The sequence below is a fragment of the Ornithorhynchus anatinus genome, chromosome 1, assembly GCF_004115215.2.
Source record: "Ornithorhynchus anatinus isolate Pmale09 chromosome 1, mOrnAna1.pri.v4, whole genome shotgun sequence".
Taxonomy (NCBI): Eukaryota; Metazoa; Chordata; class Mammalia; order Monotremata; family Ornithorhynchidae; genus Ornithorhynchus; species Ornithorhynchus anatinus.
In genome coordinates, this window is record NC_041728.1 from 144,628,385 (window position 1) to 144,872,177 (window position 243,793).

The 243,793-nt window shown below is 44.4% G+C and overlaps 4 protein-coding genes across 6 annotated transcripts; 3 read left to right on the plus strand and 1 right to left on the minus strand.

Moving 5' to 3' along the window:
• Nucleotides 1-42,791: 42,791 nt before the first annotated feature.
• On the plus strand, nt 42,792-79,035 carry ACTL6A (actin like 6A). Its single transcript, XM_029059750.1, has 14 exons — nt 42,792-42,896; nt 50,607-50,683; nt 50,838-51,012; nt 51,695-51,795; nt 58,705-58,802; nt 60,649-60,743; nt 61,867-61,973; nt 62,057-62,146; nt 66,057-66,118; nt 66,507-66,621; nt 67,208-67,288; nt 67,982-68,077; nt 72,320-72,406; nt 78,600-79,035. The coding sequence occupies exons 1-14, from the start codon at nt 42,872-42,874 to the stop codon at nt 78,678-78,680; spliced, it is 1,290 nt and encodes a 429-aa protein (XP_028915583.1). The 5' UTR covers nt 42,792-42,871; the 3' UTR covers nt 78,681-79,035.
• Nucleotides 79,036-79,323: 288 nt separating this feature from the next.
• MRPL47 (mitochondrial ribosomal protein L47) lies at nt 79,324-89,878 on the minus strand. The gene is made up of 7 exons (XM_029059764.1): nt 89,776-89,878; nt 87,003-87,148; nt 86,500-86,560; nt 85,648-85,744; nt 84,227-84,357; nt 82,266-82,361; nt 79,324-79,551 (listed from the first exon to the last, which is right to left on the minus strand). The coding sequence occupies exons 1-7, from the start codon at nt 89,838-89,840 to the stop codon at nt 79,389-79,391; spliced, it is 759 nt and encodes a 252-aa protein (XP_028915597.1). The 5' UTR covers nt 89,841-89,878; the 3' UTR covers nt 79,324-79,388.
• Nucleotides 89,879-89,975: 97 nt separating this feature from the next.
• Nucleotides 89,976-103,836, plus strand: NDUFB5 (NADH:ubiquinone oxidoreductase subunit B5). 3 transcript variants are annotated; one of them, XR_003757823.2, is made up of 6 exons: nt 89,976-90,117; nt 93,390-93,478; nt 97,694-97,760; nt 99,667-99,727; nt 101,925-102,031; nt 103,644-103,836. XR_003757823.2 is itself a non-coding variant. In XM_029059783.2 (6 exons), exons 1-6 carry the CDS (start codon nt 90,006-90,008, stop codon nt 103,762-103,764), a joined length of 561 nt encoding a protein of 186 aa, XP_028915616.1. In that variant the 5' UTR covers nt 89,982-90,005; the 3' UTR covers nt 103,765-103,836. The 3 variants fall into 3 exon arrangements, 1 of the variants encoding a protein (XP_028915616.1); XM_029059783.2 differs by having other exon boundaries at nt 89,982-90,117; nt 99,667-99,731; XR_003757824.2 differs by having other exon boundaries at nt 89,983-90,117; nt 93,358-93,478.
• A 6,856-nt stretch (nt 103,837-110,692) lies between these two features.
• On the plus strand, nt 110,693-241,309 carry USP13 (ubiquitin specific peptidase 13). Its single transcript, XM_029075988.1, has 21 exons — nt 110,693-110,836; nt 137,311-137,436; nt 144,561-144,621; nt 166,724-166,845; nt 174,986-175,128; nt 179,620-179,804; nt 189,255-189,349; nt 189,452-189,639; nt 196,484-196,555; nt 197,041-197,134; nt 212,091-212,216; nt 212,481-212,634; nt 214,614-214,788; nt 220,707-220,795; nt 222,689-222,811; nt 223,744-223,770; nt 226,175-226,318; nt 230,890-231,056; nt 233,165-233,327; nt 238,203-238,287; nt 240,223-241,309. The coding sequence occupies exons 1-21, from the start codon at nt 110,723-110,725 to the stop codon at nt 240,314-240,316; spliced, it is 2,547 nt and encodes an 848-aa protein (XP_028931821.1). The 5' UTR covers nt 110,693-110,722; the 3' UTR covers nt 240,317-241,309.
• The last annotated feature ends 2,484 nt before the right edge of the window (nt 241,310-243,793 follow it).

The following is a 243,793-nucleotide window of genomic DNA, read 5'->3' on the forward strand; positions in this document are numbered from 1 at the left end:
TATAGTTGAGGAAACTGAGGTACAGAGAAGTTAGGCATCGGCTGTTTCCCTTAGGGGAGTGTTTAGGATGCTGATTGGTCAGAAGTTCCTGAATGTGCACAGGATTCTCTGCTAACTGATCAATATCCTTGCTGCTACAAAATACACAAAGAGGAGTATGGAGAGGAACCTGGTGCCTATTAAATGGGAGTCAGTCTAGTGTCATGTTTGCTTGGCTCAAAGAAGAAAACCTCTTGCAGAAAGCGAGCATTGAACTGATGCCTAATGAAACATCAAGATGTAAAGAAACATTTTCAGAAAGGAAATGCAGCTTCTAATTGCTATCTGGGACTTCTCACTAGATCAGATACACTAATGATCTTATCTTGAATAGTGAAAAGAAAGCATGTGAAACACAAACTGAATTATTCATTGGAATGGATAGAGCTCATATTGCTTCAATTACAGACTCCAGGATCCCTCCCTTCACGTTCGTTTTCTAATCATTATGAAAGTTTCTCTTCCCCTCTCAAAATATCTTTGTGAACTAGAATGTCCTCTGTCCTCGTTTTTAAGTCTTCCAGTGCATACACGAGCCTAACTTCTCAGATTAATCTATAATATATGGCAGTTTCTGCTCTCAGTGGTGGTTTTTTCTTTCCATTTTCTCGACGTCATTTGCCATCTGCAAGCGTTGCCGAGGAAATGGCCACTCACTCCTGGAGCTATGCCTGCAAGAAAAAGAAACATAACCTTTTTCATTTTTTTTTCTTTTGCTTCTTTTAGGAGAGCCTACCCATAAACTTCAATATATCTTCAGATTTACATTTACAGAGACCGTAACTCCTAGAATGGAAAATAATGACTTCTCTCCCTTGCTCTCTCCATGCTTCTCCCTTCCACGAGAGTCTGTTGTCGCCACAGGCTTGTCAGCAGATAAGTGAAGAGGAAGATACCATTAGCAGGAATAGAGAGGGAAAGAGAGTGAGGGTGAAAGTGTAAGTCACAAAATGTAAGACATCTAGGCAGCAGCTTGATCTGAGCTAGAGCAAGAGAGGAGCTGAAAGAGCTGAAAGGACAGAAAGAAAGAGTGGGACAGAGTCCCCCCCAAACCCTGTCCTCTCCCTGGCTTTCCCGTCACTGTGGATGGCGCGACCATCCTTCCCGTCTCACATACCAGCAAACTCGGTGTCATCCTTGACTCTGCTCTCTCATTCACCCCACACATCCAATCTGTCACCAAAACCTGCTGGTCTCACCTTCACTACATCACCAAGATCTGTCCTTTCCTCTCCATCCAAATTGCTATCTTGCTGGTACAATCTCTCATAATATCCCTACTGGATTATTGCATCAGCCTCCTCTCTGATCTCCCATCCTCCTGTTTCTCTCCGCTTCAGTCTATACTTCACTCTGCTGCTCGGATTATCTTTCTACAGAGCTCAGTTTTGGACATGTTGAGTTTTAGGTAGTGGGCAGACGTCCAGGTGGAGATGTCCTGGAGGCAGGAGGAGATACAAGTCTGAAGGGAGGGGGAGAGAACTGGGGAGGAGATGTAGACTTGGCTGTCATCTGCGTAGAGAATGAGTTCACCAAGGGAGTAAGTATAGATGGAGAACAGAAGAGGGCCAAGAACTGACCTTGAGGAACCCCAGCAGTTAGAGGATGGGAGGGGGAGGAAAAGCCCACGAAGGAGACCGAGAATGAAAGGCCAGAAAGACAAGAGGAGAACCAGGAGAGGACAGAGTCCGTGAAGCTGAGGTGAGATAAGATATGGAGGAGAAGAGGATGGTCGACAGTGTCAAAGGCAGCTGAGAGGTCGAGGAGGATTAGGATAGAGTAGGAGCCATTGGATTTGGCAAGAAGGAGGTCATGGGTGACCTTTGAGAGAACAATCTTGGTAGAGTGGAGGGGATGGAAGGCAGATTGGAGGGGGTCCAGGAGAGAGTTGGAGTTGAGGAATTCTAGGCAGCGAGTGTAGATGACTCATTCTAGGAGTTTAGAAAGGAAAGGTAGGAGGGAGACAGAAGGATAACTGGAAGGGGAAGTGGGTCGAGAGAGGGTTTTTTTAGGATGGGGGAGACATGGGCATATAACTATTATCATCATTATTATTTTAAATGATGATAGGAATAAAATTAATATTATTAATAAAACTTTGGAAGGCCAAATAAGTGTATTATGACTTTTTTCAGCTCCACCCTAATAATAATACTTGTGATATTTGTTAAGAAAGCACTTACTACCAAGCACTATACTAAGCTCTGGGACCAATACAAGATAATCACTATGCTAAGCAGTGGGGCAGATACAGGATAAACAGCTTCAGATGTTATTCCTGTCCCACACAGGACCATCCTGTCCCACAGACTATGAAGGAGTAAAAACAGGCCTTGAATCTCCATTTTACAAATGAGGAAACATTCACAGCAAAGTCAAGTGACTTGTCCAAGGTCACACAGCGTGCAAGTGATGGAGCAGGGATTAGCATCAAACAGTCATATTTATTGAGTGCTTACTGTGTGCAGTTCACTGTACTAAGCTCTTGTGAGAGTACAATAGAACAATATAACAGACACATTCCCTGTTCACAGTGAGCTTACAGTCTAGAGGGACTTCCAGGCCTGTGCTCTTTCCACAAGATCTCATTGGCTGTTCCTCGGAAGCCCAGGATCCATTTGTCCCTGGGAAGAATATGAAATGTTGACACCTACCATTACAATATAATAATAATAATGGCATTTGTTAAGCACTTACTATGTGCAAAGCACTGTTCTAAGTGCTGGGGTAGATACAAGGTAATCAGAGTGTCCTACGTAGGGCTCGCAGGCTTCATCCCCATTATACAGATGAGGAAATGAGGCCCAGAGAAGTTGTGACTATTGTCCAAAGTCACATAGCTGACAAGTGGCAGAAGCAGGATTAGAACCCATGACCTCTGACTCCCAAGCCCGGACTCTTTCTACTAAGCCACATATCTAACAAAGCTGTAATGTGTCCATTTACTTTTCATGTGCGGAGACAGAGATGTTGAGAGAACAATATAATCACATTTTAAGAAGACTTTTACAAAAGGCAGATATGTTTCCCTCTACTTTTAACATGTGGAAATTATTTTCATTCTGTTTCTCTATAACGGACAACTGAGTTTGTTTTTATTAAATGGATGGTAACCGCTGAAGGAAAAAGAGTAGCAATTTCCAACATCAAGTGGATTGAACTCAATTTTTCCAGTTTCAGGGTTCCCTATTTGGTCTGAACTGCAAGAATAAAAGTGACTTTGGTAGTTTACTCATTCATCTGCAGGTAACAGGTGGTCCCTCCAAGCTCTTATGATTCTGTGAAAAATAGATTAATTCATATTCTTATTGATGAAGCTGAGCCTTTCCTTTGCATATAGGAGGGAATGGACAATTTGATCTCTCAGATTTGGACAGCAGAAAACTGATTTCCAGTTATTTGCACAGGTTATCTCTTACAACTATATTTTCATCAGCAGGGAAAGAATCATTCTCTGACCCGATCAGCCTCCACACTACAAGCAAAGGAGCACCGGGAGAATGCTCTTTTAGGGAGCACAGTGAAAGCCACAATGAGAACAACCATGAGAACAACAAAGTCCAGGCCTGGGAGTCAGAAGGACTTAGGTTCTAAACCCAGCTCTGGCAATTGCCTGCTGTTTGAACTTGGGCAATCAATTTACTTCTCTGTGCCCCAGTTACTTCATCTGTAAAATGGGGATTAAGACTGTGAGCCCCATCACTAAAATCCACCCTTTCTCTCCAGCCAAATTGGTACCACGCTAATCCAAGCGTTTATCCTTTCCTTCCTTGATTACTATATCAACCTCCTTGCTGACCTCCCTGCCTCCTGTCTCTCCCCACTCCTGCCCATACTTCACTCTGCTGCCTGGATCATTTTTCTACAGAAATGATTTGCGTCCTTTATTCATTCCCTCCCCAGCCCCACGGTATTTATGTACATATCTGTAATTTATTTTATTTTATATTAATGCCTGCCTCTCCCTCTAGACTGAAAGCTTCTTGTGGGAAAGGATGTGTCTGTTATATTGTCGTGTTGTATTTATTTATTCATCCAATCATATTTATTGAGTGCTTACTGTGTGCAGAACATTCTACTAAGCGCTTGGGAGAGTACAATACAACAATAAACACACACATTCCCTGCCCACAGTGAGTTTACAGTGTAGACGTGGAGAGACAGACATCGATATAGATAAATAAATTGCAGATATGTACATAAGTGCTGGCAGGCTGGGTTGGGGGAAGAACCAAGGGAGCAAGTCAGAGTGACACAGAAGGGAGTGGGAGAAGAGGAAAGGAGGGGCTTAATCTGGGAAGGCTTCTTGGAGGAGGTGCACCCTTAATAAATCTTTGAATGGGAGGAGAGTAATTGTCTGTCAGATTTGAGGAGGGAGGGCGTTCCAGGCCAGAGGCAGGATGTGGGCGAGAGGTCGCCAGCGAGATAGGCGAGATTGAGGCCCAGTGAGAAGGTTTGCGGTCATCCTTACTATTCTCATTTCGGTTGGTATTAAAATCAGTGGCTAGCATAAGTAGGATCAGAATCGTTTCTGGTGATTCAACTCAAAATTGTTCTTTCTTCATCTGACGACCTGATGTGCCTCACTGACTCTTGAGCTCTGTGTGAAAGTCAGCCTGAAGACAAAGATCAAGATCTATCATGCTTCACAGCCAGCGAGTGCTTGATAAATACCATTGATTGCTAGATTGATTGCTGTGGTAATCGTAACTTGGCCTCATGGCTGTGGCTGGAATGTGTCTGTTTATTGTTAAACTGTCCTCTCCCAAGTGCTTGGTACAGTGCTCTTCACACAGTAAGTGCTCAGTAAATATGATTGACTGACTAAGGTCTTTATGGGCAGGGAACATGTCTGCTAATTTTGCTGAATTGTACTCGCCCAAGTGCTTAGGATGGTTTTTTGCACATAATAAGCACTCAATAAATACGATTGACTGATTGACGGATGCGGTAATAGACAAGGAAAGAGAAAATTGAAATACAGAGGCCAGCCAATCCTATGGAGTCAGTCAAAAAGACCGTGGTGACAGCAGCATAGCTTATTGGATAGAGGACGGGCCTGGGAGTCAGAGGGTCATGAGTTCTAATCCTGGCTCCACCCCATGTCTTCTGCATGACTTTGGGCAACTCACTTCACTTCTCTGGCCTCCAGTTACCTCATCTGTGAAATAGGGATTGAGTGTGAGCTCTTAGTGGGGTAGTGGCTGCATCCAACCTGACTAACTTGTATCTACCCCAGCACTTAGAACAGTGCTTGGCACATTCATTCATTTGATTGTATTTACTGAGCACTTACTGTGTGCAGAGCACTGCACTAAGTGGTTGGAAAGTACAATTCAGCAACAGAGCGAATCCCTGCCCAACAATGGGCTCACGGTATAGAAGGGGGAGACAGACAACAAAACAAGTAAACAGGCTTCAAGAGCATCAATATAAATAAATAGAATTATAGATATATACACATCTTTAATAAAATGAATAGAATAATAAATATGTGCATATATACACAAGTGTTGTGGGGAGGGGGGAAAGAGCAGAGGGAGGGAGTTGGGGTTATGAGGAGGGAAGGAGGAGCAGAGGAAAAGGGGGCCTCTGTCTGGTAAGGCCTCATGGAGGAGGTGAGCTCTCAGTAGGGCTTTGAAGCAGGGAAGTGTGCTAGTTTGGCAGATTTGAGGAGGGAGGGCAGTCCAGGCCAGAACGGTAAGCGCTAAATATGTACCATAATAATAATAACAATTATTAGACCAGATGAAGAAGCAGCATGGCTTAGTGGAAAGAGCACGAGCTTGGGAGCCAGAGGTCGTGGGTTCTAAACCTGGCTCTGCCACTGGTCAGCTGTGTGACTTTGGACAAGTCACTTAACTTCACTTATTATTATTGTTATTATTATTATTATGAACGGTACACAGAGCCTGAGCTGGAGTGTTGTCTAACATTCTCTACTGCTGTGAGACCAGGAACACCTGTAGGTTTCATATCCGGCTCCTTATGCTGTTCACTCTTGGGACAGACTCGCTATTAAATGGCATGATAATAATAATAACAATAATGTTGGTATTTGTTAAGCACTTACTACATGCCCGGCACTGTTCTAAGCTCTGGGGTAGATACAGGGTAATCGGGTTGTCCCACGTGAGGCTCACAGTCTTAATCCCCATTTTACAGATGAGGTAGCTGAGGTTCCGAGAAGTTAAGTGATTTGCCCAATGTCACACAGCTGAAAGGTGGCAGAGCCGGAATTAGAACCCAAGACCTCTGATTCCTAAGCCCATGCTCTTTCCACTGAGCCACCTTGCTTCTCATAAAATGAGGTCACTGTCAATGAAGTCCTGGAACATAATCAGTTTCCTGGGATCAAAGTTAAAATCAATCAATCAATAGGTGGTATTTATTGAGTGAAGAGCACTGTACTAAGAGAAGCAACGTGGTCTAATGGATAGAGCACAGGCCTGGGAGTCAGAAGGACCTGGGTTCTATTTCCGTTTCTGCCACTTGTCTGCTGTGTGACCTTGGGCAGGTCACTTCACTTCTCTGTGCCTCATTTACAGCATCTGTAAAGTGGAGATTAAGACTGTGAGCCTCGTGAGGGACATGGACTCTTTCCAACCTTGTACCTATGGCCAGTGCTTAGAATAGTGCCTGGCATATAGTAAATGCTTAATAAATACCATTTTTAAAAAAGCGATTGGGAGAGTACAGTACAACTGAGTCAGTCGACACATTCTCTGCCCATAATGAGCTTACAGTCTACAGGGGAATATACTCACCTGCTACTCACCTTAACAGGGCTATACTAGGTAGATCATGTGAGGGGAATGAGAGACAGCCACTGTAAGGAAAGCTGAAAATGGGAAACTGAAAGCACAGAGGAAGCATTTTAAGGGCACAGTAATAATAAAAATAGTAATGATGGCATTTGTTAAGCACTTATTATGTGCCAAACACTGTTCTAAGTGCTGGGGTAGATACAAGGTTATCAGGTTGTCCCACGTGGGGCTCACAGTCTTGGGGCTCACAGTCTTCATCCCCATTTTACAGATGAGGGAACTGAGGCCCAGAGAAGTGAAGTGACTTGCCCAAAGTCACACAGCTGACAAGTGGCGGAGCCGGGATTAGAACCCACGACCTCTGACTCCCAAACCCGTAGGCCTCAGACAATGCGGCATCCCTGCTGAAAATGGGGAATTCCCTGCTGAAAATTAGGAGTCAACTACTGAGGACTGACCAGTATGGTACACTGCCATCAAGAAGGGAGTGGCTTTTGAGCAAAGTCTTTGTAAGGAAAGAGAGGCAAGGAGGCAAAAGAGAAGACCAGAATCTAAGAACATTCAGTCCAACAACATAACAAAAGACAACTTTTTCATGTGTTCAGTACACCCGGGACTGTGGATGTCACCCTGGCTTTTTCAACTGCACAGACAGTCAAAGGTGAACTTCATCATCAGTGATGCCTTTTTTTAAGTGATAGTGATTCAGTGCTTACCTTATGCCAGTCGGTCAGTTAGTCAATCATATTCTCTCAGGTGCGAACCTGAGAGAGGGACAGACATTAATATCAATAAATGAAAGATAGATATGTACATAAGTGCTGGGGGGCTGGGAGCGGGGATGAATAAAGGGAGCAAGTCAGGGTGACGCAGAAGGGAATGGGAGAAGAGGAAAGAAGGGTTTAGTCAGGGAAGGCCTCTCAGAGGAGGTGTGCCTTCAATAAGGTTTTGAAGTTGGGAGAATAATTGTTTGTTGGATATGAAGAGGGAGGGCATTCCAGGCAAGAGGCAGGACCTCGGCCGGAGGTTGGAGGTGAGATGGACAAGACAGAGATAATAGTAATAATGATGATGGTATTTGTTAAGTGCTTACTATGTACTGAACACTGTTTTAAGCACTGGGGTGGATACAGGGTAATCAGGTTGTCCCGCGTGGGGCTCGCACGTGGTACATTAGAGGTACATTAGAGGTTAGCATTAGGATTAGAGGAGCAAAGGGTGTGGGCTGGGTTGTAGTAGGAGAGTAGAGAGGTGAGGTAGGAGGAACAAGGGGCACTAAGCACTGAGGTAAATACAAGTCCATATCCCAGAGAGAGCTCAAGTTTTACAGCTGAGGTGAGAGAGGAACAGAGAAGTTAACTAATTGGCTAAGGTCACACAGCAGGCAAGTGGCAGAGCCGGGATAAGAACCCAGGTTCTTTGATTCCCAGGCCTATGCTCTTTCCATTGAGCCACGTTGCTCTGAGTGTGAAAGACAGCTCTATGTGCTTACATTGTAAATATAGCATTTTGCTATAGTAACTTTTGGCAATTGATTGATTAGATAAATCTGAGTAATTCTGATAAAATCAAGGGATCAGAGCTTGAATCAATCAATCATTCATATTTATGGAACACGTACTGTATGTAGAACACTGTAATTAGTACTGTAATAAGAGTACAATTAAAACAGAGTGGGTAGACACATTCCCTGCCTACAAGGAACTAGAAAGGGAGACAGACATTACAGTAAATTATGGATATGTACTTATTAATAATAATAATGTTGGCATTTGTTAAGCACTTACTGTGTGCAGAGCACTGTTCTAAGTGCTGGGGTAGATACAGGGTAATCAAGTTGTCCCACATGAGGCTCACAGTCTTCATCCCCATTTTACAGATGAGGAACTGAGGCACAGAGAAGTTAAGTGACTTGCCCACAGTCACACAGCTGACAAGTGGCAGAGCAGGGATTTGAACCCTTGACCTCTGACTCCCCAGCCTGTACTCTTTCCACTGGGCCACACTACTTCTCTTAAGTGTTGTGGGGATGAAAGTGGGGTGAATAAAAGGTACAAATCCAACTAAAAGAGTTTGGATTTGTAGGGAAAGGGAGTAGGAGAAATGAGGGCTTAGTTGGGAAGGCCTCTGGGAGGAGATATGATTTTGTAAGGTTTTGAAGGTGGGGAGAGTGATGGTCTGTCAGATATTAAGGGAGAAGGAGTTCCAGGTCAGAGGTGGGCCGGGGGCAAGAGGTTGGTGGAGAGATAGATGAGATTGAGGTACAGTAAGTAGGTTGGTATTGGAGATGGTGCAAAGTAAATGTGCTGGGTTGCATTAGGGAAATCAAGGAGATAAGTTAGGAGCGGGAAAGGTGATTGAGTGCTTTAAAGCCAATCTTCAGGACTTTCTGCTTGATATGGCAATCCCCTTGTTATAACAACATTCTTGGGAAAAATATGAAAATGGTTTACCTTTACCTCCTTTGGCGCAGTGAACTCGGATCTCCGCCCTTGACTCTCTCCCATACCACTGCTGTTCAACATTCTTAGGAGAAAACTGCTTCAACCATACTGCATCCCTTCTTAAGGAAGGATTCTCAGGAATAATAATTATGGTATTTATTAGGTGCTTACTCTGTCCCAAGACTGTACTTAGAACTGGGGTAGGTACAAGATATTCAGGTTGGTCACAGTCCCCGTCCCACAAGGGGCTCAGAGTTTAAGCAGTAGAGGGTAGGATTTTTTCCCCATTTTATAGATGAGGAAACTGAGGCACAGAGAAGATGTTAGTCAGTCAATTGCATTTACTGAGTGCTTACTGTGTGAAGAGCACTCTACTAAGCACTTGGGACAGTGACTTGTCCAAGGTCACGCAACAGACAAGTGGTAGAGCTGGAATTAGAAACCAGGTCACCTGATTCCCAGAAGGTCACCTGATTCCCAGAACTGAGCTCTTTCCACTGGACCATGTGGCTTCCCACTGTAGTTGTAAGTCTGACTTGCTGTAGATATGTAATTCTCATAAATGCTGTATTGCACTCAGGGGCTTTCTAGTTCTGGTTAGCCTTGTCTTTTTTTTTAAACTTTTTTTTCTGGATTTTTTTTTTCTGTAAATATGCTTTATAGATATTCTTCTTTCTCTGAATTATTTGTCCCTATACTCTCAGCATTGCTTCTCAAAAGGGCATTAATTAATGTTGGTATTTGTTAAGCACTTACTGGCTGGACACAGTCCTTGTCCTACGTGGGGCTCACAGTCTCAAGCCCCATTTTACGGATGAGGTCACTGAGGCCTAGAGAAGTGAAGTGATTTGCCCAAGGTCACATAGCAGGCAAGTGGCAGAGTTTGGATTAGAACCCATGATCCTGTGACTCCCAGGCCCGTGCTCTATCCATTACGCCATGAGGTGATTGAGGCACAGAGAAGTGAAGAGACTAGCCCGAGGTCACACAGCAATGTAAGCCCATTGTTGGGCAGGGATTGTCTCTATCTGTTGCTGAATTGTACATTCCAAGCGCTTAGTACAGTGTTCTGCACATAACTATAATAATAATAATAATAACAATGTTGGTATTTGTTAACTGCTATGTGCAGAGCACTGTTCTAAGCACTGGGGGAGATACAGGGTAATCAGATTGCCCCTGTGAGGCTCACAGTTAATTCCCATTTTACAGCTGAGGGAACTGAGGCCCAGAGAAGTTAAGTGACTTGCCCACAGTCCCACAGCTGACAAGTGGAAAATCTGGGATAGTAAGCGCTCAATAAATACGATTGAATGAATGAATGAACCATGTGACAGAGCAGGATTTTCAGAAAGTATTTTTTCCACCAGCTGGTTGGCTAGACAATTTATCATCCCTCTGCTGGAATCTTCCCAGCGGTGGCCGGGTGTGAGACCCAGCAACGATTACTGCACTGGGCATGATTGCTCTTCCTCTTATACAGACAGACAACATAAACATACTTGAACTTCATCAACATCATCATCATCACTAATGTTTACTGAGCGCTTACTCTGTGCACAGCACTGTACTAAATGCTCGGGAAAGTACAATACAACAGAGGTGGTAGACTGCAGGGACACCTTTCCCATTTCCAGATTGTGTGCAGCAATTAGGTAAAGTTTCTGCTGAGCTTATAATGCAAAAAATGCCACCTAGGCTAGCAGATTTTCCTTCTGAATTCAGCTGCAAAATCTGCAGGAATGTATAAACTTCCCCTAGTGCCAATTGTTGGCAAATACAAATAATTAAAGTGTACTATTCAGATGACTTGAATTTGGAGAAAATTCAGATGACTCGAGTTTTGCTTCCGTGGTGCTTTTTTAGCAAGCACAGAGAAATCACTGTTGGCCAGAATCCCCAGCAGCTCCTCCCCCCGTTCAATCAATCAGTGATATTTATTGAGTGCCTAGCACTGTACTAATAATAATAATGTTGGTATTTGTTAAGCGCTTACTATGTGCAGAGCACTGTTCTAAGCGCTGGGGTAAACACAGGGGAATCAGGTTGTCCCACGTGGGGCTCACAGTCTTAATCCCCATTTTACAGATGAGGTAACTGAGGCCCAGAGAAGTTAAGTGACTTGCCCACAGTCACACAGCTGACAAGTGGCAGAGCTGGGATTCGAACTCATGAGTCCTGACTCCAAAGCCCGTGCTCTTTCCACTGCGCCATGCTGCTTCTCAATAATAATGTTGGTATTTGTTGAGCGCTTACTATGTGCAGAGCACTGTTCTAAGCGCTGGGGGAGATACAGGGTAATCACGTTGTCCCACGTGAGGCTCACACAATCCCCATTTTACAGATGAGGTAACTGAGGCCCAGAGAAGTTAAGTGACTTGCCCACAGTCACACAGCTGACAAGTGGCAGAGCCGGGAGTCGAACTCATGACCTCTGACTCCGAAGCCCAGGCTCTTTCCACTGAGCCACGCCGCTAAGCACTTAGGAGAGTACAATAAAACAGAGCTGGTAGATATGATCCTGCCCACAACAAGTTTACAGTCTAGAGAGTTCCCCATCCACAAGTGAAGCCTGTGATTTTGGTCTGGATGTGGACAAGCTCAAGTTAGTTCACCACTCCAAGAAACCTGCTCTAATTTCTATGACAACAAGAGAGATCACTTGAGTGAACAAAGCTGAGTTTATTGCCTAACCTCACTGCACACCACTGACCGGCAAAACCTGGGCTCACACACTGGCTTATTGTCTCATGGGTTCTAATCCTGGCTCTGCCACTTGTCTGCTACATGACCATGGGCAAGTTGCTTCGCTTCTCTGAGCCTCAGTTACCTCATCAGTAAAATGGGGATCGTGGGACAGGGACTATATCCAACTCGATTTGCTTCTATCCACTCCAGCACCTAGTATACAGCCTGGCACAAAATAAGCGCTTAACCAAAACCATCATTATTACTACGGTCCTTGTGAGAACCACCTAGAGGCAGGAGCAATATTAGTCACTTCCCTTCCTTTCCCAACCACAAAGTCTGTTGTTCAGACACACTGTGCCTTTCTATGTTACATAAGCTTGGCATGACTATGCAAATATTTCTCTTGTGATGTAAAAGTCATCATTTTTGTTTCTGCGTATGTTGGGTCGCCATGGTGAGGCTACTGGTCAGCATTTAGGTAGTCAGCATGGCCTCGTGGAAAGAGCACGGGACTAGGAATCAGAAGATCTGATTTATAAATCCCCGCTCTGGCACTTGCCTCCTGTATGACCTCGAGCAAGAGACTTAACTTCTCTGTGCCTCAGTTGCCTTCTCTAAAATGGACATTCAATATCTGTTCTCCCTCCTACTCAGACTAGAAGCCCAACGAGGGGCAGAGACTGCCACTGACATGACAGTTTTGTATCTACCCCAGGCCTTGGGAAAGTGTTTGGCCCTGAGTAAACCTCAACATTTATTATTATTAGCTGCTACTCAGAAGGGCTCCTTGTCAATTTCCACCTGCCTTCTGAGGGTCACTCCCTGCACTGTCTCACAGCATCCTTAGCTTTGTCCACAATAGCTTTCCTGGGGAGTTATTTTGGGGAGTTGGTAACCTTAGCTTCCTCACCAGGGGCTCCTCAGTATTAATGCTTTCATTCCTCAACAGTCACCGCTACTGGAGATGAAGGCCTTAAACTTGTATAACACCTTGGTGTTTCCAAAGTGCTCTCACATTATTTATTTTTGTTCTCATAAAATCCCAGTGAGATAGGACATTCTGTAAGATATGGAGACACAGATGTTATTATCCCCATTTTGCAGATAAGGAAACTGAGGTCCTGAAGGGTGATAATAATAATAATGTTGGCATTTGTTAAGCGCTTACTATGTGCCGAGCACTGTTCTAAGTGCTCAGGTAGACACAGGGGAATCAGGTTGTCCCACGTGGGGCTCACAGTCTTCATCCCCATTTTACAGATGAGGGAACTGAGGCACCGAGAAGTGAAGTGACTTGCCCACAGTCACACAGCTGACAAGTGGCAGACTGGGATTCGAACCCATGACCTCTGACTCCAAAGCCCATGCTCTTTCCACTGAGCCACTCTGCTTCTCTATGTGAAGAGTGATGTGACTCTGATGCCCAGATACATAACCTACTCACTGGGCCATGTTCCCTCCCTGAAAGAAGGTAAGGCAAAACACACTGAGCCAATGATCCTATGGCATTTGCATTGATTTGGAATTTCCCTTTTCCTCTCAGGAATAATTACCTTCTGTTCCAATTTTGCATTAGACATTCATTCACTCATTGTTGTATTTATTGAGCATTTATTGTGTGCAGAGCACTATACTAAACGCTTGGGAGAGTACAATACAACAATAAACAGACACATTCACACATTTCCTGTCCACAATGAGTTTCCAGTCTGACAGTGCTAGAAAGCAGTAATTTGGAAGCAACATGGCCTAGTAGAAAGAGCCTGGGATTCAGAGGACCTGGGTTCTAATCCTGGCTCTGCCAACTGTCTGCCTTCACTTCCCCGTGCCTCGGTTTCCTCCTCTGTAAAATGGGGATTAAAAACCTGTTCACCCTCCTATTTAGACTGCGAGCCCCATGTAGGACAGGGATTGTGTACAACCTGATTAACTTGTCTCTACCCTATGGCTTAGAATAGTGCTTGACACATAGTAACAGCTTAACAAATACCATAATAATCATAATAATAAAGTTCCTTTAAGAGGAACAGAAAGTCACATTCAGAACCTATCAGAATGAAGCAGTGAAGTTGCCATTGTACTGTCAGTTTGCTTCCCCATCAAACGGAGATGAGGGCCAACATTCCATTTGTTAAACTAAAACATGGTCTTTGAGGATAACATTTTCTTTGATTAAGCAAATCAAATCTGCCTCCTTCCCGTCTCTTCATAGCTCCTCATCTGGGAGCATGCAGTGTATCTGAATGCACTGTCATTCTCCATCGAAGGAAGTTATCACAGATATCCCTGAGGTCTTTTCCATCCTAAGCTTGAATGATTCTGTGATTACCGACCTTGTTTCCTCCATCAAATATATTGCTGCTGATAAAGTACGGCGAGGTCAGAACAGGTTTGAAATTGAACTGAATACCATCTCTCCCCCTCTCTGTGTCCGATCTGATTTACCTGCCCTAGTGCTTAGCACTGTTCTTGGATGCAGAGGAAGCTCTTGATAAGTACCACACTTAATATTAATTATCTGTGAATCTTCATCGTCTTTAAACCTTCACATTCAGTCTGTAGCTAAATCTTGCTTGATATTCCTCCACGATATTTCCAGGTTCTGTTCCTTCATTCTCTGTTCAAAAGACCATCGCCTTGGTCCAGATACCTGTCATATTCCAGGTAGACTATTTTTAATTATCTCCTTTCCTATCTCCCTCTCTCCAGCCTCTCCCCTTCCAGTTCATACTTTATTGTCTGCTCATTTCTCTAGAAAGTCTTTCTACCCCTAGCTCCCCAATCCTCAGTCAGGGATTTTCCATTCCTTTCATTCATTCATTTATTCATTCAATCACTAATTGAGCACTTTCTGTGTGCAAAGCACAGTAATAATGTTGGTATTTGTTAAGTGCTTACAATGTGCAGAGCACTGTTCTAAGCGCTGGGGTAGATACAGGATAATCAGGTTGTCCCATGTGAGGCTCACAGTTAATCCCCATTTTACAGATGAGGTAACTGAGGCACAGAGAAGTTAAGTGACTTGCCCACAGTCACACAGCTGCCAAGTGGCTGAGCCGGAATTTGAACCCATGACCTCTGACTCCCAAGCCCAGGCTCTTTCCACTGAGCCACGCTACTTAAGCATGTTGGAAAGTACAATATAACGATAAGCAGACACATTCCCTGCCCACAACAAGCTTCCTCTCCACATTCAGCGGAAACCTCTGACAACTGGCTTTAAGACACTCCCCTGGCTCTTTATCTCGGTTTTTCACTTTCTTCTCCCATATACTTCAGTTACCATTTTTGACTTCTCTCAAAGCCAGCCTTCTAATTATGCCTCTTTCTCAATTCCCCTGTCTCCAACCCCTGGCTCATGCACGTCCTCCTGCTTTCCCCTTTAATAGTAATTACCATAAGGATAATGGTATTTTGTAAAGCGCTAGTATGCGCCAAGCACTGTTCTAAGCACTGGAGAGGATACAAGGTAATCAAGTTGTCCCACTTAGAGCTCACAGTCTTAATCCCCATTTTACAGAGGAGGCAACTGAGGCACTGAGAAGTTGTGACTTGCCCAAAGTCATAAAGCTGATAAATGGTAGAGCCACTTGAAATCAACTCTTCCTATCTCAAAGACTTCCTGAAAACCCTTCCTCCAGAAACTTTGGTAACCACAGCCTGAGATAGGAAGGGTGGGAGGGAAAGGCAGCTGCTGACCAGCCAGTGGACGGCTTTGTCCTCTTTGTTTGTTATGTACCAGCCCCCGTACTAAGTGCTGGGGTAGACAAGCTCATCAGGTTGGACAAAGTCCCTGTCCCATGTAATAATGTTGGTATTTGTTAAGCGCTTACTATGTGCCAAGCACTGTTCTAAGCGCTGGGGGAAACGAGGTGATCAGATTGTCCCACGTGGGGCTCACAGTCTTCGTCCCCATTTTACAGAGGAGGTAACTGAGGCCCAGAGAAGTTAAGTGACTTGTCCAAAGTCACACAGCTGACCAGTGGCGGAGCCGGAATTAGAACCCATGACCTCTGACTCCCAAGCCCCTGCTCTTTCCACTGAGCCATGCTGTTTCTCTATATAATAATGTTGGTATTTGTTAAGTGCTTACTATGTGCAGAGCACTGTTCTAAGCGCTGGGGTTGTTACAGGGTCATCAGGTTGTCCTTCGTAGGGCTCGCAGTCTTAATCTCCATTTTACAGATGAGGTAACTGAGGCACAGAGAAGTTAAGCGACTTGCCCACAGTTACCCAGCTGATAAGTGTCAGAGTCGGGATGTAGAGCTCAGAGTCTTCAGCCCCATTTACAGATGAGGTAACTGAGGCTCAGAGAAATGAAGTGACTTGCCCAAGGTCACAGAGAGACTAGAAGACCAGGCTCTATCCACCAGGACATGCTGCTTCTCTAAACTGTTGGCAGTATCCTTCTGCACCAGAGGCAGGGAGAACCAAAACCACCTGAGCTGCAGGGTCGGGGACAGGGGACGCTTCCTCAGAGAAGGACTGGAGTCGTCAGGGCCACATTTTGGTTCCAAACAGAGCCAGATATGGCTCGAGACTCCCCTCCCTCAAGTGACGATTACTCTCCCTCCTTCCTCCTTCAAAGCCATACTGAAGGCACATCTCATTCATTCATTCAATTGTTCATTAGTTTCATCATATTTATTGAGTGCTTACTGTGTGCAAAGCACTGTACTAAGCTCCTGGGAGAGTACAATAAAACAGCAAATGATGCATTCCTGTTCTCAATGAACTCATAGTCTAGAGGGGGAGACAGACATTAATATCAATCAATAAATAGATAAATTACAGATATTCAATAGTATTTATTGAGAGGTTACTATATGCAGAGCACTATACTAAGTGCTTGGAATGTACAATTCGGCAACAGATAGAGATAATCCCTGCCCATTGACAGGCTTACAGTCTAATCGGGGGAGACAGACAGACAAAAACGATAGCAATAAAAAGAATCAAGGGGATGAACATCTCATTAAAACAATAGCAATAAATAGAATAGCAATAATACATATGTGCTGTGGGGATGGGAGGGAGGATGAATGAAGGAGCAAGTAAGAGTGGCCCAGAAGGGAGTAGGAGAAGAGGAGAAGAGGGCTTAGTCAGGGAAGGCTTCTCCTTCAAGATACCTTCCCTAATCTCCAAGTTCCTCTTTCCCCATTCCCTGACTCGCTCCATTTATTCGTCCCCCTTCTCAGCCCCACAGCACTTCTGTCCTTATCCACAGTTTATTTATTTATAATAATGTCGGTCTCCCCCTGAAGACTGTAAGCTCTCTGTGGCCAGGAAATGTGTCCGTTGAATTGTTTTGTCGTACTCTCCCAAGCTCTTAATACAGTGCCCTGCACATAGTAAGGACACAATAAATACTAGAGATTGATTGACTGAGCTCACCAATCTCTAGTATGTGAGTTTGTATAGCTTTCCGTGATTATATTTCAATATGTGGGGGCCTTCTGAGTTTATTGTAAGCTCCTCCTGCTAGACTATAAGCTCCTTGAGGGCAGGGATGATGTCTGCCTAGTCTACTGTACTCTCCCAAGTGCTCAGTACAGTGCTCTGCACATGGTAAACGCTCAATAAATACCACTGATTGATCCACTGGATTGAATGCTTATCTAGCTGTGTATGTTTCCCTGGGAGTCCTTCTTCTGTAGATTTCGTTTCTCCTTGATTCTGCTTTTTGGGTCTGGCCTATCCTTGGGTCTTCTTAAAAATGTGTGTCTGTGTCGGGGTCCACATATACCTTTGTGTCAAAGAGGATCTAGGCAGGGTAGTCAATATATGTGTCTGTGATAGCAAATATGCCTCGGTGTCATCGGGCATGTTTGGATCAATATCTATGCCTGGGTCAGTCGAGGGGTATGTCTGCATTGCTAGGGAGATGGTCTACGCGTGTGCATGTGTCTGTGTGTGTGTGTTTTTTAATGGTATTAGCACTTACAATAACATGTTATTGTTATTGTAGAGACAGAGAAGCAGCGTGGCTCAGTGGAAAGAGCATGGGCTTGGGAGTCAGAGGTCATGAATTCGAATCCCGACTCTGCCACTTGTCAGCTGTGCGACTGTGGGCAAGTCACTTAACTTCTCTGTGCCTCAGTTACCTCATCTGTAAAATGGGGATTAACTGTGAGCCTCACGTAGGACAACCTGATTACCCTGTATCTACCCCAGTGCTTAGAACAGTGCTCGGCAAATAGTAAGCACTTAACAAATACCAACATTTATTTATGTTATGTGTCAAGCACTGTACTAAGCACCGGGCTAGATGCAAGCTAATCAGGTTGGACACGTAGGAGCTCACATTCTTTATTTCCATTTACAGATGAAGTAACTGAAGCACAGAGAAGTGACGTGACTTGCCCAAGGTCACGCAGCAGAAGCAGCATGGCCCCTCCTCAGATCCACCAGACAATTCTACCCGACTTCAAAGCCTTACTGAAGATGCATCTCCTCCGAGAGGCCTTCCCAGACTAAGCCCTAATTTTCCTCATCTCCCACCCCCTTCCACATCACCCTGACTCGCTCTCTTTGTTCTTCCCCCCTCCCCATCCAACAGCCCTTATGTATATTTATTTATATTGATGTTTGTTTACTAGTATAGATATCTGTCTCCCTCCTGCCCTCCTCCCCCCCAGACTGTGAGCTCGTTGTGGGCAGGGATTGTATCTCTTTATCACTGAATGCCAATAATAATGTTGGTATTTGTTAAGCGCTTACTATGTGCAGAGCACTGTTATAAATGCCAAGCGATTAGTACAGTGCTCTGCACACAGTAGGTGCTCAATAAATGCGATTGAATGAATGAATGAACAGTGGATAGAGTGCAGTCCTGGAAGTCAGAATGAGCTGGGTTCTATTCCCAGCTCCACCACGTGTTTGCTGTGTGACCTTGGGCAAGTCATTTAGCTTCTCTGGGTCCCAGTAACCTCATCTGTAAAATAATGACAATTATGCTATTTGTTAGGCGCTTACTATGTGCCAGGCACTGAACTAAGCTCTGGGGCACTGTACTGAGCACTGTAAAATGGGGACAAAAACTATGAGCCCCATGTGGGATGTGGACTGCGTCCAAACTGGTGAACTTGAATCTACCCCGGTGCTTAGTAGCGTGCCTGGCACATAGTAAGCATTTAACAACTACCATTAAATAAAAGGGCAGAGAAAGGATTAGAACCCAAGTCCTCTAATTCCCAGGCCGGTGTTCTTTCCACTAGTCACTCGGCTTCTACTAGGCCACTTATTTGTGTAAGCACATGTGTAAGTGGATTTCTGTGTCTGCACTGATCTAAAGAAATGCTTCAGTGTCACTCTTTGTGCATGAGTGTTTATGGCTGCATATTAATGTCAGCTTGTGTGGTTTTATGTCAGTGTAGATCTGTTTTGTTTTTCATTTTTCTTTTATCATTATTTTTATTATTAATAATAATAATTGTGGTATTTGTTAAGTGCTTACTATGTGTCAGGCACCGTACTAAGCGCTGGGGTAGATGCAAGTTAATTGGGTTAGTTGCAGTCCCTGGCTCACAGTCTTAATCCCCATTTTCCAGATGAGGGAACTGAGGCCCAGAGAAATAAAGTGACTTGCCCAAGGTCACACAGCAGACAAGCGGAGGAGCCGGGATTAGAACGCAGGTCCTTCTGACTTCCAGGCCCGTGCTCTAGCTGCTATGCCACATTGGAGCTGGGGTCGTTCAGTGTGGCTGGAGGAGCTTTCCCGTGCTCTTCCCAGTGAGATCCATCACCTTAAAGATCCATGGGTTCACAGAGCGCTTGTTTGACTCCCCCTAACTGGCACCTGGTCCTCCTCAGCCCTCCCCCGCACAACCCCTTCTGAGGTCCAGTGCTCACTCCATCCTGCCTCACTCTCCTGCCTCCATCCATCATGTGCCATCCCATTCTTTCCCACCTCTCCATCCACACATCTCACATTCAGCCCTATCTTGCCTCACCTCCATTTTCTACTTGACCCTGTTGGGAAGGATCTTTAGCTGACTTTCCAGCAGAGATAACTGACAGAGACTAGAGTGGTAGTAATGGCTTTTATTAAATTCGCATTAGGGAGAATCTATCTCAAGGACCTTGACTCAGCCTTGATTCACAGGGGGATGCCGATCTAGAAGGTAGAGGACAGATTCACAGAATAATCAGCTCTCCCGTCTGCCCTGTACCCCCAGACTCAGCAATGGCGATTGCCGTCTGTGTCTAGAGTCAAAGGGAGCCTTTGAGTAATTCCTTTCAGATTTAGCAGCCTTTCCCAGAACAGTCTTGTAGAGTAAATCACTGTCATTTTTCTCCTTTTACACTGAGGAAAAAAGACCTGTAGCCATTTCCCAATTAAACTATTTAAGCAGCACTCTCTCTGATCATTTCTTTATCATATCCATTCAACTTCAGAAGAATTTGTATTCATTTAGTTGGCTTTTTAATTTAGAGAGCATTTTCCTCGGAAACAAAAGATATTCACACCATTTCTTTTCCTTCCTTTTGCCTCTCCTTTCTGTGGGTGAGTCTGAGATGGATAGGCTTTGAAGATCTCCCAAGAGTCATAATAATAATAATGTTGGTATTTGTTAAGCGCTTACTAGGTGCAGAGCACTGTTTGAAGCCCTGGGGTAGGTACAGGGTAATCAGGTTGTGAGGCTCATAGTTAATCCCCTTTTTACAGATGAGGTAACTGCAGCAAACTGAAGCCAGCACCATGTCAGTAACGATCCTCTAAAACCGGGCTCAAAAAGGGATGGGTATCCTGATGGGACCACATATTTTTAGGGATAATAAATACCTTTTCCTGTCCTTTACTTGGATTCATAATTTCTGGCTCCTTCAGATTGTCTTTTTGTTTGAATCCACACAAATAGTTCAAGTTCCCCAATAACCACCTGAGGTAGAAACCCCTGCGGTTCAAGGATTTCTTCCGATCATTAGAGAAGCAGCGTGGCTCAGTGGAAAGAGCACGGGCTTTGGAGTCAGAGGTCACGGGTTCAAATCCCAGCTCGGCCATTTGTCAGCTGTGTGACTATGGGCAAGTCACTTAACTTCTCGGTGCCTCAGTTACCTCATCTGTAAAATGGGGATTAAGACTGTGAGCCCCACGTGGGACAACCTGATTCCCCTGTGTCTACCCCAGCGCTTAGAACAGTGCTCGGCACATAGTAAGCGCTTAACAAATACAAATACCAAATACCAACTTTGTCTAGGTATTGTTGAAACAAAGAAGAGATGTATATAGGCCAAGTATTTTATTCACATTTGGGGTCTTTAACACCCCTTTCTGCATCACCAACTGTGGTATTTGTTAAGTGCTTACTCTGTGCCAGGCACTGCACTAAGCGCTGGGGTGGATACAAGCAAATAAGGTTGAACACAGTCCGTGTCTCACATTGGATCACAGTCTCAATTCCCACTTTACAGATGAGGTAACTGAGACAGAGAGAAGTGAAGTTACTTGACCAAGGTCACACAGCAGACAAGTGGGAGAGCTGGGATTGGAACCCATGACCTTCTGACTCCCAGGCCTGAGCTTGGATCTGTTCCCCTTACCACTTTGATATTAACCCCTCCTCCACCCCCACAGCACTTACGTATTTAACTATCTATAATTTATTTTAATGACTATCTCCCCCTCTAGTCTGCTCCGTGTGGACAGGGAAGACCTACACCTACTCTTTTGTATTGCGCTCTCCCAAGTACTCTGCACATGGTATGTGCTCAATAAATTCTAATTTTGATGGATTTCTCTTCCACGTGTTTAGCATAGTGCTTTGCACACAATAAGCCCTTAATTTTTTAATGGTATTTTTAAAGTTTACCAAGTGTCAAGCACTATCCTAAGCACTGGAGTAGATACAAGGTAATCAGTTTGGACACATTCCTTGTCCCACATGGGGCTTACAGTCTAAATAAGATGGAGAACAGGTAATGAATCCCATTTTAATTGAGGAAATTGAGCCACAGAGAAGTCAAGTGACTTTCCCAAGGCCCCACAACAGTGGGGCAATTGAGGAGCAGAGATTAGAACTCAGGTCCTGTGACTCCCGAGTCTTTGCTCTTTCCACTAGTTTCAATTAATAAATACCATTGATTGACTGATTCCCTCCCAAGCACTTAATTCAGGGCTTCACACTCAGCATAAATTCCTTCGGTGATGCTGATTATAATAATTGTGGTACTTGTTAAGCACTTACTATGTGCAAAGCACTGAAAGTGATAAATATTATCAGATTGGACACAGTCCCGGTCCCACAAGGACTTCACAATCTAAGAGGAGAACTGATATTTTACTCCCATTTTACGAATGAAGTAACTGAGGCCCAGAGAAGTGAAATGACTTGTCCAGATCACACAGCAGACAAGTGACAGAGCCAGAATTAGAACCAGATCCTCTGAGTCCCGGACCCATGATCAATGGAGAAGGAGGAGGAGGAGGAATCAATCATCAAATCATATTTATTGAGCATTTATGTAGTAAGTGCTTGGGAGAGTACAGTATAACAATATAACAGACAATTTCCCTGCCCACAGTGAGCTTATAGTCTGGGGGGGGTCTTGTCTTGTCTAATGCCATCGAGTCATCTCCGACCCATATTGACACCATGGACACATCTCTCCCAGAACGCCCCACCTCCATCTGCAACTGTTCTGGGAGTGTATCCAGAGAGTTTTCTTGGTAAAAATATGGAAGTGGTTTACCATTGCCTCCTTCCGTGCAGTAAACTTTAGTTTCTGCCCTCGACTCTCTGCCGTGCCGCTGCTGCCCAGCACAGGGGAGTTTTGACTTGTATCAGTTTGCCTTCCATTGGCTAGCCACTGCCCAAGTTAGGAATGAAATGGCTATGCCTCTGCTTGACTCTTCCTCCCATAGTCGAGACTGGTAGGGTACTGGAAACTCTCCGGGTGCAACCTTGAGAGAGGACTAGAGGTGGAGATAGCCATTAATATCAATAAATAATGTATATGTACATACATGCTGTGGGGCTGAGGGAGGGGTGAATAAAGGGATAAAATCTAAGTGTAAGGGTGATGCAGAAGGGAATGGGAGAAGAGGAAATGAGGGCTTAGTCAGGGTAGGCCTCTTGGAGGAGGTTGGGAGACTGCCTGTTTGATATGAAGAGGGAGGAGGAAGAGAAGAAGGAGAAGGGGTAGGAGGAGGGGAGGAAGAAGAGGGGGAAAATGAGGAGCAAGAGGAGGAGGAGGAGGAAGAGGAGGACCAGGAAGGAGAGTAGAGGAGGAGGAGGAAGAAGAAGAGGACGGGGAGAATCCTGCTCTCATGTACTGAATTCCAGCAACTCCTGTTGTTCGATTTTTGTTGGGAGCAGGAACCTAAGAATAATGATATGAGACCCCTAACTCTGGCCAGAACCACACAGAGCAGTATATGACTTGCACTTCCATCTGCAACTTTTGGGCATTTGCTATTCATTCCACCTTCAGCTTCACAGCACTTTATATCTATCTATCTATCTATCTATCTATCTATCTATCTATCTATCTATAAAAAAAGTTATACATTATGTATTTATATTAATGTTTGCCTCCCCACCTAGAATGTAAGTTCACTGTGGCAGGGAATGTGTCCGCCAACTCCGTTACATCGTACTCTCCCAAGCACTTAGTAAAATGGTCTATACACAGTAAGCACTCAATAAATATCACTGATTGATGAGTTGGAAGATATTTTGAAATTCAAAGGTTTTCTCAGTTCCAGACACCCAGTGTAACATCTGCAAAATATCTTTAGAAAGTATCTTTGTTAAAAGATATAATGACCATCTGTTCACCCCACCAAAGACATAATATAAGCTCCTTGTGGGCAGGAATTTTGTCTACCAACTCTGTTGTATTGTACTTAAACACTTTGTACAGTGCTCTACACGTAGTAAGAACTCAACAAATACCATTCATTGATACTGAAAACAATCACGGAATCTGGGTGTGTTGACTAAAAATATCTGATCATCTAAATCTAGGAAGATTTGATACTAATACTTTAGTCCCCCCACAATCCAACATGATTCGATTCGAATGCACTAGTTATGCAGGCAAAGTATTGTTTCTAAGACATCACATTCTTATGTTTACTTCCAGATTTATCTCCAGTGCCTGTCTGCTTGTTTGGTTTTGTTGTCCATTTCCCCCCTTCTAGACTGTGAGCCCATTGTTGGGTAGGGATTGTCTCTATCTGTTGCCGAATTGTACTTTCCAAGCACTTAGTACAGTGCTCTGCACATGGTAAGCGTTCAGTAAATATGACTGACTGACTGAATGAATGAATATTTGAGTTAACTGAGAGACTCCCGAGTCTTTGCTTTTTCCACTATGGCTGGTGCTTATGGTCTTTTCACTATGCTAACAATCTACTTGATTTTGGGGGCTATTCTGAGACCCTCCAGTGGATGATCCTCTATCAGCTCTTGTAATGTGATCGCAGCAAACAGATTTGTAGAAAATAAAAAACATGTAGAGACTTAGCCCTCAACAGAGTCAGGTTTCGTTCTTCTGAAGGGGGTCTGCATAGTGAACGATTGTATCGTCATGTTCGTTTTCCCACAGACTTATGTGCAATTCCTTAGGTTTCATTCCAGAACCAAACCGGACCTAAGTCGAGATAAAAGGGTAAGTGAAAATGGCACAGTAAATCCATCCCCGCCTCAGTTTAGAGAAGCAGCATGGTGTAGTGGATAAGGCCCGGGAGTCAGAAGGTCGTGGGTTCTAATCCCGGCTCTGTCACTTGTCTGCTGTGTGACGTGGGGCTAGTCACTTCACTTCTTTGAGCCTCAGTTACCTCATCTGTAAAACGGAGATTGATTCTGTGAGCCCCATGTGGGACAGGGACTGTGTCCAACCCAATTTGCTTGTACCCACCCCAGAGCTTAGTAAGGTTCCTGGCACATACTAAGCACTGAACAAATATCATAATTATTATTATTATCCCATCCCTTGCCCTGTTCCAAGTGACTTTCCTATCCCCTTGCACTGGATGCTCGCTGTGAGCAGGAAAAGTGTCTACCAACTCTGTTGCATTGTACTCTCCCAAGTGCTTAGCGTAGTGCTGCGGAGAAGCAGCTTAGCCTAGTGGAAAGTACGCGGGATTGGGAGTCAAAGGACTTGAGTTCTAATCCCGGTTCTGCCACTTGTCTGCTGTGTGTGACTTTAACTTCTCTGTGCCTCAGTTACTTCATCTACAAAATGGGGATTAAAACTATGAGCCCCATGTGGGACAGGGACTGCATCCAAACTGATCAGCTTGTATCTACCCCAGCGGTTAGAACAGCGCTTGACACATAGTAAGTGTTTAACAAATACCATTAAAAAAAAAAGAAAAATCATTCTCTGCACATAGTGAATGCTTGATAAATATGATTGATTGATTAACTTGTCCCGTTGTCCCCCTTCTTCCCCAGCTCCTTCTGTCCTGCATTCTTTTCCTTGTTTGAATTTCAATCATAGAAGTTCTAGACTGTAAGCCTGTTTGGGAATGCTGTTATATTCTACTCTCCTAAGTGATTAAATAAATAAGATTAAATAAAATAAATAATAATGCATTTTAATAAATCTATCAATAAATAAAATAAATAAATGAATTTATCATTTAATACATAATAAATAACTATTTTAATAATAATTAAAATAAATTAGATTAAATCAGTACACACAGTAAGTGCTCAATGAATACGATTGACTGACAATCATAGCAAAGATTTCTGTGGACTTAGTTGGCTCCCCTAAGGCCTTCACTCTGTCTTCCCTTTCAAGAATGGCAGCTCCACCTCCCCTAACACAGACATGAGAGCAGGGCAAAAACAGATTAGAATAGGATGGGGATGAGACGGGAGAAAGGGGTGATGCAGTCCTTCCATTCTCATTCCCAGGACTGCAGCCAGGGCAGGGAGGTAAGGATAAAAGCCGGAAAGGAGAAGGGAAGGGGGAAGACCACTTAATGACAGTTGTAGCTGCAGACGTGACCACAGCAGCAGCTGTTGCCATCTTTAAATAATTCCCACAAAGAAAAAAAGTCCCGAAGTCAGGGGGCAGACCAGAGAGGGATAGGCTCAGGTTGGTGTGTAGGAGGAGGGCAGGACATCTGCAGACAACAGTGGAGACTGGGGAGAAACTGGGACAAGGGGGAGAGGGCCAATGGAGGGGATCTGATCTTGTCTATCTCACCGCCAACCGCTCACCCTCGTCCTGCCTCTGGACTGGAATGCCCTCCCTCCCCATATCTGACAGTTACTCTCTCCACCTTCAAAGCCTAACTGAAGGCACATCTCCTCCCTTCTCTGACTAAGCCCTCTTTTCCTCTTCTCCTACTGCCTTCTGTGTCACCCTGACTTGCTCCCCTTATTCATTCCCCACTCCCAGCCCCACAGCACCTATGTCCATATCTGTAACTTATTCATGTCTGTCTCCCCCTCTAGACTGTAAGCTCACTGGGGGCAGGGAATGCATCGGTTATATTGTTATATCGGACTCTCTCAAGGGCTTACTCTGCACAGAGTAAGCGCTCGATCAACATGATTGTCCAACTGATTGACATCCCTGGAGTGATCGGGTGAAACACCGAGGGCGGGGATTAATAAATGAGTACTAATCGGCATGGAGTGAAAGACGGATCTCCTGGAAGCGGGGTACGGGGGGGGTAGCTGAAACCCGGGGTGCACCAGCAGAGCTCACATAGGCGGTTCAATCACTGGCTGACCTTCCTGCTGGTGTTTTCATTTCTGGAATCGGAGTATTAGCGAGGCCCCAAAAGGTCACTGCTGGTTTTGTATTGCTTTTGCTACCGACAGTAAGGAGAGAATGAGTCTCATTGTCTCCTTTAATGTCTGGTGGATCGCTTTCCCCACTTAGCCCTAAATACTGAAAGCACGAACAAGGGTGGTTTATCTTTGAATGGCATAATACGATTCCAGATGTAAAATCTGACACTGGAGATCTGTAACCGAGCAAAATAGGAGGGTGACTATCAAGAATAGCTATACGCATTGTTCTGCTTAGAATAGAAAAATGATTACGACCCAGATTTCTCAGATGTTAAAATACTTGCCATGTCTGCTGGTATATTCCACCTGGGGCTCGTGGCACAATGAACATTATTAAGCATTTTAGTGAGAATTGACTTGATGTAATTGCAGCTATAAACAGAGGCTTTTTTGTAGCCTGTTTGGTTGGAAGTCACTATTTAAACCATCGATAGATGCTGGATGAGTAAATATACCAGCAATTAACACATCCTCTCAATGGATCTTCTGTATGCTCTTCACCCCTCTCTTCATTCACTTTAGAACTGTCATTTTACAACAGCTTCTGTAACTCTTTGTGTTCCAGCATTAAAAATGTTCTCTGAACAGCAACTTAAATGTGATAGACCTGTGCTCGGCTGACTCTATCTCTAAAGTTAGAACTGGCATAAACCAGTGTGATAAAGAAAGTGGGCTGCTATTGGATTTATGATTATGATAATGGTAATAATAATTTTATGGTATTTGTTAACCGCTTACTGTGTGTTTCAGTGCCAAACACTGAATTAAGAGGTAAGGTAGATGCAAGCTAAAGGGGCTGGACACAGTCCCTGTCATATGCGGGGCTCGCCGTCTCAATCTCCATTTTACGGATGAGCTAACTGGGGCACAGGCAAGTGGAGAGACTTGCCCAAGGTGACACAGCAGACAAGTGGCAGAGCTGGGATTAGAAGCCAGGCCCGTGCTCAAGCCGCTACACCTTGCTGCTTCTAATAGTATTTGTTAAATGATTACAATATACCACTTATACAGTGAGCAATGTATTGGGGTAAATACAAGATAATCAGATTGGACCTTCCCTGTCCCACATTTGACTCACGGTCCTAGAGGGAGCGAGAACAGATATTTTATTCTCCTTTTCCATATGAGGAAAGGGAGGCCTGGAGAAGTCCTGTGACTTGCCTAAGGTCACACATACAGCAAAAGGTGGAACTGGAACTAGGACCTGGGTCTTCTGACACCCAGTCTTAGGCTCCATCCATTAGGCAATGCTATCTCCCGATAATCAGTATCCAAAATAATGTAAGTAAAAGAGATCTTGAGCACGATCTAGAGAAGCAGCATGGCTCAGTGGAAAGAGCCCGGGCTTGGGAGTCAGAGGTCATGGGTTCGAATCCCTGCTCTGCCACATGTCAGCTGTGTGACTGTGGGCAAGTCACTTAACTTCTCTGTGCCTCAGTTCCCTCATCTGTAAAATGGAGATTAAGACTGTGAGCCCCACGTGGGACAACCTGATTCCCCTGTGTCTACCCCAGCGCTTAGAACAGTGCTCTGCACATAGTAAGCGCTTAACAAATACCAACATTATTATTATTATTAACTTCTCTGTGCCTCAGTTACCTCATCTGTAAAATGAGGATTAACTGTGAGCCTCACATGGGACAACCTGATGAACCTGTATCTACCCCAGCGCCTAGAATAGTGTTCTGCACATAGTAAGCACTTAACAAATACCAACATTATTATTATTATGTACTCAGCACTTAGTACAGTGTTTGACACATGGCAGGTAAGAACTGGCTTCAGGCAGTAAGTGAGGTTAGCTATCACCTCAGGGCACTGTGTACTCGGTCTCCCCACATGGTCCCTCCCAAATATGGTGGCACGGCTGCGCTTCTTGAAGATGATCCACAGCTTCACTTAAATGTGACTGGACTATCGAAGGACCCCCCACAAGATGGCCACCACTTCTGGACCATCTAAAATGGCCACCATTTCTGTACCTTTCAACTACGGCCACCACTTCTGAATCAACGTGATAGTGGGCCAATAATTGGGGTCTCAGAAATGATAGCCAGTCACCTGATTTTGTACTAAGCAGTTCTGTCTACAGCTGGTCTGTCCCCTTTTCGTGCATTGATAAAGAACCAAATGCTTCTAGGTCTGCTTTGTTTTGTTTTTTTTCAGCATTGAGTTTTCTCCTGCTGAAGGTCCTGCCTCCAACTTTGCTTGGAAGGCTAGGAAGGGGAACGCAAAGCCTCTGGAATAAGTGGGGTGTTCTCAGGTTCTCCCAGAGAAATGTCCTAGGGTTGGGCACGGTCCACACACCCTTCGGCAAGATGCTACCCATGACATGATCACGTTATGCTACATGCCCGGCATGAGGTATATGATGTCAAGGGCATCGCCTTGCCCGGAATTCAGGGGTGCTGCCTATGGCCACCATGATCTCAGAGCCAAGCTGCCCAGAGTTCTTGATGTAGGGGCCTTGGGCATGGGGCAAAGGCGACACAGTCGGGGAGAAATGCTCTTCTGCAAAATGTTCCATATGATGATGATGGTGGTATTTGTTAAGTGCTTGCTATGTGCCAAGCACAGTTGACTTTATCACACTGAAATAATAATAATGATGGTATTTTTTAAGCGTCTATGTGCTAGACACTGAATAGCACTGATTGATTGTACACAAGGATAATGAAATGATGAAATATGGTACAGGGAGCAAAACAGCCAATATCCACTCCCCCCCCCCACCCCCCCATGGCAGCCAAAGGGTCTGAAGTCCGCTCTGCAGTAAAAATAATGATGATGGTATTTATTGTTTAGTTCTGGCTCCATTTTCTTTCACTTCTGTTGATTTTGATATCTTGGATCTGTGACCTTTGGACACTTGATATTCACCCCTCCCCCAACTCCACAACACATGTATATAAATCTAAATTGTATATTATAAACTTTTCATTCATATTAATGTCTGTTTCTCCCTCTAGACTGTAAGCTTGTTATAGGCAGGGAATGTGCCTGCTAATTCCATTGTACTGTACTCTCCCAAGCACTTAGTACAGTGCTCTGCACATAGTAAACACTCAATAAATAATAATGATAATGATGATGTTTGTTATTCATTTACTATGTGTCAAGCACTGTTCTAAATGCTGTGATATATACAAGCTAATCAGCTTGGACACAGTCCCTGTCCCAATTGGGGCTCATAGTCTTAATCCTCATTTTTCAGATGCGGTAAATGAGACCCAGGAAAAATGGGTGACTTGCCCAAGGTCACACAGAAGACAAGCGGTGAAGGTGGGATTAGAACCCAGGTCCTCTGACTGCAAAGGTCTGTGCTAGTTCTACTAGGTAGGCAACGCTGCTTCGCTAAGGTTTTCAAATAGATATTCAAATTCCAAACCAGACCCCCAGATTTTCTTGGCTATACATCTGTGAAATTGATTTAAAATTGTTAAAATATAAGAAAACACTACTTAAGTGCAAAGAAAAAATTAGCCACTAAATAACAGTGCCTTCTTGATATGAAACAGAAGTTGCCTGTGATTCTAGGGTACAATATTTCTTGTTAGATATCTCATTTTAAATGTCTCCCAAGTTACTATGAGGAAAGAAAATCAGCCACATAGCATGAAGAAAATGAGCAAAATTTTCATCATATTCCTAGACCTCATGAACAGTTATAGAAAAAATGGACAGCTCTTCAAAATAAGAGTGATCAGAATGAATCATCCCATGTATATTCAAATCAACATATAAACTAAAGTGCTATGTAGCTAACAGATATTATTTTGTTCTTCAAAACATCCTCAGCATTTCTACCCCTCCCCAATAACCTTAATGCAGTAAAATATATTATAATTGCGAGAGATGGAAATGAAAACATTACTAATTGTAGTATTTTGTTTAAACTGTATACTGACATATAGAAGCATTTGACTTAAAAATATGTCACGGAAAGACACGTTTGAACTAAAATTACAAATGCACTCTCAATACAGGGAAAAATATAGTCATTCTTCCTTAACTGCCAGTGCATCCAAACGTGCTAATTCCTGAGCTCTCTTTTCTCCTGTTGGGTTTGATTTTTTTTTTTCCTTCCACTGAAGTGCCTTTTCACTGAGAGGAGATTTAAGTGAAGGCCCTCAGATACTAGCTTGCCTGTAGTATCATCTTAACACCCTCCTCTAAGCTAATTATTTTTTTTCAGCTGAGGAACAATCAGTTACCCCATGAATTATTTGTATAGTAAGCTCATTACAGGCAGGGAATGTACCTGCTATATTATTACATTGCACTCTCCCAAACACAGTACAGTGGTCTGCAGATAGTAAGCACTCAATAAATACTATTGAATGATTGATATAGTAAATGATAAGCTAACTTTTAAAACTCTTTTTTAAAGTACCACTTCCAAAATGTTTCTCATCCTTTATAATAATATAATAATAATGGTATTTATTAAGAGCTTACTATGTGCAGATCATTGTTCTAAGCACTGGGGTAGATACAGGGTAATCAGGTTGGCCCATGTGAGGCTCACAGTTAATCCCCATTTTAGAGATGAGGTAACTGAGGCACAGAGAAGTTAAGTGGTCATGGGTTTGAACCCCAGCTCTGCCACTTGCCAGCTGTGTGACTTTGGGCAAGTCACTTAACTTCTTGGTGCCTCAGTTCCCTCATCTGTAAAATGGGGATTAAGATTGTGAGCCCCACGTGGGACAACCTGATTCCCCTGTGTCTACCCCAGCGCTTAGAACAGTGCTCGGCACATAGTAAGCGCTTAACAAATACCAACATTATTATTATTATTATTAAGTGACTTGCCCACAGTCACACAGCTGACAAGTGGCAGAGCTGGGAGTCGAACCCATGACCTCTGACTCCGAAGCCCAGGCTCTTTCCACAGAGCCATGCTGCTTCCACTTTATACATGCCTTAGGTCCTGCATGACGTCTTTCACTTCCTTGCTACATGGCTTTTGCAATAATATATGTTAGACCAAATTATCTAGTAGAAAAGCAGCGTGGCTCCGTGGAAAGGGCCCGGGCTTGGGAGTCAGAAGACATGAGTTCGAATCCTGGCTCTGCCACTTGTCAGCTGTGTGACTCTGGGCAAAGCACTTAACTTCTCTGTGCCTCAGCTACCTCATCTGCAAAATGGGGATTAAGACTGTGAGCCTCATGTGGGACAACCTGATTACCCTGTATCTACCCCAGCACTTAGAACAGTGTTCTGCACTTAGTAAGCGCTTAACAAATTATTATTATTAATTACCCTGGAGCTCAGTACAATGCTTGGCTCATAGTAAGTCCTTAACAAGTACCAGAATTATAAAAAAAAGCAGAGAAAGGACAATTCAGGAACCAATGGGAATGCGTCCCTTGTATAAAGTTACCTATTTAAATAAGGCTCTATTATAGTAGTTGGGTGTAGCACTGGGTATTTTGGGAACCTCTCTTTTATTTTCATTATCATTAGCATCAGTAGGATAATATTATTTCTGTCATATTATTATTATTCATTCATTCAGTAGTATTTATTGAGTGCTTACTACGTGCAGACCACTGTACTAAGCGCTTGGAATGTACAATTCAGCAATAGATAGAGACAATCCCTGCCCATTGACAGGCTTACAGTCTAATAGGGGGAGACAGACAAAAACAATAGCAATAAATAGAAACAAGGGGACGTACATCTCAATAATAAAATAGATAGGGTAATAAAAATATATACAAATGAGTGGACGAGCACAGTGCTGAGGGGAGGGGACAGGTGCTTTGTATTTCCAACAGCTCTACAAACATTAATTAACTAGAATATTGAATGGTGAATAAGAGAGTGTAAATATAAAAACGATGATAGTGATGATGATGCAGTCTGCTATCATAAATGTCCGATGAGTCTTGGTCAAGATCGCCAGCCATCAGTAAATTCAAAGACCTGTGAAAACAAGCCACCGTTATAGCCTTTTGGGCTTCACCACCATATCTTCATTTGGCAGGGATTGTGTCTATCAGCTATATTGTATTCTCCCAAGTGCTTAGTACAGTATTCCACATGCAGTAACCACTCAATAAATGCTGTTCATTGATTGATTAGAGCAGTTGATGCCTGGATGTCAGGGTTGCCAATTATTAAGGAGGATTATTACATATAATATGAAAAAAATCACCAAGCCTCCAGTTCTTTACCTGGCAAATCAAAAGCAGGCCATCTGGTGTGTAGGGGGTGGGGTGTGTGTGCTGAAGGGGAGGTTGCTGGAGGAGCAGTTAGATGGAAACACCTCAAACTCTACACAAATCATCTTCAGCAGTTGGGAGCCCTGGTTTTGGCCTTGGGACTTCAGGACTGAGATCGGTGTGAAGGATTTGATTCTGGAGCTTTCCGCTCCATCCAAACTGCTACCACATTAACCCAAGCACTTATCCTATCCTGCCTTGATTACTGTATCAGCCTCCTCCTGACCTCCCTGCCTCCTGTTCTCCCTACTCCAGTCCATATTTCACTCTGCTGCCCCGATCAGTTTCCTATGAAAAAGTTCACGCCATGTTTCCCCACTCCTCAAGAACCTCCATTGGTTGTCCATCCATCAAACAGAAACTCTACATCAAACAGAAACTCCTTAACGTTGGCTTTAAAGCACTCGAGCTCTTTGCCTCCCGCCCCCTGACCTCACTGCCCTCTTACTACAACCTAGCCTGTGTACTCTTTTCCTCTAATGCCAACCTACTCGCTGTACTTCAATCTAGTCTATCTCACTACCAACCTCTTGCCCACACCCTGCCTCTGGTCTGGAATACCCTCCCTCTTCAAATTTGACAGAAAATTCCTCTTCCCACCTTCAATGCCTATTGAAGGCACATCTCCTCCAAGAAGTCTTCCCTAAGCCGCTCTTTTTCTCTTCTCATTCATTCAATAATATTTCATTCAATAGTATTTACTGAGCGCTTACTATGTGCAGAGCACTGTACTAAGTGTTTGGAATGTACAATTCTCCCACTCCCTTCTGTGTCTCCCTGACTCGCTTCCTTTATTCATCTCCTCTCCAAGCCCCGTAGCACTTGAATGCATATCTGTAATTTTATTTCTTTATATTAATGTCTGACGCCTCCTCTGGACTGCAAGCTCACTGAGGGCAGGGAATGCATCTGTTATATTGTATTCTCCCAATCACTTCATACAGTGCTCTACACACAGTCAGTGCTCAATAAATACGCTCAATAAATAAATAAATGACTGACTAGAGCTAAGGGCTTGCGTGGAGATAAACAGATAGACAGACCCACCCCTCCACCCCCATCCCCACATGCATAAACACACTCATTTTTGTTAGTGGGGCTCACCCCAGGGCACAAGTGTCAAGGAAGGCTGAGGGGTTGAGGCAGCTTAGAATGAAGCAGAGGCCTTTGGATCTGGCAAGAAGGAGATCTTTGGTGACCTTTGAGAGGGCGGTCACAGTGGAGCGAAGGGGATGGAAGCCAGTTTGAAGGGGGTCAGGGAGAGGAACTTGAGACAGCAGGTGTGGACAACTAGATCAAGGAGTTTGGAGAGAAATGTTAGAAGGGAGATAAGGCAATAACTGAAGGGAACCGTGGAGTCGAGGGAGAGTAGCGAGCAAGTAAGGGAGCAGGGAAGCAGCACCTTGTGAAGTATACACTGAGGTTTTTATAGCCAGGACCAATTGACAGTCAAAACGACTGTACACAACTCTACCTTTGATTGAATGATTGATACTCTCTCATAGCATAGCATAGTGCCGACACTACTCCACGTGCCATGACATTAAAGGCAGTTGCCATGGTAGCCGCTGGGCCAGTCCACCGGGGAGAACACTCGAGGTTGTTCTTCATTCAGAAAACTGCATCACCAGTGGCACAAACCCAAGCAAGCTGAACCGGGAGTAGAACCCAGCTCTTTGTCTTCCCTGAGAAGAGCCCTTTCCACTGGACCGACAGCTGAAAACAACGTAATGATGGTGGTCATCTGAATGTGTGGATCGATCAATCTGTCCGTGTTATTTACTGAGTGCTTAATGCGTGCAGAGCACTCTAATAATAATGATGGTCTTTGTTAAGCACTTCCTATGTGCCAAGCACTGGTCTGAGCGCTGGGGTAGATACAAGGTAATTGGGTTGTCCTACGTGGAGCTCACAGGCTTCATTCCCATTTAACAGAGGAGCTAACTGAGGCCCAGGGAAGTTAAGTGACTTGCCCAAAGTCACGCAGCTGACAAGTGGCAGAGGTGGAATTAATAATAATGTTGGTATTTGTTAAGCGCTTACTATGTGCAGAGCACTGTTCTAAGCGCTGGGGTAGACACAGGGGAATCAGGTTGTCCCACGTAGGGCTCACAGTCTTAATCCCCATTTTACAGATGAGGGAACTGAGGCACAGAGAAGTTAAGTGACTTGCCCACAGTCACACAGCTGACAAGTGGCAGAGCTGGGATTCGAACTCATGAGCCCTGACTCCACTGATTCCCAAGCCTGGGCTTTTTCCACGAAGCCACGCTGCTTCTTCTCTATCAAGTGCTTGGGAGAGTGCAATATAACAGAGTTGGTAGATATGTTGCCCGATTTAACAGTTGGTAGGCTTGTTCCTTGCCCATAAATCTTGAAGAACTGTGTTTCAGGTACCAGACTATCTTCGAAATTTCTTCACCTTTTTAACTGCAGTGGTTCTGTACCACTTTCTTTATCTCCCATCATGGAAGGAGCTTCGGGGAGATTAGAGGTAAACCAACATGATCCTGTGAATGTTTGCGCTCTGCCTTTACCTGTTATAACAAAGAGCTCTAACTTGGGAAGATTTTGCTGCCACTCAGTGGCTGAAGCTAGCTAAAATCGGGCAGCTGCCTGAAAACCCAGATTTGCTTCTCATTCATTCATTCAATTGTATTTACTGAGCACTTACTGTGTGCAAAGCACTATACTAAACAACTTCCCAGGCTTCTGGATCTCTGGGTCTTTAGAATTTCATGGACCCGTCCCTCCTTCCCCACACTATTTTTTTAAAAAACGGTATTTGCTAACCACTTACTATGTGCCCGGCACTGTACTGAGCAATGGGGTAAATTCACATTAATCAAGTTGGACAGACAGTCCCTGCCCCGCTTAGGATTCCCAGGCTTATTGCCCATTTTACAGATGAGATAACGGAGAGACAGGGAAGTGAAGTGACGCCCAAGGTCACACAGCAGACAAGTGACAGAACCGGGATTAGCACCCAGGTGCCTGTGACTCCCAGAACCAACCTATGCCCACTGGCCATGCCGCTTCTCCCACTGATTAAAATTGTTGTCATTTCCAGGCTGGGCCACTGCCTCAGTCCTCTCACTCATTTTCTCTGCTCCAAATCTCTCCCCTCTCTAATCTCTTTTATCCCTTGCTGCCCGGATCATCATCTCTACCCCACCTCACACACTACCAACTTGGGCATTTGACTTTATAATCTCCAGTAACTGTACAATCTCTACCCTCACTAGTTCTTAATTTCCTCTCTCTGACCACAACCTCCTCATCTGCTCTCTTTCCCATATACCCAACTCCTGCAAATCTGTCCTTTTTCCCCCACAGAGACCTCTCTTCTTTTGACCCCCTCCAGTATTCTACAACCATCCTATCCCATTTGGTCTCCATACCAAACTACCTTCTCCTGATGCACAAACTGCCATGCTCAACACCACCCTCTCCAATGAACTAAACTCCCTTGCTCCCCGGTCCCTCTGAAAGTCTCCTGCCACTAACACGCAACGCTGGATCACCTCCACAGTCCAATTCCTCTGCTCCTGTGGCCAAGCTGCGGAGTGCTGTTGGAGGAAATCCAGGCCTCTCTCTCGACCTTATCCACCTTAAATTCATTCTTATCTGTTTCAGTTCGGCCCTCTCCACTGCTTGACAAAAATACTTTTCCGACCTAATTCACTTCCATACCCACTGACCCTGCCAGCTGTTGCAGACATTTAACATGAGTTTGAATCCCAGCTCTGCCACTTGTCAGCTGTGTGACTGTGGGCAAGTCACTTAACTTCTCTGTGCCTCAGTTACCTCATCTGTAAAATGGGGATGAAGACTGTGAGCCCCACGTGGGACATCCTGATTCCCCTGTGTCTACCCCAGAGCTTAGAACAGTGCTCGGCACATAGTAAGCGCTTAACAAATACCAACATTATTATTATTATTAACTCCATTCTTAAACGTCCTATCCCTCTGCCCCACCATCTCTTTCCCCTAATGACCTGGCCACATACCTCATCAGCAAAATTTAAATCCCCAAATTTCCCCTGTTCCTCTCCAATCCCAATCCCCTACATTAACTCACGATGAAATCTCTCTGTTCCTCTCCAAATCTACCCACTCCGCCCAGGCTTCTCAAATCCATCCCTTCATACCTTTGTAAAACATTCGGCCTCTCCCTTCTTCCTTCCTTGACTGCCATCTTCAACTAATCACTTTCCAACTACTTCTTCCCCGCTACTAGACTGTGAGCTCATTATGAGCAGGGAATGCGTTTGCTAATTTCTCTTGCATTGTACTCTCCCAAGTGATCAGAATAGTGTTCAACTGTCCTCCTCCAATGACTTCTTCCCCACTACTTTCAAACATGCTCATCCTTCTCCTATGCTAAAAAAACCCTCCCTTGACCCCACGGTTCCCTTCAGTAATCGCCCCATCCCACTCCTACCATTTCTCTCCAAACTCCTTGATCGAGTTGTCTACACCCACAGTCTCAAGTTCCTCTCCCTGACCCCCCTCAAACTGGCTTCCATCCCCTTCGCTCCACAGTAACCGCCCTCTCAAAGGTCACCAAAGATCTCCTTCTTGCCAAATCCAATGGCCTCTACTCCATTCTAATCTGCCTCGACCGCTCCGCCTTTGACACTGTCAACCACCTCTTCCTCCTGGAAACATTATTCAACCTCGGCGTCACTGACGCTGTCCTCTCCTGGTTCTCTTCCTATCTCTCTGGCCGCTCATTCTCCTTCTCCTCTGCCTCCCCCGCAACTGTGGGTGTCCCTCAAAATTCACTCTGGGTCCCCTTCTACTCTCCAACTACAACCACTCCCTTGGAGAACTCATTCGCTCACATGGTTTCAGCTACTACTTCTATTTGGATAACTCCCAAATCTACATCTCCAGCCCTTATCTCTCTCCCTCGCTGCAGTCTCTCATTTCCTCCTGCCTTCAAGACATCGCTACTTGGATGTCGCCGTCACCTCAAACTTAACCTGTTTAAAACAGAACTCCTTATCTTCCCTCCCAAATCTTGTCCTTCCCCTGACTTTCACATCACTGTAGATGGCATCACATCCCTTCTGTCTCACAAGCCTGTAACCCTGGCATCACCCTTGACTCTTCTCTCTCATGCAACCCACATATTCAATCCATCATTAAATCCCGCAAGTCGACTCTCACAACATCGCTAAAGTCCACCCTTTCCTCTCCATCCAAACTGCTATCATGTTAATCTAAGCATTTGTCTTAATCTTCCTTGTTCGTTGTATCAGCCTCCTTACTGACCTCCCAGCCTCCTGTCTCTGCCCACTCCAGTCCATCCTTTGCTCTGCTGCCCGAATCATTTTTCCACAAAAACATTATGGCCATGTTTCCCCATTCATCGAGAACCTCCAGTCGTTGCTCGTCCACCACCACATCAAACAGAAACAATCGGCTTTAAAGCACTCAACCACTTTGCCCCCTCCTACCACACCTCCTTACTCTCCAACTACAAACCAGCCCAAAGCCGTCGCTCTTCTAATGCTAACCTTCTCACTCTAATAATAATAATAATGTTGGTATGTGTTAAGCGCTTACTATGTGCAGAGCACTGTTCTAAGCACCGGGGTAGATACAGGGTATTCAGGTTGTCCCCCGTGAGGCTCACAGTTTTCATCCCCGTTTTACAGATGAGGTAACTGAGGCACAGAGAAGTTAAGTGACTTGCCCACAGTCACACAGCTGACAAATGGCAAATGCGGGATTCGAACCTGTGATGTCTGACTCCCAAGCCCAGGGTCTTTCCACTGAGCCACACTGCTTCTCATAAGCAGCGTACCTGCTTATGAGTGCTTATGAGTGCTTCTCATAAGCAGCACTGTACCACCATCTTGTCTATCTCACCACCGACCTCTTGCCCATGTCCTGCCTCTGGTCTGGAATGCCCTCCCTCCTCAAATCTCTTCCCCTCTTCAAAGCTCTACTGAAAGCTCACCTCCTCCAAGAGGCCTTCCCAGACTGAGCTACCCCCTTTTCCCTCTGCTCCCTCTGCTTCCCCTCTGCCCTCTGCTCCTCCCCTAACTCCTTCACCTCCACTCAACTAAGCCCCCTTTCCCTCTGCTCCTCCCCCTCCCAGTTCCCTCAGCACTGTGCTCATTTATATATATTTATTTTATTACCCTATTTATTTTGTTAATGAGGTGCACATCCCCTTGATTGTATTTATCGTGATAATGTTGTCTTGTTTTTGTTTCGTTCTGTTTAGCTCTGCCATCTGTCTCCCCCGATTAGACTGTGAGCCCGTCCTTGGACAGGGATTGTCTCTATCTGATGCCAGATTGTACATTCCCATCGCTTAGTACAGTGCTCTGCACATAGTAAGCGCTCAATAAATACTATTGAATGAATGAATGAATGAAATCTGACAGACGATTACTCTCCCCCCTTTCAAAAACTTAATGAAGGCTCATCTCCTCCAAGCGGCCTTCCCTGCCTAAGCCTTCTTCTCCTCTTCCGCTCCCTTCTGCCTCACTTGACTTGCTCCCCATAATAATTATAATGAGGATAATAATAACTGTGGCATTTGTTAAGAGCTTACTATGTGTCAGGCAGTGTAATAAGCGCTGGGGTAGATACAAGGCAATTAGATTGGACACAGTCCCTATCCCACACGGGGCTTATAGTTTTAATCTTCATTTACAAACGAGGTAACCGAAGCACAGAGAACTCAAGTGATTTGCCCAAGGCCACACAGACGACAGGTGGCGGAGCTGAGATTAGAACCCAGGTCCTTCTGACTCCCAGGCCTGTGATTTATCCACCGGGCCACACTGCTTCACTCACTTGATTCATCCCCTCGCGCCCCCCAGCCCCAGAGCCCTTATGTACATTTCTGCAATTGTATTTATTTAACGTCTTTCTCCCCGCCCCAGACTGTAAACTCATTTTGTACTATGGGCAGAGCACCATGCTAAGCACTGAGGAGGAGTACAAGAATGGCTCAGTGGAAAGAGCCCGGGCTTGGGAGTCAGAGGTCATGGGTTCGAATCCTGGCTCTGCCTTTGTCAGCTGTGTGACTGTGGGCAAGTCACTTAACTTCTCTGTGCCTCAGTGACCTCATCCGTAAAATGGGGATGAACACTGTGAGCCTCGTGTGGGGCAACCTGATGACCCCACATCTCCCCCAGCTCTTAGAACAGTGCTCTGCACATAGTAAGTGCTTAACAAATACCAACATTATTATTATTTATGATATAACAGAGTTGGTAGACATGTTTCCTGCCCACAGAAGTTTACATTCTAGAGGAGTAGTCGGACGTTAAAATAAGGTACGGGCATGAGTGTAAGTGCTGTGATGAGGCCGGGAAGGGATCCAGAGGCTGAGCCTTGAGGGATTCCCTCAGTTTAGGAAGTGGGAAGTAGAGGAAGGGACCATAAAAGAGACTGAGAATGAGCGGCCAGAGGGATTATAGCAGAACCATCATGGCTTAATGGATAGAACACAGGCCTGGGAATCAGAAAGTCCTGGGTTCATTCATTCATTCTTTCAATAGTATTTATTGAGCGCTTACTATGTGCAGAGCACTGTACTAAGCGCTTGGGATGAACAAGTCGGCAACAGATAGAGACAGTCCCTGCCGTTTGACGGGCTTACAGTCTAATCGGGGGAGACGGACAGACAAGAACAATGGCACTAAACAGCGTCAAGGGGAAGAACATCTCGTAAAAACAATGGCAACTAAATAGAATCAAGGCGATGTACAATTCATTAACAAAATAAATAGGGTAACGAAAATATATACAGTTGAGTGGACGAGTACAGTGCTGTGGGGATGGGAAGGGAGAGGTGGAGGAGCAGAGGGAAAAGGGGAAAATGAGGCTTTAGCTGCGGAGAGGTAAAGGGGGGATGGCAGAGGGAGTAGAGGGGGAAGAGGAGCTCAGTCTGGGAACGCCTCTAGGAGGAGGTGATTTTTAAGTAAGGTTTTGAAGAGGGAAAGAGAATCAGTTTGGCGGAGGTGAGGAGGGAGGGTGTTCCGGGACCGCGGGAGGACGTGACCCAGGGGTCGACGGCGGGATAGGCGAGACCGAGGGACGGTGAGGAGGTGGGCGGCGGAGGAGCAGAGCGTGCGGGGTGGGCGGTAGAAAGAGAGAAGGGAGGAGAGGTAGGAAGGGGCAAGGTGATGGAGAGCCTCGAAGCCTAGAGTGAGGAGTTTTTGTTTGGAGCGGAGGTTGATAGGCAACCACTGGAGTTGTTTAAGAAGGGGAGTGACATGCCCAGATCGTTTCTGCAGGAAGATGAGACGGGCAGCGGAGTGAAGAATAGACCGGAGCGGGGCGAGAGAGGAGGAAGGGAGGTCAGAGAGAAGGCTGACACGGTAGTCTAGCCGGGATATAACGAGAGCCCGTAATAGTAAGGTAGCCGTTTGGGTGGAGAGGAAAGGGCGGATCTTGGCGATATTGTAGAGGTGAAACCGGCAGGTCTTGGTAACGGATAGGATGTGTGGGGTGAACGAGAGGGACGAGTCAAGGATGACACCGAGATTGCGGGCCTGCGGGACGGGAAGGATGGTCGTGCCATCCACGGTGATGAAGAAGTCTGGGAGCGGACCGGGCTTGGGAGGGAAGATGAGGAGCTCAGTCTTGCTCATGTTGAGTTTTAGGTGGCGGGCCGACATCCAGGTGGAGACGTCCCGGAGGCAGGAGGAGATGCGAGCCTCTCGCATTAAACCATTAAAATAGGTTTTAATCCTATTTCCACCACTTGTCCACCGTGTGACTTTGGGCAAGTCACTTAACTTCTCTGTGCCTCACTTTTCTCATCTGCAAAGAGGGATTAAGATCGTGAGCCCCATGTGGGACACGGACTGTGGCCGACCTGATCGGCTTGCATTTACCGTAGCGCTTAGTCTAGTGCCTGGCACATAGTAAGCGCTTAATAAATACCATTAATAAAATGGGAGAGGAGAGTCTTAGAGAAGCCAGGAGGTCCTCTAATAATAATGATGGTATTTGTTAAGTGCTGGACTGGATAAAAGCAAATCGAGCTGGACACAGTCCCTGTCCCACGTGAGGCTCACAGTCTCAACCCCCATTTTACAGATGAGGTCACTGAGGCACAGAGGAGTTAAGCAGCTTACCCAAGGTCACACAGCAGACAAGGGGCGGAGCTGGAATTAGAACCCATGACCTTCTGACTCCCAGGCCCAAGCTCTAGACTGCATGCTCACTGTGGGCAGGGAATGTGTCTTTTTATTGTTACAGTGTACTCTTCCAAGCGCTTAGTACAGTGCTCTGCACACAATAAGCACTCTGCCACTTGTCTGCTGCGTGACCTTGGGCAAGTCACTTCACTTCTCTGCGCCTCAGTTCCCTCCTCTGTAAAATGGGGATGAAGACTGGGAGCCTCACGTGGGACCACCTGATGACCCTGTATGACGCTCTGCACAGAGTAAGCGCTTAACGAACACCAACATTATTATTAGTAAGAATTTGATAAACACGATCGATGGAAAGAATATTATTTATGAGGCCGCCGCTGCTGCTTGTGGATTGAGACCGCCCCTCCCCCCCCCCCCCCCCCCCCCAGGCCCAGCCCGCCTGGCGCCTCTTTCCAACCGCCCCCCCCCACTTCCGGTTGGAGGCCCCGCCCCCTCCCCGCGCGCGCTGCAACCAAACCCGGCCCTCCCCTAGCCCCGCCCCCCTCCCCGTCTCCGATTGGCCGCGAGGGCCGGGCCCCGCCCCCGAGCCCGGCGGGCCGCGTCGCCATTGGTCGGTCCCGGGGCGGGGCCCGGCCGTCATTGGCGGGCTGGCGTGCGGCGGGGAGGCAGCGGGGGCGGTGGCGCGGCGGTGTGCGTCGGCCCGCTTTGTGGGCGCCGGAGGAGTCGCCGCCGCCGCCGCCGCCGCCCGAGGTCGGAGGAGCCGCCGCCGCCCGAGGTCGCGCGTTCCCGGGCGCGGGAGCCGCAGCCATGAGCGGCGGCGTCTACGGCGGAGGTCAGTGAGCGCCCTCCCTCCTCCTCCTCTTCCTCCTCCTCCTCCTCCTCCTCCTCCTTCTTCTCCTTCTTCTCCTCTCTGCCCCGCGGCCCTAACGCTGTGCGCAACCCTGCGCGCAACGCTGCGCTGCGCGCCCGGGGACCAAGCGGCCTCGCTTATTATGCGCGGAGCGCTGTGCTGAGCGCTGGGGAGACGGCCGGCGGCGCCCCTTGCCTCCCTCCCCGCTCCCTTCGGGCTCCTTCCTAATCCCGGCCCTTTTTCAGCGCTTACACTGTGCTGAGCGCTGTGCTGAGCGCCAGGGTGCTTACAATGAGGTCCGTCCCTGCCCCTCCCCCCCCCCCCGGCTCCCTCCCGCCTTCCCACCCGCGATTCACTTTTTGCTGGCAACAGTTAGTGGTATTTACTGAGCGCCTATTCATTCATTCATTCGTATTTATTGAGCATTCATTCATTCAATAGTATTTATTGAGCGCTTACTATGTGCAGAGCACTGGACTAAGCGCTTGGAATCTACAAATCGGTAACAGATGGAGACAGTCCCTGCCCTTTGACGGGCTTACAGTCTAATCGGGGAGACGGACAGGCGAGAAAAATGGCAGTAAGTAGAATCAAAGGGAAGAACATCTCCTTAAAACAATAGCAAATAAATAGAATCAAGGTGATGTACATCTCATTAACAATATTGATGCGGGACAACCTGATGACCCTGTATCTACCCCAGCGCTTAGAACAGTGCTTGGCACATGGTAAGCGCTTAACAAAGAGCATCATTATTATTATTACTAAAATATATTAGTATATTATACTAACAACAATTAGTAATAATAATAATTATTACTAACAATACATTAGTATATTATACTACTAATAGTAGTGATGGCACCGACTTTGTGCAGAGCACTGGACTAAGCGCTTGGGCCAGCGGCGCCCCTTGCCTCCCTCCCCGCTCCCTTCGGGCTCCTTCCTAATCCCGGCCCTTTTTCAGCGCTTACACTGTGCTAAGCGCTGTGCTGAGCGCCCGGGTGCCTACAATGAGGTCCATCCCGGCGCCCCCCCGCCCCCTCCCGGGGCCCACGCTCGCCTTCCCACCCGTAGTTCACGTTTCTTGGCAACAGTTGATCAGTGGTATGTATTGAGCGCCTATTCATTCATTCGTATTTACTGAGCACCGACCGCGTGCAGAGCACTGGACTAAGCGCTTGGGAGTGGGCCGACGGCGCCCCTTAATTCCCTCCCGCCCCTGCCTTGCTGCTTTCCGCTCCTTCCTAATGATGGACCTTTTTCAGTATTCCCTCTGTGCTAAGCGCTGTTCTAAGCGCTGGGGGGGGGGGGTGGATCCAAGATCGCCAGGTGGCAATCATCAGGTGGCACACAGTCCCTCTCTCCCCCCCGGGGCCCAGGCTTGCCTTCCCACTCATCGCTCAGCTTTCTTGGCATCAGTTAATTAGTGGTATTTATTGAGCGCCCATTCATTCATTCAATCGTATTTATTGAGCACCTACTGTGTGCAGAGCACTGGAGTAAGCGCTTGGGAGAGTGTCAGCAGCGCCCCTTAAATCCCTCCCGCCCCAGCCTTGCTGCTTTCCGCTCCTTCCTGGTGATGGGCCTCCTTCAGTGTTTACTCTGAGCTAAGCGCTGTTCTAAGCGCCGGGGAGGGGATCCAAGATGATCAGGTCGCACACATTCCCTGTCCCCCCTGGGGCCCACGCTCGCCTTCCCACTCGTAGTTCACCTTTTTTGGCATCAGTTAATCAGTGGTATTTATTGAGCGCCTACTCATTCATTCAGTCGTATTTCTTGAGTGCCAACTGTGTGCAGAGCAGTGAACTAAGCGCTTGGGAGAATGCCAGCAACGCCCCTTAACTCCCTCCCGCCCCCCCGTCCCTGCCTTGCTTCTTTCGGCTCCTTAATGATGGGCCTTCTTGAGTGCTTACTCTGTGCTAAGCGCTGTTCTGAGCACCGGGGTGCTTAGAGGAGAATGAGGTCGGTCCCTGTCCCCCGTCCCCCCCGGGGCCCACGCTCTCCTTCCCACCCGTAGTTCAATTCCTTGGCAACAGTTGATCAGTGGTATGTATTGAGCGCTAATTGTGTGCGGAACCCTGTACTGAGCACTTGGGAGAGTGCGAGCAGCGCCCCTTTCCCGCCTCCAGCCCCGCTTCGTTCGGCTTGGTCCTGGTTAAGCGCTTATTACGTGCCAAGCACTGTTTTAAGCACCAGGATGGATACAAGATAATCAGGTCTCCCACCCTTAGTTCACTTTTCTTGGCATCGGCCAATCAGTGCTATTTATTGAGCGCTTACTGTATGTGGAACACTGTACTGAGCGCACTACAGCAGAACTAGCCCATCCCGAGCTTACAGTCCGGAGGGGGCTTTGAGGCTGTTGTAGCTGCACTTGTAGATCTAGGTTTGATCATTACGTGGGTGCCTGGGAAAGGTAGTTTCCCACCCCCACCCCATGTCCCCTAAAATGCACATGTTAAATGTAACGTATAACGTGTCAGATGGCAAGTTTTAGGGATGGTTGGGCCGGGGCATCAAATGAGGGCGGATTCGGACTGGGTCGCCCCCGGCTACTGGCAGGAGTGAGGGTCCCCCCCCCCCCCCCCCAGCGTATCATCAGGTGGCTTTTTGTCATTTTTCCAAAACCAGGCCGCTGGTGGGATTTCAGTCCTTCACACGGATGAGAGGTGCCGAAGGGCAAGATCTGCTCCTCAAAAAATAAATTGTGCTCTGGGACACATTTCTGGCCCCTTAAAACTTGCCAGGGCTCAAGGATTCATTCATTCATTCAGTAGTATTGAGCGCCTGCACTGTACTAAGCGCTTGGAAGGTACAATTCGGCAACAGATGGAGACAGTCCCTGCCCAACGACGACAGGCTCACAGTCTAAACGGGGGAGACGGACCACAAAACAAAACAAGTAGTCTTACGACAGTATCATCAAGATAAATAGAATCCTAGACGTATACACATCATTAACAAAATAGTCAAATAATATATATAAATATGTACAAGTGCTGTGGGGAGGGGAAGGGGGAAGAGCAGAGAGGAGGAGAAGGGGGAATGGGGAGGGATGATTTAGAAGTGCCCTCTGTGGTTGAAAATCATCAGTAGTACATGGTGAGCAGATGATTAATAATAATAATGTTGGTATTTGTTAAGCGCTTACTATGTGCAGAGCACTTTTCTAAGCGCCAGGGTAGATACAGGGTCATCAGGTTATCCCACGTGAGGCTCACAGTTAATCCCCATTTTACAGATGAGGGAAACTGAGGCACAGAGAAGTGAAGTGACTTGCCCACAGTCGCGCAGCTGACAAGTGGCAGAGCTGGGATTCGCACCCATGACCTCTGACTCCCAAGCCCACGCTCTTTCCGTTGAGCCACGCCGCTTCTCTACTATAGATTACTATACTAAGCGCCTTGGGAGTGTACAGTATAACAGAGTCGGTAGACGCGTTCCCTTAGAGAAGCAGCGTGGCTCAGTGGAAAGAGGCTGGGCTTGGAAGTCAGAGGTTATGGGTTCTAATCCCGCCTCCGCCACTGGCCAGCTGTGTGACTTTGGGCAAGTCACTTCACTTCTCTGTGCCTCAGTTACCTCATCTGTAAAATGGGGATGAAGCCTGTGAGCCCCATGAGGGACAACCCGATCACCTTGTATATCCCCCCCAGCGCTTAGAACAGTGCTTTGCACATAGTAAGGGCTTAACAAATACCAACATTTAAAGTCCAGAGGGGGAGACGGACGTTAATTTAAATAGATGATAGATATGTACCTAAGTGCTGTGGGGCCGAAGGAAGGCCGAATAAAGGGTGCAGCGGAGATGCAGAAGAGTGTGGGAGAAGAGGAAAATTAGTCGGGGAAGACGTCTTGGGGGTGATGTGTTTTTTAATAAGGTTCTGAAGATGAGGAGAATAATTGATGGATATGAGGAGGGAGGGCGTTCCAGGCCAGAGGCAAGGACGTGGGTGAGGGGTTGGCAGCGAGATAGACTAGATTCAGGTACAACGAGTAGGTTGAGGAGCGGAGTGTGCGGGCTTCGTCGTAATGGGTTATAGTCTCTCCCTCTAGACTGTAAGCTCAGGGTGGGCAGGGAAAATACCTACCAGCTCTGTTATATTGTACTCTCCCAAGTGCTTAGTACAGTGCTCTGCACCCAGTAGGTGCTCAATAAATACGATTGACTGGAAGGCGGTCGGGATTCCAGTAGGAGGTTGGGTGAGAGGAGGCAAGGCGACCGAGGACTCCAAAGCCGACGGCGAGGAGCCCCTGCTGGGTGCGGAGGGGGCTGGGCAACCACTGGAGGCTTCTGAGGAGCGGGGAAACCTGGACTGAACTCTTTTCTAGAAAAATAATCCTGGAAGCAGAGCGAAGCACGGACCCGAGTGGGGAGAGACGGGAAGCTGCGTGGCCAAGCCAGGAGGCCGATGCAGTAATCAAGGCCTTGTCTTCCACCTAAGGCCAAAAGGGGCTACTCGAGTTTCACAGGACTTCGGGTTGATGGAAGAGGAAAAACATTCTCGCACTAGTAGGGCAGCGCTTAGGACAGTGCTTGGCGCATAGTAAGCGCTTAACAAATGCCATTATTATGATTATTACGTGCTTGATTGATCTTTTCAGTAATGAGACTGTAAACTCAGTGAGAGCAGGGAAAGTTTCTGTTATATTGTACTCTCCCAGGTGCTTAATACGTGCTCTGCACACAGTAAGTGCTCAATAAGTATAAATGACTGAGTGACTGATGATTTGCTCTGAACCATATACACACTCATCCGATCCCCCTCTACCCAGCAGCTTGTCTGGCCGGATGGCCGACAGAGAAAGGGTGCAATCTGTGGACGTGGAACACAATATCTCCGCTAATCCCATCCGCAGCAAACACTCCCGAACCCTCACCTTATTTGTACTGCTCGCTTTAACAAAGGCCCTTTCCCTTTGTACAAAAAACAGCGGAAAAGCAAAATACAGGATCAAAAAAGGTAACAGAGGAATCAGTTATTCATACTTATTGAGCGCATACTACGTGCAGAGCACGGTACTAAGTGCTTGGGACAATACAATACAACAGTGTTAGAAGACAAGTTCCCTGCCCGTAATGAGTTTACAGGCTAGAGGAAGACCTCACCCCGCCAAATACTAAGAGAAGAAGGAACCAAAAAAAGTATTCATTGCCCTATCTTTGAAAAAGTATCACTCTTCTGTTGCTGTCCTGTTCTCTCAAAAATGCGTGTCTGTGCATATGGATTAGAGATAGCCATTCAGTTCTGCCGTAGTATGTTTTCACCCCACGTTTTGACTACGACATGATGGCAGAATTAGGGAACACGCGTGTGACACGTTTGGAAAAAATGGGCATCCATGTGATTTGGGCACGATGGGTACAAGAATGCCATCTTCATGTTAAGCCATCCTCTGTGTTTGCAGGTAATGCCTCCTGGTGACGTTCCCTCATGCGGCATGTGTGGCTGAGGAGGTCACTGTGGACCTGACGGTCTCAGCCACCTGTTCACAAAGATTGTTTCTTCCACTCTTGCAAAATAATAGAGTACTTGATTAACGCCTACTGTGTGCCAAGCACTGTTCTAAGCACTGGGGTAGATACAGGTTAATCAGGTTGGACACAGTCCCTGTCCCACATGGGGCTCATAGTCTACATCCCCATTTTACAGTTGAGATAACTGAGGCACAGAGAAGTTAAGTCACTTGCCCAAGGTCACACAGCAGACAAGAGGTGGAGCTGGGATCAGAACCCAGGTCCTTCTGACTCCCAGGCCCGGGCTCTTATCCAATAAGCCACGCTGTTGCATCTCTTAAAGCATTGACTGGGGCTCCCTCCTGTCTGGAACTCACTTTCCTTTCCCATCCGACAAACCAACACTCCGCATTTTCAAAACCCTACTAAAATCACATCTCCTCCAGGAAGCCTGCCCTGATGAATCTGTTGTATTTTCCCAAGCTCTTAGAACAGTGCTCTGTACATAGTACTCTAAAGAGTAAGCGCTTTAACGGAGAGTATACGAAAAAATTAAAAAAAACCTCACAGTGCATCGGGAAACATTGGAAACGGGCTTACAAACCCACAGCCGTCTCCAGCACCTACAGATTTCTTTATATTCATCCTGTCGGTGAGCCTGTTTGCTTATGGGACTAAACGTTCAATTATTTACTCTGATTTCTCTAAGTTTTTTTATGTTGCCTCCCCCATAAGCTGGTAGGCCTCTGTGGTTAAGGAACATGTCACCACTCTGTTCTTCCCAAGCGCTTAGCACAGGACACTGTGCCCCAGTGGGCACTCAATAAATGGTATTGCTACTGTTTATATTTGTTCTCCACCCGCTGCACGGCTAGTATCGTGTCTTGGGCACTCCCCAAGACCCGTGGCAGGGAAAAGCTTTCAACTGTTGCCCGTGGACCATGGGACCCTGGATTGGAGAATTAGATTGGAGCCTGCTGCGTCCCCAAGGTGATCAGAGAGCCCTCAGTTCATCCTGGAAATCCAGCTGTTGTAAAGCATTTATTGACTGCTTATGGTGTGCAGACCACCGTACGAAGGGCTTCGGAAAGTAATAATAATTATGGCACTTACTATGTGCCGAGCACTGTTCTAGCACTGGAGAAGATAGGTTAATCAGGTTGGACACAAGGGGTTCAAACTCTTAATCCCCGTTTTACAGACGAGGTAACTGAGGCACAGAGAGGTTAAGTGATTTGTCCAAGGTCACGCAGCAGACAGGTGGCGGAGTCTGGATTAGAACCCAGGTCCTGATTCCAAGGCCTGTTCTCTATCCACTAAGCCACGTTTTTTATATGTGTGTGTGTATACATATATATACACACACAAAGGGTTGATAAATGTAATCCCTGCCCACAGGGAGCTTACAGTCTAAAGGAAAACCAGGTAAATACTGATTTTTTTCACCAAATATCAGTAGGAAGAGAAATAAGGAACCTGAAAGACCAAACACCAACCTCAGCTCAACAAACCTAGTTCCCCTTAGACTTTTCCTCTTCCAGCACTTAGTACAGTGCTCTACACAGTGAGTGCTGAGTAAATAGCTATTACTTCCAAGTTATCTTGTGCCTGAGCGTGCGTGCTCGTGAAGAATGAGAGGTGCTCTTCAGAACAGCTGGGCAAGTGAAAGCGGTGAGCTCCGGGGACGAGAGAGAGTGGAAGCTTCTTTAAAACCCTTCGCTTTATGAATTAAAAATTCCAGCGGTTTTTGTTTCATCCTCCTCCCAGAAAGTTCCAGTCTCCAAAAGAAATGTAGACTCCAGGAAATACTGTCCTCCTGGACCCCGAGAAAAGTTTAAAGGAGGAACGAGCCGTCTGAATGTTTTCCTTGGTGATGATGGTGATGGTATTTGTTCAAGAGCTTACTGTGTGTCCAGCACTGTTTTAAGCTCTGGGGAAGAGACAGGCTAATCAGGTTGGACACAGTCCCTGTCCCGTGTGACAGACGAAGTAACCGAGGCACAGAGAAATGAAATGAGTTGCCCAAGGTCACACAGCAGATGAGTGGCACAGTCGGGATGAGAAACCAGGTCCTTCTGACTCCTAGACCCGCGCTCTATCCATTAGGCCACGCTGCTTCCTTATCTTCCTTTAGGCGCCCCCGCTCCCCTCCGTTGACCTCAGTCCACCTCCAGTGGGACCAAGGATTGTTCACAAGCAGCTCCCTCTCAGTTACTCTCCATTTATCCTTTCAGATGAAGTCGGGGCCCTCGTGTTTGACATCGGATCCTACACCGTGAGAGCAGGCTACGCTGGTGAGGACTGCCCAAAAGTAAGTGCGATTGAAGTGATTAAACCACACGGTAGAAGGGAGCAACTCTATCCCACGAAACTGAGGCCTGGGATTTCGTTTCAAGAAAATAGCACGAGGGGTGTTGGTTGATAAAATCCAGTATGCCTTTCCCTTCTTTCTGCCTGGATTGCAGGTGGATTTTCCAACGGCCATCGGAGTGGTGCTGGAAAGGGACGATGGGAGCACGCTGATGGAAATAGATGGCGATAAAGGGAAACAGGGCGGCCCGACGTACTACATAGACACCAACGCGCTGCGGGTTCCAAGAGAGAACATGGAGGCCATTTCACCTTTAAAGAATGGAATGAGTATGGTGCTTAAGAATGACCGCTTTGCATTTGCTCGACCACTTGCCCCTTTTGCTTGTAACGGGGTTGCCTTTCGTTTCTAAGACGCAACTTGGTTTCAGAGTGAGACGTGCACGTCTGAATCATATATATGTAATTCTAAACAGTCGTATTGGTTGCCGCACAATCGTGCTGCAATGTACCAGATTTTAGCCAGTAAAGTCAGGGCTTGTATTTGTGATCTCTGTCTACTGAATTTTTTTTTTCAGGCCTTAGACTACATGTGTGCCCACGTGTATGAAATTCCATATATTGGTATTTTGTGTATCAAGAAAAGCTTACCTCAAAATGTGTAATGTCGATGCCTCTGTATTCTGGTCTGTTGGAAGAAGTGGAAACCGTAATCACTGTGGGTCAGTGTTGGCTTCGTCTGAAGCTGGGGACTTGTTACAGTTAAGGCAGGAGATCCCGAAATGGGCCTTGTCCAGGACAAAGGGGGACATCTAGTAAGTAGCCTTAGTCAGAAGCCCTTGGAAGTATGAAGTGAGTTGGATATGTAAAATACTGTTCAGAAGGATGGTACTTTGGTGGTAATGTGTTTAGAAAATTAAAAGAAGGTGACATTTTTGACGGGTGTTGTCCGTTTTAGGATTATCAGCTCAGTGGAAATGCGTAATATTAAAAATAATACTCTTGATTACAGTTGAAGACTGGGACAGTTTCCAGGCGATTTTGGATCATACCTACAAAATGCATGTCAAATCAGAAGCCAGCTTACACCCTGTTCTGATGTCGGAAGCACCGGTGAGCCAGAATTTTCCCAGTTTCTCCAAATAGAATTTCATTAGTGTCACAGACTATGAAGAAATGATATAATGCTTTAGATTTTATTACATTGTACTGAAGTTGGAAGTTATTTAGTAAATTTTCCATTGCCGAAACTTAAAATCACGTTCTTTGTTTTCTTAAAGGTAGCTAAAATTTCACTTTTAAAAATCATATTGCTCTAATTAGATTTTTGTGTAGGATCTTCCATTACTTCTTAGATGGTGTGTCCCCCTCCGCCCCCAGGTATGGGAACCATGTCTAATTACCACCCTATATTCCCTCCCAGCACTTAGAACAGTCCTCTGCACAAAGTAAGCACATAATATAATCACTATTACTTTGAGAGTAAAAATGTTTCTAGAAATTTTAGACAGTCTTTTATAGAAAGAAGTGAAAAATGTGCGACAGTGTCAGGCCTTCATAAAAAGAATGATAAAAATTAAGCTGACTGTTTGCACCCTAGCTTTAAATTAGTAGACATACCCTTCTCTTAGCGGAAGGGAAAAAAGAAAAACTAAAGTAGTGAGTGCATGCTAACATCATTAAAATGTAGCTTCATAGTTTTAATGAGCTGCAATATGAAATGGAAAGCATAAATGCAGCTTAGTGAAATCTGAACTGTTTTAAGCAGACTCTTAAAGCATTCTCAAAATTGTCCATGTAATTTTATCTTGCCTGATTGTAGTTGATTTCTTCCAGTTCTTGTAATTTAGAAGTCATTTGGACTTTTAGTCAATCAGTGGTATTTATTGAGTACCTACTTTGTGCAGAATATACTAAGCGCTTGGGAAAGTACAGTGCACCAGTTAGGAACAATCCCGTCTTGGAAAGGTTACAGTATTTTAATTGTAAAATACTGTAAGCTTCAAGATACTTAAGATGGAGAAACAGCATGACCAGGTGAAAAGAGCACAGGCCTGAGAGTTCCTGGTTTAATTCCTGGCTCCCCATTTGCCTACTGTGTGTCCCAGGGCAAATCATTTAACTTCCCAGTGCCTCAGGTTCCTCATCTGTAAAATGGAAATTAAATGCCTGTTCTCTTTCCCTCTTTCAGTTGGGGGTTTCATGTGAGGCAGGAACTGTGTCCGACTTTATTTTCTTGTAGCTACCCCAAAGCATAGTACGGTTCTTGACACATAATCAGCGCTTGACCCAGCTCTTGGAGTAAAGAGCGGCAATCTTTTGTCTCAGTTGTGACCCCAGACAGTTGTCGAGGTAGTACGCCAGAGCTGATAAACCGCCCCACCTCTGCTACAAAGAGCTATATGGGAGAGGTTGTTCAACCTCTTGTCCACCTAAACAGCAGAAGCGGTGCCGGGCCAGAGCCAAAGAAATCCCCCCTAAAAAAAACCTTCCAGCATTTGCCGTGAGGGCTTGGGACATTTCTGAGGGTTTTCAGCCCTATATCCTGGCTGAAATCAAGCCTCAGATGACTCTGGAAGCCCCCAGGCCTACGCTAACATCTGCTGGCTCCAGAAGCCCTCCCGTGCTTCCTTTCCTGAGACAGGCAAGGTTTTGGGACCCCTGCCTAAAGAACCCAAATCCTTGCGCTGCTTATCGCCGCCATCACCTCTCCTCTCAAACCCAGGCATCGCTCTGAAGGCAAAGGGATCACTCGAGGAGTAGCTCACTATTTCCTGCTGGGATTGGCTTTGGGAAGCCCTCCGAGAAAAGGACTGCTTCCCCCTCCCTTGGCTTCCCAGGTCCACGTTTCTCCCTGGCTTCTGAAGATTTTCCTCCGCTCGTACCGCAGACAGGCAGCAGAACGGAGCTCTCAGAAACCCTTGATAGAGCTCCCATAATAATAATAATAATAATGTTGGTATTTGTTAAGCGCTTACTATGTGCCGAGCACTGTTCCAAGCGCTGGGGTAGACACAGGGGAATCAGGTTGTCCCATAAGGGGCTCACAGTCTTAATCCCCATTTTACAGATGAGGTAACTGAGGCACTGAGTAGTTAAGTGGCTTGCCCAAAGTCACACAGCTGACAAGTGGCCGAGCCGGGATTCGAACCCATGACCTCTGACTCCAAAGCCCATGCTCTTTCCACTGAGCCACGCTCCTTCCCCATAATATCCCATAATAGCGCATTCATCGGGTAACAAACAGAATTCTGATCCAAGCCTCCTTTCCCTAGATCGAATATTCCCCGCCCCACCCCCTCGGCCACCCAAGGACTGCCTCTGTCTACTTTTCTGTGGGCCTGTCCCCATGCTGGTGGGCCACTGGTTCTTTCCCCTCTTCTCTGAGGGCATCACAGGTTCCAGTCTGGCCTTCTTGGAGTCAATCCTTCAGGGGCTAGGACAGCTCTGTGCCATTCCTCCCTCGGAGGAGCAGAAACCTCACTCTTGCGGAGCCGAAAATCTCTCGGGATATTTTCACCCTCTTGGCTCGGGTGAATATCTCACACCTTTACCTTGGGCTTGCCCTCCCAGAATCGTGGCTCAAATAGCCCTTCTCCAAACACGGCTGTGGGTCTCTCCTGCAGCTAGGTAGGCCCAGTACATCCTCCCCCTGATTGGCTCGGTTCTAAGTTAATACCATATGAGGCATTAGTAGCTCCTTAATCAATCAGGGGTATTTGTGGAGTGCTTTTCATTCATTCATTCATTCAGTTGTATTTATTAAGTACCATGTGCAGAACACTGTACTAAGCACTTGGGAGAGTACAATATAACAATAAACAGACAAATTCCCTGCCCACAATGAACTCACAGTCTAGAGGGGGAGACAGACATTAATATACATAAACAAACAACTTATTTACTTTGTGCAGAGGACTTTACTTAGCTAAACTCAAGAAAATGCAGTACAATAGAGTTGGTAGACGTGATCCCTCCCACCAAGGAGGCACAGTGGTACGGGGGAGACAGACATTAAATAACTGATAGGTTACTCCAAGTGCCTAGGCGATGCAGGAGGGAGTAGGAAAAATGAGGCCTTAGGAAAGGCCTCTTGGAGGAGTTGTGATTTTTAATAAGCCTTCGAAGGTGGAGAGTGGCGGTCTGTCCCAAATGAACGGGGAGGGAGTTCCAGGCCAGAGGAAGAATTTGGGCAAGAAGGCAGTGGCAAGATAGATGAGACTGAGGTAGAGTGAATAGGTTGGCATCTAGCCGGTGAGCCCGTTGTTGGGTAGGGATTGTCTTTATCCGTTGCGCAATTGTACATTCCCAGCGCTTAGTACAGTGCTCTGCACACAGTAAGCGCTCAAGAAATACGATTGAATGAATGAATTGGAGGAGCCAAGGTTGTGGGCTGGGTTCTAGTAGGAAATCAGTGAGGGTAAGATAGAAGGGGGCAATACTCAACCACCTTGCCACTAAAGGGACATTAAAGCGTTTTAGTGTTTTCAAGTCAATGGTAGGCAGTTTCCGTTGGATGTGGAGGTGGATGGGCAACCACTGGAGGTTCTTGAGAAGTGGGGCAACATGGACTGAACTTTTTGTAGAAAAATGATATGGGCGGCAGAGTGAAGGAAGGATTGGGGTAGGGAGAGACGAGAGGTTGGGGGATCAGCCGAGTTCACGATTCACACATTTCCTTCAACTGCCTTTTTTTTTCCAGTACAAAATGAGGGGTGTTATCAGTGGCCATTAATGTTGATGATTAGCTTTAAAATTTTTTTAGGTGCAGGTTAACTAAACTTTCATGTTAGGGCAGGGAGAATTGGGTGTCCCTCGATAAATGAATCTGAAGTTTGTTTGCCTGTTCTGTGGTTTTTTGTTATTTTTTTTTTCCATGGCTTTCAAACACTTTGGAACATGTTAAGATTTTGCGTTTGAGTGGTCTGAATGATCACCTTCCTTCTCTCCTTCTCTCTGCCCACTCTGATCCTCGGAGACTTCAACATCCATACGGATGTACCCGACGACTCCTCTGCCGCCCGCCTGCTATCCCTCCTCGACTCTGCCGACCTCCTCCTCCACCATACCGCGCCCACTCACCGACTCGGTCACACCCTCGATCTCGTCATCTCCTACCGCTGCACTATCTCCTCACTCACCAACTCTGAAATCCCTCTCTCGGACCATAACCTTCTCACCTGCCTCATCTCTCACACTCCCTCCCCCTGCAAATCTTCGCTACTGCCCCACAGAGACCTCCGCTCTCTCGATCCCATCCGTCTTTCCAATAGCATCTCGCCTCACCTTGTCGCCCTGTCCTCTCTTCCCACTCTCGACGATCGGGTCTCCGCTCTCAACTCCACCCTCTCTACTCATCTCGACTCTCTCGCCCCCCTTTCCCTCCGCCGCTCTCGCTCCACTAACCCACAGCCCTGGATCACCTCCTCCGTCCGCCTCCTACGCTCCTATGCTCGAGCTGCTGAGCGCTGCTGGCGAAAGTCCAAGCACCAAGCCGACCTCACACACTTCAAATTTATCCTTTCCTGCCTTAACTCTGCCCTCTCCTCCGCCAGACAAAGCTTCTTCTCCTCCCTCATCGACACCCATGCCCGTCACCCCCGCCGATTGTTCCGGACCTTTAACTCTCTCCTTAGGCCCCCTGTTCCTCCCCCTCCCCCATCTCTCACCCCTAATGATCTGGCCACCTATTTCCTCACGAAAATCAACACGATCAGGTCTGAGCTCCCCAAAGTCACCCCTCCGCCTCTCCCCTCCCCCCCACCAACCCCCTCCCCTACTTTCCCATCCTTCCCTGCAGTATCCTCAGAGGAGATCTCCTCCCTCCTCGCAAGTGCCACCCCCTCCACCTGCGCCTCGGACCCCATTCCCTCTCACCTTCTTAAAACCATCGCCCCTGCCCTCCTCCCTTCCTTAACTTCTATTTTTAACCACTCAATCTCCAAGGGCTCCTTCCCCTCTGCCTTCAAACACGCCCACGTCTCCCCCATCCTAAAAAAACCCGCTCTTGACCCCACTTCCCCCTCCAGTTATCGTCCTATCTCCCTACTACCCTTCCTTTCCAAAATCTTAGAACGAGTCGTCTACAATCGATGCCTAGAATTCCTTAACTCCCATTCTCTCCTAGACCCCCTCCAATCTGGCTTCCGTCCCCTCCGCTCTACCGAGACTGCTCTCTCTAAGGTAACCCATGACCTCCTTCTTGCCAAATCCAATGGCTCCTACTCCATTCTGATCCTCCTTGACCTCTCTGCTGCCTTTGACACTGTCGACCATCCCCTCCTCCTCCATACCTTATCTCACCTTGGCTTCACGGACTCTGTCCTCTCCTGGTTCTCCTCTTACCTCTCTGGCCGATCATTCTCGGTCTCCTACGCCGGAGCCTCCTCCCCCTCCCATCCTTTAACTGTTGGAGTTCCTCAAGGGTCAGTTCTTGGCCCTCTTCTGTTCTCCATTTACACTCACTCCCTCGGTGAACTAATCCGCTCTCACGGCTTTGACTACCATCTCTACGCAGATGACACGCAGATCTACATCTCCGCCCCTGTCCTCTCCCCCTCCCTTCAGGCTCGCATCTCCTCCTGCCTCCGGGACGTCTCCACCTGGATGTCGGCCCGCCACCTAAAACTCAACATGAGCAAGACTGAGCTCCTCATCTTCCCTCCCAAGCCCGGTCCTCTCCCAGACTTCTCCATCACCGTGGATGGCACGACCATCCTTCCCGTCCCGCAGGCCCGCAATCTCGGTGTCATCCTTGACTCGTCCCTCTCGTTCACCCCACACATCCTATCCGTTACCAAGACCTGCCGGTTTCACCTCTACAATGTCGCCAAGATCCGCCCTTTCCTCTCCACCCAAACGGCTACCTTACTATTACGGGCTCTCGTTATATCCCGGCTAGACTACTGTGTCAGCCTTCTCTCTGACCTCCCTTCCTCCTCTCTCGCCCCGCTCCGGTCTATTCTTCACTCCGCTGCCCGGCTCATCTTCCTGCAGAAACGATCTGGGCATGTCACTCCCCTTCTTAAACAACTCCAGTGGTTGCCTATCGACCTCCGCTCCAAACAAAAACTCCTCACTCTAGGCTTCAAGGCTCTCCATCACCTTGCCCCTTCCTACCTCTCCTCCCTTCTCTCTTTCTACCGCCCACCCCGCACGCTCCGCTCCTCTGCCGCCCACCTCCTCGCCGTCCCTCGGTCTCGCCTATCCCGCCGTCGACCCCTGGGTCACGTCCTCCCGCGGTCCTGGAACGCCCTCCCTCCTCACCTCCGCCAAACTGATTCTCTTTCCCTCTTCAAAACCTTACTTAAAAATCACCTCCTCCAAGAGGCCTTCCCAGACTGAGCTCCTCTTCCCCCTCTACTCCCTCTGCCATCCCCCCTTTACCTCTCCGCAGCTAAAGCCTCATTTTCCCCTTTTCCCTCTGCTCCTCCCCCTCTCCCTTCCCATCCCCACAGCACTGTACCCGTCCGCTCAACTGTATATATTTTCATTACCCTATTTATTTTGTTAATGAATTGTACATCGCCTTGATTCTATTTAGTTGCCATTGTTTTTACGAGATGTTCTTCCCCTTGATGCTGTTTAGTGCCATTGTTCTTGTCTGTCCGTCTCCCCCGATTAGACTGTAAGCCCGTCAAACGGCAGGGACTGTCTCTATCTGTTGCCGACTTGTTCATCCCAAGCGCTTAGTACAGTGCTCTGCACATAGTAAGCGCTCAATAAATACTATTGAATGAATGAATGAATGAATGATCTTACAGTGCAAAAATTTACAGCAGCCAGCAAGCAACTTGCATCTGGCATTGGAAGCAAATTTTGTCATGAAAAAGTACTGTTCATAGGCCAGAATGTTTACAGGAAGATTATTCTGTTTGTTTCCCTTTGCCTGTTTCTTTCTCTCTCTCTCCACATATATATGTGTATATACATATATATATACACAATACACACACACACACACACACACACACACATATTAAACTTGAGATAAATTAACTATTATAATTTTTCCCCTTCTAGTGGAATACAAGAGCCAAGAGGGAGAAATTGACAGAGTTGATGTTTGAACACTACAACATCCCTGCATTCTTCCTTTGCAAAACTGCAGTCCTTACAGCGTATCCTTCTACTGCATATGGGTTTCAAAAATAATGGTTTTAAAATAATTATTGAAAAAAGGCACAGGATTAGGAGTCAGGAGACCTAGCTTCCAATCCCAGCTCGCCAACCTGCCTGCTCTGTGACTTTGTGCAAGTCGCTTCACTTCTCTGTGCCTCCGTTACCTCATCTGTAAAACTGGGATTAACTATCTGTTTTCCCTCCTTTTTTTAGACTGTGGGTCAGGGACTGTGGCAGAACTGTTTATCTTCTATTTACTCCACTACTTTACAATGTAGTAAGTCCTCAACAAATATTATTATTAGACTTTACTGTTTTATAGTTTTATTAAAATCTTGCTTAAGGAATTAAATATCGTCTTGGATTTTCATGGAGTTTTTCCTCTCTTTCCTCCCTTTGGTTCCCCAAGCTTTAATGATTTTCTCATCAACATCTACCACAGAGGTAGTAAAAACAATGAACCTAAAATCAGTTACTTTTCCTGTTAGGTTTGGAATAGATTTGGTTGGAGTAAGATTGACAGTCTAAGGATTATTTTCAGTGGACTTTCATAACCCTTAATGTATGCTGAACTTTTGGAATGGTAGAAAAATGGTCTTTTCCAAATAGAAAATTTTGTAGCTGGCAAGATTATCAATTAGCATTTTTAAAAGGATCCCCCCCCCACCCTCATCCCCACCCCAGCACTTATGTACATATATTTAAATTATATACTTCAAATTATTTATGGTAATATCTGTGTCTCTCCTCTAGAATATAAGTTCTTTGGGGGCAGGGAATGTGTGTCTGTTGTATTATACTCTCCCAAGCGCTTAGTACGCTGGTCTGCACATAGTAAGCGCTTAATAAATACCATTGATGATGATGACTCAAATATTACCATTATATGGCCCTATCACTGGCCTTATTTTAAGGGGTTCTTTTTTTTTTGCTGCCTTGTATTAATAGTAATAATACTAATGACTATGGTTTTTAAGTGCTTACTATATTCTAAATATGGGGGGTAATTGCAAAATAATCAGATGTTGGTATAGTTAGAAAGTTAATCTATAATGGTTTGTGGGTTTTTTGTTTTTGCCTTGGGAATAGAAATTGATAATTGTGCAACTACCAAAGAAGAAGGGTAACAAATATAACTCTTTTTTAAACCAGTATTGCAGGGAGTGGAGAACAGGAACCCTAAAATCACGAAGAGATTCTTAATGTTAAATCTAGTTAGGGTTTTATACTTTTTGTCTTCCCCCTTCCCCTGGGTTTTTAGACAGGAGGCCTTTCTGGGAACTCATCAGGCACTTGAAATTAGTATATTGTGTGGTATTAAAAGTTTATAAAGTAATATTTAATGTCTGCTGCCAAAGGCCTAGAATTTCAATGGTACTATGATGATAACGTGAATTTATAAAATACCTTTCTCTCAAAAAGCACAGATTTATTAGTAATGAAATTCGTCAGCAGATCCTCACTTAAGGTATTCTTTTAAAGGACTGTTTGTCCTTCTGCAAATGCCCAAGTCATGTGGAGAGCAAAGAGAACCTATATCGGAAATTCACTTTGTCCCCAGGAGTCAGGTGAATGAGATGTTAACTTTTTTTGCAGTGTTTACTACGATTCAATTCTTCCCCATAACGGTGAGTTGAAAATCCTACGACCTTCTTCACGTTGAGTGATTTGCAGTTTCATATTGCCGGTTTACTCTGCTATTATTTCTACGGCGTGTCTTAAACCGGAGCTACATGTGGGAATTGTGTGTTTAAATTTGAATTAAATGCTACAGACGATGATCTAAAGCCAATCCTCGCTCAAAAGGGGATTTCCGGTCCTTTCATCTCCTTGACTGTGAACTAGATTTGCGAATGGTCGCTCCACCGGCCTGATTTTAGATAGTGGAGCCACTCATACCACTGCCATTCCAGTGCATGATGGATATGTCCTACAACAAGGTAAGTATTTTTGACAGTTGGGGTCCTAGGGGTCCTGCTTTTCATATCCTGAGAAAGCGGGGGAAAATTCTTTTAAAATCAACAATTAAATGATAGCGACAAAGGGCTAGGCGTTATTTGGGTGGTTGGGCTGTTAGCATAGTTTCCCAAATTCTGGGCAGTCAGCGAGGATAGCGACGGCTTCTCTGACTGACCTGGAGAAAAAAGGGAGCTGGAGGGAGGTGTTTCCCCCTCTAGACTGCTAACTCACTGTGGGCAGGGAATGTGTCTATCAGTTGTATTGAGCGCTTAATCGTGTGCAGAGCTCCGTACTGTTTTGGGGGAGAACAATGTAACAGAATTGGTAAGCTCGTGGGAAGAGAATGTGCCTGTTTATTGTTGTACTTTCCCAAGTTTGGACACATCATCAGGAGGACTAATTCTCTGGAGAAGGCACTAATGCTAGGAAAAGTCCAGGAAAAACGTGGAAGAGGCAACTAGGGATAGAGAACAATAACGATAACGGAAGAACCGTTAGAAAGGTTGTGGATTATAGCAGAGGACAGGACATTCTGGAGAAAGTATATCATGGAGTCGCTATGAATCAGAAACGACTCGACGGCACTTAATAATAACTTTCCCATGCGCTTAGTATGGTGCTTTGGACACAGTAAGCGCTCAGTAAATACAATTGAATGAATGTATTGCATTTTCACTGCCAATGTCTAGTATCAAAGAAACTTTTTTTTTTTTTTGGAAAACAGACTCTGAAATAATTATGATATTTGTTCAGCGCTTATTATGTACCAAGCACTGTACTAAACGCTAGGGTAGATATGAGATAGGTTAGGCACAGTCCCTGTTCCACATGGGGCTCACAGCCTAATCTCCCCACCTAGACTGTAAACTATTCGTGGGCAGGGAACCTGTCTACTAACTCTGCTATATTGTACTCTCCCAAGCACTTAGTACGGTGCTGTGCACACAGTAAGTGTCCAGTAAATACTACTGACTGAATAATCTTTGGAAATTACATGTCTGTGGGTTTCTTTTTTTCTTTTTTTTGGGGGCCAAGTGGGAATTTTGTCAAGGGGATTTAATTTATGTGGATTTGTCATATTAACATTGTTAACCTATTTCTTAGGAATTGTGAAATCGCCTTTAGCCGGGGACTTTATTACTATGCAGTGCAGAGAACTGTTCCAAGAAATGAATGTAGAATTAATCCCTCCGTATATGATTGCTTCAAAGGTAGGTAACATTTGGATTTAATGGGCTTTTCTTTTCAGGCTATGAAAAATGTTCATTTGACTTTATATTATTTGAAATTTCAGGAAGCAGTTCGTGAGGGATCTCCAGCAAACTGGAAGAGAAAAGAAAAGTTACCACAGGTTACGAGGTCTTGGCATAATTATATGTGCAATGTAAGTAACTCCTTTCTCTCCTACTTATAAGCAAGGGCTGTGGTCCCTTTAGACAAATCGTGCATATCGTATCTAGGATAATATGAAATAATGGAAAAATGTCTTCAGAACAAAATGACATCACAGATAACTGCCTCCACAAAGTAAGTTTCCTTTGGTCCTGGCAACACACCATGTAAGGAATTTTGTCCAGAACTCACAGATAGTAAAATCTCCCCCCAGTTGGTTCCTTTAGTTTACTGTGAAAATATTTTGTAGAGAGTCTGGGCAAAAAAATCAGTTTATGTGCAAAACATATTTCAGTAGAAGAAATTGATCTAAAATCCATTATTTTAGAGCACATCTTAGGAGTAGCAGAGGACGGGCCCGGGAGTCAGAGGAGCCGCCTCTGCCACTCATCTGCTGTGTGACCTTAGTTCCCTCCCTTAGCTTCTTGGTGCCTCAGTTTCCTCATCTGTAAAATGGGGACTCAGTACCTGTTCTCCCTCCCCCTTAGACTGTGAGCCCCACGTTGGACAGAGATTGTGTCTGACCTGATTATCTTGACTCTGTCCCAGCATTTAGTACAACGGTTGGTTCTAAGTAAGCACTTATCAAACACCACCACCATTTTTTATCATCATCATTGTCATCATTATTAAGGTGCCGGCTAAATCACTCTGCTTTTTACGCTCAGAGCTGAATTAACCCTGTAGTAATGCAGGAGCAGTTGCTCTGGGATTGCCGATTGGGTGGGTTGCGTTAGCCACGTCAGGGAGAGCTGCTCACCAAAACTGCTTTTCTTCCACATTCCCACTCTAAGGCAAGTTGCCTCTCAGAGCTTGGTGGAAGACGAGTGTGCCGGCACTGATATATATTTGTACATATTATTCTATTTATTTTATTAATGACATGTATATATCTGTAATTCTCTTTATTTTGCTGCTGTTGATGCCTGTCTACTTGTTTTGTTTTGTTGTCTACCTCCCCCTTCTAGACTGTGAGCCCGTTGTTAGGTAGAGATTGTCTCTATGTGTTGCCGAATTGTACTTTCCAAGTGCTTAGTTCAGTGCTCTGCACACAGTAAGCGCTCAACAAATAGGATTGAATGAACGAATGGAGTCAAGCAAGCAACACTTCTCCTACGTATCTTCCCACGGCTGTTCTCCATGCCTGGAATGGCTCCCCTTCCAGCTCTGTTTCACCTTATTTACCCCTACAGTGCAAGCTTGTTTATCCTACCCCTCAAAATTCCATATTGATGTCCCGAGTATGTGGGTAGGAGGATCCAGTGGAAAGAACACGGGCTTTGTCATCAGAAGGCCTGGTTCCCATCCTGGCTCTGCCACTTGGCTGCTGTGTGACTTGGGCAAGTCAGTTAACTTCTCTGTGCCTCAGTTTCCTCATGTGTAAAATGAGGATTCAATCGCAGTTCTCTCTTCTACTCAGACTGTGAATCTTTGCGTGGGGCAGGGACTGTGTCCGAAATGATTAATTTGTATCTACCCCAGCGCTTAGTACGGTGATTGACACATGGTAAATGCTTTAGAAATACTTATAATTATGCGTGGCTCAGTGGAAAGAGCCCGGGCTTGGGAGTCAGAGATCAGTGGGTTCAAATTCCGGCTCCGCCACTTGTCAGCTGTGTGACTTTGGGCAAGTCGCTTCACTTCTGTGTGCCTCAGTTACCTCATCTGTAAAATGGGGATTGACTATAGCCCCACGTGGGACAACCTGATCACCTTCTATCCTTCCCAGTGCTCAGAACAGTGCTTTGCACATAGTAAGCGCTTAATAAATGTCATCATTATTATTATAATTATTATTATTACTACTAATTCTTCTACTACAAAAAGTCCCCAAATTGTAGCTGACTTTGGAATAAAGCCTAATGTGGAGTTTTTCCTCAATGTTGATCTCGTTAAGTCACTGTATTAAGCATTTAAGTAGATGCAGATTAATCATTTTGGACAGTCCTTGCCCCACACAGGGTTCACAGTCTAAGTAGGAAAGAGAACAGGGATTGGATCACCATTTTACACATGAGGAAACTGAGGCTCAGATAAATTATTCATCCCCCACACCCCAGCCCCACAGCACTTACGTACAAAGCCGTAATTTATTTATAGTAGTGTCTGTCTCTCCCTCTAGACTAAGCTCATTGTGGGTAGATAATTTGTCCATTTATTGTTATATGTACTCTTCCAAGCACTTAGTAGAGTTTCTGACTCATAGTAAACATTTAACAAATACACCCCGCACCAAAAAAAAAAAGTAATGAAAACTCAGTTTTGCAGCCTAGCTTTTGCCATGCAAAATGTTTGTTACGCTTAGGGGAAAAGAATCATGTAATTACACTAATGTGATTGTTACATAATAGTAATAATGATGGGATTTGTTAAGCACTTACTATGTGCAAAGCACTGTTCTGAGTGCTGGGGAGGATACAAGGTGATCAGGTTGTCCCACGTGGGGCTCACAGTCTTAATCCCCATTTTACAAATGAGGTAACTGAGGCACAGAGAAGTGAAGTGACTTGCCCAAAGTCACACAGCTGGGATTAGAACCCATGACCCCTGACTCCCACTCCCTTGCTCTTTCCACTGAGCCACGCTGCTTCCCCAGTAGTGAGTTTGTCACCTTCGTTCAATCAGTCGTATTTATGAGCACGTACTGCGTGCAAAGCACTGTGCTAAGTACAATACAACCATAAACAGACACATTCCCTGTCCATAACGAGCTCTCCGTCTAGAGGGGAGACAGACATTAATATAAATAAATTACAGGTACTACATAACTGTTGTGGGGCCGGGAAGGGGGTGAATAAAGGGAGCAAGTCAGGGTGATGCAGAAGGGAGTGGGAGAAGAGGAAAGGAGGGCTTAGTCAGAAGGCTTCTTGGAAGAGATGGGCCTTCAACAAGGCTTTGAAGTGGGGTAGAATAATCTTAGGCCTTGCCTTTTCGTGGGTGACGGTAGTTTAGTCGGGGAGAAAAGGCTCCTGCCGTGACAACTTGTAGCAGGTTGAAGATGAGGTTGAAGAGCACTGAAACAGCGTGGCCTAGTAGAGAGAGCCCAGCCCTGGGAGTCAGAAGGACCTTGCTCCTCATCCCAGCTCTGCCACTTGTCTGCTGTGTGACCTTGGGCAAGTCGCTTTACTTCTCAGTGCCTCGGGTACCTCATCTGTAAAATGGGGATTAAGATTGTGAGCCCCACGTGGGACAGGGATTGTGTCGAACCCGATCTACCCCAGGGCTTTAATACAGTGTAGGGCACATAACAAATACCACAATTATCATTATTATTATATAGTAAACCAGGCCAACCCCTAACACTGGCTGCCCCACGTCTGCATCTAGTCCACCTGTATGTAGATGTGTGCCGCCTTTACCTCCCTCATAAGTATTCTGTTACAAACTGGCTCCCCTATCCCTTCTCTGATCACGAGCCACCAATGCCAACACTGGATCACTTCCACTGCCCGCTTCTTTCTCTCCTGTGCATGAGCTGCAGAGCGCCGCTGGCAGAAATTCACATGTCAGGTTGACCTTGTCCGTCTCAAATTCAGCCTTATAACTCGGCGCTCTCCTCCTCCCGGCAATATTATTTCTCTGGCCCATTCTAGTTTCATATGCTCATTAATAATAATAATAATAGTAATAATAATTTGTTATGGGCTATGGGCTAAGCACTGGGGTAGATACAAGGTAGCCAGGTCGTCCCACGTGGGGTTCACAGTCTTAATCCCCATTTTACAGATGAGGTAATTAAGGCACAGAGAAGTTACTCTGTGTGCTTACTCTGTGCAGAGCACTGTACTTAGTGCTTGGAGAGTACGATACAGTAGAGTTTGTAGTCAGGTCTGTAATGAAATCAAAGTATATTGGGAAACGCAAATCTGAATAACTGGCTGCGTCTCTGCTTTTCTCCATAGTGTGTTATTCAAGATTTTCAAGCCTCTGTGCTCCAGGTTTCAGATTCAACTTACGACGAACAGTATGCTCTCTTCTTTTTTTGTCCGTAACTAACGATTTTAATGACACGTTTAGTCTTTCCCATTAATCATTACAATGTATTTTTCTGCGGTGATTATCTGTTCAGAAGACACCTGACTTTGGTATATGTAGCTTAAAGAGTTGACATGATTCTAGAGGGAAAGAAATGAACAAGCATAGGTTTTTCTCTCATACAAAACGAAAGTGCAAATACTTCTTACATACTGGCCAGTAGATGTTTAGCCAAGACATACGGTGTCACACGTTAAAGTCCCCAAATGATTCCAACCCTGAATTGTAAAGGAAATTATGCAGCCATTTGTCATAGCATTTTACTGCTTCTCTCCATTCTGGCTTTTCTTTCCATAACATTGTTCGTTAACTTTTAGGGTAGCTGCACAGATGCCGACGGTACATTATGAATTCCCCAATGGCTACAACTGTGACTTCGGTGCAGAACGGCTAAAAATACCTGAAGGATTATTTGATCCTTCTAATGTGAAGGTCAGTCGGCTCGAGGTTTTTGTAACGTTTTGTTGAAACAAAGTTTTTGCCCCTCTGGAAGGCAAGGCGGCACGGTGTAGTCGAAAGAGCACGGGACTGGGAGACAGGAAACCCGATTTCTAGTACCGGTTCCACCAGGCGCCTACTTATGGGACATTCCTCTGCCTCAATTTTTTCATGGGATGAAATATTCCTGCTTCCTCTTAAGACTGCGAGCCCCAGGTGGGACAGGGACTGTGTCCAGTCTGATTATTTCGATCCCTCTAGACCGAAAGGTCGGTATGGGTAGGTAACATGTCTGGTAACTCTCTTGGATTGTACTCTCCCAAGCGCTTAGTACAGTACTCTGCACATAGTGAGCGCTCAACAAATACCAGCGATTGATTTCTATCTACCCCAGTGCCTAGCATGATACTTTTGTATATAGGAAGCTTTTAAAGAGTGCTTGGTGCATAGTAAGCACTTAACAAATACCTTTAATTAATTCATGCCACAATTAATGAAATGGAGATCCTAAGTCTGAGATAGATCATATTTTCAGTACAGTCTACTCTGTGAAGTGCTAATTTGGGAATACCGATTGCAGGGCTTATCAGGGAACACAATGCTGGGAGTCAGTCACGTTGTCACCACCAGCGTTGGAATGTGTGACATTGACATCAGACCGGTAAGTGCCAATGTATTTTTCATCGTATAAAAGTATTTTAACGGAAATGATCTTGAAGTTACCGAACAAGGAAGACGCTGAACCTGTTTTTCGGACAGAAAATTCCCATGTCTGTGAGGCACTCTAATGGTTAAAGAAATGGGTTCCTCAGAAATGTGTGTGTCTGCCCTTTTTTTTCCCTCCTTCCTTGTCTCCTTTTAGGCTTCATCACTTCAAAGGATAGGCAAATGTCGTGAATATAACACTGCATTTTAAAAAATCTCTTTTAGTGAAGTGTTTTTATAGGTCTCTGAACCGTATAGTTCAGAAAAAGTACATTCTCCGATGCCTTTTATTTCTTCCCGATACACAGTGCCACTCCTGTTTAAAACGTTGCTTTTGGGGTTCATTTTAGAGCTGCCTCTTTGCTTCCTAGTTTTCTGGGTTACATGAATCTCCATTAAGTGGAGTAATACCTGTATCTAAAAGCAACTAAGTTCCTGGACTGTTTGGTCCAGGAAGTGCATCTAGCCAAAATGAAGTTTTGCTGCATATGTTAAAATGGGCAATTTTCACTTTTGCCACAAAGTCTTAAAAATTGAGAGGAAATGCAGAACGTAGAGGCATAAGGCATTTTAACTTCATGTAGCATTGGAGCTAACACTTTCACACTGACATTTTGATCTAACTTTTGAATTCTTGCTTTTTTTTAAGGGACTGTATGGCAGTGTGATCGTGGCAGGAGGAAACACTCTAATACAGAGCTTTACTGATAGGCTGAACAGAGAGCTTTCTCAGAAAACTCCTCCGGTAACAATTTTATTCGGGATTCCGTCTCAGTTTTTCTAAGGAATAAGCATTCAGAAATGTGTCTTTGTGACTGGTAGAATCTTACAATTAGAGGCTTTTATCATGTGAGCTGATCTGTTAGAGAAGAAGCGTGGCCTAGTGGATAGAGCACGGACCTGCCTTGGAGTCAGAAGGACCTGGGTTCTAATCCTGGCTGTGCCACTTGTCTGCTGTGTGGCTTCGGGCAAGTTATTTGACTTCTCTGGGCCTCAGTTAACTCATCTGGAAAATGAGAATTGAGACTGAGAACCTCACGAGGGATAAGGGTCTGTGTTCAGCCCGATTTGCCTTATATCCACCCCAGCGCTTAGTACAGTTCCTGGCACATAGTAAGCACTTAACAAATAACACAATGATTCTTCTTCTTCTTCTTACTATTAATGTTAATAATAATAATAAGAAGAATTCCTAGGGTTACTTGAAAAGTCTCATATATTTTGTAAAAGTCTTGTCCTCCATCAATGGCTAGTTAATCCATTTCCCATTGCCGGTAGTGCATAGCAAGGATGGATGGGAAGTGGGCCGGGTTCTGTGCGATTTATTTCAGGTAGCTGTGTTGGATGGTGTAACAGGGAACCTAAATACAGGTGTTAGAATATGCTTCTGCCCGTCGTGGGGATTGCAAGGCTCTTTGAGTCAGTAGATTTTGAGCATTAGCCAAAGTCTGAAAGAGTTAATTGAAGAATCGCTGAACTGAGATGACCGTGCCCTTCAGGTATACACAGCCAAGAAAGCAAGCAGATGGTTGTAAATAATAATAATAATAAATGTTGGTAGTTGTTAAGCACTTACTATGTGCCAAGCACTGTTCTAAGCACTGGGGTAGATACAAGTTAATCATGTTGTCCCACGTAGGACTCACAGTCTTCATCCCCATTTTACAGATGAGGCACAGAGAAGTGACTTGCCCAAGGTCACACAGCTGACTAGTGGCGGAGCAGGGATTAGAACCCGTCACCTCTTGACTCCCAAGCCCGGGCTCTTTCCACTGAGCCACACCGCTTCTCTGGCTGGTCAGCTAGGTGTTCTAGACTGGCGGCGGTACAGTGACGGATCAGCTTACGTCAGGGATGTCTGTATCGGCAAAATGGATCTAAAAGTGTCATGGAATTCTGTTATCTCGGGAGTGCGCTGACTAATGATTGAGTGTTATACCAGGAAGTAGGACATTGAAACAAAAATAGCAGTGTGCATGGCATAGTGGATAGAGCATGGGCCTGGGAGTCAGGAGGGCATGGGTTCTAATCCTGCTCTGTCACTTGTCTGCTGGGTGACCTCGGGCAAGCCACTTCACTTCTCTGGGCCTCAGTTTCCTCATCTGTAAAATGAGGACGGAGACTGTGAGCCCCACTTGGGACGGAGACTGTGTCCAACCTGATTTGCTTGTATCCACCCCAGCCTTAGTACAGTGCCCGGCACATAGTAACTACTTAACACATACCAGTATTAATATCAATAATAAGAATATCAATGTGTTCTTTGGGAGACTGGCAGATAGTGAATGGCGGGAATTAGGTGTTAGGATCCAGACCAAACTTGAGCTCTACGAAGCTGTAAGCCTGTTTTCGGCCTCGTCTGTGACTGTGAGACCTGAATTCTCCACATACGTCTCCTTCCTGATTCTCCGAGCAGTTCCATCAGTGCTACTTAGGGGCCGTACTGAGCGTCACATGAGAAGCAAGGTCCCAAACAGTGACGTCCTTGGACAAAATCAGCAGCGTGGCTCAGTAGAGAGAGCCCGGGCCTGCAGTCAAAGGATCTGGGTGCTAATTCTGGCTCAGTCACTTGTCTGCTCTGTGACCTTGGGCAAGTCTCTCACCTTCTCTGGACCTCAGTGACCTCTGTAAAATGGGGGTCAAGCACACATATAGACTGTGTCCAATCTGATTAGCTTGTATCTACTTCAGCCCTTAGAACAGTGCTAGAGAGAGAGAAAGGGAGAGAGAGTGTGTTGGGTGGGGCAGGGGTAGAAGAAATGGAGGTAGGAAGTGTAGACAACTCATTTGTGGAGTTTGGAGAGGGAGATGGGGCGATAAATGGGTGCTGTTGGGTTAAGGGAGGGTTTTTTAGGATGGGGATACGTGGGCGTATTTGAAAGCAGTGGGGAAGGAAGCACTGGGAAGTGAGCAGTTGAAGATGGTGGTCAGGGAGAGAAAAAAGGAGGGGCCAGTCGCTTTGAGGTGAGAAGGGATGGAGTCGGAAACATAGGCCGCGGAAGTAGAATCTGAAAGAAGGCAGGAGAGGTCCTCTCGAGTTACTGCGGGGAAGGATGGAACTGTTGAAGATGGGTTTGGAGAAAGAAGGGACTGTAGGGAGTGGGAAGATTGTAGGGAGGTCATGCCTGATGGCTTTTCATTTGATGGATGAAGACTGGGGTAAGAGGTGGGGGAGGAATGGCATTGGAGGTGGGAGTTGTTTATCTGAACCAGCTGTTACAGAGAGTGACCATGGGAGTCCGAGTGGAGAAATATTGTTTCCGGGTGGATGAGAGGGCAGAATAAAACAGTCGAGGATGAGGTTTAGACGGATGTGGTCGGTCCGGTGCCCTTTGCAGATGAGGGAACTGAGGCACAGAGAATTGAAGGGACTTGTCCAAGGAGGACCTGGCTTCTAATTCTGCCTCTTCCACTTGTCCACTCGATGACCTTGGACAAGTCACTTACCGTCTCTGGGCGTCAGTTAGCCCTTCTCTAAAATGGGGATTTAAACTGTGACTCCTATGTGGGACAGGGACTGGGTGCAACTTGATATTTCTCGTGTCTACCCCAGAGCGTAGTACAGTGCCTGACCCGCATAGTAAGCGCTTAACAAACACCATTAAAAGTGTCGGGATTGAGGCGTGCCCATCGTTCTCGATGGGAGACTCCATCGATCTGTTGTCGTATTGTAGCTCTCCCAAGCGCTTAGTACACAGTAAGTGCTCAATAAATACGATCGAATGAATGAATCAACATCACCATCGTCATGATTTGATAGATGACTTTTTAATGTATCAGATGCTGCAAATTATTTTCCTTTTGTTATTTAGATTTTTATGTATATGAGTCACCTAGTTTCCTTAGGTTTCATTGACTTGTCCCAAATCTCTGCAAATGCTGCAGATATTTTTGTTTGTCTCCCCTGTAAACTCTAAGCTCTCTTTGGGTAGGAATGGCACCTCCCACAGCTGTTATATTGTATTCATTCATTCATTCAATCGTATTTATTGAGCGCTTACTGTGTGCAGAGCACTCTACTAAGAGCTTGGAAAGTACAATTCGGCAACAGATAGAGACAGTCGCTACCCAGCAATGGGCTCACAGTCTAGAAGGGGGGAGACAGACAACAAAACAAAGCAAAGCAAACAGACAGGCATCAATATAAATGGAATTATACACACATTAATAAAATAAATAGAATAATATGTACATATATATACCAGTGCTGTGGGGCAGGGAGGGGCGGTAGAGCAGAGGGAGGGAGTCGGGGCGATGGGGAGGGGAGGAGGAGCAGAGAGAAACACAATGTGAGAACAGTGCTCTGCACATAGTAAGCGCTTAACAAATACCAACATTATTATTACAGTGCCTGGCACGTAGTAAGTGCTTAACTAATGCCATAATTATTACTATTATTATTATCATTCTCATAAATACTACAACACATGTCTTAATGTTGCAGAATGCTGGCCTACAAGCAGTTTAGCTGTTGTACAAAGACTGCAGTTGTAGGCAGTGACACGGGTTTACAAATTGTTGTTGAGGCCTTCCCAGCCGAAGTCCCCCTATTCCTCTGCTCCCTCTCCCCATCGCCCCTCCCTCTGCTTTACCCCCCTCCCCGCCCCACAGCACTTGTGTGTTTCTATATATACATATCTATAATTCTACTTATTTAATGATATGCATATATCAATAATTCTATTTATATTGATGCTATTGTTGCTTGTTTACTTGTTTTGATGTCTGTCTCCCCCCTTCTAGACTGTGAGCCTGTTGTGGGCAGGGAGTGTCTGTGTCTGTTGCTGAATTGTTCTTCCCAAGCGCTTAGTATAGTGTTGTCCACACAGTAAGCACTCAATAAATATGATTGAATGAATGAATGAATGATCATCTGCCTGGCTTGGGCCGGGTGGAGATCTTTACTTCCCAGGGCTTTGAACTCACTGATACGAGCTGTCTGTTTTAGCCGGATCTCATCGGTGCCTATTTTCTTGTCTCATTTCAGAGTATGCGTTTGAAATTGATTGCAAATAACACGACGGTGGAACGGAGGTTTAGTTCGTGGATCGGCGGTTCCATCCTGGCTTCTCTGGTTAGTACTGGCATATCGGAGGGAGGGGAAAGTAATAGAAGTGGGCTAATCTGGCCGAAACGACCTCCGTACGCCTTCTGATTTCGCGGGCAGAGGATGTGTCTGTTGTATTGTACTCTCCCAAATGCTTAGTACAGTTATGGTATTTCTCAAGAATCAGTCTAGGATTACATTGGGTAGCGTTCCAAATAGGGTAATCTTGGGACCGGTTATGGAAGAGGATACTCGACAGGACTGAAGAATACACCAAATACCAATGTCACAATTGTTTAGAACTTCACTGGGCTTATTCCAGTGATTTTACACGGAACTGGGGTGGCCCAGTGGAAACAGCACAGGCCTGGGAGTCAGAGGACCTGGGTTCTAATCCCAGCTCCCTAATTATTACTATTGTTATTATCATTCTCATAAATACTACAACACACCTCTTAATGTTGCAGAATGCTGGCCTACAAGCAGTTTAGCTGTTGTACAAGGACTGCAGTTGTAGGCAGTGTCACGGGTATACATGTTGTTGTTGAGGCCTTCCCAGACTAAGCCCCCGTTTTCCTCTGCTCCCCCAATAAATAAATACAAGGGAATGAATGAGAATCACAGTAGATAGACTAATTGAGATTGAGACTTGTTCAGAAATGTCAATTTTCTGTGAAACCTTTTTGAGTGTTTTAGTTCACATGTATATTTTGGGTCAGGAATCTAACCCAGTTTATGTATTGAAAGGGCACGGGCTTGGGAGTCAGAGGTCACGGGTTCGAATGCCCACTCTGCCACTTGTCAGCTGTGTGACTGTGATTCTTGATTCTATTTATTGCTGCTGTTCTTGTCTGTCCGTCTCCCCCGATTAGACTGTAAGCCCGTCAAAGGGCAGGGACCGTCTCTACCTGTTACTGATTTGTACATTCCAAGCGCTTAGAAAGTGCTCTGCACATAGTAAGCGCTCAATAAATACTATTGAATGAAATACTATTGAATGAAAGTCAATTCACTTCTCTGTCCCTCAGTTCCCTCAACTGTAAAATGGGGATGAAGACTGTGAGCCCCGCATGGGACAACCTGATGACCCTGTATCTACCCCGGCGCTTAGAACAGTGCTCTGCACATAGTAAGCGCTTAACAAATACCAACATTATTATTGTACTCTCTCATGTGCTAGTACAGTGCTCACTAGACTGTAACTCACCTCTAGGCTGTAAGCTCAATTTGGGTAGGGAACGTTCTGCTAATTCTGTTGTACTCTCCCAGGTGCTTAGGACAGTGCTTTGCACATAGTAAGCACTCAATAAATACCACTGATTGGTTGATCCGTTCTGCACCTATTAAGCGCTCAATAAGTACCATTACTGATGATGATGTTGAATATCAGTGGAAACTGGGTGGGGCATAGATTTCTTATCTCAGAAAATAAATTCTTACAAGGGACTTGTGTAATTGTAAATATAATTTTAGAATGGATGGATTATCGTGTGTTCACCTTATCAAGTGCACAGATTTAAATTGGTATTCTATTTATTTCTTGTCTCCAGTTGCCATATTGTAAGCCTGACCCTCCACAGGGCTTGGTGTGGTGAATCCCAACTCGAATGACCTCTGGGCATGAATATTCCAAATCTTTTTGGTAATAATAATAATTGTGGCATTTCATTCATTCAATCATATTTATTGAGCGCTTACTGAGTGCTGGACCCTGTCCCGCGTGCTTGGAAAGTACAGTTCGGCAACAGATACTCAAGTGTGTACTGTGTGCCAGGCACTACTAAGTGCAGGGTTAGATACGTGATAGGTCAGTACGGTCCGTGTCTCATACAGAACTCACAGTAAGTGGGAAGGAGAGTGGGTATTAATCTTTATTTTACAGGTGATGAAACTGAAGCACAGAGACGTTGATCAACGTGCCTAAGGTCACAGAGCATCAAAGAGAAACTCCTCACTATTGGCTTTAAAGCAGTCAATAGACCTTGCCCCCTCCCACATCACCTTGGCACTTTCGTATCACACACACGCTTCTCTAATGCTAACCTCACCGTACCTCGATCTCGTCACCGACCTCTCCCCCTTATGTCCTGCCTCTGGCATGGAACACCCTCCCTCCTCTAATCTGACAATGACTCTCCCCCGTCTTCAAAGTCTTATCGAAGGCCCATCTCCTCCAGGAGGCCTTCTCTGACTAAGCCCTCCTTTCCTCTTCTCCCTTCTGCGCCGCTCTGACCTGCTTCCTCTCTTCATCTCCCCTCCCAGACCCACAGCACTTATGTGTGTGTCTGTGATTCATTTATTAATGTCTGTGTCCCCCCTCTAATAATAATAATGATGTTGGCATTTGTTAAGCACTTACTATGTGCAGAGAACTATTCTAAGCGCTGGGGTAGGTACAGGGGAATCAGGTTGTCCCACGTGGGGCTCACAGTTAATCCCCATTTTACAGATGACGTAACTGAGGCACAGAGAAGTTAAGTGACTTGCTCACAGCAGAGCTGGGATATAATAATGATGGCATTTGTTAAGCGCTTACTATATGCAAAGCACTTTTTTAAGCACTGGGGAGATGATCAGGTGATCAGGTTGTCCCATTAGGGCTCACAGCCTTAATCACCATTTTAAAGATGGGGTAACTGAGGCACAGAGAAGTGAAGTGACTTGCCCACGGTCACACAGCTGACAAGCAGCAGAGCTCTGACTCCCAAGCCCATGCTCTTTCCACTGAGCTATGCTGCTTCTCTAATAATAATAATGTTGGTATTTGTTAAGCGCTTACTATGTGCAGAGCACTGTTCTAAGCGCTGGGGTAAACACAGGGGAATCAGGTTGTCCCACGTGGGCCTCACAGTCTTAATCCCCATTTTACAGATGAGGGAACTGAGGCACAGAGAAGTGAAGTGACTTGCCCACAGTCACACAGCTGACAAGTGGCAGAGCTGGGATTTGAACTCATGAGCCCTGACTCCAAAGCCCGTGCTCTTTCTTCTAGGCAGTAAGCTTGTTGTGGGCAGATAATGTATCAGTTTATCGTTATATCGTACGCTCCCAAGGGCTTAGTACAGTGCTCTGCACACGGTAAGCGCTCAATAACTACAACTGACCGACTGACACGGCAGACAAGTGGCAGAGCTGGAATTGGAACCCAGGCCTGTGCTGTTTCCACTGGGCCACCCCAGTTCAGTGTAAAAATCACTGGAATCAGCCCAGTGAAGGGTCTAAACAAATGTGACTTTGGAATTTGGTTTGTTCTTCAGTCCTGTCGCGTATCCTCCTCCATAGCCGGTCCCCAAGATTACCCTCTTTGGAACGCTACCCAGTGTAATCCTAGACTGATTCTTGAGAAATACCATAACCGGATCTCAGCGAATATTCTGACCTTAGTGGTCAAAGTGTCTTCAAGAAGTGTTGGCTTTCTTCCTCAATTGCAGTTGTAAGCGGTTACGAATGTAAGCGTTTAAATGGCTCTACTGACTCATGTTCAGCCATGAATTTATGCCAATATCTTAAATCGATAATAATAATGTTGGTATTTGTTAAGTGCTTACTATGTGCAGAGCACTGTTCTAAGCGCTGGGGTAGATACAGGGTAATCAGGTTGTCCCACGAGGCTCACAGTTAATCCCCGTTTTACAGATGAGGTAACTGAGGCACAGAGAAGCTAAGTGACTTGCCCACAGTCCCACAGCTGACAGGTGGCAGAGCCAGGAGTCGAACCCACGACCTCTGACTCCGAAGCCCAGGCTCTTTCCACTGAGCCACGCTGCTTCCCGATTGATCTTACTGTAAGCCTCACACAACTTCCTCTAGTGAATTAAGCCCTCTATCTGTTGCCGATTTGTACATTCCAAGCGCTGAGTATAGTGCTCTGCACGTAGTAAGCGCTCAGTAAATACTATTGAATGAATTACAGGTTGCTGACGCTTTGCTGTGAGAAGCGTTGCCTTTTGTTGGTTTTGAATCTCAAACGGTCAAGCTTCACCCACTAAACTGTAAGCTCCTTGTGGACAGGGAACACGTCCAATCCTCTACGGTACTCTCCCAAGTGCTTAGCACAGCACGTTAAATACTCAAATACAGTTGATTCAACTCCCTCAATTCTGCCATTGTGGGATTCGGTGGGTAACAGACTGAGTTCACTTTATTCACCCCCCGCCATGATTTTATAGATTTCGCTTTTGTCCCCTTTGAGTCTTTGTCTTTCCAGTACTGGTACACAACAGTACTGAGCTGAGATCACTCTGTCCACATAGAGAAGCTTCTCCGTAAGGATTTTCATAAGATTCAGCGTTCCGTGCTTTTAAATAGATGCGAAAACTATGCTTGTATTGGAGTCTCTGGATTTGAAATATTGGACCGTGACTTCAAGAGCTTTCACGACTTGACGGCCAGTGAAGGGGCCATAATTATTTGAATTTTTCCCTGAGCAAACTTTCCCTCATACATATTCATTCATTCACTCAGTTGTACTTATTGAGCACTTACTGTGTGCAGAAGCAGCGTGGCTCAGTGGAAAGAGCACGGGCTTGGGAGTCAGAGGTCATGGGTTCGAATGCCGGCTCCACCACTTGTCAGCTGTGTGACTCTGGGCAAGTCACAACTTCTCTGTGCCTCAGTTACCTCATCTGTAAAATGGGGATTAAAACTGTGATTCCCACGTGGGACAACCTTATCACCCTGTATCTACCCCAGCACTTAGAACAGTGCTCTGCACAGAGTAAGCGCTTAACGAATACCAGCATTATTATTATAGTTCATTCATTCACTCAGTCGAATTTATTGAGCACTTACTGTGTGCAGAGCACTGTACTGAGTGATTGGGGGAGGATAACAACAAAAACCAGACACATTCGCAGCCCACAATGAGCTTACAGTCTAGAGGAGTGAAGCTCAACTCTCGTTCTGAGTTGTGGCCTTCTTCCAAGCGGAAGGGAGGGCGTGAGCAAGGGATCAGATTAGTTTAAGGGCTAAGTGTGCGTGATGGTGGTGGGGCAGTGGAGAGCCCTTTGTGAGCAAGGATGTACCCTCCCAACTGCTTAGTTCAGTGCTTTACACACAATAAGCGCTCAGACCGTTATTTTTAACTTTTTGCTTGAGGAGGAGTGGAACGGGCAACCAGTGTAGATTTTAGAGGCGGATGATGTCTAGCGAGGGTATTTTGAGTCCCGTGTGCGTTGAGTACTTTACTAAGCGTTTGGGAACTTGTCTGCCTCTCTGGACTGTCAGCTCCTGGTGGGCAGAGAACATTTCTACCCATTCTTCTGTATTGTGCTCCCCCAAGCACTTAGTACTCATTTGCTCATTTGTATATATTTTCATTACCCTATTTATTCTGTTAATGAGGTGTACAGCCCCTTGATTCTATTTATTGCTATTATTTTTTGTCTGTCTCCCCCGGTTCGACTGTAAGCCCGTCAGTGGGCAGGGATTACCTGTTGCCGAATTGTACATTCCAAACTTAGTACAGTGCTCTGCACATAGTAAGCGCTCAGTAAATACTATTGAATGAATGAATGCAGTGCTCTGTAAACTGGATGTTGTTTTTTTCAAAGTCGTTAACCAGGCATACACCAGGCATTGAATTAAGTGGTGGGGTAGATACAAGATAATCAGGTTGGACACGGTCCGTGCCCAACACGGGACTCCCGGTCTTAACCCCCATTATACAGGTGAGATCACTGAGGCCCAGAGAAATTTGGTATCTTGCCCAAGGTCACACAGCAGGCAAGTGGCAGAGCCAGAATTAGAACCCATGCCCTCTACCAAGCAGAGAAGCAGCCTGGCTTAGTGGAAGGAGCACAGGCTTGAGAGTCAGAGGTCCTGAGTTACAATCCCTGCTTTACTACTTGACTGTGTGACCATGGGCAAGTCACTTCACTTCTCTGTGCCTCAGTTACCTCATCTGTAAAAGGGGGATTAAGACTGTGAGCCCCCTTGTGGGACACCTGATAACTTTGTATCTATTCCAGTGCTCAGAACAGTGCTTAGCACGTAGTAAGCGCTTAACAAATACCATCATCATTATTATTACTACCAGGCCTGTGCTCTTTTCATTCCACTGCTTCTCGTGCCCCACGAACACAGTTGAGGTGCAGTGACCATTTTGATTTCTCCTGTACTTCCCCAAGTGCTTAATACAGGTACATTCAAATACCTCGTAAGTAACCTGTGAAGAGTGACCGATGGTTTCGTCGGTAAAACCGTCTTTTCTGTTCCACAGGGTACCTTCCAACAGATGTGGATTTCCAAACAAGAATATGAAGAAGGTGGGAAGCAGTGCGTTGAGAGGAAATGCCCTTGAACTTCCTGAAAAATTGTGGCCTTTCCCCCCGAGCCCTTGTTTCATAGCTTTAGCATACTCAGGAACCAAATGAACTTCTTTTGTAGAATGTTTATACTCTTTTGCATACTTCAATTTCCACTTTTAACACATTTTAAAGGCTTTAAATTGGCCCTGTAACTTAACGAGTTTTTGCCTCCCTTGAAAAGCAACGACTCTTATTACAAACTTTTTATAATTTTGTATAAATATCTATTTTCTCTAAATGCTTTCCAGACTTCCGAGTGGTAGAATTGGTTCTATGAATAGAATTTACCGCCTAATCTTTCCTCAGACTGGCAATGAAAATCATTAAAGATTTCTACCCCCTTGTAAATGTCCTGTGCTGTGTTGATTTTGTTGCTTATTCCTTCTAGGGGGCAAAGAAACCATATCCATCTGTGTGTCTGCCTGAAATCCCATGCAAAAAACAAGTATAAATCAAATAACCTTGTCTTTCTGGGTAGGTAGGGAAGATTTTAAAGTCAGGGTGCAATTAAAATGTACATACAGGCAGATCTAGCTCCGATTCAGATTTTTTTGACCCTGAAATGTGAACATCGATCAAATTTGAATGCTAGTGTTAGGCGTACTCCTTGGATTCCTAGAATGAATGCAAAATGGATTATACTTTTATCCTTTAATATCAAAAAAGCATTTTAGCCACACCAAAGAAGTAGGGCAGGGGTATTAACTCTTGCTGCGTTGTAACTCGGGTGCGTTTTCCAGCTCGGCCTTCAACTTGGCTTTTTTTGCTGCATAAGATGGAAATTTTCTTTCCAGGAGCTTTTCTCTCTTTTCTTCTCTGTTTTTCTTCCGAGCTGCTGCAGCCAGGTGTTTTTCAAGTATTAGTCTAGAATAAAAGAAAAGTCAGCTAGGTTCTGATCACCCATTATCCCTCATTCCTGAATCATTTTTCTAAAGCATGTTCCTAAAATAATTTACAATGAGTCTATGAAGTCACTTTTTTTCAATGAAATGTAATGACTGGCAGTAGGTTTTAAATGAAAATAATCTCCTTTCTCCTGATGGAGATAATGCACAGAAGAGAAGCCATAAAAATCAATAGAGTTTTAAAGTAATAGGAGGGAGGATGGACTCCAGAGTAGGGAGATGGAAGAAGTATGATATTTTGGGGCCTTATAAGACCTAAATTTTTTTTCCACCCAAAAAGAAGTATAGTGAGGTCTCTCCACTGAGGGGCACAAGCAAAACGGAGGCCAAGATTGGAATCAAATCAGTTGATGAGGTAAATGTTTTCTAGGGTACACCTTCCCAGCCAGAGGGAATGTGTCTGTTATGTTGAACTCTTTCAAACACTTAGTACAGTGTTTTGCACCCGGTAAGCACAGAAGCAGCATGGCCTAGTGGCAAGAGCCACAGGCTTGGGAGTCAAAGGTTGTGGGTTCTAATCCCAGTTCCGCCACTCGTCTGCTGTGTGATGCTGGGCAAGTCACATCACTGGGTCTCAGTTACCTCATCTGTAAAATGGAGCTTGAGACGGGGAGCCTCATGTGGACCAACCTGATCACCTTGTACCTACCTCAGCACTTAGAACAGAGCTTGGCACATAGTAAGCGCTTAACAAATACCATCATCATATGACTGAATAAATGAAAGTAAAAGTAGAGCTCTGGTCTGTGTAACTGAATAGCCTCAAAGTGATAACAAGGAAGGATATCAAGTAAGGAAGCATATCAAGTTACGCATTTAGGGCTCCCTGTCCCCACCACCCAAAAAAATCCTACTTTCTTCCTTCAAGTGTAAACTGGATTTCTATTGAAAGGGCCATGCTGGAGTTTCAGGGAAAGAGGCAAATAATAAGAGTTGGATGTGGAGTCATTTTATGGGAACAGGTCTAGAAGAGACAGAAGGAAGGCTGGCTGGGTAAAAAACGAGGAAAGAGGGAAGTTTCCAAAAGTTGTTGGACTCCATGAGACTTTCCAGAGGTGGCCCTCTGGCCAGAGTGTGCAGGTGCCCATCCATTCATTCATTCAATAGTATTTATTGAGCGCTTACTATGTGCAGAGCACTGTACTAAGCGCTTGGGATGAACAAGTCGGCAACAGATAGAGACAGTCCCTGCCATTTGACGGGCTTACAGTCTATTCAGGGGAGACGGACAGACGAGAACAATGGCAATAAATAGAGTCGAGGGGAAGAACATCTCGTAAAAACAATGGCAACTAAATAGAATCGAGGCGATGTACAATTCATTAACAAAATAAATAGGGTAATGGAAATATATACAGTTGAGCGGACGAATACAGTGCCGAGGGGATGGGAAGGGAGAGGGGGAGGAGCAGAGGGAAAAGGGGAAAAAGAGGGTTTAGCTGCGGAGAGGTAAAGGGGGATGGCAGAGGGAGTAGAGGGGGAAGAGGAGCTCAGTCTGGGAACGCCTCTTGGAGGAGGTGAGTTTTAAGTAGGGTTTTGAAGAGGGAAAGAGAATCAGTTTGGCGGAGGTGAGGAGGGAGGGCGTTCCAGGACCGCGGGAGGACGTGACCCAGGGGTCGACGGCGGGATAGGCGAGACCGAGGGACGGTGAGGAGGTGGGCGGCAGAGGAGCGGAGCGTGCGGGGTGGGTGCTAGAAAGAGAGAAGGGAGGAGAGGTAAGAAGGGGCAAGGTGATGGAGAGCCTTGAAGCCTAGAGTGAGGAGTTTTTGTTTGGAGCGGAGGTTGATAGGCAACCACTGGAGGTGTTTAAGAAGGGGAGTGACATGCCCAGATCGTTTCTGCAGGAAGATGAGCCGGGCAGCGGAGTGAAGAATAGACCGGAGCGGGGCGAGAGAGGAGGAAGGGAGGTCAGAGAGAAGGCCGACACAGTAGTCTAGCCGGGATATAACGAGAGGCCGTAACAGCAAGGTAGCCGTCTGGGTGGAGAGGAAAGGGCGGATCTTGGCGATATTGTAGAGGTGAAACCGGCAGGTCTCGGTAACGGATAGGATGTGTGGGGTGAACGAGAGAGACGAGTCAAGGATGACACCGAGATTGCGGGCCTGAGAGACGGGAAGGATGGTCGTGCCATCCACGGTGATAGAGAAGTCTGGGAGAGGACCGGGTTTGGGAGGGAAGATGAGGAGCTCAGTCTTGCTCATGTTGAGTTTTAGGTGGCGGGCCGACATCCAGGTGGAGACGTCCTGGAGGCAGGAGGAGATGCGAGCCAGCAAGCCACTGCTTCTGGCTTCAGGTGACTACCTGAGCGAGCCTCACACCCTGGCCCTGAACCCTCCTCTCCTCCCATGCTCCATCTGCTCTGTGGCAGTGAGTGGCTAAATCCAGAAATACGCCATGGCCAAGCTGCACTCGCAGCCCCTTCTGGCATCCCACACTGAACTTCCCGAGGAGGACGGCTCCACCAGTACATCTTTTAGCATCAAGGATGGCCGCAGAGGATGCCTATTTAGTCGGGCAATCACTGGACTTCACTGTCTCCTATCTTTCAGGTCCCAACATCACATAAAATGGCAGGTTATTCCTAAAAATGTTACTAACGGGGAGGGAATCAGAAGCTGAGTGTTGCTAATCATTTTCACATTTATGAGGACTAGCCAATTTCGAATTACTTACCTTTGAAGGGGCTCTGTGTACGGCATCGCATAAAACCGTTTTCGCTTGTATCTTCTATTCACGTACCAAGGTATTGCCCACTGCTTGAATTTATGCCTGTCAATAAAGCGAATAGGCATCAACCCCAAACGAAACATTTATTTTTATACAAGTGATTCATAGTTGATTAGACTGTAAGCCCGTCAAACGGCAGGGACTGTCTCTATCTGTTGCCGACTTGTTCATTCCAAGCGCTTAGTACAGTGCTGTGCATATAGTAAGCGCTCAATAAATATTATTGAATGAATGAATGGTTTCCTCAGGTCTCAAGGTTCTGCTTAAATGAAATACCTCAGTTGTGTCGCAAACGTTCGGTACAATGGTTAGCTTACATACATTCAAAAAAAAAAATACAAGCATCAATATGTATTCTTGGCCTTTATCAGGTCCAAATATCTGAAAAGCAAATTTGTAGATGCGCAGAAAATAAATAGTTCTGTATTATATGCTTTCACTATGTCTTTGGTAAAATGCTGTTGGGGAATTAGGAGACCCTGTTCTAACTGTATGCCTCTCTGGACAGAAAATGATGTGGTTTTAGTAGGAACAGTCGCATGCATGTTTGCCATATTGGTTAAGGTGCATATCACTGCACCAACCACTGTGAGCAAAATAGGCGTATAAACTTTATCTCTCTCCGCTTTCCCTCTAAACTCCAAGTTTGTCTAATAATAATAATAACAATAATTGTGGCATCTGTTGAGCACAGAGTGTGCCAAGCACCGCCGAGAAGCAGCGTGGCTCAGTGGAAAGAGCCCGGGCTTGGGAGTCAGAGGTCATGAGTTTGAATCCCAGCTCTGCCACTTGTCAGCTGTATGACTGTGGGCAAGGCACTTAACTTCTCTGTGCCTCAGTTCCCTCATCTGTAAAATTGGGATTAACTGTGAGCCTCACGTGGGACAACCTGATTACCCTGTATCTACCCCAGCACTTAGAACAGTCCTCGGCACATAGTAAGCGCTTAACAAATACCAACATTTATTCCGGCTCTGCTGCTTGCCAGCTATGTGGCAAGTCATTTTAACTTCTCTGCCTCAGTTACCTCATCTGTAAAACGGGGATTAAAACTGTGAGCCCCACGTGGGACAACCTGATCACCTTGTTTCTCCCCTCCAGTGCTTAGAACAGTCCTTTGCACACAGTAAGCGCTTAGCAGACACTACCATTATTTATTACTAAGTGCAAGGGTAGCTACGAGATCATCAGGTCCCACGTGGGGCTCACGCTAAGTAGAAGGGAGAACAGATACCAAATCCCCCTTTTAAAGATGAGACAACTGAGGCCAAGAGTTGGTAGGTGACTCGCTTAAGGTCACCCAGCAGGCAAGTGGCAGAGGCAGAATTAGAAGCCAGGTCCTCTGACTCCCAGGCCTGAGCTCTTTCCACTTGGCCATCCTTCCTGTAGACAAGGAACTTGCCTACCAACTTGGCTGTATTGTTTCCGTTCAGCCTTTGTCTTTCCATCCTTGAAGCCTAACCTTTTCAGTCTCTCCTCACAGGGAGGCTTCTCCATCTCCCTGGCCATCCTGGTTGCCTTCTTTGATCTTCCTCTAGCTTAAGTCCTTTCTAAGATGTGGCCAGAACCGCACCCAATATTACCAGTGTGAGTGGAGTGCGCTGTGGCTTTATGTTGCGGTAAAATCATCCGTTGAGCAAACCTAACTATATTAGCAACGTTTTAGATACGTACCAGGCAAAGTGGCACTGTCCAATAGCATTTTTGAAATATTCATTCTATCTGCTACGGAGACAAAATGCATTCTTTCAATACCACTGATCCTTAAATGATCCTACGTACGAGTCTGAAGCTATAGTCCCCCAGCCTCCAGATTGGCCACTGTTAATCCAAATGGGTTCATCCGCAAAACAGGAGCTTTATTTTGTGAAGTGGGCCTGCGGTCCACTGAAATATGGCCTGCATACCAAATAACCTGTCCAAGTATATTTCTCCTCCAGGCACCCGGTCGTGGATATTCTTGTCCAGTTTGCAAAAGTCTCAGAGCACGGTCTCTTTCTTGAACAACTGTATCTATTGCATCCATAGACTCTATCACCTGAGGAGAGAAATGGGGCAGCCATTTTAGAAGTCTTCCAGGGGAAATTTTAAAATAATAATAATAATATTGGTATTTGTTAAGCGCTTATTATGTGCAGAGCACTGTTCTAAGCACTGGGGTAGATACAGGGTAATCGGGTTGTCCCACGTGAGGTTCACAGTCTGAATCCCTGTTTTACAGATGAGGTAACTGAGGTACAGAAAAGTGAAGTGACTTGCCCATAGTCACACAGCTGCCAAGTGGCAGAGCTGGGATTCTAACCCATGATCCCTGACTCCCAAGCCCGGGCTCTTTCCACAAAAGAGACTTGATTGAATAGGTTTTTTTAAAAATGGTATTTGTTAAGTGGATACTATGTTTCCAATGCTGTTCTAAGCACTGGGGTACAGACAAAACAGTAGATCGAACACAGTCCCCATCCCACGAGGGGCTTGCGTTCTTAAATAGAAGGAAGGAGAGGTATTTAAGGTTTCTAAGGCATTGTCGTCAGATACCCGTAACCTAAGCAAGGTGATTTACCCGGGATTTATCTGACTGTTGTACAGGTCTACTTTCAGATTCACTTTTGTGTTTCAGATAGGTACCTGGCAAGGCAGCATGTCCGTGAACATTTCTGAAATATTCACTCTATCTACTACATATAGACGAAATGCATTCCTCCAATACCACTGACCCTTAAATGATCCTCCATACAGAAAAAAGCAACTGCAATTAGCCCGAAATTACAGAGCTTGCTTGGGGCAGGATCATCATTAAAATTCAAGATTTCTGACTCAAATCTCTGCTTAGTCTACTGAGCCATAAAATACATCCCAGCAGCGCCAACGGAGGTGAGCACTGAATTATCAAAAGCGGAGGCAAAAAGGGAGATGAAAGGGGCATATTCAAATAGCCTTTTGGGGGAGAGAGCCATACTTAAAAGGCCTGCCAAAGAAATAAAAAATCTCAGTGAAGCAGGCTGGAGGAGCAACTGTCAATCAATCCTATCTATTGAGCGCTTACTGTTTGCAAAGCACTGTATTAAGCGCTTGGGAGAGCACCATCTAGCAGAGTTGGTAGACACTTTCCCTGCCCACAATGAGCTTACAGTCTAGAGGGAGGAAACAGAAATTAGCACACATAAGTAAATGACAGATATGTACATCAGCGCTGGGGGGCTGAGGGAGGGGTGATTAAAGGGAACAAATTCTAGTGCAAAGTTGATGCAGAAGGGAGTGGGAGAAGAGGCTAACCGATAATCTGCTTTTTTAAATTCTAAATTCAATACTCATTTCACAAACGTTTTACCTTTTCCAATCTTTCCGGGCTTGGCATTGGTAATACCTGCCGTTTGGCCTCCTGCTCTAAAGTCAGAAGCATATTTCTTTCTTTCAAAAGAACGTACCTGCAGGAAGAAAAAGAAATATGCAACTCCGTAAGAACGCTGTAGTGTGACCCCTGAAATACTGACCCAGCATTTTCAACCAGCGTGTAACCACTTGGCAATTTTTCTTTTCTTGCAAATAACTGGTGAACTGTGAAAACTGCAGTCATCCACTCCCTGGCACTAATGAAAATGCCAAAATAATCTGACATTTACTGCAGGCGTGCACAAGTGATTATGGAGGAGTAAAGAAAAGAAAGTGATTTTTACTACTAATGCCTGAGGGGGAGGGGAATTTCTGAACCAATTTACATGGGGCTGCACAGTGGAAAAAGCTGAAAAATACCACCTTAAATCCTAAAATACAATCCAAAGGTTAGTCTGGTTGATGGTATTTACTGAGCACTTACTATGCGCAGAGCACTGTACTAAACACTTGGGAGAGTCTAATACAACAGAATTAACCCATAATGAGCTTAGAGTCTAGACATTAGTCTTTCATTCATCCACTGCCCCCCTTCTAACATTCAAATATATTCACAGGGTTCCAAGGCTCGGGGCTGCAGATGCATCTTTCATCAATGACAGTTTTGAAGTCACCTTACTCATATTATATATTTGTATTCAACAACATAATTGGATGACACACTTGGGATATTACAGCTCTCACCCCCATCTTTAAGAGCTAGGCCCAAGGTTTCGACCTAGACAATTAAGTTGTAAAGTGAAATAGTTGGGATCTATTACATTATGTATCTGAGGTATGAAATACTTACCAAAGTTTATGTAAGTCTTCATTACTCTTTGTTCTTATTTGTTCACAGGTCCATGCAGCCCCTAGTGAAAGTTATAAATTTATAATAAGCATACACTTTCCCTTGATAATATTTTTAAACGCTGTCTCCCATTTACAGAAAACTTACTCTGTGAGAGTAGGGACAGGGTAAGCATAAATAAAAGAAATCCACAAATACTCATTAAGCCTCATTCCAGTCCAGAGTTCCAAACTTCTCTGCCGTGCTCAATAAACACCGATTGATTTCTTCTATAGTTGCTTGGTAGCAAAACTGATCACTTTACATTTCACTTTTTGTACAACCACCCCTGTTCACCTAATGGTACAGGCCTGAAAGGCAGTTACGCCCAGGGCTATCGAGATGCCAAAGTCAGGATCCTGGAAATCTAACCCTAAAAATATAATCAAGAATTGGTAATTTTTGACTAGATCTATACAAAAGCCTCAAAAATAATCAATCAAATTAAAACAAAAACACCTCACCCGATTTGACTGTTTCTGCTCCCCAGTTCTTTGGGTCATCAAAAAATTCCTCAAGACCTTTCATTGATGAAGAAACATGAAGAAATCTACAATGGTGAACTGGTGCGACTTGTGATGTACTCTTGTAAAACTGACCGAGGGCAAACCTACAGGTGCAAATAATAAATGCAAAGTCACGGTATGCAACATTAAAAACAAATGATGGTAATCATTTCCTTATTTCTGGGATGAAAAACATAGTATTTTGAGTTTCCCCATTTAAAGTTGGTTCTTAAAACAATATAGTATTTGTTTTAAAGGACAGTGAACCTGGTTGCTAAATGGGAAAGGCATAAGTACTGCATATTAAAGCAATGGAAAATGAACTCCTTGTCTAAGTAAAATATTCATCTTAAAACTGCCAACTCTTTGCGAGCAGAGCAGTGTGGCCTAATAGGAAGAGCATGGCCACTTGTCAGAGGACCTGGGTTCTAATCTTTCACCTGTCTGTGTGACCTTGGGCAAATCACAACTTCTCTGTGCCTCAGTTACCTCATATGTAAAATGGGGATTCAATACCTGTTTCCTCTCCCACTTAGATTGTGAGTGCTGTGCGACCTGATTATTGCTGTGCGACCTGTCTTTTATCTTCCCCAGCACCTAAAAGAGTGCTTGACACATTGTAAGTGCTTAATAATAATAATGTTGGCATTTGTTAAGCACTTACTATGTGCCGAGCACTGTTCTAAGACAGGGTCATCAGGTTGTCCCACGTGAGGCTCACAGTCTCCATCCCCATTTTACAGATGAGGTCACTGAGGCACCGAGAAGCGAAGTGACTTACCCAAAGTCACACAGCTGACAGGTGGCGGAGCCGGGATTAGAACCCATGACCTTGACTCCTAAACCCGTGCTCTTTCCACTGAGCCTCGCTGCTCTCTAAAATACAAACACCACAATTACTGTTATTATTTGCACTCCCAAGATGCCAGCTGCAGTACGCTGGCCCCATTAATAATAATGCTGGTATTTGTTAAGCGCTTACTATGTGCCGAGCACTGTTCTAAGCGCTGGGGTAGACACAGGGGGATCAGGTTGTCCCACGTGGGGCTCACAGTCTTAATCCCCATTTTACAGAAGAGGTAACTGAGGCACCGAGAAGTGAAGTGACCTACCAAAGTCACACAGCTGACAAGTGGCCGAGCCGGGATTTGAACCCATGATCTCTGACTCCAAAGCCCGGGCTCTTACCACTGAGCCACGCTGCTTCTCCATCAATACACTAACACAAACACACAGGTCGATTCAAATGCAAACTACTTTAAACTAAACCGAGACTACAAAGAATATCTGAATAAGTGACAGCAGGTTCACTGCCAAGGTTGACATAAAAATAATAACAACAGACTATGAGCCCCACTTACGATGAGGACCAAGTCTAATTCCCACCTGTGTTTTCTCGGTGCTTATTACAGTGCTCTGCACAGAGTTAGCACATATTACTGTTATTTATTGCTATTGTTCTTGTCTATCTCCCCCGATTAGACTGTAAGCCCGTCGTTGGGCAGGGACTATCTCTATCTGTTACCGATTTGTCCATTCCAAGCGCTTAGTACAGTGCTCTGCACATAGTAAGCGCTCAATAAATACTACTGAACGAAGAGCTGGGGCTTGGGAGTCAGAGGTCATGGGTTCTAATCCCGGCTCCGCCACTTCTCAGCTGTGTGACTTTGGGCAAGTCACTTCACTTCTCTGTGCCTCAGTTCCCTCATCTGTAAAATGGGGATTAACTGTGAGCCCCACGTGGGACAAGCTGATGACCCTGGATCTACCCCAGTGCTTCGAACAGTGCTTGGCACATAGTAAGCGCTTAACAAATGCCATCCTTATGATTATTATTGTCAGCTGTGTGACCTTGGGCAGGCCACTTTGCTTCTCTTGGCCTCAGTTCCCTCCTCTGTAAAATGGGGATGAAGCCTAGGAGCCCCACGGGGGGCAATGTGATCACCTGTATCTCCCCCAGCTGCTTAGAACAGTGCTTGGCACATGGTAATAAATGCCACCATTATTATTATTGAGAAGCAGCGTGGCTCAGTGGCACGAGCCCGGGTCTGGGAGTCAGAGGTCATGGGTGCGAATCCCACTCTGCCCCTTGTCAGCTGTGTGACTGTGGGCAAGTCACTTCACTTCTCGGTGCCTCAGTTCCCTCCTCTGTTAAATGGGGATGAAGACTGTGAGCCCCCGTGGGACAATTTGATGCCCCTGTGTCTCCCCCAGCGCTGAGCACAGTGCTCTGCACATAGTAAGAGCTTAACAAACACCAACATTATTATTATTACTTCACTTGTCGGTGCCTCAGTTCCCTCCTCCTGTAAAATGGGGATGAAGACTGTGAGCCCCACGAGGGACCACCTGATGCCCCTGTGTTTACCCCAGCGCTTAGCACAGTGCTCTGCACACAGTAAGCGCTTAACAAATACCAACATTATTCTTCTTCTCTGGGCCTCAGTTCCCTCATCTGTAAAATGGGGATGAAGACAGGGAGCCCCCGGGGGACAATTTGATGCCCCTGTGTCTCCCCCAGCGCTGAGCACAGTGCTCTGCACATAGTAAGCGCTTAACAAACACCAACATCATTATTATTATCATCCCTGCCCAGTGTCGACGGGCTCAGAGGCGAATGACCCCCCTCCGCCAGGCTTCTCCTCCCCCACCCTCCTCAGAGGGGGCATCTCCCGCCCCATGAGAACGTTCAGCGGACGAAAGGAAAGGCAAGGACCGGCCCCCGACGTACCCGAGGCTGCGGGGTTCGACGGGCGGACGACAGAGCGCCAGGCGGCGGCAGAGCCAGGCCGCCATCTTGGCGGTTCTTCCCCGAGGCCGCGCTTCCGGTCTGGGTGGCGACGTCACTTCCGGGCCGGCCTGGGGGGCGGCCGGGCCCAAGATGGCGGCGGCGGGGGGTGTGCGCAGGCGCAGTGGCGCCCGTCGTTGCGCCCGCCTCCCCGGGCGGCGGTGGCGGCGGCCATGGCGGCCATGAGCCTCCTGCTGCGTGGCTCGGCCGCCCTGTGGGGCCCCCGGCTGCTCCCCCGGCCCCGGTTCCACGCCTTCCTCGTCGGCCGCTCCCCCGGGACCAGGGGTAGGTGCCGGGCTCCTCGCGGGGCCGGGGGGGGGGAGGCCGGGGGGGGAGGGGGGTCGCGGCCTTTTCCTCCATCTTTGCCCCGCTTTCCCCCCGTCACCCCAACGCTCCGCCTTCCCCTCAGCGGCCACCCTGTGCCAACCGCTCTGCTGCAGCCGCTCGGCCGCGCAGGAACCCGGGGGCGGCCGAGATGCGGAGGAGGCAAGTGGCTTCCCCAAGGTCACACAGCAGGCAGGCGTGGAGCCCGAATGAAAAGGCAGGTCCTTCGCTCCCAGGCCCCTGCTCTACCCACGGGGCCACACGGCTTCACTTTGAGCTGTCGAAGCGCCCTAGCAGAGTGCTGTGATAGATGCTTTTTCCCGCTTTTTTTAAAGCTGGGGCAACTGAGATGCAAAGAATCGAAGGGGCTTCCCCAAGGTCACAGAGCAGACAGGTGTGGAGCCGGAATGAAAAGGCAGGTCCTTCGCTCCCAGGCCCCTGCTCTACCCACTGGGCCACACGGCTTCACTTTGAGCTATTGATGGGCCCTAGCAGAGTATTGTGATAGACGCTCTTCCCCATTTTTTTTTTTACAGCTGGGGCCACTGAGATGCAAAGAAAGGAAGGGGCTTCCCCAAGGTCGCAGAGCAGACAGGTGTGGAGCCAGAATGAAAAATCAGGTCCTTCACGCCCGGGTTTCCGCTCTACCCACTGGGCCACACGGCTTCACTTTGAGCTGTTGAAGCGCCCTAGCAGAGTATTGTGGTAGACGCTCTTCCCCATTTTTTTCTTTTACAGCAGGGGCCACTGAGATGCAAAGAAAGGAAGTGGCTTCCCCTAGGTCGCAGAGCAGACAAGCGTGGAGCCGGAATGAAAAGGCAGGTCCTTCACTCCCAGGCCCCTGCTCTACCCACGGGGCCACATGGCTTCATTTTGAGCTGTTGAAGGGCCCTAGCAGAGTACTGTGATAGACGCTTTTCCCCCTTTCTTTACAGCTGGGGCAACTGAGATGCAAAGAAAGGAAGTGGCTTCCCCAAGGTCGCAGAGCAGACAAGCGCGGAGCCTGTTATTGGACAGGGATGGTCTCTATATGTTGCCTAATTGCACATTCCAAGCGCTTAGTCCAGTGCTCTGCACATTGTAAGCGCTCAATCAATACGATTGAACAAATGAATGAATGAGAAGCCAGGTCCTTCTGACTCCCAGGTCCCCCCCCCCACCCAATGGGCCACACGGCTTCACTTTGAGCTGTTGAAGCGCCCTAGCAGAGTACTATGATAGATGCTTTTTTCCCCCTTTCTTTACAGCTGGGGCAACGGAGACACAAGGAAATAAAGTGAATTCCCCAAGGTCACAGAGCAGACAAGTGTGGAGCCGGAATGAGAAGCCAGGTCCTTGACTCCCAGGCCCCTGCTCTACCCATTGGGCCACGTGACTTCACAGCGTGGCTCAGTGGCAAGAGCCTGGGCTTGGGAGTCAGAGGTCATGGGTTCTAATCCCGGCTCCGTCACTTGTCTGCTCGGTGACCTTGGGCAAGCCACTTCACTTCTGGGCCTCAGTTCCCTCATCTGTAAAATGGGGATGAAGACTGTGAGCCCCAGGTGGGACAACCCGATGGGCTTGTATCTACCCCGGTGCTTAGAACAGTGCTTGGCACATAGTAAGCGCTTAACAAATGCCACCATTATTATTATTATTATTATAATTATTTGAGCTATTGAAGCACCCTAGCAGAGTACTACGATAGACGCTTTTTCCCATTTTGCAACCGAGATGCAAAGAAATGAAGTGACTTCCCCAAGGTCACAGAGCGGACAAGTGTGGAGCCGGAATGAGAAGTCAGGTCCTTCTGACTCCCAGGCCCCTGCTCCCAATCCCCGCTTTACGGATGAGGGAAGCGAGGCCCAGCCAAGTGACCTGACCAAGGTCACACAGCAGAGGAGCGTGGGGTCGGCCTCCGCCGTCGCTTCAGGCTCGGTTTTCTGAGAAATAGACGGAGAGGGCCAGCCAGAGGAGGACATAGGTGGGGCCGGCAAGCGCAGAAAAGTCACCTTCAGGGCCTAGGCCAAGCGTCTATCACAGTACTCTGCTACGGCACTTCAGCAGCTTAAAGTGAAGTCGTGTGGCCCAATGGGTAGAGCACGGGCCTGGGAGTCAGAAGGACCTGGCTTCTCATTCTGGCTCCACACTTGTCTGCTCTGTGACCTTGGAGAAATCACTTCATTTTTTTGCATCTCAGTTGCCCCGCTGTAAAATAGGGTTAAATAATAGTAGTAATAATAAGGGTATTTGTTATTGTATTTGCTTACTATGGGTCGAGCGCTGTTCTGAGCGCTGGGGTAGATACAAGATAAGCAGGTTGTCCCGAGTGGGGCTCAGAGTCTTCATCCCCATTTTTCAGATGAGATAAATGAGGCCCAGAGAAGTTAAGGTCACACAGCGGACAAGTGGCAGAGCTGGGATTAGAACCCATGCCCTCTGACTCCCAAGCCCTTGCTCTTTCCAGGTTGACTGACCGTCTGGGGATAAGACTTGTGAGCCCCATGTGCGACAGGCACTGTGGCCAACCTGATTAGCCTGCATCTTCCTCAGCGCTTAGTACAGGTGCCTGGTGCGTAGTTAGCACTCAACAAGTACCATAAAGACAAAAGTGCTTTCACATTGTCTCATTTCGTCTTCACGACAGCCCTGAGTGAGGAACGGCCTGTCAGGTATTAGTAAACCCAATTACAGATGAGGAAACAGGCCCTGAGAGGTAAAGTGACACGCCCAGGGTCACTCAGCAAGCCACTGGAAGAACTGGAACTAGAATTCAGGTCCTGTGGCCAGATCTTTCTACTATAACGCCTTTCAGGAATGGCAGGCACAGTATTGTACCCCAACAGGGGAAGCTGCTCAATTCTAGAAATATTTACGAGGCAGTGGAGTAAAAAATATCTATGTTCATCTTTCCTGAGGCAAAGATTCAGCGTACAACAGAAAGGAAACACAAACACGTCTGCGTGTTTAAAGTGGCGTTGAGCCGCTTGGCAATATTTGAGGCCTCTGGGACCTTAACCTTATTGCGTCACTTGTAACCCAAACTAATTTCATTCGTTCAGTAGTATTTATTGAGTGCTTACTATGTGCAGAGCACTGTACTAAGCGCTTGGAATTTCAACTACCAGGTAGAAGACTCGTACACACTGAACCTCTCCGTGAATACTTGGTTTGATTTTCGTCCCCAGATACTACCGGTCTCATTGCTCACATTTTTTGCAGATGATGTAGCAGGGTGTTTTTAATATTTCCAGCTCCGGTACGTCATAGCGGTGGCCATGGTAAAAAAATGTTCATCATTAAGCCTTCACATTTTTATGACAACCGCTTTTTGAATTTGTTGGTAAGTTCAGTTCTGTTGACTTTATCATTTTCAATATGTACCTGAATTTAGCCTCTGAAGTAGAGTATGCATTTTGTGGACTCTATCGCTATCTGAAAGCACAGTAATAATAATAATAATAATAATTGTGGTATGTGCCGGGCACTGTACTAAACGCTGGGGTGGATACAAGCAGATTGGGTGGACACCGTCCCTGTCCCTTGTGGGGCTAGCAATCTTAATCTCCATTTTACAGATGAGTTAACTGAGGCAAGGGAAATGAAGTGGCTTGCCCAAGGCCACACAGCAGCCAAGTGGCGGAGCCGGGATTAGAAATCATGACCTTCTGACTCCCGGGCTCATTAAGTTCTAGGATATTTACTGAAACTTTAATTTCCTTCCTTCCCAAGTGTAGGGATTTTAAAAATAATACTAATCTGTCCAAAGATCTGTTTTCTGCTGGGAAATGTTAATAGTTATGCAGCAGTTCAGTACTTGTTTTTGGACTCCCGTGGCTGTTATCAGAGAGTCTAGTGCCCTGTGAGTGAGTTATGTGCACCCACCCACTGCCTCTACTTCCTCTTCTCCATTTCTCTCCTTGACCCTCTCCAATCTGTCTTCCACCTCCTTCGCTCTCCCGAAGCTGCCCTCTCAGTCACTTAATCCTCCTCGACCTCTCAGCTTTCTTCGACACTGAGGACCACCCCCTACCCCTGGAAACGTTATCCCACCTTGATTTCGGTGCCACTGTCCTCTCCTGGTTCTCCTCCTATCTCTGTGGCCACTTATTCTCAGTCTCTTTCACAGTCTTCTCCACTACCTCCCACCCCCCAACAGGGTCACCTTCTATTCTCCATCTACACCTCCTCCCTTGGAGAATTCACTCACTCTCATGGCTTCAACTCCCATCTCTTTGCGGATGGTTCCCAAATCTACATCTTCAGCCCTGATCTCTCTCCTTCTCATAGAATTTATATTTCCTCCTGCCTTCTACCTGGATATCCCACCAGCACCTCAGACTTAACATGTCTAAAACAGAACTGCTCCTCTTCCCACCCAAACCTTTGTCTCTCTGACCTCACTGTAGGCACCACCACCATCCTCCCTGTCCCACAAGCACAAGCCCATAACCTTGGCATTATCCTCGGCCAATCAGTCAGTCCTACTCGCTGTGTGTAGAGTAGTGCCCAGTCCTCCCCTCCCACCACACCGCCCCCACCCCCTCTGCCACCCGACTCCTCCCCAGCTCTTGCTCCGTCCCCCCGTAATCCTGCCCCACCGCCACCCCTTGTCCCTCTTCCCTGCACCGGCCCCCATCAACTCCCTCGCATCCTACCCCTCCCCACCCCTCACACCATCCCCGCCCTTCCTGCCCCATCCCCGTCCCCGTCTCCCAGCGCCACCTCTCATCCCCCTCTCCCTGCTCCGGCCCCCGTCAGCACACTCCCATCCAAACCCTCCCCATCCCTCACACTGTCCCTGTGAGGGACAGTATACTGTACTGTATGTGTATATATATATATACACTTTATAAATACTGCATATATGCTCTATTTGTATATATTTTTATTACCCTATTTATTTTGTTAATGAGGTGTACATCCCCTTGATTGTATTTCTCGTGATTATGTTGTCTTGTTTTTGTCCGTCTCTCTCCCCCAGTTAGACTGTAAGCCCGTCATTGGGCAGGGATTGTCTCTATCTGTTGCTGAATTGTACATTCCAAGCGTTTAGTACAGTGCTCTGCACACAGTAAGCGCTCAATAAATACTATTGAATGAATGAATGAATGTCCCACACACTCTCCCCCCTCCACAGCTTCTGCCAAGTGAGGCCTGTGGAATCCCTGCTCTATTGTGGGGAAGCTCCCCTTCCTCCTTGACCTGTCCCTGTCTGTCACTCCTCCTCACCATCACTGAAACCTGGCTCTCCCCAGATGGACATAGTCTCACCTGCTGCTCTCCCTAGAAGGGGCCTCACCTTCTCCCACTCCCCCAAACTCACTGGGAAAGGAGGAGGTGTTGGTTTCCTTCTCGCATCCCAATACCACTTTCACTCCATTCCACCCTCCCCCATCCCTTTCTTTCCCTTCGTGTGGAGCTCATATCCACCTTGGCCACCCACTCCACATTCTAGTAATGGTCACCTACTGCCCTCCCAGGTCCCATTTCCACTTTTTTTAACCATTTTGATCCCCTTTTCACATTCCTTTTCTCTTTCTCCTTGCCTGCATAGATCCATGGGGACTTCAGTATCCTCATCGATGTTTCTGGTGACCTATCTGCTGGCCGCCTTCTGTCACTCCTCGACTCCACTGACCTCCTGCTCCACCCCACCTCTCCCACCCACTAACACTCGGTATCTCATCATCTCTAGCCACTGCATAATCTCTACTCTCGCCAACTCTGAAATCCCGCTATTGGACCACAAGCTCCTCACATGCCTCCTCTCCCACACACCTCCTCCCCATAAATCCACACCGTTCCCCCACAGAGACCTCTGATTTTTTGACCCCATCCAATTTTCTCAACTGATCATGCCCCACCTAGCTTCCATACTCAAACTACCTTCCCTCATACCAAATTGATGCTCTCAACACCTCCCTCCCTATTGAACTCAACTCACTTGCCCCTTTTTCCTTTGTCGATCTTGTACCACTAACCCGCAGCCCTGGATCACTTCCACGGTCCGCCTCTTTCACTCTCGCGCGTGAGCCGCAGAGCGCCGCTGGCAGAAATCTTAATATCAGACTGACTTTGTCCACTTCAAGTTTATCCTTGTGTTCATTAACTCTGCCCTGTCCTCTGCGTGGGAAAATTATTTCTCTGTCCTTATTGATTCCCATGCCCATCCTCAGTTGTTCCAGGCATTTAACTCCCTCATCAGATCCCTTGTCCCTCCCGCCTGCCCCATCCCTTGCCCACAATGACCTGGCCACTTACTTCATTAAGAAAATTGACACTGTCAGACCTGATCTCCCTAAAATCTCCCCTGTCCCTCCTCTCAGTCCCTCCCTCCTTGCCCCTCTTCAACTCTCCCATCTTTCCCAGCAGTATCTCTAATAATAATTGTGGTATTTGTTAAGTGCTTACTATGTGCAGAGCACTGTTCTAAGTGCTGGGGTAGATACAGGGTAATCAGGTTATCCCACGTAAGGCTCATGGTCTTAATCCTCATTTTACAGATGAGGTAACTGCGGCACAGAGAAGTGAGATGACTTACCCACAGTCACACAGCTGACAAGTGGCAGAGCCAGTATTCGAACCCATGACCTCTGACTCCCAAGCCCTTGCTCTTTCCACTGAGCCACGCTGCTTCTCTAGAGGAGATATCCTGCCTCCTTTCAAAATCCATGGGCATCCCTGGCCAATATCCATAATCTTTGCTTCCCTCGTGGTCCCAAATAAACAACGGTACCCCAAAGTCACAAGAAATGGTTTCTGGATGAGCTGGTGATTCTTGAACCTCCAAGAGGTGTTTAAATTATGTACATTGAGTTTTCCCATAATAATAATGGTAATGATAGTATTTGTTGAGCACTTACTATATGCCAAGTACTCTTCTAAACACTAGGATAGATACCAGGTAATCAGGTTGTCCTACGTGGGGCTCACAGTCTTCAACCCCTTTTTACAGATGAGGTCAATGAGGCACAGAGAAGTGAAGTGACTTGCCCAAGGTCACACAGCAGACAGGTGGCGGAGCAGGGATTAAAGCCCACGTCCTCTGACTCCCAAGCCCATGCTTTTGCCATTAGGCCATGCTGCTGCTTGTTAACCCCCGTATAATGCGGGGGTTACGTTTTTGGTAGGCCCTACTTAAGGGAGGTGATGAAAAAAATTATCACTGGCAGATGTACCCCACCTCTTCCAATCTTGCAAGTGTTTTCATCGTCAATGGTATTTACTAAGCACTTACTGGGTGCAAAGTATTATACTAAGCACTTGGGAGAGTAAAATACAGCAGATTTGGTAGGCATGTTCTTTCCCCACAACAAGCTTAGAGTTTAGAAGGGGAGACTGTCAATAATTTATTATACATAATTTATAGATAGGCAAGTAATGTTGCCGGTAGACCATTCCCTAATTTCTTAAGCGTGTTTTATCCAAAACCTATAGTGAAAATATGATTTATGGAAGAACTGGGTGTATCGTTTTAGAGATTTGTGGGGCGTTAGAGTGTCTGTAGAGAAAGGTTTTATATCGATAAAAATTGGTTGTCTTTTACTTTTAACAGAAATTCTATATTTTGTTGACTGGGATTCCCGTTGCCATCATCATAACTCTGGTGAATGTGTTCATTGGTAAGATTTTTTACATGCCCCTAAACATTTGTCTAGTGAGAAGGACGGGGATCGATGACATAAACACAAAACTGGGCACCAATTTCACAGGGCATATCAGAACACCTTAGTGGTTTCTCAGCTGTGGACACTTCTTTGGAATTACTTCTGATTGTTCTTTCTCTTCTAAGAAAGTCCTAGGCTCCTTCCTGGGGAAGCAGAATCTCATTTTAGATGCGTGGTTTTAATGGCGTAAGAATCTGAGTTGCATAGCTATGGTGTCTGATGGTGAGCAGCAGAAGCAAGAATAATAATAATAATATTTAATAATAGTATTTGTTAAGCACTTACTATGTGCCAGGCACTGTTCTAAACGCGGGTTGGATACAAGAAAATCAGGTTAGACGCAGTCCCTGTCCCAGGTGGGGCTCAACATCTCACCTCTCTCTATCTCCCGCCTCACCACCAATCCTTGTGTCTACTATTAACAAGCAGTCTCTGGCAGTAAACAACTCTCAGATAGAGTCTAGAGTCTCTCCATTTCCTTATTTATAAAATTTAATAAATAATTAATAAAACTAGGGTTTTAGAGGAGAAATGAATGCATTGTCGACTGGAAAGTTATAGGGGATCACACAACATTTTTAGTTATGCATTATAGTCGGAGCATGAGGTGCACATTACGTTAATATTAAGGACCTTGAAGGTGAAACTAACAGGTTAGTTGTGATTTTGGAGAATAATCAATATGCTCCTTATCGATGGTCGGATAATGATACCGGGGTCCATCTCCTTAATTTTCTGGGCTAGTTAGGATACTTGTTTTCATAGAAGTATTGAATCAAAAGTTCTGATGATAAACTTTTCCAATTTTCTTTTATTAAATCGTATGCTGGAGCTGAAATCATTGGTATTTTGAAAATACTGACAGATGTCTATTACAATTATAGATTTTCATGGGAAATCCCTGTTAAAATACTTAATCTCCTTTGACTCAAAGGTCACCGCATAGGACTGGCAATTTCCAAAAATGTATTAATCATGAAATACTTTAAAAATAATTGCCGAAAGTAGCTTCAGCTTTGGGGCGTGGATCTGATTTCATAGTAAAGCAAGAAAAGTGCGCCTTTGCTGAGAAGTTATACCTCTAGTTTTCCTATAACGGGTTGCATACTTGTGAAGCACTGCATCAAGGAATGCAGTTAAGGAAAACTCAGACTGTAGTACTCCTTTCCTTTCCAGTGTGGGGTGCGGGATTGCAAGCAGTTTCTTATATCTACCCCAGCGCTTAGAACAGTGCTTGGCACATAGCGCTTACCAAATACCAGAATTATTATTATTATCATTCTTAGGTACTGCAGCATGCCAAGTTCAAACATTCACGCACTGTAAGAAGAACAAGTTGTAAAACTTAGTGTAGCTCATGTAATTAAGATTTAACAAGGAGCCAGATTTTCCGTGTTCCCAGAATGACTCCGTGGGAGAAGAACTAACAATTTCAGACTACCCAGAGAAACAAAGGAATATAGCATGATTTGCCATGTTTCATTGAAGACTTCTCTAGGCCACAAACCGGCTGTTTTTCATTGATCATTCGTGGTATTTGTGGAGCACTTAACTGTGTAGAGCACTCATGCTAAACCTTGGAGAGTATAGTACAGTAAAGTTGGTAGACCTTATTCCTGCTGACTAGTAATGTTTTCTTAGACTTTGCCCACAGTGTGGACTCAGTAAATGTTCTTTAATACTGCTGACAATTGCACGTATATTATAGAAATGCACTAAAAGTTTCCTTAGTAATCTGAAAAATCCTTCTAACAAAGTACCAAATGTAACTCTCAGGTAGGAACTTGAGATCCTGGAAGAATTGGATTTATTATTTGTCTTTGTTGATGACAATCAGATATCTCCATTTTCTATTAAACAGGTGAAGCTGAATTGGCCGAAATTCCTGAAGGCTATGTCCCAGAGCACTGGGAATATTCAAGGTTGGTCCTGGAAACTGTGACATGAAAACTGGTATTTTGTGGTTATTCCATTTAACAGCTGTCCTAAGCACAGCAAAGCAGTGAAGGGAAACATATTTTCAGATATGAGAGATGGGAAAACCATTTATAAAATGCTTCAGGACAGTGGGGCAGTTGTAATTCCCTCCCTTCATTCTGGTAGAAAAAAAATGTTAGGTACATTATTTGGAGTATTTTGTTTCCTTTTAACATCCAAATGTAAGAATAGTCGAGTTAAAATAATAAAATATGCACTCTAATATCCGCTTTCAGACTAAATTATATTTTACCAAAATCTCTGCACATTAAGACAAGTGGTCGGGTGCAATCTCTTGATATTAAGAAGTGCTTCTCTTAATGAAATGACAGGGTCTCTACTGTACTTAATGATCTTACTACTATTGAAATGTTTGGCGAAAAAATCGGAAGTATAGTTTTAGTTTTTTCCTTTACATACATGGGTAATTAAACAGATTAAATTGCAAGTTGGTTATACTGGGAAAAAGGAGTCAATATTAGCTTATTTGTGCTGCTTTTGAATTATTTTATCTAGGATGGTTATCTTTAATAATGGGAAAGTGAGCTAAACAAGAAAGTTGAAATACTGAAATTTGACTACTCCAACTCTCTCCTGGACTCCTTCCAATCTGGCTTCGGTCCCCTCCACTCTACCGAGATTGCTCTCTCAGAGGTCACCCATAACCTCCTTCTCGCTAAATCCAGCGGCTTCTACTCTATGCTACTCCTCCCCGACCTTTCAGCTGCCTTTGACACTGTCGACCATCCCCTTCTCCTTCATACCTTATCTCACCTCGGCTTCACGGACTCCGTCCTCTCCCTGTTCTCCTCTTATCTCTCTGGCCCTTCATTCTCGGTCTCCTTTGCAGGCTCCTCCTCCCCCTCCCATCCTCTAACAGTAGGGGTTCCTCAAGGGTCAGTTCTTGGCCCTCTTCTGTTCTCCATATACACTCACTCCCTGAGTGAACTCATTTGCTCCCAGGGCTTCAACTATCATCTCTGTGCAGATAACACCAAATCTACATCTCCTCCTCCCTCCAGGCTCGTATCTCCTCCTGCCTCCAGGACATCTCTACTGGATGTCTGCCCGCACCTAAAACTCAACATGTCCAAAACTGAGCTCTTTATCTTCCCTACCAAACCCTGTCCTTTCCCTGTCTTCCCTCACTGTGGAAGGCACGACCATCCTTCCCGTCGCACAGGCCCGCACCTTGGTGTCATCCTCGACTCAGCTATCTCATTCACCCCACACATGCCAATTCTGTCACCAACGCCTGCGGGTCTCACCTTTACAATATCACCAAGATCCACCCTTTCCCTTTCATCCAAATGGCTACCTTGCTGGTATAAGCTCTCATAATATCCCGGCTGGATTATTGTGTCAGCCTTCTCTCTGATCTCCCTTCCTCCTGTCTCTCCCCACTCCAGTCTGTTCTTCATTCTGCTGCCCAGATCATCTTCCTCCAGAAACGCTCTGGGCATTGTCCCTCCCCCTCCTTAAAAACCTCCAGTGGTTGCCTATCACCCCTGCACAAAACAAAACTCCTCACTCTAGGCTTCAAGGGTCTCCATCACCTTGCCCTTCCTACCCTCTCCTCCTTCTCTCTTTCTACTGCCACCCCACACGCTCCGCTCCTCTGCCGCCCACCTCTCACGCGTCCCCCGTTCACCCCTATCCACCGCGACCCCTGGGCCACGTCCTCCCGCTATCCTGGAATGGCTTCCCTCCTCACCTCGCCAAACTAACTCTTCCCCTCTTCAAAGCCTACTGACAACTCACCTCCTCCAAGAGGCTTCCCAGACTGAGCTACCCCCTTTTCCCTCTGTTCCTTCCCCTCCCCTCAGCTGAGCCCCCTTTCCCTCTGCTCCTCCCCTTCCCCTCAGCTCTGTGCTCATTTATATATATTTATTACCCTATTTATTTTGTTAATGAAATGTACATCCCCTTGATCCTATTTATCGTGATAATGTTGTCTTTGTTTCGTTTTGTTTTGCTCTGCCGACTGTCTCCCCCGATTAGACCGTGAGTCCGTCATTGGGCAGGGATTGTCTCTATCTGTTGCCGAATTGTACATTCCAAGCGCTTAGTACAGTGCTCTGCAGATAGTAAGTGCTCAATAAATACTGTTGAATGACTAAAATCTTGCTCTCTCTTCTATAGCACCCCATAACTAGGTGGATCACTCGTAATTTCCTGGAGAGTCCTGAAAGGAACTATGAAAGAACACTTAATATCCTGCAAATAGAATCTGAAAAGGCTGACCTGAGGTAAACATTTTAAAAATTCACCTTCTTTAAAAATTATCCTTTGTGGTCAAAAATGATCTATGGAATTTGACCTAGTTAGAAGCGCTTGGGCTCTGTGGGTCCCCCAGTCTTGTGATCTTGTGCTCAACAGTTTAGGGCTAGGTTTTGGGATATATATACACACACAGCCACCCATGCACGTGTATGCAGGTAGATCGAAAGAGAAAAATACTGTAAAACTTTGTCTTATGTTTGCCTTGAGGAGAATGAATGGGTTTTTTTATGATTCAGGTGCAAATAGATTAATTTGCATCTTAATAAGCAGCAAGAGTAGTGGAACAGTCCTGGGCCTGGGAGGACTTGTGTTCTAATTCTGCCTCTACCGCTTACCTGTTGTGTGACGTGGGCCAGTCACTTCTGTGCCTTTTCCTCATCTTTAAGTGGAGATTTAATACCAGTCTCCTTCCCGCTTAGACCGTGGACCCTATGTTGAACAAAGACTTAGGTTTGCCCCGATTATCTTGTATCTACCTCACTGCTTAGTACAGTGCTTGGCGTGTAGTAAGTGCTTAACAAATACCATCATTAGCATTATTAATTTTGAGTTGGAATTACAACTTGATGAATGAATGAAAGAGTAGACATTTCAGTTGTGCTTTAAAAGATGGAAAATTCCATTATTATTATTAATCATTAGTACTACTATAAAGTGACCAGACTTGGCAGAGGCAGGTGAACAGGGAAAATACTTTAAGAGTGGGCAGTGACCTCTGTGAAAGTGTGAAAGGAGAAAGGAAAGTGAGTTTTTGTAGGACAAGGGACTAATTAAAGGCACAGGCAGTGGAGTAGAATGGGGGCAGGTGGGAACAAATATGAAGCAGGGTCCAAGAGATTGACCTTGATCCAGAGGGAGCGGGGTTACAAGGAAGAGAGAGTGTTCGATTGAAGGGCACTGGAGGACAACAGTTTGCATAGGTCCATTTAAGATTGTAGGGAGAAGAGGCTAGGGGCAGTCTGACCACCCAGGAGATTTCCATGAGGCAGGTGAGAAAATGATCAGGCCCAGGATAAAGACAGAGAGAGACAGCTTCAAAGGGATGAGATTACTCTCCGTCGACTATAAGAAGCAACATATAGGAGTCATGTGTCAGGTTCTTGGAGATGTAGTTTTTTAAATTTTTTTAGATTCTCAAGTCATCTTCTTTATCTTCCCTCCATATTTCATAGTTTGTCTTTGGGGAAAGAGAAGGAGAAGCAGTGTGGCCTAGTGGAAGGAGCACGGGTCTGGGAGTCAGAGGGCCTGGGCTCTAATCCCGGCTCTGCCACCTGTCTGCTGTGTAACTTTGGGAAGGCCATTTAATCTCCCTGGGCCTCAGTTACCTCACCTGTAAAATGGGGATCAAGACTGTAGGACAGGGACTGTGCCCAACCTGATTGACTTGTATCTACTCCGTCGCTTAGTACAGTGCCGGGCATACAGTAAGCACGTAACGAGTACCATAAAAGGAAAGAAAAGAAAAAGATTGAACGGGTTTTTATGTTTAGGTAGAAATTCTCCTTGTAATAGTTAAAATTTATAATGGGGAAACCTAGCATCGGTCAAACTGTGACATGTATGTTTCCTTGGTTATAGGTTAAAGCAACTGGAAATACGCAGACTGATGCGACAAAGAGGAGATGGACCCTGGTATTATTATCCAACCATCGATAAGGAGCTTATTGATTATTCTCCAAAATCAACACCCGACAACTAACCTGTTAGTTCTTTATCATTAAAATCTATCAACCCGAATGACAAAATAAATAACAGACTATATGTATACTTAGTGTTGCTCTCTGGTATTATTATTCACAACATTTAAGTGTTTACTGGGTGTGTAACAATATCATGGGCAGAGGTGAAGATAGAGGAAGGTTAATTCACTCTGTTTTTGGATCACAAAGAGCTGAGTCCTTTGAGATTGATATTTTTCAGGGCAGGCTGTGATGAAAGACTATTGCTATTTGTTGGATTTTTAAGCTTCAGAATGTGAACATGGAAACTGCGAAAGTTTGTGAACCAGTGAAATAGAAAAAACTCGAAATGAATTTTTTGATTGAGGTCCACCGAGCTGGTGGTCAGGTGCAATGATACACTGTAGGGAGCCTTGTCCTTGGCCCGTTCTCTGTCCTTATAAACTCCTCTCTTCCCAAAGTCGACGATTTAGAGATACTTAATTTGTCTTTGTTTCACCTTAGGAAGAAATCGGTGGCCACATTAAACATCTGTAAGTCAAAACATGTTTGTATTAAATATGGTCACCTATGTCAGAAAGGATATAGCACCGTTAACAAGAGGTTTGGGTACATTGACTTGCCTGACTGTGACATCTGACGGGAAGAACGTCTATAGAGGTACAAGCCAGTGGTGGCCAGGGAAATTGCTATTGAAATGGCCAGATCGCAAAATGGGCTCACACCCGTAGTGATGACCAAAATGGATTGATAATGGACAAAGGAACCAGAGTACCACCTCTTGCATCTCCTTCCTTAGAGAACTCATTTGTTCCACTGGCTTCAATGCCAAGCTCTGTGCCTAGGATTCCCAAATCTACCCCTCCAACCCTGACCGCTCTCTCTTCCTGCAGTCTCACATTTCCTCCTGCCTTCAGGATGTCTCTACTTGGATGAGCCACCACCCCCTCAGACTAAACATCTTTATCTTCCAAACCAAATCTTGTTTCACTCCCTCCCCTTGCCACCCAGACTTTCTCATCACTATCCTCCTCTCACTAGCCTGTAATTTTGGCATTATCCTTCATCTCTCATCCCACCCATACGTCGTCACCACATCTTCTCCGTTCAATCAATTAGTTGTATTGAGCACCGTACGAAGTTCTTGGGAGAACACGATACAACGGAATTAGCAGACACGTTCCCTGCCCGTATTTTTACAGTCTAAAGGGGGGGAGAATAAGTAATTTATACATAACTAAAATCCACCCTTTCCTCTCCACCCAAACTGCTTCTTTGCTGATCCAAGAACTTGCCACACCTCTCCTTGACTACCGGATCAGCTTTTCTTTTTTAGTGGTATTTGTTAAACACTTACTATGTGCCAAGCACCGTACTGGGATAGATACAAGTTAATCAGGTTGGACACAGTCCCTGTCCCACATAAGACTCACAGTCTTAAGAGTAGTGACTTGTCCAAAGACACACAGGGGACAAGTGGAGCTGGGATTAGAACCCAAGTCCTGATTTCCAGGCCTTGCTGATCCTCTTGTCTCCTGTCTGTCCCCAGTCTAGTCCATATTTAACTTTGCTGCCGGGTTCATTTTTCTAAAAACATGTTCAGTCCATGTCTCCCCACTCCTCAAAAACTTCAGTGGTTGCCATACCACCACTGCATCCAACAAGCTCCTGACCCTTCAGTTTAAAGCAATTATCTCACCCAATCGTACTTTACGTTGCTGATTTCATACTATAACTCAGTCTGCTCATTTGACTCCTCTAATGCCATCTTACTTACTCTACCTTGATCCTATCCCTTTTTATAAAAAAATGGAATTTAAATACTATGTGCCCAGAACTCTACTAAGAGCTGGAGTGCTGCAGTTTATATTAATGTCCATCTTCCACTCTAGACTGTATGCTCTCTGTGGGTAGGGAGTGTGTCTGTTATATTGTACTCTCCCAAGTGCTTAGTACACTGCTCTGCACACAGTTTGCGCTCAGTAAATACGACTGAGTTAGATAAAAGCTTATCGGGTTGGGCACTGTCCAATTCCACTTAATCCGCATTTTACACTGATGCACAAAAAAGTGAAGTGACTTGCCTAAGGTCATGCAGCAGACAAGTGGCAGAGGTGATTATGGTTCAAATCCCAGCTCTGCCACTTGTCAGCTGTGTGACTTTGGGCAAATCACTTCACTTCTCTGTGCCTCAGTTACCTCATCTGCAAAATGGGGATTAAGACTGTGAGCCTCACATGGGACAACCTGATTACCCTGTAGCTACCCCAGCGCTTAGAACAGTGCTCTGCACATAGTAAGCGCTTAACAAATACCAACATTATTATTATGGGCAGGGAACGTGTGCGCTAATTCGGTTACATTGTACTCCCAAGCGCTTAGTACAGCACTCTATACAGGGTGAGCACTCAAATACCATTGATTGATGGATTGCTTGACTTTAAACTCCTTAAGGGGAGGGAACATTATGAGAAGCAGCATGGCTCAGTGGAAAGAGCCCGGGCTTGAGAGTCAGAGGTCATGGGTTCGAATTCCGACTCTGCCACTTGTCAGCTGTGTGACTGTGGGCAAGTCACTTAACTTCTCTATGCCTCAGTTACCTCATCTATAAAATGGGGATTAACCGTGAGCCTCATGTGGGACAACCTGATTACCCTGTATCTACCCCAGTGCTTAGAACAGTGCTCTGCACATAGTGCTTAAATTCATTCAATAGTATTTATTGAGCGCTTACTATGTGCAGAGCACTGTACTAAGTGCTTGGAATGTACAAATTGGTAACAGAGACAGTCCCTGCCCTTTGATGGGCTAACAGTCTAATTGGGGGAGACAGTCAGACAAAAACCAACATTATTATTATAATTGTACTCAAGTGCTCAGTACAGTGCTTGGTACAGAGTAAATGTTCAATAAATGTTATTGGTGGGTATTTAATGTTGAACTCAGAAGTAACAGCTGTAGTGCAGTGGTTTTGCATTTTTTCCCCCAGAGGGTGAGGTGGGGGAGGCTGCTTATAAGTTTCCCATTCCTTTTAATTGCCTCATCTTTAAATGAATTATGGTACTATTCCTCTTACATTGATTTGTTTTGATTTTGTGTGTTTATGTGTGTTGGGTTTTAATGTTTTATCACTCCTGATGTCCTTGTTTCCAGCCCCTTCTGTCCCCTTATTCTCTTAGATTGGGACCTCCCTAAAGGGAGGGACCATGCCTAATTCCCATTTGTGTATTCGCTCCCAGGGCTTAGCACAATTGTCTGTACACAGTAAGCACTTAATAAACGTGATTGTTATTATAATACTAATAATAATGACGGTATTTGTTCAGCGCTATGTGCCAAGCACTGTTACTACTAACTCCATAGTAATAATAATAATAATAATGTTGGTATTTGTTAAGCGCTTACTATGTACAGAGCACTGTTCTAAGTGCTGGGGTAGATACAGGGTAATCGGGTTGTCCCACGTGAGGCTCACAGTTAATCCCCATTTTACAGATGAGGTAACTGAGGCACAGAGAAGTGAAGTGACTCGCCCACAGTCACACAGCTGACAAGTGGCAGAGCCGGGAGTCGAACCCATGACCTCTGACTCCGAAGCCCAGGCTCTTTCCACTGAGCCACGCTGCTTCCCCGTACTCTCCCAGGCACTTGGTACAGGGTTCTGCACGGAAGGAGCACTCAGTAAACAGCATTAATTGACTTGCTAGAGACCCATCTGTAAATAATAATAATGATAATTGTGGTATTTGTTAAGCGTTTAGCACCGCTGGCAGGGGATTGTCTCTCTTACATTGTTATATTGTACTCTCCCAAGCGTTTAGTGCAGGGTCCTGCGCTACAGTAAATGCTTAATAAATACGATTAACTGATTGTCCCAAGTCCCTGGGTAGATAGAAGATAATCAGGTCAGACATAGTCCCTGTCCCATGTGGGAATAGGCTTTTAGGGCACTTACCAGGCTGTCCCAAAAAGTAATAGAGTCGAGAGATTTCCAAGCGCTCAGTACAGTGCTCTGCACACAGTAAGCGCTCAATAAATACGATTGAATGAGTAAATGAATGCATATCTCAGACAGGTACCTTGTCCCAATCATATCTTATGCTCCCAAGCCCGTGGGCAGAGGCCTGATTGATAAGGCAGCGTTTTAAAGGGTCTCTCCCGTCTATAAATCATTGATGAGGCTGGATGCAACCAATTTGTCTATTTGCAAGTTCAGAAATATTTATGACTATTGATGTCTGTCTCCCCCTCTCCTCCCTAAGCTCTGAGCTCATTGTGGGCAGGGATTGTTCCCTCTTTACTGATGTACTGTACTCTCCCAGGCGCTTACTACAGTGCTCTCCACAGTATGCACTGAACAGGATCGAATGAATCTAATGAAAAATCTCTCTATGGGCCCGAGAGGGTGAATCTAAAGAGGCGACCACCTCCGTCGTTCCCTGCCGCCCCCATAGTCTCCGTTTTCAACCCCTGCCTCTCCTTCTCCCCGACCCTTACACTTCAAAATAAAAATGATGATAATAATGGTATTTGTTAAGTACCTACTATGTGCCAGGCACCGTAGTAAGCGCTGGGGTGGGTACAAAGCAAGTCGAGTTGGACACAGTCCCTGTCCCACGTGGGGCTCCCAGAGAAGCTGCACGGTTTAGTGGCAAGAGCCCAGGCTTGGGAGTCAGAGGCTGTGGGTTCTAATCCTGACTCTGCCGCTTTGTTGTGTAAGCTTGGGCCAGCCACTTCGCTTTTCTGGGCCTCGCTTCCCTCGTCCGGAAAATGGCGATTAAAACCGTGAGCCCCACATGGGGCAACCTGATTACTCGCTATCCACCCCAGCGCTCAGAACAGTGCTCGGCACCTAGTAAGCGCTGAACAAATACCGTCATCATCACTATGCTTATTCCAAGTGAACGAAACACTTCAGTCTCCTTTTACACCTCAAACTTGAAAAGCTATTTACAGGGAAGCAGCGTGGCTTAGTGGAAAGAGCACGGGCTTGGGAGTCAGAGGACCAAGGTTCTAATTCCGACTCTGCCACTTGTCTGCTGTGTGACCTTGGGCAAGACACTTCACTTCTCTGGGCCTCAGTGACCTCATCTTCAATGGGGATGAAGACTGTGAGCTCCAAGTGGGACAACCTTATGACCTTGTATCTACTGCAGCACGCAGAACAGTGCTTGGCACATAGCAAGCGCTTAACAAATACCATCATTATTATTATTATTATTGTTAATGACAGGTCTCTCTGCCCACAACGAAGAGCCTTTCGAGGGTGTAGGTGAAAGCAGTTAACGAATAGCGTCATGATGAGGACAGTTAATCTCGGTTTTTGGGGGGAGGTGACGGAGGCCCCAGAGAAGAGCAGAGCTATTTATAGAGCTATAAATAGACTATAGAGCAGCCACGATAGTGGCTTTGTGGAAAGACCCCGGGCTTGGGAGTCAAAAGTCGTGGGAGCAGCATGGCTCAGTGGAAAGAGCCCGGGCTTGGGAGTCATGGGTTCGAATCCCTGCTCTGCCACTTGTCAGCTGTGTGACTGTGGGCAAGTCACTTAACTTCTCTGTGCCTCAGTTACCTCATCTGTAAAATGGGGATTTAGACTGTGACCCTCACGTGGGACAACCTGATTACCCTGTATCTAGTAAGCGCTTAACAAATACCATTATTATTATTTATTATTATTATTATTATTCCTTTCTGCTGCTGGGGGGGCTGCTGGCCTTGCGATTGGCCATTGGGTTAAAAATAGCATTTGGGTGGCCAGCCCTTCCTCTCCCCCCCCCCCCCCCCCCCCGCCTGGAGGGCTTTCCCTCCTTTCCTCCTTCCTGGCCTCCTTCCGCCCGTCCGTCTGTCCCTTTCCCTCCCTCCCCGGCTGCTCCGGGCCGTGCTGACTTCCAGCTCCAGCCCCCTCCCCACCTCCCACCCCCTCCCCACTCCCATTCTGGGGCTTCAAATCCAGCTCCAGCCCCCTTCAAGAGCTCCAAATCCAGCCCTCGTCTCCAGCCCCAGCCACCTCTCCAGCAGCAGCTCCTCCTCCAGCTTCAAATCCAGTCCCCGCCCCCTCCCCACCTCCAGCCACCGCCCTCCTCTCCAGCTCCAAATCCAGCCCCAGCCCCCTGCCCACCTCCAGCCCCCCTCTCCCCCCCCCTTCCAGCTCCAGCCCCCCTCCAGCTCCAAATCCAGTCCCCGCCCTCTGTCCAACCCCAGCCCCAGACCCCTCCCCAGCTCTAGCTCCAAGTCCAGTCCCAACCCCCTTCCACCTCCCCCAGCTCCAGCCCCCCCCCATCTCCAAATCCGATCCCCGCCCCCCCATCTCCAAATCCGATCCCCGCCCCCTGTCCAGCCCCAGCTCCCCCCCTCCAGCTTCAAATCCAGCCCCCGCCCCCTGTCCAGCCCCAGCCCCCACCCCACCTCCAAATCCAGCCCAAGCCCCCTCCCCAGCTCCCGCCCCCTCTCCAACCCTCTCCCCAGCTCCCGTCTCCCCTCCAGCTCCAAACCCAGCCCCAGCACCCTCCTCCAGCTCCAAATCCAGTCCCGGTCCCCCTCCCCAGCTCCAAATCCAGTCCCAGCTCCCCCCCCTCCAGCTCCCAATCCGGCCCCCGCCCCCGTCCAGCTCCCGCCCCCTCCCCTCCAGCTCCCAATCCAGCCCCAGCTCCCCCCCTCCAGCTCCAAATCCGGCCCCCTCCCCAGCTCCCAATCCAGCCCCAGCCCCCTCCCCAGCTCCCAATCCAGCCCCAGCCCCCTCCCCAGCTCCCAATCCAGCCCCAGCCCCCTCCCCAGCTCCCAATCCAGGTCCAGCCCCCTCCCCACCTCCAGCTGCAGCTGCAAATCCAGCCCCCATCCCCTGTCCAGCCCCAGCCCCCTCCCCAGCTCCAAACCCAGCCCCTTCCAGCCCTCTTGTTTTCTGCGGGCGGTCGGGGAGCGATGGAGCGGGCGGTCCTGGTGGGCGGCGGGGGCGAGGGGCCGGGGCCGGGGCCCGGGAAGATGGCCGCGGGCGACCTGGGCGACCTGCTGGTGCCCTACATGCCCACCGTCCGCGTGCCCCGCTCGGGGGACCGCGTCTACAAGGCCGAGTGTGCCTTCTCCTTCGACTCCCCCGTAAGTGCCCTCTCCTGCCCCTGGCAGGCCGGGCTGGCTGGCTGGCTGGGTGGCTGGCTGGGTGGGTGGCTGGCTGGGTGGGTGGCTGGCTGGGTGGGTGGGTGGCTGGCTGGGTGGGCGGGCAGCACCATCATCATCACCCCCCTGCCGTTTCTTCAGCTCTCACTCTGTGCCCAGCACTGCCCCGAGCGCTGGGGTACATACAGGCTAATGAGGTGGTCCCGGGTGGGGGTCGCAGTCGCGGCTCTTTCATTCGATAGTATTTATTGAGCGCTTACCTTGTGCAGAGCACTGTACTAAGCGCTTGGAATGGACAGATCGATAACAGACAGTCCCTGCCCTTTGACGGGCCTACTAAACCACGCTGCTTCCCTCTGATCATCGAGTACACCTGATAGCTACCTGCATCTTAACTGCAGAATCTATTTAAGAATCCCCTTTCCCGGTCCTGTGAGGAATCCAGGGAATTGATCCCATCCGGTATTTTCTTTAATCCCCCATTTTTACAGATGGGGGAAACGGAGGCCCAGAGAAGCCAAGTGACTCGCCCGAGGTCACTCGGTAGGCAAGGGGCGGAGATGGGATTAGAACCCACGACCTCTGACTCCCCGGCCCGGGCTTTTGCCGCTGAGCCACGATGGCAGGCCGAGACCTCCTCTTTCTCCTGAGTGGGAGCCCGTTATTGGGCAGGGATGGTCTCTATCTGTTGCCGGACTGTCCATTCCAAGCGCTCGGTACAGTGCTCTGCACATAGTAAGCGCTCGATAAATACTATTGAATGAAATACTATTGAATAAATGAATGAATTCTCCTCCTGCCCCTCCATGCAAACATAGACTCAAGGCCGCTGCCAAATGCCGAGAAGAGGCCTCTCCAAGGACCTGGGGGCGTCCAGCAAATTTCCCATGTAGCCCATTGGATATGCAGGCCCCCAAGGCGTCCTCACCAGCCTGTGCCAGCCCCTGCCCTGCCAGACCCGGGACCACTTGCCCAGGTGGAAACTAGGGCACCCCAGCACACCCTTTATGATGATGATGATGCTATTAAGTGCTTACTATGTGCCATGCATTCATTCATGCAATTGTATTTATTGAGCGCTTACTATTTGCAGAGCACTGTACTAAGCACTTGGAATGGACAATTCGGCCACAGATAGAGACAACACCTGCCCAATGACGGGCTCACAGTCTAGAAGGGGGAGACAGACAGCAAAACAAAACAAGTAGTCTGGAGGCACTGTTCTAAGCGCTTGGGAGAGATACGGGTGATGTCCCATATGGGGCTCCCAGTCTTCATCCCCATTTTACAGATGAGGGAACTGAGGCTCAGAGAGGTGAAGTGGCCTGCCCAAGGTCACACAGCAGACAAGTGGAGGAGTTGGGATTAGAACCCACATCCTCTGACTCGCAAGCCTGGGCTCTTGCCACTAAACCACGCTGCTTCCCTTTGATCATCTAGTACACCTGATAGCTATCTGCATCTTAACTGCAGAATCTACTTAAGAATCCCCTTACCCGGTCCTATGAGGAATCCAGGGAATTGATCCCATCTGGTATTTTCTTTCTCTGGAACAGCTGACTGATTGGACTTAGAAAAATCTACGTTTTGTCCTCCACCTCCAGCATTTCCCCAGAATTTTTTTTCTTTTTGTAGTTTTGGACGTCGTTTTTGGTTACATGCTGTTGGAGAGGAAAATGGTCTTTGACATGGGATCCGAAGCTATTTAGGATCCTTGTTCTCAAAAAGAAGGATGTACCTTGAAAATCTATCAAAATGAATTTTCCAGATGGGCAGTTCAGGGTTTAAATCTATCCACTAGATTGGAGGCTTCTCCACTAGATTGTAAGCTTCTCTACCCTATTCTATGATTTTCAAGGGCAGGGATTAGTACTACTAACTCTTGTAACTCTCCTGAGTGCTTAGCACAGGGTTCTACACACACTAAGCACTTAAATATCATCAATTGCATGATTGAAAATCTTTACCCTCAAATGACAGAGGGGGAAAAGTTAAGGTTGGATTAATAAATAAGATTGATTAAGATTCTTAATGACAGCCGTTGGTTTCGTAGCATTTGAGTTTGGGATTTCAAAATTTTGTGTGTGTTGTGTCTTTGCTTTGTGGCCTTGGGCAAGTCACTTCACTTCTCTGTTACCTCACCTGTAAAATGGGGATTGAGACTGTGAACCCCGCATGGGACAGGGACTGTGCCCAACCCGATTTTCTTGTATTGACCCCAGTGCTTAGTGCAGTGGTTGGCACATAATGTAAGCACTTAAATGTCATTATTGTTGTTGGGCAGGGATTGTCTCTGTTGCCGAATTGTACATTCCAAGTGCTTACTACAGTGATCTGCACACTGGAAGTGCTCAATAAATACGATTGAATGAATGAATGAATGAACTATTGTATATGCGGGTAAGCATTTTACAGACATTTTAGAGTCAAAATGGATTTCAAAAGTGACTCAGCTGCCTGGTGCTTATCATGTCTTTTTGAAGACCAGCTATTTTTGTCCACACACTTGAGTTCTCACATGTCACCCAGTAGATCTCTCTGCAGAGAGAATTTTACTGATTGGTGGAACTGAGTCTGGTTCTTTAACAATACAAGCACTATTTATCGTAGTATTTAGACTAGTGTGGGAAGAAAATCAAAAGGCTGGCAGGCCCTCTGAAATATGTTTTTTATATCCCTGGAAATTGGTGGGTTTTTTTTTCTTTCAGTTCTTTCCAAGAACTTTGCTCAATGAATCTCTCATGAATTGCTTTTCAGTGCAGTGCATGGGCTGGAAAAGAATGCCCTTTGGTGCTCTCGAAAAGAGTTTTTAAAATTTATTTTTCTCTGTTAGCACTTCCCCACTTCTCTACAGCCTGTTGCTGAGACATCATTTAAAAAATAAAATCCAAATATTTCGGACCCCTCAATAAGGAACCTTTGAAAATAAAAAAAAGTTATCTTTTTCCTGTGCCAATATGTCCTATACAAACAAATGAAATGATTAGAGCTTTTGATATTTTCCTACCAGCAACAATTTTAAAATTTAGACATTCTGACTTTTTGTGACCGGTGATGGAAGCAGAAAACATATTGAATTCTTTAGGACTAGGGATGTGTGTTTTCAGAACAATATTAAAGCAATAGTCAAGCCTGAAAAAATATTCCCCTCCCCTGCAATAACCTAAAATTGTAAAATGGCAAAAACCTTTTCTCTTTGTTTAATGTGTTCTGGCCTTGACGTGATGCTTAAAAACAGTTTTTTCTTAAAGGAAAGCATTCGCTACAGTGAATGGCAGCCTCAGGAGTAGTATTTTTCTTACTTGGGCCGAGCAGATAATTTGCCAGGGCAGGGTAGAAGAATGCTGTTGTCCTTTAGTTGCTAGTTTTGTGACTCAAAAATTAATATGGACTTTTAAACTTTAGAAACTGGTTTTAAGTCCTGTATACTTTGTTGTTGAACCCAACTGACTGCCACTGTCTGCGTAAGGAACAGTGATTGAAAGCTACTTGAGGGTAATCTCCTTAGTGGGCTCTTCCTTCTCCCTGCCTCCCATCCCCTAACTCTGGGGGTCCCTCAAAGTTCAATTTTGGGTCCCCTTCTGTTCTCCATCTACACCCACTCCCTTGCCTTCAACTATCACCTCTATGTGGATGTTACCCAAATCTACATCTCCAGCCCTGATTTCTCTCCCTCCCTGCAGTCTCGCATCTCCTCTTGCCTTCGAGACATCTCTACTTGGATGTGCTCCTGTCACCTCAAGCTTAACATGTCCAAAACAGAACTCCTCATCTTCCCACCCAAACCCTGTCTTCCCCTTCACTTTCCCACCACAATCCTTCTTGTCTCACAGCCCTTAACCTTAGCATTATCCTTAACTCCTCTCTCTCACTGAACCCAGATTTTCAATCCATCACTAAATCCCGTTGGTCCCACCTTCTCAACATCACTAAAATCCACCCTTTCCTCTCCATCCAAACTGCTACCATGTTAATACAGCCACTTGTCCTATCCCGCCTAGATTACTGCATCAGCCTCTTTGCTGACCCCACAGCCTGCTGTCTCTCCCCTCTCCAGCCCATACTTCACTCTGCTGCCCAGATCATTTTTCTGCAGACAAGTTCAGGGCACGGTTACCCCGCTCCTCAAAAAACTCCAGTGGTTGCCCTTCCACCTCTGCATCAATCAAAAACTCACCATAGGCTTTAAAGCACTTCCCTACTTTGCCCCCTCCTACCTCACCTCGCTCCTCTCCTTCTATAACTTCTCTCTTCTAGTGCTAACCTCCTCACTGTGCCTAGGTCTTGCCTATCTCACCGCCAATCCCTGCCCTACATCCTACCTCTGTCCTGGAATGCTTCCCTCCTCAAATCCGCCAGACAATTACTCTCCCTCAAGTCAAGCCTTGGTGAAGGCGTGTCTCCACCAAGAGGCCTTCCCAAACTAAGCCCCACCTTTCTTCATCTCCCACTCCCTTCTGAGTCGCCCTGACTCGTTCCCTTTGCTCTTCCCTTTTCCCAGCCCCACTGCACTTATGTACATATCTGTCATTCCATTTATTCGTATTGATGCTTGACTCCCCCCCCCCCCAGACTGTAAGCTCACCGTGGGCAGGGAATGTGTTTGTTTATTGCCTTGTGTACTCTTCCAAGTACTTAGTACAGTCCTTTGCAACAGTTAAACGCTCAATAAATATGATTGAATGGATGCATGTGTGAAATGCATTGAGCTTGCTTAACCTAGAACACTGGTTAGGAGGACCTCTTGCCCTCTGGATCCTCACTTGCTCCAGAGGCTTTTGCTTTTCCCTTCCCACATCAGCGTGGAGAGATAACGAGGGCGGGAGGCTGATGAAACAATCAATCAAATTTATTGAGCGCTTACTGTATGAAGAGAACTGTACTAAGCGACTGGGAGCGTATAATGTGTGCTGAATTAGGGATAGATCAGAGGACTGTCCGATACAAAACTGGATGACTGGTGACAGGCCAACCTAGGCGGTGGGTTTTAATAAAGTTACAAAGAGCCATCTCTCACAGTTCTAGCACTTTTCCAATCTCAAAGGAATAAACTAAGTTCTACCATATAGTTTTAGAGGCAGAAAGGGGAAGACGACTTTGTGAATATCATACTAATGCAAATGGCACAGACACTGTGGCGTAGTAGATAGAGCACGGACCTGGGAGTCAGAAGGCCATTGGTTCTAACCCTGGCTCTGCCACTTGTCTGCTGTGGGACCCTGGGCAAGTCACTTCACTTTCCTAGGCCTCAGTTGACTCATCTGTAAAATGGAGATTGACTGAGCCCTATGTGCGATAGGGACTGTGTCTCTGACCTGACTTGCTTGTACCCACCCCGCGCTTAATGCCGTGCCTGGGATATTGTAAGTGCTTAACAGATACCACAGTTATTATCCAGTGCTTAGTACAGTGTCTGGCACATAGTAAGCACTTAACAAATGCCATCATTATTATTACTAGGCTGTAATCTCTTTGAGGGCAAGTATTGTGACTCCCTACTCTGTTGTTCTCTCCCAAGAGCTTAGTACAATGTGAGCTCTCAGTAAATACAAGGGATTGTTTGATTTGAGGAGTCACAGTGTCCAAGAGGTACTCTTGTACACCGGACTCCAACAATTCCTAGCCCATAATGCAGAGATCAGTATGTCAACATTAAAGTGGTCAGGAGAGCTCTCTGAAAAGTGCATCATAAATAAGGACAACAAATTGGTTGCTCAGCAAATTGCACAGGTAGAAAATGTCAGTAGGCCCAAGAGGTGTTTCTGTAAATTTGGGCTTTGGAGTCAGGGCTCATGAGTTCGAATCCCAGCTCTACCACTTGTCGGCTGTGTGACTGTGGGGAAGTCACTTAACTTCTCTGTGCCTCAGTTCCCTCATCTGTAAAATGGGGATTAAGACTGTGAGCCCCACGTGGGACAACCTGATTCCCCTATGTCTACCCCAGCGCTTAGAACAGTGCTCGGCACATAGTAAGCGCTTAACAAATACCAACATTATTATTAAATTCATGCAGATAAAATTCTTAATGATCTACTCAAGTCGAAAGTTTAGGGATGTCAGATATTATGCTTCCGTTATATTTTCACAAGCACTAGTAGAGTGCAGTGCTATTTCTTGTGCTGCTGGCATTGCTGTTTGTAGTCCTGGGAATGAAGTGCTCTACACACAGGAAATGCTAAGTAAATAATGACTGTGGTATTTGTCAGGTGCTTACTGGGTGCCAGGCTCTACTAAGCACTGGGGTAGATACTTGCAAATCGGGTTGGACACAGTCCCTGTTCCATGTGGGGCTGACAGTATCAATCCCCACTTTGTAGATGAGGTTACTGAGGCCCAGAGAAGTGAAGTGACTTGCTTAAAGTCACACAGCAGACAAGTGGCAGAGCTGGGATTAGAACCCATACCTTTGATTGATGGATTCTCTATCATGCTCGTGCATGGTAGCAGAGGATACAGTGGGGTTCAGAGGAATCAGGAGGCTGAGCAGCCCTGGAGAGAGGAGAGCAAACTAGGCAGTAGTCCGGTGCTGTAGAAGATGTTAGACTGTGAGCCCGTTATTGGGCAGGGATTGTCTCTATCTGTTGCCGAATTGTACATTCCAAGCACTTAGTACAGTGCTGTGCACATAGTAAGCGCTCAATAAATATGATTGAATGAATGAATGAATGAATGGAGCAACCAAAGGCGCCACTCTGTCGCTGGGTCAGGTTGGGCTGAAAATCGTGTCAGTTCTGGATCCTCCACGGGAGCCTCCATTGTTTAGGGTTTGGAAGATCTGTGGGGGAGAGGCCCAGTGCAGTGGCTAGGGTATCTGTGGTACCTGCAGTGTTTCCCCATACGTGCAGTTGTCCACTGGGGAGCTGGGACTACCAATCACCACCTCTTAGGAGCACCTGAAATGTGACCACTCACCACACAAGCACAGCAGTGACTGCAGGGGAGACTCAGGCCCACTTACAATTTGGATCGGGCCCACTGGGTTTGTTCAGACTCAGACTGATGCAGGACCAAAAATAACCAAAAAATAAACTGTGGTATTTGTTAAGTGCTTAGTATGTGTCCGACACTGCCTGGTACATAAAACTAACAATGAAGTAAGATTTAGTAATTATGGTATTTGTTAAGCGCCTCACTATGTTCCAGGCACTGTACTAAGCACTGAGATGGATACAAGCAAATTGCGTTAGATAACAGTTCCTGTCCCATGTGGGTCTCAGAGTCTCAATCTCCATTTTACAGATGAGGTAACTGAGGCCCAGTGAAGTGACTTGCCCGATTTATTAGAACATTATTTAACTTTTAGGACTGGCTATTTATACACCAACTGCTCAACAAATTGCTGGCTACTGGTGTTCAGAAAGTGAACAAATATTGTAAAGCAAACAAACAAATAGGTAACTTGAGGATGAGAGCATGCGAGAGAGACAGTTCATTCATTCAGTCAATAGTATTTATTGAGCGCTTACTATGTGCAGCGCACTGTACTAAGCGCTTGGAATGTACAAATCGGCAACAGATAGAGACAGTCCCTGCCCTTTGACGGGTTTACAGTCTAATCAGGGGAGACGAGCAGACAAGAACAATGGCAATAAATAGAGTCAAGGGGAAGAACATCTCATAAAAACAATGGCAAATAAATAGAATCAGGGTGATGTACATCTCATTAAACAAAATAAATAGGGTGATATATACAATTGAGCGGACGATTACAGTGCTGAGGGGGTGGGATGGGAGAGGGGGAGGAGGAGAGGGAAAAGAGGGAGAAGAGGGTTTAGCTGTGGAGAGGTGAAGGGGAGGTAGAGGGAGCAGAGGGAAGAAGGGGGAGCTCAGTCTGGGAAGGCCTCTTGGAGGAGGTGAGTTTTAAGTAGGGATTAAGTAGGAGGTCGACGATGGGATAGGCGAGACCGAGGGACGGTGAGGAGGTGGGCGGCAGAGGAGCGGAGCGTACGGGGTGGGCAGTGGAAAGAGAGAAGGGAGGAGAGGAAGATGATGGAGAGCCTCGAAGCCTAGAGTGAGGAGTTTTTGTTTTGATAGGCAACCATTGGAGGTGTTTAAGAAGGGGAGTGACATGCCCAGAACGTTTTTGCAGGAAGATGAGCCGGGCAGCAGAGTGAAGAATAGACTGGAGCAGGGCAAGAGAGGAAGAAGGGAGATCAGAGAGAAGGCTGACACAGTAGTCTAGCCGGGATATAACGAGAGCCTGTAGTAGTAAGATAGCCGTTTGGGTGGAGAGGAAAGGGCAGATCTTGGCGATATTGTAAAGGTGAGACAGTTCTGTTTTATCAGTGAACTAAGCCAACATTTGTCGAGCTTTCCTAATCTGAGTTACATAAAATCAAGAATATGAGGAAAATCTTTGCATTGAAATAATAATTATGGTATTTGTTAAGTGCTTATTATGTGCCAAGCACTGTTCTAAGGACTAGGGTAGGCACAAGGTAATCAGGTTGTCCCAAGTGGGACTCAGTCTTAATCCCATTTTACAGATGAGGTAACTGGGGCCCAGAGAAGTGAAGTGGCTTGCCCAAGGTCACACAGCAGACAAGTGGCAGAGCCGGGATTAGAACCCATGTCCATGCTCTTTCCACTAAGCAGCACTGCTTCTCTGAAATGCATTTCTCTGTTCATATCATGGACGACTCCTATAGTCAGTTACTTAGAACCTTTATCTTAGCTTTTCGATGCCCCAGCCAAGTGGCCTAACATCTTGTAAATAATTTTGCCATTCCATAAAATGTAGTAGTCAGGAGTTCACTTGGGAGTGATTGAAACATCCATGAAGATTAGCTCCTGCTTTAGGGAGAACTGTCTGCCCAAATGACCATGAGAGAGACATTACTCCAGAAAGTGAGGTGTGGAAAATAGGGAGGACAGACAAAAGAAATGGCTTGGCCCTTACACTAATCTCCTCAGCCACTTGGACAGTGTCATTATAATAATTATGGTACCTGTTAAGCGCTTACTATGTGCAGAGCACTGTTCTAAGCACCGGGGTAGATATGGGGTAATCAGATTGTCCCATGTGGGCTCACATTTTTAAATCTCCATTTTTACAGATGAGGTAACTGAGGCACAGAGAAGTTAAGTGACTTGCCCAAGGTCACGCAGCAGACAAGTGGCAGAGCCGGGATTAGAACCCGACTTCAGACTCCCAAGCCCGTGCTCTTTCCACTAAGCCACGCTGTTATTAGCTTTCCTAAATCCAGTAACACACCCCAAGAGAGGCACCAGGGGAGGAGAAAGGTGGGAGAAAATAGTTGTAGTACTCATATTCAAGTACCTTCTGTGTGCTAAGTACCAGAGCAATAATAATAATGGTACTTGTTAATCACTTCCTATGTGTCAAGCATTGTTGTAAGCACTGGGGTAGATACAAGCTAATCGGGTTGGACACGGTCCCTGTCCTGCATGGGGCCCACGGTCTTAATCCCTATTTTATAGATGAGGTAACTGAGACCCAGAGAAGTTAAGTGACTTGCCCAAGGTCACACAGAAGACAAGTAGCAAAGCTGGGATTAGAACCCAGCCCCTTCTGATTCCCAGGCCTGTGCTCTATCCACTAGGCCATGCCTTCTGAGTACTGGGGAAAAAAAAAAATCTGGGAAAGGATTAGATGCTGTCCGGATCAGGGGGTCACAGTGTAAGAATAAAGAGTTGGGGGATTGGTGGACACGTAAGGAATGACGCAATGATGAGAATGCAAAATCAACACAAAAGACAAAGATATTGATAAAGGCATCAAGAGCAATAGGGAACTCTTGGTTCGTTGAGCAGAGTTCCAGGTCGCTGGTGGCTGAGTCCAAAACCCAACTTCATTCACAGCAACAGCTTTCCCAAAGGCTTGGAAGTTGAGAAGCCCTATGCTGCCAGTGTTTCCTCAGCTTACGGGAACTGTAGCAGGCCTTGATGGGATGTTTTGATGCGGTGGGGGTTGGGAAGCTTCTCTCTCTGTCTCCCTCAAGCTGTAAGCGTCGACAGGTGGAAGACAGGCCAGAAGTCTGAAGTGCTTCACTGTCCCACCAGCTCTACGATTCGTGGTCCCTTGCAAGAATTATTGGCTTTCAGAAGATAGGCAGAATAGAGGAGGAGCATGGCCTAATGGATTGAGCTTGGGCCTGGGAGTCAGAGGACCTGGGTGCTTATCCTGGCTGCGCCACTTGCCTGCCGTGTCCTCAGGCAAGTCACTCGACTTCTCTGTGCCTCGGTTTCCTCATCTGTAAAAGAGGTACCTGCTCTCCCTTTCTATTTAGACTGAGCTCCCCAAGTGGGCTAGGGACTATGTCTGACCTGATTACCTTCTACTCCAGAGCATAGTACCATGCTTTCCACATAGTAAATATGTGCAGATCCATAATTTATTTTAATGTCTGCCTTCCCCCATTAGAATGGGATCTCCTTGTGGGCAGGAATGTATCTGCTAAACTCTACTGCAGCCTCTTCTCCCCAGTATTGCATAGAGTGCTCTGCACACAGTAAGCAATCAATAAAATACCATTGATTGCTTATCAAATATTACAATTATTAATATTAGATCCAATAGAGAAGAGAGGAGTATTTAAACATTCTTCTCCCATCTTCCTCTTCCAACTCTGCTTACAGGTCACTGGGGTCATTAGTTTAGGAAAGAGAGAAATGAACCAACAGATCAATGATACTTATTGAACACTTATGCCGTGCAGACCACTGTAGTGAGTACTTGGGGGAGTAGACCTGATCCCTGCCCTCAAGGATCTTACAATGGAGCAGGAGAAGGAGCAGTAGGAGTACAGACCAAAGAAGAGGAAAGACTGAGAGGAGGAAACTAGGAAGGGAGAGAGAATGGGAAGAAACCCATCACCTGCCACCTCAGGGGAAGCAGCGTGGCTCAGTGGAAAGAGCCTGGGCTTCGGAGTCAGAGGTCATGGGTTTGACTCCCGGCTCTGCCACTTGTCAGCTGTGTGACTGTGGGCAAGTCACTTCACTTCTCTGTGCCTCAGTTACCTCATCTGTAAAATGGGGATTAACTGTGAGCCTCACGTGGGACAACCTGATTACCCTGAATCTCCCCCCGTGCTTAGAACAGTGCTCTGCACATAGTAAGCGCTTAACAAACACCAACATTATTATTATAATAATAATGATGCTATTAGCCAAGCGCTTACTACAGGTCAAGCACTGTTCTAAGCACTGGGGTAGATACAAGTTAATCAGGTTGGACAGGGTTCCCGGCCCCCGTGGGGCTCACAGTCTGTCGGAGGTATCGAATCCTCATTTTACAGTTGAGGGAACTGAAGCATAGAGCAGTTAAGTTACTTGCCCAAGGTCACACAGCAGACAGGTGGTGGTGTCGGGATTGGAATACAGGTCTTCTGACACACTTATTCATTCAATCATATTTATTGAGTGCTTACCGTGTGCAGAGCTGTGTACTAAGCGCTTGGAAAGTACAATTCAGCAACAAAGGGTGTCAATCCCTGCCCACAAGGGGCTCACAGTTCAGAAGCAGGGAGATGTGGGGGGAGGGGAGTCATAAACTCTTTCCACTTGGATGAGCTGTTTTCCGTCTTCATCTTCAAAGACCTACTAAAATCACATCTTCTCCAAGAGGTCTTCCCTGACTAAGCCCTCATTTCCTCCATCTTAGCCCTCTTTTCTGTGTTGTCTGTGCCCTTGGGACTCTCCTCTTCAAGCACTTTCATGATCACCCTCCCCATACCATAAAGCACTTAACTACCTATCCAAAGACTATTTATTTTAATATCCTTTCCCAAGCACTTAGTACAGTGCTCTGCACACAGTAAGTGTTCAAAAAAGACAGTTGATTGATGTTCGTCTCCCCCTCTAGTCTGTAAGCTCCTTGAAGGCAGGGATCGTCTACACCTACTTTTTTGCCTGGCTTAGTGGCAAGAGCACGGGCTTGGGAGTCAGAGGATGTGAGTTCTAATCCTGGCTCTGCCACTTGTCTGCTGTGTGACTGTGTGCAAGTCCCTTAACCTCTCTGTGCCTCAGTTACCTCATCTGGAAAATGGGGATTAAAAGTGTGAGCCTCACGTGGGACAACCTGATTACCCTGTATCTGCCCCAGAGTTTAGAACAGTGCTTGGCACATAGTAAGCGCTTAACAAATACCATTATTATTATTATTATTAAGTATTCAGAGCTCTGCACCTGCTAAGCACTCAGTAAATACCATTAATTGAACGAATGACTGTCTAAACTCTGGGAGAATAGAGCCTTAACAGTAGCCCAAACATTCAGCATTTGTATAAAGACTAATATAATCCTGATTGATTAGATTTTACGTTTTAATGTTATAGAGCAAAGTCTCATTCGTGTATCTCAATGGTATTTTTTTCCAATATGCAAAAAGTTAACCCTCCTTTCCCTGCAGCTTCCTACCTCCAGTGGTCAGGCGGGACATTTTGTTTGGCCTGTCACTGCTAAGCACCTCATGCTACAGAAGAAGGTGACGGTGGCCTGGGTCTCATTTCTAACACTCGGGTGGGCCCCAGGAGAGCCTTCTGCATTCCATTCCCCAGTTCCGAAGTGCATCCTAGACTTCCCGGCCCTTCAGTTATCCAAAAGAATATCAGCCCTGATCATTCTAGATGTTTAACTTGTACATTTCTTGAGATTCTGGTATTTTAGGATTTTAGGATTTTCATGTTTTAGAGCAAAGACTGTGCTCCATCCATTATGTTGTAAATATGTAGAAAGGCCCGTTTTTACCTCAGTGGAAGCCCTGTGACGTGTATTGTGGTACAGCTGGGTGTTACAGCCCAACTTTTACTCTATGACTCCTACCCTGCCCGGTTCCCAAGTTCTCTGATGTTCGAGAAGCAGTGTGGGCGAGTGGACTGGAAGACAGGAGACCTGGATTCTAATCTCTGCTTTGCCTCTCTCTATTTTTAGTGGTATTTGTTAAAGTGCTCTTTATTGCCAGGCACTCTTCTAAGCACTGGGCTAGATGCAAGGTTGGATGCGGTCCCTGTCCCACCTGGGGCTCACAATCATAATTCCCATTTTACAGATGAGGGAACTGAGACCCGGAGGGGTTAAGTGACATGCCCAAGGTAACACAGCAGACCAGTGGTGGAACTGGGATTAGAATTCAGCTCATTCTGACTCCCAGGCCCATGCGATTTCCACTATGCCATGCTGCTTCTTCCCTGCTGTGTGATACCTGGCAAGTCACTTCTGTGTGCCACAGTTTCCTCATCTTTAAAATGGGGATTAAATATCTGTTCCTCCTCCCTGTTAGACTGCAAATTCTAGGACAGAGATTGTGCCTAATTTGATTATTTTGGGTCTTCAGGGTTTTTAAGACAGTGCTTGTCTCCAACTAAGTGTTTAACAAATAGCTAATAGTATCATCATCATCATTATCATCATCATCATCATCATGATAAGCAGTGTGGTGTAGTCGATAGAGCCTGGGCCTGGGAGTCAAAAGGTCATGGGTTCTAGTCTTGGTTCTGCCACTTGATGACTGTGGGACCTTGGGCAAGATACTTCATTTCTCTGTGCCTCAGCTACTTCATTTGTAAAATGGGGATTGAGACTGTGAACCCCAGGGGGGACAGGAACTCTGTCCAACCTGATTTGCTTGTGTCCACTCCATCGCTTAGTGTAGTACCCAGCACATAATAAGCGCTTAATGAATACCATAATAATTATCATCATTATGACTGATGGAACATGAATGGAAGAGAGAGGCAAAAAGTAAGCCCTCTCCAAATACATAAAATATGGGTCCCCAGAGTTAACTAGTTTGGATTTTCCCCTCTTTTTTCATGATTTGAAAAGTTAAATTCTGTTACCCCTGATACACAAAGCAACTTGTGATTTTCAGGACATGGATTGACAAATTTTGTAATAATGACCTTTCAAACAAGTACAAAACTTTACCACAGAATAAGATATTTTTGTCAGTGGGCCTTCTTCCTAAGGAAATGTTCAGCTAAGATTGAAATCAATAGTCTTTATTACTCACTTATTACTACCAGACCTTTGCCCAGGATACTCATTAATTTATAAGGTTGAACTTATCTAAAATGTTATCTAAAATAGAATGTACCTATAGCAAGTTATTAGTAAGGATGGATTTTTTGTGAGCTTTTATGCTTGAGCAAGTCTTTCCCTTTAACCTCTGATTTACCATATTCACTCTCTTCCAGGCAGGATTTTATCCCAGAAAAAAAATGGACAGGTCACCTTCTGAATAGAAAACTAATTGTAATTCACAGTGAGTTCCATTAGTAAAAATCTGGAAAAATGATAATTTAGTGGTAGGCATTGATTTTTCTGTGGCAATATTAGCATGAGAAGGGATCCATTCCTTTTTTGTGGAAAGTTGGAATTTTTTTGGGGTTTTTTTTTTTTTTGGTTTTCAAGATGCTTATTTCCTAGCAGTGTTTCCTCTTTTGATTTGAATTTGTTTGGAGCAGTAAAATACCCCAAAGGCAAAAATAAAACAGCAACCTCTTGTGTAAATGACACCGTTAGATTTTGGAGTCCTGCCATTAGGAGTCTATAATGGTTTCCTTCATAACTTTAGAATTTAGCGTATGCAATCCTATTCTGACAAAGTTCACAGAACAAAATTCCCACAAGAGTGTTAACTGAGCACATGCTGTGAGCAGAACCCTGTACCAAGCATTTAAGAGAGAACAATTGAAGTAGGAGACATAATTCCTGCACTTGAGGAGGGATTTACACTCCAACCCTAATTTTTTAAAATTGCAGATTTTTACAGTTTGAAAGTCAGCATTGTTTTTTCTTTTGTAAAAGAAATACTACACTGACCTCAATTCAACATTATTTTGAATAGCATATTTAGTCAGATGCAAGGGATTGTGTGGGGCTGAGCTGTTACGAATTAATGTGGCAATTATTTAACGTTTACAACCCCCGTGTTCCATTCATTCTTTCACAGTTGCGTATGGTGCGGTTTTCACACCATGGAAGAAGGGAGCTTGTTCATTCACCAGTTTTACTATCGAGGGCATTGGAGTTATAAATAAACAAACAATTTGTTGGTTTCTCCATTATTTGCATAAAATGAGGGTTGAAGCTGTGGAAATGGCAAAGGCCTGGGAATCAGTGGACCTGGGTTCTAATCCCAGCTGTGACTTTTGGCTTGTTGTGTAATCCTGGGCAAGTCACATGGCATTTCTATACCTCAGTTTCCTCACTGGAAAAATGGGGCTTAAATCCTTGTTCTCCCCCTACACAGACTGTAAGCCTGATAATAATAATGATGGCATTTGTTAAGCGTTTTCTATGTGCAAAGCACTGTTCTAAACGCTGGGGAGGATACAAGGTCATCAGGTTGTCCCATGTGGGGCTCACAGTCTTCGTCTCCATTTTACAGATGAGGTAACTGAGACACAGAGAAGTTAAGTGACTTGCCCAAAGTCACACAGCTGACAAGTGGCAGAGCTGGGATTTGAACCCATGATCTCTGACTCCCAAGCCTGTGCTCGTTCCATTGAACCATGCTGCTTCTCATGGAGATGGCCTTTGGCCTTCAGAGTTGTGAGTTGCGAGATCCATGCAGCTCCAATAAATAAGATTTACATGTCTTCTTGAATCCTCTTGGAGGAAGGAGAGGTGGGATTGGTTTTATGCTTGAGCCTTTCATGTCCTATCAGTTGGGTCGATTGATATTTTGAACTCTCAGTAATTCAGGAAGAGTTGATTGGTAGTCAGCTTTCACCTGGGCTGACACTGCTTCTGTCTTTCTAGCGTTGTAACAAGGCAGGGTGGGGTTAGAGGCTAGACTGGACTCCTGTGAGACACTCGTTTCTGAGACTGGGGCCTTCTTGTTAAAATATCCCGAATGAGGAGAAGAAGAAATGGCCTTCTCCCTGCTAAAAAGGGATTTCAAAGGATGTAAAGATCTTAAGGAATCTGGCCAGCGCTTAGTGAAAGTAGGCGAAACTTTTTGAAGTGCTGCAAAACCTTTTGATAGACATGTCTGAGAGTAAATCTCTGAAATGAATAAATGCCATTAACTAGTATTTTCCTCAGAATATTTAATTGAAGTGATTTAATTAGGGAAGAAGCAGGAAACAGTGTGGCCTAGTGGAAAGAATGCAGCCTTGGGAATCAGAGGACTTGGGTTCTAATTTTCACTCTGCCACTTGTCTGCTGTGTGACCTTGTGCAAGTCACTTAACTTCTCTGTGCTTCAGTTCCTTCATCTGCAGAATGGGGATTCAATGTCTGTACTCCCTCCTGTTTAGATTGTGAGCCCTATGAAGGACCGCATTATCTTGTTTCTATCCTAGTGCTTAGTACAGTGCTTGGCACATAGTAAGCACTTAACAAATACTAATCAAAAAATCATATTTATTGAGCACTTACTATGTGCAGAACACTGTACTGAATGCTTGGGAGAGTACAGCGTAACAATATAACGGATACAGTCCCTGCCCACAGTGAGTTTACAGTATAGATTGTTACAATTATTACTGAGGAAGGAATTGCAAAAGAAACTTAGATTTAAAACCAGACCCATATTGATTTAATATTAGAAAGGTAAGTCATGGTTTTTGTGTCTTGAGATCATGGCTTGGAAAAGAAAACAGGAGAGGGACGATATGTCATCAGAGTTAAGGAAGATAGAAGGAGGAGGATGCTTCTTGTGGGCAGGGAATGTGTCTACCAACTCTGTTATATTGTACGCTCCCAAATGCTTAGTACAGTTCTCTGCACCCAGTAAGTGATCAGTAAATACCTTTAATTGATTGAGAAGGTGGAGGAGAGGGCTTAAGAGAAAAGGAGAGGAGTTCAATTTTATACATGTTCATTTGAAAGTGCTGGCGGGATATCTGTGTGGAGATGTCCTTTCAAAACAAGGGTAAACTAAGGACGGTGTAACTAGTATGTCATTCTTTTTATAGACATCAACTAAGGACAAGAGGATTTGGTAGCAATTACGATTTAAGAAGAAGGCTGTCTGCCTCTGGATTGATTTCTTCAGTTTTTCTCTCATTACACGTGTATTTCGAGAACATAGTGAAGAATGAGATCCATCTGGGAGGGTGAAAGAACTGGAATGTGTTAATCATTCGCAGAGCACAAAAATCAAAATTCTCAAGTGCTTCCATTTCAACGCCAATTATACTGCATTCCACTAGGACAGTTTTTGAGAGGTGATTAAGGTTATTGTATTTTGTTACTTAGTATAGTATTAAGTGCAAATTTTCAGCCCCTCTCAATTTGTTGTGGTAGGTGGATACTTTCTTGTGAGGTTGTGTGTTTCAGAATTACATTTCACTCCATTTAATCACATTTTTGGGAGATTTCCTCTTTTGAGGGAAATTCTTCAGTTTTGGTTACTGCTGATTTTTTATAACTGTTTTTCTTTCCTTTTATTGATACAACCTCGGCTCCTGCGTCATTTTGTCTCTTCTGTTTTGCAGTTTATTTTCATTTGTTTGTCTTCTATCATTCATCTGCATTTCCTGTCCAAAACAAGTTGAAAGAAATACTTTCCTTGGGGTTAGAAGACCGAATACTCCCCTTCTTTTTTAGACCATTGGTTTAGCTGTAAGAGAAGTAGGCTAAATTGAGTTAATCCAAAGGACCCCCACAGGAATAGATGGATTTAGTTAGCTATTATATGATTCTACTTTTCTGTTCGGCTGTGCCCAAAAAGAAGAGCTTGTTTTTGTGATTTGATTTGCCATCATTGCATTGTTGGTCAGTGTGCTGCCTAGGAAACCAAATTTCGTAACAATGTTTAGCTTGGTGCTGCCAATATAAATTATTGGCTGTGTTTGTGGCTTCTCTAATAAGAATGATTGCGGTATTTGTTAAGCCCTTACTGTGTTCACCAGACGCTATACTAAAAGCTGGGGTGGATTCAAGCAAATCGGGTTGGACACAGTCCCTGTCCCACATGAGACTCACAGCTTCAATCCCCATTTTACAGATGATGTGACTGAAGCACAGAGAAGTGGAGTGACTTGCCCAAGGTGATACAGCAGACAAGTGGTGGAGCTGGGATTAGAACCCATGACCTGCTGATTCCCAGGACCACGCTCAGGCAGAGACAGGCAGGCAAAGTGGTCAGCCAGGAGGCTGATGTGGTAATGAAGGCAGGATAGGATAAGTGCTTGGGTCAACGTGTAGCAGTTTGGATATAGTGGAAAGGGCAGATTTTAGTGATGTCATAAAGGTTGAACTGATGGGATTTAGTGGCTGATTGAGGGAAGAGTTGAGCATAATGCCAAGCTTATGGACTTGTGAGATAGGGAGGATGGTGGTGCTGTCTACAGTTATGGGAAAGTCAGGGGGAGGACAGAGTTTGGGTGGGAAGATAAGGAGCTCTGTTTTGGACATGTTAAGCCTGAGTTGTTGGTGGGACATCCAAGTAGGGATGTCCTGAAGGCAAGAGGAGATACGAGACGGCAGAAGAGGGAGAAAGATCAAGGCTGGAGATGTAGATTTGGGAGTCATCCCCATAGAGATGGTAGTTAAAGCCGTGGGATCAAATGAGTTCTCCAAGGGAGTGAGTATTGATGGAGAACTCATTAGCAAATTAGCCCAATTTGCCAAAATACAGAGTTCATATCAATTTACAATGTCAGTGACTTTTGGATGGACTCTGAGAGCTATATGCAGGTCTAGCTGCTGCTTCCTGCACTTTCCTCTATCTGCTGTTCTGTAAAGGTCCAGCCCGCTATGTCGCTCTTTGAGCAGAAGGTCCATTAGGATTCCGGGAGGGTTTCGTTGATACTTTTCAGGGGCCGATTGAGGGGTCCTTGGCTAAGCTCTTAGTGACAGAGATTAATGAGATGCCTCTGGAATCTGATCTTTCACCTTTTCTCTAGAAGATAATGCTGGTGGCTTCTTTGAACTTTTATGGCGTTTCCTCAGGGTTCCATATGCTGAGGAAGAGCTTGTAAGTGCTTAAACAGAGAATCCCATCCATGCTTGTGAGTCTCAGCAGATTTTGCAAAGCAGGTGCTTTGTCTCCCTCTCTAGACCATTGTGGGCAGGGAATGTGTCTCCCAAGAGCTTAGTACAGTGCTCTTCAAAGAGTAAGCACTCAATAAACACGATTGGCTGCCCCGACGGACTGCCTGACTTTGCCCTCTTACTGACTGCTGCAGTTACTTCCTGAAGAGTGGGGCCAGTGCTTCATCTTGGCAGGTTGGAAGGCTTTCTGTGTTTGAAAGGCCCCACCTTCGACAGTAGAAGATGTGTCGATGACACTGTTGAAAGATTGTTGCTATCTCTTAAGGAATCACTGCTTGTTCATGATGACGCTGGAGTCTTCTTTAAGTACTCAACCACCTTGCCCTCTCCTACCTCACCTCACAACTCTCCTACTACAACCCAGCCCACAAACTTCACTCCTCTAATGCTAATCTTCTCACTGTACCTTAATTTCGTCTATCTCGCCACTGACCTCTTGCCCATGTCCTACCTCTGGCCTGGAACACCCTCCCTCCTCTTATCCGACAGTCAATTATTCTCCCCCGCTTCAAAGCCTTATTGAAGGACAGTCTCCTCCAAGATGTCTTCCCTGACAAAGTCCTCTTTTCCTTTTCTTCAACTCCCTTCTGCATTGCCTTGACTTGCTCCCTTTATTGATCCCAGCTCCTAACCCCACAGCACTTATGCATATATCTGTAATTTATATTAATGTCTGTCTCTCCTTCTAGGCTGTAAGCTCATTGTGGACAGGGAATGTGTCAGTTTATTGTTATATTGTACTCTCCCAAGTGCTTAGAACAGTGCTCAGCACACAGTAAGCACTCAATAAATACTACTGAAGAATGGGTGAATGAACAGTTGGATGGAGAGGATGGGGCAGAGTCTAGAGATGGTGTGAAGACAAAAATCAGTGAGTCAGTCACTTTTATTGTGCACACAGTAAGCGCTCAATAAATGCAGTTGACTAACTGTGACTTTTATCTTTACACCTCCTCTAGACTCTGCCCCATCCTCTGGAACCAAATGTTCATTCACTCATTCATTCATTCATTCATTCATATTTATTGAGCTCTTTACTGTGTGGCGAGCACTGTACTAGTGCTCGGGAGAGTACAATACAGTAACAAACAGACACGTTCCCTGCCCACAATGAGCTTACAGTCTACAGGTGGGGAGACAGACATTAATATAAAAAGATAAATTACAGATGCATGCATAAGTGTTGTGGGGCTTGGAAGGGGGACGAACAGAGGGAACAAGTCAGGTTGACACAGAAGGGAGTGGGAGAAGAGGAAAGGAGGGTTTAGTCAGAAAAGGCCTCCTGAAGGAGGTGTGCTTTCAATAAGGCTTTGAAGGTGGGGAGAGTAATGTCTGTCATGTTTGAAGAGGGAAGGCTTCCAGGCCAGAGGCAGGACATGGGCGAGGGGTTGGCAGTGAGATAGGCGAGAGAGGCACATTGAGAAGGTTAGCAATAGAGGAGCTAGCTATTACCCCTCTGGTCTGAACACTTGATATATACCACCTCAGATACTCCACCAGCCTCATCCCAGATTTCCCTGCCTTCAGCCTCTTCCCTCTCCAGTCCAGTCTTCACTCTTCTGGCCGGGTTATTTTTTCTAAAATACTGTTTTACACATGTCTACCCACTCCTCACAATCTGCAGATGGTTTTCCCTTCCTCTCTGCGTCAAGCAGAAATTCTTGACCACTGGTTTGAAGGCACTTAATCAATTCTCTCCCTTTAACTTTTTCAATCAGCCAATCCTGTCTACTGAGTGTTTACTGTATGTAGAGCACTGTACTAAGTACTTAGGAGAGTACAATACGATATAGTTGGTAGACACAGTCCCTGTCCACAATGACCTTACACTCTATAGGGGGAGACAGATATTAATATAAATATATTTATTTTTAATATATAAAAGGGAGGGGTGAATGAAGAGTGCAAATCCAAATGTAAGGAGGACACAGAAGGGAGTAGGAGAGATGAAATGAGGACCTGCTCGGGGACAGCTTCTTGTAAAGAGACAGTTACCTTCCCACCTTCAAAGTCTTACTGAAGGCACGTCTCCTCCAAGAGGTCTTCCCTGACCAAGCCCTCTTTTCCTTTTCTCCCACTCCGTTTGCATCTCCCTGATTCTCTTCTTTTATTCATTCCCCTCTCAGCCCCACAGCACTTATGTTTATATCCGTAATTTTTTTTTTTGTATTAATGTCTGTCTCCCCCTCTAGACTGTAAGCTTGTTGTGGGCAGGGAATGGGTCTGTTTATTGTTGTACTCTCCCAAGCCCTTAGTACAGTGCTCAGCACACAGTAAAGCACTCAATAAATATGATTGATTGGAGATGTGTCTTCAGTAAGGTATATCCTTCCTCCAGTCCCCCTACATTCCAGCCCACACACTTTGCTTCTCTATTGCCAACGGACAGGCTGTGCCTTGGCCTTGTCCTTGGTCTTGTCTTTCTCGCTGTCGACCTCTTGCTCACTTCCTCCCTCCTTCCTGGAATTCCTTTCCCCTTCAAATCTGGCAGAGCACCTCTCTTTCCATTTCAAGCCCGTTCTAAAATCACATCTCCACCAGGAGACCTGTAGAGAAGCAGGATAACATAGGGAATAGAGCATGGGCCTGGGAGACAGAAGGTCATGGGTTCTAATCCTGGCTCCACTACATGTCTGCTGTGTGACCGTAGCAAATCACTTCACTTCTCTGGGCCTCAGTTACCTCGTCTGTAAAATGGGGATTGATATTTTGAGCCCCATGTGAGGTAAGGGGCTGTGTCCAACCCCATTTACTTATATTGATCCTAGTTCTTAGTACTATGCCTTGCACATAGTAAGTGCTTAATGAATACCATAATTATTATTATTATTCTGTGACTTCCCACCCTGTTTCCCTCTCTTTTGCTACTTCTAAAACTTGTATGCAACTTGATTCCCCACACCGCAATCTCATTGGTACTCACTCCCCGTCTTAGCATTTCTGTACTTTCATTCATTCAGTGGTATTTACTGAGCACTTACTGTGTGCAGACCTCTGTACTAAGCACTTGGAAAGTACAATTCAGCAATAAAGAGAGGTTGCTTCTCCCTACATTAAAATTTATTTTAGTGTTTCTCTCCCCCACCAGATTGTAGACTCCTTGGGGTTAGGAACAGGACTGAAGATCTGTGTGAAGGAATTAACGTGACAGTGGTTTGACTAGGGACACTGACACTCTCTCATCCTTGTCAGCTGCTTTCCTGTGAGTGCCACAAAGAAATGGGAAGGCACGGGGCAGCCCGTTCTGAAGGGCTAGAGGGGGATTTTTCACATGCTGGACCCTTTTACAGCTGACGTGGCTGCAGCACTTCATAACTGAATCAAAATAAATCAAACCATTTGCTAGAATCATAAGCAATTCTGCCTCTGCCTGCCAGAGACCCATGTGAGGCTTCAGTAAATTTTGAAGCTGTTTAGCCAGAGAGTCCTGATATCCTCCAGCTGCAGTAATTGAGGAAGAAGGCACCGTGAGGCTTTGGCCATACTCTTGTGACTTGGCCACTTGTCAGCTGTGTGACTGTGGGCAAGTCACTTAACTTCTCTGTTAAGTGACTTAATGTAGAGAAGCAGCGTGGCTCAGTGGAAAGAGCCCGGGCTTGGGAGTCAGAGGTTGTGGGTTTGAATCCCGGCTCTGCCACCTGTCAGCTGTGTGACTGTGGGCAAGTCACTTAACTTCTCTGTGCCTCAGTTACCTCATCTGTATAATGGAGATTAAGACTGTGAGCCTCACGTGGGACAACCTGATTACCCTGTATCTCCCCCAGTGCTTAGAACAGTGCTCTGCACATAGTAAGCGCTTAACAAATACCAACATTATTATTAAAATGGGGATTAATTGTGAGCCTCATGTGGGACAACCTGATTACCCTGTATCTACCCCAGCACTTAGAACAGTGCTGTGCACATAGTAAGTGCTTAACAAACACCAACATTATTATTATTATTATTGTATCTTTTCTGTACTAGAGGTAGGAGAAAGCCGGGACCGACTGGTACTCCTCACTGGTATGAAAGCGGGCACTTGCTTTTCCCCTTGGGCACAGAAGTGCACTTTGTCACAGCTTAGGAGAAGGATTGATCAATGAATCAATAACCATATTCATTGAGCACTTAGTGCAGAGCAGTGTACTAAGCCCTTGGGAGAGTACAGCATAACAGAGTTGGTAGATGCATTCACTGCCCACAACCTTCTCACTGTGCCTCGAGCTCGCCTATCTCGCCGCCGACCCCTAGCCCACGTCCTGCTTCTGTCCTGGAACGCCCTCCCTCCTCAAATTGGAAAGACAGTTGGTCACCCCTGCTTTCAAAGCCTTACTGAGGGCGCATCTCCTCCAAGAGGCCTTCCCAGACTAAGCCCCTCCTTTCCTCTTCTCCCACTCCCTTCTGCGTCGCCCTGACTTGCTGTCTTTGTTCTTCCTCCCTCCCAACCCTACAGCACTTATGTACAGATCTGTAATTTATTCATTTGTATTGATGTCTGCCTCCCCCGCTCTAGACTGTAAACTCATTGTGGGCAGGGAATGTGTCTGTTCATTGTAGAAGTGTACTCTCCCAAGTGCTTGTACAGTGCTCTGCACACAGTAAGCGCTCAATCAATACGATTGAATGAATGAGCTTTGTCATATCTAATGCAAGAGCTGTTGGATCAGGAGACTTGGGCCAAGGACCCTGTGGTGACACAGGGCTGGGTGACCCTCACAGTGTGTGTGTGTGTAAATGAGTGTGTGCACGTCTGTGAGAGAATGAGCAGACTGGGGCCTGATGTGGCTCTGAGTGGTCCTGGGGCTGTAGTGTGTTGGCAGGGCTGCAGTTTGCCAGGTAGCCAGCTGGCCTCCAGCCGCACCATCGGCTCCCTCAGCAAGCCTGGTATGGCTCTAGATAGGGAGTGGAAGCGATGTGGGGAAGGCTAACTCCCTACGTCTTCATAATAATAATAATAATGTTTGTGGTATTTGCTAAGGGATTGTGTTTATCCCAGTGCCCTGTACAGTGCCTAGCACATATATGCTTAACAAATGGCCCAGTTATTATTAGGAGCACACAAAGACCATGTAATAACTGTATCTCCCTGTACACTGCTGGGTGATTTTAAGTGAAAGCTGGGTTTATACCGTCAGCAATGTAAACTGTCCCAGCCCCTTGATTCGCTGAACTTTGATGCCTAGGTTTCCCGCCACAGTCCCCCGACTCCGCATCAGCCTGCGATTCTGCTCCTGACCTGCCTTGATGCCAGGGTCTCCTTCTCACCACCGTTCCCCTCCCTGCCCTTCCCATTATCCTGGGGCTCTGCTTCTGACCCACCTTGATACCATTTGTTCAATTGTATTTATTGAGCGCTTCCTGTGTTTGGAGCACTGTACTAAGTGCTTGGGAGAGTACAATACAACAATAAACAGGCCCATTCCTTGCCCAAAATGATGTTACAGTCTAGAGCGGGGGAGGCAGACATTAATATCAATAAATTACGGATATGTATATAAGTGCTGTGGGGCTGAATGGGGAATGTGCAAAGAGATCAAGTCAGGGTGATGCAGAAGGGTGTGGGAGAAGAGGAAAGGGGGTGATGAGTTTGGGAAGGCCTCTTGGAGGAGATGTGCCTTTAATAAGGCCTTGAAGTGGAGGAGAGCAATTGTTTGTAGGATTTGAGAAGGGAGGGCATTCCAGGCCAGAGGCAAGAGGTGGGCCAGAGGTTGGCCCAAGAGGTGGGCCAACCAGAGGCAAGAGGTTGGTGGCGAGATAGGTGAGATCAAGGCACAGTGAGAAGGATAGCATTAGAGGAGTGAAGTGTGCCAACTGGGTTGTAGTAGGAGAGTAACGAGGTGAGGTAGGAGGGGGCAAAGTGATGGAGTGCTTTAAAGCTAATGAGGAGGAGTTTTTGTTTGATGCAGAGGTGGATGGGCAAACACTGGAAGGTCTTGATGCCAGGATTCCCCGCACCCCCACTGTCACCTTTCCGAATCATTCCAGGACCCTGGTCCCGACCTGCCTGGACTGAGTGAGGTGGGGCAGGACCCCAGCAGCGGCCTCATGGCCTCCACGTGCTTGAAAGCTTTGGGAAGGGACAGTTGTGACTATTGAACCCTAGATGGCTAACTAGAATAACAATAATGGTGTTATGTCTTAAGTGCGTACTCTGTGCCAAGTACTGTACTAAGTCCTGAGGTGTAGATACAATCAGATCAGGCATAGTTTCTGTCCCTTGGGGGCTCACACTCCAAAGGGAAGGGTAACAATTATAAAATCCCCAGTCCTACCCAATCCCCTTGGCACTTGGCTCTCTCCTAGACTGTATGCTCCTTGTGGGCAGGGAATTAATTCATTTGTTTGTTCAATTGTATTTATAGAGCACTTACTGTGTGCAGAGCACTGTACTAAGTGCTTGGAAAGTACAATTTCCAATGTACAGTGTCTACCAACTCTATTATAATGTACTCTCCCAAACACTTAAAGTGTTCTGCACACAATAAGGGCTTAATAAGTAGATCCAATTGATAATAAACACATAACAGATACCATGATGATGATTTTACCAATAAAGAAACTGAGGCACTTAGTTAAGTGATTTGTTCAAGGTCACACAGCAGGCAAATAGCAGAGCTGGGATTAAAACCCAGGTCTCCTGACTCCCAGCCCTATGCTCCTTCCACTAGGCCAGACTGCTTAGTTGCTGGTATGGTAATAATAATAATAATGTTGGTATTTGTTAAGTGCTTACTATGTGCAGAGCACTGTTCAAAGAGTCTATAAATGGCTCCTTTGTCCACAATGCTCTTGAGCTCATATTATGCTCATCATTGTCGTTATGTGCTTTTGTTTTTTTTTTTTTTATGTATTTCAATCCGTCCTCATGCACCACTCCTGGGGGCATGACTCTCTCTCCTAGACCGTGAGCTTCTGAAGGCCAGAGATCATGTATTATTTGTATTCTGTTGTATTCTTGTGCATACTTTATTGTATTTTATATGAATTACAGAGTTGTGCTCAATAAATAACAGTAAATGAAGGAATGGACAAATTCTGAATGGGTGAAGTGGAGTAAGGTTTACTATATTAGTGAAGGATTATGGAAGTTAAATAAGTAAACATGGTATAGTGGAAAGAGTATGGGTCTGGGAGTGAGAGGACCTGTATTCTAGCTCTATTAATTGCCTGCTGTGTGACCTTGGTCATGTCTCTGTGCCTCAGTTTCCTCAACTGTATTCCTTCCTGCTTAGATTGTCTGGGACAGGAATTGTGTCCAATCTGATCAATTTAATTGTATCCAATCTGATCAATTTAGAACAGTGCTTGACATAGTAAATGCTTAACAAATACAATAATAATGATGAGGAGGATGATGATAATAACAATAATAAAAATAAAGCAATAGTGCCTGAAGTGGGCATATACTGTGCATAACCTTTTTTTCCCCCACATATGTTTTCTTTCCAGTTAAACGCTCCCTCCATTATTGACTTTGCTGTAATATGTCATATCTTTCTCTCTTAGGTTTCTGAAGGTGGTCTCTACGTGTGCATGAACACATTTCTGGCATTCGGGAGGGAACACGTTGAAAGGCACTATCGAAAAACTGGACAGTGTGTATATATGCACCTGAAACGACACATAAGAGAGGTGAGAAATGCGCTTTTACTAAGGGCCATGTTACAGTTCTGCCTGTAGACATTTGGGCCAGTGTATGTGTGTTGTGTATAATATATGCGTGTTAATACATTGCATCTGTTGTTTTTCACAGTTGTAGCTCTGCTTTCAGTCTTGTATTTATTGTGTGCTTGCAATTTGTGTCAGCTTATCTCCCTGAAAAAGACAAGCTCTTTGTCTCGAATGTTCCCAAGGTCCTAGCGTTGTGCCCTGCAAATATTAGGCACTCAATAAATAGTTCTGTGGATGAATGGATAATTCCTGATTATCTGTGGTCATGGGGGCAAAGGACTTTTGCTTTAATGATAAAGGATAGGGTCTTCAGCTGGGCACTCAGGCTTCAGGGCAGATTTAGGATGTGGGGTGGGGAAGGGGGTAGATGTGCTGCCCAGGTGACTAGGAGGTCCCTTCATGCTTGTGACATAAGGGCACTCTCTCGTCCTTGCCAGTTACTTTCCCATGGGTACTACGAATGAGTGAGAGGACAGGGCAGCCGTTTTGAAGTGCTAGAGGGGGATTTTTTTTACATGCCGGACCCTCTTACAGCTGACGTGGCTGCAGCACCTCATAGCTGAATAAAATTCAATCAAACCATTTGCTAGAATCATAAGCAATTCTGCGTGTGTCTGCCAGAGACCCATGTGAGGCTTCAGTAAAATTTGAAGCTATTTAGGCAGAGAGTACTGAGATCTGCCAGCATGGAGTCCCTTCATAATTATAATAATAATGTTGGTATTTGTTAAGCTCTTACTATGTGCAGAGCACTGTTCTAAGCGCTGGGGTAGATACAGGGTAATCAGGTTGTCCCGTGTGAGGCTCATAGTCTTAATCCCCATTTTACAGATGAGGTAACTGAGGCACAGAGAAGTTAAATGACTTGCCCACAGTCACACAGCTGACAAGTGGCAGAGTTGGGATTCGAACCCATGACCTCTGACTCCCAAGCCCGTGCTCTTTCTACTTCATGCTTGTGACATAAAGGGTCTTAATTCTAGAGGACACACCTCTATGTCTAGCGATTTTGGACTTTTTCCCAGAGAACAACTCAGTGAAAACCCATTCTGGAAACTTGCTGGGCAAATCTAGGAGCAGAATGAGCCTCCTGAATTGAATTTGGACTCAGTCCTTCAGGGAGGCTAAACACTGGAGGGACAGGCCAAAAATGGAGTATGCACCTATTTGGTCTGATGGTTTGATGAGAGCTCCAGAGACATCCTAGTACCCTCTGAAGAACCTGGGTTCCTTGTTCAGCTTCCTCAATTTTACAGCTGTCTACACAAAAACACTATAGGTTAGTCATAATACCAAAATACGCCCTTCTTCCAATCAATCAATCAACGCATCAATGGTATATATTGAACACTTTCTGTGTGCAGACCACTGTAATAAGCGCTTGGGAGAGTAGACTATGACAGAGTTGGTAGACGTGATTCTTGCCTTCAAGGAGCTTACAATCTGGAAAACACCCAAATTTTGTGGGCAGGGAAGGAGTCTACCAACTCTGTTATATTGTTATTTTGTATTCTCCCAAGTGCTTAGTATAATGCTCTGCACAAAGTAATAATAATAATAATGTTGGTATTTGTTAAACGCTTACTATGTGCAGAGCACTGTTCTAAGCGCTGGGGTAGATACGGGGTAATCAGGCTGTGCCACGTGAGGCTCACAGTTAATCCCCATTTTACAGATGAGGTAACTGAGGCACAGAGAAGTTAAGTGACTTGCCCACAGTCACACAGCTGACAAGTGGCAGAGCCGGTATTCGAACTCATATCCTCTGACTCCCAAGCCTGGGCTCTTTCCACTGAGCCACGCTTCTTCTCTAAGTAAAGTAAACATTCAATAAATAAGATTGATTGAGAAAGGGGCAAGACAGGTCATCCACAAAGTCAGAGACAGTACTCATGTCCCACACTGTTTTACTATGTGAGAAGAGCAGATGGCAGCGGGGTACCCAAGTAGCTGACATACGATGAGCTGCAATGGGGCATCTGTGACAGGGAGAGCAGAATGATCATTTTCAAGACGAGTAAAGCCCAGTCTCATTCAGTGGGATTCAGCAACAAAAGATTGGAAAACAACAGGAGGCTACTGGCCAGCCTGAGCCGTGGCAAGTCAGGAGAGAGAATGTGTTTCTTGAACAGAAACTTTGTTTGGAAAGATCAGAGAACCTAGAGGCAGTACTTTCACTTTTTTTTTTGTATTTTGTCCAGTTGCATTGACCGTGCCCTGTCCTGATGATCGATTCCTACTCACCTTATGTTTCTCCTAATCAAATCTTCATCCCAAATCATCCCTCTTGAGCAGCCTTAAAAAAAAAGAGCACCCCATCACCCTGCTACTTCCTTACTGCGTGGCTTCCTTTCAGCTCACACCAGCTTAGATTGTGCGCTCTTGAAGGCACCCACCTGTGTGTTCTCTCCCAGCAGTTAGTACAATGTCTGCCCACAGTAAGCACTTAATAAATACTCTTACCTCCTGGGATGGTTCCCCTCCTCCAAACTCCCCCTCCCCACCCCAGGCAGTGGGGCAGCAGGGATGGCCTAGTAGCAAGAGCACTGGCTTGGGAATCAGAGGACATGAGTTCGAATCCCAACTCCACCACTTGTCTGCTAAGTGACCCTGGGCAAGTCACTTACCTTCTCCCAGCGCTTAGAACAGTCCAGCACTTAGAAGAGTGCTTGACACATAGTAAGTGCTTAACAAAGACCATAATTATTATTATTATTATGGGACCTGGATGACAGTGAGGCAGGGAGAGACTGGGCTGTTTATGATGAGATAAAGATTAAAAAAAAAGCCAAGTGAGGTTGGTCAGTGTCCATATGGAGAAGTGAGAGCATGGGGATAAAGGAAAGCCACTGGAGTGGAGGGATGGCCGGAGACGGTGGTGCCTGGAGATAGCAATAAAGATTTATTTTTAAATGGTATTTGTTAAACACTTTGTGCCAGGTACTGTTCTAAGTACTGAGGTAGATACAAGTTAATCAGGTTGGGGAGAGTCCATGCCCCTCTTTGGACTCATAATCTTAATCCCCATTTTACAGATGAGGTAACAGAGGCATAGAGAAGTTAAGTGATTTGCCCAAAATCACCCAGCAGACGAACGGTGGGGCTGGAAGTAGAATCCCAGTCCCAGGCTTGTGCTCTGTCCACTAGGCTACCCTGCTTCTCTTCACTGTGGTAATTGTCAGTGCCTACTACTTGCCAAGCTCCTAACTAAAAACAAGATAATCAGGTTGGACCCAGTCCCTGTGCCACATAGGGTTCACATCTAATGGGGAGAGAGCACAAGTATTAGATCCCCATTTTACAGATGAGGAAACTGAGGCACAGAGAAGTTAAGGGACTAAAGTCATGCAGCAAATGGTGGAGCCAGGATTAGAACCCGTATCCTCTGACTCATAGGCCCATGCTTTTTCCACTAGGCTAAGCTGCTGCTCTAGAGGGTTGGGAGCAGGCAGGAAATGTGTCTGGTTTATATTGTTATGTTGTATTCTCCCAAGCAGTTAGTACAGTGCTCTGCACACACAGCAGGAGAAGGGGACTGAATAAGAGTCAAGACCACGGGAGGGGCAAAGACAACAGACATGGACAAAATGGGATAATTTACACACACACAATACCATCATTATCAAGTATGAATGGGAAGGGAGTTCCAGGACTGAGGGAGGATCTGGGCATGTGGAAGAAGAAACTCTTCTGTAGAAATTTACTTGGCCAAGGGCAATATGGATGGGTTCTCACCACTTGTAAAGTCATCTTTGGAATGGGAAGGTCAATTTTGTTGGCAAATGATCCAGGCTCTTTGTATCTTTTTTCCTTTATCATCCTGCTGTAGAGCCATTTACTGCATCAATTAATGGGTAGGAAAAGGGAAAGGATTCATTCACTCATTCAATTGTATTTATTGAAGACTTACTATGTGCAGACCACTGTACTAAGCGCTTGGAAAGTACAGTTTGGCAACAGATAGAGACAATCCCTGCCCAACAACGGGCTCACAGTCTAAACGGGGGAGACAGACAACAAAACAAAGCAGAACAAAGCAAAACAAGTAGTCTGGTGTAAATATCATCAAGATAAATAGAATCATAGATATATACACATCATTAACAAGATAGAGTAATACATAATATATACAAATATGCACAGTGCTGTGGGGAGGGGAAGGGGGAAGAGCAGAAGAAGTGGGGAGGGAGAGGAGAGGAGAGGAGGAGCAGAGGGAAATGGAGGGCTCAGTCTGGGAAGGGCTCCTGGAGGAGGTGAGCTCTCAATAGGGCTTTGAAGAGGGGAAGAGAGCTAGTTTGGTGGATGTGAGGAGGGAGGGCATTCCAGATCAGTGGTAGGACCGTAGGACAGGCGCGAAAGAGGGACCGACTGTGAGGAGGTGAGCGGCAGAGAGGTGGAGTGTGTGGGGTGGGCTGTAGAAAGAGAGAAGGGAGGTGAGGTAGGAGGGGGCAAAGTGATGGAGAGCTTTGAAGCCAATAGTGAGGAGTTTTTGTTTCTTGTGAAGGTTGATAGGTAACCACTGGAGGTTTTTGAGGGGGTGAGGGGAGAGACATGCCCAGAGCGTTTCTATAGGAAGATGATCCGGGCAGCAGAATGGAGAATAGACTGGATCGGGGAGAGACAGGAGGATGGGACATCAGAGAGAAGGCTGATGCAGTAATCCAGTCGGGATATTATGAGAACTTATACCAGCAAGGTAGCAGTTTGGATGGAGAGGAAAGGGTGGATCTTGGCGATATTGTGAAGGTGAGACCGGCAGGTGTTGGTGACGGATTGGATGTGTGGGGTGAATGAGAGAGGAGAGTTAAGGATGATACCAAGTTTGTGGGCTTGTGAGGCGGGAAGGGTGGTAGTGCCGTCCACAGTGCTAGGTAAAATAAGGAGTTCAGTTTTGGACATGTTGAGTTTTAGTTGGTGGGCAGGCATCCAGGCGGAGATGTCGTGAAGGCAGGAAGAGATACGAGCCTGGAGGGAGGAGGAAAGAACAGGGGAGGAGATGTAGAAATAGATGTAGATGTAGAAAGGATGAAACTCAAACCTGTAAATTAGGTGGCTTGTTGGGTTGGGGAGGGTGAGAGGATTAGGATTATCCCCAAACATTATTTTTATCTCTAAACTTGGTTCACCGTTACCAGGAAATATGAATAATCAGCTCATTAGCGCTTTGAAATCTGAACCCACAGGTTTGGAAGAAGGGTCAGTGGCCTCTGAAAAAAATGGGGTATAGAATGCCACTTCTCTATCTTGCCTAGCACAGCCAATGTGGTATAACTAAATTCTTGGGGTCTCTTCACGGTTTCAAGGATTTACTCACTTTTCTTGATTTTTATTTTGTCCTTTCCTTCCCCACCCCAAAGCTGACTGATGATTTGGGAATATTTTTGCTTCATGCTAGGCTATGTCCTGTAACTTGAGAAACTGTCAGCAAGAAAACTATGCTTTTCAGGGCGATCAAGCAATCACTTGTATTTATTGAGTGTTTACTGTGGGCAGAGTGCTGTACTAAGTGCTTGGGAGAGTACGATACAGTTGAGTTAGTAGATTATGATCCTGTCTACAAGAAACTTAAAATGGGATTCAGACAGTAAAATAACTTACAAATTGGGAAAATGGCAGAGTATAAGGGGCTGGGGGAGGGTGAATGTCAAAGCGCATAAGGAATTCAGAACCAAGTGTGTAGGTGATAACGGAGAAGGTGAATAGGATTGGGAAATTAGGGATTAGGTAGGGATGGCCTCTTGGAAGAGATGGATTTTTAATAGAGTGTTGAGAAGCAGTGTGGCCTAGTTGATAGAGCATGGGCCTGGGAGTCAGAAGCACCTGGATTCTAACCCTGGCTCCACCACTTGTCTGCTGTGTGACCTTGGGCAAGTCACTTCATTTCTGTGTGCCTGTTACCTCATCTGTAAAATGGGGTTTGAGACTGTAAGCCTCATGTGGGACATGGATTGGGTCCAAACTGATTTGCTTTTCTCCACCACAGTGCTTAGTATAGTGCCTGGCATATAGTAAGCACTTAACAAGTTCCACAGTTTTTGTTATTGTTAGATGAGGAGAGTAGTTGTCTGTCAGGTATGAATGGGAAGGGATTCCAGGACTGAATGGGCATGTGGTCGGCAGTGAGATGGATGAGACTGAGGCACAGTGAACAAAATGTGTGGGCTGAGTTGTAGTGGGAGATCACTGAGGCAAATGGGGGAGAGGAGAGAGAGCTTAATGAGTGTCTGAAAGACAATGGAAAGGAGTTTATGTTGGATGTGGATATGGGATGGGCAATAATCGGAGGTTTTTGAAGTGTGGAAAGATATGGACTTAATTTTTTTTGGAAAAATATCCAGACAGGAGAGTGAAGAATGGACAGGAGAGGGGAGAGACAGGAAGAAGGGAAGTGAGTGAGGAAGCTGCTGCAGGAATCAAGGTGGGATATGGTAAGTGCTTGGATCAGTATGGTAGCAGTTTGGACAGAGGGACAAATTTTAGAGCTGTGAAGGTAGAACTGGCAGAATTTGATGACAGACTAAATTTCCTGTGAGACAGGAAGGATGGTGATGGTGTCTACAGTAATGGGAAAGTCTGGGGTGGGAGCAAGATTTAGCAAAAGATGCCTTTTCCTTTGAGTACTGACTTTGTTGATTGCACTTTCCCAAGTACTTAGTACAGTGTTCTGCACACAGTAAGCATTCAATAAATACCTTTAATCGGTTGGTTGATGATGAGAATGTTTGCATTCCTCCACCCAGCCACCTAACTGACCTTTCCCCCACTATAACTCACCTATCAGGACAACCCCCTTCTCCGGGAATGCTTCCACACACTGCAATCTCTGCTCTGGGATTTCTCCCTTCTGCCATCACTAGTGTAACTCCTCTTTTATATTTCCTCATGGTACTTTGAAAATTAGCCATAAAATATTGGGGTTCAACAATAAAAAGCATCCTTCAGTATCCAAACAGCCATACTGTTTTTTGTTTTCTCCCAGTGCTCAGTACAGTGTTCTGCACACAGTAAGCAGTTATAAATTGTATTACGACTATTACTCGAGGCGGACTTTCAAGTTTGTATCTTCTCGTTTTCTTTTTTCTCAGAAAGTAAAAGGGGCATCTGGTGGCGCTGTACCAAAGAGGAGGAATACCAAGCTATTCTTAGGTATTGTAAATCAACCATTTTCACAAGCGCTTCTAAGTTGTGTGTGCTGCTTAAAGACTGATTAAGGATGAAGAAAGCAGACATATGCTTCCAATGATTGAACTCCTCACAGTTGCCTCCCAATTTGTTAAAATTTTAATGATTAGGTCTTTTAATGGTGTTTTGATTTCTCTTGTTCTGCTGTGATAATGAACTATTAAATTCGTTCAAGCTTTGGAGATGAAATTAGTATGACAAACAGTATAACCTGGGGGAAAGAGCACCTACCTGGGCATCAGAAGACCTGGGCTCTGTTTCTGGCTCTGCCACTTATCTGCTGTGCGATTTTGGGGTAGCTTATCAGTGTCTCAGTTTCCGCATCTTTAAAATGAGGGTTCAATACCTGGGTCTGACTGGATCTGGTCCCAGAGTTTAGTACAGTGCTTGGCTCATAGTAAGCATTTAATATTATTATTATTAATAAGAACAGTAATAATAATAATATGAATGCCAACCTACTCACTGTATCTGTATCTTGCCACTAATCCTGTCTCTGACCTGGAACTCTCTTCCCTTTCATATCCAACAGACGATCACTCTCCCCACCTATTAAAATCACATCTTCTCTAAGAGACCTTTCCTGACTGAGCCCTCGTTTTTCCTATTCCCTCTCCCTCCTGTGTCACTCTTGCTTGGATTTGTACCCTTTATTCACCCCGCCTTCAGCCTCACAGCACTTATGTACATATCCATAGGTTATTTTAATGTCTGACTCCCTTTGTAGACTTATGTAAGTTCCTTGTGGGCAGGGAACAGATTTTCCACGTCTGTTATATTGTACTCTTCAAAGCACATAGTACAGTACTCGACACACAGTAAAGACTCAATAAATATGACTGGTTGATAGCAGGGATAAGTTAAACTCTCCTCACAACAAGACCATTTCTCATGCTTTTTTTAATGGTACTTGTTAAGGATTTGCTGTGTGCCACGTAGTGCTCAGTGCTGGGGTAAGTACAAGCTAATCAGATCGGACACAGATCCATGTCCAATGGTGCTCTGAGTCATTCAATCATATTTATTAGTGCTTACTGTGCACAGGACACTTAATCTCCATTTTACAGATGAGGTAAGTGAGGCGCAGGGAAGTTAAGTGACTTGCCCAAGGTCACACAACAAGTAAGTCAGGGAGCCAGGATCAGAACCCAGGTCCTTCTGATTCCCAGGCCCATGCTCTAGCCACTAGGCCATGCTGCTTCTGATTATGTCATAGCACTAACAGGAGTCTTGTGGCAGTTTGTTGTGGACATATTTAATGCTTCGTTCAGAGTTTTTTTATCTAAGGAAATTTTGAAAGGACATGTGAAATGGCTGTTTAAAAAGTAAATGGAAGGTTCAGCGACTAAGCATAAACAGATTGAGCCCTTTTCTGAGCAATACCTATTCACGATGATGATGATGATGGAGTCCCCCTACGTAAATGACAGATGAGTCTCGATCCAGTCATGAGACTTCAGGAACAAAAGCCCATGTGAAGGGACCAAAGCAGCGTGGCCTAGTGGAGAGAGCTTGGCTTGGGAGTCAGAGGACTGGGGTTCCAATGCTGACTCTGCCATTTGCTTGCTGTGTGATCTTGGGCAAGTCACTTAACTATTCTGTGCCTCAGTTTCCTCATGAATAAAATAGAGATGAAATCCCAGTTCTACCTTCCTCTTCGACTGTGAGTCCCTTGTGAGACCGGGACTATGTCTGACCTGATTATTGCCTATCTACCTTAGTACTTAGTTGCAGTCCTACTTAGTTACAGTGCTTGGCATATAGTAAAGTAAGTGCCTAACATATCATTATTGTCATTATTGTTATTATTATGCTTGTAGTGCTAGTGATTTGCGAAGTGGTTCTCACATGCTTTCATCCCTGCCACTCAGTTTCTCATTGGAACAGAGGATGCAAAGCAGTGTGTCCTAAGGGAAAAACCATGGGTCTGTGAGTCAGGGGACCTGGGTTCAAATTCTGCCTCCTCCACTTTCTTGTCTGCTGTATGGCCTTGGGCAAGCCACTTAACTTCTCTATACCTCAGTTCCCTCATCTGTACAATGGGGATTTAATACCTGTTCTCCCTCCTACTTAGACTGTGCATCCCATGTGGGACAGGGACCATGTCGAATCCAATTAACCAGTGTCTATTCCAACACTTGGAACAATGCTTAACACATAGTAAGCACTTAACAAGTGCCATTAAAAAAATTAAGTGCTTACTTTGTGTTGTACTGAGTGTTGGTATCTGTCCTTTTGTGGGCTCACAATCTCAGTTGGGGAGGGCAGACTCATAGGAAATAGGAATAAATGATAAACAATGAAAATTCAACAACTGAAAATAAAAACAGTAAAAACATGACTGAATTCTATGGGGGACTTGATTATCTTGATTACAAACCCCCAGCACTTTGTACAGGGCTTAGCATATAGTAAGCACTTAACAAATGCCAGTATTATTGTTATTATGTGATAAGCAAGAGATGGCTCCAATGCAACTCATTGAAAAATGTTGTCAATAATTTCATGTACAAATCCTATTTTGGGTAAAAAACGAAATCACAGTTTCTACACTGTGCCATAGTGCCACAGAAGACCTGGGAGTTGCCAGAATAGCTGCCTTTTCCACCTAGTTTAGCTAGGTGTTTAAGGACTTTTCAGTCAAGAGATAGCATTAATTGAGCTCTTTGTACAGTATACTGGGTGCTGGGCAGTGATTCTTGCTGAACTTATTATTTTAATAATTGTGGTGTTAATCATTTAATCAGAGATACTTATTGAGCACTTACTATGTGCGGACTCACCTCCGCCAAACTAACTCTCTTCCCCTCTTCAAAGCCCTACTGAGAACTCACCTCCTCCAAGAGGCCTTCCCACACTGAGCTTCCCCTTTTCCCTCTGCTCCCTCTGCTCCTTTTCTGCTCCCCCCCTCTGCCCTCTGCTCCTCCCCCTCTCCCTTCCCCTTCCCTCAGCACTGTGCTCATTTGTATATATTTTAATTACCCTATTTATTTTGTTAATGAGGTGTACATCCCCTTGATTCTATTTATCGCTGTCTTATTTTTGTACATCTGTCTCCCCCGATTAGACTGTAAGCCCTTCATTGGGCAGGGATTGTCTCTATCTGTTGCCGAATTGTACATTCCAAGTGCTTAGTACAGTGCTCTGCACATAGTAAGCGCTCAATAAATACTATTGAATGAATGAATGCGGAGGTCTGTACTAAGTGCTTGGAAGAGTATAATGCAATAGAATTAGTAGATGTTCCCTGCTCTTAACGAAATGCAATAGAATTAGTATAATGTTCCCTGCCCTTAACGAGTTTACGGTCTAAGCACTTACTCTGTACCAAGTTCTGGGATTCGTACAAGATTGGACACAGTCCCTGAGGGTGGGGGGGTGTTCATATCAAGTGCTCAAAGGAAACAGATCCAAGTGCATACATGACACAGAAGGGAGACGGAGTTGGGGAAAAGAGGGCTTAGTTGGGGAAGACCTCTTGGAGGAGATGGGACCTTAATAAGCCTTTGAATCTGGGGAGAGTGGTGGTCTGGTGTATATGGAAGGAGAGGGAGTTCCAGGCCAGAGGGAGGATGTGAGAAAGCGGTCAGAGGTGGGATAGACTAGATCATTTCAAATGCTTAGTACAGTGCTCTGCACACAGTAAGCGCTCAATAAATACAATTGAATGAATCGGGGCACAATTGGAGCTAGCTGGAGCTAAGGGAGCAAAGTATGCGACCTGGGCTATATTAGAAGATCAGTAAAGTGAGGCAGAAGAGAGCAAGCCGATTCAGTGCTTTAAAACCATTGATAAGGAGTTTCTGTTTGACATGGAGGTGGATGGGCAACCACTGCAGGTTCTTGTGGAGTGGTGAGATATGGACTGAGCAGTTATTTAGAAAAATGACCTGGGCAGCAGAGTAAAGTATGGACTGGAGTGGGGAGAGACAGGAGACAGAGAGGTCAACGGGGAGGCAGATGCAGCAGTCAAGAGGGGATACGATATCATCCTATCCCACGTGGATTACTCAATCAGCCTTCTTGCTGACCTCCTAGCCTCCTGTCTCTACCCACTCCAATCCATACTTCACTCTGCTGCCTGGATCGTTTTTCACGAAAACATTCAGGACATGTCACCCCGCTTCTCAGAACACTCCAGTGGTTGCTCATTCACCCATTCACCTCCCCACCAAACAAAAACTCCTCACTATTGGCTTTAAAGCATTCTACCACTTTGTCCCCTTCTACCTCACCTCGCTAGTCACCTTCTACAACCCAGCCTGCCCACTTCACTCCTCTAATGCAACCCTTCTCACTGTGCCTCAATCTCACCTATCTTCCCACTGACCCTTAGTCCATATCCTGCCTCTGGCTTGGAACACCTCCCTCCTCAAATCCAACAGACAGTTTCTCCCCCACAACTTCAAAGTCTAATTGAGGGCACATCTCCTTCAAGAGGCCTTCCCAGACTAAGCCCCTATTTTCCTCATCTCCCACTCCCGTGTCGCCCTGACTTGCTGTCTTTGTTCTTTCCCCCGGCCAGCCCCATGCACTTATGTACTTATCTGTCATTTATGTAAGGGTGTTTGAGAAGGGAGGTAAACGTCTGAAACAACTGGTGAGGGTGCCGGTCAGGGGAGTAAATAATGATGGAGAAATAATGTTGCTGGGTGGAGGAGAGGGCAGAGCTAAAGCAGGCACAGATGAACTTGAAGTAGATGAGGTGAGGCTGATATCTAGATTTCCACGAGCATTGCTCTGCGAATCATGCACAGGAGTGAAGGAAGCAGATTGTAGAGATGATCCGGAGCTGTGGGTTGATAGTATGAGATTGGATAAGGGATCGAGGAGTGATTTGAGTTCAGTAGAGAGTGGTATTGAGGACATCAATTTGTGTGTAAAGGAAAAGTAGTTTGGGCATGGAAATTTAATGGGGCATGATGACTTGAGAAAATTGGTGTGAGACAAAAGATCAGAGGTCTCTTGGGGGGAACAGGACAGATCTAAACTGTAAGCTTCTTATGGGCAGGGAACAGGTCTGTGAACTCTGTTATACTGTAATAATAATAATAATAATAATAATTGTGGTACTTAAGAGCTTACTATGTGCCAAGCACTGTTCTAAGTGCTGGGGTAGATACAGAGTAATCAGGATGTCCCACATGGGGCTCACAAACTTAATCCCCATTTTACAGCTGAGAGGTAACTGAGGCCCAGAGAAGTTAAATGACTTGCCCAAAGTCATACAGCAGACAAGAGGTGGAGCCGGGATTAGAACGAGCGTCCTCTGACTCCCAAGCCCATGCTCTTTCCACTAAGCCATGCTGCTTCTCAGCCATGCTGCTTCTGTGTACTATTCCAAATGTATAGTATAGTGCTTTAAACACAGTAAGCACTTAATAAGCATGGCTGATTGATTTGGGGAGAGGGTGTGTGTGGGAGAGAGAGCAAGTGAGGAAGTTGTGGTCTGATAAAGGAATTTCAGAGTTGGTGAGGGTAGAGATTGTACAGTGACTAGAGATTATGAAATCGAGTTTGTGTCCAAGTTGGTGAGTGGGTGAGGTGGTGTGGAGCAGGAGGTCAGTGGAATTGCGGAGTGATAGAAAGTGGGCGGCGGAAGAGTCATCAGGAACATCCATATAAATATTGAGGTCCCCAAGGATCAATGTAGGGGTGGGGAAAGAGAAAGAATGTGAGAAAAAGTTGGATGCTAGGCCCAGGGGTCATAAATGACCATAGCTAGTAACGGGAGTTCGTAGGTAGGGTGGAGCAGGAGGTCAGTGAAGTTGAGGAGTGATAGAAAGCAGCAGAAGGATCATCAGGAACATCTACATGGAAATTGAAGTCCCCAAGGATCAATGTAAGGATGGAGGAAGAAAGAGGGTGAGAAGGGGATCAAAATGGTATAGAAAGTTGGAAGTGAGGCCTGGGGGTGGTAATGACCATGAGTAATAACTGGAGTGGGTGGTAGAGGTGAATGACATGGGCTTTCAAGAAAGGGAAAGAGAGGGATGGGGAAGGTGGAATGATGCAAAAGTGGCACTGGGGAGTGAGAAGGAAGAAGGAGAAGCAGCGTGGCTCAGTGGAAAGAGCACGGGCTTTGGAGTCAGGGCTCATGAGTTCGAATCCCAGCTCTGCCACTTGTTGGCTGTGTGACTGTGGGCAAGTCACTTTATTTACAGTGAAAAAGATGTCATCTGGGGCAAACCAGGTTTCAGTGATGGTGAGGAGGAGCAGTGACTGGATCAGAAACAGGTCAAGGAGGAAGGGGGGCTTTCCTGTGATGCAGTGGGGGTTCCACAGGCCACAGTTGGCAGAGGCTGGGGGGCAGGGTGCATGGGGAGGGGATGGGGTGATGGGTGGAGGAGGGTTGGGTGGGAGTGAGGTGATGGGGACCAGTGTCTGGTAAATGCTTAGATCAATGGTAGCATTTTGGATAGAGAGAGAAGGACATATTTTAGCAATGTGGTGAAGGTGAACCTACAGGATTTGGTGACAGACTGATTATGTGGGTTGAATGAGAGAGGTGAGTCAAGGATAATGCCCCAGTTATGGGCTTGTGAGACAGGGAAGATGATGGTGCGGTCCAAAGTGATGGGAAAGTCTGTAGGATGGTTTTTATTGAGGGCTTTCTATGTGCATAGCACTGTACTAACCATTTGGGAAGGTGCTGTTCAACAGAGTTGGTAGGATGTGATCCCTGCCCACGGAGAGCTTTCAGTCTACAGTCAGTCATTTGTATTTATTGAGCGTTTACTGTGGGCAAAGCACTGTACTAAGTGCTGAGGGGACTGCAGTATGACAGATATATTCCTTGCCCACAACAAGCTTACAATCTAGAGGGGGAGACAGGCATTTATATATATATATATATATATATATATATATATATATAAATATATATGGATATGAAGAGGGAGAAAGTTCCAGGCCCGGGGGAAAATGTGGGCAAGAAGTCCGTGGAAGGGTAGGTGAGATCAATAATAATAATTGTGGTATTTGTTAAGCGCTTACTATGTGCCAGGAACTGTACTAAGTGCTGGGGTCGCTATGAGCAAATCGTGTTGGACACAGTCCCTACCCCACGTGAGGCTCACAGTCCCAATCCCCATTTTACGGATGAGGTAACTCAGGCACAGAGAAGTGACTTGCCCAATGGCACACAACAGATAAATGGCAGATCTAGGATTAGAACCCATAACCTTCTGACGCACAGGCCTGTGCTCTATTCACTGCACCATACTGTTTCCCTGGGAAGGAACAGAGGAATAGGCTGGTGTTAAAAGAGAGGAATGTGTGGCTTAGGTTACAGTAGGAGATCAGCGAGGTAAGGAGGGAGAGAGCTGATTGAGTGCCTTAAAGCCGATGATAAGAAGTTTCCGTTCGATGTGGAAGTGGATGGGCAACCACTGAAGGTTTTTGAGGAGTGGAGAGACATTTTCATTCATTCACTTCATTCAACCGTATTTATTGAGCGCTTACTGTGTGTAGAGCATGAGACATTGACTGAACGTGTTTTTGAGCCCAGTTCCTTGGGACTCCCAGCACAGTCACTACGTCTTTTTGCTGTCATATCATGTTACAGGTTTTCTAATATCAGTGGCAGCGGCGGCATTTATTTCCATTGTGAGTTCTAACAACATTCCAACTCTCATTTTTTGAAACCAAAGAGCTGCACTCACTCCGGGCCTGTCAATTAGAAACACTTCTCTGTCGGTGCTGGAGGGGCTCATCCAGATAAAGCTCTCAAGAATGAATTAAGACTGAGGCAGGAGGGGATAGGAGAAGCAAATAAGAGGATATAATTTGATGGTTGTGCAACAGGGTGATGGTTTCTGACTTCCCAACAAACCTAGATTCTGATGCCCGACAACTGTTAGGTAAACCCCCATTTCCTCACCCTCATGCCCCTGTGCCCCTCCCAGCCAAGAATCAGCATGGCCTAGTGGATGGAGCACGGGCCTGTGCGTCAGAAGGTCATAGGTTCTAATCCTGGCTCTGCCATTTATATGTTGTGTGACCTTGGACAAGTCACTTAACTTCTCTGGGCCTCAGTTACCTCATCTGTAAAATGGGGATTGAGACTGTGAACCCCACGTGGGGCAGGGACTGTATCCAACCCGATTTGCTTGTATCCACCCCAGTATACGGTGCCTGGAACATAGTAAGTGACTAACAAATATTATTATTATTAATAATAATCAGCCTTGCACTGGGATCCGGCCTCACCTGGTGTAACTTTTTGAAACATTCTGCCTCTATCTGTCCCCTGACTTTTGCAGTCCCTGTCTCCAGAACCACCCAAATCCGAGCTGACCAGCAATGGTGGGATGGTGGGAAGAATGGAGTTGGTCCCCTCCCCATCCCATTCCCACCCTGTCCCCACCACTTTGGCAGTTTAGGAGGCAGGAGCTGCCATCCAGAGAGTGGGTGAAGTGGGTGTGGACGGTTAAAAATAAAGAAGCCACACTGGATGGGACCAATTCTGATCACCAGGTTACACCAAGCCCAAGGTGACCAGGATCCCAGGGGATGGCAGTGGGCTGGAGTGTCCACACAAAGAAAAGTCGTTAAGGGACATGAGGGTAGGGGGTCCTCGTGGGTGCTGGGTAATGGAACTTTTGAAGATCTTTGGACGGATAGGAGACAGGAATGTGGGGGTGCAGAGTAGGCCGGCCTACACGTGAACCAGTCAGGCTGAGCATCAAAATGGATCTCCCCAAAACCTGGGTTTGTCAGGAAGTCAAAATTGCCGTGACCCACGCAGTGGCAGAACACAGTTGACAGCTAGTGGTGTGAAATGGGAAAAGTAGAAATTTATTCACCTCCTTCTAGAGATATTGAATGCGAGTCACCTGGGGAAGAAAAAAAAAATCTTCCACGACCTGGACTCATCAGTTGACAGCTCCTGTAATTGTGAACTGCATCAGATTGTCTCCCTCCCTCCCTTCCCTTCCTGCCAAAAAAAAAGTCCCTCCTGATTCAGGTCAGATTTGGCTTCTTCCCTCCTATCTATCCTAGGTACTTCTGTGCCCGGCTAGGGTGGATGTGAGCGTGGGTTCCCTCCCCACCCCCACCCCACCTTACCTCTCTGATTTCCTGCTACAACCCAGATGCACACATCACTCCTCTAATTCCAACCTACTCACTATACCTCGATCTGGTCTATCTCGCCGCCGACCTCTTGCCCACATCCTGCCTCTGTCCTGGGATGCCCTCCTCCTCATAACCAACAATCCCTCTCCCCACCTTTAAAGCCTTGAGGGCACATCTCCTCTAAGAGGCCTTTCCTGACTAAGCCTCCATTTCCTCTACTCCCTCTCCATTCTGTATCGCCCTTAAACTTGGATTTGCACCCCTTATTCACCCCACCTTCAGCCTCACAGCACTTAAGTACACATCCGTAATTTAATTTATTTTAACATCAACACAATTAGGAAAGTGAAAGTCAAATCAGAATTCAATAACTTATTTGACTTTATTAAATTAAGGGATTTTTTTTCCCCCTTCCAAAGAAAAGTCTAGTCTTCCCTTCTAGACTCTAAGCTCCTTTGGGGCAAGGAATGTATTTATCAACTCTGTTAAATTCTACTCTACCAAGTGGTCAGTGTAGTGTTCTGCACACAGTAAGTGCTCAATAAATACAGTTGATTGATTGAGGGAAGGTGTGCTAGAGTGGCTAGAGCTTCCACATTGAAGAACCATGTCTTTGAAGAGTTCTTCCCAAGTTCTAGCAGACAAGAGAAACCACACATGCCCTGAATCCCTCTCCTTCCCGGTTCTTTCTCCAAGCCCACTCAGACTCAGCTAAATCTGGTCACTGCTGATTCAGGTCTTAGTTTTGGTTGGGAAGGAACTGGGAACTACTGTTGGATCAAAGATTTCTGACTAGTACAATTCTACAATTCAAAATCTTTAGTTAGCATGGCTTAGTGGAAAGAGCATGGGTTTGGGAGTCACAGGTCATGGGTTCTAATCCTGCCCCTGCCACTTGTCAGCTCTGTGACTTTGGGCAAGTCACTTCATTTTTCTCTGCCTCAGTTACTTCAACCGTAAAATGGGGATTAAGTCTGTGAGCCCTATGTGGTACAAACCTGATTACCTTGTATCTACCCTAGCGTTTAGCACTTAGTAAGCGCTTAACAAATACCATCATTATTATTACAATGATAATAGGCCAGTTAAAAAGAGAGGTGTCTAATCCTTCTGTTGTGCTTTCCCAAGGATTTAGTACAGTGCACTTATTAGGCACTTAATAAGTACCATTACGATGACAACCATGCCAGCCCTATAAGCAGTGTGGTTCAGTGGAAAGAGCACGGGTTTAGGAGTCAGAAGTCATGGGTTCTAATACCGGCTCGGCCACCTGTCAGCTGTGTGACTTTGGGCAAGTCACTTCACTTCTCTGGGCCTCAGCTACCTCAGTTGTGAAATGGGGATTAAGACTGTGAGCCTCACGTGGGACAACCTGATTGCCCTGGATCTACCCCAGCGCTTAGAACAGTGCTTGGCACATAGTAAGCGCTTAACAAATACCAACATTATTATTATTATTGTTATTAAGAAAGACATCAGGGACACTGTTTTCATTTGAGAATTTTAAAACCTATTGTCTCCCACTTTCCAAAGGGAACTAATGGATTTATTTGAATTGAACAGTGGAGATAACATGGGTTCATAAGCCCCTCTTACTGGAGCAGTCTCTTAAATGGTATCTGTGACGTGAAAGAGGAAGGAATGTTCATGTCAAAGGGATCTAATTACACTCAAGGAGAACTTGGTTATCTGAAGGATTGCCTCCCAATATAGGCTGCTTTAAAAAAAAACTTATCTTGAAAAGTATTTAGCCTTATCTAAGGTGAATAAAAATATTTTCCCAAACTTTTTCCTTTTTTCCCCCTGAAAACAAGCTGGTTGCATTACAATTCAAGACTAAAATTTTTACCCAGCTATATTCTTAATAATCCAGTAGTTACCATATTATTGTGTTCCTGTCCAAGTACCAGAATTCAAAATTAATTAATTTTACCTAACACATTGTTGCTTAACATGAGTTAGAAAGGGACAAACATCAGCACAATTAGGGAAGTGAAAGTCAATCGGGATTCAGTAAATTATTTGACTTTATTAAATTAAGGGATCTTTTTTTCCCCTCCAAAGAAACGTTTCGGTGAAATGATCCCCCTCATTGGTGCTGGGGTACATACAGGATCATAGGTCAGATACAGTCCTTGTCCCACACGGGCTCTCATTCTAAGGGGAAGGGAGAACAGGTATTTAATCCCACTTTGCAGGTGAGGAAACTGAGGTGCAGAGAAGTTCAGTGACTTGCTCAAGGTCACACAGTAAGCCAGTGAAGGAGCCAGAATTAGAACTCAGGTCTCCAGGCTCCCTGGCCCTTACTCTTTCCTCTAGGCCATGCTGTTTCTCATTATTCCTCCTCTTATGGATTGTGAGCCCTCTGTGTGACAAAGGCTGTGTTCGATGTGAATATCTTCTCTCTCTTCCAGCACTTAGCTTACTGCTTTGATCCCTATTCATTCATTTAATCAATCGTATTTATTGAGCGCTTACTGTGTGCAGAACACTGCACTAATAGTAATAATGGTATTTGTTAAGTGCTTACTATGTGCCAAGCACTGTTCTAAGCCCTGAGCGCTTAGAAAGTACAATTCAGCAACAGATAGAGACAATCCCTACCCAACAATGGGCTCACAGTCTAGAAGGGGGAGACGGACAACAAGACAAAAGAAGTAGGCAGGCATATATAATAATATAATAATTATGGTATTTATTAAGCACTTAGTAATAATTGCCACAGTCAATCAATTATTGAGTGTTTACTATGTGTAAAGCACTGTGCTAAACATTTGGGAGAGTACAGTCCAACAGAATTAAAAGATAGGTTCCCTGCCCAAAATGAGCTGAAAGAGTTCTTATCCATTTCACAGGGCTTGACTTCCTCCTGGAGAGGTAATCAGGCATTAGGAGTGGATTCAATAATAGTGTGTGGAAGGAGGAGAAATTGTTTAAGGTTGTTCTAATCGGGGATGTTTATAGTGGGAAAGACTTCACTAGGAGTTTTGAAATCCCCATGGATATTGGCATATTTCTTTAAAAGGTTGAGCCACACATACTCACGGGTATAAAAACAAACTCCACAGGGCCTAGTCAGGTGTCTAATAATATCACTGTTGTTACTGTTTTCAGCTGGCCATAACTCACCTAAATCTGATCTGGGCATTCCCAGTCAGGCATTCCTCCCTTCCTTCTCCCTCCAGCGTGTTAGTTTACAGGGGCCAGGTCACCCCCTGCCCTCTCAGCTGCTGTTTCTTGTCAACTAGCAGCCAGGCACTGTTCGTCTTTAGGGCGGCACCACCGTGTCCTCGGCTTGATGAAATTGGGAATAAATCCACCCGACTGCCTCTTGTCCTAAGGTCTCTCCTTGTGGAGTGCTCATCCTTTTCCTTGCCCCTCTTTCTGCCGCTCTCCTCTCCTCCTGTCCCTCACCAACAAAATTCATTCATTCATTCATTCAATAGTATTTATTGAGCGCTTACTATGTGCAGAGCACTGTACTAAGCGCTTGGAATGAACAAGTCGGCAACAGATACAGTCCTTGCCGTTTGACAGGCTCACAGTCTAATCGGGGGAGACAGACAGACAAGAACAGTGGCAATATCTGTTTCAATAGGTTAAGGTATTTATTGAACACTGGGGAAGCAATGTGGCTTAGTGGAAAGAGCATGGGCTTGGGAGTCAGATGACATTAGTTCTAATCCCAGCTCTTCCACCTGTCTGCTGTGTGAGCTTGGGCAAGCCACTTACCTTCTCTATGCCTCAGTTCCCTCATCTGTAAAATGGGGATTAAAACTGTGAGCCCCAAGTGGGACAACCTGATTACCTTATATCTAACTTGGTACTTAGAACAATGCTTGGCACATAGTAAGTGCTTAACAAATACTATAATAATAATAATAATAACAACATTTACTCTTTGCTAAGCCCTGGGGTGAGTACAAAATGTGCATTTCAGACACATACTAAATTTAATGCCTTTGTCCCTGAATCATTGGCATTGTGGAGCTCACTCCGAGGATAGACTTCTCTCCCTTCCACTGCCAGTCAATAGGAAGATCCCTTTTTCACTGGCTCTGCTGTGGTCAGGGAGACAACTTAAGCAGTCATTCATTCAATCCATCATATTTATTAAGCTCTTACTGTGTGAAAAACTCTGTACTAAGAGCTTGGGAGGGTACAATATAACAATAAACTGACACATTCCCTGCCCACAATGAGTTTACAGCCGGTGATAGGCCCCTGATTAGCCAGTTGTTTGCTGAATATTCACCTATTTTACAGATGGGACAACTGTCAGTCAGTCAGTTGTATTTATTGAGTGTTTGCTGTGTGCAGAGCACTGTACTAAGTATTGTACTGAGGTCCTCCCTCCTCAAATCCGACAATTACTCTCCCCCACTTCAAAGCCTTATTAAAGGCACATCTCCTCCAAGAGGCCTCCCTGACTTAGTCCCCCTTTTCTTTTTTCCCACTCCCTTCTGCATTACCCTGACTTGCTCTCTTTGCTCTTCCCCCTTCCCAACCCCACAGCACTTACCTACATATCTTTAATTTATTTATATTAATGTCCATCTCCCCCCTACCCCCAGACTGTAAGCTCATTGTGGGCAGGGAATGTGTCTGTTTATTGTTGTATTTGTACATCCCAAGCATGTAATACAGTGCTCTACAACAATAAGCTCCCAATAAATACGATTGAATGAAAGAGTAAATATTAATTCTCTAGAACAATCCATAAATCAATCCTATTTATAGAGCATTATACTAGGCAGTTGGGAGAGTACAAGTAGTGAGAAGCAGCATGTTATAGTGGATAGAGCTTGGGCCTGGAAGTTAGAAGGTCATGGGTTTTAATCCTGGCTCCGCCACTTGTCTGGTGCGTGACCTTGGGCAAGTCACTTCACTTCCTCTGTGCCTCAGTTACCTCATCTGTAAAATAGGGATTGAGACTGTGAGCCCCAGATGGGACAGGGACTGTGTCCAACCCAATTTGCTTATATCCACCCCAGTGCTTAGTACAGTGCCAGGCACATAGTAAGCGCTTAACAAATACTATTATTATTATTATTATTATTAATAATAAAATAAAACAGAGTTGGCAGACAAGTTCCCTGCCCACAATAAGCTTACAGTCTAGAGGGGCAGGCAGACATGAATGTAAATAACTATATTACAGTTATGCACAGATGTGCTGTGGGGCCAAGGTAGGAATGAATAAAAGGAGCAAATTCAAGTGCGAGGGTGTTGCAGAAGGGAGTGGGAGAAAAGGAATTGAATGCTCAGTCTGGGAAGGCCTCTTGGAGGATTTGAACTCTTAATAAGGCTCCCGCTTGGGGAAGCAGTGTGGCTCAGTGGAAAGAGCATGGGCTTTGGAGTCAGAGGTCATGGGTTCGAATCCTGGCTCGGCCACTTGTCAGCTGTGTGACTGTGGGCAAGTCACTTAACTTCTTGGTGCCTCAGTTACCCCATCTGTAAAATGGGGATTAAGACTGTGAGCCCCACATGGGACAACCTGATTCCCTTGTGTCTACCCCAGTGCTTAGAACAGTGCTCGGCACATAGTAAGCGCTTAACAAATACCAACATAATTATTATTATCCCTTTCTTCTGGACTCTCTTTTGGGTCCCTGAGATGGATGGGTCCTCTCCCCACCCCTTGGCTTCCTCCCTGTCCCCGTCTTTCCCCCAGCCAGAGCCAGGTGAAGGGGGATCCAGCTTTCCAAGGCCAATAGAGGCTCCTCCACATATCATGAAATGCAGCACTCCATCTGCAGTAAGAGATGCAATCAGCAACTTAATTTTCTCTTTTAACAAGAGCTAAGTACAACATGGATAATTAAAATCTACTAGGGTTAAAAAATTATGTAATTTTACTCAGTTTGAACTTTTTCCCCCCAAGAAGGAAAATTGATTTGAATTCCATTGTGTTAGCACTTTTAATGAAAGATGACTGAAGGAACTTGGATAAAGTCAAAAAGATGGGCAACTTTTGGCTTTCTGTTTTAACCATTTATCTGATTTCCTTTTTACAATGAAAAATTCTTACACTGTGAATATCTCTCCTTATAAATGTATCCTGGCATACGTAACATATTAATGTCCGTGTCCCCGTCTAGGCTGTAAGGTCTATACTGACAGAGATTGTGTCCACCAGTTTTTATATTGTACCTTCCCAAGCACTTAGAACAAAGCTTTGCACACAGTAAGCCCTCAATAAAACCACAGATTGACTGATTGATTGACAGCACCCAGTGTCAGTAGTAGATGGTAGGGGAGAGTAATTTGTCCCCATTTCCTTCCCCCTCAGCACCTGTGGCCTGAGTCATCAGTTGCCACATAAACAGCTAAGCAATCTGCCTCCTGAGGGTTTTACATTTTTCTGAAGGGTTAGGGATTCCTCTAGTCACACGTGACATCTTTTGTTTATGGCTGAACCAAGTGTGCTTTTTCCCTTCCTTTAAATACATGTTGCCTTAACCAGAATAGCATGCAAATTTTGAGGTGACTTTGCCTAGGGGTACTGAAAAGGGAAGGCATTTTGTTAAGACAGTTAGATAATTCAAGCTCAACACGTCTTCAACACATTGAGGGTGACACATGCCAGGCCGTGTGTGGTGTTTTGAATGGACGTCTGTTGGGCTGGGCTAGTTTTCAGTGGGCTGGCAGGCGGGAGGGTGAGAGAATGGATCCTTCCTCTAGGTCACTGGTTTGAGTTCAATTTAGGCTGCAGGTCCTTGAAAAGTCAGTTTCAGTCAGCTGATGTTCCAGATCTGGATGAAACAGGTCAGAGTGCAAAAACTGTTGTCTGTACGTGGCCTTTTCGTTCATTCATTCATTCAATCAAATTTTTTGAGCGCTACTGTGTGCAGAGCACGCTACTAAGCACTTGCGAGAGTACACTATAACAATAAACAGATGTATTCATTAACCAAACTCTGAATTTATGGTTAATTGGGAGGGAAAGGAGACTTTTCAGGACAGAGTGGAGGGAAGGGAAGATGTTTAGGGCAGGATGCCCCGCCCACTATCCCCACTAAGTCACAGAAGCAGCAAGGCCTGGCAGAAAGAACACAGACCTGGGAATCAGAGGACATGAGTTCTAATTCTGACTCCTCTGCTCGCTTGCTGGGTGACCTTGGTCAAGTCATTTTCTAAACCTCAGTTTCTTCAGCTGCAAAAAGGAGATGAAATTCCCATTCTCCCTTCTACTTCAGCTGTAAGTCCCATGTGGGACAGAGTCCATGTTTGATCTGATTATCTTGTTTCTATCCCAGTGCTTGGTACAGTGGGAAGTAGTGTGGCATAGCGTGTAAAGCGTGGGCCTGGGAGTCGATAGGACCTGAGTTCTATTCCTGGCTCCTCCAGTTGTCTACTGTGGGACCTTGGACAAGTCACTTAACTTCGCTATGCCTCAGTTACCTCATCTGTAAAATGGGGATTTAAACTGTGAGTACCCTGTGGGACAGGGACTGTGCCCAACCCAATTTGCATGAATCCACACAACACTTAGTACAGTGCTTGGCACATAGTAAGCACTTAATGTAAGCCATCATTATTATTATTACAGTGCCTGGCACATAGTGTTTAACAAATATCACTATTTTCATTATTATTATTACCTCAGGGATCAGGCCCGAGGACAAATCAGAATCAGTCCATTTAGGGCCCCCCAATGTAATACCCCATAGCTCATCCCGTCCCTAGTGTCTACCCCCGCACTGGGCCCCCCTCAAGTTTCATCCAGGCATATGTGCTAAAGGAAGCCCCTTCTGAGGGGACCATCCTGGTTTTCCCTGAGGAGACCTGGGAGGAGAAAGGGTCTGGGCCCAAGCCTAGCAGAAAATGTAGAGCCTAGCATTCATTAGGTCACTGCAACTTGTCCCAGTGGTGGGGTAAGAAATGTTCCGCCAGTCTGAAAATGAAGTTCCTTGTTCTTTTCTATTAGGATAACTGAGAGTTTGATGCATGATAATTTCTCCACATGAACTCCTCTTTTTCCATTCTCTCTTGTGGCAAATCCTAAAACAAAAAGAAACAGCGTGGCTTCGTGAAAAGAGCCTGGGCTTGGGAGTCTTGTCTTGTGTTGACGAGTCGTCTCCAACCCATAGCGACACCATGGACACACCTCTCGCAGAATGCTACACCTCCGTCTGCCGTTGTTCTGGTAGTCTAACAGAAGACGTGAATTTTAGTCCCGGCACTGCCACTTGTCTGGTGTGTTACCTTGGGCAAGTCACTTAACTTCTCTGCTTCAGTTATTATTATTATTATTGTTATCAAATGCCATCGAGTCATTTCCAATTCATAGTGACTCTGTCGATATATTTTTTTCAGAACGTCGTGTCTTCTGCCATAATCCGTAATCTTGCTAACGGCTCTTCCGTTATCGTTGCTGTGGCCTTCCAAAGACCACTTTGACTTAATTTGCTCCAAAATTCATTTCTTTGTTTTTCAGGTAGTCCATGGTATTGACAAAAGCCTTCTCCAAAACCACATTTCGAAAGAGTCGATGTTCTTTCTATCTTGTAATTTCACCGTCCAGTTTTCGAATCTATATCTTGTCACTGGAAACACCTAGAATTGAAAATTTGTATTTTTCTGGCAATTGTTACATCAGCACATTTCATGACTTTATCCAGGCTCTTCATAGCAAGTCTTCCTAATATTGATCTTCGGTGTAATCTTCTCTGCCTTAACTGTCTCACAGAACTGTAATCTTGACATCATCCTCAATTTATCTCTCATTCAACCTGCATATTCAGTTTGTAATCAGCCAATCAATCATATTTATCGAGTGCTTATTGTGTGCAGAACACTGTCCTAGGAGCTTGGGAGAGTACAGTATAACAGAGTTGTTAGACATGTTCCCTGCCCACACTGAGCTTATAATAACCAAATCCTGTTGGTAAAGAAGTTGGGTGGCTTAGTGGAAAGAGCACGGGCCTGAGAGTCAGAGGAAATGGATTCTGATCCCAGCTCCACCACTTATCTGCTGTGGGACCTTGGGCAAGCCACTCAACTTCTCTGTGCCTCAGTTACCTCATCTGGAAAATGGGAATTAAGACTGTGAGCCCCATCTGGGACAATCTGATTACCTTTATCTACCCCAACACTTAGAAAAGTGTTTGGTACACAGTAAGCACTTAAATACCATTATTATTATTATTCTACATTCACAACATCTCTAGAATTTGCCTTTTTTTTCCATGCAAATTGCTACCATGCTGATCCCAGCACTTATGATATCCTGCCTTGACTCCTGAATCAGCCTCCTTTGCGGACCTCCCTGCCTCCTGGGACTCCCTTCTCCAGCATAACTTAAACTCTGCTTCCTGGATTTTTTTTAAAAAAAGAAAACAACAATCCACCACTCCCCACTCCCCCAAATCTTCTGATGGATACCCATCCACCTCTGCATTAAACAGAAACTCCTTACCATCGGCGTTAAGGTCCTCTCCTTTCTACTTTACGTTGTTGAGCTCCACTGCCCCCCAGCCCACAAACTTTTTGCTCCTCTAACATCAACTTACTCATTGTGCTTCACTGACCCATTTCCCATTTCCTCCATCTGGCCTGCAATTCACTCCATCTCTGTAGCCAACAGATTACCACTCTCTTTAAAGTTCTACTAAAATCACATCTCCATGGAGTCTTCCCTGACTAAACCCTCATTTCCCCTCTTTCAGCCTCTGCTCTGCTTAGCCTATGAACTTGGGTGTGTACTCCTTAAAGATTTTGGAATTCACCCCATCCTAGTACCACAGAACTTGTGTACATTTTCTTATACTCTGTCATGTCCCATTTTTATTATTTATTTTGTTGTATCCCTCTCTAGTCTCTAAGTTCTTTGTGGGCATAAATCACGTAGACCAACTCTATTGTATTGTACTCTCCCAAGTGCTTAGAACAGTGCTTTGCTCACAGTAGGTGCTCAATAAATACCATCAATAAATTTATTAACCCCTAGTTATTAGAATGGAGAAGCAGAAAGAACTTAAAGTTAAGACATTAGACCAAAAAGATTAGCTAAACCTTATTTTTAACATATCAAGTGTGATATTATGTATTTTTCTGAAGGAGGAGGAAAACCATTCATAGGTTGATTTGAAAATCTTTTTCTAAGATTTGTCCATAGAGTACAAAAAATTGAAGAGGTCATCATTTACTCTTTTAAAGGTTCCCTTGAAACTATAGGGCAGATAGAAACATTTTCATAAGAATTGGTTTCTAGGTACTTAAATTTACCGCTAAATAATGAAGATTTCTTCCTTTTGGGTCATTCTTTCTTTTCCCAAACCAGTCTCCTTATTTAAAAGCCATTCTTTCACCAGTCCAGAACTGTGTATTTGAGTCCTACCTGGCCAAACTCAGCCCTAAGGTCGTCTGGTTTCTGAGCCCATGGAACACATATATTCAGAGGGTACAAAGTCAAACCCAATCAGTTGGATTTCGATGTTCTTCTCATGCCTTTGCAGCTTCCAGTTTTGGTCAAGAACAGCTGTGGGCAACTTGGAGCAGCCATAGTGGCAACCTGTGGGCAGGGAATGTGTCTATCGCTGTATTGTACTCTCCCAAGCGCTTAGTACAGTGTTCTGCACTGGTAAGCGCTCAATAAATATTATTGGATGAGTGAAAGAACTTATGTGGTATCACTGATGCATAGGACACTTTGACATGAACTCTCTGTCAGTGTGGATCCAATCCAGATCATTTTAAGATGCTATAATCTGGAACCTCATTCATTCATCCAGTTGTAATTATTAAGTACTTACTGTGTGCTGAACACTATACTAAATGCTTACAGATTAGGTACAGACAGGGGAGGGACTGGTTTGAGGCGTGTAGTCTACTGCCTGTGTACTGCTTGTGGAGACTCAATGGTCAATCAGTGGCGTTTATCATACGCTGCAGCTCTTGGGAGAGGACAGAACAACAGATTTGGGAGACACGTTGTCAGCCCACAAGGAGCTCGCAGTCTAAATGGGGAGACAGACATAGATATAAATAAATAAATGAGATCTTTTTAAGAGGGAGTGGAGTCAAAGAAGCTTGAGTGTTATTGACAAAGTTGGGATGGACTTCAGAGGGCTGTTCTTCAACATACCCTAAGGTCAGAAGTGGGACCTGAGAAATTAAAATCCCTGGAGAGAGAAGTGGGAGCAATGGGTGGGAAATTGAGAATCAGCATGGCTTAGTGGAAGGAACATGGACCTAGGAGTCTGAGGACCTGGGTTCTAATCCAGGGTCCACTACTCCTCTCCTCTCTGACCTCGGGTTAGTCACTTAAATTATTCTGTGCCTCAGTTACCTCATCTGTAAAATGGGGAGGAAGACTGGGAGCCCTGTGTGGAACAGGGACTGTGTCTAATGCAATTAGCTTGTATCTACCCCAGTACTCTGTGGAGAGCCTGGCACATAGTAAGCTTTTAACAGGTTCCATGAAAAAATATAGATTGAGAGGAAAATGAATGAAAATAAGTGGATTGAGAGAGAAGATGGACAACAGAATGAAGAGAAAAAAGGGGAAAGGCATCTCCGAGAGAGAATGAGGAGGAAAATAACAAAATAATTGGTGTTTGTTAAGCTCTACTATACACTAAGAGCTGTGGTAGATATGACATAATCGGGTCAGACGCAATCCTTGTCCCACATGGGGATTACAGCAGTAGAAAGGAGAACAGGTATTTGATTCTCAATTTACAGGTGAGTAAACTGAGGTGTAGAGAAGATAAGTGATTTGTCCAGGGTCACACAGCAGACAAGAACCCAGGTACCTGACTCCCAGGCCTGTGTTCTTTCCACTAGGCCACATTGCTTTTGAGACAAAAGAAGGAAAAGGACAGAGAGAAACCTTAAAAAAGACTTGGAGAGATTAGAATAACAAGGAGTCGGGGAATGAGAGGAAGAAAACTGAACTGAGGAGGACTGAAAAGTGTGCAGTTGAAGGCAGAGGGATGAGGCAGATGGAAAATGGAGAACTGCTAAAATCCTAGGACTAAAACACAAGGGAACAGAAGTCATGACTTTACATATTATTTCTCCAGGAACTTCGAAGTGCTTTATAGACACCATCTTGCTTTTCAGGGCATCCTGGTCAGGTTGGGAAGGTTCTATTTTACTGCTGAAGATGCAGATACTTAAAGAGAAGGTGAAGCGCTTTGCCCAAGGGTAACCATCAGCAATCGGTGGCAGAATCCAGGTCTTTAGACTTCCAGTCCAGGCCATTATGGAATATGGAATCTGTGAAATTGGGGAAGGGTTGGATAGTGTACTATATCACCACAGTAGCTAGTATGAAAATATACAAACACACTCTGGAATGCTGCCATGGTCTGCGGTTGAAAGTTCTTGCGTTACCTGCCTAGACTCTCCATGATCAAGTGCTTTCTCATTCTCTGCCAGAAATTTGCTAAGGGGAAAGACTGATTTGATAAGCAAATAACAGGCCAGAGAAGAGCAGAGATGATCATCTTTCCAACTAAAGTTCCATCTGTAATGTAAGAAGAATGGGTCTGCAGTTGTTTTGAGGTGTTCTCTTTCATTTGCTTAACGGGGTCTCTAAAGTGTCTTCATAACCTTGGAGTCAGATCCTTAGGAAACCTAAAGCAAAATGACCCTGCAAGTCATACTAACGACATTTTCCGTTTGTGAGCGTATTTATTTATAGCTTTTCAGTGTGTTAGTTTCTCCGAGATTGTCAACCTTCACAACTAAGACTGAATTTTCTTTTTATTTCTGTATATTCTCATGGGGTGAAGCAGGAGAAACTTTATGACGGAAAACGGTCCACGTTAAAAAAAGTCTCAATTAATCATATATACTTAACACTTACTGTGTGCAGAGCACTGTACTAAGCACTTAGAAGAGTACAGAATAACAGAGCTTTCAGTCTAGAAGGGGAGACAGACATTAATGAAGTTTCTTTTAAGTTAATTACCATGTCTCTACCATTTGTTCTTTTATGGATTGTCATTCATCGTTGTCTAATGCTCTTTTTTTCCAGATCTAGAAACAAATGGTGATTTAAGCAGTGATGATTATGAATATGAAGATGAAGCCAAACTTGTCATATTTCCAGATCACTATGAAATTGCCTTGCCAAATATAGAGGAATTACCTGCCCTGGTCAGTGTGTGTGTGCTGTGGCTAGATAGATGCACATGACTGTTACATTTGAAATTCATTTTTTGAAAGATGAGTTACAGGATTACGTGTATGTATCCTCCTGGGAGTTGGAGGATGTTGGTTCTATTCCCAACCCTGCGACTTGCCTGCTGTGTGATCTTGGGCAAGTCACGTAACTTTTCTGGACCTCAGTTTCCTCCTCTGTCAAATGGAGAGTCATTATCTGTTCCCCCTTCTACTTAGATTGTGATTTGGCTGTCTTGTATCTACTCTTGCACTTAGCATCAATCCATCAGTCAGCACATTTATTGAGCACTTACTTTCATTTAATCATATTTATTGAGTGCTTACGATGATCAGAGCGCTGTACGAAGTACTTGGGAAAGTACAATAAAAAACGGTTGATAGACCCAATCCCTACCTACAAGAAGTTACATTCTACAGCAATGTATATTAAAATAAATTATGAATAGGGGAAATAGTAAATCAGGTTGCTTACAGAAATGCTGTGGGGCTGGGGTAAATATCAGAGTGTTCAAGGTGTACACCAGCTAAGCGCATAGTCGATACAGAGGGGAAGGCGAGTAGGAGAACTTAACTAAGGAAAGTCTTTTGGATGGAGGAGATGTAATTTTAGGAGGGATTTGGAGATGAGGAGAGTGATGGATTGTCAAATATTGAAGAGGTAGAGGCCCGAGAGAGGATGTGGGCAAGTGGTCAATGGTGAGATAGTTGAGATCAAAGTTCAGAGAGTAGATTTGGGGAGTGGAGTGCCTCCACTGGGTTGTAGTAGGAGTTCTACAAGGTTAGGTAGGAGGGAAAGAGCTGTATGAGTCCTTAAAGCTGATTGCAAGGAGTTTGTGTTTGATGCAGTGGTGGGTGAGTATGGATCAAATGGGTTTTCAGAAAAATGATCTGGGCAGCAGAGTGAAGTGTGGACTGGAGAGGGGAGAGACAGAAGGCAGGGAGGTGAGTGTGGAGGTCGATGTAGTAGTAGGTTGCAGTTAGTACAATGCTTGGCACGTAGAAAGCACTTAACCAACACCACAATTATTATTATGAGAGATAAATGACTTTTCCACAACAAGCTTGATTGATACTTAAACCTTGAAGCAAACAGATTGCCTCTTCCCATAAATTGATCCCAACACCATGCTGGGATCCCGAGGACTGGCTAGCCCTATGAGAGTCCCGACTTTGTGAGGTCTGGGTTTTTGGGAGAAGGTCCAGGATCATTATATGGGTAGCTATTGGATAAAGTAAAGCCCACAGTTTGGGGAGTTTGAACTAAAGTTGATTCTAGTATTAGATATTTCTAGGGCTTTCTGGCTTTCCTTTTCCTCTCCCTTTTCTCCTCGTGGATAGAAAATTATTTAAATTGTATGTATTGTATATGTTGAATGGTTTCTTTGCAAAGCATGTACTATGTTCTGGCGGTATAAAGATACAATTTATGATCTGGAAGAAGTATGGGGAGGCAAAGAGGTGGCAGATTTAAAAAGTAAAATACCTAGCCTAGTCCAAAATTCTGAACAGCTTTCTCTGGGTAGCTTCAAACCCCATGTCGGAAGGGCAAATTGGTTCCTCAAGTGCTTTTTAGAAGCAGCATGGCCTAGTGGATAGAGCACAGGTCTGGAAGTCAGAAGGACATGGGTTCTAATTCTGGCTTTGTCACTTGTTTGCTGTAGTAAATTCTTAAAAAATACTACAATTATTATTATTACTATTATTTATGTCATTCCTTTGTACATTCCCAGCTTATACCATGGGCCTTGCATTCTTGCAGAACCCCATGTGAAGTAAAATTCCTGTTGTTGTACTCACTTTGTTGGATGTCATGTGCAGACATTTCTTCTAACACCATTTGCCCAATTCAGGCAGATGTGCATTGCCAGAAGAATATTCTCCAATTCTGCCTTCATAGTGAAAACACACATTCTGGTACACTTTACCATTTTAGAAATGAATGTTCAAGATTTTTTTTTCTTTTATGAGCACTCTTTTCAATAACACTCAGGTATGAATTTACAGAGGAGCTGATTTTAGAAGTAAAGGAATTTCCTATTAGGAATTGCAAAGTTGGACTCAAACCAACATTTACTTTTGGAGTTGGCTTAGCTTAAAGCAACTTCCTACTTCAAAGATTAAAAACTGTAGACTAACTCAATAAAATCAGATCAATTATTTTTCCTCTGTAGGTGCTGAGGAGCTGAGGAGCTAAACTCTATTTCTCTTCTCCCACTTGCTTATTACAGTGCTCTCAATAAATTCCATTGATTGATTCTGGAGCGGGTGGTCAGCTCAGTCAATAGTAATAACAATTATGGTATTTGTTAAGTATTTACTATGTGCCATACACTGTACTAAGCACTGGGGTGGTTACAAACAAATAGGTTGGACACAGTTCCTTTCCCACATGGGGCTCACAGTCTCGATCCCCTTTTACAGGTGAGGTAACTGAGGCACAGAGAAGTGAAGTGACTTTCCCAGGGTCATACAGCAGACAGGTCGTGGGAGCTGGATTAGAACCCATGACCTTTTAACTCCTAGGCCCGTGCTTTATCAGCAATCAATCAATAACACTGATTGAGATCTGTGTGCAGAACATTATACTTCCTGTTTAGAAGACTAGAATTAGACACAACCATTGCCCACAAGAAGCTTAGAGTCTTAGCACAAGACTAAGCTAAGTCCTAGTGCAAGTGAGAGGGGAGGAAGGAGATGGAGGAGAGGAGTGAGAGAGAATTCTCTGGCTCTGATCCATGACGAGGGGTCCCGCCTGGCTTGATCCTGCCAGCATGCCTCTCAGGTCATGTAGTCCAAGGAAAGGGCAGGGCTTGGGAGGAAATTAGCAGGATGAGTAGTGGAAGATTCTCTGGACTCTTGTGTGGTAGTCATGGAATCAGCCCCTCCAACAGCTTACAAATGCAGTAAGTTGCGGGTGCTGTAGAGGCCACCTGCTGCAGGGTAACACAAGGGTGGACGGGGATGTGGAGGGGAAAATCCAGCGACTCAGTGTGTTTTTGCTGAATTGAAGACAAATAGATGAGAAACGTCAGGATTAATTTTCCTGAGGATACACATTTAGAAGCAGCATGGCTTAGTGGATAGAGCATGGGCCTGGGATTCAGAAGGACCCGGCTCTGCCACTCATCTGCTCTGTGACCTTGGGCAAGTCATTCAACTTCTCTGTGCCTCAGTAGCCTCACCTGTAAAATGGGGATTAATAATAATAATAATAATAATAATTGCAGTATTTGTTAAGCGCCTACTATGTGCCAAGCTCAAGGTACAAGAAAATCGGGTTGGACACAGTCCCTGTCCCACTTGGGGCTCACAGTCTCCATCAAAGAGGGTGGACCCCATGTGGGACAGGGACTGTGTCCAACCTGATTAACTTTGTATCTACCCCAGTGTTTAGAACATTGCTTGGCACTGTTATTATTATTATTATTATATTAGTTTTATACCAAAGTGTTGGAGACTACTTAGGCTCTAGCTTTTTCCAAACCACTACATTAAAATATAAATATCACCAGGGCCAAGATCTCCCTACTTGAGCAGTTGGTAGGATTAATCAATCAGTAGCACTTAATGAGTGCTTACTTTGCGCAGGACACTGTATGAAGTGCTTGGGAAAGCAGAATCAACAGAGCTGGTAGACACATTTCCTGCCTACAAGGAGCTTAAGGCCTACAGAGGGATCAGAAATTAAAATAAATTACGGAAAGGGAAAATGGCAGAGTGTAAGGATATGTACTTAAGTGCTGTGGGAATGAGGGTGAGATGAATGTCAATGCTTAAGGGTTACAGATCTGAAATTCAATTAAATAGTATTTATTGAGCACTTACTATGTGCAAAGCACTGTACTAAGCACTTGGAATGTACAATTTGGCAACAGATAGAGACAGTCCCTGCCCATTGACGGGCTTACAGTCTAATCTGAAAGCACAGTGTCATCAAAGATAGGGCAAACAGAAGAAATGAGGGCTTAATTAGGAAAGGCCTCTTGGAGGATATATATGCTCAACCTCGGAGAGAGTAGTGATCTGTCAAATATCAATGAGGAAGGAGTTCCACGCCAGAGGGAGGATGTGGGCAAGGGGTCAGTGGTGGGACAGACAAGATTCAGGTAGAGAGTATTTTGGTGTTAGAGGAACAAAATATGCAGGTTGGGTTGTAGTAGGAGAGCAGCAAAGTAAGGAAGAAGGGGGACACTGATTGAATGCCTTAAAGCTGAAGGTGAGGAGTTCTTTGAAGCAGAGAAGGATGGAAAATCGTTGGAGGTGTTTGAGAATTAGGAAGATATGGATTGAACAGATTAAAAAAAATTATATGAGCAGTAGAGGGAAGTGTGGACTGGAGAAGGCAGGGACAGGAGTCAGGGAGGTCAGCAAAGAAGCTGATGCAGTAGTCACAGAGGTTTTGATAAGTGCTTCAATGACTGTGGTAGCAGTTTGGATGGTGAGAAAGAGCATTCTAGCAGTGTTGTGAAGGTAGAACTGACAAAATTTGGTATTAGATTTGATATGTAGTTTAAATGAGAGTGATGAGTCGAGGACAACACCAAGGTTATGGGTTTGTGTGACAGGAAGGATGGTGGTGCTACCTGCGGTAATGGGAAAGTTTGGGAGAGGACAGGGTTTGGGTGGGAAGATAAGGAGTTCCCACCCAAGTTAAGTTTAGGGTGTCAGTGAGACATCTAAGTAGAGATGTCCCGAAGGCAGGAGGAAATGAGGACTCAAGAGAAAGAGAGGGGTCAGGGTGGAGAGAGAAATTTGGGAATCATCCATTTGGAGATAAAAGTTGAAGGCATGGGAATGAATGCGTTCTCCAAGGGAGTGGGTGTAGGTGGAGAAAGGCAACCCAGAATGGACCTTTGAGGAGCGGGAGGCAGAAAAAGAGCAGGCAAAAGGGACTTAAAGAAACAGCCAGGGAGATGGCAGGAGAATCAAGAGCAGTCAGTGTCGGTTAGGCAGTGTTTTGGGGAGGAGGGGGTGGTCCACAGTGCCTGAGGCAGTTGGCGAGATTGGGGAGGATTAGGATTAATCAGATTTTAGGATTCCTAAAGTTAAAGTAGAATGACATTCCTAAAGTGGAAAGTAGAATGAAATTCCTTAAAAATGTTTTGTAAGGTGGGTCCTTAATGGTCGATATTGTGCCTTAATGGTTGAAAAAAGTGCCTAAAATATTGTGGACAGTCAGGAAATGATGATGAAGGAATTCCTAGCGATGAACTTCTACAGTCTAATGGCATTTTGAGGGCTCTGCCTCAGTCTTCAGCATTGAAGGGGCTCAGGGTGGAGTGGGAGTGGGAGTAGGCTCCTTGGGGTTCCATCACCCTGAGAAAGATGCTGTTCTGGGTCAACCAAGGTCAAGAAGACATGGCTAGAGTAATAATAATGGTGGCATTTGTTGAGCACTTATTGCGTCAAGCTCTGTACTAAGTGCTAAGGTATTGACAAGAGAATCAGATGGGACACAGTCCCTTTCCCTCATGGGGTTTACAGTAGAGAAGCAGTGTAGCCTAGTGGATAGAACACAGGCCTGAGAGTCAGAAGGACCTGGGTTCTATTACCAGCTCTGCCACTTGTCTGCTGTGTGATCTTGGGCAAGTCACATCACTTCTCTGTGCTTCAGTTACCTCATCTGTAAAAGGGGGATTAAGACTGTGAGCCTTACATGGGACAGGGTCTGGATCCAACCTGATTAACTTGTATCTTCCCCGGTGCTTAGTACAGTGACTGGGACACAATAAGTACTTAACAAATACCATAAAAAAGTAAGGGGATACAGATATTGATTCCCCATTTTACAGAGAAGGAAACTGAGATCCAGTAAAGTTAAGTGACTTGCCCAAGGTCGCAGAGCTGGGATTAGGACTCCCAAGCCTGTGCTTTCCCCACTAGGTGACATTGCTTCATGTGCTTCTCGCTACGTCACAGAGTGGAGAATTTAGTGATTTACTCTGCTCTGAGAATTGGAACTATGACTTACCCCTGTTGGAATGAAAACCCATCATCAGCTTATTAAAGCTTAGGGTTTTCCTTCACTCGTTCAGCTGTTGTTGTTGTTCGATGTTCATAAGGTACCAGACCTCGTGCCAAATAGTTAGATGTGTGAAATGTGGTCTTGGATTTAGGTTTATATCCTAAGAGACATAGTTAGTCTCCTACTACAGAAGCTATTCCCACCTTAACATGGCTCTCCCGGGTGGGACATGTAAGCAGAATGAGTGATATAATAATTATGGTATTTTTAAAAAACTTATGATACGTCAAGCACTGTACTAAGTGCTGGGATAGCTACAAGATAATCAGGTCCAACATGGGGCTCACAGTCTAAGTAGGAGTAAGAACAGCTATTGAATCTCCATTTTGCAGATGAAGAAACTGGGGCACTGAGAATTGAAGTGACTTGCCCAAGGTCACACGACAGTCAAGTGACGTATCCAGGATTTCAACCCATGTCCTCTGACTCCCAGGCCCATGCTCTTTCCACCAGGACATGCTGCTTCTATAAACCAAACCACTGATCTAAGGAGGGCTGACACTGGGAAACTGAAAACAAAGAGGGCAGAGGAAATATTTCAATACAGTAAAAGCACAGAATGTCAGATAGTGCTTATAGCTGAAAACTGGGAGTCAGTTGATAAGGATAAACCAGTGTGGCATATTGATAGCATGAAAAAATGGCTCTTTTCTCACAAAAGCTTCATAAAGAATGGAAGACAGGAACCAGCACGGCTTAGCGGAAAGAGCACGAGTCTGGGAGTGGCTCTGCCACTTGGCTGCTCTGTGAATCTCATCCAAGCCACTTAACTTCTCTGTGCTTCAGTTATCTCATCTGTTAAATGGGAATTAAGACTGTCAGCCCCATGTGGGACAGGGACCAAGACCAACCCGATTAGCTTGTATCTACTTCAGTGCTTAGTACAGTGCCTGGGACATAGTAAGCACTTAACAAATGCCATTAAACAAAGAAGGAAGAGAGAGAAAAGAGTGGCAGGTTTTACTGAATAGAACAACCCACTAAAGGGTGGCCTTTTTTACATTCATTCATTCAGTCATATTTATTGAGCGCTTACTGTGTGCAGAGCACTGTACTAAGCACTTGGAATGTACAATTAGGCAACAGAGACAATCCCTTCCCCACATTCATTCATTCATTCAGTCATATTTATTGAGCGCTTACTGTGTGCAGACCACTATACTAAGCGCTTGGAATGTACAATTGGGCAACAGATAGAGACAATCTCTTCTCAACAACGGGCTCACAGTCTAAAAGGGGATTGTGACAAATGTCCTGGATCCCACATTGGCCTTTTCAGTTACACCTGCACTTGTCGGTAAATTTTATCATCAGTGGCATCTTCTTTGACTACAAAGCTAGCAATAAAGGATAGGGAACACAGGAAGAAAGGAAGAAAAATAATCAGCACATCCTACCACACGCTGATAAAATGAAGGGTGACTTGGCTTTAGGATTCCTTTAATTGCTATGGCCTTGTAGTCACTGAAACCTCTTTGAACTAAGCATTCAGGCCCTTGCCCATATTCTCCTTCTTCCTCCTGCCATCTTACCAAATGAGGACCAGGAGATCAGGAAGGAATTATGGCAGTGTAGGGGAAATCTTGTGGCTGCTGTTGGATAGATAGAGCACACTTTCCAGTGGTGAAAATGCCCTTGCCTTTTGCTGTAGAATCACCAAACCTTGAAATGGTGATTCCATAGCTTGTAGTGGTTTCATTTCCAATAAATCAGGGCTCTGGCCAAGAATGATACATTTTTAATTGATTTTGCGGCCGTTTCCCCCACCTACTGCTACACTCTGGCTAAACCACCACCCAGAGAAGTGTAGACTAAATCTTCCAACCAATCAGTTGTATATATTGAGCTCTTATTGTGTGCAGAGCTCTGTGCTAAGCACTTGGGAGAGGACAGTATAACAGAGTTGGTAGACCTTTTCCCTGCCCACAGTGAGAGCCTCCCATGAAATTTTTGAAATCTGATTTTGAAATTCCTATGGATTTTCCATTTAGATAGGGTTAAAGTGTTTCATTTCACTTTCTCAAAGTTAGAGCTGCCTTAACTCATTGACACGTCTATCCATACCATGTATCTGGGTTTATCTTCCAGGTAACTATTGCTTGTGATGCTGTTCTTAACTCCAAATCTCCGTACAGAAAGCAGGACCCAGATTCATGGGAAGAGGAACTGCAGGTTTCCAAGCATGCTAATAACCTCATCCAGCTAGACACTGGAGTCAGGATTCCTCCCAGGTGAGAACCCGACCGGAAAACAGATGCATTTGCTCCCCGGAAAGCCGGTAAAATAGATTTATCACTGTCAAAACTTGAAGCATCCATACCCTCTCCACCATTTTGGTTTTGAATTTGGGTGTATTAAGTACTGTTTTATGCATAATAATCTCAAGTCTCCCAATAGTTTGGAAAATACCTCCTTACCTAGTGGCCTCGAAACTGTCACTTTCCATGTCTGTTGCGGTCTTTTCTTGCAGGGACATAGCGAGGGTTGCTTCTACTTCTGGATCAGAGATCCTGCAGCCTCTTGTCTGTATGAGAAGCAGCGTGGCTCAGTGGAAAGAGCCCGGGCTTGGGAGTCAGAGGCCATGGGTTCGAATCCCGGCTCTGCCACTTGTCAGCTGTGTGACTTTGGGCAAGTCACTTAACTTCTCTGTGCCTCAGTTACCTCATCTGTATAATGGGGATTAACTGTGAGCCTCACGTGGGACAACCTGATTACCCTGTATCTCCCCCAGCGCTTAGAACAGTGCTCTGCACATAGTAAGCGCTTAACAAATACCAACATTATTATTATTATTATTATTATTATGAGGCTGGAGTTCAGCACTGACTGAGAAGCAGCATGGCTAATGGAGAGAGCATGGGCCTGGAAGTCAGAAGGTCATGGGTTCTAATTCTGGCTCCGCCATTTGTCTGCTATGTGACCTTGGGCAAGTCACTTCACTTCTCTGGGCTTCAGTTCCCTCATCTGTAAAATGGAGATTGAGATTGTGAGCCTAACATGAGACAGGGACTGTGTCCACCTTGATTTGCTTGTATCCACCACAGCACTTAGAACAATGCCTGGCACATAGTAAACACTTAACAAATACCATAATAACATTTATTAAGCAATTACTGTGGGCAGAGGACTGTTCTAAGCACTGGGCAAGAATACACAGGTGGGAATTAGATATGGTTCCTGGCTCTCCAAGAAGCTCGCTCTAAAAATATAAGTGGGGGACTGAGACAGACACTTAAGCAGCAATGGAATACTAACTAAAACAGCAAGGACAAAGACAAGGACAGATCAACAAAATAAAAACAGAAACCAGTGGGGTTCACTTGCTAGAGGAGATGACGCTCTGGCTCCTGGTGGCTCAGACCTCTAGGCATCTATGCCTTTAGTTCTTCCTCGACCTGACCCATAGCAACTGGGTGTTTTCAGAAAGGACATAATGTGTCTAAGAGAAGAAACAGGGAGCGTGTCTAATCCTGAAGTAAGCGATCACTGAGAGCCTAACCAGAAATTTTGAATGCACACTCACTAAACATCACTCAAACCCAGGGCAATGGGTATCCTTGTATCCTCACATCCTCATTTTCCTAATGACCAAAATGGAATGATAATTCTTGTCACTTAACCGTTATAGTTTTAATAAGGGGATTTAAGGTGCTTGATTATGCTATCTGCCTCTCACCTTTCATGGAAGATTTGCTGAAATGTCCATTGTAAAGAAAGCAAAAAAACCCAGAAGTCTGACTGTGGCCTCAGCTTCCATGCTTGCCACCTCCTTGGGACCAAGTTGTTTTATTTCCTCCTTTCCCCCTATCGTTCTAGGACATTAGAGAAAAAAAACGCTGGCTTTACATGCTATGGTATTATTGCGGTAAATGGAAATACATTTGGAAAACATCTATAGTTTATAGTAGTGTTATGACAGTTCAGCTCCGACACTTGTTATTCAGTCCCCCATCATCCCTACAACCCATATGTGCATATTTATTTATGGTAATTTACATCTCTCCCTCTTGACTGTAAGCTCCTTGTGGGCAGAGAATATGTCTACCAACTCTGTTGTAATGATAATAATAATTATAATATTTGTTAAGCACTTACTATGGGCCAAGCACTGTTCTAAGAGCTGGAGTAGTTGACGGTTTACTTGTTTTGATGTCTTTCTCCCCTCTACTAGACTGTAAGCCCAGAGTGGGCAGGATTGTCTCTCTCTATTGCTGAATTGTACTTTCCAAGCACTTAATACACTGCTCTGGCACACAGTAAGTGCTCGGTAAATATGATGGAATGAATGAACACAAGGTAATCAGCTTGCCCCCCATGGGGCTCACAGTCTTAATCCCCATTTTACAGATGAGGTAAGTGAGGCGCAGAGAAGTTAAGTGGCTTGCCCAAGGTCACACAACTGACAAGTGGTGAATCTGGGATCAGAACCCATGTCCTTTGACTCCCAAGCCCCTGCTCTTTCCACTAAGCCATGCTGGAGACAAGGAGACATGGATTGAATGGTTTCACTGAAAAGCAATCGGGCCATTGAGTGAAATATGGACTGGAAAGGGGAGGGTCAGGAGAAAGGGAGATCAGTGAGGAGGCTGATGCAGTAATCAAGGGGGGATGTGATCAATGGCTGGAAAGAAAAGAGTGAATTCTAGAGATCTTGTGAAGGATTTTGTGACAGATAGAAAGCCAAGATTGAATGAGACAGACAAATCTTGTCTAGGTGACAGGGAGTATGGTGGTGTCTAACAGTGATAAGAAAGTCAGGGGAGGACAGGGTTTGGGGAAGAAGATTAAAAGGCAATGTGAGGCTGAATAAACCAGAATCAATCAATCAGTGGTACTGGTAGCAGTAATGTTTATTAATCACATTATTATTATTGTTATGAGAAGCAGTGTGGCTTTGTGGAAAGAACACAGGCTTGGGAGTCAGAGGTCATGGGTTCTAATCCTAGCTCCGCCATTTGTCAGCTGTGTGACTTTGGGCAAGTCACCTAGCTTCTCTGTGCCTCAGTTACCTCATCTGTAAAATGGTGAATAAGACTGTGAGCCGCACATGGGACAACCTGCTTACCTTGAATCTACCCTAGCACTTAGAACACTGCTGGGCACATAGTGAGTGCTTAACAAATACCATAATTATTATTATTACTATGCATCAAGCACTCTTCTAAGTGCTAGGGTAGATATAGGTAAATCGGTTTAGACACGGTCCCCATCCCACATGGAGCTTATAGTCTAAGTAAGGGGAGTGTAGGTATTTAGAGAAGCAGTGTGGCTCAGTGGAAAGAGCATGGGCTTGGGAGTCAGAGGTCATGGGTTCAAATTCCGGCTCAGCCACTTGTCAGCTGTGTGACTTTGGGCAAGTCACTTAACCTCTCTGTGCCTCAGTTACCCCATCTGTAAAATGGGGATTAAGACTGTGAGCCCCACGTGGGACAACATGATCACCTTTTATCCTTCCCAGCGCTTAGAACAGTGCTTTGCACATACTAAGCACTTAACAAATGCCATCATTATTATTATTATTAATCCTCATTTTAGAGTTCTGGAAACTGAGGCACAGTGCAGTTAAGTGACTTGCCCAGGATCACACAGCAAGCAATTAGCAGAGCTGGGATTAGAACCCAGGTCCCCTGTCTTCCAGGCCCGTGCTCTTTCTACTGGGCCACGCTGCTTTAGGTGTGCAGAGCACTGCATTAAATGATGGGAAATAATGCCCAGAATCCCCAGTCGTGACCGTGGCCACAGTGGCTGCTAGATCAGAAGCCTCTATTGCCTTCTCAAGGTTTTAAAGAGGTGTCGCCATGCTGCAACTGTTTTCACAATTCTTGATGGAATGGTGCAAGGCAGATCAAGATGGAGGTTTTTCAAAAGCACAGAGCAGAGCTAGTGCAGTATTGCTGTGTGCAGAGCACTGTAGTAAGCACTTGGGAGATTGCATATAATAATAATAATGATGATTATGGTATTTGTTAAGTGCTTACTATTTGCCGAGTACTGTTCTAAGCATGGGTGTGGATACAGAGTGATCAGGTTGCCCCATGTGGGGTTTACAGTTTTAATTCCCATTTTACAGATGAGGTAACTGAGGCACAGAGAAGTTAAGCAGCTTGCCCAAGGTCACACAGCCGACAAGTGGCAGAGCCTGGATTAGAACCCGTGTCCTCTGTCTCCCTAGCCCGTGCTCTTTCCACTAAGCCACGCTGCTTCCCATAAGACCTCTATTCATGTGCAGTTTCAGCTTCTATCTCCAATTTCCCAGAAATAATTTCTGCATTATTGATTCTGGAATTAAATCTTTTTTATGTAATTATTTTTAAAAAAATCCAATGTGGTTTCGTTTTGATTTCCTGTACAAATATACCTCTGTCCTCGGGGGGAGCTTCATCCTGAGCACAAACCTGGGAGTTAGAAGGACCTGAGTTCTAACCTTGCTCTGCCATATGTCTGCTATGTGACCTTGGGCAAATCACTTAACTTCTTTGTGCCTCAGTTACCTCATCTGGAAGAAGGGGATTAACAATGTGAGCCCCACGTGGGACAGGGATGGTGTCCAGTCTGATTAACTTGTATCTATCCCACTTCTTAGAATAGTGCTTGGCACATAGTAAGCACTAATCATTAGTATTATTCTTGTTTCTATACATCCCGTCTTGACCTGCTGTTGCGTGTTCCTTTATTGATTCATTTTTTTCCCATCTTGGTTTGTTTCTGTTCTACCGCTGCAGTGGCTGGAAGTGTGCAAGGTGTGACTTGCGTGAGAACCTTTGGCTGAACTTGACCGACGGCTCGGTGCTGTGCGGAAAGAGGCTCTTCGATGGCCTTGGAGGAAACGGGCATGCGCAGGAACACTACAGAGAGATGGGCTACCCCTTAGCAGTGAAATTAGGAACCATCACCCCCGATGGGGCAGGTGAGTCTTCCGTAGGTCCCCGGAATTTTGGCGGTGCGGATGTTTTCAATGGCTGGTAAGTCAGGTCTCCAAGGGATAGCATCTTTGAGAAGCAGCATGGTGTAGTGGATAGATCATGGGTTTGGGAGGTAGAAGGTCATGAGTTCTAATTCCGGCTCCACCGCTTGTCTGCTGGGTGACCTTGGGCAAGTCACTTCAATTCTCTGTGCCTCCGTTTCTTCATCTGTAAAAAGGGGATTGAAACTATGAACCCCACATGGGACAGGGACTGTGTCTCACCCGATTTGCTTGTATCCACCCCATTGCGGTGCCTGGCACGTACTAAGCATTTAACAACTGCAATTATTATTATTATCACCCTATGAACCTGTTCTATTTACTCCTATGATAATAGTAATGATAATGATAATAATGACTGTGGTATTTGTTAAGCACTTACTATGTGTCAAGCATTGTTCTAAGTGCTGGGAAAGATACAAGGTAATCAGGTTGGACACAGTCCCTGTACCACATAGGGCTCACAATCTAAGGAGGAAAGAGAACAAGTGTTGAATCCCATTTTCCAGATGAGGTAATGAGGAACAGAACAGTGAAGTGACTTACCCAAGGTAACACAGCCAGCATTTGACGGAGTTGGGATTAGAACCAAAGTTCTCAGACTCCCAGGCCTGTTCTCCTTCCACTAGGCCACACCGCTTTCCTTTAGTTGCAGTATCGTTAACCACTTACTAGGTGCCTAACACCTTATATTAACCACTGGGGTAGATACACTACAATTATTTTGGTCAAAGTCCCATATGGGGCTTTCTGCTCAAGGAGCAGGGAAAACAAGTATTTAATTTCTATTTAACCGATGAAGCAATTGAAGCACAGACAAGTTAAATGATAAATACGATTGCTTGACTTGCCCAAGGTCACATAGGAGTCCTGTGGCAGAGCTGACATTAGAACCCAGGTTGCCCGACTTTCAATCCAGTGTTCTTTCCACGAGGCTTTGCTTCTTCTCTTGGTTGAGTTTCTCTTCAACACTGATTTTTACAAATTGGGGGTAAGACAGAATCTGTCAACTTTATTGTAGGTCTACTGCCTGATTTTATTTATATGTGACCTAGGTTTCTAGGCCAAAACTGCTCTCCCTCCCCCTAGACCGTGAGCCCTTTGTGAGACAGGGACCTTGTTTAACCTGGTGATCTTCTATCTACTCCAGTGCTTAGTACAGTGCTTGGCACATAGTAGATGCTTAACCAAAATCATTATTATTATTATAGCTTGCTGGAATTATTATATGGTCAGCTCCCATGAGAAGCAGCATGGCCTAGTGGATAGAGCCTGGGCCTGGGAATTAGAAGGCCTTAAATTCTAATCCCGGATCCACCACTTGTCTGCTGCCTGACCTTGGGCAAGTCACTTTACTTCTCTGTGCCTCAGTTACCTCATCTTTAAAATAATAATAATATTGGTATTTATTTGTTAAGCGCTTACTCTGTGCAGAGCACTGTTCTAAGCGCTGGGGTAGATACAGGGTAATCAGGTTGTCCCACATGAGGCTCACAGTCTTCATCCCCATATAACAGATGAGGTAACTGAGGCATAGAGAAGTTAAGTGACTTGCCCACAGTCACACAGCTGCCAAGTGGCAGAGCTGGGATTCGAACCCATGACCTCTGACTCCCAAGCCCGGGCTCTTTCCACTGAGCCACGCTGCTTCTTGTGAGCCCCATGAGGGACATGGGCTGTGTCCAACCAGATTAGCTTGTATCTACTCCAGTGCTTAGTACAGTGCTTGGCACAAAGTAAGCACTAAACAAATATCATTAGAAAAAAGAAAACAAAATGAAGTGTATATGTTGTGTGTATCTATCTATATGAGCCTGCATTTCAACTTTGGATGGTTTCAAAGCCCTACTGAAAGCTCACCTCCTCCAGGAGGCCTTCCCAGACTAAGCACCTCTTTTCCTCAGCTCCCGCCCCCACCTCACCCCTACACATTCCCTTTGCTGTACTTCCCCACATCCCACAGTGCTTGTTTATATATGTACATATCTCTAATTCTACTTATTTTAATGCCTGTTAGACTTGTTCTGATGTGTATGTATATCTCTAATTCTATTTATGTATATTGATGCTATTGATGCCCGTTTACCTGTTTTGATGTCTGCCTCCCCACTTCTAGCCTGTGAGCCCTTTGTGGGCAGGGATAGTCTCTCTTTGTTGCCAAATTATACTGTCCAAGCGCTTAGGACAGTGCTGTGTGCACAGGAAGCTCTCAGTAAATACGATTGAGTGAATGAATGAAGGTTCTATTGTCTTGGATCTCTTGGATCTCATAATAATAATTATGGTATTTGTTAAGCGCTTACTCTGTCAGCCGCTGTACTAAGCACTGGGGTAAATACAAGCAAATCGGGTTGGATGCAGTCCCTGTCCCACGTGGGGCTCATAGTCTCCATCCCCATTTTCCAGATGAGGTAAAAGAGAAGTGGCTTGCCCAAGGTCACACAGCAGACAGTGGGAGAGCCGGGATTAGAACCCATGGCTCGTGCTCTATCCATATGCCAGGCTGCTTCTCGTACCCTTAGTGTGGATGTGAGCAGAGGCAGCAGCTTGGTATGTTTCCTGCACATTCATTGTCAGGCAGGGAGACGGCGATGGAGGCTAATGCTTTGTGCCTCAGTGACCCAGCCAGGAGCCTCTCACTCTGGAAACTCAGTCCTCGACAGGCATTTTGTTAGCAGAGTAAAGAAGATAACCCTCCTTCTTTTTGCTTTAAATCACTTATCCCGTCTGGGGGAAGACAACACTGGCAGGTAATAATGTATATATCTGGCCTAATGTATTTTAGGTTTTACATATATATTTGTATAATAGACATAATATATTTGTATGTATGTAAAAACCTATAGTACATTAGACAAGGTACATGAATCATCTTCTTGACAGGAAAGAAGCTGTAGTGGGCATAACATTAATTAGGGAAAATTTCATGAAGGAGGTGAATTTTAAGAATGGTTTTTGTATGCCACCCTGTGATAATAATAATAATGATAATGTTGGTATTTAAGTGCTTACTATATGCCAAGGACTGTTCTAAGCTCTGGGGTAGATACAAGGTAATCAGGTTGTCCCATGTTCATTCATTCAATAGTATTTATTGAGCGCTTACTATGTGCATAGCACTGTACTAAGCGCTTGGAATGAACAAGTCAGCAACAGATAGAGACAGTCCCTGCCGTTTGACGGGCTTACAGTCTAATCGTAGGGCTCACAGTCTTCTTCCCCATTTTGCAGATGAGGTAACTGAGGCATAGAGAGTGAAGTGACTTGCCCAAGGTCACAAAGCTGACAAGCGGCAGAGCAGGATTGGAACCCATGAACTCTGACTCCCAAGCCTCGGCCTTTTCCATTCAGCCATGCTGCTTGCCTAAATTCATCCAGTGAGAGGTTGCCCTCATCTTATGTGAGGGACCAAGTAATCACTTATTTCTCCTTGTGCAGCCTCTATTTGTTGAGCCCTTTCAGATGCTTTACTTTTTTTCAATACTAAGAAGCTGCATGACCTGGTGGAACAAGCATGAACCTGAGAGTCAGAGGACCTGGGTTCTAATTCAGACCCTGCCACTTGCCTGCAGTGTGACCATAGGCAAGTCACTAAACTTCTCTGTGACACAGTTTCTCATCTGTATAATGGGGATTAAATATCTGTTCTCTTTCTCCCCTTAAACTATGAGCCCTGTGTGGGGCAAGGAATGTGCCTGGCCTAATTATTATGTAGCTACCCTGTCATCATTAGTGGTATTTATTGAGTACCTACTATAATAATAATGATGGTATTTGTTAAGCGCTTATTATGTGTGAAGCACTGTTCTAAGTGCTGGGGGGGTGATCAGGTTGTCCCACATGGGGCTCACAGTCTTAATCTCCATTTTACAGATGAGATAACTGAGGCACAGAGAAGTTAGGTGATGTGCCCAAAGTCACACAGCTGACAAGCGGTGGAGTTGGGATTTGAACCCAGGACCTCTGACTCCCAAGCCCGGGCTCTTTCCACTGAGCCATGCTTCTTCTCTCGAACACTGTACTAAGCACTTGGGGAAGTACTATATAACAGAGTGGGCACCATGTTCTCTCCCACAGTGCTTATTACAGTGTTGGGCACATAGTAAATGCTTCCACTATTTCCAGTAAACTCCTTATTATCTAAAATGCTTTCTATGTCAATAGTTATTCCATTAGGAAATGTGGTGTTAGGGAGAAGATGGTTCAAAAATACTCAAAATAGCACGTGACTTCTGTCATACTGGGTGAAATTCAGTAGGTTGTGAAAGGTGAAAAAGAACTTTGAAGATTATTTAATTTCATTTTAGCCTTAAAAGGCTGAACTTCACGTGTGTCTGGGGGCACTTAACTGTCCTTCATCAGTGGTTACCTCATGGGAATCAATTTGCATTGCTTAAAATTAGTTTTAATAATATTGAATTTCATATCTTTTCAATCATATTTATTGAGCACTACTGTATGCGAAGCACTTTACTAAGCGTTTGGGAGAGTACGATACTAGAATAAATGGACACATTCCCCGGCGACAAGATTTGCCCACATCTGGAGCTCATTTCTCCCCTATTAAATCACACCTCCTCCAAGAGACCTTCCCTGACTGCACCCTCATTTCTCCTATTCACGGTCCCTTCTAAAACCTATGCATTTGGGTCTGTACCCCTTAAGCACTTTCATACTCACTCCAACCCTAGCCTACAGCATTAATGTATTCTCCCATTCCCCTATCAATAATTTATTTTAGTGTCTGTCTCCCCTTCTAGACTATGAGCATCTTGTGGGCAGGGTATCTGACTTCCAACTCTACTGTACTGTTCTCTTCCAAGGGTTGAGTACAGTGCTCAGCACACAGTAAGCACTCAATAAATATCATTGATTAATTGCTCTGCACACAGTAAGCACTCAATAAATACCATTGAATGAATTAAGTGATGGAAATCCTTGCAATTGGTTCCCTTTGAAATGTTAAGGAAAGAGCGATAAGAAGAAAGCTCACCTCCTCCAGGAGGCTTTCCCAGACTGAGCCCACCTTTTCTTCTGCTCCTCCTCCCCTCCCCATCGCCACAATTCCCTCCTTCTGCTCCCCTCCCTCACCCCACAGCACTTGTGTATATATGTACATATTTATTATTCTATTTATTTTATTAATGATGTTTAATATGTCTATAATTCTATTTATTTCGATGCTACTGATGTCTGTCTACTTTTTTGCTGTCTGTCTCCCCCCGACTAGCCTGCGAACCCATTGTTGGGTAGGGATTGTCTCTTTCTGTTGCCGAATTGCACTTTCCAAGCACTTAGTAGAGTGCTCTGCACACAGTAAGCGCTCAATAAATACGATTGAATGAATGAATGAAAGAATTTTCCCGAGAGCCCTGTGGGGTTTATATCCTTTCACAGTGGCGCTATGATAAATGTGTTCACTATTGTTCTATACAAATAAAATGATACCACACCATATAGTAGAGATCATACCTGGCAGAAAATCAATTCCTCTCCTCTTGTATCCGAAGGAGACTTTAGAGTGAGTTGCGGATTTCTGCGTTTTTGTTAATGGTAACAACCATTTTGGTAATGAGAGGCTTAATATGTCAAGCATCACTGTCACCGTTAGAGAAGCGACACATCTGTTCAACCTGAAAAATCTTTGTTCTTTGGCTGCTTCAAGGGAAAATGATGCTCCTGTGTTTTCTCACTCTTCTCTCCTTTTCTTAACCATTGATCCTCAACTGTTTTTTGGAACTATCTTCCCTGAATATGTAGAAGTTTTACAGTTTCTCTTCCCTCTTTGCCAGGATGCCTGCAGTATCCATCAATTAATGGTATTTATCGAGCACTTTCTGTGTAATAAATGTTTAGATTTAGACTCTAAAGGGCTTTCCTGGCTGGGTGTAAATTAATCTGTTAGGTGTGTTATTTAACATCCGCTTCTCAAACTTTAGTATAGAGCTTTTTTTTTTTTTTTTAGAAAAAGAAGGTATTTATCAAGTATATTCTATGCGCTATATAAACAGGTTGGACACAGTCCATGTCCCACATGGGGCACACAGTCTTAATCTCCATCTTACAGATGAAATAACTGAGTCATGAAGAAGTTAAGTGATTTGCCCAAGGTCACACAGCAGATACGTGGCGAAGCCACCTAGAGCCTAGGTCCTTCTGACTACCAGACCCATATTCTAACTACTAGGCTATACTGCTTCTTCACTTTCTGTACCTTCCATACAATCTTCATTTATACTTTCGTGGCCTAATCTTAGTGATAGATGTAAGGTGGGATATATGGGAAAGGTAATTCTGAGACTGAGCCCCATATGGAGCAGGGACTGGGTCAATATGATCATCCTGTAGAAGCAGCGTGGCCTAGTGGATACTGCACAGGCCTGGGAGTCAGAAGGACCTGGGTTTTAATCCTGGCTCTGCCACTTATCTTCTGGGTAACCTTGGACAAGTTACTTTACTTCTCTGGACCTCAGTTACCCCAATTGCAAAATGGGGATTAAGACTGTGAGTCCCACATAGGACGGGGACTGTATCCATCTCATTGCTTAGAACAGTGCCTGGCACATAGTAGGCACCTAAGAAATATCACAATTATTATTACCCCAGTGCTCTGTACAGTGCTTGGAAAATAGTAAGCACTTAAAAATAACACCGTTATGATTATTTTGCCCATTTGACACATAAGTTATTTATAGTGAAAATAGTTTTAAACAATAGTCAAATGATTTTTCAGTAGACCAATCAACACTAACAAAGTAGATAAATTATATTCCTATCCTGCCCTATCCTATTCTTTGTTGCAAGAAATTTTCTTTCAGGGGTGAAAGAAAGGAGCCTCCCTTTCCTTCCTGTCACCTCTTCAGATATATTTATTTCATCAGGGAAATGTTTTAACAAGAGGTCCTCATCCTTCAGCAGAAGAAATGAAGCTGTGACATCTTCTCTATCCCTAAAAACATGAGCACTACTGCACTGCACTACTTTTTTCCTTTTGCTCATGTGCTCCAGTTTTGCTTTCCTCAGTTTCTTATTCTGCAAACTGGAGATAAAATGCCAGTTCCCTCTCTCTTAAATTGTGAGCCCTGTGTGTGCGTCAGGGACTGTGTCCAATCCAATTATCCTTTACCTTAGCGATTAGCACAGTTCTTGAGAAGTAGTTGTTTTTTTAATGTCACTTCCATATTTTTACCAAGGAAACTCTCTGGATCCACCACTAGAACGATTGCACATGGAGAGCAAGGGTGTCTGGGAGAGATGTGTCCATGTGTCGCAAAGGGTCGGAAACAACTCGACGGCATAAGACAAGACTCGTTAAGCACTTACTCTGGGCCAGGCACTGTACTAACCACTGAAGTAGATACAAAATCATCAGCTTGGTCTAAGTCCTTGTACCATGTGGGGCTCACAATCTAAGTAGGGAGTAGGATTTAAGCCCCATTTTATAGATGAGGTAACTGAGGCACAGAGAAGTTAAGTGATTTTCCCAAGCTCACACAGCAGACAAGTGGTGGAGCTGGGATTAGAACCCAGGTCTTTTGAATCCCAGGCCTGTGCTTTTTCCACTAAACCACACTGTTTAACAAATGCTATTATGATTACTATTATCATTGCTATTATTATTTCCTGGGTAGGAGTTTGAGGGCAGAATTTAGCCCAATTTGCCCTTACCTACTGGAAAAACACAAGAAGTCTAAATTGAAGTACTTATTGATAAGTAGGTGGACTGACTACATGAGGGTTTTTTGCTTTTTCCAAACAATTGATCCTACAATCTGCCAGACAATTACTCTCCCCTCCTTTAAAGCCTTAATGAAGGAATATCTCCTTCAAGAGGCCTTTCCAGACTAAGCCCATTTTTCCTCATCTCCCACTCCCTTCTATGTCACCCTGACTTGCTTCCTTTGTTTTCCGCCCCCAACCCCACAGCACCTATGTATATATCTGTAATTTTATTCATTTATATTGATAAATATATATATTTCCCTTTCCCTCTGCTCCTCCTCCCTTTCCCATTCTCCCTACTTCCTTCCTCTGCTCTACCCCCTTCCCCTCCCCATAGCACTTGTGTGTATTTGTATATATTATTTATTACTCTATTTTATTAATGATGTGTTATATATCTATGATTCTATTTATGTATTTTGATTGTATTGATGCCTGACTACTTGTTTTGCTCTGTCTCCCCCTTTTAGACTGTGAGCCCGTTGTTGGGCAGGGATTGTCTCTATCTGTTGCCGAATTGTACATTCCAAGCACTTAGTACAGTGCTCTGCACACAGTAAGTGCTCAATAAATATGATTGAATGAATGAATGATGTTTATTTACTTGTATTGATGTCTGTCTTCCCACCGCTCCCAGACTGTGAGCTCGTTGTGGGCTGGTATTGTCTCTCTTTATCACTGCATTGTACTTTCTCAGGTGCTTAATACAGTGCTGTGCACAAGGTAAATGCTCAATAAATATGACTAGTGAATGAATGAATTGATCAGTTAATCGATGGTATTCACTGAGCACTTACTATGCTCAGAGTATTGTAGTATGAACTTGGGAGAGTGTGATACAGTAAAATTGGCTGACATGTTTTTTGCTCTCAAGGAGTGTAGAGTCTGACTGGGTAGGCGGATGTTAAAATAAATTACGGTTAGAGGAAATGGCAGAATATAAGGACATATCCGTAAGTGCTATGGGATTGGGGCTGGAGTGAATATCAAGTGTTTAAGGGTTACCCACCCAAGTGTATAGGTGATGGAGAACCTGGAAGGCAATTGGAGTGGGGAAATGAGGGGTTAATCAGGGAACCAGATCGAATACCTACAAAATATGACCAAAATATCTTGTGTGAGTCAGAAGGTCATGGGTTCTAATCCTGGCTCCGCCACTTGTCTGCTGTGACCTGGGGCAAGTCACTTCACTTCTCTGGGCCTCAGTTCCCTCATCTGTAAAATCGATTTAAGACTGTGAGCCCCACGTGGGACAGGGGACGGTGTCCAACCCAATTTGCTTGTATCCACCCCTGCACTTAATATAGTGCTAAGCACATAGTAAGTGCTTAACAAAGACCATTATTATTATTATTATCATTAGAATCCCCCCCCCCCCAAAAAATCTAGTGATTCCTCATGCTAGACAGAGCTTCACAGCTCAGTGGAAAGAGCCCGGGCTTGGGAGTCAGAGGTCATGGGTTCTAATCCCGGTCTACCACTTGTCAGCTGTGTGACTTTGGGCAAGTCACTTCACTTCTCTGTGCCTCAGTTCCCTCAGCTGTAAAATGGGGATTAAGACTGTGAGCCCCTTGAGGGACAACTTGTTCATCTTGTATCCCCCCCAGCGCTTAGAACAGTGCCTCACATATAGTAAGCACCTAACAAATACCTTCATTATGATTATTGCAGATGTTTATTCTTTTCAAGAAGAGGAAACAGTTCTGGACCCCCATTTGGCAAAGCACTTAGCACACTTTGGAATCGACATGCTCCAGATGCACACGGTAAGGGTTTACCATTTGGTTTATATTCCAACCTCTCTGAGCAATCAGTAGTACTCTTAAGTAGTAACTCTCGAATGATCTCCCTAATGGTTCCACATCCAGACGGAGAACAGGATTACAGACAATGAAGTTAAACCAAGGACCAGTGAGTGGGAAGTGATTCAGGAATCTGGAATGAAGCTGAAACCCATGTATGGCTCGGGATTCACTGGGATGAAGAACCTTGGAAATAGCTCCTACCTCAGCTCTGTTATGCAAGCCATCTTCAGCATCCCGGAATTCCAAAGAGCGTAAGTTTCTCCGTATCAGCCAGGTGAAGGAGAAAAATTCAATCTTTTATTCATTCAGTTGTATTTATTGAACGCTTACTATGTGCAGAGCACTGTACTAAATGCTTGGAACAGTATAGTATAACAGTAAATGGACACATTCCCTACCCTCATTGAGCTTACAGTCTAGGAAGGGAGACAGATATTAATATAAATAAATTACAGAGAGGTACACAGGGATTGTCTCTGTTGCCTAATTGTACATTCCAAGTGCTTAGTACAGTGCTCTGCACATAGTAAGCGCTCAATAAATACTATTGAATGAATGAATGAATAAGTACTGTAGGGCTGGAATGGGGGATGAATAACGGGAGCAAGTCAGGCAGATGCAAAATTAAGTGGGAGATGAGGAAAGGTAGGGCTTAGTCAAGGCAGACCACTTGGAGGAGGTGTGCCTTCAGTCAAGCTTTGAAGTGGGGGAGAGTAATCGTCTGTGGGATATGAGGAGGGAGGACTTTCCAGGCCAGAGGCAGGACGTGGGTGACAGGTGAGTGGCGAGATACAGTAAGAAGGTTAGCATTAGAAGAGCGAAGTGTTCAGGCAAAATTGCTCTTTGGCCACCATTTCCCTTCTCCCACTCCCTTCTGCATCACCCTTGCACTTAGATTTGCACCCTTTATTCACCTCTCCCTCAACCCCATAGCACTTAAGTACATATCTGTAATTTAATTACTTATTTGAAAGTCTGTCTCTACCTCTAGAGTGTAAACTCCTTGAGGGCGGGGAGTGTGTCTACACCCTATTTATTATATTGTACTCTCCCTAGTGCTTTGTTCAGGGCTCTGCACAGAGTAAGCGGTCAATAAATACGATTAATTGATTGATGCAGTCTCCCAGAGGCTCTTTAGCTGTATGTACCCAGTACTCTCTAGGTTTGACCCCAGTGAATCTCTCTCAGGTTCAAAATGCTCTTCCCAAGCAGAATTTCAGGCCTGGGTGGCCCAGACCCATTCCAATATTTGGCCTGGATTTCACCTCTGGGGATGTGGGGCAACACAAGCACCCCACGTGCTACCCCAACGCTACCACTTTTCATTTTGAGCATGAGGGTGAGAAAGGAGTGGGGATTTTAGGTAGCAGAAGCAGCAGGATGGGCTTGGGAGGGGCAGATGTGCTCCAGAGAATTTAAGAGACTTTCTAACATGATTACAGTGATTTCAGTGATTTGGCATCTTTTCAGCCGTGTGGAAACTCAGCTGTTTTTTAAGCCTTTACAGAAGCTCTTAGATCATTTGGACGAAAACAGTGACTCTGTCACTACAGCTGGAAATGCCAAGGGGCAGTGTTCATTAGCCCGTGGAGCTCCCCCTTTGTGAGGGGAGATCCACCGGCCATAGAAGGACCTGGGTTCTAGTCCTTGCTCTGCCACTGATCTAACTTGGGAAAGTCACTTAGCTTCTCTGGGCCTCAGTTACTTCATCTGTAAAATGGGGATTAATACTGCGAACCCCATGTGGGATGGACTGTGTCCAACCTAATTACTTTATATCTACCTTGGCACTTGGAATGCGTGGTAAGCACTTAACAAATACCATAAAAAAAGGACCACTGTTCCTGAGCCCCAGCAAAGAATGTCTCAATCAATCAGTCAACCAGCGGTATTTATTAAGTGATTACTATGTGCAGAGCAGTGTACTAAGTGCTCGGAACAGTACAATACAACAGGATTAGCAGACATTCCCTGCCCATAAAAGTCTAGAGGGGGAGACAGACATTGATATGAACAATTGTCTCCCCATTTTTGTAATCCAACTCAGTCTGAGTCAAGGGCCAAGCTAAATCCAGGGGCAATTTAAGCCTTTGAAAGTGTCTGTGACTTGGTTCTGTATCAGCCAGGGCAGTAGCATTTTTTATCTGGAGGGAGGAATCTTTCTGTCGCTCCTGTCAGTGTCATACGTTTTACCACCTGAGCAGTAGGCTGCAAATAGAGAAGGTTGCTAACTTCCATTTTTAAAGGGTGCATAAAGGCAGCCCTACAGGAACCCCACAACCCCTAAATACATGAATTAAGTTCACTGACATGTGAAAAGGATCCCTGATTCATTTATGGATAATCTCTTTCCTTTTTCCTTTTAAGTAGGATGCATTTAATTTCAAAATGAAGTAGTCTACATTTTTAAATTTGAACTGATATTTGCATTATATTGTTGAAACGATGCATTTAATTTCAAAAGGAAATACAGCCTAAATTTTTAAATTTGAATTGATATTTGCATTATATGGTTGAAGGTACAAGGGTCTTATTTTGGATGGAGTTATCTGAATGATGGCATGATAAAATCACCAACCCCTGCCTCCTTTTCTACATAGGATGACTTGTATGTGGGCTTAGAGTACCATATGGCAAAAAATGAGAGAAAAATGAGTTTGAATACTAACTGTTATTCCTCACGAATCCTTTCTTTCCTCAGTGTGATAAAGACCTAATTTTTTTGTGTAACTTATAACCTTGGAATCACATGAATAGTAAATTTATTCTTTATCAATCAAATTTATTGAGAACTATACAAAGCTCTTGGGAGAGTATGATATAATAAAGTTGGTAGACTTGTTCAGTACCCACAAGGAGCTTATTGTCTAGAGGAGCTTACTTTATCCATACTCATTCCTTCCTGTCAATTTTCATTTGTTGATCAGGGAAATCGTGGCTTAGTGGATAGAACATGGACCTGGGAGTCAGAAGGACTTGGGCTCTAATTCCAGGTCTGCCACATGTCTGCTGGGTGTGAGCCCATTGTTGGGCAGGGATTGTCTCTATCTGTTGCCGAATTGTACATTCCAAGTGCTTAGTACAGTGCTCTGCACATAGTAAGCACTCAATAAATACGATTGAATGACAGTCCTTGGACAAGTCACTTAACTTCTCTGTGCCTCAGTTATCTCATCGATAAAATGGGGATAAGAGTGTGAGCCCCATAAAGGAACCCAACCTAACTTCTCTGTAGCCCAGTGCTTAGCACATTGTAAATGCTTAACAAATACCCATATGATTATTATTATCCCTTAATGGCTCAAATCTTAGGACTCTGAAAGTGTGTTTGGGAGTGTCCTCAGGGCAGATGATGTATAATTTCTATTTTATTTTATTTGGAATAAAAGGAAATATTGTTTATTGAGTGCATGGCAGGGCTTTGGTGGCATTTCAAAATGGTCCTTTTTGAAATCTTTAGCACTTAGACTCAGTGAAGAATTTAATAACTGTGTCTATAATAAAATTGCCCTTTTTGCAAATCTATATGCTCTGTGATCTCTCAATGAGTGATTTTTTTTATTCACCTTATATTTTTCTGATTCTAGTTTTCTTACCCAGACTGTAAATTCATTATGGCAGCGTGGCTCAGTGGAAAGAGCACGGGCTTGGGAGTCAGAGGTCATGGGTTCGAATCCCGGCTCTGCCACTTGTCAGCTGTGTGACTGTGGACAAGTCACTTAACTTCTCTGTGCCTCAGTTCCCTCATCTGTAAAATGGGGATTGACTGTGAGCCTCACATGGGACAACCTGATTACCCGGTATCTACCCCAGCACTTAGAACAGTGCTCTGCACATAGTAAGCATGTAACAAATACCAACATCATTATTATTATTATTATTATGGGTTAGGAATGTGTCTGCTAATTCTGTTGTATTGTGCTCTTCTAAGCACTTAGTACAATGCTCTGCACATATTAAGCGCTCAATAACTATCATCAATTGATTGATTACTTTAACCTGAGCTTTGTCAGTAGGGGGCTCAAATCCCTTACATCGCTTTGCTAAGAAAAACTGCAGCTGGAGTAAAAATTAATGACTATAAGATCAAACTAGCAAATAATCAAGGTTTTGAAGACAACTAACATCTTTGGCGAACAAATGGCTCTTAAAATTGACCAGGGAAGAGAAAGTCTATGATACTAGTTCTGAAGGCTGACCACGAGAAACTACTTTTTCAGAAAAAAAATTTGATTTATTTTGAGCGAACTCTCTTTAACCTGAGAAATGGAGAGGAGCAGTGGCAGGGGTAGTACAAAAAGTTAATTCATTGAATCGTATTTATTGAGTTCTTACTATGGGTAGAGCACTGTACTGTGTGCTTGGAAGAGTATGATATAACAATAAACAGACACATTCCCTGCCCACAACAAGCTTACAGTCCAGACTTGCAGACAGACAATTAATATAAATAAATAGATTTCAGATATGTACATAAATGCTGTGGGGCGAGCAAGTCGGTGATGCAGAAATGAGTGGGAGAAGAGGAGAGGGAGAAAGACCTCTTGGAGATGTGTCTTCACTAAGGCTTTGAAGGTGGGGAGAGATATTGTCAGATTTGAGGAGGGAGGGCTGAGGTGAGGCGACTTAAATTCTATCAGGTTTCCGGGGGAGATACCTATGAGAGCCACCTGGGAAATTGTGGAGGAGGTCTTCGATCGTTGAGCACTATTGAGCTCTTACATCGTGTAGAGCCAGGTCCTGGATTCATGGACCCAGAATATATCAGTATGCCACCTAGACTGTAAATTCCTTGTGGGCAGGGAATGTGTAAAGCAACTCTCTTATATTGTACTCTCTCAAGCACATAGTACAGTGCTCTGCACACATTAAGCACTCAGTAAAATATGATTGATTGATACCTCTGATAATCTACCAGTGGAATCATCTGCGTGGCTCAGTGGAACGAGCACGGGCTTGGGAGTCATAGGTTATGGGTTCGAATCCTGATCTGCCACTTGTCAGCTGTGTGACTGTGGGCAAGTCATTTAACTTCTCTGTGCCTCAGTTACCTCATCTATAAAATGGGGATTAAGACTGTGAGCCCCTCGTGGGGCAACCTGATCACCCTGTATCTACCCCAGCGCTTAGGTCAGTGCTCTGCACATAGTAAGCGCTTAACAAATGCCAACATTATTATTATTATCTGGGGTTGACTACATCACTTAAGAACAGGCACAGTCATATTGGACAGGTCCCAAAGGTTCGACTGAGTAGATATGATGATAGGATTTTAGTGGAGAGCACTGCTAATAACTTGGGTGGAGAAGAACGTGACATACTGAATGCTCCTTTCATAGGCTAACGTGCTTCTCTTCCGATTCTGAAACTATTAATCTCCTATCTGAAAAACGATTTTCACTAAAGATTTTAATATTGTCTAAGTGTTTGAGGGGAAAGGCAGCTTCAGGTAAACTTTGATTCTGTTCATGGATTAGATTTGACATTTCTGTGCAGCTCCACAAGGAAAGGCTGCGTAAATGCCACTGTGATTCAACCCGGGTGGTATCTGGAAGTCTTAGAAAGGGTGACTGCTAGCTTTATTTTTGTATTGCTTTTCTTCAAATCTGATAGACCACTGCACTGCTAACATCCCCCACCCTAACACAAGCCTTCTCCAGTGAGTTCCCAGTAGCCCAAATGATACAATGCTAGAAAAGCAGCATGGCCTAGTGGATAGACCACGGGGCTAGGAGTCAGAAGGAACTGAGTTCTAATCTCGGCTCTGCCACTTGTCTGCTGTGTGACCTTGAGCAAGTTACTTAACAACTCTGAGCTTCAGTTAAATCATCTGTAAAATAATGTTGGCGTTTGTTAAGCACTTAATAATAATAATAATGTTGGTATTTGTTAAGCGCTTACTATGTGCCGAGCACTGTTCTAAGCGCTGGGGTAGACATAGGGGAATCAGGTTGTCCCACGTGGGGCTCACAGTCTTAATCCCCATTTTACAGATGAGGGAACTGAGGCACCGAGAAGTTAAGTGACTTGCCCACAGTCACTCAGCCGACAAATGGCAGAGCTGGGATTCGAACTCATGAGCCCTGACTCCAAAGCCCATGCTCTTTCCACTGAGCCACGCTGCTTCTCCACTTACTATGTGCAGATCACTGTTCTAAGTGCTGGGGTAGATACAGGGTAATCAGGTTGCCCCACATGAGGCTCACAGTCTTCATCCCCATTTTACAGATGAGGTAACTGAAGCACAGAGAAGTGAAGTGTCTTGCCCTCAGTCACACAGCTGCCAAGTGGCAGAGTGGGATTCGAACCCATGACCTCTGACTCCCAAGCCCAAGCTCTTTCCACTGAGCCACGCTGCTTCCTGGGGATTAAGTCTGTGAGCCCAAAGTGGGATAGGGACTATGACTAACCTGCTTAGCTTGTATTTCTCCTAGCGCTTAGTAATAATAATAATAATGTTGGTATTTGTTAAGCGCTTACTATGTGCCGAGCACTGTTCTAAGCGCTGGGGTAGACATAGGGGAATCAGGTTGTCCCACGTGGGGCTCACAGTCTTAATCCCCATTTTACAGATGAGGGAACTGAGGCACAGAGAAGTTAAGTGACTTGCCCACAGTCACACAGCCGACAAGTGGCAGAGCTGGGATTCGAACTCATGAGCCCTGACTCCAAAGCCCATGCTCTTTCCACTGAGCCACGACAACGCCTGGCACATAGTAAGTGCTTAACGAATGCCATAAAAAAACCCCCACCAGTACTTTCCAGCACTTATGGATGTTTTACACCCATATTTGTATACACTAATACAAATACATACATATACACATAATATACATACACTAATATTTGTATATTAGCTTTTCATTGACACCCTCAGTTACTTCCTTTGATTACCCTAGTAATAAATATTTTCATGTTTGGTTCCCCCATTATGGTGTAAACTCCTTGTGGGCAGGGAGTGGGATACTTGTCTGTGTACTTCCCAAGCACTTCGGAAAACATTTGCATCCAAGCGGGTGCTGAAAAAATACTACTACTGCTGCTGCTATTTTTCTTTACGCCGTGACATTTGTGTTTTTCTGTCTCTCTTAATAGGTATGTGGGAAACCTACCAAGAATATTTGACTACTCTCCTTTGGATCCAACGCAAGATTTCAACACACAGATGTATGTGCTGTCTTGATAAAAGGATGTGAAAAAACCCTCAGTAGCTTGGGAATCAGTTTGCTTAGAACCATGTCATTGACAAAAATGTCATTCGTTAAGATTAAGTCTTTATAGTATCTCACTAACCAGAATTGATCTTGGGATCCCTATGATTTGTTTCTTTGGGGGAAATGAGCAAGATAGAGCAGAGACCTGGCAGACAGTTGGACCTGGGTTCTAATTCCGCCTCTGCCACGTGTCTGCCTGTGATCTTGGGCAGTTACCTCATCTGTAAAATGGGGATTAAGTTTGTGAGCCCCATGTGGGACATGGACCACGTCTAACCTTGATCCAATTTGTATCTCCTCCAAGCGCTTAGTACGGTGCCTGGCACATAGTAAGTGCTTAACGAATACCATATGAAAACCCCAAAACAAAACCAAACCCCCCCACCAACCTAGAAGATCATCTTTTTGTTTGTGTTTGTTGCTTCCTCCTCTCTACAGGACTAAATTAGGACATGGCCTTCTCTCAGGCCAGTATTCTAAACCTCCAGTGAAATCTGAGCTCATCGAACAGGTGATGAAAGAAGAACACAAGGTATGTGACTGGGCATTTGGAATTATGTTATATAGGTAGAAGTCATCCTGATCAGGGATAACAGGTGCTGAAGGGTAGAAGCTGCATGGGTCCCCGCGTGGCAATTCAAAGACTCCATTTTAATGGATGTCGGCATATTTTCACAATTGGAGTTGCTCAAATCAGGGGATTACTTTTATAGAGTTGATACCAGGGACCATATTGGCCAGTTTTTAGGATGAACCTTTGTCTAAAGTACAGAGTTAAAGTACATTTCGGCACATATTATTTTTCCCATATTACATCATCCTTTAAAATGCATTCTGGTCCATTCTGTCAGTCAGTCCCTAGTTTGTCTTGAGTGTCCTCCTGGAAGCCAAATGGTCTGTAAACTCCCTTAAGCACCCCTTAAGTACTTTGATATTAACCCCACCCCACTTATGCACATATCCTAATACTCAGCCATTGCTCATATCTGTAGTGTATTTTAATGTCCTTTGCCCTTTCTATTCTGTGAGTTCCTGTGGTCAGGAATCATGTTTGCCACTAAAGTTGTACTTTCTCAAGTGTTTAGTACAGTGCTCTACACAAAATAAGCACTAGATCAATACCACTGATTGACTGATTCAGTATAACTATAATAATGATGATGGTATTTGTTAAGCGCTTACTATGCGCCAAGCACTGTTGTAAGCACTGGGATAGATACAAGGTAATCTGGTTGTCCCACGTGGGGTTCACAGTCTTAATCCCCATTTTACAGATGAGGTAACTGAGGCACAGAGAAGTTAAGTGACTTGCCCAAAGTCTCCCAGCTGATAAGTGGCGGAGCCGGGGTTAGAACCCATGACCTCTGACTCCCAAGCCTGGGCTCTTTCCACTAATAATAATAATAATAATGTTGGTATTTGTTAAGTGTTTACTATGTGCAGACCACAATTCTAAGTGCTGGGGTAGATACAGGGTGATCAGATTGTCCCACGTGAGGCTCACAGTCAATCCCTATTTTACAAATGAGGTAACTGAGGCACAGAGAAGTTAAGTGACTTGTCCACAGTCACACAGCTGACAAGTGGCGGATCCGGGATTTGAACCCATGGCCTCCGATTCCCAAGCCTGGGCTCTTTCCACTAAGCCAGGTTGCTTCTCGAGTAGAGACCAGGGACTGTTCAAGGCAATGCGGGAAGTACCATTTGGTCCACAAACTTAGTTTACAGGTAGAGCCTAAGCTCCTCAGGTGTAAGGATCATGTCTGTTAACTCTATTGCATCAATCAATGGGATTTATTGAGCACTTACTATTCAGTGGTATTCAATCATATTTATTGAGCGCTTTCTGTGTGCAAAGCACTGTACTAAGCGTTATGTCCAGAGCACCGTACTAGGCATTTGGGAAAATGCAACCAAGTTGGTAGACCTAATCCCTGCCCACTAGGAGCTTACAGCTACACAGGGAGACAATCATTACATAGATTGGCGATAGGGGAAATAATACAGTAGTACTTAGCATAGTACTTTTCACAGAGTAAGCACTCTGTAAATGGAGAAGCAGTGTGGCTTAGTGGAAAGAGCACAGGCTTGGGAGTCAGAAGATGTGGGTTCTAATGTGCGCCACGTGGGACAACCTGATTACCCTTTATTTACCCCAGCACTTAGAACAGTGCTTGGAACATAGTAAGAGCTTAACAAATATTATTATTATTATTGTTATTATTATTATTATTATTAAATGCCATTTATAATAGTATTGATAAAACCTATCTGGGAAAACCTTATGCCTCGATGCATATTGAAGGGTTACATGGATGTAACTGAGCAAAACCTCTTTGACTTTAGCTTGATATTCAAAAGCACATCTTAGAATTTAGAAGTGTTTGGAAGATAATTGTGGTACTTGTTAAGTGCTTACTATGTGTCAAGCACTGTTCTAAGCTCTGGGATGGATTTTAATAGCCTATTTATTTTATTAATGAGGTGTACATCCCCTTGATTCTATTTATCGTGATTAAATTGTCTTGTTTTTGTCCATCTGTCTCCCCTGATTAGAGTGTAAGCCCATCAGTGAGCAGGGATTGTCTCTATCTGTTGCTGATTTGTGCATTCTAAGCACTTAGTACAGTGCTCTGCACATAGTAAGCGCTCAATAAATACTATTGAATGAATGAATGAATTACAAGAAAATCAGATTGGACACAATCCCTGTCCCACACTGGACTCACACTCTTAATCCCCTTTTTACAGATGAGGTAACTGAGGCACAGAGAAGTGAAGTGACTTGCCCAAGGTCACATAGCAGACATGTGGCAGAGCCAGGATGAGAACCCGTGATCTTCTGACTCCCAGGCCTATGCTCTATCCACTACACCATGCTGCTTCCCTACATGAGACTTGAAATTTACAAATAGAGATCGTAGCGTTGGTTAATAATAGATATCCTTACTAGAGGAGTAGTTCATTGTTTTATTATCCTTTCTGTGGTTTGGGCTTTTTCCTTGCTTTAGCCTAAAAAATGGCAAAGACTCCCCTCCTGACCTCCTGAATATCATACTCAATAATGTTTTTATCCAATGTTAGGGCACAGAGATATCCTCTGGCTATCCAGGTCTTAGAGACATTCCGTCCTGCAGCCACAGACTGTAACCGGCTCGCTAAATCAAGCTGTCTCAGAATGTGCGTCTGGGCAGAGGGGCCTGGGCAAGAGAGGGTGGGTGGCTCAGAACACACCATCACAAACTATTGCAAAAATAAATTCAGCATAAGGCCAGCTTCTCATAGGATAATAATAATAATAATTATGGTATTTGTAAAGTGCTTACTATGTTCCAGGCACTGTTCGATGCACTGGGATAGGTACGAGATAATTGGGTTGGACACGATTCCTGTCCCACGTAGGGCTCAGTCTTAATCCCCATTTTACAGATGAGGGAATTGAGGCACAGAGAAGTGAAACGACTTGCCCAAGGTCACACAGTAGGCAAGTGGAAGAGACGGGATTATAACTCTGACCTCCTTACTCCCAAGCCCATGCTCTATCCATTAGGCTTCTCCTCTTAACCACTAGTATTCGAGCTATGCTTGCCCAAATGGAAAGGGAGTGGAACAATGTACTGCTGTAGTTTTGTGAGTACAGATGGTAAGCGTGTGGGATTCTCTCTCAGGAACCTTCCCACTCATGGGTGCAGTCTTTACCACTGGAGCATCATCTTCAGATTGAATAATAATAATTACGATACTTGTTAAATTAATACTTTGTCCCAAGCACTGTTCTAAGCACTGGGGTAGATACAAGTTAATCAGGTTGGGCACAGTCCTTGTCCCACATGGGGCTCACATGCTTTATCCCCACTTTAAAGATGAAGCAACTGAGGGCTAAAGAAGTGAAATGATTTGCCCAAGGTCACATAGACAGATGGTGGAGCCGGGATTAGAACCCAGATCCTTCTGACTCCCTATCCACTAAGCCACACTGAAACTTTCCCTCGGATAAGCAATCTTGGAAAAATGATGATTTTTTTTCATGAAAGCCGGCAACAGGAGGGAAAGAGAATAGAGCTGATACGTGTATTCAGGCAACCAGTCCAAATTATAGATGGGGGAAGTTCTCAAAAGGGGCAGGGGAAGGCCCAGCCCTGAAGCCCGGTGGGGCAGGGAAATCCCCACTGTCACAGTCTACTAGCCGAGGATGGGGACTGTGGAACTGACATCTTGGCTCCAGTTCCAGCCTCTTCACAGATCCAGTGGGCAGAGCTGGCCATCTAGGGTTGCCCACCTTACCCTAAAAGCAGCGGGGGGAAAAGTTAAAGTCTTCACGTGCTCCAGGCCGATTTTATAAGGTGTTGATCTCCCTCCTTCCATGAAGTGGCATCTACTAACACAGGGAGCACATTTGACTTTTCAAGGCCAGGAGAAGCAACCTGGCCTAGTAGAAAGAACATGGGCCTGGGAGACAGAAGGACCTGGGTTCTAATCCCATCTCTGCCACTTGTCTGCTGTGGGACCTTGGGCAGGACCTTGGGCAAATCACTTTACTTTCAGTCACCTCATCCATATATTGGGGATTAAAACTGTGAGCCCAGTGGGGGACAGGGATTGTGTCCGACACGATTACCTCACACCTACCCCAGCGCTTAAAACAGGGCTTGGCACAAAATAAACCCTTAACAAATACCACAGTTAATTCATTAATTAATTAAGGTGTTTACCGTGTCACTAGACCCCCGTATTCAGCATCATGCGGCAGCAGGATTACCACCGGTGATGTCCTAGAACTCAGGCAGCTCACCAACATTGGGGCAAAGGGTATTTCAGTGTCTTTGCCACTGAGACAGGATATCTGAGAGGTTAGACAATCGTGAGATATGTAGGTAGCCACTGTAGGGTGCGCTGAAACACAAAAAATGCAACCAGGGCAGACTATACATATTAAAGACAGAGAGAAAAAATGGTCTCGATCAGTGTGGTGTGATAGCAGATAGTTGGGAGACAACACCAGCAACCAATCGATCGTATTTATTGAGTGCTTACTGTGTCCTGAGCACTGTCCTAAGTGCTTACCCACCAGCGAGGCACGCTGCGCTCAAAAGAGGAGTTGCTGTCTTTTTGCAGCAGATTCTGGAAATTCAGGATGCCAAGTGCTCAGCGTAAACTCGGCGTGGGCAAGGATTGTCCCTCTTTATTGCTGACTTATACTTTCCAAGCACATAGTAGAGTGCTCTGCACACAGTAAGCGTTCAATAAATGTGATCGAATGAATGAATAGTAAGGGCTTAAAAAATACCATAAAAAGACGCTGACTGCAAATGGCAAACACAATAGTGCGATCACCTTTACTTTTCCACAATATGGAACTGCTCTGCCCTAAAAAAGGCTTTTTCCATCCATGGAAGCTTCCATAGGACTTCATGATCTGTAGCCTCATTCAAAAACAAAGAAAACTAATACGTTTCTGTATTTCAAAGCTGCAATAGTCTTGCAAGTGGATTGTATTCCTGAGTCCCGGTTGTTTATTCTATTTTACGAAGTTATACTTAATCACAAAAGTGTAAGGGGGGGGAAACTGATCTTATTTACAGTCAAACGAAGTTGCTTGAGTAGAGCCAGCTGAACTTCTTTTCAAAGAACCTTGCCATTAAACTTTTGAAATGAACTATTTCTTTTATTATCAAATACAGATTTTTCTGTAAATATGGACCATTAATTTATTCATTCATCCAATCATATTTATTGAACATGACCACCCTGGTGTAATTATTCCTCAGAGAAGCAGATCTTTTTTTTTCTATTTGTTTATCCAAAATCGGCACAAATATTCTCACAAATTTATATTAACGGAGTAGTTGAAATATATAGAAGATAGGTCACTTTAAAAAGCGCAACTTTCACTTGATATATTGAATGCAAAGGCATGAAAATGCTTAACAGGCAAACCATTAAATATCTGTTACATTCACAGAAGCAGCAAAGATATAAAGAATAAGAAGGCCTTTTTATACTTTGAAGTTGAATTAAAATTACTGTTAAAGAAGGGTTCGGTTGTCCAGGGAAGATGAGTCACTAATGGTTTTAAGCTTTGAGATGGCCCATGAGATATTTCTTTAATCCTTTTTTATTTTGGGAAAGTGTGGTGTCCTGATTGAAGTGCATATGTATGTTGGTGAGCCTCAGGTCGTGAGAGTTCAGGATTGAGAATCCGTTTAAAGGAAGCAGCGTGACCTAGTTGAAAGAGCATGGGCCTGAGAGTCAGAGGACATGGGTTCTAATCTCAGATCGGCCCCTTGTCTGCTGTGGAACCTTGGGCAAGTTAGTTAACTTCTCTGGGTGTCAGTTACCTCATCTGTTAAATGGGGGTTAAGACTGTGAGCTCCATGTGGGACATGGACTGTGTCCAACCTGATTAGCTTGTGTCTTCCCCAGTACTTTTTACAGTGATTTGCACATAATAAGTGCTTAAGAAATACCAGTAAAAATGGAATTAATTATAGGACTAGTAGGTTGTTTAGTGCCTCTCACGCTCTCTATTTGAATTTGTAATGTGCAGAGTAAATTAAATTGAGGAAGAAATACTTTTCTGACTCATTTCCAAAACTATATTGTCAGTGATGGTGACAATATGGACACTTTAATGAACCTCCCACTTACCAGATGAGGTAACTGACACACAGAGAAGTTAAGTGACCTGCCCAAGGTCCCACAGACAAGGGGAAGAGCTGAGATTAGAACCCAGGTCTTCTGACTCTCAGGCCCATGCTCTTTCAACCTGGTCATGCTTAGTACAGTGCTTTTCACACGGTAAGCACTCAATAAATGCGATTGAATGAATTTAGTGAAAAAGTTTGTTAGTGATGATATTCAGGCTCTCTTTACATTCAATTCAAATTGATCCTATTGATCCTAATACTGGCAAAATGGTAAAGGTTAGTCACCTGTTAGAGCATGAATTTGAGGACCTTCTTTGTGGTTAGAGGTGGGGTGAATATCACAGTTTTTAAGGGCTATAGATGCAACTGCATAGGAAAATAGAAGGGAGGGTGAATTGCGGGGAATTGAGGGTTTAATCAGAGAATTATTCCTGGGGAGATACGATTTTGATAGGGCTTTGAAGAGGGGGAGAGTGGTGATTTGATTCTATTTATTGCTATTGTTTTTGTCTGTCTCCCCTGATTAGACTGGAGGCCCGTCAAAGGGCAGGGACTGTCTCTGTTACCGATTTGTACATTCCAAGTGCTTAGTACAGTGCTCTGCACATAGTAAGCACTCAATCAATACTATTGAATGAATGAATGAATGATTTGTCAGATCTGAAGGCCGCAGTAAAGGAAATAGGTGTTGGCAAGAGAGATGAGATCCAGGTAGAGTGAATAGGTTGACATTAAAGGAGCAAAGTGTGTGGGCTGAGTTGTAGTAAAGTTCAGTGAAGTAAGGTAGGAGGGGGAGAGCTGACTGAGTGCCTTAAAGATGATTGTAAGGAGTTTCTATTTGATGCAGAGATGGAAGGTCAAACACTGAAGGAGTAGGTGGAGTGGGGAGATATGGATTGAATGCTTTTTAAGAAAAAAATAATCTGGGCAGCAGAGTGCAGTATGGACTGCAGTGGGGAGAGATAGGAAATGTGGAAGTCAACTAGGTGGCTGATTCAGTGGTCATGGTGGGATAGGATAAGTGCTTGGATCAGCGGAGAAGCATTTGGATGGTGAGGAAAGGGTAGATTCTAGAAATGTGAGGATAGAACTGATAGGATTTGGTGGCAGATTGAATATGAGGGTCGAATGAGCTAGATGAGTTGAAGATAATGCCAAGGTTATGGGCTTGTGAGACAGGGACGATGGTGGTTTTAGCTACAGAGATGGGATAATTGGTGGGAGGACAGGATTAGAAGGGAAGGTTAGAAATTCTGTTTTAAACAAATCAAATTTGAGCTGTGGGAGGGTCATGCATATAGAGATGTCCTAAATGTCGGAAGAAATTTGAAGCTTAAGAGAAGGATAGAGGTCACGACTGGAGAGGTAGATTTGGGAATTATCTGCATAGACATAGAAATCATGAAAGTGAATGAATCCTCCAAAAGAGTGGTGTGGGCGGATCCTTGCACGTTTCCTCCCATCTGATCTTTCCTTCTAAAGCATTTTCTTTAACTCAGTTCTCTGTTGTTACCCCTGCTTAAATTGATTGGATTTGAATTTTATCCAGAAGAATCCCAAGTCTTATCAGTCCTAACAGAGACTTGTTTTATTTAAGTCTATGTCACTGATAGTCAAGACATTTATTGTCAAAGTAAGGATACAAATGTGAAACCTGGACAATTTGTAAAACTGAGTTGGTATCTATATTTCCTTTATTCTAAATATTTCATAGCATCTCCATCTAGGCTGGAAGCTCGTTGTGGGCAGGGATTGTATCTGCTAACTCTGTCGTAGTGTACTCTCCCAAGCACTTAGTATGGCGTTCTGCACACAGTAAGTGCTCAATAAATAGATTGGTTTATTCCCCAAGTATCCATTGTATAAGCTCATCTTAAGTATGGGTTTTGTTTAATGGACTCTTTGAGAAATCCTGATAAAATCAAAATTTAGGAAAAATTAACTGGTGCAGCCCATTCTAATTTTAGCTAAATAGTCTTGAAAGCAAGTGAGTATAGTCAGTATTTGATAAACAATACATGTTCCTCAAGTGCCTGGAAGTTAGGAGAATTGCATAGGCCACCTCATGAACCCTGGATCATTAAAAAATAGGCTCCAACTCCAACAGTTTCCAAGTAAGAAATACTGGCATTATTAATCTTTTGTCCCTACTCCCGGCTCTCTGACTCAAATGAAAAAAGCAATTACACTTTTGTAGACAAAGCTTATTAGCAGTATATGTGTTTGTTTGTTCACTTAGGTGGTCACAATAAAATGTCTTTATAGCAAAAAATTTGGAACAGGGTAACTATAATAGATGGGAGAGAAAATTGGCAGATCATTCCAGCTACTACAAACTAAACAATTGTGAATTTTCAGTTTGAGCTAAATTAATTAACTAAATGTGAAGCTATGACACTGAGGGCTTTGGCTTGTCTACTTTTATCCCTGAAAAATGAAGACCTGCCTAGAATTTCCAAATGATAGCCATTTTCTTACAGTATGAGAAACATGGCTTAGTGGATAAAGGTCAGGTGGGGGACTGAGAAGGTCACTTCTCTGCTGTGTGACCTTGGGCAAGTCACTTCACTTCTCTGGGTCTCAGTTACCTCATCTGTAATATGGGCATTAAGACTGAGCCCCATGAGGGACAGGGACTTTGTCCAACCTGATTAGCTTCTATCTACCCCAGCGCATATAATGTGCACGTAACAAATCCCATATTGATATACATTTCTCGAAATTGAGTGGGACTGCCATGAGCACTCTCTTTACCTTCCAGATGTGTTCCTACTGTGCACTCCTTGAGTGCAAGGAGTTAGGAATGAGTAGGCGGTTAGGAATATAGCAAGTGGGCCTGGTAGGCTGGGCCTCCTGCATATGCACAACTGTTCTATACTGATTTATATATATTTTTAGTGAAACAGCATGGCCTAGTGGATAGACCATGGGCTTGAGCATCAGCAGGACCTGGCTTCTAATCCCCGGTCCAGCACTTGTCTGCTGTGTGACCTGGGGTAAGTCGAATAATCTCCCTATACCTCAGTTATCTCATGTGTAAAATGAGGATTAAGCTATGAGCCCCATGTGGGACATGGAATTTTGTCCAACTTGATTAGCTTGTAACTATCCCAGCGCTTAGTACAGTGCCTGTCACATAGTAAGCTCTTACCAAATACTATAAAAAAAATAATTGGTAATAAGAATTGGACTATGCACCTCAAACATGATCAGTAATGCCATTGATCAATAAATCAATTAATCATGATTAATAAACACTTACTCTGTGCAATGCACTGTACTAAGCAAATAGGAGAGTTGAGTAGACTTAGGCATGATCCCGGCCCCCAAGGGGCTTACAGTCTAGCAGGGAAGATAGATAAATAAATTACCGGTTTGGGGGAAGCAAGGTAAATGCCTTGGGGTGGAGGGGTGGGGTGAGTACCCAAAGGTGTCAGAGGTGATCGCCTTCTTAGGACACTGAAATTTAATAAGCGAGCCCCAGAATTGTCATCTACTGATAGTGTGACTTGTTTTGTAAGGTTTATGAGAAGAGAGTCTCAGCACCCCTTCTCGCTTTTTACTACCTGGTCCACCCAGAAGGATTTTGCCAGTGACTGATGTGACCCGCTACTTTGTCCCAGAGACATCTTTCCTTGACTCAGTCAATCAATAAATGGTTTTTATTGAACACGGTGATGTCAGTGGCAACTATGACATCTCAAAATTTCAGGTATTAGTAAAAAATATATATTTTTAAGCAGCGTGTTTGCTTGTAAATCTCAACAGGTGGGCTGTTGGATCCAGGAGCTTTGCTAATTTCAACCAGTCAGTGGTATTTATTGAGAGCTTACTATTGGCAGAGAACTTTACTAATCCTAAAGGCTGGAGAGAGTACAATACAATAGAGTTGGTAGACACGATCCCTGGGAAGTCAGACATTAAAATACATTACCCCTTTCCCTCTGCTCCCCCTCCCCTCCCCTCCACCCTCTGCTCCTTCCCCTCCCCCTTCCCCTCCCCTCAGCACTGTGCTCATTTGTATATATTATTTATTACCCTATTAATTTTGTTAATGAGGTGTACATCCCCTTGATTCTATTTATTTTGATAATGTTGTCTTGTTTTTGTTTTAGTCTGTTTTGCTCTGCTGTCTCCCCCAATTAGACTGTGAGCCCTTCATTGGGCAGGGATTGTCTCTATCTGTTGCCGAATTGTACATTCCAAGCACTTAGTACAGTGCTCTGCACATAGTAAGTGCTCAATAAATACTATTGAATGAATTACAGATGGGGGAAGCAGTTGGGTAGGGCAGTGGATAGGGTGAGTAACAAAATGACTAAGGGGTACAGACCCAAGAACACAGATATTGCAGAAGAGGCAGCAGTTATTTTAGTAGGGATTTGAAGGTGGGGAGAGTGGTGGTCTGTCAGATAAGGAAGGGGAGGGAGGGCGTGAGCGAAGGGTTGATGGCGACCCCTTTTTCATGACAAGGACTGTTGAAGTGACTATTCCGATAGTGTGCAATTGCCCAACAACTTGATGGAGGAGAAAGCAGACACACACTGGATGCACATAATGGAATAAGAGTAGTGATACAGCTAATAAAAACAAAAGGAAAAAAGGTAAAAAAAAATGCATAAAGAGAATAGATAAATACACCAATAGTATTTGTTGAGCACCTTCTGTGAATAGAGAATTGCATTAGCATTTGGGAGAGAACAGTAGATTTATTCTAAGTGATCCCTAGGCTGTAAGAAGCTTATAGTCTAGCAATGGAGACAGACAAGAAAAGTATGTCAGTCAGTCAATTGTATTTAATTAGTGCTGTCTACAAAGCACTGTACTAAATGCTTGGGATAGTATAGAATAAGAATAAATGGACACATTCCCTACTCACATGAGCTTACATTCTAGAGGGGGAGGCAGACATTAATATAAAAAAAAATTACGGGTATATACATAAGGGCTGTGGGCCTGGCGGAGGGATGAATAAAGAGAGCAAGTCAGGGTGATGAAGAAGGGAATGGGAGAAGAGGAAAGGAGAGCTTAGGGAAGAGCTCTTGAAGCAGATGTGCCTTAAAGATAGGAGGAAGTACCAGAGTATGTAATATATGTCTATAAGTGCTTTGGGGGATTGGGAGTCTTTTTACAGGCTTAGGTATTGTGAAAGTGCTGACATGGAAAGTGGAGAATGTAAATCAGGGAGATTAGAAATTCAGTAGGGAAGGCCTCCCGGAGGAGATGTGATTTCAGCGGGCTTTGAAGATATGATGAGCTGTGGCCTACTGGATTTGAAAGACGAGGTGATGCCAGGAACGAGGCAGCAACTTGAGCAAGAGCTTGACAGCCGGAGAGATGAGAATGAGGTGCAGTAAGCACGCTAGCTTGAGAGGAACAACGTTTTGAGTGGAAGTGTAGTGGCAGAAGAGAGTGGATAAGTAGAACGGAGAGTGCCTTAAAAACAATGATCACATGTTTCTGCATGATTTGGGCAGGAATGGGCAACCATTGGGATTTTTTGAGGAGTGGGGAGATGTGTACAGGATGTTTTAGTCAAGTGTGGACTGGAGAGAGGAGAGACTGGAGGCAGTGAAGTCAGTGAGGAGGCTGTTGTGGCATCAAGCCAGGATGTGATGAGTCCAGTGGCCATTTGGATATTGACAGAATTTGGCCACAGAATGGAAATAAGGGGTAAAAGAGAAGGAGCAATCAAGGATAAGATTAAGGCTATGGACTTGAGAGAAAAGTGAGAAGTAGCATGGCCTAGTGGGTAGAACATGGGCCTGAGAGTCAGAAGGACCTTCTTAGCCTGGCTCTCCTTCTTGCCTGCTGTGTGATCTTGAGCAAATCACTTAAGTTCTGTGTATCTCAGTTCCCTTATCTATAAAATGGAGATTAAGACTGTGAGCTCCAAGTGGGATCTGGACTGTGTCCATTCTGATCAGTTTGTGTCTGCCCCAGTGCTCAATTCATTGCCTGGCACATAGTAAGCATTTAACAAATGCCATATAAACAAAAAGGAAGGATGTTGATGTTGACTCTGCTGGGAAAGTTAGGTGGAGGAGAGGATGTGGAGGGAAGGATCTGGGAGAGACGATTTGGGAGAGTTCAGTTTTTGACATATTGAGCCTGAGATACCAGTGGGATATTCATGTAGAACTATCCTAGAGGCAGGAAGAAAAGAATGATTGCAGAGCAGGGCTACAAGGTAATTTGGGAGTTGTCTGAACGGAAGTGGTAGTTTAAATCTCCAGAGCCAGCAAATTCCCCAAGAGCAGAGTGTAAAATGAAGAGCCAAGGGGACCCTTAGAACAGAGCTTCAAAACATACAAGTAGGAGATAGGAGACACAGGAAGAACCAGTGAAAGAGTGGGAATGATCAGCCAGGTGTTAGATGAGAATAATAATAATAATGTTGGTATTTGTTAAGCGCTTACTATATGCAGAGCACTGTTCTAAGCGCTGGGGAAGATACAGGGTAATCAGGTTATACCACTTGAGGCTCACAGTTAATCCCCATGTTACAGATGAGGTAACTGAGGCACAGAGAAGTTAAGTGACTTGCCCACAGTCCCATAGCTGACAAGTGGCAGAGCCGGGATTCGATCCCATGACCTCTGACTCCCAAGCCCGGGCTCTTTCCACTTTCCACTGAGCCTTGCTGCTTCTCTAGGTTCTAAGAAGAGAACTGTGCCAATAAAACCAAGGTTAGATCATTTTTCAAAGAGACGGAAGTGATCCACGGTGTTGAAGGCGGCCAACAAGATGAGAAGGATTAGGGTAGAATCGAATCTTTTAGTTTGGTGAGGAGGTCATTGGTGAGCTCCAGTGATGTACTCAGTTCTTTGGGCAGCTGGTAGAATGACAAGAACAGGGGTTGGGATTAATCAGAAAGTTGGGAAATTGTGTGTTCTTTTAGAGGACATTAAACATGGTGAGTGATGAGAGTTGGTGGATTTGTGAAGGGAGGGAATTCAGTGCAGCTGAAAAAGCACACCCGATAGGTCGGAGCAGGAGTTTCAGGAGCAAAGATATAGCTAGGAAATTAGCCAGGGGAAAAGCCAAGAGTGGAGGCTGGGACAGCTGAAGGAAATTCTTGAAACTGGTAGTCTAGAGTTCTTTTTTGGTAGCAACGAGGTCTAGTGGAAAGAGCAGGGGCCGGGAATTGGAGAAGCCGGGTTATGATCCTGACTCTGTCTCTTGCCTGCAGTATGACCCTGGGCAAGTCACTTCACTGCTCTGTGATTCAGGTTCCTCATCTGTAAATGGAGATTAAATAAGTGTTCTCCCATCCCCTTAGAATGTGAGCCCTATTTAGGACAGGGACTGTGCTCTGTCTGCTTATCTTGTATCTCCTCCAGAATGCAGTATAGTGTTGGGCACATAGTAAGTACTTAACTAATGCCACGATTACTATTTTTATTATTATTATTCTTGAAATGGAGAGAAAAGATCAGCCTCCCCTGATTAATTCCTAATAGAGGTACATCAAACCAACACCCTTTCTTAGCATTTGTGTACTTCAGTCCTATCCTCAGCATGTATGTATGTATCAATCCATCAGTCATATTTAATGAGTGCTTACTAATATAGTTATTACTTTACATATTACTTATATAATCATATGTACAAACAAACATTTGTTTACTTAGTTTACACTTGGTTGTGCTTTTACTCCTTTCTGCTTTGTTCTTGTTTCATTAAGGCTAAATCATTTGTGTCCATCTCTCCCCTTCAATTGTCAGGAATTTCTTGCTAGTATCATAATTCATTCATTCATTCAATCATATTTACTGAACACTTACTATGTGCAGAGCACTGTACTAAGCACTTGGAAAGTACAGTTCAGCAAAAGATAGAAACAATCCCTACCCAACCATGGGCTCACAGTCTAGAAGGGGGAAGACAAACAACAAAACAAAACAAGTAGACAGGCATCGGTAGCATCAAAATAAATAAATAGAATTATAGATATATATACATTGTTAATAAAATAGAATAATAAATATGTACATATATTCACAAGGAACATCCAAGCATTAGCACAGTGCCTCTCAGTAGGTGCTCAATAAATGCCATTGATTAATAGATCAGCTCTCAGCTACAAGTTGAAATACAATCACTTACCACATTGCATTTAAAACACAAATGAATGTTAGCTCTAAACACAGTTTTGAGATTTGTTGATACTGGTGTATACTGATTTAGAGAAGCAGCGTGGCTCAGTGGAAGGAGCCCGGGCTTGGGAGTCAGAGGTCATGGGTTTGAATTCCAGCTCTGCCACTTGTCAGCTGTGTGACTGTGGGCAAGTCACTTAACTTCTCTGTGCCTCAGTGACCTCATCTGTAAAATGGGGATTAAGACTGTGAGCCTCACGTGGGACAACCTGATTACCCTGTATCTACCCCAGCGCTTAGAACAGTGCTCTGCATATAGTAAGTGCTTAACAAATACCAACATTGTTATTATTAATTTAACCATGAATTTACTGCTTTGAATAAAACGGAGCCTCATCTTGTGCCATCCTGTATAACTGGATAGAAGTGGTAGATCTGCCCTCTGCAATATAACTATTTACTTATCAGATTAATCTGCAGGTCTCTGAAGTATTTTGCAAGTAAAAACATCAGTGAAAGAAATTTTAAATTTAGGATTAGGATTTCATTTACATTTTTTTACCTGAAAAAACCTATATTTTAGTGAGCCTTCTTGAATGGTACTATGAAATCTTATTATATTACATCAGTGAGCTAAGATTGTGCCACTTGGTTGATAAAATACAATGTTTCTCTGAGACCCAGTATGTGTTTCTGTGCCTTTATTCATATAAGGTTTTGTTTTTCCCCCTCGGGCATTTAGCCTCAGCAGAATGGAATCTCTCCCCGCATGTTTAAAGCCTTTGTGAGTAAAGGCCACCCGGAATTTTCCTCCAATAGACAGCAAGATGCTCAGGAGTTTTTCTTGCACCTGGTAAATCTAGTAGAGGTAAGAACTTTCAAAATTATATAGAAGAAGCCGAAAACACAAAACACTAGATTGCGTTCTGGGTTTATATGTTTTGCATGTCTTTTTTCCAACAAGGGACATTCTACAGATTGAACCAAATACAGAGATCGTTAACAGTAATGACTTTCATAAGGTCGAAAGTCTTCCCCAAGTAATCCTCTCTCTAGTAGTTTTTCACCGAATTATATTTTCTAGGTGTGTCCTCTGAATGAATAAACTAACTTGATCTCTTCAATCCTGCAGAGAAACCGCATCGGTTCCGAAAACCCGAGTGACGTTTTCCGCTTCCTGGTGGAAGAGCGCATCCAGTGCTGCCAGTCGAGGAAAGTGCGATACACAGAGAGGATCGACCACCTCATGCAGTTACCTGTGGCCATGGAGGCAGCCACAAACAAGGGTATGGTGAAAAATCCACCCAAATAAAGTTAAAAAGTTGTTGGAATGAGATTAAAGGTCTAGGCAAAGTGGAAATTAGTTATTGTGAGAATGTAATTCATTTGAGGCGTAGTGGATAGGGCATGGGCCTGGGAGACAGAAGGTCATGGGTTCTAATCCCGGCTCTGCCTCTTGTATGCTCTGTGACCTTGGGCACTTCACTTCTCTGGGCCTCAGTTACCTCATCTGTAAAATGGGGATTGAGACCATGAGCCCCAATGGGACAGGGACTGTGTCCAATCCAATTGGCTTGTATCCACCACAGCACTTAGAACAGTACCTGGCATATAGTAAGCACTTAACAAATGCCATTATTTTATTATTATTATTATTACTAAGAAGGAGCATGATTTCATGAAGCAGCCTACCTAGTGAAAAGGACATGGGGCTGGGAGTCAGAGGACCTGGGTTCTTATTCCAGCTCTATCAATTGCTTGCTGTGTGACCTTGGGCAAGTCACTTAACTTCTCTGTGCCTCAGTTTCCTCAACTGTAAAGAAAGGGGATTCAATCCCTGTTCTCCTTCCTACTTAGACTATGAGCCTCATGCGGGACAGGGACTGTGTCCAGAATGATTCACTTATATCTACCTGAGCGTTTATGTCCTCTGGACTATAAGCTCTTTATGGGCAGGGGATGTGTCTGTTTATTGTTGTATTGTACTCTCCCAAGTGCTTAGCAGAGTGCTTTGCACACAATAAGCACTCAGTAAATATGAATAACACATAGATTGCACTTAAATACTATTAAAAAAATTAACTGCCTATATATTGTACTGAGTGTTGGCGTATGTCCTTCTGCATGCTCACAGTCTCATTTGGGGAGGGCAGAAATGGAGAAAATAGCAGCGTGGCTCAGTGGAAAAGAGCCTGGGCTTCGGAGTCAGAGGTCATGTGTTCGACTCCCGGCTCTGCCACTTGTCAGCTGTGTGACTGTGGGCAAGTCACTTCACTTCTCTGTGCCTCAGTTACCTCATCTGTAAAATGGGGATTAACTGTGAGCCTCACGTGGGACAACCTGATTACCCTCTATCTACCCCAGTGCTTAGAACAGTGCTCTGCACATAGTAAGCGCTTAACAAATACCAACATTATTATTATTATTATTCGATTCCTGGCTCTGCTACTTGTCAGCTGTGTAACTGTGGACAAGTCACTTAACTTCTCTGTGCCTGTTACCCCATCTGTAAAATGGGGATTAACTGTGAGCCTCACGGGGGACAACCTGATGACCCTGTATTTCCCCCAGCACTTAGAACAGTGCTCTGCACATAGTAAGTGCTTAACAAATACCAACATTATTATAAATGGTCATCAATGGAAATTGAACGTTTGAAAATAAAAACAATGTTAAAAGCAAGGTGTAAAGGTGCAGTCCTATGGCTCCTCATGGCTCTGGGCAAATAGCTCATGGCTAGAAGCTGCTGCAACCTTCCCTGTGTTCTGTACATTCTCTCAGGCCTCTTGCCAATGGGTGGAGGTTGGAGGTGGCGTCCATCAGAGGGTAGCCCTCATGGGCCTTGGAGTTCGCCATGTTGAGGCAGTAGTTCACCATGTTGAGGCAACTGTGGCAAGACGATTGGGTGATTTGAAGGAAGATTAAGAAGAAATGGGCCCTGTCTGCCAGAACATGAGTTTTCATTACCTGTTTTGGATAGAACAACAAAATTAGGGACCATCTTTTGATTAATTGATTCGTTCATTCAATTGTATTTATTTAGTGCTTACTGTGTGCAGAGCACTGTGCTTAGTGCTTGGAAGAGTACAGTATGACAATTTAACTGGCACATTGCCTGTCCATAGCAGTGCCCGTTTTGGAAGTGTCTGGAAATTGAAAAATATTCTTATCAGAGGGTTCACTGGGTTTTTTTCAAACTAGCTGAACAATCTCGAAACACCTCTGCTAAGTTTTCAATTTGTCTTCATGCTATATTTCTGCTCAGATGAACTCATTGCCTACGAGCTGACAAGAAGAGAAGCAGAAGCGTCCAGGAGACCTCTCCCAGAGTTGGTCCGGGCCAAGATCCCTTTCAGTGCCTGTCTTCAGGCCTTTTCTGAACCAGACAACGTGGATGATTTCTGGAGCAGCGCCTTACAGGCCAAGTCTGCTGGTGTGAAGTGAGTGTGTGTATGTTTGTGTGTTGGTCAGGGTTGGGGGGAGATGAGGAGGCCAATTTTAATGTCATTTACTACAATGTTTGCTGTCATGTTCCAAGTACAAAATGCATCAAAGTCCACTCTAAGTTATAAGGACTATTTTATGGGTTGGAGACAGTGACCTTAAGGATCAATCAATTGTGTTTATTGAGGATGTATTCATTCATTCAATAGTATTTATTGAGCACTTACTATGTGCAGAGCACTGTACTAAGCGCTTGGAATGAACAAGTCGGCAACAGATAGAGACAGTCCCTGCCCTTTGACGGGTTTACAGTCTAATCGGGGGAGACAGACAGACAAGAACAATGGCGATAAATAGAGTCAAAGGGAAGAACATCTCGTAAAAACAATGGCAACTAAATAGAATCGAGGCGATGTACATTTCATTAACAAAATAAATAGGGTAATGAAAATATATACAGTTGAGCAGATGAGTATAGTGCTGAGGGGAAGGGACGGGAGAGGGGGAGGAGCAGAGGGAAATGGGGGGAAAAGAGGGTTAAGCTGTGGAGAGGTGAAGGGGGGTGGTAGAGGGAGTAGAGGGAGAAGGGGAGCTCAGTCTGGGAAGGCCTCTTGGAGGAGGTGAGTTTTAAGTAGGGTTTTGAAGAGGGGAAGAGAATTAGCTTGGCGGAGGTGAGGAGGGAGGGCGTTCCGGGACCGCGGGAGGACGTGGCCCGGGGGTCGACGGCGGGATAGGCGAGACCGAGGGACGGTGAGGAGGTGGGCGGCAGAGGAGCGGAGCGTGCGGGGTGGGCGGTAGAAAGAGAGAAGGGAGGAGAGGTAGGAAGGGGCAAGGTGATGGAGACCCTTGAAGCCTAGAGTGAGAAGTTTTTGTTTTGAGCAAAGGTTGATAGGCAACCAGTGGAGGTTTTTAAGAAGGGGAGTGACATGCCCAGAGCGTTTGTAGTTCCCAAGAGCTGTGGGAGTAAAGTTCTTGTGACTAGTAGATTGTAATCACAGAGGGGGAATGAAGGGGGGAGGGCAGAAGTTAACAAATGCAATCCCATTAGGAATATTAATGAAGAAATTCAAATGCCTCAATAAGTTTCATCATTTTAATTATGTTTTCATGCTTGTTTATCCATGCCGCCTGGAAGGAAACCTTGATCGTATTGATATCTGCAATCGAGTAATTAAACGTCTTCCTGGACGAGTTCTGAATGAACTGTTGTATTTTCAGTAGTGTAGATAAATTTTGATCTCATCTGGTATGAATGTTTTAATCTTTATCCACATTTTCTCTCATTGTTCTGCCTATGATTCCATAGTCTATCAGGTTGCCACCTTGGACAGTCCATCAAAATAAATATGGTAAAACCTCTGAAGGGTGTGTGACTAATTTAATTACCGAATCATGTCTGGAAAGTTACAAAAATGGCAAAGCCTAAATATGTGATCCTTAAAATTTAGCAGCTTTTAAATTCATTTTGCTAGTTTCGGGGGTGGGAGGAGGGTAATATTGGGCCTTTATCTGTAAACATAAAGGACAAATATTTCTGCAGATTATTTTTACTCAGCCTTAAAGAGGTCTGATGGTTAATTGCCCTTTGAGGTGAGTAGCCTTACAGAATAATGCCTTTTTTTTTCAAATTAAAGACTGTAGTTTCTTTTCTACTCATGAAAAATACCAGACAGTTGGACAAATCAAAACGCCAACAAAAAGCCCATCTTGAAACCAAATCTAAAACAACAGAAATGAGCAAAATCAGTTGTATTTTTAAAAAGTAGAAAAATCATTTTGAAAAATCAACTCACTTTTTCACCAATATCTCAGTGATTAAGTAGTTTATATGCCAACTCTGCTAAATTGTTCTTTTCCAAGCATTTAGTGCTCTATACACCGTAAGTGCTCAATAAATACTCTTGATTTATTGATTGATAGTACATCAGTAGTCTATGGTATATAGTGGTATATTAGCCACAGCTTCCATTCCCCCTTCTTTCCTTAGGGTTTCTCAGTTTATTTTGTTTTTGTTGTCCATGGTTAGATTACCCAGCAGTCTTAAATTCACTGTAGGACATTATGGTGGCAAAATTTCCATATAGTATTAATTTCCTGGGCTTTCCTTGTTCTTCAGTTTTTCTTTTAATACAGAAAGGCCACATGTGCATCTCACAAGTTACGAAAGGTCATTACTCACTAAATGCCCATCATATAGTGTGCCCAAGAGAGAGACTACTTCTGGGCTCTTTAGGTTAGGTTGATGGTAAAATGCAAACAATGAAAAGGTAATTTTAGAACAAGGACAAATTTATCCTGTCTTCCAAAGACAGTTCCAATATCTATTTCTAGAAGGAACACTGGACTTGAATCTCTTCCTACAGTTGCTACTTGACTCACAGTTCATCTTGGGTCAAATCAACCCCTCCAAATGGGGACTTAGAACAATATTTTTCATTAAAACATATTCAATTAAGGTGGGCTTTTCTCTCTTCTGAGGGGTTGGGACCTGGGTTGTGTAGATTTGCATTGTGTGTTGGAGGCAGGGAAACATATGAAACTGCACCCTTAGCACAGACATTGATGGGCCTAAGCACTGCAAAAAGGAAATGGCTGGGACTTATTGTGAGTGATCCTGAACAGAGAAACAGAATAAAAACTCTTATCTGATAGGAGAACCAATCATTTTTAGTCTGCCAGGATCCAGGCCAGGTTGCTCTAGAACAGGCATTCTCCAACACATTTGGGAGAATGAGACCTTTCTATAGAATTAGAGCAGGTTTCTCAAAGAGGCCCCCAAACACTCCAGGATTTAGCACTTTTGAATACTCTGCAACGTATTACAGGATGCTGGCCTTTCTAAATAAATTTCTAAAGGGAATTTCCAAAAACTTTTCTTTTTGAGAGGGTGAGGTCTTTATCCATATTGGAAAACTATGTTAATGGTCTTCTGGGGCTTTTATTGCCCCAGCTAGGAAATTTGGCTGAGCTCAGAAACTTTAGTAGTGTCATTAGTTTCCAGAAGACTTTGGCCAACGGAGACCCCTCCAACTAACCAAAGTGAAATTCTGGAAAGAAATGTAGATTTCCCCATTTAATAATCTTTGGCCAGTTGGAGATACTTTTGATATATCCCAGTTCAGGGTGTGAAAGGGGAAGGATCATCAGAAGGGTTACATTCCTTAGAAGGAATAAAAAAATTCCTTTAAACTCGGAAAGACAGAATTTTTTTTCCCTTTGCCTTGATTATATTTGATATAGATGTCCCTGCACAACAAGCCCTGGTCATTTGTTATACGGACACATTTGATGACTTGGTTAACTTGCAGTTGATTTTCACAGTTATATATTTCAGTACTGATGGTCTGGTCATTTTTGAGACTGCCTAATAGAGGCTGTCTGAACTTGATGATGATGGCATTTGTTAAGCACTTCCTCAGTGCCAAGCACTGTTCTAAGTGCTGGGGTAGATACAAGCTAATCAGGTTGTCCACTTGGGTGTTGTGCACAGGAGAGTAATAAACATCTTTTTCAAAGGGATGGATGGGCCAGTCTGGGAAATCGCGCCTCACGTTTCAGTGGGATACTTAGGGTGTTGACTTTCTTTTACATTTCATTTGACACATTTTAAATGTAATGAAAAGTAAAAATTGTCTGGCCTATGAATTTGAGAATGTAGGTATTATGATTTTGCCTGAACCCTAGCAATATAGTTCTGCTCTCCCAGCCTCAAAACTCAGTGAGTTAACACTTCCAGGAGGTTCAAGGAGGAATCTGGCTGGAAGATTCCTAGGATCAATCCTAGGATCATAATAGTGTCATTCCTTTGAGGTTGTAGAAAATGCAATTGCTCTTATCAGCCACCTGAGGGTACTAAGGCTTTAGAATCGACAATCACCTTGAATAGGAAATGCTCTTTCAAAGAGCCCTATGGTCCCTCAGCATTATGCTGGGGAGAATTTGAGAAATTATGCTTTTCAGTAGCAGTGAGAATCAGTAGAGGAATGGAGTTGTTACAGGTTTGGGATGACCACTGTCCTCTGCTATCTATTTTTCCTAATCACAATGAAAAGCATAGTTTTTCTCATATCAATGAACACTTCCTTACCCCAGATGGATTGTTGTCTACCCTTCCAGAGAGACCAAGTGATGTATGTTTTCAAAACTTATGCTTTCACATACAGGAATATTTCAAAACTTAGATTCCATAAAGGAATAACGTTCAAGGATTATTACTGCTACTCTAGGTAGCTAAACATATGTGGAGGGGATGTTTATTCTTGTGATGTCTAGATCTTGGCTAGGGATGATGTTATATTGATATGTTTTAGTCAGGAAAAACAGTGCTTTTTTCAAACTAAAAAGGCCCCATCATTTTCTGGTTCTGTGTTGTGAGACATTGCCTTGTGGAGGATTCCTTAGTATTCTTGCTCTTCAAGGCACCAAAACTGAGCCCTAAAATGGAGGCTTTGAAAAGTCGCTTAGTGTTGACAGAACATTTCTTTCCAACTCTCCTAATCCTTCTTATTTTCAGAAACTTGAGGTTCACTATCCTGCTCTTGACATCCTTGTGAGCATCTTGTGTGTTATCACTGCCATGGAAGTTAGAAGTAGAATTTCTCCTGAGCCAACTTTTTTGCAGGAAAAAAGCTCTACTGGAGCAAGTCGGAAGAACTGCATATTAGCATTACTATTACAAATATTCAAATATTGTGAGGTTCCTTCTCTCCTCTGTGATCAGGAGAACCTAGGCTGTACCTGCTGTCCTGTGCAGCAAAGGTTAGATGGGGTAAATAGGTAGGTAAGTAGGGTCAGGTAACACCATACTCATTTTACAGATGGAGAAGCTAAGGCACAAAGAAGTTTAGAGGGTTGTTTATTAGCACAGTTCGTGCTTCAGTTGGTCCTGGAACTGACTGGTACTAGAATTCAATGCAGGGCTTTGTAAATTAGTCCAACCTGAGATTATCATGTATCTAGCCCAGTGCTTAATACATTATTAAGCACATAGAAAGACCTTAACAAATACCACCGTTACCATGTGTCACTGGAGAACTCAGAACAATCACCAGATGAGCTGATTCTGAACATAAAACTTGAGAGTAATTTTAATAATAATGTTGGTATTTGTTAAGCGCTTACTATGTGCAGAGCACTGTTCTAAGCACTGGGGGAGATACAGGGTAATCAGGTTGTCCCACGTGAGGCTCACAGTTAATCCCCATTTTACAGATGAGGTAACCGAAGCACAGAGAAGTTAAATGACTTGCCCACAGTCACACAGCTGACAAGTGGCAGAACCGGGAGTCGACCCAATGACCTCTGACTCCAAAGCCCGGGATTTTTCCACTGAGCCATGCTGCTTCAATCAATCAATCGCATTTATTGAGTGCTTAATGTGTGCAGAGCAATGTACTACATGCTTGGGACTTAGTTCATATTTCTGTGAATGGGTTGGATGATAGTTTCATCATTTGTGCTTGACCTGGAATTAGAAAGATCGTTTTCTTTTTTGTATTCTCTACCTCTCCGTATTTGCAAAATGGACATTGGAACCAAACTGATACATAAAATCAGATCAAAGAATCACTAATATAATTGAAAGCAGTTTGTGGAAGCATGACATCGTGTAAATTCTAAATGCAAGTGCTTCATTTTAAAAATCCCATAATAAAGTTTAATTTTAGTGAAAATGTGCCACAAGGGATTTGCTTGTGCCTTACAGTTGGTATCAATGTGGGAGGACACAGAAAGAATGGCAACATACATTTGTGATGTGTATGTTTTCCTTCATTTCTTTATTTATGTACTGATTTCAAGCCCCAAACCAGCTATGCTGGATATGGTTCAAAGCAAGTTTAGGGAGCTTCATAGATTGTGTGTTCACTGTTCCCGTTGCCTTGTTTTATTGATATAATCCACTTTTGTTTCCCAGAACATCTCGCTTTGCTTCATTCCCTGAATACTTGGTAGTACAGATAAAGAAGTTCACATTTGGTCTCGATTGGGTACCCAAAAAGTTTGGTAGGTATATTTGCATGCTCTTGCTTGAAACCTCAACCAGCTGTTCTAAAACTGTGGCATGTGGAAGGGCATAAGTGGGATTGGTGCGGGGGGGGGGGGGGGGGGGGGGGACACGGGGGACGGGGATGATGACACCGACACGACGACGACACACGGACGGACTTTGTTCAGTTTGCAGAAATCAGCCTCGTTTCATCCTTTCTATTGTTGGGGTCCATTTTCCATTAATGTATTTTTTGAATGACTGATTTACAAAACTGAAAATATGGTATTTTGCAACTCTTGGCCAATGCTTTCTTATTCCCTTGTCCCAGCGTGAGGGAGGTAAACCTAGTTTAACATGCATGCTCAGTCTGATGTGCATCCATTACAGCATTAGGTCCTAACGAAATGTGGGCTTCACGATAAGCCCACATGTTTGAAAGAAAATGTCCTAGTAAAATTGTAAAACTAGATTATATTGATGGCCTAGATACGTCACACATGCTTCCTCATTTTTAAGTTAACCCAGGTGTCTTCATGTTAAATTGAAGGTCCATTTTAGAGGTTAGCAGCTGAAGCAATGTATAAGGAGGCCTACTGCCTCAAGAAGTGAAAAAGCTGGAGCTTTGGTTTTCTAGGGTGTTCCCTTTGGGAAGACAATTGAGCAGGAGTACAGATTTGTTCAGAATTCACTTAGAAACATCTTTTAGAGCTCTGAAGTGAGTCTAGCCTTCAGCTGTTAGGAGCTCAGGAAGCTTAAGAAGGATTATGCCCCAAGTTCAAGAGAATCTGCCTGGCATCTCCACAAGTTAACTGCATTTTCTCTGAACAAGTAGCTAACTATACCTCTTCTGGAAGTGGGCCACCAGGTAGTTATACTACTTTGGAAGAAACCAAGGGTTGGGGACAAACCAAAGATTAAATACTTATTTATGGTATTTGCCTTTACCTAAACTGAGGATGTAACTGTTGCTTGAAATCAGGATTTGTGTCCCTGGTATCTTAAATATAATTTTTAAGGATAGTACTTGTGGTTATTTATTTGCTTAAAATGTCAGAATGATTAAAATATAAAACCAAATATTCTAACATGTATGTTTCTTATTGTCAACAGTCATTTTCAGTTTTTTTAAGGTATATATTTAGGGCTGATCTGTGAAATAGAATTGATAGTCATTCTGGAAATTGCTACCGTGGCATTTGACGGCTCTGTGTAGTGATATCGGAGCTAGTTAGGATAATGAAGGATAACATTTCCACCTCCCAACAATTAAGAGTTCATCATGAAATATCTTTCAAGTCCCGTTATTCATCCCTGAAAGAATCATGAAATGATGAAGCATCATGATTTAGGAAGGGATTGAGTCTTACAAGGTATTAAACCTTGACTTTGTAATTAAATATTGCTTTCATATCTGTCACAGAACACCAGTCCGTACTGATGGTGCAGGTCCAGGTAGCTGCACCGGGGAACTGAAATCCATTCCACACTGCTTCCTTGAGAAGGAGCTTAGCCCAGTGGGAAGAGCATGGACCTGGGAGTCAGAGCAACTGGCTTCTAGTTCTAACTCTGCCACTTGTCAGCTGTTTGACTCTGCAAGTCATTTAAATTCTCTGTGCCTCAGTTCCCTCATCTGCAAAATGGGGATTCAATACCTGGCTTCCTTCCTACTTAGACTGTGAGCCCCATGTGAGATCTGATTATCTCATGTCTATTCCAGTGCTTGGCACATAGTAAGTGGTTAACAAATACCACAAGTATTATTATTAGTAGATAGAAACTTTTAGTATGATTAACTCTAAGCATGCTGAGCTAATGCTGTGTTTGTTAATCCCCTCTCATGTCTTGCTGAATCAAATGGAGGCTCTTTTAAAACGCTTGAATGAATGTCACCTTATCTCCTCTTGCAGATGTTTCTATTGATATGCCAGATCTACTTGATATCAATCATCTCCGAGCAACGGGATTACAGCCGGGAGAGGAGGAGCTTCCAGACATTGCCCCCCCCATTGTCATTCCCGATGACCCCAGAGGTATCTACCTGTACCAGGAAGACCTTCTCTATGGCCCCATCTTCCTCTACCAGCATAGCTAATTCAAATCTAAGAGTGAAACAAACTATTGAGAAAGATAGTTTTTCATATAAGTTGATGAGCGTAATTAAAACAAAATTGAATGACATGACACTACTGTACTTAAACCTGAATTTCATCATGTTGATTCAGTACGATTCTGGGTGCCGTTGAGTAGGAGAGTGTCGGTGGTTCAGAGTAAACCATCACTCTATAGCAAAAACAGTTCAAGTGCATATCCTAGTGGCACAAGGGTATGCCTTTCCCTAAATAGCAAGGCACTTTACCTGTATTTTCATGGACAATATGTATAGAAGTTAAAAGATGCTTAATGACATGAGGTTTAAATGTTTAAATAATTTCATAAGGTGTTATTAAAAAGTTAAGTATGTATGTTAAGTTATTATCACACCATTTTTTAACATTTCATTGGCGTCACTATTGGGTAAGAATAATGGACTGAAAAGGCAGTTGCGCTGATGCAGTAAGATATTTGCCCATTGTTGGGCAGGGATTGTCTCTATCTGTTACCGAATTGTACTTGCCAAGCACTTAGTACAGTGCTCTGCACACAGTAAGTGCCCCATCAGTGAATATTTCTTGGGTTGATTTTTCCAGGGAGTGAAGATATTTAGTTCATTGTTGAGATTAATTGAGGATTATGATTCCTTTGGTCTATCTAACCTGAATTTTGTTATTCTCACATAATGCCTGCAGCACCTTTATGAATTGTTGCTGGTACAGTTTTTGTTGATGCTTGAAGTGAAGTGAATAATATAAAAGCTAGGGGGATTGGTGTCCAAAATGACCTTTTTTATTTTACTAGTGTTTCTAAAGCATCTTTTGGTTTCATTTTCTGCCCTTTTCTCTCCTCCCCCCGACTTAATTTCTAGATCGCTTGATGAACCATTTCATGGAGCGTATGTATCGTCTTTTTTTACACCTCTTGATATTTTGGTAGTTAAAAAAATTTATCTGTGATAGTTCAGTAACTGGGTAATCTCTCTGTATCTCTGTACAAGCAGCTTTATTGTGTCTTTTTATGAGTTTGTAGTAGCATTTCTTGTTTCCATGATTAGTTATCAACAAATCTAAACCAGTGGTAGATAGCCAGTTCTGCAAAGTGAATAGAAGATGGCTCCTTTTGGCAACTGCCAGTTTTCAGAAATCAAGGGACTTTCCTCATTCATTTTGGCTCAAACCTTGGTAGACACATATGCAGATTTATCACTTTTTTTGTAGTGTCCTCTAGACCTTAAGCTTGTTGTGAGCAGGGAATGTGACCATTTATTGCTAAATTGTACTCTCCCAAGCATTTAGTACAGTGCTCTGCACACAGTAAGCATTCACTAAATGCTATTGAATAAATATCGTGGCTCAGTGGAAAGAGCACGGGCTTTGGAGTCAGAGGTCATGAGTTTGAATCCCTGCTCTTCCACTTAGCTGTGTGACTGTGGGCAAGTCACTTCACTTCTCTGTGCCTCAGTTACCTCATCTGTAAAATGGGGATTAAGACTGTGAGCCCCACGTGGGACAACCTGATTCCCATGTCTACCCCAGCGCTTAGAACAGTGCTCTGCACATAGTAAGCACTTAACAAATACCAATATTACTAAATATGATAGAATTAATTTTCCTTGAATACATTAATTGAATGAGATGTTTATGAGTTATAAAATGCTCCTCCATTTCATTTTAGAAAATTTGTTCAGAAAATAATTTCATCATTTCCATATTTGGGTGGGAAAATTTCAGCTTATTAAAGGAGAAAAATACAGGACAAAAGTCTGGCTTCTCTCTTATTGCCTCACTTTGGAAATAGGATCTGTTTTTCATATTGGACCCAAACAATTTCAGGGTCATTACTTGGTGGTGTATTTAAGAAGAGCAATAACTATTTCAGTTGTTGGAGCCCTTGAGGAACCTTCTGCCTAGCAAACACTGGTGCAGTACAGTTAAAGGTCTCTTAATGCCATAATCTGAAATGCTCTTCCAAAGTGCCTAATTTACTACCAAGGAGTAAAATTTGGCCCTGGGATACTCATAATGATCAGTTTTTGATTATCTTGTTCAAAAATCACCTCATGACCCCTCTCACTGTGATTAGTTTTTACTGATGGGTGTTAAGCAATTCAACTAAACTGACTGTGGCAAGACATCACCCTAGACCAGATATTCATATGTTCTTTAGCTTGGAAAATTATTTTATAATGTTTTTGAATTTACAAAAGCCCAAAGAAACATCAGTTTTTGATCCTTACTCAGATTTTACCAAAAAGGCATATAACATCTCCTATGGCAGAAGAGATTGCATTCATTCATTCATTCAGTCTTATTTATTGAGTACTTACTGTGTGCAGAGCACTGTACTAAGCACTTGGGAAGTACAGTTCAGCAACAAATAGAGACAATCTCTGCACACAACGGGCTCACAGTCTATTCTTCTTGCTTTTGGAATGTTCCGGTGGCAGAATATCCTCAGTGCTCAAGTAGCTTACTTGTCAAACCTAGGGCTTTGTTTCCTAAATTCTTATGGGATTGGCATCTTCAGGTCTGTTGGCATCCATAAAGGAGAAAATTGATTGAGGCAACATGCAATTTGAAGCAATTACTCTCCACAAGCAGAGGAGACTCATCAGGACACATGGATGTCAGAGGAACATTTGTTTCAGAGAGGATTCCAAATGTGTTTTTGGGATGCCCAGCATGCTTCTACGAAAAGAGAAAAATCATCCCACTAAATATTAACTAAGGTTTTGATTATAACTGAAAACTCACCCAAATTTCCATATCTTTCTTCTAAGACAAGCACAGTAAACGACCACATCCAAAGTTTTGAGACTTAGTTTGCCCTGAGGCTAAATAATTTATATTTGGACAGATGTATTTAAGGATCTTTTCTAGTCTTTTATAAAAGTACAAATACAGTCTCTTCATTGAGGCTATGTTTTCCCCTCCTCCAATGCCATCTCCTGCAGAAGTTGTAAGATGGTTTCAATCAATCACTCATATTTATGAGCACTTACTGTGTTCAGAGCACTGTACTAAATGCTTGGGACAGTAGAATACAACAATATAACAGAGTTGGTAGAACGTTCCCTGCCCAGATTGAGCTTACAGTCTAGAGGGAGGTAGCTGTACGTGAGTATTCAGTGGCTAAAGTTGCCAAAGAATGGATGGGTTTATTTTTTGAAGTGATTTGTCGGTTGCATGCTGAGAGGTAGGCATTATAGTGGGTGGATTTCATTCAACAGTATTTATTGAGCACTTACTATGTGCAGAACACTGTACTAAGCGCTTAATTCCTCATGCTACATCTAACAGCTCCAGACATCGACGAGTCTTCTGTAATGCAGCTGGCTGAGATGGGTTTCCCCCTGGAAGCCTGTCGGAAAGCTGTATACTACACAGGAAACATGGGTGCTGAAGTGGCCTTCAACTGGATCATTGCTCATATGGAAGAACCCGGTATGTGTGATTGGAAGACTTAGAAAAATATTAGAGCCTGATGTGATCAGTTGCAGAGATATTTCATCCTAAAAACATGTTGTCCTGAAATAATTGTTTTCTGGGGACAGAGAGAGCCCCTTACCTGTTCTAATGGACCTATTCTCTCTCACCCTTAAAAACACTTGTTCCTTCTTCCGTCCCCCCTTACATCTGTCTTCATCTTCTCACTGCTTTCTGGCTCCTTTCCTCCTGTTATGAAACATACTCAAGTCTCGCTCAAACCTAAGAAAATCTTCTTTGTATCTCACAACACGCTCTAGTTTCACTTTACTTAAACTCTTCTCTTTTTGTTCCAAACTCCTTAAAAATGGTATATATACCTTCTGCTCTCAATAGTTCTTTCCTCATCCTTCTAAGTGCTCTCCTTACAGTGCTCTGCACACAGTAAGTGCTCAATAAATATGACTGAATGAAAATTGGTTTTCACTCCCTTTATTCTACTGAATCCACTTTTAAGGAGGTTTCCTCAGCAAACTCCATTTGGCAAAGTCTAATGGATGATGTTCCTAATCCTTCTTGATCTCTTGACTGCTTTTGACAACCTCTCTATCTTTTGCTCTATTGACGTGGCTTTCTCCTGCTTCTTTTCATATCCTCTTCCCTCAGGGCTCCCTCTCTTCATATCCTAGAATCCACCACTCTTTCTACTATCATAACCCTCTTCTCCTCAAAAAGGCCTTACTTTTTACTTCTCCTCAAAAAGGCCTTCCCTCACTGAACTCTTTATTTCCCCTATCCTCCCTTCCCTCTATCTCAATCAACTATGAACTTGACTGTATACCCCTTAAGAATTTTGATAGTCACCCCAGTCCCACAATATTTATGATATTCCTATTCTCTTATAATATATAATATTATATATTATTATGTTCTATAATATATATTTATATATGATATAAGAATATTGTTATACTCTACTTACTAAAGTGCCCTGCACACAGAAGCAGCTTGGCTCAGTGGAAAGAGCACGGGCTTTGGAGTCAGAGGTCATGGGTTTGAATCCCAGCTCGGCCACTTGTCAGCTGTGTGACTGTGGGCAAGTCACTTAACTTCTCTGCGCCTCAGTTACCTCATCTGTAAAATGGGGATTAAAGACTGTGAGCCCCATGTGGGACAACCTGATTCCCCTGTGTCTACCCCAGTGCTTAGAACAGTGCTCTGCACATAGTAAGTGCTTAACAAATGCCAACATTATTATTATTAATAAATACAATTGAATGAATGTTTCCTCTATCCCTAATCTACTTTAATGTCTGTCTCCCCAAATAGACCCTAAGGTCCCTGAGATCATGTCTACCAGCTCTGTTATATTGTACTTTCCCAAGTGCCTAGTACAGGGGTCTGCACAGTGTAAGCACTCGATAATACATTCCACTGATGGATGGATTGATTGATTGCTCTGCACACAATAAGCATTACAATACCATTGACTGAGTGATCTGTTGCTTATTCCTCCCCAACGTTTTGGCTTTGCTCCGGTTCAAACTCTTGTCACTTCCTGTCAAAACCTCTCCTCCCCTATCTTTCCCATCTTTCCCTTTCACTATCCCTTCTGCATCACAAACCTGTACCTTGGCTTATCCTCAGTTCATCTCTCTCATTCAACCTAAATATCTCTCACTAAATCCTGTCGGTTTTAACTTCACAACATTGCTAAAATGCCCCATTTCCTCTTCATCCACGATGCTACTTCACCGATCCAAGCACTTATTCCACCTTGCCTACTGAATTAACCTCCACGCTAACTTTCCTGCCTCCTGTCTCTCCCCACTCTAGTCCTTACTTCACTCCGCTGCCTGTATCATTTTTCCATAAAAAAATTCAGTCCATATTTCTCTACTCCTCAAGAACCTCCAGTGGATGTGGATGCCCATCCACCTCCTCAACAACCAAAACTCCTTATCACCTCCTTTACCTTTACGGCACTCAATCAGCTTCCCCCATCCTATGTTAACTCGTTGATTTCGTACTATAACCAAGCTCACCCACTTTGCTCCTCTACCACACACTCAATATACCTCGCTCTCATCTTTCTCAATAACGACCCTTGCCCACATCTTCTCTATGGCCTAGAGCTCCCTCCTCTTTCATACCTGTCACGAGCCCCCGGCTCGTACCAACCAGGACTTTCCTGGACCGGGATGGCCTCAATGACACTTAGAGAGTCAAACATACCTCCACCACCAAGGTTACTGTGGGGAGTTTTTTACTTAGTTTTTACCAACTTGCTAGGGAGTAACGCATGCATGCTCTCACTCACTCCACTCCACCAAGGGTCCAGTACCAGTCTGCTGGTCAAGGGATTCCATTCTGCCAATCCTGCGGCAGAAGGTTGGGAGAAGTTCCTGGCGATGCAGACTGCTGATGCCGCAAGCCTCCTCCGTGCACTGCTTCCCTCCTCTTGTGATTCAAAGCACCCCCCTTTTATCTGCCGTAGGGGTCATGGCGGTGGCCCTACGTGGCCGTCGTTGATTGGTCCAGGCCCATTACTGGGTAGAACAGGGAGAGAAGGCCACACCTCCCTCTGTGCCCCATTCCCCACAGGCCAGCAACGACCTGTCCTAAAGTAGAGAATCTCAGTTCTTTCGCAAATTTCTTCTTCTTCTTCATTGTTGTTGTTCGTGGGATCACAAACAGTCACTAGTAAAGCGACTTGCTGCAGGCTCATCACAATACCATCACAGACCATCGCTCTCTCTGCCTTCAAGGTCTTATTAAAGTCACATCTCCTCCAACAGGCCTTACCCCACTAATCTCTCATTCCCCTTACTCGGTCTCCCTTCTACTTTATACCCACCCCACCCTCGGCCCCAATAATAATGATTGTATCCCCACCTGCCTGGATTATCTTTTTACAGAAACATTCAAGACATATCACTCCCCTCCTCAAAAATTTCCAATGGTTGATTATCCACCTCCCTATCAAACAAAAACTCCTCACCATTGTTTTTAAAGCACTCCATCACCTCACCCCCTTCTACGTCACCTCGCTTCTCTTATTCTACAACCCAGCCCATACACTGCACTCCTCTGGTGCTAACCTTTTCACTGTGCCTTAATCTCACCTGTCTCGCTGCTGACCCCTGGCCTTTGTTGTACCTCTGGCCTGGAACACACTCCCTCCTCAAATCCGACAATTACTCACCCTCCTTCAAAGCCTTATTGAAGGCACGCCTTCTCCAAGAGGGCTTCCCAAACTAAGCCCCACTTTTCCTCATCTCCCACTCCTTTCTGCGTTGCCCTGACTTGCTCCTTTTGCTTCCTCCCCCCACCATAGCACTTATGATTGAACTTTCAATCACAGTAGGCGCTCAATAAATACGATTGAAAGTCCAACCAAAAATCAACCCATCAATCAATCATAGATATTTATTTTAAAGAGCACTCTATTAACCACTTAGGAGAGTTCAATATAACAGAGTTGATAGATACTTTTTCTGCCTACAAGGAGTTTATAATATAGTCATTCATTCAATTGATGTACATATATATCCCAGCTCTGCCACTTGTCAGCTGTGTGACTGTGGGCAAGTCACTTAACTTCTCTGTGCCTCAGTTCCCTCATCTGTAAAATGGGGATTAAGACTGTGAGCCCCACGTGGGACAACCCAATTCCCCTGTGTTTACCCCAGCGCTTAGAACAGTGCTCTGCACATAGTAAGCGCTTAACAAATACCAACATTATTAACATTATTATTATATCCGGGTCTGTGTCCAACCTGATTGTCTTGTATTAACCCCAGAGCTTAGAATGGTGCCTACCACATAATAAGCATTTAACGAGGACCATTATAAAAAAAAAATTCTGCCCCCAACCTTCTGGTCTCTCAGAGAAGCAGAAGCAGAGCCTCTGCCCTCAGCCACTCACTCTACATCAGCCTCCCTAATGGTCCCCTTGCTTCCAGACTCTCGCTACTCAAGACTATCCAATACTCTGCTGTCCAGAGCACCTTCCCAAAATGCCATTCAGAATGCGTAACTCTTTTCATCAAAAACCTCCAGTAGCTTCTCATTCTGTCTGCACCGGATACTCATGAATGTTAGTATGGCTGTCCATCAGTGTCTCCTTTTGACCTTTCTGCTCTCTTTTCTCACAATAGCACATTTGCATCTTCACTCCTCTCAAACAAACCAGTTCTTTCCCTTCTTATGTAATTCCCTCCTCTCTCAAATCTGCCCTAAATCCTCCTCCAACTTTAAAAATTCATCTCCCATAAAATGTTCTGTGATTAAGCCATGCCTCTTTGACCAGGTAATTCCATCGGCTAGCCTTAGAACATTTGTGCATATATTGTTATATATTTGTTAATTCTTTTTTTTTTTTTTGCGTATTTGTGTGTCTATTTTTCCTTCTTTCCCCTTGTAAGTTTGAAGTAGACCCCTGAAATATTTCACACGTAGGGCAGGGAAGAGCTTTAACAGGATGGAAAACCAGAGAGTCAAGCCCTGTTTCTCCCTCTGACGCCCCAAATACGGCACAATTTTATTTACCTGGCCTGTAACTCTGAGTTTATGTTCATCTGCCCTAGATTTTGCCGAACCATTGATGTCATCTGGTTTGGGAGGAGTCACCTCTGTTGGGGCAGCCAGCCTGGGTGCGATTGGATTGGATAACCAACCTCCCGAGGAAATTGTAGCCATCATCGTCTCCATGGGTTTCCAGAGAAACCAGGCAATTCAGGCATTAAGGGCAACTGTGAGTGTTCTGGGTTATTCACTGGTTTTCCTGGCTCTGCCATTTCTCTGCTGTGTGATCTTAGGCAAGCCACTTAACTTCTCTGTGCCTCAGTTACCTCATCTCTAAAATGGGGATTAAGACTGTGAGCCCCACATGGAACAACCTGATTACCTTGTATCTACCCCGGTGCTTAGAACAGTGCTTGGCACATAGTATGCGCTTAACAAATACCATAATTATTATTACATTATTATTATATCAGTTAAAACTTCCAAGTACGTTACTTTGTCTTCTGATTCTGGGCCACTTGTTTGAATTTGTCCACAAATCAATGTTTTTCCATCTGAGAGTGATCCCAGTAAAATGGAATAAGAGCATATTGACTCCAGAAATGCTCTGAAAATAAGAGACTTTAGAGTAGCCAGGAAGGATCGTCGTCCAGGACAGGTATCTGAAATGTCTCAGGGAGAGAAAGGATATTATTATTAACTGTAATTTATTTATTATATCCACAATTTTTTATCACATCTGTAATTCATTTATTATAGCTCTAATGTATTCATTTACATTAATGTCTGTCTCCCTCGCTAGATTGTAAGCTCACTGTGGGCAGGGAATATGTTTACCAACTGTTTATATTGTTCTCTCCCAAGCGCTTAGTGTAGTGCTCTGCACACAGTAATCACTCAGTGAATATGATTGATTGATTGAAGAAAGAATGCTACTGACCATTTCTGTTTCTCTTTGCTTTTCATCTTTCCTAGCATTTTTTCTGGGGTACTTCCTTGTGGTGATCCAGGGTGCACAACTGGAAAATGGGTGAAGGCTCCCATTTTAATCAATCAGTGGCATTTTGGGGGCATTTTCTGTGTGCAGAACCCTATACTCAGTGCTTGTGAAAGTACAATATGACAGAGTTGGTAGACATGTTTTCAGTCCACTTGAAGTATCCTTTCCTCATATTTTGGGATGTGGAAGGAGAGGGAGGCCATGGTGAAGCAAGATTGTATTTAAAGTGTAACTTGTTTTTGCTTGATAGTTGAGGTACTGATTCCTGACTTTTTAGGATGGGGATATTACTTCATTTGTTAGAGATTTAGTTCCCTGTGGTGGAACTTGAAAAGTTTAGATATTTTGTTTGTTTGAATGAATTCAATAAGAGTAGAAACATCCTGAATAGAGCACAGTTCTGTCTCTTGTTCGAAGACTTGGGATCTCTGCTTCTAGTAAAAACCAGTGAAAAATAATATTTAAATGAAAAGACTGGTCATTTATCATGCCATAGAGACCAAAAGGTTTGAAAAAAAATATTGACTGGAGAATTTGAAACGTGAAAAGGGAGAAAAGGAAAAAAGGAAAAGACAGAGAAAAAGAAAAAGGTGAAAAATAGAGGGAAATTTAAGGTTTTGTTCATGTATTAGATCTCACCCAGTGCAAATTTCTTTTGACAAAAAGCCTATCTGCAAATTTACCTCACGTCTCTAAGCTACCCTAACTTCTCCTCCCCAACTTCCTCTTCTTCCAAATGGCAAGCCAACCTTCTTGTACGAGCTAAACCTCCTAAAGATTCAGACAACTTAAACAACAACTCAAAGGGAATCATTAGATAACTTAAGGCTTTGGGAAACTTCTAGGTCTCTGGATAGATTCACTACTGCATTACCAGTATCTCCATGGCAAATGATTCTTAGCTCATTTGCAAACTCAAAGTCCTCATAAATCTTTTCTCTCCTTTCCAATTTCCCTTTTCCCCACCACCCATCCATATATGGGATAAGAACTCAGGTCCTCTGACTCCAAGGCCCATGCTCTTTCCACTGTAAGCTCATCATGGGCAGGGAAGGTGTCTGATAATTGTGTTATATTGTTCTCTCAAATATTTGTCATGGAGCTGTAGATCACACTGTGGTGAATCCAGCCTGAAACCTTGGACAGGACACTGAAAACTTCCTGAACACACATTTTCATTCACAGAAGCAATGTGTTGCTTGAATGTGTTTTCCGGGTATGAGCCCAACCTTCCTTTTCCTGTTCACTACATAATCTGACATTAAATTCTGGTTTAATTGAAGGCCCAAGTGCCATATAGGATGCATGTTGTAAATGTTATCGTTGTTTGTTATTAGAATAACAACTTGGAGAGGGCCCTTGATTGGATCTTTGGCCATCCTGACTTTGGAGAGGAGAATGAATTTGCTACAAACCTGATGGAATTGGAGAACCATGCCAATGCCAATATTGTTGCAGAGACTAATCCAGAAGGTCCTAGAGTCAAAGATGGAACAGGAAGTAAGTCTTCACCCTTAGATGGGCTCTTGCAGTCATTATCATTATCATTAATTTAAATTTAAGAGCTTTCTATGTGTCAAGCACTGTTCTAAGCGCTGGTGTAGATACAAGTTAATCAGGTAGGACATGGTCCCTGTCCCACATGGGGTTCACAGTCTTAAGTAGGAGGGAGGACATGTAGTTTAATCCCCACTTTACGGATGGGGATAAGTGCCCAAGGTCACAAAGCAAAGAAGTTAGAAGAGCTGGGATAAGAACTCAGGTCCTCTGACTCCCAGGCCCATGCTCTTTCCACTAGGCCTGTAAGCTCAACACGGGCAGGGAAGGTGTCTGATAATTGTGTTTTATTGTTCTCTCCCAAGTGCTTAGTAAAATCTTCTACACATAGTAAATGCTCAATAAATACCATTGATTACTTGATAGGTCATGTTGCTTCTGCTTAACCCTTCTGTTCAATAAATTAACATATATAAATAACTGCAAAATAATTCATTTGATGGTTGACACGTCATTATATTGTTAGAAAAGTAATTCTGATATTAGCAAAAAATATCCTCCACCAGAATGTATTTTTTCCCCCCGTTCTAGAAGAGAAAAAAAAACCTTTCTCTTTGTAAAATGTAAGTGAATGAGATTGGCATAACCTACTACAGTAAGAGGTAATAATAATAATAATTATGGTCTTTGTAAAGTGCATACTATATGCCAAGCACTAATAGCAGTTGTTCATTCAATAGTATTTATGGAGCGCTTACTATGTGCAGAGCACTGTACTAAGCGCTTGGAATGTTCATTCATTCATTCAATAGTATTTATTGAGCGCTTACTATGTGCAGAGCACTGTACTAAGCGCTTCGAATGAACAAGTCAGCAACAGATAGACACAGTCCCTGCCGTTTGATGGGCTTACAGTCTAATATTAATAATAGGAATAGTATTTATTTAATTTATTACATAACACTCGGTCATATTTATTGAGAGCTTATTGTGTACAGAGCACTATACTAAGCACTTGGCAGAGTACAATATAACAATATAACCGAGCTAGTAGACACATTTCCTGCCCACTGTACTTAGTACTGGGAAAAAATACACCAATGAGAGTTAGACATAACTCTCATAGAGAGCTAGATAGCAACATGAAGGTTTCCAAATACCTACACATGGCCCTAGTAGTTTAGTGGTTGAAATAATAGTAGAAGTAGTAATGGTGTTTATTAAATACCACTAGCATGATGTACTGTACTCAGGACTTGGGGGTGTAAAGTTTTAGGATTGGTAATTCATTTCACCGGATCCATGCAGCCGTACACCGATGGGCCCATCCGAGGCCTGGAAGACTTTATGTTTCTCTGAAAGCACATTAAGCTATCACGGGGTACTTCCTAGTGGAAAGTTCAGCAAAGCATCACAATTTTTCTTCAATCCATTTTCTGTTATTGTCTCCCCTGGGCGGACTCGTGCGGCTCAAGGAGGAAGTCAAGTTATGCAGACCACAAGATGGGGCTATTATCAAACCGCCAAATGTGGAGCGTAGAGAAAGGCGAGGCAGAACCCGGCATTTCTTTATCATAGTCAGGACTTTGTTGTGTTTGCAGTACATTGTGAGCTAGATTCAGAGAAGCTACTCCCAGGTGATTTTAATAGTTCTAAGTGCTTAGTACAGTGCTCTGCATACAGTAAACAATAAATACCACTGATTGATTTGAAGTCACTCTTTGGAAGTTGCCAGTCTTCCACTTAATAGATGGAATTTATTAAATACTGTACCAAATGGATTGAAGAGTTGAGGCGACTTCAAAAGCAACCTTGCTCCTAAGGAAGGAGTAATGTACATTCTGCAAGAATGTGGAACACAGGCCTGGGGGTTAGAAGGTCAGAGGTTCTAATCTCTGTTCTGCCACTTGTCTGCTGTAAGACCTTGGGTAAGTCATTTCACTTCTCTGTACCTCAGTTACCTCATCTGTAAAATGGGGGACAGGGACTATGTCCAACCCGATTTGCTTGTACCTACCCCAGCACTTAGTACAGTGTCTGGCACATGGTAAGCACTTAACAAGTACCATAGTTGTTATTATTTTTGTTATTATTATTATCCTACATAGATGCCCCTTTAAAATGGGTTCTGGAAAGGGTCATGGGTACCGATGTGTGATAAGATTTTCAAACATAATATATTGTACTTACAAATAAAGCGGGAAATCGAGCCTTCAGCCATCGGAGCTTAGGCCTTTAGACAGTTTTTTCTGCTTTTGTGAAGTATTTAGTGACAGTTTTGTTTTTAAAAGCAATCTTTGGTTACTGAAGTAATCGAAGGTAAGTAGGCTGTCATCAAATCTGTACTGCATTCAAGTGCAACTAGGAATGATTTGACAAGAGAAACCAAGATTCATTTACATTAACGTGGGAGTTCCCAGGCTGCACAACACCAGTAGGGAAATTAGTAAAGTGGGAAAGGTCCAAGAGAGGGAGACTCGGAACAGACACAAGACTGACAGTCAACAGATGCTGTGTAGAGAAGTTGAAAAGCACACCCTTGCATCATTTGGGCTAATTATATAGACTCAAATTATTATTTTTTTTCCAACCCCAGCTTTACCTTCTATGGTTAAAGCTTCCTGAATTTCTCTGTGGGAGCAGGTATGGTGCAGATTTAGAGGGACAGAATGCCCACATTAGTTTGAGGTTCCCTAATTTTCCTCTGCAGAGCACAGAACTGGCTGGTGGTCATCCTCGGGAGGAAGCCCCTCTGTTTTTTTCTCCCCAACTGTACACTCGAGAAATACAAGTGAACTTTCCTGTAGAGTGCAGAAGTTCTACTGGGATAAGATAGGGAGAAAACAGAATGTACCGAAGAATGTAAACTGCTCCCGTAGACAGTAAACTCTGTGTGGGCAGGGATCACGTCTACTAACTTGTACTTTCTCAAGTGCAGAGTACAATGTTGTGCATGTAGTAAGCGCTCAATAAATATCAGAAATTGATTGACAGGACAGTGAGCTAACAAGTTAGCGATTTCTTCTTAGCATTCACTAGCCCAGCTCTTTACAGCTGGAAAATATGCCATTTCTCATTTGTACTTACCCGAGTACTTAGTACAGTCTTATTCCTACTGCAAGCTTTCCATATTTTTATCTTTCCTCACTCCCTTTCTACTCCTCATTGCCAAATAGACTTCCCTGCCTGCAAATGGTGCCCACAGAAACACACATTTCCATGAAGACCTAGAGGTGCCTTCTCTCATCTAAGTGACTAGGATGCAGATAACATGGAAATAAGGTCTCTGATGCAAACCCAATCCTCCACTATGGAGGATTGGGTTGGGATTTCTGTCTCTTCCATCTGCAGCTCAGTAGAATGGAGGATTGGGGTGGGATTTCTGTCTCATCCATCTGCAGCTCATTAGAAGGGAATGTTGTGAGAGAATTAAACTCGTGAATTCTTGGATATCATTTGTATTAAGGATGACTTTCTTGGGAAAATCATTGGTTATTCATTTCTTCCAAGTATTTTGATTTCTATTCTTCTCTCTGCTATTCTTTCTGCCAGGTGGTCCTGAATAATACATTGTGTGCTTTGATAAACATTGCTAATTTTAATGCTAGTACAAAGTTTTTATTGATAAGGAAACATTGTCTTTTAATTAATTTGTTTTTATGGTTTTTGTGTTTTACATAAATGCGAGAAATGCATCCTGGCCTGCATTAATGTTCAGTAACAGTTTAGGCAGCTTGTCTTGGGTGTATATTTGCAGGTACATCAGTTCTATTGCTCTGACACTTGAGCAGTTGTGGGCTCTATGGTGCTTATTAAATTTCCCCTGGGGTTCTTGAAAAGACCATTTTTCTGCTTAGAAAGATGATGTGGGGTGACAGGAGATTTGTAAAAGTGATTGTTTTATGTTGCTTCATTATGGGTCCTGTTCTTTCATTTCAATTACAGGAGGGAGGCAGTGTAGTCTAGTGGAAAGGACATTGAACTGGAAGACAGAAAAACCTGAATTTTAGTCCCAGCTCCCCCAGATTATCTGACCATAGGCAAGTTACTTCTTTACAGTTCAGTATCCACAATTGTAGAATGAGGAAAATGAATTCCTTACTTTTTCTCAGAACCATAGAGAGAAAATGAATTGGAAGATTCTACTGAAGCACTTTGATATCCTTGGAAGAAAATTGTTGAATTGTGTGTGTGTGTATATACATATACACACCCAGAGCATGGCATAGTGGATAGAGCACAGGCCTGGGAGTCAAGGTCACAGGTTCTAATACTGGCTCTTCCATTTGTCTGCTGTGTGACCTTGGGCAAGTCACTTCACTTCTCTGGGCCTCAGTTACCTCAGTTTGAGACTGTGAGCCCCATGTGGGACAAGAACTCTGTCCAACCTGATTTGATTGTATCCCCCCCCCCCCCAGTGCTTAGTACAGTGCCTGGCACATAGTAAGCACTTTACAAATGCCACAATTATTATTATATACATACAAACAATTCAACAATACATGCAATATATATCTTGTGTGTATGTGTATATATACACGATATATATGAAGATATATGTTTGCGTATATTATAAGTACAAAGATGATAATAGATGTAATCCAAAAAAGTTTTTGAATTTAATTTTAGTTTGATCTCAGTTTGATATGTTTTGGGGGAAGAGGCTTCTCTGAAATTGAACTATAAATTGAATTTGATTACTTGTGTCCTTTACATTTTTCTGTCCTCTACAGAGAGGTAAATGCTCTTCATCTCCTGAAAGCTAATTGGGCTGAAAACTAGTATAATTAAAGTAGTTCAATTTATTTTCAGATTGCACAGGTGCACTTTAGTCATCCGAATTTGCTATTCTGATACTATCTACTGTTTCTTTCATAGGATATGAATTACTTGGGTTTATCAGTCACATGGGAACATCCACCATGAGTGGCCATTATGTTTGCCACATCAAAAAGGAAGGACGGTAAGTGACCTTGGAAGGGAAGCAAAGATTAGTTGCAGAATGCATGAGCATATGCTGGGTAAGCAGTGTGTGGGCTTCTCCTCTCCTTCCCACCCCCAACTGTGGTGATCCCTCAAGGGTCAGTTCTAGGTCCACTTCTATTCTCCATCTACATTCATTCCCTTGGAGAACTCATTCGCTCCCATGGCTTCAACTACCATCTCTATATGGATGATGCCTAAATCTACATCTCCTCCCCTGATCTCTCTCCCTTTCTCCAGGCTTGCATCTTCTTCTGCCTTCAAGACATCTCTACTTGGATACCCTCCCCTCACCTCAAACTTAACACATCCCTGTCCTCTCCCAGACTTTCCATCACTGTGAATGGCACCACCGTCCTTCCCATCTCACAAGTCCATAACCTTGGCGTTATTGTTGACTCTGCTCTGTCATCCAACCCACATATCCAGTACGTCACTAAATCCTGTCGGTCTCACCTTCACATCGCTAAAATCCACCCTTTCCTCTCCATCCGAACCGCTACCACATTAGTATAATCACTCATCCTATCCCGCCTAGATTACTGCATCAGCCTCCTTTCTGAACTCCCAATATCCTCCCTCTCCCCACTCCAGTCCATACTTCCCTCTGCTGCCGGGATTATCCTTCTACAGAAATATTTGTGGCATGTCATCCCCCTCCTCAAAAATCTCCACTGGTTGCGTATCCACCTCCGTGTCAAACAAAAACTCCTCAGCATTGGCTTTAAAGCTCTCCATCACCTTGCCCCCTCCTACTTCACCTCATTTCTCTCCTTTTACAACCCAGTCCGCACACTTTGCTTTTCTGGTTCTAACCTTTTCACTGTGCCTCAATCTCACCTGTCTCGCCACCACCCCCTGGCCCACGTCCTACCTCTGGCCTGGAATGCCCTCTCTCTTCAAATCCATCGGACAATTACTCTCCCCTGCTTCATAAGCCTTACTGAAGGCACATCTCTTCCAGGAAGCCTTCCCAGAATAAGCCCCACTTTTCCTCATCTCTCCCTTCTGCATGGCCCCGACTTGCTCCCTTTGCTCTTCCCCCTCCCCTCTCCCCAAAGCATTTATGTATATATCTGTAATTTTATTTATTTATATTGATGTCTGCTTATTTGTATTGATGTCTGTCTCCCTGACCTCTAGATTGTGAGCTTGCTGTGGGCAGGGATTGTCTCTCTTTATTGCTGCATTGTACTTTCCCAAGTGCTTAGTACAGTGCTCTGCACACAATAAGCACTCAATAAATATGATTGAATGAATTATTAGCAACCTACAGAGGTGGCTTTTTGTTTTAATGTTGCTGGATAAATTGTAATCAGTATTTTAAAAATTTTTGTATACTCCCATGCTCCTTTGTGGCTGCACAGATTTGGCTTTGCAAAGGTTTAGTTCCAGGTTGAAGGAGTCTCCTGTTGGGAATTATTATTATTATTACATTTGTTAAGCACTTACTATATGTCAAGCACTGTTCTAAGCACTAGGATAGCTACCAATTAAGCCAGTTGGACACTGTCCCCGTCCCACGTGGGGCTCACAGTCCAAGTAAGGAGATAGAACTGGAATTGAATTCTCATTTTACAATTGAGGAAACTGGGGCACAGAGTAGTTAAGTGACTTGCCCAGGGTCACACAGCAGGCAACTGTCAGAGGCAGGATTAGAACTCAGGCCCAGGCCCATGCTTTTTCCACTAAGCCACACTGCTTCCCTTGGTCTAGATACTCGTGTACCCAAAATATGTGCCGAGGAATTTATTAAAGTGCTAGTGGTATGCACAGTGCTATTTTCAATCTTGTCCCTTGCCAGCCTAGCTTACTGTATTTGTGTGTAGCACAAATACAGTCTCCGGACAATTTTCATGATGGGTATATGTTTGATATCTAATGAAATATTCTTTCTTTTCTTTTTCTCTTTCAGGTGGGTCATCTACAATGACCATAAAGTCTGTGCCTCAGAAAGACCCCCCAAAGACCTGGGCTACATGTATTTCTACCACAGGATATCAAGCTAGGCCTCACTCATGCCACCTGGCTCATCCAAGCCACATGCCTTTTTAAACTGCCAAAAAGAAAGTATTAAATTAGACTACTAAACGCAAAGGAATACATGGGGTATTTATAGTTTATTTAAAAAGCACGGTTATTGCTGCTTCTGGAGGTGTTAGTGAGGAAATTTCTATTGTGTGATGATATGATGTAGACTGTAGATGGTTTTTCCTGGTGAATGTTCATAGATAAACCCTTACAGCATTCAGATTATCTGGGGGATTCTTTCCACCGAACACACTGAGAAGACAAAATGGCAGCACGGTTTCTGCCGGGTACCCGAGTGGGATGTTTAAAGGCATCTGGAGAAAGCGCCTTGCAGAACTACTTTGCCACTTATAGTCCTCCCAGTTTATGAAAGGAAGATCTGACTCCAGCATTGTGTGGCAAAGGAATGCTTCTCTTTAATGTGGGCCAGATTTTTTTTTCCCTATCATCACAAATTGTAAATTCTGATGTATCCATGTATGGGAATTTTTCCCCAAAATATTTTCACACTCTAAAGCAGACTAAATTTTAAATGAATTTTATTCTGCATGCTTGGCTTTAAGGGTGGGTCTATGGTGGGTGGGTGTGTGTATGTGTGTGCAAGAGGTGTGTGTGTGTGTGTGTGTGTGTACTTTATGCTCCTTTCAAAATCCCGTAAGAGACTTTCATTTTTCACACTGTACTGATTAATATCAGGAGCGGCCAAAAGAACCAAACCTGTTTTTTAAAGTAACTATACCTCAGGTACAGTAAAGATGAATCTCCTACTTAGAGTTATTGAGTGTCAAGGAGGCTGAAGGGGAATATCGTGCTTCAACTGATGTGAAAAATTCATTGGGCAAGTGACACTCCAGCCAACATGTGCTCCAAGGAATGAAATGCTTGAGTAGAGCCTATTGGCATGCTTTGCAGAAGGGGGAGTGAACCATTTGAGGTTCTTCTGCAGGTCAAGAATAAATTATGTTGGTAAAGTTGCGGATCTAATAACATTTTTTTCCTATCCCAATCTACCAGTTAACTGGTAGATTAATGGGGTCCTGAGAGTTTAATTTGTCTGTTTCCTTTCCCAGTTGCTCTTGGGGAGGGAGATTCCCTTATTTGGCTTTGTCTATATTCTCATTCCTACCAGTCCTCCCTCTATTCCGTGCAAAACTGGGAACTTCAAGGCAACTCTGTCCCGAAGAACCTCCTGAAGTGCAACTGAAAAGAAAATTAGCTGACTAACTTTTGCTCTTCAATATTTGTCAGAAACCAAGATCAGGTCACCTTTGGGGCTCATAAATATAATCCTATAAATATAATCCTATCTATAACATTTTATATAATTTCCTCATGGCTTCCCCCAAATGTCGATCTAATTTTGAGCTGAATGCACCCCAGCAATCTCTGGGATGATATTTCTTAAAAAAGAGCAATTTTCAGAGTTCAGTGAGAGGTGTTGGATGTGGGGATAATGGAGTCTTTTCCCACCTAATGCTTGAGAGTCCAATAGCAAGACGTGTTGAATAAGCAGCCTGGCTTAGTGGAAAGAGCACGGACATAGGAGTTAGAGGTCGTGGGTTCTAATGCCGGGTCCGCCACTTGTCAGCTGTGTGACTTTGGGCAAGTCGCTTAACTTTTCTGTGCCTCAGTTACCTCCTCTGTAAAATGGGGATTAAGACTGTGAGCCCCACATGGGACAACTTGATTACCTTGTATCTACCCCAGCACTTAGAACAGTGCTTGGCACATAGTAAGCACTTAACAAATGCCATTATTATTGTAATTAGCTACTGGCACCCTAAATGGACCTGAATTTAGGATTCTGGTCACCATTGGGACTCTGGGTCCCAAAGTGGTGAAAATACCCAGCCAATGCCAAACCGAATCCTAGCTACTGCTACTCCTGATGGGTATTTTTCTTTTATGTTTGACAACCAGTTGTTTCCTATGTGGGCTTGGCCCTATCCTCATCCTAAAATTGGTCCTTCTCATTTTACTACACACGAACTGTCTCCTCTGACAATAAATCACCACATAAAGCAGTCTCCCCAAAGGACACTTTTTGGGGGGGCCCTAGTAACAATTTACACGAATGCCGATTTCTTTCTTTTTTTTAACCATGTTTTTCCTCAGGGAAAGACAAGCTGGTGAAAAAAAAAGTTTGTGAATTAGTCCAATATATTTTCTTAACCTTATTCCATATAGTTGCAAACCCAGCATATGTATTTGAAAGATAATTTTGTAAAAGGAATTTGCATAATTAATAGTATAAGAATCTGTATTTAAGGTAGGGGCTAACATTTAAATTTACTGAGGTAAAAGAAGAACACCTAATTGCCTCTTCTTTGCCTCATAAAAAGGGCTATTTTTAAAGAGGTGGTTTCCCGCAAGCCACTCTTTATTTCAAGTTAAGTAAAACTCTTGATGAAGTAATAACTTTTCTCTTTTTCTTTCCTTAATATGTGGTCACTGTTAAATGGGCAGCATGGCAGCTCTCACAAGAATTAATGAGGCATGAACTGTTAAAACTAATGGATGCACCTAGATTTATCTACAACTGGAAAGTGGATTTAGTGTGCAAGGACAATTTACTTGTTACCCAATATTGAGTGAGAAGCAGTACCATGCTAATGGAAGAAATGGGCATTCAAAGGTGTATTTTTGTTATCTTGTTATGTGGGATCTCAATGGAATAATAGTGGGTCTCTGGAAAAATAGAATTTTTCAAATCATGAGCAGCTCACCTGCTTAGGATCCTCTTCTAGGCAATCAGCATTAACAATTTGGTTGTCATCCCAAAAGGTATATTTGATTTGTGCACTTGACACTTTGAAGAGAAGTAGCATGGCCTAGTGGAAGGAGCATGGGCCTGGGAGTCAGAGGGCCTGGGTTCTAATCCCGCCTTTGCCACTGGCCTGTTGTGTGACCTTGGCTAAGTCATTCAACCTCTCTGATCTGTAGAATGGGGATTCAATGCCTGTTCTCTCTGCTAGTTAGTCTGTAAGCCCAATGTGGGAAAGGGACTGACCTGATTATCTTCTATCTACCCTAGCATTTAGTGCGGTGCTTGGCTCATATTAAGCATTATAAAAATACCATTATCATTATGATAATGATGATGAATGAAATGGTTAGGGAGCTGCTATTAATGTTTTAAATTCCAATTTTACTTATTTTTAATGGAGGTTCTTGAACATCAAAAAGTGTGGCTGGACAGCAGTAGCTAAGATAATTTATATACGGTGAAGGGGTGCAAATTTCACAAGAGGAACATTTTGATCTAGCCACCCGCCTCAACTAGATGTGGAATTCAACACTTTTTAATAGGATTCGTTAAGCACTGTTCTAAGCACTGGGGTAGATACAAGATAATCGGGTTGGACACAATCCTATCCCATATGAGGCTTATAGTCTTAATCCCCATTCCATAGATGAGGTAACTGAGGCACAGAGAAGTTAAGTGACTTGCCCAA

Excerpts from the sequence above, each read along its gene's own strand:
- MRPL47 (XM_029059764.1), bottom strand. The coding sequence starts at position 89,840 with ATGGCGGCCTGGCTCTGCCGCCGCCTGGCGCTCTGTCGTCCGCCCGTC. Across the intron at positions 86,561-87,002 it reads AGCAGAAACAGTCAAATCGG|GGGCTGCATGGACCTGTGAA; the intron begins GTGAGGTGTTTT and ends AACTTTCACTAG. Across the intron at positions 84,358-85,647 it reads GCCCGGAAAGATTGGAAAAG|GTGATAGAGTCTATGGATGC; the intron begins GTAAAACGTTTG and ends TTCTCTCCTCAG.
- USP13 (XM_029075988.1), top strand. The coding sequence starts at position 110,723 with ATGGCCGCGGGCGACCTGGGCGACCTGCTGGTGCCCTACATGCCCACC. Across the intron at positions 212,217-212,480 it reads ACCTGGTAAATCTAGTAGAG|AGAAACCGCATCGGTTCCGA; the intron begins GTAAGAACTTTC and ends TCAATCCTGCAG. Across the intron at positions 231,057-233,164 it reads TTCAGGCATTAAGGGCAACT|AATAACAACTTGGAGAGGGC; the intron begins GTGAGTGTTCTG and ends GTTTGTTATTAG.
- ACTL6A (XM_029059750.1), top strand. The coding sequence starts at position 42,872 with ATGAGCGGCGGCGTCTACGGCGGAG. Across the intron at positions 51,796-58,704 it reads TTCTGATGTCGGAAGCACCG|TGGAATACAAGAGCCAAGAG; the intron begins GTGAGCCAGAAT and ends TTCCCCTTCTAG. Across the intron at positions 72,407-78,599 it reads GTTCCATCCTGGCTTCTCTG|GGTACCTTCCAACAGATGTG; the intron begins GTTAGTACTGGC and ends TCTGTTCCACAG.
- NDUFB5 (XM_029059783.2), top strand. The coding sequence starts at position 90,006 with ATGGCGGCCATGAGCCTCCTGCTGCGTGGCTCGGCCGCCCTGTGGGGC. Across the intron at positions 90,118-93,389 it reads CCGCTCCCCCGGGACCAGGG|CTCCGGTACGTCATAGCGGT; the intron begins GTAGGTGCCGGG and ends TAATATTTCCAG. Across the intron at positions 102,032-103,643 it reads TCTGAAAAGGCTGACCTGAG|GTTAAAGCAACTGGAAATAC; the intron begins GTAAACATTTTA and ends CCTTGGTTATAG.